The 236,448-nt window shown below is 50.0% G+C and overlaps 1 protein-coding gene and 1 long non-coding RNA gene across 10 annotated transcripts; one reads left to right on the top strand and one right to left on the bottom strand.

Moving 5' to 3' along the window:
* The first annotated feature begins 74,008 nt into the window (after positions 1-74,008).
* On the top strand, positions 74,009-232,557 carry ddo (D-aspartate oxidase). 8 transcript variants are annotated; one of them, XM_072500017.1, is made up of 6 exons: positions 140,118-140,292; positions 168,949-169,057; positions 179,309-179,485; positions 218,998-219,089; positions 219,199-219,344; positions 231,546-231,762. In XM_072500017.1, exons 1-6 carry the CDS (start codon positions 140,121-140,123, stop codon positions 231,615-231,617), a joined length of 768 nt encoding a protein of 255 aa, XP_072356118.1. In that variant the 5' UTR covers positions 140,118-140,120; the 3' UTR covers positions 231,618-231,762. The 8 variants fall into 8 exon arrangements, with proteins under 8 accessions (XP_072356111.1, XP_072356112.1, XP_072356115.1 ...); XM_072500010.1 differs by lacking the exon at positions 231,546-231,762 and adding an exon at positions 74,009-74,191 and having other exon boundaries at positions 218,998-220,006; XM_072500011.1 differs by lacking the exon at positions 231,546-231,762 and adding an exon at positions 74,655-74,784 and having other exon boundaries at positions 218,998-220,006.
* LOC140411037 (uncharacterized) lies at positions 74,043-124,383 on the bottom strand. 2 transcript variants are annotated; one of them, XR_011940789.1, is made up of 3 exons: positions 124,025-124,383; positions 94,174-94,251; positions 74,043-74,643 (listed from the first exon to the last, which is right to left on the bottom strand). It is a non-coding gene; the product is annotated as an uncharacterized lncRNA (long non-coding RNA). The 2 variants fall into 2 exon arrangements; XR_011940788.1 differs by lacking the exon at positions 94,174-94,251 and having other exon boundaries at positions 74,043-74,682.
* Positions 232,558-236,448: the final 3,891 nt, after the last annotated feature.

The following is a 236,448-nucleotide window of genomic DNA, read 5'->3' as shown; positions in this document are numbered from 1 at the left end:
CCGTCTCCTCTGGCACCTGACACATTGACATAGCTCAGTGACAGTCTCCTCTGGCACCTGAGACATTGACATAGCTCAGTGACTGTCTCCTCTGGCACGTGGCACATTGACATAGCTCAGTGACAGTCTCCTCTGGCACCTGACACATTGACATAGCACATAGCTCAGTGACAGTCTCCTCTGGCACCTGACACATTGACATAGCTCAGTGACCGTCTCCTCTGGCATCTGACACATTGACATAGGTCAGTAACTGTCTCCTCTGGCACCTGAGACATTGACTTGGCTCAGTGACTGTCTCCTCTGGCACCTGACATATTGACATAGCTCAGCGACAGTCTCCTCTGGCATGTGACACATTGACATAGCTCAGTGACAGTCTCCTCTGGCACCTGAGACATTGACATATCTCAGCGACAGTCTCCTCTTCACCTGACACATTGACATAGCTCAGTGACAGTCTCCTCTGGCACATTGACAGGCCTCAGTGACAGTCTCCTCTGGCACCTGACACATTGATATAGCTCAGTGACAGCCACCTCTGGCACATTGACAGAGCTCAGTGCGTCTCCTCTGGCACCTGAGGCATTGAGATAGCTCAGCGACAGTCTCCTCTGGCACCTGACACATTGACATAGCTCAGTGACAGTCTCCTCTGGCACATAGACAGAGCTCAGTGACAGTCTCCTCTGACACCTGACACATTGACATAGCTCAGTGACTGTCTCTCTGGCACATTGACATAGCTCAGTGACAGTCTCCTCTGGCACCTGACACATTGACATAGCTCAGTGACCGTCTCCTCTGGCAGCTGACACATTGACATAGCTCAGTGACTGTCTCCTCTGGCACATTAACATAGCTCAGTGACAGTCTCCTCTGGCACCTGACTCATTGACATAGCACATAGCTCAGTGACAGTCTCCTCTGGCACCTGACACATTGACATAGCTCAGTGACCGTCTCCTCTGGCACCTGACACATTGACATAGCTTAGTGACTGTCTCCTCTGGCACCTGAGACATTGACAGAGCTCAGTGACAGTCTCCTCTGGCACCTGATACATTGACATAGCTCAGTGACTGTTTCCTCTGGCACCTGACACATTGACATAGCTCAGTGACAGTCTCCCCTGGCACCTGAGACATTGACATAGCTCAGCGACAGTCTCCTCTGGCACCTGACACATTGACATAGCTCAGTAACAGTCTCCTCTGGCACCTGACACATTGACATAGCTCAGTGACAGTCTCCTCTGGCACCTGAGACATTGACATAGCTCAGCGACAGTCTCCTCTGGCACCTGACACATTGACATAGCTCAGTGACAGTCTCCTCTGGCACATAGACAGAGCTCAGTGACAGTCTCCTCTGGCACCTGACACATTGACATAGCTCAGTGACTATCTCCTCTGGCACATTGACATAGCTCAGTGACAGTCTCCTCTGGCAGTTGACACATTGACATAGCTCAGTGACTGTCTCCTCAGGCACCTGACACATTAACATAGCTCAGTGACCGTCTCCTCTGGCACCTGACACATTGACATAGCTCAGTGACAGTCTCGTCTGGTACCTGACACATTGACATAGTTCAGTGACCGTCTCCTCTGGCACCTGACACATTGACATAGCTCAGTGACAGTCTCCTCTGGCACCTGAGACATTGACATAGCTCAGTGACTGTCTCCTCTGGCACGTGGCACATTGACATAGCTCAGTGACAGTCTCCTCTGGCACCTGACACATTGACATAGCACATAGCTCAGTGACAGTCTCCTCTGGCACCTGACACATTGACATAGCTCAGTGACCGTCTCCTCTGGCACCTGACACATTGACAGAGCTCAGTGACAGTCTCCTCTGGCACCTGAGACATTAACATAGCTCAGTGACAGTCTCCTCTGGCACATTGACATTGCTCAGTGACAGTCTCCTCTGGCACATTGCCATAGCTCAGTGACAGTCTCCTCTGGCACCTGACACATTGACATAGCTCAGTGACAGTCTCCTCTGGCACCTGACACATTGACATAGTTCAGTGACTGTCTCCTCTGGCACGTGGCACATTGACATAGCTCAGCGACTGTCTCCTCTGGCACCTGACACATTGACAGAGCACATAGCTCAGTGACAGTCTCCTCTGGCACCTGAGGCATTGACATAGCTCAGCGACAGTCTCCTCTGGCACCTGACACATTGACATAGCTCAGTGACAGTCTCCTCTGGCACGTGACACATTGACATAGCTCAGTGACAGTCTCCTCTGGCACCTGAGGCACTGACATAGCTCAGTGACAGTCTCCTCTGGCACGTGACACATTGGCATAGCTCAGGGAACGTCTCCACTGGCACATGACACATTGACGTAGCTCAGTGACTGTCTCCTCTGGCACCTGAGGCATTGACATAGCTCAGCGACTGTCTCCTCTGGCACCTGACACATTGACAGAGCACATAGCTCAGTGACAGTCTCCTCTGGCACCTGAGGCATTGACATAGCTCAGTGACAGTCTCCTCTGGCTCGTAACACATTGACATAGCTCAGTGACAGTCTCCTCTGGCACGTGACACATTGACATAGCTCAGTGACAGTCTCCTCTGGCACCTGAGGCACTGACATAGCTCAGTGACAGTCTCCTCTGGCACGTGACACATTGGCATAGCTCAGGGACAGTCTCCACTGGCACATGACACATTGACGTAGCTCAGTGACTGTCTCCTCTGGCACCTGAGGCATTGACATAGCTCAGTGACAGTCTCCTCTGGCACATTGACATAGCCCAGTGACAGTCTCCTCTGGCACCTGACACATTGGCATAGCTCAGTGACAGTCTCCTCTGGCACATTGACATAGGTCAGTGACTGTCTCCTCTGGCACATTGACATAGCTCAGTGACAGTCTCCTCTGGCACCTAACACATTGACATAGCTCAGTGACAGTCTCCTTTGGCACCTGACACATTGACATAGCACATAGCTCAGTGACAGTCTCCTCTGGCACCTGACACATTGACATAGCTCAGTGACCGTCTCCTCTGGCACCTGACACATTGACATAGGTCAGTAACTGTCTCCTCTGGCACCTGAGACATTGACTTGGCTCAGTGACTGTCTCCTCTGGCACCTGACACATTGACATAGCTCAGCGACAGTCTCCTCTGGCATGTGACACATTGACATAGCTCAGTGACAGTCTCCTCTGGCACCTGAGACATTGACATATCTCAGCGACAGTCTCCTCTTCACCTGACACATTGACATAGCTCAGTGACAGTCTCCTCTGGCACCTGACACATTGACATAGGTCAGTAACTGTCTCCTCTGGCACCTGAGACATTGACATAGCTCAGTGACTATCTCCTCTGGCACATTGACATAGCTCAGTGACAGTCTCCTCTGGCAGTTGACACATTGACATAGCTCAGTGACTGTCTCCTCTGGCACATAGACAGAGCTCAGTGACAGTCTCCTCTGGCACCTGACACATTGACATAGCTCAGTGACTATCTCCTCTGGCACATTGACATAGCTCAGTGACAGTCTCCTCTGGCAGTTGACACATTGACATAGCTCAGTGACTGTCTCCTCTGGCACCTGACACATTAACATAGCTCAGTGACCGTCTCCTCTGGCACCTGACACATTGACATAGCTCAGTGACAGTCTCGTCTGGTACCTGACACATTGACATAGCTCAGTGACCGTCTCCTCTGGCACCTGACACATTGACATAGCTCAGTGACAGTCTCCTCTGGCACCTGAGACATTGACGTAGCTCAGTGACTGTCTCCTCTGGCACGTGGCACATTGACATAGCTCAGTGACAGTCTCCTCTGGCACCTGACACATTGACATAGCACATAGCTCAGTGACAGTCTCCTCTGGCACCTGACACATTGACATAGCTCAGTGACCGTCTCCTCTGGCACCTGACACATTGACAGAGCTCAGTGACAGTCTCCTCTGGCACCTGAGACATTAACATAGCTCAGTGACAGTCTCGTCTGGCACATTGACATTGCTCAGTGACAGTCTCCTCTGGCACATTGCCATAGCTCAGTGACAGTCTCCTCTGGCACCTGACACATTGACATAGCTCAGTGACAGTCTCCTCTGGCATCTGACACATTGACATAGTTCAGTGACTGTCTCCTCTGGCACGTGGCACATTGACATAGCTCAGCGACTGTCTCCTCTGGCACCTGACACATTGACAGAGCACATAGCTCAGTGACAGTCTCCTCTGGCACCTGAGGCATTGACATAGCTCAGCGACAGTCTCCTCTGGCACCTGACACATTGACATAGCTCAGTGACAGTCTCCTCTGGCACGTGACACATTGACATAGCTCAGTGACAGTCTCCTCTGGCACCTGAGGCACTGACATAGCTCAGTGACAGTCTCCTCTGGCACGTGACACATTGGCATAGCTCAGGGACAGTCTCCACTGGCACATGACACATTGACGTAGCTCAGTGACTGTCTCCTCTGGCACCTGAGGCATTGACATAGCTCAGCGACTGTCTCCTCTGGCACCTGACACATTGACAGAGCACATAGCTCAGTGACAGTCTCCTCTGGCACCTGAGGCATTGACATAGCTCAGTGACAGTCTCCTCTGGCACGTGACACATTGACATAGCTCAGTGACAGTCTCCTCTGGCACCTGAGGCACTGACATAGCTCAGTGACAGTCTCCTCTGGCACGTGACACATTGGTATAGCTCAGGGACAGTCTCCACTGGCACATGACACATTGACGTAGCTCAGTGACTGTCTCCTCTGGCACCTGAGGCATTGACATAGCTCAGTGACAGTCTCCTCTGGCAGCTGACACATTGGCATATCTCAGTGACAGTCTCCTCTGGCACATTGACATAGCTCAGTGACCGTCTCCTCTGGCACCTGACACATTGGCATAGCTCAGTGACAGTCTCCTCTGGCACATTGACATAGGTCAGTGACTGTCTCCTCTGGCACATTGACATAGCTCAGTGACAGTCTCCTCTGGCACCTAACACATTGACATAGCTCAGTGACAGTCTCCTCTGGCACATTGACATAGGTCAGTGACTGTCTCCTCTGGAACAGTGACATAGCTCAGTGACAGTCTCCTCTGGCACCTGACACATTGACATAGCTCAGTGACAGTCTCCTCTGGCACGTGACACATTGGCATAGCTCAGGGACAGTCTCCACTGGCACATGACACATTGACGTAGCTCAGTGACTGTCTCCTCTGGCACCTGACACATTGACATAGCACATAGCTCAGTGACAGTCTTTCTTGCACCTGAGGCATTGACATAGCTCAGTGACAGTCTCCTCTGGCAGCTGACATATTGGCATAGCTCAGTGACAGTCTCCTCTGGCACATTGACATAGCTCAGTGACAGTCTCCTCTGGCACCTGAAACATTGGCATAGCTCAGTGACAGTCTCCTCTGGCACATTGACATAGGTCAGTGACTGTCTCCTCTGGCACATTGACATAGCTCAGTGACAGTCTCCTCTGGCAGCTGACACATTGGCATAGCTCAGTGACAGTATCCTCTGGCACATTGACATAGGTCAGTGACAGTCTCCTCTGGCACATTGACATAGCTCAGTGACAGTCTCCTCTGGCACATTGACATAGCTCAGTGACAGTATCCTCTGGCACATTGACATAGCTCAGTGACAGTCTCCTCTGGCACCTGACACATTGACATAGCTCAGTGACAGTCTCCTCTGGCACCTGACACATTGACAAAGCTCAGTGACAGTCTCCTCTGGCACATTGACATAGCTCAGTGACCGTCTCCTCTGGCACCTGACACATTGACATAGCTCAGTGACAGTCTCCTCTGGCACCTGACACATTGCTCTCCGGAGCAGTTCCATGGCCGAAAAGGTGCTCTTTGAAAACCCAAATGGCTACTCTCAGGGATAGATATTCTTGCTCACAAGTTATTCCTCTAAATAATAAGCTTCACATTATTACTGATCAACACTGACAAATTTATTAAGCAACTGCTATTAGCAATAACTCAACATTCACTTGGCAGAAGCATTAACACAGAAGTTTGTGAGTACACTGGGAATTCACACTCATTAACAGTTCTGAAGTTATCTCGGTTGATCAGACATTAAACAAATTCTGAGGCGTCTCCTGCAGCATCCAATCTTTTAGTGTCTTTTAAAAACTTTTAGCTTTCAGCATCTCATCTTGCTACTGTGTCCTTTCCAATAACCTTCGTTCTAAGCATCCCGATTAATCTTCAATCAAACATTTAGGCCGAAGGTACTAACAGGAATTAATGAGCACAGTACGAAGTCTTACAACACCAGGTTAAAGTCCAACAGGTTTGTTTCGATGTCACTAGCTTTCGGAGCGGAGCGCTGCTCCTTCCTCAGGTGAATGAAGAGGTCTGTTCCAGAAACACATATATAGACAAATTCAAAGATGCCAAACAATGCTAGGAATGCGAGCATTAACAGGTGATTAAATCTTTACAGATCCAGAGATGGGGTAACCCCAGGTTAAAGAGGTGTGAATTGTACCAAGCCAGGACAGTTGGTAGGATTTCGCAGGCCAGATGGTGGGGGATGAATGTAATGCGACATGAATCCCAGGTCCCGGTTGAGGCCGCACTCATGTGTGCGGAACTTGGCTATAAGTTTCTGCTTGCGATCACCGATTCCGCGACCGTTAAGGGACCAGCACCGGCGCCACTTGGAACACTATCGATTCCATTGAGAAACGGTGCAGGATTTGCGATTGACACCCAGGAGGCTGACAAGCTGCAGCCACAGATACACACTTCATTCCCCACACACACCATCTCAGCCAACAAGATGGCAGCAAGACCCGTGGCCTCACGATTTACGGATGCCAAGCTGCTGACCTTCCTGGACGCAGTGGTGTCAGAGGCGGTCAGACCCGCCAACAATCCTGCCTGGATCAGCCAGCAGTGCCGTACAAAAACTGTACGCTCTCCTCAGGGCGGTCAGGGCGATTAGGCAGCACTGTGCCTCTGGCACTAATCCCTGGCCCACACACCCGTAACTCGACATCCCTCCTCACCCAGAGGGCAGCCGAACCTGACACGAACCTGGGGCAGCACGGTAGCACAATGGTTAGCACTGTTGCTTCACAGCTCCAGGGTCCCAAGTTCCATTCCCGGCTTGGGTCACTGTCTGTGCGGAGTCTGCATGTTCTCCCCGTGTCTGCGTGGGTTTCCTCCGGGTGCTCCGGTTTCCTCCCACAGTCCAAAGATGTGAAGGTTGGATGGATTGGCTCTGCTAAATTGCCCTTAGGTTAGGTGGGGTTACTGGGTTATGGGGATAGGGTGGAGGTATGAGCTAGAGTAGGGTGCTCTTTCCTAGAGCCAGTGCAGACCCGATGGGCCGAATGTTCTCCTTCCGCACTGTAAATTCTATGAGCCCTCAGCCTGCACCACATGTCGGCACCTATACTGAGGTCACCAGCTAACCACCCATGGCTACATGTGTCGGACTGTCTAACACTATCGTTTTCTGTTTCCCCCCATGAGAAGGCCACCGATAACCGCCGGGAGCGGGAGAAAACTGGAGGGGACCGCCAAACCTGCGACCCCTCACTGTGGCTGAGCTGAGGGCCCTGGATGTGGTCGGCGGCCCAAGGAAAGTGAGGTCGTCGGGGTGGAAATCGATCATGGGCAAGGAAGTGAGACCCTGCTGAGCTGCAATTACCCATGACACATGCAAGAGGCAGCACAGTTTTGTGAAGGGGAGGTCGTGTCTCACTAACTTGATAGAGGTTTTCGAGGAGGTCACAAAGATGATTATTGCAGGTAGGGCAGTGGATGTTGTCTATATGGACAAGGTCCCTCTTGGCAGACTGGTACAAAAGGTGAAGTCACACGAGATCAGGGGTGAGCTGGCAAGGTGGATACAGAACTGGCTAGGTCATAGAAGGCAGAGAGTAGCAATGGAAGGGTGCTTTTCTGATTGGAGGGCTGTGACTAGTGGTGTTCCGCAGGGGTCAGTGCTGGGACCTTTGCTGTTCGTAGTATATATAAATGATTTGGAGGAAAATGTAACTGGTCTGATTAGTAAGTTTGCGGACGACACAAAGGTTGGTGGAGATCGTTTGGAGACTTGGGCGGAGAGATGGCAGATGGAGTTTAATCCGGACAAATGTGAGGTAATGCATTTTGGAAGGTCTGATACAGGTAGGGAATATACAGTGAATGGTAGAACCCTCAAGAGTATTGAAAGTCAAAGAGATCTAGGAGTACAGATCCACGGGTCACTGAAAGGGGCAACTCAGGTGGAGAAAGTAGTCAAGAAGGCATACGGCATGCTTGCCTTCATTGGCCGGGGCATTGAGCATAAATATTGGCAAGTCATGTTGCAGCTGTATAGAACCTTAGTTAGGCCACACTTGGAGTATAGTGTTCAATTCTGGTTGCCACACTACCAGGAGGATGTGTAGGCTTTAGAGAGGGTGCAGAAGAGATTTACCAAGATCTTGCCTGGTATGAAGGGCATTAGCTATGAAGAGAGGTTGAATAAACTTGGTTTGTTCTCACTGGAACGAAGGAGGTTGAGGGGCGACCTGATAGGAGGTCTACAAAATGAGGGGCATAGACAGAGTGGATAGCCAGAGGCTTTTCCCCAGGGTAGAGGGGTCAATTACTAGGGGGCATAGGTTTAAGGTGTGTGGTAGTCACCACTGATGTATATATTAGGTGCTTTGTGGTAAGGCCCCTGTACTACAGGTACGGGGGTAGTTCCCTGCCTGCTGGCTCTGCCCAGTAGGTGGAGTATAAATGTGTGCTCCTCGTACAGCAGCCATTTCGCCAGCTGCTGTAGGAGGCCACACACCTTAGTGTAATAAAGCCGCGATTGCATCCAACTCTCGTCTTTGTGTCATTGATCGTGCATCAATTTCTTGCACTAAAGTTTCCAGAATATGGACCAGCGCATCAAGCCGGATCGCCTGCAGCTGGATCCGCAATCAGGCAACGTCAAAAAGGACTTTGAACATTGGCTAGCCTGTTTCGAAGCGTACATCAGGTCTGCACCAGACCCAATTCCGGAAGCTCAGAAGATTCCGATCCTCTACACGCGGCTGAGCTCCAACGTCTTCACACTTATCCAGGACCCGCCGACCTACGAAGATGCCATGCTGCTACTGAAGGAAAACGACGCTCAGCGGACTAACACGATCTACGCCAGACACATCCTCTCCACTCGTAGTCAACTTCCTGGTGAGTCAGTGGAAGATTTCTGGCGTGCTGTAATCCCCCTAGTCAGAGACGGTGACTGTCAGGCTGTCACGGCCACGGAACACTCAAACTTGCTCATCAGAGACGCTTTTGTTACGGGGATAGGGTCGGATTACATCCGTCAGTGCCTCTTAGAAGGGGCCACGCTCGACCTCGCGGCAAAAAAAAGCTAGTGCTCTCGCTGGCGGTCGCTTCGCGCAACATCCAGGCCTACACACCCGGCCGTGCGACCCACCCTTCCTACGCATCGGGGACTCCGCAGAAGGCCACCCCATCGGGGACCCCACTTAGCCAACCCCACGCCTGTGCCACGCATCAGCCAACCAACCCCGGGGGCCCCAAATGTTACTTCTGTGGGCAGCCAAAACACCCCCGACAACGCTGCCTGGCCCGGAGCGCCCTTTGCAAGGCCTGCGGCAAGAAGGGACACTTTGCTGCGGTGTGCCAGGCCCGCGCAGTTACCGCTATTGTTCCGACCACCCCCACGTACGGCCAGTGGGCACCGCCATCTTCCCCTCCCCGGACCACGTACGTCCCGTGGGCGCCGCCATCTTGTTCGACCCCCACCGCAAGCGGCCCGTGGGCGCCGCCATCTTGTCCTCCCCAGGATCATCAGGCGCCACCATCTTGTTTCCCCCGACACCTGCGGCCCGTGGGCGCCGCCATCGTACCAGGACACATGCCCCCCGGGCACCCCATCGTCTGCCACCATCGACGACCAGCTGCGTCTCACCTCGGTCACGATTCCTCGCAACCATAAGACCATAAGACTATAAGACATAGGAGCGGAAGTAAGGCCATTCGGCCCATCGAGTCCACTACACCATTCAATCATGGCTGATTTCAACTCCATTTACCCGCTCTCTCTCTCCATAGCCCTTAATTCCTCGAGAAATCAAGAATTTATCAACTTCTGTCTTAAAGACACTCAACGTCCCGGCCTCCACCGCCCTCTGTGGCAATGAATTCCACAGACCCACCACTCTCTGGCTGAAGACATTTCTCCTCATCTCTGTTCTTTTATTCTTTTTAAAAAAAATATATTTTATTGAAAATTTTTTCTAAACAACATTTTTCCCTCTTACAAAGCAAACAAAACAATAACAAAGCAGAAATTTTTAACAATACACAGGTAACAAAACCCCATTATCCATTGACCTAAACTAAACTAAACCCCCGCCCTCCCCCCTCCCCCCCTCCCCCCTGGGTTGCTGCTGCTGGTCATCTCTCTCCCCTCTAACGTTCCCCTAGGTAGTCGAGAAATGGCTGCCACCGTCTGGTGAAGCCTTGAGCCGATCCTCTCAGGGCAAACTTTATCTGCTCCAGTTTAATAAACCCCGCCATATCATTTACCCAGGCCTCCAGTCCGGGGGGTTTCGCCTCCTTCCACATGAGTAGGATCCTGCGCCGGGCTACTAGGGACGTAAAGGCCACGACATCGGCCTCTTTCGCCTCCTGCACTCCCGGCTCTTCCGCAACTCCAAATAGAGCTAACCCCCAGCCTGGTTTGACCCGGGCCTTCACCACTTGCGAAATCACTCCCGTCACTCCCTTCCAATACCCTTCGAGTGCCGGGCATGCCCAAAACATATGTGCGTGGTTTGCCGGGCTCCCGCCACACCTCCCGCATTTGTCCTCCACTCCAAAGAACCTGCTCAATCTTGCCCCCGTTATGTGTGCTCTATGTAGCACCTTAAATTGAATCAGGCTAAGCCTGGCGCATGAGGAAGAGGAATTTACCCTGCTTAGGGCATCAGCCCACATACCCTCCTCTATCTCCTCCCCTAATTCTTCTTCCCACTTTCCCTTTAGTTCACCCACCGACTCCTCCCCCTCTTCCCTCAACTCTTTGTAAATCTCTGACACCTTGCCCTCTCCGACCCACACCCCTGAAAGCACCCTGTCCTGTATCCCCTGTGTCGGGAGCAACGGAAATTCCCTCACCTGTTGTCTAGTAAACGCCCTCACATGCATATATCTCAAAGAATTTCCCCGGGGCAACTTATACTTTTCCTCCAATGCTCCCAAACTCGCAAAAGTCCCATCTATGAATAAATCTCCCACCTTCCTAATTCCCGACTGGCACCAGCTCTGAAATCCTCCATCCATTCTTCCTGGGGCGAACCTATGGTTGTTCCTGATAGGGGACCCCACCAGGGCTCCCCGCACCCCTCTCTGTCGCCTCCACTATCCCCAGATATTCAAAGTTGCCGCCACCACCGGGTTTGTGGTGTACTTTTTAGGTGAGAACGGTAGCGGCGCCGTCACCAGCACCTCTAAACTCGTCCCTTTACAGGACTTTCTCTCCAGTCTTTTCCACGCCGCTCCCTCACCCTCCATCATCCATTTACGTATCATTGCCACATTGGCGGCCCAATAGTAATCGCCCAAGTTCGGTAGTGCCAATCCTCCTCTGTCCCTACTACGCTGAAGGAACCCCCTCCTTACTCTCGGAACTTTCCCTGCCCACACGAAGCTCGTGATGCTCCTATCTATTTTATTAAAAAAGGTCCTGGTGATTAATATAGGGAGACATTGAAATACAAATAAGAACCTCGGGAGGACCATCATCTTAATTGCCTGCACCCTGCCCGCCAGCGACAGAGGCTGCATGTCCCACCTCTTAAAGTCCTCCTCCATTTGTTCTACCAGCCGTGTCAGATTAAGTCTGTGCAAGGTTCCCCAGCTCCTAGCGATCTGAATCCCCAGGTATCGGAAGTTTCTTTCCACTTTCCTTAGCGGTAAGCCTTCTATCTCTCTACTCTGGTCCCCTGGATGTATCACAAATAATTCACTCTTCCCCATGTTTAGCCTGTACCCCGAGAATTCCCCGAACCTCCTCAAAATTCTCATAACCTCTATCATCCCCCCCGCTGGGTCCGACACGTATAACAATAGGTCATCTGCGTATAACGAGACTCGGTGTTCTTCTCCCCCTCTAATCACCCCTCTCCATTTCCTGGAGTCTCTCAACGCCATGGCCAGAGGTTCAATTGCTAACGCAAACAACAATGGAGACAGCGGGCATCCCTGCCTTGTTCCCCTATATAATCGGAAATACTCCGATCTATGTCGACCTGTAACTACGCTTGCCGTTGGTGCCCCATAAAGAAGTCTAACCCAGCTAATAAACCCGTTCCCAAACCCAAACCTCCTTAACACTTCCCATAAATACTCCCACTCCACCCTATCAAATGCCTTCTCTGCGTCCATTGCCGCCACTATCTCTGCCTCCCCCTCCACTGGGGGCATCATTATCACCCCTAATAGTCGTCGCACGTTAACATTCAGTTGTCTCCCTTTTACGAACCCTGTCTGGTCTTCGTGCACCACCCCCGGGACACAGTCCTCTATCCTCGATGCCAGTACCTTTGCCAGCAATTTGGCATCCACGTTCGATAGTGAAATAGGTCTATAGGACCCGCACTGCAACGGATCTTTGTCCCTCTTCAAAATTAGCGATATCGTCGCCTCCGACATCGTCGGGGGTAGAGTCCCCCCTTCCCTGGCCTCATTGAACGTCCTCACCATCAACGGGGCCAACAAGTCCACATATTTTCTGTAATATTCCACCGGGAACCCGTCTGGCCCCGGGGCCTTCCCTGCTGGCATGCTTCCCAGTCTCTTAATAACCTCGTCCACCTCAATCGGTGCCCCCAGGCCTGCCACCTCCTGCTCCTCCACTTCCAGGAACCTCAATTGGTCCAGGAACTGCCGCATCCCCTCCTCTCCCTCTGGAGGTTGAGACCTATACAGTTCCTCATAGAAGGTCTTGAACACCTCATTTATCTTTCCTGCCCTTCGCACCGTGTCTCCCCTTTCGTCTCTAATTCCTCCTATCTCCCTCGCTGCTGCCCTCTTTCGCAATTGGTGCGCCAACAGGCGACTAGCCTTTTCCCCATATTCATATATCCTCCCCTGTGCCTTCCTCCACAGTACCTCCGCCTTTCTGGTGGTCAGAAGGTCAAACTCCCTCTGGAGTCATCTCCTCTCCCTGTACAACTCCTCCTCCGGGGTCTCTGCAAATTCCCTATCCACCCTTAAAATCTCCCCCAGTAATCTTTCCCTTTCCTTGACCTCTGTTTTCCTTTTGTGGGCCCCAATTGAGATCAGCTCTCCTCTGACCACCGCTTTTAATGCTTCCCAGACCACTCCCACAGGGACCTCGCCATCGTCATTGACCTCCAGGTATCTCTTAATACACCCCCGCACTCTTGCACACACTCCCTCATCCGCCATCAGTCCCACATCTAATCGCCAGAGTGTTCTCTGCTCCCTGTCCTCTCCTACTTCCAGGTCCACCCAATGTGGGGCATGATCCGAAACCGCTATGGCTGAGTACTCAGCTTCTTCCACCCTAGAGATCAGCGACCTTCCCAAAAGAAAAAAATCTATCCGGGAGTACACTTTATGGACATGGGAGAAGAAGGAAAACTCCCAAGCCCTAGGTCTAAGAAATCGCCATGGATCCACTCCCCCCATTTGGTTCATAAACCCCTTAAGTACCTTGGCCGCTGCCGGCCTTCTTCCGGTCCTTGAGCTGGATCTATCTAGCCCCGGGTCCAGCACCGTATTAAAGTCCCCTCCTAAAATCAAGTTTCCTGCCTCCAGGTCCAGAATATACCCCAGCATCCGTCTCATAAATCCCGCATCGTCCCAATTTGGGGCATACACATTAACCAACACGACCTCCATTCCCTCCAGCCTCCCACTCACCATTACATATCTACCTCCGCTATCTGCTACGATGTTCTTTGCTTCAAATGCTACCCGTTTCCCCACCAAAATGGCCACCCCTCTGTTCTTTGCGTCCAGTCCTGAGTGGAACACCTGTCCCACCCATCCTTTCCTTAGCCTATCTTGGTCCGCCACCTTTAGGTGCGTTTCTTGGAGCATAGCCACGTCTGCCCTTAGTCCTTTCAAATGCGCGAGCGCTCGGGCCCTTTTTATCGGTCCGTTTAGGCCTCTCACGTTCCACGTGATCAGCCTCACTAGGGGGCTACCTGCCCCCCTCCCGTGTCGACTAGCCATTACCTTCTCTAGGCCAGTCCCATATCCCGCCTCCGCGCTCCCGCTCGCTCCCCCAGCGTCGCACACCATCCCCGCTCACCCACTCTTTAGCCATTTCCTTTTGGATTTCCGCAGCAGCAACCCAGTTGTTCCCCCCCCCCCCCACCCCCGCTAGATCCCTATCTAGCTTGATTGCTCCCCCCATATCACTTCCGTAAGTCAGCTGACTTCAACTGACCCCGGCTACTCCTGCTCACTCCTCGACCCCCCCCCGTGTGGGGGAACACCCATCCGGCTTGCGCCTGTCTTCCCGCCTTATTTTTTCTGGCGCGGGTACATCCCTTTACCTGACCCGCCTCTTATGGCGCAGCTCCCTTTCCCCTCCCCCTCCCATTCCCCATTCTCCGACTATGTCCCGTCTTTCCCCCTCACCGGCGCCCACATTTCCCCAATGTCTCTCCCCTTCCCTGTTTCAATTAACTTCCACCATAACATTAACAAAAACAATAACAATAACAATTCCCTGCAGCATCAGTCCCTCAGTTCTGGTCCAATTTCTCTTCTTTGATGAAGGACCATGCTTCCTCCGCCGTCTCAAAATAATAGTGTCTCTCCTGATACGTGACCCATAGTCTTGCCGGCTGCAGCATCCCAAACTTCACCTTCCTTTTATGCAACACCTCTTTGGCTCGGTTGAAGCTCGCCCTCCTTCTCGGCACCTCCGCACTCCAATCCTGGTATATCCGTACCACAGCATTCTCTCATCTGCTACTCCGCACCTTTTTAGCCCATCTCAGGACCTCTTCTCTGTCCTTAAGGCGGTAAAATCGCACGATTATCGCCCTCGGTGGTTCTCCCGCTTTTGGTCTTCTCGCCGGAATCCGATTTGCCCACTCCACCTCCATGGGGCCCGCAGGGGCCTCAGCACCCATCAGTGAGCTCAGCATCTTACTCGCGTATGCTCCACAGTCCACTCCTTCCACACCCTCAGGGAGACCTAGTATTCTAAGGTTCTTCCTTCGTGCTCCATTTTCTAGGGCCTCGATCCTTTCCGCACACTTTTTATGAAGTGCCTCGTGCGTCTGAGTCTTAACCGCCAGGCCCAGGATCTCGTCCTCAATACCTGACACCTTCTGCTCCACCATGCGGAGCTCAGTCTCCTGGGTCTTTAATGTCTCCTTGAGCCCCTCAATTGCCTGTAGCATCGGGGTCAGCACCTCCCTCTTCAGCAGCTCCACGCACCGTCTCACGATTTCGTCCTGCTCAGGCCCCCATGCCGCCTGCGCTTTCTCCGCCGCCATTTTGTTTTTCTCTCCCTCTGACCTTTTGGTCGATGATTCCTCCGGCTGCAGCCGCCGCCGACGATTTTTTTCTTCTTCGTTCGGGGGGGGACTCCCTTCCCACACACCCCACACCGGGTCGCATAGTCCAACAATTCCCCGTTGGGGCTCTTAAAAGAGCCCGAAGGTCCGTCGGAGCTGGAGCCGCTGAAACGTGCGGCTAGCTCGGCATCACCGCAACCGGAAGTCCTGTTCTTTTATTCTAAGGCTGTGCCCCCGGGTCCTAGTCTCCCCTGCTAATGGAAACAACTTCCCTACGTCCACCCTATATAAGCCATTCATTATCTTGTAAGTTTCTATTAGATCTCCCCTCAACCTCCTAAACTCCAATGAATATAATCCCAGGATCCTCAGACGTTCATCGTATGTTAGGCCTACCATTCCTGGGATCATCCGTGTGAATCTCCGCTGGACCCACTCCAGTGCCAGTATGTCCTTCCTGAGGTGTGGGGCCCAAAATTGCTTGCAGTATTCTAAATGGGGCCTAACTAATGCTTTATAAAGCTTCAGAAGTACATCCCTGCTTTTATATTCCAAGCCTCTTGAGATAAATGACAACATTGCATTTGCTTTCTTAATTACGGACTCAACCTGCAAGTTTATCTTTAGAGAATCCTGGACTAGGACTCCCAAGTCCCTTTGCACTTCAGCATTATGAATTTTGTCACCATTTAGAAAATAGTCCATGCCTCTATTTTTTTTTCCAAAGTGCAAGACTTCGCACTTGCCCACGTTGAATTTCATCAGCCATTTCTTGGACCACTCTCCTAAACTGTCTAAATGTTTCTGCAGCCTCCCCACCTCCTCCATACTACCTGCCCCTCCACCTATCTTTGTATCATCGGCAAACTTAGCCAGAATGCCCCCAGTCCCGTCATCTAGATCGTTAATATATAAAGAGAACAGCTGTGGCCCCAACACTGAACCCTGCGGGACACCACTCGTCACCGGTTGCCATTCCGAAAAAGAACCTTTTATCCCAACTCTCTGCCTTCTGCCTGACAGCCAATCGTCAATCCATGTTAGTACCTTGCCTCGAATACCATGGGCCCTTATTTTACTCAGCAGTCTCCCGTGAGGTACCTTATCAAAGGCCTTTTGGAAGTCAAGCTAGATAACATCCATTGGCTCTCCTTGGTCTAGCTTTTTTGTTATCTCTTCAAAGAACTCTAACAGGTTTGTCAGGCACGACCTTCCCTTACTAAATCCATGCTGACTTGTCATAATCCGACCCTGCACGTCCAAGAATTTAGAAATCTCATCCTTAACAATGGATTCTAGAATCTTGCCAACAACTGAGGTTAGGCTAATTGGCCTATAATTTTCCATCTTTTTCCTTGTTCCCTTCTTGAACAGGGGGGTTACAACAGCGATTTTCCAATCCTCTGGGACGTTCCCTGACTCCAGTGACTTTTGAAAGATCATAACTAATGCCTCCACTATTTCTTCAGCTATCTCCTTTAGAACTCTAGGATGTAGCCCATCTGGGCCTGGAGATTTATCCATTTTTAGACCTCTTAGTTTCCCTAGCACTTTCTCCTTTGTGATGGCTACCATATTCAACTCTGCCCCCTGACTCTCCGGAATTGTTAGGATATTACTCATGTCTTCTACTGTGAAGACTGACGCAAAGTACTTATTTAGTTCCTCAGCTATTTCCTTGTCTCCCATCACTAGATTACCAGTGTCATTTTGGAGCGGCCCAATGTCTACTTTGCCTCCCGTTTGTTTTTAATGTATTTAAAGCAACGGCCTCTACCAACGTGAAAATCGATGGGCATGAGATCTTCTGCCTGCTGGACTCCGGGAGCACCGAGAGATTCAACCATCCTGATACGGTAAGGCGCTGCTCCCTCACGGTACACCCTGCCAACCAGAGAATCTCCCTGGCCTCCAGGTCCCACTCCGTGGCGATCCGGGGGTACTGCATAGGCACTCTCACTGTCCAGGGCGTGGAGTTCAGCGGTTTCCGCCTCTACGTCCACCCCAATCTCTGCGCTACCTTGCTACTCGGCCTGGACTTCCAGTGCAACCTCCAGAGCCTAATATTTAAATTCGGCGGGCCCCTACCACTTACTGTGTGCGGCCTCGCGACCCTAAAGGTCGACCCACCTTCCCTATTTGCAAACTTAACCCCAGATTGCAAACCCGTTGCCACCAGGAGCAGACGGTACAGCGCCCCGGACAGGACCTTCATCAGGTCCGAAGTCCAGCGACTGCTTCGGGAAGGCATTATCGAGGCCAGCAACAGCCCCTGGAAAGCCCAAGTGGTAGTTGTGAAAACTGGGGAGAAACACAGAATGGTCGTGGACTTCAGTCAGACCATCAACAGGTACACGCAGCTCGACGCGTACCCCCTCCCACGCATATCTGATATGGTCAATCAGATTGCACAGCACCGGGTCTTCTCAACTGTCGACCTAAAATCCGCCTATCACCAGCTCCCCATCCGTAAAGTGGACCGTCCATACACTGCCTTCGAGGCAGATGGCCGCCTTTACCACTTTCTTAGGGTTCCTTTTGGCGTCTCTGTTTTTCAACGGGAAATGGACTGAATGATTGACCGGTACTTTCCCGTACCTAGACAATGTCACCATCTGCGGTCACGATCAGCAGGATCATGACGCCAACCTTGCCAAATTTCTCCACACCGCCACTCTCCTCAACCTAAGTTATAACAAGGAGAAGTGCGTGTTCAGCACAAACCGCTTAGCCATCCTCGGCTCTGTGGTCCAGAACAGAGTTCTGGGGCCCGATCCCGACCACATGCGGCCCTCATGGAACTCCCCCTCCCCCACCCCCACTGCCCCAAGGCCCTCAAACGTTGCCTGGGTTCTTTTCTTACTCCGCCCAGTGGGTCCCAAATTATGCGGAAAAGGCCCGCCCACTCATTCAATCCACTCTTTTTCTCCTAACGGCCGAGGCTCACCAGGCCTTCAACCGTATTAAGGCTGACATCGCCAAGGCCGCGATGCACGCAGGCGACGAGACGTTACCATTTCAAGTCGAGAGCAACATATCAGACGTTGCTCTAGCCGCCATCCTCAACCAGGCAGTAGGCGGAGTATAAATATGTGTGCTCCTTGTACAGCAGCCATTTCGCCAGCTGCTGTAGGAGGCCACACATCTTAGTGTAATAAAGCCTCGATTGCATCCAACTCTCGACTTTGTGCAATTGATCGTGCATCAAGGTGCGAGGTGCAAGGTTCAGAGGAGATGTACGAGGCAAGTTTTTTACACAGAGGGTGCCTGGAACTCGCTGCCGGAGGAGGTGGTGGAAGCAGGGATGATAATGACGTTTAAGGGGCATCTTGACAAATACATGAATAGGATGGGAATAGAGGGATACGGACCCAGGAAGTGTAGAAGATTGTAGTTTAGACGGGCAGCATGGTCGGCACGGGCTTGGAGGGCCGAAGGGCCTGTTCCTGTGCTGTACTTTTCTTTGTTCTTTGTTCACCCACCCCCAACATCACCCTCACCATCACCCTCAACGCCATCCCCACACAACCCTCGCCCTCACCATTAGCCCCACCCTGACCCCCACCCTCAACCCCACCACCCCCACTCCCCCCCCAGCCCACGGTCTAATCATGTGTCTTGTCTTGTGTCTTGCAGGAACTGCCAGTGATGGGACGGGTCCATTTGGTGACCCCTGCCCCAGCCAGTGCCGCAGCCGGAGCCCCGGGTGCTGAGCAGCTTGTACTCAAGCCATGGAACTGAGACCCAAGACACCCCGGAGCTGGAATCCGGGGATGACACAGATTTCCGGTCACAGCTGTCTCCAACACCCTCCACCACCCCAAAGACACTCACCTCGGCTGGGCACTTTAGTCAAGAGGCTCCTGGAACACTATCTGGAACGCACCACACAGCTGACCCAGTACATCAGGTGGAGGTTGGAACTCCCGAGGGGATGGACTGTTGGAGGGCGGGCCGACCAGAGAACCTAGCTGGGGGTGGTGCAGGCACCCTTACGACCGGTGTCACTCTGCAGAACCAGCGTCCAAGTAATAATAAGTTGGGTGATCAGCGGGGTGCGCAGCAAGATGGCTGCCTTGCGGGCCACAGCAGTAGCCTGGACACTGCCCCTGTCCCATAGTGAGGCACCTTGGGTCACTCGGCCCGTTCCTCCGTCACCACCCTCCTGGCCATGACAGGGCCCGACCCCACCCCAGCCAGCCCTGCCAGTGTCCTGACCGGCAGCCCACAGTCGCCCCTCTCCATGTCCTACACCCCCTCTCGCTCCTTATCAGCCACGATGCTGGTTTCACGATTTTTAAAAGCACAACTCGGCCCATTGGAGGCGGAGAATGGCGGAGGCCCCAGAGAATACCGGGCCAGTCTCGCTAATGATATGCACACGGTTTTTACTGTACGTGCGTTCTGGGACGCATTGGCACCACTGTGGAGGCGGCGGAGAATTGCGATTTGGCGTCAAGTCGGTGCCTGCCACGATTTCGGAGTCAGAACCGATTCTCCGCCCAATCCCGATTTTGGCATCGGCCGACGGACCTGAGTCTCTGCACACCGTTCCTGTTCTTTCCTGCTATCCTCAGTGTTCTGGCCTTCTCCAGACCCAGGCAGCTCTGCCTGACCCTGGTTGTGATAAAAGCATTTAGAAGGCAGCTGTATACAGAACAATGGCAGCAAACCCCTCTCCTCAGTGACGGGAATTACGGTTTTTTTGCAACCAGAAAGCAGGGCAAAAAGTTACCAGCACCATTTAATGACAAATCAGCCAATCGCTGGAAGGCACTGATGAGCCCCTGTAAAGAGCAACGCGGACAGCTGCTTCCTGTCTCTTAGCTCACTGGTGGTTGGGGGAGTTGCTCACATGGTGAGTCTGGTTTCAAGGACTGTCACTGACTTCATTGGCTCTGGTGATCTTCCCGCCACAGCTTCCAACCTCATAACCCCCCAGTGCCGTACAGCCCCCTTCTACCTCCTTCCCAAAACCCATCCACTCGACTGCCCTGGTAAACCCAACATATCAGCCTATTCCTGCCCCATCAGACTCATTTCTTCCTATCTTACCTCCACCCTCTCTCCCCTTGTCCAGTTTCTTCCCGCACTCATTTGCGATTTCTCGGATGCCTTGCATCATTTGAACAATTTGCGTTTCCCTGGCCCTAACGGCCCCCTCTTCACTAAGGATGTCCAATTCCTCGACACCTCCATCCCCCATCAGGAGGGTCTGAGGGCTCTCCACTTCCTCCTTCAGCAGAAGCCTGAATAAACCCTATCCACCACCACTCTCCTCCACCTGGCTAATCTTGTTCTGTCCTTTAACTTGCCTCACTTCATTGTGGTTATGGGTACCCGCAAGGGCCCAGTTATACCTGTCTTTGTGTGGGTTATGTGGAACACTCCCTGTTCCACTTCTACTCAGGCCCCATTCCACAATTATCCGCCACATTGATGACTGTATCAGTGCCGCTTCATGCTCTTATGTAGACCTGGAAAAATTGATTGATTTTTACGCCCAATTTCCACTCCTCTCTCTCACCTTCACATAGTCTACTTCCGACACTTCTCTTCCTTTCCTTGACCTCTATCTCCATTTCCGGTGGAGACTGCCCTCCAGTATTTATTGCAAACCCACTGATTCCCACAGCTACCTCGGTGACAGCTTCTCACACCCCGCTTCCAGTAAGGATTCCATCCCGTTCTCCCAGTTTCTCCGTCGCATCTGTGCTGATGATGTCATCTTCAAAAATGGCGCTTCTGACATTGCTGCCTTTTTCCTTGCCCGAGGTTCCCCCCCACCTGTGGTTGCCAGGGCTCTCAACCATGCCTGATCCACCTCCCACACCTCTGTCCTCACCCCTTCCCCTGCCTCCCAGAATCAAGATAGGGAGCCCCTTGACCTCACTTTCCACTCCACCTGCCTCCGCATTGAAAGGGTCATCCTCCACCAGCTCCAGCTCCAGCATGATACCACCACAAAACTCATCTTCGCCTCATCCTTCTGTCCCTTTAAGAAATGTTTTTGTCTGATCACATGGCTTCAGTGATGTCATTGTGTGGGTGGAGCTGGGCTGTGGCTCTGAGTTTTACTTTGGCTTTGAGTTTGAACTGGTTTGTCCAGCACAGGTTGAAAAATAAGTTTTTTTTTGTCTATCTGCATTTTAAAAGCTGTTTCCAGACTGCTTGATCACTTGGAAAATAATAATTGTTTGCTGGAAGAAATTCAAACCTGCTGTTTTGGAAAGGACACAAGTCCATCCAAACCAGGTCTCGAGTGCTGTGTGCTGGGCCACACCTTTGAAAAGGGGTTTCTGGTTTATGGGATCTTGTTATTAAATTGGAACAGTTTAAGGGGGAAATTTATTAAGGGTTATACATAGAGTACTGTAGCTGTGTGGGATATTTATGCTTGTAGTTGATAAAAATGCTGACTGTATGTAAGCAAGGGGGAGGGGAGGCAGAGGGGGAGGGAGGGGAGGGAACTTAAGCAAGGAGTCAGGAGGGCTAGAAGGGGTCACGAAAAGTCATTGGCAAATAGGGTTAAGGAAAATCCCAAGTATTTTTACACGTACATAAAAAGCAAGAGGGTAGCCAGGGAAAGGGTTGGCCCACTGAAGGATAGGCAAGGGAATCTATGTGTGGAGCCAGAGGAAATGGGCGAGGTACTAAATGAATACTTTGCATCAGTATTCACCAAAGAGAAGGAATTGGTAGATGTTGAGTCTGGAGAAGGGTGTGTAGATAGCCTGCACCTTAAAAAATATTAAGGTAGATAAGTCCCCAGGGCCTGATGGAATCTACCCCAGAATACTGAAGGAGGCTGGAGAGGAAATTGCTGAGGCCTTGACAGAAATCTTTGGATCCTCACTGTCTTCAGGTGATGTCCCGGAGGACTGGAGAATAGCCAATGTTGTTCCTCTGTTTAAGAAGGGTAGCAAGAATAATCCAGGGAACTACAGGCCGGTGAACCTTACTTCAGTGGTAGGGAAATTACTGGAGAGAATTCTTCGAGACAGGATCTACTCCCATTTGGAAGCAAATGGACGTATTAGTGAGAGGCAGCATGGTTTTGTGAAGGGGAGGTCGTGTCTCACTAACTTGATAGAGTTTTTCGAGGAGGTCACAAAGATGATTGGTGCAGGTAGGGCAGTGGATGTTGTCTATATGGACTTCAGTAAGGCCTTTGACAAGGTCCCTCATGGTAGACTAGTACAAAAGGTGAAGTCACACGGGATCAGGGGTGAGCTGGCAAGGTGGATACAGAACTGGCTAGGTCATAGAAGGCAGAGAGTAGCAATGGAAGGATGCTTTTCTAATTGGAGGGCTGTGACCAGTGGTGTTCCGCAGGGATCAGTGCTGGGACCTTTGCTGTTTGTAGTATATCTAAATGATTTGGAGGAAAATGTAACTGGTCTGATTAGTAAGTTTGCAGACGACACAAAGGTTAGTGGAACTGCGGATAGCGATGAGGACTGTCAGAGGATACAGCAGGATTTAGATTGTTTGGAGACGTGGGCGGAGAGATGGCAGATGGAGTTTAATCCGGACAAATGTGAGGTAATGCATTTTGGAAGGTCTAATGCAGGTAGGGAATATACAGTGAATGGTAGGACCCTCAAGAGTATTGAAAGTCAGAGAGATCTAGGAGTACAGGTCCACAGGTCACTGAAAGGGGCAACACAGGTGGAGAAGGTAGTCAAGATGTCGTATGGCATGCTTGCCTTTATTGGCCGGGGCATTGAGTATAAGAATTGGCAAGTCATGTTGCAGCTGTATAGAACCTTAGTTAGGCCACACTTGGAGTATAGTGTTCAATTCTGGTCGCCACACTACCAGAAGGATGTGGAGGCTTTAGAGAGGGTGCAGAAGAGATTTACCAGAATGTTGCCTGGTATGGAGGGCATTAGCTATAAGGAGCGGTTGAATAAACTCGGTTTGTTCTCACTGTAACGACGGAGGTTGAGGGGCGACCTGATAGAGGTCTACAACATTATGAGGGGCATAGACAGAGTGGATAGGCAGAGGCTTTTCCCCAAGGTAGAGGGGTCAATTACTAGGGGGCATAGGTTTAAGGTGAGAGGGGCAAGGTTTAGAGTAGATGTACGAGGCACGTTTTTTACACAGAGGGTAGTGGGTGCCTGGAACTCGCTACCGGAGGAGGTGGTGGAAGCAGGGACGATAGTGACATTTAAGGGACATCTTGACAAATACATGAATAGGATGGGAATAGAGGGATACGGACCCAGGAAGTGTAGAAGATTGTAGTTTAGTCGGGCAGCATGGTCGGCACGGGCTTGGAGGGCCGAAGGGCCTGTTCCTGTGCTGTACTTTGCTTTGTTCTTTGTTTGTTCTTTGTTTTAAAAATGTTTACTAAATTTGTAGAATAAAAGTTGTTTTTGACTAAAAGTGCTTACGGCCTCTGTTGACTAATACCTGAAAGGCAGGCCCTTGTGCTCATCGTAACCCAAATCAATAAACAGTTGTAGGTCAGGTGAACTCCATGATATACTTCGGAGTTTTCTAACCCCTGGCCCATGACATTTCCATCAATATTCCTGGGGGACCGCTCCCTCCGTCACACCAGGGTCAACTCCTCCATCACCCCCAACTCTTCATCCCCTTCCCACAGCACCTTCCTTGTAATTGGAGAAGATGCACCACCTTTACCTCCTCCCTCTCACTATTCAAGGTCCCAAACATTCCTTTTAGGTAAGTCAACATTTCACTTCCACTTCCTTCAATCTGGTCTACTGTAATGGCTGTTCCCAATGCAGTCTCCCCAACATTGGGGAGACTACACGTAGGCCGGGTGACCGCTTTGCAGAACACCCTCACTCCGCCTCAGCATGACCCCACCCTTCTGAAGGGGTGGGGTTCAGCGATGATACCTCTGAAAACTGAATTGCTAGGATGCCACTAGAGTAGTTTTACATAAATTACTTTATTAAGGATTGAGATGAATTATAGGGAGTGTACTGATTAATCATTATTAACCATTAAACATGTATTTTTAGGACATAGCAGTAATAAGTGATCAAATGGGATTTAGGATAGCGAACTTGACCAAAAGGACGTCACTTCTGATATCCTGTGTTTGTGAAACAATCCAGGATGCGGGTTTTTCTGTCCTGCTTCTCACAGCCAATGAATGCACAGCAAATTACTAGTAAGCACAGCTGTCAGGATGAGGATCAATCAGGCGCTGCTTGCAATTCAATTGGGTGAAGTTTAAACTTTTCCTATAATTCATCTCAATCCTTAATAAAGTAACTTATGTGAAACCACTCTAGTGGCATGCTAGCTATTCAGTTTTAAGAGGTATCATGGCTGAACCCCCTCTTCACCTTCCTGTTGGTTGTTATTGTAACTCAGCATCCTGTTCTCAGGCTGACATGGCCGTCCTTGGTCTGCTGAAATGGTCCAGTGAAGCCCAATGCAAACTGGGAAAGCAGTACATCACCTTCTAATTAGGCAGGTTACAGTCCTCGGGATTCAACATTGAGTTCAACAAATTTAGACTACTCCCCCACCCTAACCTTTTTTTATATATCCCAAACATTTTTTGTCCTAATGCAAAAAACCCTCCCTCACCCATTGGGCTTGTCAGACCAGTTCATACGACAGATAAGAATCAACCACATCAGGGCGAGTCTGGAGTCACTATAGACCATGATGTGTTATGTACTCTGGGATAACACTGGCTGCAACTGGATGCAGCTTTGACCAAAAGATACTCCAGACCTTGAAGTTAGTTCAATCTGATTTATTGAACCAGTAGCACAGTTAGCACAGTTCTCTATGAGTTTGACTCTCTACTAACCTAAGTGTGTTTACTCTGTCTGACTGGACCAGACTAGCTCTTAGCCAAGTGCTGGAGGTGTGATACTGTACATACACCCTGACTCACTCTGTAGATGTTCATCAGTGGAAAGAGGCAGAGTGTGAGTGCCTCGTGTCTTTTATAGTGAGATACCACCCCTGAGTGTCCTGCCTGCTCATTGGTCATGTCCTGTTCTCTGTGTTCATTAGCTGCCTGTCTGTATGTCATTATCTGCATGTTTGCATATCATGACAGACCAGACCAGGAAAGGATAGCAGATAGACTGAGAGGCTGCAGCATTCACTGGCCTTTGTTTTCTCTGGGCTCTCTTCTCGGACAGTTGAATTTTTTATTTGTGCTCAACTTCCAATGCTCTTCCAAACAGTCCGCCTCCAGAGGTCACTGCCTTCAGCAACTGTCACCGGGTTTTCTGTGGTGATGTTCACTTTCTTCATAGGCAGGAGAAAAAGGCAATACACAGTCACTTTGATATAAGTCAACAATCCCTAGGTCACAAAGGGTTGAGTTCTAAGAGAATGCCCCTTAAAGGTTGTGACAAAGATACTCCACACTTTTAAGAAATTATACTGGTTTGTAAGTATGATTTTCTTCATATCAGAATTTGCTTGAATATCCAATGTTTTTCATAAGGTGGATTTAAAAATTATATAGTAATTTTATGTAGAATTGCCATGATATAGTTATCGTCAATTACCATATATTCTATGATATAGTATTCATTACTATAATGTAATCCATAATTGATGTAATATTCATGAGCAAGTATAAAAGAGTTACAGTCTCATACTTATATCCTCATGCGCCCACATGTACATAGCAATATTCTAGCATTCTTAAGTTAGGATTCCAAGTGCTGATATTCATAAAGTTAGAAAGAGTTTTTCTGCTGCAGATGCCTGTACATATATTCTACCTTGAGATAATTTTGTGGTTTGAAAACTCCTAGAAGGACGGTCATTTCATTTCAAACCCAGTCTATAGCTGGTAAAGCTGACTACGTTTTCTTGGTTAAGGTTTTAAGCTAATAATTCGTTTTACTGGGTAGGTTTACCTTCCTAGGGGTAAAGCCAGTGGACAATTGAAACTATGTTATTCTCTAAGTCTGAATAAAGATTGTAGACTTCCAGTTAACACAAATACTTTATTCAGTGGGTTTGTTCTGTTTCCAGAGCTTAACTAGATGTAATACAGTCAAGAGGTATGACCAGTGAAGCTAAGGAAACTGCCTATGCTGAGCTGTCTCTGTCTGCTGCTGCTCACTAGCCCTGTACTTCTGAAAGAGGCGGATCCTCCCTTGGGCTGGACCCTTTATACCCGTCTCTGATGCTGGCCCCTAGTGATGCTGTGGCTGTTACATCTGTTTGTAGACCCTGGTGTATGTGCAGATGTATGTACAGATGTACAGATCACTACATCCTCCCCTTTTATTTGACATGTTTTCTAGACTGGCCTCAAGAAAACTGTACATAACAAGTGGTGAGAATATGCAAATCTGCACACTGTGAAAATGATGAAAGTAATACAGAAACAATTAACTGTGTTGTGAGTCCATCGTGAGAAATGTCCATATTCGTCTTGTGCGTGTGTTGAAGTGTCGTTACAAATCTAGCCGGTCGGGTCCGTTACGGCTTCTGCTGGAGAGTCTTAACGGTGGTAGTAGGGATGATGGTTTGATGTCATCAAGAGTACTGTCTGGCGCTGTGTGGCGAGGAACGTCCTGTGGACAAATGGACTCGGTCAAGGCCAGTGAGAGAAATGCTGGCGTTGTAGTCGAATCTCTAATAGATCCCGGCGGTTACGGTGACAAAGTACTCCCGCAGACGATTTGACAATGTAGGACCGCGGTGCCTCCTGCCTGATCACCGTGGCTGACTCAGACCATCCGCCTTCTGGGTCCCTGATTCTGATGGTGTCACCTATTGTCAGTGGCTTGAGTGGGTTCGCATGTTGATCGTAGTATAGTTTTTGTTTGGAGCATAGTGCCCGCATGTCGTCGAGAACCGGTGCGTTGCCGGGGTCTCAGAATTGCTTTGCCGGTAGGGTTGTCCGGATGTCTCTGCCGAAGAGCATTTGCGCTGGGACAGTCCTGAGCTCAATGAGGTTGCTCGGCACGATAACAGAGGTTGATGTCGGAACGTGACTCGGCTGCTTTGCTGATGAGTCGTTTAATGATGTGGACACCTTTTTCCCCTGTTCCATTTGATTGCGGGTAGCGATTCTGTGTCACACCGTTGTCTGACCTCGACATTTTCCTGTGTTTGTGGTATTGATTCTGTATGTCATCGTTCGTGAAAGCTGTTTTGCTTGTTTGTTCTGGAGCAGATGTGAATTTGTGAGATTCTTTATCATGTCATGGCATGTTTGTAGTCTTTTCATTGTTTCGCAGTGTGCTGTGGCATTGTCCTTCATGTGCAAAGTTGTACCCTGTTGTACAGGTCGTTGTTTCATTGTTGTTGTTTCTGTCATTTCTGTCTTTGTTGCTTTTGTTGTCGTTCTTGTTGTTGTCATTCTTGTTGTTCTTTTTGTAGCGCTTGTTAATTCTGTTTTCGTTGTTTTCACTTTTATTCTTGTTCTTTTTTTTGTAGTGCTTGTTGTTTCTGGGATGCTCCTTGTTGCTTTTGTCGTTCTTGTGGCGCTGCATGTTGTTTTTGTTGTTCTTGTTTCTGCTGTGCTTCTTGCGGTTTTTGCTGTTCTTGTTGCGCTCAATGAGTGACCCATGTGGATGATTTGAGTCATTGTCACAGTTATTGGTGTCCGTGTCCTTTGTGGTACCTGCATTGTGCGTGTCTTCTTGAGAATTGTGAGAATGATCTGATGTTGCATTGATGTTGGTGACATCAGTCATTTGTGGTGGATTTGATTCCTCTTCTTTGCTTAGTTGGTACTCCTCTTCTAGAATAATTTCAGGTTCACTTGAATTATCATTGATTTCTTGGTGCTCCTCTATTGGAGTCATTTCAGGTTCATTTGAATCATCTGTGATCTCTTTGTGCTCCTTTTCTGGAGTCAAGATCTTCAAGATTTCAATTGACATGGTCTCTCTGATTAATGAGGGCTTCTGTGCAGATGAGCTGAGATATGTCAGTCTCGCTGTGATCCTGCACATCCTGTATGGGAATTTTGATTTCTTCGTCACTTGTTTCACATACAGTGGGTAGACATTCAGTGTCGTCTTCTGGTGGCTCAAATAAGCTTGATCGATCTTCATGGTCTTGTACATGCATGGCGTTCGCTATGGAGGGTTTGCTTGCTTCCATTTTTGAGTCTGTCACCGAGCTGTCTGTGGAGGCTTGCGTCACTCTCTTTGTGGAGGCTTGCGTCGCTTTATTTGTGGAGGCTTGTGTCGCTCTTTTTGTGGAGTCCTTCATCGCTCTCTCTGTGGAGTCCTTCATCGCTCACTCTGTGGAGTTTGTCATCGCTTTCTCTGTGGAGTCCTTCATCGCTCTCTTTGTGGAGTCGTGCAGTGTTCTCGCTGTAGAGTCGATCCGTGCTCTCTCTCAACGGAGTTGTTCTGTGCTCTCTGTGTGGCGTTGTCTTCGTCTTGGGTATTGCTGTCATCCCATGTATCGACGATCTGCCATGGCACCCTGGTATTGGATTCATCTACCATGAGAAGAGTTGTATTGAGCTTTTCAACTGTGTTGCTGATGCTGTGATCAGGATCTCCGAATAACTCAGCCATGTCTGAGCAGTATTGTGTGTATTGTTCGATAGACAAATCATCGCTTTCTGTTTCGGAGTTGTGATCGTTCTCTTCATGTTCAATGAACAAATCATCTTCTTGTGTGGAGGCTGGGACCCTTCGTGGTGCTTGGACCATTCTCTGTTTCTTGGCGCCAGACCGCAGCATAATCCTGCACTCACGAGTCGGGATGTCATATATGCAGGGCTGAAGATTCCCCAATCCGAAGAACTCATCGTCGAGGTCTTCATGGTACAACACCTCTAGTTGTGGTTCGGATTTGGTACTGGGGTAGCCATCTCCCAAGATGAAATCTTCACCTGAGTCGTAGTCTACAAGGACCATATCATCTTGTAGGGCAGTGCTAACTGCTTGTTCCAGGCTGTTGTGAAAGTTATTTTCAACTGCTGGTGTAAGTTCGGGCATTGTTCTGTCTTTTGAGGCAAGAAAATTGGGTTTTGCAGCTTTAAATTTCTTTTTTTTTCATTTTTGTGCATTTCCCTTTTAAGTGGGTGTGGTCCTGGTCCTCTGATGTCATGGCACTCGTGATGTCATGCATAGGACTCGATTGCCCATGTGCACTCCGAGTTTCCTGTACTGTGCGCTCTTTTCGTAACTGCGCATGTGCGGCTCCTCTCTCAAGGTGGCTGCTGCTCGGAACCTCCGTCTTCCTCCGATTCAACCCTGCCTCCGCCTCGTGGTGAGTGTTCGCGCCATTTTTACTGATTTTGTTTTCTAAATGATGATTCTGTGTTTGTAGTGACTCAAAGTATTGTTTTTGTTTTTGTTCATAAGCAAGGTATTTTTGTCTAGCAATTTCTAGAGTTAGATATTTATTTTGTGAAATTTCCCTCAAATTTTTATCAGATATCCAGAAATTAATTGATGCATTATCACAGTGTCTCTGAAATCAGCATAATCACAGCCTTGTGGTATTAACTTGAGATTTGTAATAAAATCAGAGATGGGCCCTCCGTTTCTCTGACAGGAGTTAAATCTTTCCCGCATCTCACCAGACTGACTGTTACAGCGTTCATCAAATTTTTTGAGTATAACTTCTACTTTGGTGTTGTCCTCACCTTCTAAGTAATTAAAGCAATTATGGATTTCTCTAGCTTCATGCCCTGCTGTTGAGAGTAGGAGGGCTATTTTCATTGCGTCAGATCAGGCGAATATTTGGAACAGCTGTAAAAACATTTTCCAGTTATAACTTAAATTACCGGTTGTTTCCAGCTGCCATGGAGTTCCAACAAGTTCCATCGAATCATTTAGTCATAGACGATCCATTTGCTGCGAAATTGTCCACAGTCGAGCATCCGGTTTAAGTTTTTCTTCTCTTGCTGGTGTCTGGTTAGCTTTCTGAAATCACTCCTGGTACCATATGTTATTCTCTAAGTCTGAATAAAGATTGTAAACTTCCAGTTAACACAAATACTTTATCCAGTGGGTTTGCTCTGTTTCCAGAGCTTAACTAGATATAATACGGATCGAGGACTGTGTCCCGGGGGTAATCCACGAGGACCCGACGGGATTTGTAAAGGGCAGGCAACTAAACACCAATGTGCGGCATTCTTAAACGTGATAAAGATGCCATCGGAGGAGGGAGAGGCGGAGAGAGTGGCAGCTATGGACGCGGAGAAGGCCTTTGACCGAGTAGAGTGGGAGTACCTCTGGGAGGTGCTGCGTAGGTTTGGGTTCGGGTTTATCAATTGGGTTAAGCTCCTTTACAGAGCCCCGATGGCGAGTGTAGTGACGAACCGGCGGAGGTCGGAGTACTTTCGACTGTACCGAGGGACGAGGCAGGGGTGCCCCCTGTCCCCCCTGTTGTTCGCATTGGCGATCAAACCATTGGCCATGTCATTGAGGGAGTCTAATAAATGGAAGGGGGTGGTCCGAGGGGGAGAAGAGCATCGGGTGTCGCTATATGCGGATGAACTGTTGCTGTACGTGGCGGATCCAATGGAGGGGATGGTGGAGGTCATGCAGACTCTAAGGGAGTTTGGGGAGTTTTCGGGCTATGAGCTCAATGTAGGGAAGAGTGAGCTCTTTGTATTACAGGCGGGGGACCAAGAAAGAGGGATAGGGGACCTACCGCTGAGGAGGGCGGAGGGGAGCTTTCGGTATCTGGGGATCCAGATAGCCAGGAGTTGGGGGACCCTACATAAACTGAATCTGACGAGGTTGGTGGAGCAAATGGAGGAGGATTTCAAAAGATGGGACATGTTACCGCTCTCGCTGGCGAGTAGAGTGCAGTTGGTCAAAATGGTGGTCCTTCCGAGGTTTCTGTTTGTGTTTCAATGCCTTCCCATCGTGATCACTAAGGCCTTTTTTAAGAGAGTAGGCAGGAGTATTATGGGGTTTGTGTGGGCGAATAAGACCCCAAGAGTAAGGAGAGGGTTCCTGGAACGCAGTAGGGACTGAGGAGGGTTGGCGCTGCCAAACCTGGGGAGCTACTACTGGGCAGCAAATGTGGCGATGATCCGCAAGTGGGTTATGGAGGGAGAGGGGGCGGCATGGAAGAGGATGGAGATGGCGTCCTGTAAAGGAACGAGCCTGGGGGCGTTGGTGACGGCACCGCTGCCGCTCTCGCCGACAAAGTATACCACAAGCCCGGTGGTGGCGGCAACGCTAAGGATCTGGGGCCAGTGGAGACGGCACCGGGGTGCAATGGGAGCATCGGTGTGGTCCCCGATCAGGGGTAACCACCGGTTTGTCCCGGGGAAGATGGACGGGGGGTTCCAGAGCTGGCATCGGGCGGGGATTGGAAGAATGGGGGACCTGTTCATCGACGGGACGTTTGCGAGCCTAGGGGCACTGGAGGAGAAATTCGAGTTACCCCCGGGAAATGCCTTTAGATATATGCAGATGAGGGCTTTTGTGAGGCGACAGGTGAGGGAATTCCCGTTGCTCCCGGCACAAGAAGTTCAAGATAGGGTGATCTCGGGTGTATGGGTCGGGGAGGGCAAGGTGTCGGCAATACACCAGGAGTTGAAAGAAGAGGGGCAAGCGCTGGTAGAAGAGTTGAAGGGTAAATGGGAGGAGGAGCTAGGGGAGGAGATCGAGGAAGGTCTGTGGGCTGATGCCCTAGGTAGGGTTAATTCCTCCTCCTCGTGTGCCAGGCTCAGCCTGATACAATTTAAGGTGGTCCACAGAGCGCACTTGACGGGGGCGAGGTTGAGTAGATTCTTTGGGGTAGAGGACAGATGTGGAAGGTGCACAGGGAGCCTGGCGAACCATGTCCATATGTTTTGGTCATGCCCGGCACTGGAGGGGTTCTGGAGAGGAGTGGCGGGAGCAATATCTCAGGTGGTGAAAGTCCGGGTCAAGCCAAGCTGGGGGCTAGCAATATTTGGAGTAGTGGACGAACCGGGAGTGCAGGAGGCGAAAGAGGCCGGCATTCTGACCTTTGCGTCCCTAGTAGCCCGGCGGAGGATCTTGCTAATGTGGAAGGAGGCGAAGCCCCCCAGCCTGGAGGCCTGGATAAATGACATGGCTGGGTTCATAAAGTTGGAGAGGATTAAGTTCGCCTTGAGTGTGTGAACTGGAATCAATAGTGAAATATCTGCCCCGGGCGGTTCACATTTCCTGTCTAACTCAGGCAGGGGGGTCAATGCTGAGTGTGTGAACTGGAATCAATAGTGAAATATCTGCCCCGGGCATTACACATTTCCTGTCTAACTCAGATAGGGGTGTCAATGCTGAGTGTGTGAACTGGAATCAAGAGTGAAATATCTGCCCCGGGCGGTTCACATTTCCTGTCTAACTCAGGCAGGGGGATCAATGCTGAGTGTGTGAACTGGAATCAATAGTGAAATATCTGCCCCGGGCAGTTCACATTCCTGTCTAACTCAGGCAGGGGGGTCAATGCTGAGTGTGTGAACTGGAATCAATAGTGAAATATTTGCCCCGGGGCAGTTCACATTTCCTGTCTAACTCAGGCAGGGGGAGTCAATGCTGAGTGTGTGAACTGGAATCAATAGTGAAATATCTGCCCCAGGCGGTACACATTTTCTGTCTAACTCAGGCAGGGGGATCAATGCTGAGTGTGTGAACTGGAATCAATAGTGAAATATCTGCCCCGGGCGGTTCACATTTCCGGTCTAACTCAGGCAGGGGGAGTCACTGCTGAGTGTGTGAACTGGAATCAAGAGTGAAATATCTGCCCCGGGCGGTTCACATTTCCTGTCTAACTCAGGCAGGGGGGTCAATGCTGAGTGTGTGAAGTGGAATCAATATTGAAATATCTGCCCAGGGGTTCTACAGGCGGTGGCAACCGTTCCTAGACTATCTCGCGGAGCGTTAGAGGAAGGTCGGTCAGCAGCAGCAGCAACCTTGGGAGGGGGGGGGGGGGGGCGACGACGTCCTGTAGACTAATGGAACAATAATTGGCTGGGTTGAATATGTCCTGCTTTTTGTGGTCAGGATACATCTGGGCAGTTTTCACTTGTCAGGTAGATGCCAGTGTTGGAGCTGTACTGGAACAGCTTGGGGAGGAGTGCAGCAAGTCCTGGAGCACAGATCTTCAGTACTATTGCTGGAATGTGGTCAGGGCCCACAGGCTTTTCAGTATCCAGTGCCTTCAGCCATTTCTGAACATCACGTGGAGTGAATCCAACTAGCTGACCACAGGAGGTGGCTGAGATGCATCAACCACTCAGCACCTCTGTCCGAAGGTGGTTGCAAATGCCTTGTCTTTTGCATTGATGTGCTGGGTTCCCCCATCATCTAGGATGGGGGTATTTGTGGGGTTTGCTTCATGGGTTAGTTGTTTAATTGTCCACCACCATTCACAACTGGATGTGGCAGCACTGCAGAACTTAGATCCGATCTATTTCTTATGGGGTCCCTTGGCTCTGTCTAACTCATGCTGTTTGCGTTGAAAGTAACCCTGCGTGGTCGCTTTACCAGGTTGACACCTCATTTTTAGTTTTGCCTGGCACTGCTCCTGGCATGTCCTCCTGCACTCTTCAATGAACCAGGACGTTATGGGTAATGGCAGAGGTGGGTGGAGGGGGCATTATGCTGGGCTAGTGTTGTTTCTGACACCAAGAGTCAGAGGTTTAGCGAGTGTGTGCGTTGAATATGAAGGAGGTGACAAATGTAAAGCTGTGTGTGGAATATAAAGTAAGGAACGAACGCTGGGAAGAGTTCCTTGTGAGAAGAGAATGTTGCTATTGTGCGGTGTAAAGCCAGCCAAGGGAGAGGTGAGTGTGTTTGGAATGTGAAAGTGAGGTGCTGCAGTGTACATAGAACATAGAACATAGAAAATACAGCACAGAACAGGCCCTTCGGCCCACGATGTTGTGCCGAAACTTTGTCCTAGATTAATCATAGATTATCATTGAATTTACAGTGCAGAAGGAGGCCATTCGGCCCTTTGAGTCTGCACCGGCTCTTGGAAAGAGCACCCTACCCAAACTCAACACCTCCACCCAACACCAAGGGCAATTTTGGACATTAAGGGCAATTTATCATTGGCCAATTCACCTAACCTGCACATCTTTGGACTGTGGGAGGAAACCGGAACACCCGGAGGAAACCCACGCAGACACGGGGAGGACGTGCAGACTCCGCACAGACAGTGACCCAAGCCGGAATCGAACCTGGGACCCTGGAGCTGTGAATCAATTGTGCTATCCACAATGCTACCGTGCTGCCCTTAAGAACAAATAAATCTACACAATATCATTTTACCGTAATCCATGTACCTATCCAATAGCTGCTTGAAGGTCCCTAATGTTTCCGACTCAACTACTTCCACAGGCAGTGCATTCCATGCCCCCACTACTCTCTGGGTAAAGAACCTACCTCTGATATCCCTCCTATATCTTCCACCTTTCACCTTAAATTTATGTCCCCTTGTAATGGTTTGTTCCACCCGGGGAAAAAGTCTCTGACTGTCTCCTCTATCTATTCCCCTGATCATCTTATAAACCTCTATCAAGTCGCCCCTCATCCTTCTCCGTTCTAATGAGAAAAGGCCTAGCACCCTCAACCTTTCCTCGTAAGACCTACTCTCCATTCCAGGCAACATCCTGGTAAATCTTCTTTGCACCTTTTCCAAAGCTTCCACATCCTTCCTAAAATGAGGCGACCAGAACTGTACACAGTACTCCAAATGTGGCCTTACCAAAGTTTTGTACAGCTGCATCATCACCTCACGGCTCTTAAATTCAATCCCTCTGTTAATGAACACGAGCACACCATAGGCCTTCTTCACAGCTCTATCCACTTGAGTGGCAACTTTCAAAGATGTATGAACATAGACCCCAAGATCTCTCTGCTCCTCCACATTGCCAAAACTCTACCGTTAACCCTGTATTCCGCGTTCATATTTGTCCTTCCAAAATGGACAACCTCACACTTTTTAGGGTTAAACTCCATCTGCCACTTCTCAGCCCAGCTCTGCATCCTATCTATGTCTCTTTGCAGCTGACAACAGCCCTCCTTACTATCCACAACTCCACCAATCTTCGTATCGTCTGCAAATTTACTGACCCACCCTTCAACTCCCTCATCCAAGTCATTAATGAAAATCACAAACAGCAGAGGACCCAGAACTGATCCCTGCGGTACGCCACTGGTAACTGGGATCCAGGCTGAATATTTGCCATCCACCACCACTCTCTGACTTCTATCGGTTAGCCAGTTTGTTATCCAACTGGCCAAATTTCCCACTATCCCATGCCTCCTTACTTTCTGCATAAGCCTACCATGGGGAACCTTATCAAATGCCTTACTAAAATCCATGTACACTACATCCACTGCTTTACCTTCATCCACATGCTTGGTCACCTCCTCAAAGAATTCAATAAGACTTGTAAGGCAAGACCTACCCCTCACAAATCCGTGCTGACTATCCCTAATCAAGCAGTGTTTTTTCAGATGCTCAGAAATCCTATCCTTCAGTACCCTTTCCATTACTTTGCCTACCACCAAAGTAAGCCTGTAATTCCCAGGGTTATCCTTAGTCCCTTTTTTGAACAGGGGCACGACATTCGCCACTCTCCAATCCCCTGGTAACACCCCTGTTGTCAGTGAGGATGAAAAGATCATTGCCAAAGGCTCTGCAATTTCATCTCTTGCTTCCCATAGAATCCTTGGATATATCCCGTCAGGCCCGGGGGACTTGTCTATCCTCAAGTTTTTCAAAATGCCCAACACATCTTCCTTCCGAACAAGTATTTCCTCGAGCTTACAAATCTGTTTCACACTGTCCTCTCCAACAATATCGCCCCTCTCATTTGTAAAGAATGAGAAGAAAAGTACTCGTTCAAGACCTCTCCTATCTCTTCAGACTCAATACACAATCTCCCGCTACTGTCCTTGATCGGACCTACCCTCGCTCTAGTCATTCTCATATTTCTCACATGTGTAAAAGGCCTTGGGGTTTTCCTTGATCCTACCCGCCAAAGATTGTTCATGCCCTCTCTTAGCTCTCCTAATCCCTTTCTTCAGTTCCCTCCTGGCTATCTTGTATCCCTACTGTTGTAGGGATACCCTACTGGCTATCTTGTATCCCTTCCAGGGGGTCGGGGTGAGTGCTTCATTGGGATGGTGTGGGAAGACTGAGTCGCGTGGGGTAATGTCTATTTAATTGTTATTGTATAGTCTCTTTTGGCACTATGTTAATGTTCGCTCTAGTTTGTTTTATTATTATTGTTACTACTTTTTTATTCTGAAAAATTCAGCAAAACCTTAATAAAAATATTTAAAAAAAAAGAAAACACTGGGAGGGTGGGGTAAAAGTATGATATACGGGTGCTACTGAGAGGTGGAAAGGTGAAGAATTGGCCACACCTTTGCTGTCTTTTGGAGGTCATTCAACTTATTCCTTCATTGAAGTGCAGTTCTGGGGGTGAGGAGGGAAACACTGACCCTGTCAGCTGCTGCTTTACATCTCCACTGGATTGAGGGCTTGGGGATGCTCCTGTGGGCATTGTGGAACTCTGAACTCTGCCCCATAGGTCTCCACTAGGATCTGGAGGTAGGCATTGGAAAATCAGGCGAATGGCCTCGGACTCAATTCTGAGCCCCCCTGCTCTCCAAAAATATAACATATCCAAAGGCAGGATGTGCAAATCCACCGGAAAAAAGTGTTGAAATATCTCACTTTAGGAGTCACATTCCCATTGTGTATGGGTCTGGAGGCCAGCCAGAATTTACGGGGAAAGTTTGCGTATTCCATTTCTGTAGACAATAGTTTTGACAGTCTGGGGAGACGGTGACATAGCTGTAATGTCACTGGATATTCATTAATTAATGATTGTCACTGGTCCAGATACCCAGTCTAATGCTCCGGGGCCATGGGCTCAAATCTCACCATGGCAACTGGTGGAATCAGGGGCAGGATTCTCCGACCCCCCGCCAGGTCGGAGAATCGGTGGGGGGGCCCACCGATCATCGGGCGGGCCAGTGCCGTGGGTGTACTTTTTTCCTACGCGCGGCCATCAGCCTCCGCCATGGCCGATGCGTAAGAGACACCCCCCTGCTCATGCGCGGGGATGACGCCAGCAGCCGCTGACGCTCCCGTGCATGCGCGGACGTCCCTTGGGCCCCAGCTGGCGTGGCTCCAAAGGCCTCCCACGCCAGCCGCCGGGACGGCAACCACTCCGGCGCGGGCCTAGCCCCTAAAGGTGAGGGCTTGGCCCCTAAAGGTGCAGAGAAATCCGCACCTTTGGGGCGGCCCGACGCCGGAGTGGTTCCCGCCATCGCGCCGGGACCCTCCGCCCGCCGGGTAGGGGAGAATCCCGCCCCTGAATCCAGTTAATAAATCTGGAATATTAAGTCTCAGTAATGGTGACCATGAAACTACTGTTATTTGTAAAAAAAAAACTCCATCTGGTTCACTACTGTCCTTCAGGGAATGAAATCTGCCATCCTTACCCGGTCTGGCCTACGCGTGGCACCAGATTCTCAGCAATGCGGTTGACTCTTAACTTCCCGAGATGGCCCAAACAGCCACTCCGTTCACGGGCAATTAGGGATGGCCAGTTGGGCCTTGTCAGCAAAGCCCACATCCCATGAAAGAATAAAAGAACAAAAAAAATAACATTTGGCTCTGGAAATAAAATCAGCAAAGCTTCATTGTGGTGCTGCCATGGGAGCTACTTCACACCCTGCTCCTCATTCCCCACCTCTTGACACCCCCTGACTGCAGTTTGTAAGCAGAGTGTATTGGTTTTATTTGTATGTATACAAACAATTCTTGACTGACATCAGACCACATTTCCACCTGAGCTCACCGCACAAGCTGTCATTCAACAAATTCACATTTTTTTAACTAAAAAGTCAAATTTGCGTTTGGTGGGGTATTTCACGCCCGCCGAGGGGTCAAAGAACCAGCAGCGGGGTCAACAATGCCACCTGGAAGGCAATAGCAGCTGCTGTCAGTGCGGGCAGCTTGACCAGGAGGACCGTCGTGCAATGTCAGAAGAAGGTTTACCAGGATGTTACCTGGTCTGGAGGGTGTTAGCTATGTGGAGAGACTGAATAGACTGGGACTGTTTTCATTAGAAAGGCGGAGGTTGAGGGGCGACCCGATAGAGGTCGACAAGATTATGAGGGGCATGGATAGAGTGGATGGGCAGGCATTCTTTCCCGGGGTGGACGGGTCAGTCACCAGGGGGCATAGGTTTAAGGTCCGTGGGGCAAAGTTTAGAGGCAGGTTTTTTATGCACTGGGTGGTGAGTGCCTGGAGGTGTTGCCAGGGGAGGTTGTAGAAGCAGATACATTAACGGCATTCAAAAGGCTTCTGGACAAACACATGGATAGGATGGGTATAGAGGGATAGGGCGCAAGAAAGTGCTGAGGGTTTTGGCAAAGGTTGGTATCATGACCGGTACAGGCTGGGGGCCGAAGGGCCTGTTCCTGGGCTGTATTGTTTTTTGTTTGTTCTAAGACGAACGACCTCCACCGAGCTGCAAGGGTAAGTTACCACCTCTCTCCTGGCATCAGTTCCATCTGCCACCCCTTAAATTTCCAAACCCCCTTCTCCCCCCTCCACCCACTGGCTGAAACCTCGCATCCTCCCCGCATCCGATCTTCAAACTGGTTCCTCAGAACCACCCCCCCCCCCCTCCCCACCTGCACAACCCCTTCATTTCCAGGTGTGGTGCCCACACATGCCACCTGCTATAGGTGACCCCCCTGACCCATCAAGCTTGTGGCTCACAATGCCCTCTCTTTGTCCCCACAGGAGACGGTAGCCCATAATAAGCAGGAAAGGGCGAAGACGGGGGTGAGGAAGGAGTCCCAGAGATCTGAGTTATCACCCGCTATGAGGAACGGGCTCTGCAAATCATGGGGCTGCCCGATGAGAGAGCAACGGCTGACAGCGAGGTCGGCCTGTGCCAGAGTGGTGAAGATCCACTGCCGCTTCACCCAGATGACCTGTCTCAAGTGAGTTGTTGCTGTCCCACAAAATTATCCTTCCCTCTCACTGACCACGTTGTCTTGCAGGATCACCATCCGACGAGGCCGGGCCATCCGGAATTGTGCCCCCCCATGCCAGCCAAGCGAACACCGCGGAGGAGAGTTCCAAGAATAACACAGGCAAAGGGTCACAGCTCTCACCCGCACCTTCCACCAGTGCGGAGACACACACCTCGGTGGGCGACATTAGTGGGCCCTCGCTGCAGCCTGTCCCCCACCCTCTGGGTTCTTCCTCAGGTTTGTCCTCCAGCCCCTCCTGGTCCACCTCCTCCTCAGGCAAGGCCGCATGTCCCTCCTCCAGGAACATGCCGCCCTGCTGCTGTGCCAGATTGCGGAGGGCACAGCAAACCACCACTAAGGGGGAAACCATCTGGGGGATGTACTGCAGGGCACCGCCAGAGTGTTCAAGGCATCTTGAAGCAGCCCGATGCACCGCTGAATGACAGCAAGGGCCCCATTGTATCGGGTCTCCGCCTCGGTCTCAGGCCTCCACACCAGCGTAATCAGTCATGTCCTCAGCCAGTATTCCTTGACCCCCATGAGCCATCCTGGAATAGTTCTCGAAGACACCGGGAATTTCCTAGTGCCCTGGGATGTAGCTGCCATGCACGCTCCCTGTGTAGCGGGCACACATATGCATAATTCTGAGGTGGTGGTCATGCACAATCTGAACATTCAGGGTGTGGAACCCCTTCCTGTTAATATAGGGTACTCCTCGATGCCCCAGTGTTTGCAGGGCGACAGGTGTCATCGTCCCCCGACTAATGATATCCCAGTGATGGCGTTGAATCCTGCAGCCCGTGCATCCTGGTAGACCTGGTTCAACTCGAAGGTGATACAGTCTGATGTCCGGGAATACAGAGCATCCATCACCAACCCGGATGAACCTGTGGGAAGTAGATTGTGAGATGCCACACAAGTACCCGCTGGAGCCCTGGAATGACTCAGTGGCTGCAGTGACCTTCACGGCCACCAGAAGCGGGTGACCTCCTCCTCCACGGGTTGCCATGTTCGCGAGGACGTGACACAATTGCCACACCATCTCTCTGTTGAGACGCAGTCCCCGAACAGGTGCCGGAATGGAGCGACTGGGGGCTTTTCACAGTAACTTCATTGAAGCCTAATTGTGACAATAAGCGATTGTCATTATTATTCTGCAGCATATACTGTCCGTCAGCTCATGAAAGGAACAATGATGCCTGTACACCTTGGACCGTCGCTGGCCTCCCCTTCTGATCCCCTCCTCAGCCTGATGGCCGTCCGGGTCTTCGGGGTGTCCTGCGGGCTCTGCACATGTGCTGCTGCCTCCATCCTGAGTCGGTGTTGCTCCCTTCTAAGGCATCGCTACGGCAGCCACAAGTACAGCGAAGGTGTAAATTTGACCTTCCTTTTGTGAAGCACCGCCTTGGCCCGATTAAAACTTGCCCTCCTTCTCGCCACCTCCGCACTCCAATCTTGATATATGCGGATCTCCCGCCTACTGCTCCGAGTTTTCTTCGCCCATCTGAGGACCATCTCTCTGTCCTTATATCGGAGAAATCTCACCACTATGGATCGAGGTATTTCTCCAGCCCTCGGTCTTCGCGTCATACCTCAATAGGCTCCCTCCACCTCCAACGGGCCCGTCGGGGCCTCCGATCCCATTAATGAGTGAAGCATCGTGCTCACATATGCCCCGACGTCCGCCCTTTCTGCACCTTCGGGAAGACCAAGCATCCTTAAATTCTTCCTCCTCGCATTATTCTCCAGCACCTCCAGCCTTTCCACACACCTTTTGTGTTGTGCCTCGTGCATCTCTGTCTTCACCACCAGGCCCGGTATTTCATCTTCATTTTCAGCGGCCTTTGCCTTCACGACCCGAAGCTCCTGCTCCTGGGTCTTTTGCTCCTCCTTTAGCCCTTCAATCGCCTGTAATATCGGGGCCAGCAGCTCCTTCTTCATCTCCTTTTTAAGTTCTTCCACACAGCGCCGCAGGAACTCTTGTTGGTCAGGGCCCTATACTAGACGGCCACCTTCCGACGCCATCTTGCTTTGTGCTTGCCTTCCTTGCCGCTGCTCTAGAGGATCCTCTGCAATCCGGCCACTTTCCTCTCCTTTTTCCATCCGTGTCCAGGGGGAATTCCCTTCTGGTTTACTGCACAGTGTTTTTAGCCGTTAAAATTGCCGTTGGGGCTCCTATTAAGAGCCCAAAAGTCCGTTCCACCGGGAGTTGCCGAAACGTGCGACTTAGCTGGTCATCGCCGCACCCGGAAGTCAGCACCTCCCTTTCACTGACCTTAGAGCAAAAGTGTCCAGTATTTCATGGCCACTTTAATCAGGCAGCAAGGTTTTCAAATGAGATGAAGAATGTCTCTATATCATCCTTACAGGTACGAACCTAGAGTACTTTAAGAACAAAGCTTTTGGACTTCCGGTGGCGGCTATGAAGGAATAAGTCGCACATTTGGTGGCTCCCGCTCGGGTCGGACTTTTGGACCTTTTCCCCGGATTTTTTACCGAACTTGATTTAAAAAATCGATGACAGAGGCAATTGTGTACTGGATTCCCACATCGGTGCATGGAGAGGAGGACTAGAAGTGCTCGCAAAGGCAGAAACAGACGGAGAGAGAAGACGTGGGCTGAAGCTGCACCGGGAGGAAGCATGGTGGAGGACCGGACCTCTGGCTTGTCGACCCAGCGGTCAACGGAGCAGCTGATGCAAGTTATTCAGGAGGGCTTCGCCAAGCTGAAGCGGGACTGCGATTAAAGAGTCAATTGCACGGCTGGAGGTTAGATTGGAAACCCATGATCGGCTGATCCAGAAAGTAGAGAAGGCGCTGGCTGACCAAGAGGAACATCAAACTCCGGTGGAGCTGGAGGTCGGGATGCTGAGAGACCAGCACAAAAGGCTCCTGGAGATGGTGGAGGACCTAGAGAATAGGTCCCGCCGGCAGAACTCGAGAATCATTGGGCTCCCGGAGGGGTCCAAAGGAGCAGACGCTGGGGCATACATCGCAGACATGTTCGAGAAGCTGCTGGGGGATGGGGCATTCTCCCGACCCTTGGAGGTGGACAGGGCTCACAGAGCACTCGCAAGGAAGCCGCGAATGGGAGACCCCCTCGAGGGCAATGGTGGTGCGATTCCACAGGTATTTGGATAAGGAGCGTATTTTACAGTGGGCCAAGCAGACACGGAGCTGTAAATGGGAGAACAATATCTATCAGGACCTGAGTGTGGAGGGTCTAGGAGAAGAGCGGGCTTTAACCAGATCAGGTCGACCCTTTTCAAGAAAAAGGTGAAGTTCGGACTGCTGTATCCGGCCCATCTCTGGGTCACGTACGAGGAGCAACATTTTTATTTTGAGTCGCCTGGGGAAGCGCTGGACTTTGCGAAAAGGAAAGGACTGGTGGCGGACTGAGAACTTTGAACTTTGCTGCAACGTTCATGTTTAAAAAAGTTTCTCGTTTTTTCGTTTTGTGGACGCTATTTGTAATGCCTTCTGTATTGATTTGGGGCCAGTTGCAGAGCTGAGGAGTTAAAGTTTACATTTGCACTGTTGGGGGACGGAGGTGTGTTTGTTTAGATGCTGGATCTCTTGCTTGATCTTTTCTTTGTTTAGTGGTTTTCTTTCTGTCGGGCAATCGTGTTGGGATTGTTTGTCATTTGAATATGTGTATATATGAGCGGGGGGGGGGGGGGGGGGGAGCGAACAATAGGTGGGAGAATGTCTGGCGCCAGGGGTGGGGGCCACCAAGCTAGCTGGGCGGGCTAGCTCACGGAAGCGTAGTGGGGGGTGAGCAGATGTCAAGCTTGCCAAAGAGATCGATTTACATTGCGCTGTTACTAGGGGGGAGGAGGAGGGAAAATGTTCTGCTGACAAGAGAGGGACTGTTGCTGAGGGACAGAGAGGAGGTCGGGGGCGGAGGCTGCCTGGGGGCGGACCAATGGAGGCGCGGGGTGCGGGCTGGAGACTGGCCCAAGAAAGGTGATGGCTGCTCGGCAAACGGGGGGGGGGGGGGGGCGCGATGATCCCCCAACTAGGCTGATCACCTGGAATGTACGAGGGCTAAATGGGCCGGTCAAGAGGGCACGCGTGTTCGCGCATTTGAAAGGACTGAAGGCGGACGTGGTAATGCTACAGAAGACGCACCTTAGAGTAGCTGATCAGATTAGATTAAGGAAAGGTTGGGTCGGGCAGGGTTTTCACTCTGGACTGGACTTGAAGACTAGAGGGGTTGCGATCCTGATCAACAAGCGGGTGGTATTTGAGGCGGGAAGAATAGTTTTCGATGTGGGATGTCGGTACATTATGGTCAGTGGGAAATTGGAGGGGATGTAGGTGGTATTAGTAAATGTGTATGGACCAAATTGGGATGACGTGGAGTTTATAAAGAGGATGCTGGGGAAGATATCGGACCTGGACTCGCACAGGTTGGTCATGGGAGGGGACTTCAACACAGTTATTGACCCTGGCTTGGACCGGTCAAGCTCGAAAACGGGCAGGGTGCCAGCAATGGCAAAGGAACTAAGAGGGTTCATGGAGCAGATGAGGGGGGGGGGGTGGATCCATGGAGATTTGGGCAGCCGAGGGTGAAGGAGTTCTCCTTCTACTCACACGTGCCTAAAGTGTACTCCCAGATTGATTTCTTCATTTTGAGCAGGGCCTTACTGACGGGGGTGGTGGACACGGGGTACTCGGCGATCACAATCTCAGACCATGCTCCGCACTGGGTCGACCTGCAGGTTAGTAAAGACAGTAACCAGCCCCCGCACTGGAGGTTAGATGTGGGACTTTTGGCTGACGAAGGGGTGTGCGAGCGGCTGAGGAAATGTATTCAGAACTACCTGCAGGTCAACGACACGGGGGAAATTTCAGCAGCGGTGGTCTGGGAAGCACTGAAGGCCGTGGTTAGAGGGGGGAGCTGATCTCGATCCGGGCCCATAGGGAGAAGGTAGACAGGGCAGAGATGGACCGACTGGTAAAGGAGATACTACAGATCAACAGGAGGTATGCGGAGACCCCAGAGGCAGGGCGATTAAGGGAACGGCGGAGGCTACAGGCGGAGTTCGGCTTGTTAACCAGAGGAAGGGCGGTAGAGCAGCTGAGAAAGGCAAGGGGGGTGATCTATGAGCATGGAGAGAAGGCCAGCAGAATGCTTGCACAGCAGCTTAGAAAGAGGGAGGCAGCCAGGGAGATTGGGAAAGTAAAGGATGGAGATGGGAACCTGTTTGGAGACTCAACAGGGGTGAATAAGGCATTTAAGAAGTTTTATAGTAGGCTGTATGGGTCGGAACCCCCAAAGGGTTCAGCCCCCGGGGACTGAATTTCCCAAAGGTAGATGGGGAGCTGGTAGAAGGACTGGGGGCCCCGATCGGGTTGGAAGAGATAGTGGAGGGTCTGAAGGCCATGCAGTCGGGTAAAGCCCCGGGGCTGGACGGGTACCCAGTGGAGTTCTATAAAAAGTTCTCTGGGATATTGGGGTCGATGTTGATGAGGATGTTCAATGAGGCAAGGGAAAGAGGGGTGCTGCCCCCGATGATGTCACAGGCCACGATTTTGCTGATCCTGAAGTGGGACAAGAACCCGGAGCTGTGTGGGTCCTACAGGCTGTTATCCCCATTGAATGTGGAAGCCAAGTTGCTGGCCAAAATCCTGTCCTTCAGGATCGAGGATTGTGTTCCGGATGTTATTGGGGAGGACCAGACGGGGTTTGTTAAGGGAAGGCAGTTGGTGGCCAATGTAAGAAGGTTGTTAAACGTGATCATGATGCCCCCGGAAGGTAGGGAGATGGAGGTAGTGATCGCAATGGATGCAGAGACGGCCTTTGATCGAGTAGAATGGGAATATCTGTGGGAGGTACTGGGACATTTCGGATTTGGGCGGGGCTTTATTGACTGGGTCAGGTTGCTGTATCAGGCTCCTGTGGTGAGCGTACAGATGAATAGGACAACATCGGATTATTTTAGGCTGCATCGGGGGACGAGACAGGGATGCCCCCTCTCCCCACTGTTGTTCGCATTAGCCATAGGCCCGCTGGCAATTGCACTGAGAGCTTCAAGGGGTTGGAAGGGGCTGGTCCGGGGGGGGGGGGCGCACAGAGTCTCGCATTATGCAGACGACCTGCTTCTGGACGTATCAGACCCAGGAGAGGGGATGGAGGAAATCAAGAGGATTCTAGGTGGAATTTGGCCGGTTTTCGGGGTACAAGCTAAACATGGGGAAAAGTGAGATGTTTGCGATCCAGGCGAGGGGACAGGAGTGGCGACTGGGGCAGCTGCCGTTTAGAGGGGTAGGGGGAAGCTTTAGGTATCTAGGCATCCAAGTGGCGCGTGAATGGGATCGGCTGCATAAGCTAAATCTGGCCCGACTAGTCGACCAAATGAAGGATGATTTTCAGAGATGGGACGCGCTTCCGTTGTCACTGGCTGGGAGGGTTCAGACAGTGAAGATGACAGTCCTCCCGAGATTCCTGTTTGTATTTCAGTGTCTCCCCATCTTTATTCTGCGGTCCCGTTTTAAACGGGTCAACAAAGTGATCTCTGGCTCCAGTTGGGCGGGCAAGATCCCGCGAGTAAGGAAGGTAATGCTTGAGCGGAGTCGGGGAGAGGGCGGGCTGGTGCTGCCAAATTTTAGTAACTATTACTGGGCGGCGAATATAGCCATGATCAGGAAGTGGGTGGGGGTTGGTATGGGAGCGTGTTGAGGCAGCTTCATGCAAGGGCACCAGTCTGGGGGTTGGTAACGGCCCCTCTGCCGTTCCCGTTGGCACGGTACTCCACCAGCCCCGTGGTGGTGGCGGCCCTGAGGGTCTGTGGGCAATGGAGGAAGCATGTGGGAGCAGAGGGAGCATCGATCTGGTACTCAATCTGTAATAATCACCGGTTTGCCCTGGGAAGGATGGTCGGGGGGTTCCGGAGATGGCAGAGAGTGGGGATTGAGAGGATGGGGGATATGTTTATAGAGCGGAGCTTTCCGAGCTTGAGGGAGCTGGAGGAGAAATTTGGATTGGCGAGGGGAAATGAATTCAGGTACCTGCAGGCGCGGGACTTCCTACGCAGGCAGGTCTCAACCTTCCCGTTCCTACCACCAAGGGGGATACAGGACAGGGGAGTTTCCAGAGGGTGGGTAGGAGAGCGGAGCATTTCTGACATTTACAAGGAACTTATGGGGTCAGAGGAGATGCAGACTGGGGAACTGAAGCGCAAGTGGGAGGAGGAGCTGGGAGGAGAGATAGAGGATGGTCTCTGGGCGGACGCGTTGAGTAGAGTCAACGCGTCCGCAACCTGTACCAGGCTCAGCCTGATACAATTCAAGGTCGTTCACCGGGCCCACATGACAGTGGCCCGGATGAGCAGGTTCTTTGGGGTGGAAGACAGGTGTGCAAAGTGTGCGGGAGGACCAGCGAACCATGTCCACATGTTCTAGGCATGTCCGAAGCTTAGGGGATTCTGGCTGGGGTTTGCAGATGTCATGTCCACGATGTTAAAAACAAGGGTGGCACCGAGTCCAGAGGTGGCGATTTTCGGGGTGTCGGAAGACCCGGGAATCCAGGAGGAGAAAGAGGCAGACGTTCTGGCCTTTGCTTCCCTGGTAGCCCGGAGACGGATACTATTAGCTTGGAGGGACTCAAAGCCCCCGAAGTCGGAGACCTGGCTATCGGACATGGCCAGTTTAGGTTAGAATAGGGGGTTAATAAAGGTGGGACCTGTAAGGGAGGGAGATGGCTTTTGCACTATGTTTACAGTTTCATGTATATTGTTTATTTTGTTGTCGCTGTAAAACCAAAAAATACCTCAATAAAATGTTTATTAAAAAACAAAGCTTTTGAGCACTGCTCTCAGAAAATAGGAAACATGTCCCGAATTAAAGGCAACAACTGCTTCCCTCCCTATCCCTGTAACTCCCCTGCCCTACCCCTGTAACCCCACCTAACCTTTTAGACACGGAGGGTCAATTTTATCATGGCCAATCCACCTAACCGCACCTGTTTGGACTGTGGGAGGGGACTGGAGCACCCGGAGGAAACCCACGCAGACACGGGAGAAAGTGAAAACTCTGTAATGATATGTATAGGTTAGTGAAGAGTTAATAGTTTCGTCTCTGTGTAAATCAAACACCAGCGGGCGTTACTAATGCTTTGTATGTAAGACAGACTCTCAGGGAATTCTGGGAGAAGCATGGTGAAAAGCACAAGGAGAAGCTTAGAGCAGAGCGAATGTTAATTAGAGATAGCACGCAGTTAGATCATAGTGTAGTTAGTGACTAGATAGAATATAGAATACTGTAAGACAGATTCAATATCATTTATTATCGCTCAGTAGAGTGTTCAAACTTCTAAATTAGTTTTGTTTCAATCTTTTGATCGGTATATTCTTTGTCAACACCACATCGGGTCATTCTGGAAGAAAAGACAAAGAATACAACTGTGGTAGTATGTATTGGGGGTCATGTTACCAATCGTGGTAATATAACAAACAGCACACAGTCACTGGAGGCCAGAATTGAACCCGGGACCCTGGAGCTGTGAGGCAGCAATGCTAACCACTCTGCCACCGTGCCGTTAGCTGCTGCAGGAAGTCACACATCTTAGAGTAATAAAGCCTCAGTTGTATTCAACTCTCGTCTTTGTGCAATTGATCGTGCCTCACACGCTTTTGCCTTTTCCTTGAATTCTAATCTAGCTTCTGTCCTTCCAGGTGAAGTTGCATCAGGGTAGCCTGGTCAAGCTCAGGTTCTCAATCCCCTACCTGTTCCACTTTTGGGGTGAGGGACGGGTGCACAGCTGATATTTTCAACACCTGATGTGTTCGTGCATTCTGACATCTTTAAAGTTCCCTCTGCTTAGTTAATGCTCTGAGCTGTTCTGTGATTCGGGACACTAATTTAGCCCCAGTTAAGTCCCCCTGCCCTGTTGCATGAGCTTTTTTACATCAAAGCCAGCCTACCTCCTCTTGTTAGTGTTCACAATGCTTATTGTTGGAATCCCCTTTTTGTTTCTTGTCACAACAATTTTGGCTATGTCACTTCTCCCTTCCAAATTTCTTTTAAAGTCAGATTTGACTTGTTTGCAATGGATTTCAGCTCCGCACGAGTCCCCAGTTCTGCTGTGGACAGAATTTGGGTACACTGTCACAGGCACACTGTCACTTGCACACTGTCACTCTCACACTGTCACTTGCACACTGTCACTCATACACTGCCACTCGCACACTCACTCACACACTGTCACTCGCACACTCACTCAGACACTGTCACAGACACACTGTCACTCGTGCACTGTGTCGTGTTAATCACCCTGGGGTAACACGGACTGCAACTGGATGCAGTTGTACTTGAAAGTAGACTCCAAACTTTGATGTTAAGTCAATACACTTTATTGAACTTGTTAAGCAGTGCACACAGTTCGCTGTGGGTTTGACACTCTACTAATCTAAGCGTGCTTACTATAACTAACTAGACCAGACTAACTCTGAGCCACGTGTCGAAGGTGCTAACTGATATCTACACCCTGACTGTCACTACAGTTGTCACCAGTGGAAAGAGGCAGAGTGTGATGTCTCGTGTGTTTTATAGTGGGAGACCACCTTCTGCCTGATGATTGGTTGTGTTCTGTCCTGTGTGTTGATTGGCTGTACTGGGTGTCTGTCACTGCCTGTCTGTATCTCATTATGTACATGAGTGCATTTCATGACATCTCCCTTTAAAAAAAAAAATTGGTTGCTTGGAGCATATGCGACTGTATTTACATGTAGAACTATTTACATTAAATGGCGAGTGGATGAATATATACATAAGAGGTGTCTAGCGTGCAGATACAGAACAAAATTTACAAGATAAATGTCAATAAGTCCAATCTCTGGGGGTTGCGCCTGATCCTTGTCGACCGGCCTGAGAGGTGGAGGTGGGAACGACGGCGCCTTGACAGGCGGGATTGCTGCCAGATTGGTGGCCTCGTGGTGCGAGGTGTCCGGAGGAGGCATAACAACATATGGAAAAGGAGGATCTGGTGGTGGGCAGGCAACTTTGCGTAGTGCCCTTCTGTTGCGCCTGACAATGGAACCATCAGCCATACGGACTACAAACGATCTGGGAGCAGCCTGTCGAACAACAACAGCTGGAGCTGACCAGCCTCCATCAGGTAGCTGGATCCGAACAGCATCTTGAGAGATGAGATTGGCAGAAGCACCAGTGTCCAGCTTGAACTGGATGCTGCATTGATTTACGTGTATGACAGCACGCCATTCGTCCACAGAATCCACATTGAGGATAGATAGGCGTCTTGCTGAATTTGAGGAGGCATACTCATAGGTAATTATGATGCCCACATGATAGGGGGACTCCAGGCAGTCGTCCTCTGGATCTGTAGTGCTACCAGGATCAGAACCCAGTAAACCTTGCTGTACACATCGAACGCGCCTGCGGTGGAATTGGGATCACTGGCCCTTGACTGGTGGTGCAGACCTGCACAAGGCTGCATAATGCCCAGGCTTCCCGCAATTTAAACATCGCCTGCCTTTTGCAGGGCATTGCCGCTTTAAGTGGGCGGTGCCGCAGTTCGGGCACGTCATGACATTGACGTCGTTACGCTCCGGGCGTCGTCGCACATCCGCAGTGCGGTCAGCCGACGTTCGCACTTGCGCAGTTTGGTTTTCGGCCGCTTCGTTCTCCCGTTCGTGTTGCACATGCGTGGGGCCCTGGGAAAAGCGTGCGAAATGGCCGATACTTTCATCGATACTTAGGCGCTGCATCCGGGCGATGGCCTGTACACTCTCTGCCTCGTGGGAGGCAAGTTCTTCGTATTCTGCCGATTTGAAACGGGAGTGCCGATTTCTCGCATGCTCATGCACTATACACGTCTCGATTGCGACTGGCAGGGTCATGTGCTTAATTTTGAGGAGTTGCTCCCGCAAGGAATCGGCGTGCACCCCAAACACGATCTGATCCCTGATCATGGAATCAGCGGTTGCACCATAATTGTAGGACTGCGCTAATATACGGAGATGAGTTGGAAAGGATTGGAAAGGTTCATCCTTACCCTGAAGGCGTTGCTGGAAGATATAGCGCTCAAAGGTCTCGCTTGTTTCGACTTCACAGTGACCGTCGAACTTCTCCAAAACGGTCTTGAATTTGGTCTTGTCCTGGCCGTCGGTAAAATTAAATGAGTTGAAAATCTGGATGGCTTGGTCCCCCGCAGTTGATAGGAGCAGCACGATTTTTCTGGCATCGGACGCATCCTTGAGGCCTGAGGCCTCAATGTAGAGAAGGCACCTTTGCTTGAAGACCCGCCATTGGCGCCGAGATTGCCGGAGATCCGTACCTGTGGAGGGGCCTGGATTTTTTCCATGCCGCTAGAAGGCACTTGCTGGTTGTCACGGAATCACTCGATGTAAATCACTTAGAGAAAGTAGACTACTTGTACCATGTCGTGTTAATCACCCTGGGGTAACACGGACTGCAACTGGATGCAGTTGTACTTGAAAGTAGACTCCAAACTTTGATGTTAGTTCAATATACTTTATTGAACTTGTTAAGCAGTGCACACAGTTCGCTGTGGGTGTGACACTCTACTAATCTAAGCGTGCTTACTATAACTAACTAGACCACACTATTACTCACACAGTCGCATACATGCACACTGTCACTCGCACACTGCCACTTGCACAGTATCACTCGTACTGTCACATGCACACTCACACGCATGCTGTCACTTGCACGCTGTCACTTGCACATTGTCACACGCACACTGTCACACGCATGCTGTGACGCGCACATTGTCACTTGCACATTGTCACACGCACATTGTCACACGCATGCTGTGACGTGCACACTGTCACTTGCACATTGTCACACGCACACTGTCACACACAGTCACATGCACACTGTCACGTGCACACTGTTGCATCAACGCACACGGTCATACGCACATTGTCACGCGCACACGGTCATGAGCACACTGTCACACACACACTGTCAGGGGCACACGGTCACTTGCACACGGTCACTTGCACACTGTCAAATACCCGCACGCTGCCACTCACACGCTGACAGTTGCATACTGTCACTTGCACACTGCCAATTGCAGTCACGTGCACACTGTTATACGCACATTGTCATGCGCACTGTCACACGCACACTGCCACTTTGACACTGTCACGCACACACTGTCATACGCAAACTATTACAGGCACACTGCCACTCGCACAATGTCACGCGCACACAGTCACACGCACATGGTCACTTGCACACTGTCAATTGCACAGTCACTCGCACACTGTCACACGCAAACTGTCATTCGCAAACTGTCACTGGCACACTGTCACTCGCACACTGTCACATGCACACTGTCACTCGCACACTGTCACTCTCACACTGTCACATGCACACTGTCACTCGCACACTGTCACATGCACACTGTCACTCTCACACAGTCACATGCACACTGTCACTCGCACACTGTCACTCTCACACTGTCACATGCACACTGTCACTCGCACACTGTCACATGCACACTGTCACTCGCACACTGTCACATGCACACTGTCACTCGCACACTGTCACTCGCACACTGTCACATGCACACTGTCACTCGCACACTGTCACTCGCACACTGTCACATGCACACTGTCACTCGCACACTGTCACTCGCACACTGTCACATGCACACTGTCACATGCACACTGCCATTTGCACTGTCATAGGCACACTCACTTGCACACTGTCACTTGCACACTGTCACTCGCACACTGTCACATGCACACTGTCACATGCACACTGCCATTTGCACTGTCATAGGCACACTCACTTGCACACTGTCACTTGCACACTGTTACTCACACACTGTCACATGCACACTGTCACTTGCACACTGTCACATGCACACTGTCACTCGCACACTGTCACTCGCACACTGTCACATGCACACTGCCACTTGCACTGTCATAGGCACACTATCACTTGCACACTGTCACTTGCACACTGTTACTCACACACTGTCACAGGCATGCTGTCACTCGCACACTGTCACTCGCACACTGTCACTCGCACACTGTCACTCGCACACTGTCACTCGCACACTGTCACACGCAAACTGTCATTCGCAAACTGTCACTCGCACACTGTCACTCGCACACTGTCACATGCACACTGTCACTCGCACACTGTCACTCTCACACTGTCACATGCACACTGTCACTCGCACATTGTCACATGCACACTGTCACATCCACACTGTCACTCGCACACTGTCACTCTCACACTGTCACATGCACACTGTCACTCGCACACTGTCACATGCACACTGTCACTCGCACACTGTCACTCGCACACTGTCACTCGCACACTGTCACATGCACACTGTCAAATACCCGCACGCTGCCACTCACACGCTGACAGTTGCATACTGTCACTTGCACACTGCCAATTGCAGTCACGCGCACACTGTTATATGCACATTGTCATGCGCACTGTCACACGCACACTGCCACTTGGACACTGTCACGCACACAGTGTCATGCGCAAACTATTACAGGCACACTGCCACTCGCACAATGTCACGCGCACACAGTCACACGCACACTGTCACACACACACTGTCACATGCACATGGTCACTTGCACACTGTCACATACATACACACTGTCACTTGCACATTGCCAATTGCAGTCACTCGCAAACTGTCATTCACAAACTGTCACATGCACACTGTCACTTGCACACTGTCACTCGCACACTGTCACATGCACACTGTCCCATGCACACTGCCACTTGCACTGTCATAGGCACACTGTCACTTGCACACTGTCACTTGCACACTGTCACTCGCACACTGTTACAGGCATGCTGTCACTCGCACATTGTCACGTGCACACTGTCACTCGCACACTGTCACTCGCACACTGTCACATGCACACTGTCACTCGCACACTGTCACTCGCACACAGTCACATGCACACTGTCACTCGCACACTGTCACTCGCACACTGTCACATGCACACTGTCACTCGCACAGTCACATGCACACTGTCACTCGCACACTGTCACATGCACACTGTCACTCGCACACTGTCACTCGCACACTGTCACTCACACACTGTCACAGGCATGCTGTCACTCGCACACTGTCACATGCACACTGTCACTCGCACACTGTCACAGGCCTGCTGTCACTCGCACACTATCACTCGCACACTGTCACTCGCACACTGTCACTCGCACACTGTCACACGCAAACTGTCATTCGCAAACTGTCACTCGCACACTGTCACTCGCACACTGTCACATGCACACTGTCACTCGCACACTGTCACTCTCACACTGTCACATGCACACTGTCACTCGCACACTGTCACATGCACACTGTCACATCCACACTGTCACTCGCACACTGTCACTCTCACACTGTCACATGCACACTGTCACTCGCACACTGTCACATGCACACTGTCACTCGCACACTGTCACTCGCACACTGTCACATGCACACTGTCAAATACCCGCACGCTGCCACTCACACGCTGACAGTTGCATACTGTCACTTGCACACTGCCAATTGCAGTCACGCGCACACTGTTATACGCACATTGTCATGCGCACTGTCACACGCACACTGCCACTTGGACACTGTCACGCACACACTGTCATGCGCAAACTATTACAGGCACACTGCCACTCGCACAATGTCACGCGCACACAGTCACACGCACACTGTCACACACACACTGTCACATGCACATGGTCACTTGCACACTGTCACATACACACACACTGTCACTTGCACATTGCCAATTGCAGTCACTCGCAAACTGTCATTCACAAACTGTCACATGCACACTGTCACTCGCACACTGTCACTCGAACACTGTCACTCGCACAGTCACATGCACACTGTCACTCGCACACTGTCACTCGCACACTGTCACATGCACACTGTCCCATGCACACTGCCACTTGCACTGTCATAGGCACACTGTCACTTGCACACTGTCACTTGCACACTGTCACTCGCACACTGTTACAGGCATGCTGTCACTCGCACATTGTCACGTGCACACTGTCACTCGCACACTGTCACTCGCACACTGTCACAGGCACACTGTCACTTGCACACTGTCACAGGCATGCTGTCACTCGCACACTGTCACTCGCAGACTGTCACTCGCACACTGTCACTCGCACACTGTCACTCGCAGACTTTCACTAGCACACTCATTCACACACTGTCACTCGCACACTTCACTCGCACAGTCACTTGTACACTGTCACGTGCACATGGTCACTTGTACACTGTTGCATACTCGCACACTGTCACATGCACATTGTCACGCACACACGGTCATGTGCACACTGCCACACGCACACTGCCACTCGCACACTGTTACGCGCACACTGGTACACTGTCACGCACACACTTTCACGCGCAAACTGTTACCCGCATACTGCCACTCGCACACTGTCACTCGCACACTGTCACATGCACACTGTCACTCGCACAGTCACATGCACACTGTCACTCGCACACTGTCACTCGCACACTGTCACATGCACACTGTCACTCGCACACTGTCACTCGCACACTGTCACATGCACACTGTCACTCGCACACTGCCACTCGCACACTGTCACACGCACACTGGTACACTGTCACGCACACACTTTCACGCGCAAACTGTTACCCGCATACTGCCACTCGCACACTGTCACTCGCACAGTCACATGCACACTGTCACTCGCACACTGTCACTCGCACACTGTCACATGCACACTGTCACTCGCACACTGTCACATGCACACTGTCACTCGCACACTGTCACTCGCACACTGTCACATGCACACTGTCACTCGCACACTGCCACTCGCACACTGTTACGCGCACACTGGTACACTGTCACGCACACACTTTCACGCGCAAACTGTTACCCGCATACTGTCACTCGCACACTGTCACTCGCACACTGTCACTCGCACAGTCACATGCACACTGTCACTCGCACACTGTCACTCGCACACTGTCACATGCACACTGTCACTCGCACACTGTCACTCGCACACAGTCACATGCACACTGTCACTTGCACACTGTCACTCGCACACTGTCACATGCACACTGTCACTCGCACAGTCACATGCACACTGTCACTCACACACTGTCACTCGCACACAGTCACATGCACACTGTCACATGCACACTGCCACTTGCACTGTCATAGGCACACTGTCACTTGCACACTGTCACTTGCACACTGTCACTCGCACACTGTCACAGGCATGCTGTCACTCGCACATTGTCACGTGCACACTGTCACTCGCACACTGTCACTCGCACACTGTCACTCGCACACTGTCACAGGCACACTGTCACTCGCACACTGTCACAGGCATGCTGTCACTCGCACACTGTCACTCGCAGACTGTCACTCGCAAACTTCACTCGCACACTGTCACTTGCACATTGTCACTCGCAGACTTTCACTAGCACACTCATTCACACACTGTCACTCGCACACTTCACTCGCACAGTCACTTGTACACTGTCACGTGCACATGGTCACTTGTACACTGTTGCATACTCGCACACTGTCACATGCACATTGTCACGCACACACGGTCACGTGCACACTGTCATGCGCAAACTGTTACCCGCATACTGCCACTCGCACATTGTCATGCGCACACTGTTACTTGCACACTGTCACATACACGCACACTGCCACTCGCACACTGACATTTGCATACTGTCACTTGCACACTGCCAATTGCACAGTCACTCGCACACTGTCATGCGCAATCTGTCATGTTCAAACTGTCATGCGCACACTGTCATGTGTACATAGTTACGTGCAAACTGTCACTCACACACTGCCACTTGCACATTGTCACTTGCACACTATTACTCGCAGTCACATACATGCACACTGTCTCTCGCACGCTGCCACTTGCACAATATCATTCATACTGTCACTTGCACATTGTCACACGCATGCTGTGACGTGCACACTGTCACTTGCACATTGTCACACGCACACAGTCACACGCATGCTGTGACGCGCACACTGTCACGCGCACATTGTCACATGCACACTGCCACACACATGCTGTGATGCGCACACTGTCACGTGCAGACTCATGCGCACACTGTCACGTGCATATTGTCACGTGCGTACTGTTACATCCATGCACACTGTCATACGCACATTGTCACGCGCACACGGTCATGCGTACACTGTCACACACACACATCACTTGCACACTGTCACTTGCACACTGTCACATACCCGCACACTGTCATTTGCACACTGCCAATTGCACAGTCACTCGCACACTGTCATACGCACATTGTCACGCGCACACGGTCATGCGCACACTGTCACACACACACATCACTTGCACACTGTCACTTGCACACTGTCACATACCCGCACACTGTCATTTGCACACTGCCAATTGCACAGTCACTCGCACACTGTCATACGCACATTGTCACGCGCACACTGTCACACGCACACTGCCACTTGGACACTGTCACGCACACACTGTCACTCGCAGACTGTCACTCGCAGTCACTCGCACACTGTCACTCGCACACTGTCACTCGCACACTGTCACAGGCACACTGTCACTCGCACACTGTCACAGGCACACTGTCACTCGCACACTCACTCACGCACTGTCACTCGCACACTGTCACTCGCACACTGTCACAGGCACACTGTCACTTGCACACTGTCACTCACACACTGTCACTCGCACACTCACTCACGCACTGTCACTCGCACACTGTCACGTGCACACTGTCACGTGCACACTGTCACGCGCACACTGTCACGCGCACACTGTCACTCGCACACTGTCGCATGCACACTGTCGCATACACGCACACGGTCATACGCACACTGTCACTCTCACACAGTCTCACATGCAAAGTCACGACAGGCACACTGTCGGAAACACACTGTCACGCACGTTAGGGTTTGGTACAGATGAAGTTAACGCCATAATTATAAAAATGGATGTTATAATTGATCTCTGATGATGGTGGGTTGCTGTTTTCTGTGTTAATTTGATCCTTTAGTTGGAGTCAAGGGGCTGGATTCTCTGATTTGCAGACTAAGTGCTGACTCCGGCGTGGGAACAGTGGCGTTTTATGCCAGACAAAACGTTGCAACAATGTCACCGATCCTCCGTCTGATGGGGGGGCTAGCACCCACGCAGCGAAAAGCCCCCGGCTTTACCTGCGGATACGGATGGAGAATTGCCAGGTCCGTGACCGCGCCTGTGAACGGCGGTGGCCGAAGCCGGCAGTGCCGTGCAACACGGCGCCAGCCGCAGGCGGACTCGACCCGTCAAATAATGTCCTGCAATGACCCCCCTCGCCATCTCTGGACCACCCTCCACCAGTCGCCCCAGCCCCCGCCACAGCCCCCTTTGCCAGCAGAACGGCTCCCCCTGACTGTGGCGGCGCTGGGCACAGTCCGCAGCCGCCACACGGGGAGCCCATGAAATAAAAACATGCGCTCCGCGCCGTCGTGTACTCGCCCCATCGGGGGCGGAGCATCGGGGGAGGGCCTCAGGTGACGCGTGGTGCTGCCCATACGGCGTGCGGCGTACTCCCCTAGTACGCCGCTTTTGAGGGTGCGGAGCATCGCAAAAGCGGCGCCGTCCCCGATTTCGGCGCAAACGGGGAGTCTCCGACTGATTGCCAAACGCGATTTTGGCGTCGGTGGCTGGAGAATCCCACACCAGGGCTTTCTGAAACAAAAAGTATTCTTATGAAGATGCAAAGCATGGTGTAGATGAATAACTAGGTGGTTGGTTATCATGTGGAATTTGGAATAATAATAATCTTTATTGTCAGAAGTAGGCTGACATTAACCCTGCAATGAAGTTACTGTGAAAAGCCCCTAGTCGCCACACTCCGGCGCCTGTTCGGGTACAGAGGGCGAATTCAGAATGTCCAATTCACCTAACAAGCATGTCTTTCGGGACTTGTGGGAGGAAACCGGAGCACCCGGAGGAAACCCATGCAGACACGGGTCGAGTCCGCGTGGGGAGAACATGCAGACTCCGTACAAACAGTGACCCAAGCCCGGAATCGAACCTGGGACCCTGGCGCTGTGGGGCAGGGCAGCAGTGCTAACCACTGTGCTACCGTGCCGCCCCGGTATTGGAACAAGTACAGTATTTTGGTTGCATTAGAAGACCTTCAGCTATGATGGTTCAGCTGTTTCTGATGTTCCTGGTGTTTTAGATGTTTCTCTGCTGGATTCGATGAGTTCAGTGTATTTTAAACTGCAGTCCCTGAAAACCAGTTTCAGTCACATGACTTCAGGGTTAACACCACTGGGGTCCAGACCACCATGATACAATGGAAGATGACAATGGTCATTAACTCTTATCTTGGCCCCAACATTTTTTAAAAAATGTTTCAAAAAATTAATATCAAACAAAATCACCCAAAACTTTAACCCCAAAATTAATCTAAACCTCCTAACAGCTGACAGTGACTAGCTCCTTAAAAAAAGGAAATGAATGGCTGCCATCTTAGGTAGGACCCCTCCACCGACCCTCTAATGGTGTACTTGACCTTCTCCAAATGTAGCAAATACATGAGGTCACCCAACCAGGCCAAGGCACTGGGTGGAGTAGGTGACCTCCACCCAAGCAGAACTCATCTCCGGGCTATGAACGAGATGAAGGCGAGGACATCCACCTTCACCCCCGACTGAAGCACCGGCGAGTCTGATACCCCAAAAATGGCCAACAGCGGACATGGATCCAAACGAACATTGAGTATTTCCAACATGGTGTTCAAGAAAGAGGCTCAGAGGCTTACCAGCTTGGGACCCATACCAGAACATATGAACGCCGTTCGCTGGCCCCTGAGAGCAGCCCCTGAATTATAGAATTCAATGGGAACGCCATCCGGGCCAGTGGCTTTACCAGCCTGCATCAACCCAACCATTTTATAATTTCATCTGAGCCGAACGGGAATTCCAACTCATCGCTCATCTCCCATCACCGCTGGGCTAGATAAACTGTCCAGAAATTCGGTGATGACTGATCCCTCCGTCGGAGGCTCTGATCTATAAAGACACTGATAAAATGATTCCAAAGCCGCATTAACCTAAAACAGGGCGGAAACCAGGCTCCGCTCGAGTTGCGTACCTGTACGTTTTCCCAGGAAACCACCTGCTGCTTAAGGTGGTGAGCCAAAAGGTGACTGGCCTTCTCCCCATCTTCATAAAACATGCCCCTTGACTGTGACAGCCGGCCCACTGCTCTGTCTGTCAATAATCGCTTGAATTGTGTTTGCAGCTTTTTCCTACTTTCCAACAAATTTGGGTTGGGGCCAGTGAGTACTGATGGTCCACCTCAAGAATGGAGTCCACCAGCCTCTGCTGCTCCACCCTCGCTCTCTTCACCAAGTGCGCTTTATCGGAGAACCACCTTAAGGGCTTCCCACAGCGTGGAAGGTTAGATTGACTCACTATTATTAAATTTTATATAGTCCTTAATGGCAGTGGACATGCGTTCACAACATTGTCCGCTAATAATGTCGGGCTGGTTTCTCCGATCCTGTGGCTATGTCCGCAGGATCCGTCTGGTATTACGACTAGAAAGTGAGGAGAATCCAGCCCATTGTGTCTAACCTCTATGGCGGATGCTGTGAGGGACCTGACTCTGGAGCCAAATCAACAAAGCGTGGGCATGATCTGAAATCACAAAGTAACCAGCCACCATCAGTGAATGGATGAGAGATCCATCCACCACAAAGAAATCCACAAGGATACCTGATGAACATGCCAGAAAAATGGAAAGTCTTTGTCACCTGAGTGCAGAAAGCATCAAGGATCTACCCCCCCCCCCTCCGCCCCCCCAATCACCCCTGCAGCCAACCCTCAAAACCTCTCCCGGTAGCTAACTTTTAGGTTCGCAGGGAGGCTCCCAACTACAGTAAAGAAAAATGGTTACAAACAACAAAATACTAAAATCCCATAAACCATTACGCTCTGAAAGGGAGCTAAATTTATCGTAACAAACAGAACAGAACCCCACAAAGATCTAAACCCTAAATCTAAGCCCAAACTGTAAAAATTCAACCCCAACAAGACCAGGAAAACATGCACGAACAAACATGGAACCCCAATCATGCAAGAATTCAACATCCCCTTCCACCCCCTCTGTCAGCCCCACAATTAGAATGTTTTGCCTCCAGGGACCGATTTTCTGGATCACTCACCTTGGCCTTCAACAGTTTATTCACTTCTGCCACAAAGACATCTCCGCTTCCAGTGAGGCAATCTGATCACTGTATCATGAGAGGTCCACTTCCATCTCTTTTATTGTTGCTCCACGGGCTTTCACATTTTCATTGGTCTTCTTTCAGATGGGGGCCAAGGTCTCCTCCATTGATATCCGGAGGTCCTCCGACACAATCCGCCAGTGTTTGTCAAATTCCCTGGCCAAGGTACTCGAAGGCACCTCGCCCGTCGGTGGAACGGCCAGAGCCCCAGATGCTGCCTCCGCCATTCTGTCTGCCGACGGATTCTGAGAGGCCTTTGATTCTGTCGACGAACTTCCACTGTCCACCTTCTTTCCCCTGACCTTTCTGGGCATTTCGCTCCTTATCCCATTAGTTATGGGGGTTTTCAAAAGAAAAAAAACCCTTGAAACTGAGAGAAAAGGGCAAAAAGTACAGTACTCTAGCTGGAGCCACCTTGTGCGTGTCTTACCCTACATAACGCCACCGGAGGACGCTCGGCCCCAATTTGAGCTCAGATACTCTCCTTGCCCATATTCCTCAAATGCCAGTTCATCCTTAAACAAAGAACTACCCTTATTCAGCTCCATGCTCAGCTAAACATTGGCCACATAACTAAATGCTACCCATAGTTTAAATGTCTATCGTCACAGGTTGAGTTTCAGCCACCTTGACAAGTTTTGTGGCCACTTTCACAAAGTATGTGTGGTGAACGTATTGCTACTGCAATTCACCACTGTATTGTACTGTATTATGTTGATGCCCCTGTGAGCTCCGCCTGTGGCTCCGCCCCCTCGGGGGAGGTATATAAACCTGCAGCCTGTAGGCGGCACCCGGTACAGGGCAGTCGCAGGCAGGCACAGATCTAGCTGATTAAAACCACTGTTCACTTCTACTAATCGTCTCGTGTGAATTGATGGTCGCATCAGTATGATCGCCCAGTCTGGAGTGTCAAATATCCTCATGCTTGTACTGAGTGTGACAATCGGTACAAGGTTGTTTTGAAGCTTTGGTCTGGGTGTTATGCATAGTCCTGATGGATTGACATAGAGAGTAGCTCATTTTTAATTTCTGGGGAAGCTGGAGACAGCAAATTGGGAACAAAAACCTGTGGTGCTTACTGGACCATCAAATCTTTGCCAGTTCTATGCCCCTGTAAAAAACAGCCCCTGAATGTCAAGATGCAGCTGGTTCAATGCTTGTACTCAAAGGTGGAATGTAAAAAGTCATGAACTCTGTCTGATAAATCATTTATTTGTTTGGCTACTTGTTGACATTCCAAATCCAGGTTGATGGAAACGTACAAGAGCGCAGGCAGCAGATTCCAAATTAATTAAAGGGGCAAACGGGGCTGGACTCTCCGCAGCCCCCCGCCGAAATCGCGTTTGGCGCGTGGGCGGAGAATCGACTTTTACGCCCGAATCGGGCTTGGCGTTGCTCCGGCGATTCTCCGGGCCCCAGAGAATCGCTCGCCGGCGAATCACGTCGCATGGCTGGGGGGGCCATTGACAGAGGCCCTCTCAGCGATACTCCGATCCCGAGCGGCCGATTTCCCGACGGCGTGGTTCTAATCATGTATGGCCGGTCGGGACTCACCCACGGCCGCCCTAGTGGGGGTGGGGGGGGGGGGGGGTCTATCACCGGGGGGTGGGGCCTTATGGGCGGTCGAGGCAGCAATCGGGCCGGTCCGATGGAGGGGCGCGGGACCGATCGGGGGGGCCTTCTTTCTCGGTGATGGTCCACAGTCCGAGTCCACCATGGCGCTCGCCGCGGCCGCTGGAGGCCGCCGCCATGCGCGGACTCAGAACAGGAGGTGTGGGGGTCCGTATCAGCAGCCGAAGCTGCGTGACGCTCCCTGGGTCCCTGCTAGCACTCTGCAGGTAAGTAAATTGCTCTATATGATTTTCAGGAAAGTCTGACGTGGGGACATAGCCCCATTTTGGAGAATCCAGCCCATGATTTTTCACTTCCTCAATCATCCTGATGTTACACATCTGGTCAAACTGCCTCAGAATGATGTGAAAACGCCATCACGTCACATGTACTTGGCTTCAGCAAAAGTGGCAGAGAACCAATCCATTTTGTCTTTTCTACCTCTCTCCCTGAGAAAGAAAAGGAAGACTTGCATTTACATAGGGTGTTTCATGACCACAGTATACTCCAAGCGCTTCACAACCAATCAAGTGCTTTTGAAGTCGGCCCATAATACAGGAAAAGCAGCAGCCAATTGGGCAGCACGGTAGCATTGTGGATAGCACAATTGCTTCACAGCTCCAGGGTCCCAGGTTTGATTCCGGCTTGGGTCACTGTCTATGCGGAGTCTGCACATCCTCCCCGTGTGTGCGTGGGTTTCCTCCGGGTGCTCCGGTTTCCTCCCACAGTCCAAAGATGTGCAGGTTAGGTGGATTAGCCAAGATAAATTGCCCTTAGTGTTGGGTGGGGTTACTGGGTTATGGGGATAGGGTGGAGGTGTTGACCTTCGGTAGGGTGCTCTTTCCAAGAGCCGGTGCAGACTCGATGGGCCGAATGGCCTCCTTCTGCTCTGTAAATTCTATGATTTAGCAATGAGTGCACAGCAAATTCCAACAAGCCGGAAAGTGTTAATGTCCGGGGTTTTTGGGACCGTTTGATGCACAAATATTGGCCAGGCTGCCAGCTTTTCTTTGGAATAGTGCCGTGGGATCTTTCACATTCACCCGAGCAGGGGGATGGGGTCTTGGCTTTAATATCTCAGCCAAAGGAGGGCTGTTGGAACAATGCAGCACCTCCCTCAGGTCTGCACTGGGAGTGTCAGCTTTGATTTTTGTCCTTGAACTTGGAACCTCGTGACTCAGAGGCCGGAGAACCACCAACTGAGCCATGGCTAAAAGTCTGAGAGATCATGGGGAGGATGTCAGTGCGGATTTAAAAAAATATAAATTTAGAGTACCCAATTCAGGGGCGAAATTCTCCCCCAACGGCGCGATGTCCACCGACTGGCGCCAAAAACGGCGCCAATCAGACGGGCATCGCGCCGGCCCAAAGGTGCGGAATGCTCCGCATCTTTGGGGGCCGAGCCCCAACATTGAGGGGCTAGGCCGACGCCGGAGGGATTTCCGCCCCGCCAGCTGGCGGAAATGGCGTTTGTTGCCTCGCCAGCTGGCGGAGGCGGAAGGGAAAGAGTGCTCCCACGGCACAGGCCCACCCGCGGATCGGTGGGCCCCGATCGTGGGCCAGGCCACCGTGGGGGCACCCCCCGGGGTCAGATCACCCCGCGCCCCCCCCCAGGACCCCGGAGCCCGCCCACGCCGCCTGGTCCCGCCGGTAAATACCAGGTTTAATTTACGCCGACGGGACAGGCAATTTCTGGGCGGGACTTCGGCCCATCCGGGCCGGAGAATTGAGCGGGGGGTCCCGCCAACCGGCGCGGCCCGATTCCCGCCCCGGCCCAATCTCCGGTACCGGAGACTTCGGCGGGGGCGGGATTCACGGCGGCCAACGGCCATTCTCCGACCCGGCGGGGTGTCGGAGAATGACGCCCCGTTTTTCCAATTACGGGCCATTTAGCGTGGCCAATCCACCTACCTCGCACATCTTTGGGTTGCGGGGGCGAAACCCACGCAGACACAGGGAGAATGTGCAAACTCCACACAGACAGTGACCCAGAGCCGGGATCGAACCTGGGACCTCGGCGCCGTGAGGCAGCAGGGCTAACCCACTGCATCACTGTGCTGCCCTGTCAGTGCGGGTTTTATCATAACTTGGACAGAAGATCAGAGGAAACTCTGAATCTGATTATGTCATTTTTTTCAGCCATTATTCCACCAAAGTTGTCAGAACCCTATGAAATGCCCAGGTTTACTCTCCGTCAAAAGAGAAAATAATTGGACTTAACAAAAGTATTCTGAATAGAAAGCACGTTGCCCTAGGTTCGCGAGACGTTCTTTGAATTTTTTTTTTTGAAACAACCCAATTCACTCTGTCGCCCTGTATTTCTGTATTCGATCGCGGAGCAGACAGGCTGTCGGGCTGTTGGAAGTTAATAACATTCCCTCAGCACAGTACAAAGTCTTACAGCACCAAGTTAAAGTCCAACAGGTTTGTTTCGAATCACGAGCTTTCGGAGCACAGCTCCTGCCTCAAGTGAAGGAGCAGCGCTCCGAAAGCTAGTGTTTCGAAACAAACCTGTTGGACTTTAACCTGGTGTTGTAAGACTTCTTACTGTGCTCACCCCAGTCCAACGCCGGCATCTCCACATCAGGGGTTCCCTTAGCAGTCATCGACTCCGTCACATCAGGGTCCCTCCATTTCACTGTGTCCTACATTGTGGGAATTTGAGTCCTGATCCTCCTACCATTCACCAACCTGCCCCTTCACCATTTCTCCATTGGCAAAGCTGTCCTCAGGAAGCTTGGTTTAAGGTCACATATGCCCTTTACCCCTGCAAATCTGTTGATAAACTGGAGGAGCTTCAAATTGCTCTCTAGAAACACCTATCAAGAGAAGGCTTGCCCTCGGAAGAAAAGCGAGGCCAACTATCCTGGATCATAATTTTTAAACATTTCTACACTCATTTCACTCCATGTTATAAACCTCAATTCCACAACTTCCACACACCACCCTCACCCCCACACCCCCCTCACCCCCACCCCCACACCACCCTCACCCCACCCCCACCCCACCCTCACCACCACACCCCTACACCACCCCACCCCCACACCCCTACACCACCCTCACACCGCTACACCACACCACCCTCACACCCCTACACCACCCCACCCCCACACCACCGTCACCCCCACCCCCACACCACCCCACCCCCACCCCCACACCACCGTCACCCCCACACTACCATCACCCCCACACCCCCACAGCCCCGTCACCCCACCACCCCACCCCCACACCATCCCCCCACACGCCTACCCCACCCACCCCCACACCACCGTCACCCCCACACCACCCCACCCCACCCCCACACCACCCCACCCCACACTACCATCAACCCCACACACCTACACCACACCACCCCCACACCACCGTCACCCCCACACCACCCCACCCAACCCCCACACCACCCCACCCCACACTACCATCAACCCCACACACCTACACCACACCACCCCCACACCACCCCACCCCCACACCACCATCTCCCCCACACCCCTACACCCCCACACCACTGTCACCCCTACACCACCGCCACCCCCCACACCACCGTCACCCCCACACCACCCTCACACCCCCACAACCCACTCACCCCTACACCACCGTCAACCCCACACCCCACCAGCCCCACACCACCCTCACCCCCAAACCACACTCACCCGCACACCACCGCACCAACCTCACCACCACACCACCGTCACCCCCACACTCCCCCCTCGGCCCGCGGTCTAATTATGCATCTTTCTTGTTTCTTGCAGCAGCTGCTGGTGATTGGATGGATCCTTCTGGTGTCCCACCCCCCCCACCCCAGCCAGAGCCAGAGCCCCCCAGTGAGCCGAGCCCCCCTGTGAGCCGAGCCCCCCTGTGAGCCGAGCCCCCCTGTGAGCCGAGTCCCCGTGTGAGCCGGGCCCCCCCCCAGTGAGCCGAGCCTCCCTGTGAGCCGAGCCCCACTGTGAGCCGGCCCCCCCTGTGAGCCGAGCCCCCCTGTGAGCCGAGCCCTCCTGTGAGCCGAGCCCCCCTGTGAGCCGAGCCCCCCTGTGAGCCGGCCCCCCTGTGAGCCGGCCCCCCCTGTGAGCCGAGCCCTCCTGTGAGCCGAGCCCCCCTGTGAGCCGAGCCCCCCTGTGAGCCGAGCCCCCCTGTGAGCCGAGCCCCCCTGTGAGCCGGCCCCCCTGTGAGCCGGCCCCCGTGAGCCGAGTCCCCCTGTGAGCCGAGCCCCCCTGTGAGCCGAGCCCCCCTGTGAGCCGAGTCCCCCTGTGAGCCGAGTCCCCCCCCGTGAGCCGAGTCCCCCTGTGAGCCGAGCCCTCCTGTGAGCCGGGCCCCCTGTGAGTCGAGCCCCCCCTGTGAGCCAGGCCCCCCTGTGAGCCAGAGCCCCCCTGTGAGCCGAGTCCCCCTGTGAGTCGAGCCCCCGTGAGCCGAGCCCTCCTGTGAGCCGAGCTCTCCTGTGAGTCGAGCCCTCCTGTGAGCCGAGCCCCCCTGTGAGCCGAGCCCCCCTGTGAGCCGGCCCCCCTGTGAGCCGGCCCCCCCTGTGAGCCGAGCCCTCCTGTGAGCCGAGCCCCCCTGTGAGCCGAGCCCCCCTGTGAGCCGAGCCCCCCTGTGAGCCGGCCCCCCTGTGAGCCGGCCCCGTGAGCCGAGCCCCCCTGTGAGCCGAGTCCCCCTGTGAGCTGAGCCCCCCTGTGAGCCGAGCCCCCCTGTGAGCCGAGTCCCCCTGTGAGCCGAGTCCCCCCCCCGTGAGCCGAGTCCCCCTGTGAGCCGGCCCCCGTGAGACGAGCCCCCCTGTGAGCCGAGTCCCCCTGTGAGCCGAGCCCCCCTGTGAGCCGAGCTCTCCTGTGAGTCGAGCCCTCCTGTGAGCCGAGCCCCCGTGAGCTGAGCCCCCCTGTGAGCCGAGCCCTCCTGTGAGCCGGGCCCCCCCTGTGAGCCGGGCCCCCCTGTGAGCCGGGCCCCCCCGTGAGCCGAGTCCCCCTGTGAGCCGAGCCCCACTGTGGGCCGAGCCCCCCGCTGTGAGCCGGTCCCCCTGTGAGCCGGGCCCCCCCCAGTGAGCCGAGCCCCCCTGTGAGCCGGGCCCCCCCCAGTGAGCCGAGCCCCCCAGTGAGCCGAGCCCCCCTGTGAGCCGGGCCCTCCTGTGAGCCGAGCCCCCCCTGTGAGCCGAGCCCCCCTGTGAGCCGACCCCCCCTGTGAGCCGAGCCCCCCTGTGAGCCGAGCCCCCCTGTGAGCCGAGTCCCCCTGTGAGCCGAGCCCCCCTGTGAGCCGACCCCCCCTGTGAGCCGAGCCCCCCTGTGAGCCGAGCCCTCCTGTGAGCAGGGCCCTCCTGTGAGCCGAGCCCTCCTGTGAGCCGGGCCTCCCCCAGTGAGCCGAGCCCCCCTGTGAGCCGGGCCCTACTGTGAGCCGGCCCCCCTGTGAGCCGAGCCCCCCTGTGAGCCGAGCCCCCCTGTGAGCCGAGTCCCCCTGTGAGCCGAGCCCCCCTGTGAGCCGAGCCCCCCTGTGAGCCGAGCCCCCCTGTGAGCCGAGCCCCCCTGTGAGCCGAGCCCCCCTGTGAGCCGAGCCCCCCTGTGAGCCGAGTCCCCCTGTGAGCCGAGTCCCCCTGTGAGCCGAGCCCCCCCCCGTGAGCCGAGTCCCCCTGTGAGCCGAGCCCTCCTGTGAGCCGAGCCCCCCCCCCGTGAGCCGAGTCCCCCTGTGAGCCGGGCCCCCCTGTGAGCCGAGCCCCCGTGAGCCGAGCCCCCCCCCGTGAGCCGAGTCCCCCTGTGAGCCGAGCCCTCCTGTGAGCCGAGCCCCCCCCCAGTGAGCCGAGCCCCCCTGTGAGCCGAGCCCCCCTGTGAGCCGAGCCCCCCTGTGAGCCAAGCCCCCCTGTGAGCCGAGCCCCCCTGTGAGCCGAGCCTCCCTGTGAGCCGAGCACCCCCCCCCGTGAGCCTGGCCCCCCTGTGAGACGAGTCCCCCCGTGAGCCGAGTCCCCCTGTGAGCCGAGCCCCCCCCCGTGAGCCGAGTCCCCCTGTGAGCCGAGTCCCCCTGTGAGCCGAGTCCCCCCGTGAGCCGAGTCCCCCTGTGAGCCGAGCCCCCCCCCGTGAGCCGAGTCCCCCTGTGAGCCGAGTCCCCCTGTGAGCCGAGTCCCCCCCCCCCGTGAGCCGAGCCCCCCTGTGAGCCGAGCCCTCCTGTGAGCCGGGCCCTCCTGTGAGCCGAGCCCTCCTGTGAGCCGGGCCCCCCCCAGTGAGCCGAGCCCCCCTGTGAGCCGGGCCCTACTGTGAGCCGGCCCCCCTGTGAGCCGAGCCCCCCTGTGAGCCGAGCCCCCCTGTGAGCCGAGTCCCCCTGTGAGCCGAGCCCCCCTGTGAGCCGAGCCCCCCTGTGAGCCGAGCCCCCCTGTGAGCCGAGCCCCCCTGTGAGCCGAGCCCCCCTGTGAGCCGAGTCCCCCTGTGAGCCGAGCCCCCCCCCGTGAGCCGAGTCCCCCTGTGAGCCGAGCCCTCCTGTGAGCCGAGCCCCCCCCCCGTGAGCCGAGTCCCCCTGTGAGCCGGGCCCCCCTGTGAGCCGAGCCCCCGTGAGCCGAGCCCCCCCCCGTGAGCCGAGTCCCCCTGTGAGCCGAGCCCTCCTGTGAGCCGAGCCCCCCCCCAGTGAGCCGAGCCCCCCTGTGAGCCGAGCCCCCCTGTGAGCCGAGCCCCCCTGTGAGCCAAGCCCCCCTGTGAGCCGAGCCCCCCTGTGAGCCGAGCCTCCCTGTGAGCCGAGCACCCCCCCCGTGAGCCGGGCCCCCCTGTGAGACGAGTCCCCCCGTGAGCCGAGTCCCCCTGTGAGCCGAGCCCCCCCCGTGGGCCGAGTCCCCCTGTGAGCCGAGTCCCCCTGTGAGCCGAGTCCCCCCGTGAGCCGAGTCCCCCTGTGAGCCGAGCCCCCCCCCGTGAGCCGAGTCCCCCTGTGAGCCGAGTCCCCCTGTGAGCCGAGTCCCCCCCCCCGTGAGCCGAGTCCCCCTGTGAGCCGAGCCCTCCTGTGAGCCGAGCCCCCCCCCCGTGAGCCGAGTCCCCCTGTGAGCCGAGCCCTGCTGGGAGCCGAGCCCTCCTGTGAGCCGACCCCCCTGTGAGCCGAGCCCCCCTGTGAGCTGAGCCCTCCTGTGAGCCGAGCCCCCCTGTGAGCCAAGCCCCCCGCTGTGAGCCGGTCCCCCTGTGAGCCGGGGCCCCCCCAGTGAGCCGAGCCCCCCTGGGAGCCGGGCCCCCCTGTGAGCCGGGCCCTCCTGTGAGCCGAGCCCCCCTGTGAGCCGAGCCCCCCTGTGAGCCGAGCCCTCCTGGGAGCCGAGCCCTCCTGTGAGCCGACCCCCCTGTGAGCCGAGCCCCCCTGTGAGCCGAGCCCTCCTGTGAGCCGAGCCCCCCTGTGAGCCGAGCCCCCCCCCCCTGTGAGCCGAGCCCCCTGTGAGCCGGGCCCTCCTGTGAGCCGAGCCCTCCTGTGAGCCGAGCCCCCCTGTGAGCCGAGCCCTCCTGGGAGCCGAGCCCCCCCCCCAGTGAGCCGAGCCCCCCTGTGAGCCGAGCCCCCCTGTGAGCCGAGCCCCCCTGTGAGCCGAGCCCCCCTGTGAGCCGGGCCCCCCTGTGAGCCGGGCCCCCCCTGTGAGCCGGGCCCCCCCTGTGAGCCGGGCCCCCCTGTGAGCCGGGCCCCCCTGTGAGCCGGGCCCCCCTGTGAGCCGAGCCCCCCTGTGAGCCGAGCCCTCCTGTGAGCCAAGCCCCCCTGTGAGCCAAGCCCCCCTGTGAGCCGAGCCCCCTGTGAGCGAAGCCCCCCTGTGAGCCGAGTCCCCCTGTGAGCCGAGCCCTCCTGTGAGCCAAGCCCCCCTGTGAGCCAAGCCCCCCTGTGAGCCGGGCCCCCCTGTGAGCCGAGCCCCCCTGTGAGCCAAGCCCCCCTGTGAGCCAAGCCCCCCTGTGAGCCGAGCCCCCTGTGAGCGAAGCCCCCCTGTGAGCCGAGCCCCCCTGTGAGCCGAGCAGCGACGGGGATAACGGCACGGAACGGGAGCCATTTACCCGGAAGCCAGGAAAGCTCCATCCCAGAGACACTCACCTCTCAGCTGCTCCAGTACATCAGGTGGAGGTAGGAACTCCCAAGGGGGCCGACGGTCGGAGGACAGGCTGACCCCAGGGACTAGCTGCCATCCAGATGGATTTCGGGCTTATGGAATGGATAGTCCCATCGATTGTGGAGATGCGATCGCAGAGCCAGGGGCTACATGAGGGGTTGTCGGCGAGCATCCAGCACCTGCAGGCGCAGGTGGAGTGTCCAACCCAGGAGCAGGGGGTGTGTGCCGGCCATGCGTGCCATCCAGGCCAATGCCCCATGGGTGGTCTCCACGGTGCAGGCCTTGGGGGCAAGGGTTTTGGCCCTGTCCAGGGCCTGGAGCAACCTGTGCAGGCAGTGGCAGAGGCCCAGGACAGGGCTGCCTTCTCACAGGCAACCGTGTACCAGGGCCACCTGGACATTGCAGCGGCTCTCCAGAGCGTGGTCCAGTCACAGCAGGTCATGGCCGAGAGTGTCGGCAACATTGCCCAGGTGCTGGCCGACGTGCCACAGACGCACAGGGAGGTGGCCCAGATCCAGAAGGTGGTGGCACAGTCGCAGGTTGATGTGGCGCAGTCCCAGACGGTGGTGGCCCACTCCCTGTGCTCCATGGCCGCGAGCATTGAGACCCTGGTCGAGATGGCAGCGAGGTGGCAGGGGAGCCTCAGGGGTTAGCACCGCTTGCACCCCCATCCCATGGAGTAGCCCGGGGGCCATCGGGCACCCCAGGGGAGGAAGGTGATGGGGCCCGTGCTGGTGACTCACACAGTAAAGGTGCCGGAACACCTTGGACTCCCTTACTTCCTTTTTAAAAAATAAATTAAGAGTACCCAATTCTATATTTTTCCAATTAGCGTGGCCAATCCACCTACCTTGCACAACTTTGGGTTGTGGGGGTGACACCCACGCAAACACGGGGAGAATGTGCAAACTCCACACGGACAGTGACCCAGAGCTGGGATCGAACCTGGGACCTCAGCGCCATGAGGCAGCAGTGCTAACCACTGCGCCACCATGCTGCCCAGACTCCTCTCCTCCCCTCTCTTTTTCCTGGTGCATCTGGGGCCAGCGGGCAGAACAGCGCAGCACCACACCACCTGGGACACCAGAGCAAAAACCGGGCCCATCCAGGCCCAGTCGACCCAGAAGACGGCCGCCAATGGGGATCCAGGTCGCAGGGCGGGAATCACAGCAGACTGCCTCCACTCCTGGTGTACCGTCTGGCGATCCACCTAGACATGTCGTTAGGGCCGTAAGGCCAGAAAAGAAGACACCAGTTAAGTTGGCACTGGTGCAGGGCAGAGTTTAGTGATAGGGGCTAGGGCATGGGGTGGTGCGGGGGGAGCGTCTGAAAGAGGCCGTGAATCGTCGAGTGTGCTGGGATGAAGCCGTTGTGCACACATGCCCGGGTATTGGGCACAGATGTGCACGGTGCGCATCTGATGGTCACATATCAGCAGCACGTGTGGAACCCCTTCCGGTTTGTGTAGAGCAGCCTGTCACCTGCAGGTGTTCACAGGAACTTGCCGTCGACCACCCCCTGGACCGGGGTATGTCGGCAATTGCGGCGAACCCCACTGCCTGGATATCCTGGTGGGCTCGGTCCACATTGAAGTGGATGTATTGTGCCGACCGGGCATACAAGGACTCGATGATAGCGCGGATGCACCTGTGCACTGAACTGTGAGAGACCCCGGACAGGTCCCCACTTGGCACCTGGAATAACCTCATGGTGTCAAAGTTCAGGGTGACCGTCACCTTGATGGCCACTGGGAGCGGGTGTTCTCCCTCATACCCCCATGGTGCCAGGTGTGCTATCACCTGGCAGACATGTCGCACTGTCTCTCTGCTCAGCCGGAGTCTTCGACGGCACGTCTGGTAGGTCCTCGAATGACAGGCACTGCCTTTGCACGCGTGGCCTCATGCCGCACTTCCTCCTCCTCCTCAGCCTTTGGGCGGCTGGCACTCCATCCTCAGCGGCTGCTTCCTGTTCCTCTAGGGCAGGCTCCACTGCTGCCCACTCCACTGTTGCCCTCATGCCCGACCAGGTCCAGTGGGCTACATGGTGGTTATCCTTGAGTGGGCCGCGTGATACCCCGCCGGTGGGTGCCAGCTGGTTGGGTGGGTGGGGGGGGGGGTTTGGCGGAGGGTGATTTGTGGGAGTGGTGGGGTGGGGGAATCCATGCAGCTAGTGTCACTCTGCAGAACCAGCGGCCAGGGTGGGTGGTCAGTGGCTGCCTTCCAGGCTGCGGCAATGGCGGTCCGTGCCTGGGGACCTCCCGAGTCCCGTGGGGTGGTCACCCCGGCTCACGGCCAAGAAGCTAGTGGCACAGTCGCAGCGTGATGTGTCGCAGTGCCAGACGGCGGTTCTCCCCACCCACCGTCCGGCCCTGGCAGGGTCCCTCCCACCCCAGCCAGCCAGGCCAGTGTCAGACCGGCAGCCCATGGTCGCGCCTCTCCATGTCCTACCTCCTCTTTCTCCCTTATCAGTCATGGCACCCGTTTCACGATTTTTAAATGCACAAGTGAACCTTGCCGTCGGGAACTCGGCCCATCGGCAGAGGAGAATCGTGGAGGCCTTGGAGAATACTGGGTCAGGCTTGCTAATGATATGCCAATTGCGTTTCCTGTACGTGTGGCGCGGAAGGCAGTGGCGCCGCTGTCGAGGCACTCCCGGAGAATAGCAATTTGGCGTGAAACCAGTGCCAAAAAAATCCCGCTGATGGAATTCCTTTACAATTTCTCCTTTCCTCTGCAATCATTGTGCTTTTAAAACCCAAGCTTGGTGTCACCAACTTTCTGATTTTGACATGGTTTTGCTCTTCCTTTGTCCCACCTAATGGGGCGTGTGAAACAGGCTGTCTGTTTTCCTGAATAGTTCCCTGTCTTGTCATGCTTTGTCTCACCAATGGAGACAACACAGCCAAGGGAGGGAAAAGAAGATATCAAAGAAGGATACAGTTTTGAAATTACTGAAAACAATTAACAAGTGTTCACGGCTTGGGTAGCCCACGTCCTTGACAGTAAAATATTGTGTAATCATTCAAATCCAAATTTGCACCGTCTGACATTGCACAGCTTGTTCCTTTTGTCCTGATCAGCATGTTGTTGGGTTAATATCTTTTCAAAACCAAAGTACCGCTGTCTTTATTTCACTGAGTAGGATGACTCATTACCTGAATACAGTGGGCAAACTTTTAATTGTTGCATAAATCTTTTGATAAAAGGAAGTTATATTTGAATGGGTACAGAGTTCATGAACACAAGTTTATCAGGCGCAGCATGAGGTAGCAAGTGGGATTTAAGTCACAAAAGCTGGATCTGTCAATTCCCAACCATTCAATCACCATTTCAGGTCCCCCCCCCAAAAAAAGCCACTGGCTTTCAAAACACCTGAAGTAACCAGGTATTGTAAAAAAAAAAGGAACCTTAAGTTGGAAATGATCAAGAACCAAGAACAATTATTATCGGCACACTTGGACGCTGAAATCATTTACCAGTTGTTATCATGTGAAGAAGCGAGAGCGATAATGATGATTGGTCTTTAACCATGTGATCTGGGATCCAAAGGTTGCCCTCCAATCACAGGAGGAGCAAGTAGCACCTTTCAGCAAATCATATTTTTACACCTTGGCTTGAGAGCCTGGAAAATGGTATAAATATCATGTGAAACGGCAGTGGGAAGAAGAGTCGAAGAAGGATCTGATCAGAGTCCACGCCAACTGCCTTTGCAATTGACAAAATAAGGACCGGAAAACCCTGGAATAAGGCAGGTTAACCACAGTCCTTTGTGTTTTCTTTTTGGAATTTGTGAAAAACCGTTTGGCCATACTGCCGTTAAAACTTTATTATAGCTTTGTCATGTGTTTTTTTAAAAAAAATCATATTTAATTACGGAAGAACTGCAAAACTATTATCCATAAACTTTGTTTGGGGGGGGGGGGGGGGGGACTCCTCTGGTTGCTCTCCATAGCTGAGCCCATGCAGACAGGGAGGTGTGAAAATTTGAAGCTCGTTCGTGCTGAACTCTGTTAACCTCTTCAACTCAGTGACAGGACAGGCGAGATTGATTCTGATTTCGCCTTTCTAATTGCTAACCAGTGATGTAGAAGAACGGTGCAGTCAATTGCTGAGGGTTGAAGATCTGGAAGGCCTTGCTCCATCAACCTCTTTGCCTCTCTCTCATTTTGAAGGTCCGCCTCTTCGGCCAGGTCACCTGTCCTGTTGGGAACCAGAGCGTTACCTTGGAAGGTGTAATAACTGAAGGGGAAATAGAGCACAAAAATAAGGGAACAACATCACCCTGACTGCTTAAACGCAGTGCTTTGAAGCGAATTTGTTTCAATGGCAGAAGTATAGCGGGTAAGGCAGATGAACTGATTAGTACTTGGAACTATAATGTTATAGCTATCACAGAAACGTGGCTAATGGAAGGGCAGGATTGGCAGCTGAACTTTGGAGGATTTAGATGCTTCAGGAAAAATCGAGGGGGATGTAAAAGGGGTGGGGGATTAGCATTACTGGCTGAGGAGAATATTATAGCCATTCTGCGGGAGGACACCTCGGAGGGCTCATACAATGAGGCAATCTGGGGAGAGCTCAGGAACAGGAAGGGGACAATCACAATGTTGAGGGTTTATTACAGGCTCCCCAAATGCCAGCGAGAGATAGAGGGGCAGATAGGTAGAGAGGTTTTGGATAGGTGCAAAAGTAACAGGGTTGTTGTGGTAGGGGATTTTAATTTCTCCTATATTGATTGGGACTCACTTAGTGCTAGGGGTTTGGATGGGGCAGAGTCTGTAAGGTGCATCCAGGAAGGCTTCCTGATGCAATATGTAGATAGTTCAACTGGGAAAGGGACAGTACTGGATCTGGTATTGGGGAATGAGCCTGGACAGGTGGTTGAGGTTTCAGTAGGGGAACATTTTGGGAATTGTGACCGCAATTCCGCATGTTTTAAGGTACTTTTGGATAGGGATGAGGGTAACTCTCGTGTTAAGGTGCTAAACTGGGGAAAGACAAATTACGATAACATTAGACAGGAATTGAAGAATTTGGATTGGGTGCGGCTGTTGGAGGGTAAATCAGCATCGGACATGTGGGAGTCTTTCAAGCGACAGTTAATTAGGATTCAGGAAAGTCACGTTCCTTAAAGAATGAAGGATAAGTATGGGAAGTTTAGGGAGCCGTGGATAACGAGGGATATTGTGAACCTCATCAAAAAGAAAAAGGAGACTTTTGTACGGTCTAGAAGGGTGGAGACAGTCGAACCCCTTGAGGTGTATAAAGAAAATAGGAAGTATTTAAGTGGGAAATTAGGAGGGCAAGGAGGGGTCAAGTCCTTGGCAAGTATGATGAAGGTGAACCCCAAAGCTTTTTATTCATATGTAAAAAGTAAGAGGGTGGGCAGTGAAAGGATTGGACCATTTAAGGACAGTGTGGTGTTATGGACCAGGGTTTCGAGAACCCCAAAGTGTATCATGGAGTTCACCTGACCCACAACTTTTAATGGATTGTGGTATGGGGAGCACACGGCCCACTCTACAGGTGTGGTACAGCAGAAATGGAAAAGTATTTTTTAAAGTAAAACAATGTTTATTCTATGAACTCAAGTTAACCTTTTAAAAACATACAGTGAACATCTTAGCAATCATTAATTCAAATACAACCCCCAAAGACTACAACACTAAGTAATCCTTTAAGCTTTCATTTTAACATCCATACGACTTAAAAACAAAACCTTTAACAGAAGCACATCAGGTTGAAGTCACTTCTGAAAACAGTTATAATTCTGAATTCACCAAATGATCAAGAGATAGTCTTTTCATGGCAGAGAGATCAACAGTACACCTGTTCTGACTGGCTTCAGCTCCAACACTGAAAACGAAACTAAAACACACCAAGCAGCAAACAGCCTAAAACGAAAGTAAAAAGCTGACAGACAGCCCAGCTCCAGCCACTCTCTGACATCACTGCAGTAATAAACACCCATTTCTTAAAGGTATTCTCACTACAGATACATACATACACATCCATTTATAAACACCCATTTCTTAAAGGTACTATCACATGACAAAAGGACTTTGTGGAAGATGATTCTTGGGTAGGGTGTGTGGACAGTCTGGGTCACGTTGACATCAAAAAGGAGGACGTATTGGGTCTTTTAAAGATTAAGATAGATAAGTTTCCTGGGCCAGATGGGATTTACCCCAGAATACTGAGGGAAGCAAGGGAGGAAATTGCTGGGGCCTTGACTGACACCTTTGTATCCTCATTGGCTACAGATGAGATCCCAGAGGACTGGTGAATAGCTAATGTGGTACCGCTGTTTAAGAAAGGTAGCAGGGATAATCCTGGAAACTATAGGCCGGTGAGCCTCACTTCAGTAGTCGGTAAATTATTGGAGAGAATTCTCGGGGACAGAATTTATACCCATTTAGAAACAACGGGTATAAATTCATGATAGCTATCTTGGGCTGGATTCTCCCGTCGGGATGCTCCATTTTGCCGGCAGCCCGGGGGTTTCCCGACGGCGTGGGGCTGCCCCACAATGGGAAATGCCATTGACCGACCGGTGTAATGGAGCATCGTGCCGGCGTGGTGAAATAGAAATGTGGTGCGGCGGGGCGGAGAATCCAGCCCCATGGTTTTGGGAAGGGAAGGTCGTGTCTCACTAACTTGATCGAGATTTTGAGGAGGTGACAAAGGTGATTGATGAGGGGAGGGCGGGGGATGTTGTTTACATGGACTTCAGTAAAGCCTTTGACAAGGTGCCCCAAGACAGACTGGTACAAAAGGTGAAGTCACACGGGATCAGAGGTGAGGGGGCTAGATGGATTCAGAACTGGCTGTAAGGCAAAGGGTAGCACTGGAAAGTTTTTCTTTTTTTTTAAATTTAGTGTACCCAATTAATTTTTTCCAACTAAGGGGAAATTTAGCGTGACCAAGCCACCTACCCTGCACATCTTTTGGGTTGTGGGGGCGAAACCCACACAAATACGGGGAGAATGTGCAAACTCCACACGGACAGTGACCCAGAGCCGGGGTCGAACCTGGGACCTCGGTGCCGTGAGGCAGCAGTGCTAACCACTGCACCACCGTGTTGCCCCCAATAGAAGGCTTTTCTGAATGGAATGTTGTGATTAGTGGTGTTCCACAGGGATCTGTGCTTGGGTCTCTGTTGTTTGTGGTGTACATAAACGATTTGGAGGAAAATGTAATCGGTCTGATTAGTAAGTTCGCGGATAACACCAACGTTGGTGGAGTGGCAGATAGTGTTGAGGATTGTCAGGGGACTCAGCAGGACATAGATAGGTTGCAGACTTGGGCAGAGAAATGGCAAATGGAGTTTAATCCAGACAAATGTGAGGTAGTGCATTTTGATAGGTCTAACATAATGGAGAATATACCGTAAATGGCGAAACTCTTGGGAATATAGAAAGTCAGAGAGATCTGGGCATGCAGGTCTACAGATCTTTGAAAGTGGCAATACAAGTGGACAACGTAGTCAAGAAAGGAATGCTTGCCTTCATTGGATGGGGCATTGAGTATAAAAACTGGCAAGGCATGCTACAGTTGTATAGAACCTCGGTAAGGCTGCACTTGGAATATTACGCACAATTCTGGTCACCACAGTACCAGAAGGATGTGGAGGCTTTGGAGAGGATGCAGAGGAGGTTTACCAGGATGTTGCCTGGTGTGGAGGGTGTTAGCTATGTGGAAAGGCTGAATAGACTGGGACTGTTTTCATTAGAAAGACGGAGGTTGAGGGGCGACCTGATAGAGGTCTACAAGATTATGAGGGGCATGGATAGAGTGGATGGGCAGGCACTCTTTCCCATGGTGGAGGGGTCAGTCACCAGGGGGCATAGGTTTAAGGTCCATGGGGCAAACTTTAGAGGTTTTTTACACAGAGGATGGTGAATGCCTGGAACGCGTTGCCAGGGGAGGTTGTGGAAGCAGGTACATTAACGGCGTTCAAAAAGCATCTCGACAAATACATGGATAGGATGGGATATGGTACTAGGAAGTGCTGAGGGTTTTGGCCAAGGGTAATCATAACCGGTACAGGCTTGGAGGGCCGAAGGGCCTGTTCCTGTGCTGTATTGTTCTTTGTTCTTTGTTCCCGCGTCTGGTCCAGTGCCAGCAACTGTTTGATAATACTCCTGTGAAGTCTCTTGGAATATTTTGCTGCATTAAAGAAGCTATATAAATGCAGCTTGTTCTTGCAAGATGTGAACGGCCATTAGATGAGGACAGATTTAACTGTGATGGTACCTATGGTTCAACAGGCTGCTACCACTCAGTATTACAGGAGAGACTGGCCAGTTTGGACAATCAACACACATAGGACTTTCCCCCAACAGCATGGGCTGTCCCCAACACGGAGTTAATGGGTTGTCCCCAACACGGAGTTAATGGGTTGTCCCCAGCACGAAGTTAATGGGTTGTCCCCAGCACGGAGTTAATGGGTTGCAATTGTGCTTTCTTTAAGCAAAGCCTGCAATAACTGATGACAAGTTAGCAGCCCATATTACTCCGCATGCATTCTTCCATTGAATGTAGTGGAAGGTGGGGCAGCAGCAGAGGGTGAGGGCAGGCAGCAAAGTCCAGGGATAGTAAATAAAAGGCAAGTCTCTCTTCAGAGTCAATAGTAGAAAGACTAAACAGCTCCTATGTTAATTGCATGGTACATAATAGTATTAAATTGATCTGTAGCTGGTTTACATAATAAAATCATCATAGAATTAGTAAATCTTGGAGAAAGGTGGCACTTAGAGGAGCAGCAGCGCCACCTGTTGTTGGGAGGGATGAACAGCAACAATAGTGGCCAGCATGTGTAACTTACAGTTAATAATAACATGATGTGGAGATGCTGGCGTTGGACTGGGGTGAGCACAGTACGAAGTCTTACAACAACAGGTTAAAGTCCAACAGGTTTGTTTCAAACACTAGCTTTCGGAGCGCTGCTCCTTCCTCAGGTGAATGAAGAGGTATGTTCCAGAAACATACCCCAGGTTAAAGAGGTGTGAATTGTATCAAGCCAGGACAGTTGGTAGGATTTCGCAGGCCAGATGGTGGGGGATGAATGTAATGCGACATGAATCCCAGGTCCCGGTTGAAGCCGCCCTCATGTGTGCGGAACTTGGCTATAAGTTTCTGCTCGGCGATTCTGCGTTGTCGCGTGTCCTGAAGGCCGCCTTGGAGAACGCTTACCCGGAGATCAGAGGCTGAATGCCCTTGGCTGCTGAAGTGTTCCCCGACTGGAAGGGAACATTCCTGCCTGGTGATAGTCGCACAATGTCCGTTCATTCGTTGTCGTGGAGCATCGTGAGGTTATCCGTGGGTTTGCGGTAAAGCAAAGTGCTGAGGTGACCGTTCTTGATGGAGATGAGTGTGTCCAAGAATGCAACTGATTTTGGAGAGTAGTCCATGGTGAGTCTGATGGTGGGATGGAACTTATTATCATAGATTATCATAGAATTTACAGAGCAGAAGGAGGCCATTCAGCCCATCGAGTCTACACCGGCTCTTGGAAAGAGCACCCTACCCAAGGTCAACACTGCCACCCTATCCCCATCCCCATAACCCAGTAACCCCACCCAATACTAAGGGCAATTTTGGACACTAAGGGCAATTTATCATGGCCAATCCACCTAACCCGCACATCTTTGGACTGTGGGAGGAAACCGGAGCACCCGGAGAAAACCCATGCACACACGGGGAGGACGTGCAGACTCCGCACAGGCAGTGACCCAAGCCAGAATCGAACCTGGAACCCTGGAGCTGTGAAGCAATTGTGCTATCCACAAGGCTACCGTGCTGCCCTATTGATGTCATCGTGTAGTCGTTTCAGTGATTCTTCGCCATGGGTCCAAAGGAAAAAAATGTCATTGATGTATCTGGTGTTATAACATCGGTTGAAGGTCTTGTGCGGTGAGAAGGTCCTGTTCAAACTTGTGCCTGAAGATGTTGGCGTATTGGGGTGCGAATTTGGTCCCCATGGCTGTTCCGTGCGTCTGGATGAAGAACTTGTTGTCGAAGGTGAAGACTTTGTGATCCAGAATGAAGCGGATGAGTTGCAGAATTAGGTCTGGAGATTGGCAGTTGTCAGTGTTGAGTACTGAGGCTATTGCAGCAATGCCGTCGTCATGGGGGATGCTGGTGTAGAGTGCCGAGACGTCCATTGTGACAAGGAATGTTCCTGGTTCAACTGGTCCATGGGTGCTGAGTTTCTGTAGGAAGTCCGTCGTGTTGCGACAGAAGCTGGGCGTACCTTGTACAATGGGTTTCAAGAGCATTTGTTAGTGCTCTTTGGGGGGGTTTAAACTAATGCAGCAGGGGCATGGGAACCTGGATTGTAGTTTTAGGGTAACTGAGAATGAGAGTATAGAGGTCAGGAGCACAGATTTGACGTCGCAGGAGGGGGCCAGTGTTCAGGTAGGTGGTTTGAAGTGTGTCTACTTCAATGCTAGGAGTATACGAAACAAGGTAGGGGAACTGGCAGCATGGGTTGGTACCTGGGACTTCACTGTTGTGGCCATTTCGGAGACATGGATAGAGCAGGGACAGGAATGGATGTTGCAGGTTCCGGGGTTTAGGTGTTTTAGTAAGCTCAGAGAAGGAGGCAAAAGAGGGGGAGGTGTGGCGCTGCTAGTCAAGAGCAGTATTACGGTGGCGGAGAGGATGCTAGATGGGGACTCTTCTTCCGAGGTAGTATGGGCTGAAGTTAGAAACAGGAAAGGAGAGGTCACCCTGTTGGGAGTTTTTTATAGGCCTCCTAATAGTTCTAGGGATGTAGAGGAAAGGATGGCGAAGATGATTCTGGATATGAGCGAAAGTAACAGGGTAGTTATTATGGGAGACTTTAACTTTCCAAATATTGACTGGAAAAGATATAGTTCGAGTACAATAGATGGGTCGTTTTTTGTACAGTGTGTGCAGGAGGGTTTCCTGAAACAATATGTTGACAGGCCAACAAGAGGCGAGGCCACGTTGGATTTGGTTTTGGGTAATGAACCAGGCCAGGTGTTGGATTTGGAGGTAGGAGAGCACTTTGGGGACAGTGACCACAATTCGGTGACGTTTACGTTAATGATGGAAAGGGATAAGTATACACCGCAGGGCAAGAGTTATAGCTGGGGGAAGGGCAATTATGATGCCATTAGACGTGACTTGGGGGGGATAAGGTGGAGAAGTAGGCTGCAAGTGTTGGGCACACTGGATAAGTGGGGCTCGTTCAAGGATCAGCTACTGCGTGTTCTTGATAAGTATGTACCGGTCAGACAGGGAGGAAGGCGTCGAGCGAGGGAACCGTGGTTTACCAAGGAAGTGGAATCTCTTGTTAAGAGGAAGAAGGAGGCCTATGTGAAGATGAAGTGTGAAGTTTCGGTTGGGGCGATGGATAGTTACAAGGTAGCGAGGAAAGATCTAAAGAGAGAGCTAAGACGAGCAAGGAGGGGACATGAGAAGTATTTGGCAGGAAGGATCAAGGAAAACCCAAAAGCTTTCTATAGGTATGTCAGGAATAAGCGAATGACTAGGGAAAGAGTAGGACCAGTCAAGGACAGGGATGGGAAATTGTGTGTGGAGTCTGAAGAGATAGGCGAGATACTAAATGAATATTTTTCGTCAGTATTCACTCAGGAAAAAGATAATGTTGTGGAGGAGAATGCTGAGCCCCAGGCTAATAGAATAGATGGCATTGAGATACGTAGGGAAGAGGTGTTGGCAATTCTGGACAGGCTGAAAATAGATAAGTCCCCGGGACCTGATGGGATTTATCCTAGGATTCTCTGGGAGGCCAGGGAAGAGATTGCTGGACCTTTGGCTTTGATTTTTATGTCATCATTGGCTACAGGAATAGTGCCAGAGGACTGGAGGACAGCAAATGTGGTCCCTTTGTTCAAAAAGGGGAGCAGAGACAACCCCGGCAACTATAGACCGGTGAGCCTCACGTCTGTAGTGGGTAAAGTCTTGGAGGGGATTATAAGAGACAAGATTTATAATCATCTAGATAGGAATAATATGATCAGGGATAGTCAGCATGGCTTTGTGAAGGGTAGGTCATGCCTCACAAACCTTATTGAGTTCTTTGAGAAGGTGACTGAACAGGTAGACGAGGGTAGAGCAGTTGATGTGGTGTATATGGATTTCAGCAAAGCATTTGATAAGGTTCCCCACGGTAGGCTATTGTAAAAAATACGGAGGCTGGGGATTGAGGGTGATTTAGAGATGTGGATCAGAAATTGGCTAGCTGAAAGAAGACAGAGGGTGGTGGTTGATGGGAAATGTTCAGAATGGAGTACAGTCACAAGTGGAGTACCACAAGGATCTGTTCTGGGGCCGTTGCTGTTTGTCATTTTTATCAATGACCTAGAGGAAGGCGCAGAAGGGTGGGTGAGTAAATTTGCAGACGATACTAAAGTCGGTGGTGTTGTCGATAGTGTGGAAGGATGTAGCAGGTTACAGAGGGATATAGATAAGCTGCAGAGCTGGGCTGAGAGGTGGCAAATGGAGTTTAATGTAGAGAAGTGTGAGGTGATTCACTTTGGAAGGAATAACAGGAATGCGGAATATTTGGCTAATGGTAAAGTTCTTGAAAGTGTGGATGAGCAGAGGGATCTAGGTGTCCATGTACATAGATCCCTGAAAGTTGCCACCCAGGATGATAGGGTTGTGAAGAAGGCCGATGGAGTGTTGGCCTTTATTGGTAGAGGGATTGAGTTCCGGAGTCGGGAGGTCATGTTGCAGCTGTACAGAACTCTGGTACGGCCGCATTTGGAGTATTGCGTACAGTTCTGGTCACCGCATTATAGGAAGGACGTGGAGGCTTTGGAGCGGGTGCAGAGGAGATTTACCAGGATGTTGCCTGGTATGGAGGGAAAATCTTATGAGGAAAGGCTGATGGACTTGAGGTTGTTTTCGTTGGAGAGAAGAAGGTTAAGAGGAGACTTAATAGAGGCATACAAAATGATCAGGGGGTTAGATAGGGTGGACAGTGAGAGCCTTCTCCCGCGGATGGAAATGGCTGGCACGAGGGGACATAGCTTTAAACTGAGGGGTAATAGATATAGGACAGAGGTCAGAGGTAGGTTCTTTACGCAAAGAGTAGTGAGGCCGTGGAATGCCCTACCTGCTACAGTAGTGAACTCGCCAACATTGAGGGCATTTAAAAGTTTATTAGATAAACATATGGATGATAATGGCATAGTGTAGGTTAGATGGCTTTTGTTTCGGTGCAACATCGTGGGCCGAAGGGCCTGTACTGCGCTGAATTGTTCTATGTTCTATGCCCCCGATGTAGCCAGAGAGGTTCTCACACAGGGTCCCATTGCCTGAAACGAGAGGGCGGCCTGGTGTGTTGGTCTTGTGTATTTTCGGGAGGCAGTAGAGATCGCCAATGAGGGGAGTACGTGGGATGAGAGCACGTAGGGTGCTCTGAAGGTCTGGATCCAAGGTCTTGATCAGTCTGTTGAGTTGGCGGATGTGTTCCTTGGTCGGATCTGCGGGAAACTGTCTGTAGTGTTCCTGGTTGTTAAGTTGTCGGTATACTTCTTTGCAGTAGTCCGTTCTGTTCAGTATGACGGCGGCCCCTCCTTTGTCTGCTGGTTTGATGACGATGTTGCTGTTGGTCTTGAGAGCGCGGATGGCGTTGCGTTGTGCTTGGGTGACGTTCGGGGCTGTCTTGTGAATGCGACTGATGAATCTGGCATTGACGCGACTCCTGACGGCTTGAGCATACGTGTCGAGGCTAGGGCAGCGGCCTTCCGGAGGGGTCCAATTCGACTCTTTCCTCTTCGGTTGCCGCACCGCAGATCTCTCGGTCTGCTGTTCCGGTTCATTGGTAGTCTCCTTGGGTTCGCTGTCGGCCTCTTGAGGTCTGTGGAAGAATTCCCGGAGCCTCATTCGCCTGATGAATTCCTCCGTGTCTGCCGCGAGACTGATGGGATCCATTTTGGTGGTGGTGCAGAAATTGAGCCCTCTGCTGAGGACTTCGATTTCGTCTGGTTGAAGGGTGTAGTCTGACAAGTTGACAATAGATTTCCCTGTCATACAGGGAAACTGAGGTACTGAGGTACCGGGGGAGGCTTGGTTATTGCTGGTGGTGATGCCAAGTTTCTCAAGCTTCCTGTTCTTGGTATGCATATAGGTGGCATAGTATCGTTGTCTCATCTGTTTGGCGGTGTTCCGCAGCTGGTCTGCTGCGTCCTGAGCGCAAGTTGAGAATCTGGCCTCTATCTTGGTTTCCAATAATAAGACACAGTGGGGAAATAGTGGAAATCCAGAATAAACACAGAAGATGATGCAAAAGCAGAGTGGAATCTGTAGAGTCATGGGGCTGGATTCTCTGTTTCAGCGGCTAAGTGCTGACGCCAACGCAACAGGTGTGGTCTTTTACGACCAAAAAATCTGGGTGAAACCCTCAACGATTCGGGGACTGAAACCTCCTGCTCCTGCGCCGAACACGCAGGGGCCACATGTCTGATGGTCCCCCTCCAGTTTTCTCCTGTGCCCGGCAGTTATAAGCGGCCTTCTCCTGGGGGTGGGGGTGGGGGAGGGGTGGGGGGGTGGGGGGGGGTTACGGGTGTGTGGGATGTGAGCTAGTGTCAGAGGCACGGTGCTGCCTACTCACCCTGGCCGCACTGAGGAGGTTGTGCAGTTTTTTACGGCACTGCTGGCCAGTCTGGACAGTATTGTTCACGGCACTGACCACCTTTGCCACTTGCACCCAGGCATGGCGGCAGCTGGCAGCATCCTTCCCAGGTTGGGGTACAGGGGCAACTCCACTGTGTCCAGGAGGCTCTCCACTCGGTATCCATGAAACAGGGTGCCACTCGCCTCCCTGGCATCTTCTTGACTGGGATGGTGTGTGTGGGGAGTGAAGTGTGTATATGCGGCTGCAGCTTTTCAGCTCCCTGAGTGTCAATCTCAGACCCGGTAAATCCCGCACCATTCCTCATTGGAATCGACTGCGTTCCACATGGCGCCGGTGCTAACCCCTCAAAGTCGCTGAATCAGTCCAGGTGCAGCGCCAGTTTTGCTGTCGTGGAACTCCACGAAACCTGAGCCGGCGTCAACACTTAGTCTCAGGAACGGAGAATCCCGTTCTTGCTTGTTTCTCTCTCGCGACAGCCAATCATAGTAAAAGAAATCCTGACTTTTAGCAAGTCGATCTTCAAAGGAAGGGGGCATGTTGCGATAGGGAGAGAGAGACAGCCTCAGCCAGAAGAGCAGCTGTGCGCTCCCCAAGACATATGAAAGAGGAAGTCACACACCTAGTGGGCAACAGATCCTGAAGAAGGATAGACACTGGTGACGTTGGCACAAGGCCACAGCAGGTTGCCCATGTTTAGCATCTCTCCTCTCAACTGAAGACAGTACGAAGTCTTACAACACCAGGTTAAAGTCCAACAGGTTTGTTTCGATGTCACTAGCTTTCGGAGCGCTGCTCCTTCCTCTGGTGAATGAAGAGGTCTGTTCCAGAAACACATATATAGACAAATTCAAAGATGCCAAACAATGCTAGGAATGCGAGCATTAGCAGGTGATTAAATCTTTACAGATCCAGAGATGGGGTAACCCCAGGTTAAAGAGGTGTGAATTGTCTCAAGCCAGGACAGTTGGTAGGATTTCGCAGGCCAGATGGTGGGGGATGAATGTAATGTGACATGAATCCCAGGTCCCGGTTGAGGCCGCACTCATGTGTGCGGAACTTGGCTATAAGTTTCTGCTCGGCGATTCTGCGTTGTCGTGGGTCCTGAAGGCTGCCTTGGAGAACGCTTACCCGGAGATCAGAGGCTGAATGCCCTTGACTGCTGAAGTGTTCCCCGACTGGAAGGGAACATTCCTGCCTGGTGATTGTTGCGCGATGTCCGTTCATTCGTTGTCGCAGCGTCTGCATGGTCTCGCCAATGTACCACGCTTCGGGACATCCTTTCCTGCAGCGTATGAGGTAGACAACGTTGGCCGAGTCGCACGAGTATGTACCGCGTACCTGGTGGGTGGTGTTCTCACGTGTAATAGTGGTATCCATGTCGATGATCTGGCACGTCTTGCAGAGATTACCATGACAGGGTTGTGTGGTGTCGTGGTCACTGTTCTGAAGACTGGGTAGTTTGCTGCAAACAATGGTTCGTTTGAGGTTGCGCGGTTGTTTGAAGGCAAGTAGTGGGGGTGTGGGGATGACCTTGGCAAGATGTTCATCGTCATCAATGACGTGTTGAAGGCTGTGAAGAAGATGACGTAGTTTCTCCGCTCCGGGGAAGTACTGGACGACGAAGGGTATTCTGTCGGTTGTGTCCCATGTTTGTCTTCTGAGGAGGTCGGTCCGGTTTTTCGCTGTGGCGCGTTGGAACTGTCGATCGATGAGTCGAGTGCCATATCCCATTCGTACGAGGGCATCTTTCAACGTCTGTAGATGTCTGTTACGCTCCTCCTCGTCTGAGCAGATCCTGTGTATACGGAGCGCTTGTCCATAGGGGATGGCTTCTTTAATGTGTTTAGGGTGGAAGCTGGAGAAGTGGAGCATCATGAGGTTATCCGTGGGTTTGCGGTAAAGCGAAGTGCTGAGGTGACCGTCCTTGATGGAGACGAGTGTGTCCAAGAATGCAACTGATTTTGGAGAGTAGTCCATGGTGAGTCTGATGGTTGGATGGAACTTATTAATGTCATTGTATAGTCGTTTCAGTGATTCTTCGCCGTGGGTCCAAAGGAAAAAAATGTCATCGATGTATCTGGTGTATAACATCGGTTGAAGGTCCTGTGCGGTGAGTAGGTCCTGTTCAAACTTGTGCATGAAGATGTTGGCGTATTGGGGTGCGAATTTGGTCCCCATGGCTGTTCCGTGCGTCTGGATGAAGAACTTGTTGTCGAAGGTGAAGATGTTGTGATCCAGAATGAAGCGGATGAGTTGCAGAATTGCGTCTGGAGATTGGCAGTTGTCGGTGTTTCTGGAACAGACCTCTTCATTCACCTGAGGAAGGAGCAGCGCTCCGCTCCGAAAGCTAGTGACATCGAAACAAACCTGTTGGACTTTAACCTGGTGTTGTAAGACTTCGTACTGTGCTCACCCCAGTCCAACGCCGGCATCTCCACATCTCAACTGAAGATGTAGACTGCGTGGCACATTGGTGCTCTGCAGCACTAGGCCATCTCAACTGCTATGTTAACGGTCATCTCCATGGTAACCCTTGCCCCTTCTCTAGCTTTTCCGTATCCTTTGGGACTGGAAACTGACGATTTGGAGGCTGCAATGCCTTCCCTTGCACAGAGGCACAATCTTCTCTGAGAGAGGCACCCCAGTTTGGATTGACAGTGAGATAGAGGCAGATGCACAGTGTGACACACACAGCACTTATGAGCAACAGCTGGAGACAGTGAATATGGAGGTCCAAGCCATGCTTTTCTGGCCCTTAGCTGTGTCATAGGGGCCAGGAAGGAGGTCCTTTGATATGCACCGGGTGTTTTGGAGGTATTGTTTAGCCTGTTGGGGAGCAACATGTCTAAGTGCCTGGTGGAGGCCCATTCCAGCATGCGCATTCCAGCTGCTGGAATCAGCTGTCTTCAGTTAATTTAGAGAGTGGGGCCACTTGTTGTGGCAGGAACTTTGCACAAGGTTCCAGTGGAGATTCATACGGATGATCCCAGGAATGGTTGGCCTAACATACGATGAACGTCTGAGGATCCTGGGATTATATTCATTGGCGTTTAGGAGGTTGAGGGGAGATCTAATAGAAACTTACAAGATAATGAATGGCTGAGATAGGGTGGACGTAGGGAAGTTGTTTCCATTAGCAGGGGAGACTAGGACCCGGGGGCACAGCCTTCGAATAAAAGGGAGTCACTTTAGAACAGAGATGAGGAAAAATTTCTTCAGCCAGAGAGTGGTGGGTCTGTGGAATTCATTGCCACAGAGGGCGGTGGAGGCCGGGACGTTGAGTGTCTTTAAGCCAGAAGTTGATAAATTCTTGATTTCTCGAGGAATTAAGGGCTATGGAGAGAGAGCGGGTAAATGGAGTTGAAATCAGCCATGATTGAATGGTGAAGTGGACTCGATGGGCCGAATGGCCTTACTTCCGCTCCTATGTCTTATGATCTTATGGTATCACTAGCACTTACAGACATTCAGGCTAATGCTGTGCAGGCTCAGGCCTTCTCAATAACTACTTGCTTTAAATTGCTGGTGAATCATTTTGATGCTGGTTTCACATAATGGATCTCCAATGGGCTGGTTTAGCACACTGGGCTAAATCGCTGGCTTTTAAAGCAGACCAAGGCAGGCTAGCAGCACAGTTCAATTCCCGAACCAGCCTCCCGAACAGGCGCCAGAATGTGGTGACTAGGGGCTTTTCACAGTAACTTCATTGAAGCCTACTCGTGACAATAAGCGATTTTCATTTCATTTTTCATTTCCCAAATATCATTAGGATTGAGGTCCTTCAGGCCCGTTAGAGTGGCAGTTCTTTAATGGGAGTGGGACCTACTGCCCTCGCTCAGGATGATAGCACGTCAGCTCTCACAGCATCCCCTCAACCAATGTTCACAATGGTGCCCAGGAGACAACTGCACCAGCCAAACTCCCATGGCTCTTCAAGGCCATGAGTTGCGAAGGTCACTGATGGTGGAGGGGGAACAACAATATGGTTAGCACTATGACTTCACAGCGCCAGGGTCCCAGGTTCGATTCCCGGCTTGGGTCACTGTCTGTGTGGAGTCTGCACGTTCTCCCCGTGTGTGCGTGGGTTTCCTCCGGGTGCTCCGGTTTCCTCCCACAGTCCAAAGACGTGCAGGTTAGGTGGATTGACCATGCTAAATTGCCCTTAGGTTAAATGGGGTTGCGGGGATAGGGTGGGGTTAAGTAGAGTGCTCTTTCCAAGAGCCGGTGATGAGCCGAATGGCCTCCTTCTGCACTGTAGATTCTATGGTATCAGGTTGTAACTGTTTTGTCTGTCAAAGCATGAGGGCAATAAACATGTTAACAGGTAAATGGTGCTAGTGTGTCTGTTGCAGTGAATTACAAAGATATACTCATTGACCAGCAATGGATATTAGCTGAGAACTGTTAGTCAGAGGAATTGTTTTTTGCAATGTGGATTGGTGCTGGTGTTGAAGAACTATTCTGCAGAACAGATGTGAAGGACTTCATTTAGAATTTTGTTTCACTGGAAACAAATGTACTCCCTCCGCACCTGCCCAGGTTGTCCCCTGGTTATTAATGTGCCACCTTTCACGCGGGTGGCAGGAATGGTGTCCTCAGTCAAGGCCACAGCAGGTGGCCCTTGTATCCTAGAAGATGCTCTTCTTCAAAGATGTCCGAGATGTTGGCGTGATGTAGTATGAACATTTTTGCTGTTTCCGGGCTATGTGGCATTGTAATTATTACAGGATGGTCACTTGCCTGTTGGACATTGAGAGAGTGGAATGAAAGTTCCTGGTTCACACGAGTGAAGTCAACGGCAGGCTTTGGGAAGCTGGAAACTGCAGAAAATCCCACTGCTCTGACATGTTGACTTGTCGCAGGGAAAATTGATTTACCTTCTCAAAGAGAGCAATTATCACCCCGCTTTCTGTAACCACCTGCTTCCACCTGCCCAGTCATATCTCCTGCCAGAGTCCGGAAAGGCCCTGATGCATAAAGATTGAGGGCTGGTCTCTTTGACCACTATTCCCAGAGAAATGATGGAGTTTTTGCTGCAAGGAGGAATTGTGGGTCTGCAACTACCTGGTCCTGGTGCGAGAGGATGAGTCTTTTTACACATTGCTCCTCTGTGAGATCCAGGAAACTGATTCAGCAATTTTAGATCCTATGTGGAAGGTGGGGCCACCTGAGTAGAACCCCCTGTCATATGTGGTGCCCCAACATGATGGGGGAATTCCCGAATTCCCTTCCCCATCCTGTCTGCTGCTTATGTACACTCACCACGTTGATTATGATGTGTCTATCCCTCCCTATCGTTTGTTTCTACATAAAGTGTGCTGGAGGCAGAGATGTTCACCATATGATCACAAACAGTGGATTATGCCACCTGTCCTTTGTCATCATCAACCCACTCCAATGGTTTTGACAGAGCTTTGGGGGAACCTCCGTGCATATTTATATTAGGACATAATATCCGAGCTCCCCAGAGCTGATTTAGAGATATCCCAGGAGATGCGCTGGGAAATCCCTCACATAGAATTATAGAATTTCTACAGTGCAACATGAGGCCATTCGACCAATCGAGTCTGCACCGACCTCCTGAAGGAGCACCTTACTTGGGCCCACTTCCCTGGGACCCCATAACGCCACCTAACCTGTGCATCTCTGGACACTAAGGAGCAATTTAGCAAGGCCAATCCACCTAGCCTGTACTTTTTTGGACTGTAGGAGGAAACCAAAGCACCCAAAGGAAACCCACGCAGACGCGGGGGAAAAGTGCAAACTCCACACAGCCAGTCACCCAAGGCCGGAAACGAACTCGGCTCCCTGGCGCTGTGAGGCAGCAGTGCTATCCACTGTGCTGCCGTGCCTCTCGGAAGTTCCCAGGTAAGGGCTTGCATGGCAATTACCCAGAAGCGCGTCAGAAGCCTGGCTGTCAGACATGGCGAGTTTCCTGGGCTTAGAGAAAAACATGTTCGCCTTGAGAGGGTCGTTGTTAGGGTTTGCCCGGAGGTGGCAACCATTAATTGATTTCTTTGCGGAGAATTAATCGTCAGCAGGGAGGAAGGGGTGGGGGGTGGGGAGGGGAGGGAGGGTTAGGGGAATGTAGTGTAGGAGGTCAATTAGGCAGATCTGGGTGGGGCGGGCTACGGCAATTGCACTATGTACTTTGTTTACTGTACAGTCCTTTTGTTTTCTCGTTCTGTAATTCTATTGTTTACAATGCCAAAAAATACCTCATTAAAATTGTTTATTAAAAAAAAAAAATTGTCCAGAAGCCAAACTTCTTCTGGGTGATTGTCCTGAGTTGGGATCCATCCAAAAATGGGATGGTTCTGGCTGTGTTCTACAAATGGTGACCCAGAAAAAGTTAGAATTAAAACCTCTTCTAATTTCTGGGTAACTAGGTATAGCCTGCTCCCTCCCCCACACTCACAAACCCCCAGCTCTAGCTACCCAACCCACCCACTCCAGACCTCACCCGACCTCCCCCAAAACCCCATCCTCCAACGGCCTGACCTGAGCATCAACCCCAACCCACCCGATCCCCGGTGTCTGCACCCTCCTGATCTCCGAATTCCCTTCCTCAAAATCCTATCCACTTAACTTAGATATTTACCATCTCCCTGGCCTGACAATTTCAATGGACATTTAAAACTTATCTGGTTGATGGCAGCTAATTTTGTAAAAAAAAGGGGCCATGTCCTCCTTCAATTCGCCTCTCCTGCACTTTGACGCTCGGCTTCGGACACAGTTATGCTGGCTGGATTTCACCTGGCCTGGTGTTGACCCGGCCTGCAGCTGAAAGGTCGGGCAAGATAGGCACGGAAGAAATTTCACGTCGGTCAGCAATTGGGCGTGGGGGGGAAATCCGATGCTGATTGTCACTCCAAGGACGTTACAGACAGGCTGACATCCAACAAAGAAAGGAGCTTATTCAGGTCTCCGAACAGTTGAGAATTACTTGTCACCTTTCTTGCTCAAAAAACACTCGCAGCAATGTTCAGAGATTAAGGTGCAGTTTCATAGATCTACAGACAGTTTGAAAGAGGGAGCCAATGCTAAAGTGTATGAACATTCTGAAAGTCAGCAATTCGTCTCAGGGTATGTAAATATCTGCAGCTGGAATTTAAAAGCTCAAATTTGAAAATATTTATGCTCCTATTGTCCCGTTATCTTAGCCTTAGCCTCGTATTGACTTGGCAATGCTGCCAACTTGACTGATAACAGTGAAAAGCACACTCTGTAATGCTCAATCTAATGTTTGCTTTTGCCCAGTTGATGAGCTGCGAAGGGGATATAAGTTGCAGTGTAAAATATGTTTTCAGAACCAAGGCTAGATTTCCATGAAATTAACTCTTTAACTTTGTGAGGGGCTTGTATCAAATTCTCCTAATCGTTGGGATACAATCAAATCTAGGCATGAAAAAGGAGCCAAATGACAGAGTGGGCTCACACGCCTGGACGGCATTCTCTCAATCCTACTTTCCGATTTTATGATTATGGGTTTGGACAATGCCTAAGCTTATTGATTTGTCCTAAGCTGTTTAAAGAAATAAACACTTGCACTTATTTGGTGACATTCATTAGCCCAGAACACCTCAAAGTGCATTACGACTAATGAAGTACGCTTTGAAGCGCAGTTACCGTTGTAATGTAAGTGGGGCAGAAGCCAAATCGCACACAGCAAGCTTCCAGAAACAGCAGGGAAATAAGATCATCTCTTTTTTAATGACGTTGGGTGAGGACTAAATATTGGAAGGGACGTGTGTGGGGTGGCAATCTTCCCCGCTCGTTTTCAAATAGTGCTGTGGGATCATTTGTGCCCAGCTAAGAGGGTAGGCAGAGACTCACCAAAGGACTGCACCACTGACAGTCTAGTACTCCATCAGTATTGGTTAAGTGCCCATCTGGATAATCTGCTCAACTCTCTGGAGTGGGACCTGCACCCACAGCCTTCTGACTTGGAGGCAAGAATGATTCCTTCGGTGTGAAGGTATTGGGGTACAAGAAAAAAGAAGCCTTGCTGCAGTTGTACAGGGTTTTGTTGAAGCCACACCTGGAGTACTGTGTGTAGTTTTTGGTCTCCCCATTTAAGAAGGGATGTACTTGCATTGAAGGGGGTACAGTGAAGGTTCACTAAATTGGTCCCTGGAATGAGGGGGTTGTCCTATGATAAACTGAGTAAATCGGTCTTCTAGTCGCGGGAGTTTAGATGAGTGAGACGCGATTTCATTGAAACCGACAAATTCTGAAGGGGCTGATGGGCCAGACGCTGAGAGATTGTTCCTGATGGTTGGGAAATCTAAAACACAGGGACACAGCCTCAGGATAAGGGGCTGATCATTTAGGACTGATATGAGGGAAAATTACTTCACTCAAATGGTTATGAATCTTAGGAATTCTCTGCCCAGGGGCTTGAGGATGCACCATGATTGAATACAATAAAGGCTGAGATAGACAGATTTGCAGTCTCTCAGGGAATTAAGGGATATGGGGAGTGGGCAGGAAAATGGGGTTAAAGCCCCAGACCAGCCGTGATGGTATTGAATGGTGGAGCAGGCTCGATGGGCCGTGTGGTGTACTCCTGCCCTATTTCTTGTGTTCCCATTGAGTCACAGCTTATATAAGTGGGGATTACAATTTGGGTTTTAAAATTTTGTAACAGCATTAGAAAGACACAGTGGTGGGTATTCCTTTGCATGACAAAATCATAAACCCCTTTTATAAAGATCAGGTCAATGATCCTGCTATGTTTAGCTGATTAGGGATATTTTCCTCACTTGGGCTGTTTAGCACAGGGCTAAATCGCTGGCTTTGAAAGCAGACCCAAGGCAGGCCAGCAGCACGGTTCAATTCCCGTAACAGCCTCCCCGAACAGGCGCCGGAATGTGGCGACTGGGGGCTTTTCACAGTAACTTCATTTGAAGCCTACTTGTGACAATAAGCGATTTTCAATTCATTTCATTATCCCAGGTCTTCATTGTGAGTGCATGTTTTGTATTCTGTGGCAATTTAATAGAAAGCATGTGTCCATATTTGGGCGGCATGGTGGCACAGTGGTTAGCACTGTTGCCTCACAGCGCCAGGGACCCGGGTTCAATTCCAACCTTAGGTGACTGACTGCGTGGAGTTTGCACTTTCTCCCCGTATCTGCGTGGGTTTCCTCCGGGTGCTCCGATTTCCTCCTGGAATATAAAGATGGTCTTCATAATAGAGCTATGAAACTATGATCAATTGTTGTAAAATCCCATTGAATGTCCTTTAGGGAAGGAAATCTACTTGTCTACATGTGATTCCAGACTCACAGCAATGTGATTGACTTTTAACTGCCCTCTGAAACCGCCTAGCAAGCCACTCAGTTCAATGGTAATTTGGGATGGGAAACAAATGCTAGCCTTGACAGTGATGCCCATATCCTATTTTAAGAGTATAATGGACAGGGACTCCCTTGAATAGACTTGCCTAGACAGTACCCTTCTGTGGAATTTTACACCTGCTATTGTCAACGATTGCTTAAAAAACACCGGAATGATAAACGCCCAGCTCTGGGTCCGCCATGTAACTAAGACGGCTATAGAGACTGAGTATCCATAATATACTGCCAAAAACCGCTACATATCCTTTATTGTACATCAATGGCTTTTGACCATTTCACCAAAACTCCTCCTCCACAATGAAAGACCATTATTTGCCATCAATCATGTATCAATGGCCCATTCGTCACATGACTGAAACTGCCTTGTTTTTAAAATCCTTTAATCCAAAAACTGAGAGAGAGAGAGAGACCTACCAGTCTGCAGAACACTTAACAACAATATCACAGCTGTCAAAGAAAGGCTGTGTCACCTTGTCTTTTAAAGACCTTGAGACTTGAAATCTTTTAAAAGCCCCCTCCGATCTATTTTGAACAGCTCTGAATTTGTCTGTAAGAAACTGGACCTCGGTTACAAAAGTCAACAGGAGCTGTCTACATGACCTGAACAATCTTTATTTTGAATGAACTGTGCAGTTAATCCGGGTTTGACTCCGGACATCTGAACATGCCTTAACTTCAATTCCAGAGAGGGAAAAGCTCCCTCCTTCACTGGAATCTCAAACAGACGTGTACCGCTAACTATATTCAGTTTAGTTTTAATATTTGGAGAAGTGCACCATTCTCTTCAATTGTATCTTTCTTGGCCATGTGTTGTGTGATTAACTTAGCAACACAACTTTCATGTGAATAAATTACATTCATTGTTTAAATCCATGATATTAACCTGGTGTTATAAGACCTCCAACAAAGGATGCAAGTTAAGGCTGTACAATAGGAAGACTGGCTGCTAGAGTGTGTACTATCCCAGGCCAGGTGGCTGGTAACATAGGCTGGAATTCTCCGACCCATTCTCTGGCGGCGGGATTCCCAGGTCCCACTGGCAGCCCATCCCGTGGCTTTCCCGACGGTTTCAATTGACAGCGGCAGGAACTGAGAATCCCGCTAGCAGCGAATGGCGTGCCACCTCCCGCTGCCGACACAAATACAGCTGGGAAGCCGGAGAATCCCGCCCATACTATTTGGCACAGGGCTAAATCGCTGGCTTTGAAAGCAGACCAAGGCAGGCCAGCAGCACGGTTCAATTCCAGGAACAGCCTCCCCGAACAGGTGCTGGAATGAGGCGACGAGGGGCTTTTCACAGTAACTTCATTGAAGCCTACTTGTGACAATAAGCGATTTTCATTTCATTTCAGTCCCCAGTCCCCAGACCCAGTCCCAGACCGCAGTCCCAGATCCCAGACCCAGTCCCCAGACCCAGGACCCAGACCCAGGACCCAGATCCCAGTTCCAGTCCCAGACCCCAGATCCAGTCCCCAGGCCCAGACCCGCGTTCCAGACCCAGCCCCCAGTCCCAGACCCAGTCCTTCCCCAGTCCCAGACGCAGTCCCACACCCCAGACCCAGACCCAGACCCCAGTCCCAGTCCAGAGTCCCAGTCCTGGACCCCAGTCCCAAGTCCCAGTCCTGGACCCCAGTCCCAAGTCCCAGTCCCCAATCCCCAATCCCCAGTCCCAGACCCCAGTCTCAGACCCAAGTCCCAGTCTCCAGTCCCAGATCCCAAGTCCCCAGACCCCAGTCCCCAGACCCAGTCCCAGATCCCAGTCCCGAGTCCCAGACCCAGTCCCAGATCCCAGACCCCAGTCCACAGTCCCAGACCCCAGACCCCAGTCCCAGACCCCAGTCCCAGACCCCAGTCCCCATCCCAGTTCCCAGATCCCAGTCCCAGTCCCGAGTCCCAGACGCAGTCCCCAGGCCCCAGTCCCAGACCCCAGTCCACAGTCCCAGACCCCAGTCCCAGACCCCGTCCCCAGTCCCCAGATCCCAGTCCCAGTTCCCAGACCCAGATCCCAGACCACAGTCCCAGACCCCAGACCCCAGTCCCCGTCCCCAGTCCCCGTCCCCAGTCCCCAGATCTCAGTCCCAGTCCCCAGTCCCAGACGCAGTCCCCAGACCCAGTCCCAGTGGGAATACTCTGCACCTCGGCTCCTACGGCAGCATGGTGGCACAGTGGTTAGCACTGTGGCTTCACAGCTCCAGGGTCCCAGGTTCAATTCCCCGCTGGGTCACTGTCTGTGCGGAGTCTGCACGTTCTCCCCGTGTCTGCGTGGGTTTCCTCTGGGTGCTCCGGTTTCCTCCCACAATCCAAAGACGTGCAGATTAGGTGGATTGGCCGCGCTCAATTGCCCTTAGTGTCCAAAAAAAGGTTAGGAGGGGTTATTGGGTTACGGGGATAGGGTGGGAGTGAGGGCTTAAGTGGGTTGGTGCAGACTCGATGGGCCAAAAAGCCTCCTTCTGCACTGTATGTTCTATGTTTTATGTTCTACCTGGGCCGGCTTTTAAGGTCCTGAGTTAACTAGCCTGCTGATGGGCCTCTGCCCCTCAACAGGGGTGCTCGAACTCCACAAAGCTCACTGGGCGATTCATCGGGTTGTCCCCTTGGCTCTTGTGGGGATTATAACATCCCTCCCCCCAAAGTCTGTACATCCTTTCGAAGAAGGTGGAGCAAGAGCACACCTGCTCCTCTTCGCGCGCGACTGCACTTCCAGGGGCTGGAGGCTGGGTTGGGGGTGTATAGCCTGTCGGGAATATCGTTTCCTCGATGACCGCCTGGGGGTACCACCACTGGCGACTGATGCCTGGCCAGGTTGCCCTCGGAAGCCTCGTATGCCTGGGGTCTCCTTTTCTGAGTCAGAGTCTACCACCTCTCGCAGCTCGGTGTGGGGAAGCCCCCCAGGCAGTGTCACCTCCAGGCTCCCATGTGTCGGGGCGACGTGACTGGAAGACGGTTCCTCTGGTAAGGTGTGGCCTAACGCTGGTCCCCTGCTCCTGAGATGGTCAAGGAGCCTCTGTACCCTCAGTTTTGTTTCTTCACGTAGAAAGAAACCTGTCTGGTCAGCTGTACCACTGCCCCTGGAATACATCGATCGTAAACTGCGTCCGCTGGTTTGAAACCCCTCGTTCCTGCCGCCTGCCTTGCCTTCACCTCTGCAGGTCTTGACCCTGTCTTCCAGACCCCGTGGTCAGTTTCTTCAGTCCCCTCTTGAAGGTCTGCACACTCGTTCGAGGAAGCGTGAAAGGGGACTGCACCTCATTTGTCTGCATGAACTACTCAAACCAATCGCTGGTGAAGGGGATGCTATTGTCTGTGACCAGCAACTCCAGAATGCCGTGCGTGCTGAAGGAGGGCCATAGCTTCTCAACCGTAGCCTCCGACGTCGTGGATGAAATCCGATGGGCGTCCAGCCACTTGGAATGGGCATCAGTCATAGGTTGAAACATTGACCCTTGGAAAGGTCTGGGGAAAATCGTCGTGTAGGCACACCCAGGGTGGCCTGGCCATTCCCATGGATGCAGTGATGTGGCTGGCGCGGGTTTCTGCTGTTCTTGTCGTTCCATCACACCATCCAGGGCTGGACACCCCACAAAACTGCAGGCCGGCATCTTCATTTTTGACACCCCTGGGTGTCTGTTGTGTAGATCCTGAAGGATGGAGTCTCTGTCCCGGCGTGGGGCCATGATGTGAGCTGCCTCAGAAGGATGACATTTTCCACGCTGAACTCCTGCATTTTGCCTTCAAAGGCCCGTAGGTTCTCTGGCAGCTTCCCTTGTTGGCTCTCGTGTAAGATGATGTGGCGCACTTTCACCAATACAGTCTTTTTGCGTCCTGTCATGTATCCGGGCGGTGGTGAAAAGTGAGGTGTCCATAAAGTTATGTTGAAACTACTTTGTCGGCTCTTGGTGGAGATGGGGAGGGGGGGGCAAATCGGCAGTAGGAACCTGCTCAATGCGTCTGCATTTGCAATTTGCATGCCTGGGAAATGCTCGAAGGTGTACTCGTACACTGCTAGCAATAGGGCCCATTGCTGAATCTAGGCGGACACTATTGGTGGGATCATCTTGTCCTCTTTACAAATCCTGAGCAATGGCTTGTGGTCAGTCACAATGGTGAATCGGCACCCATACTGAGGAAATTTCTTCACCACGAATATGACGGCCAGCCCTTCCTTTTCAATCTGGGCGTAATTACGCTCCGCAGCGGCCAATGTCTTCAACGGGAATGCTATGGCCTTTCTCTTCCGTCAGACATACGCTGGGACAATGCAGCTCCGATACCGTAAGGCGAGGTGTTGGACATCACCAAAAGAGGCTTGGAGAAAGCGTGATGTGTCAATAATCCGGACGACATTAGCTGCTGCTACCCTTGGCAAAAGCTTCCGCCTAGGCCCTTTCCATACCCATTCTTGATGCTTCTTCAGTAATGCGTGCAGTGGGGCGAGGATGGTCGACATTTCCCGTCGTAGTTTACAGGATCTAAGAACGACCGTTACTCTGTTGCGTTTTCCGGAGTGGGGGCTTGCCTAATCGCCCACACTTTCTCCTCTAACAGGTGTAGTCTGTCCCGATCCACGCAATACCCCAAGTATGTAACTGCCTTGGCGAAGAGAATGCATGTTCCCCTTTTGAGGTGGACACCCATTTTGGAAAACCGGCGGAGGACTTACTTCAGTTTGTTGATGTGCTCCCTTTCCATGGCCCCAGTGATTAGGACATTGTCCAAGTCGACCACCACACACGATAGCCCTCTCAGGATGTTCTCTATAACCTGCTGAAAAATTGCACAAGCCTATGACACTCCAAATGGCAGTCTGGTGTATTCGCAGAGGCCCTTGTGGGTATTAATGGTTATATGATGCCTGCAATCGGCGTTCAGCTCGAGCTGGAGATAGGCATGGCTCATGAACTTGGAAAAAGAATGACCCCCAGCTAACTTTGTATGCAGGACTTCTGTGTGCAGCATTGGGTACCAACAAGGGAGGCCTTGCTGATGGTCAGCTCATAATCACCGCACAGGAATATGATTTTGTCAGGTTTTAGTACTGGGACCACCAATGTTCCTAATCAGCAAACCGGACCAGCTGGATGTTCCTGAGGCCTTCCAGTCGGCTGAGTTTGTCCTCGACTTTCGCCAGCAGTGCATAGGGGACCGGGTAGGCAAGCATGTATTCAGGCTGGGCCTCGGGGTCCACATATATTTTTGCCTGAATTTTGCTCAGATATTTCCCAATACTTCCGATGCCCATCTAGGAGATCTGTTGCCAGTTCAACCGAAGGTGTTGTAGCGAGTCCTGCAGACTCGGTCCGGGACCCTTCACCATTATTAAAGGCAGCCTAATGGACTGCTGCCCGGGGTCTTATGGCTAGGACTTCACCCGTATAGGTTGCTAGCCTTGTCTCAAGTGTCCTGCAAACACAACTTATGAACTCCAGTCCTGATTCTCTTGAAGGTCTGCCTCCCAATTACCGAAACTGAACCCCCCGTGTGGAATTCCATCTCCAACGTTCACCTGGACGGTAATCCTGCTGGGAGCAACTCTGGCGCGGCAATGAAATTCAACTGCACACACTCCTCATCATCCGGGGGGTCCCAGTCCTAGGTGCACTGTGCACAGTAATGGGGGGTGTCCTACGCTGTTTACCCTGACATCCCCTGGAGTTCCTGGACTCGCTTCTCTACACTCACCCATGAGAGGGAGATATCAATGGCCTTTTTCAGGTCCAGCAATGGCTCAGCCAGCAATTTCCACTGGGTCGCCATATGATTCACTCCCGCATACAAGGCGGTCACATAGTATCCTTGTTAGGAATGGCCCATAGTCACAAAACTCTGTCACTTTGCATAATCAAGAGGAAAAAAACCCTAGGTCCTCTGTACAATAACTGATGGCTTGATGTGGTAATGGTTTGCCATGAGCGCCACTAGCTCTTCCAACATCTTGGAGTCTGAGGCCATGGGTTAGGTCAGGCTCTTTATGACGCTGAAAGTGGGAGCCCCACAGGCAGTCAGAAGAATTACTGTCTGCCGATGATCCCCAATTATGACGTTCCTCTTACAAAAACAGTACATATGCTCCACATAAGAGTCCAGTCCTCCACACCCACATCAAATGCACCACGTCTGCCACAGAGTGACATTTTCAAAATAGTGCAAACCTGATTCCTTCAGGAAGAGAGGCGGCTGTGCTGCAAGTGGTTTCACCCGTCTGATGATGCCGTGTCTCACAGCCAGCACATGGGACAGGGCGGCACGGCTGTGCATGTGCCGCAAGTGAGCCGGGGACCTATCAAAGGGGACCTATCAGAGCCCTCAAATCATAATTGGCGATCGGGCAGAGAATCCCTTCGGATGTGGAAATTGGGAGCGACGCCTGTTTGCCGCCGGTTTTGTGCCCTCTGTTCCCTCCAAAATGGCATCATTGCATCGTGCGGTGCACGCCGCTGGAACGGCGTTAGCGCGCCACCTGAAGGCCCTCCCCCGATGCTCCGCCCCCAATGGTCCGAGTTCCCGACTGCGCGGTTGACACATGGCCTCAGCGGTCAGGTGCCCGGCATGGCGGCTGCGGTAAGTGTCCAATGCTGCTACATTCGGTAGGGAGCCGTGTTGCTGGCTGGGGGGGGGGCTTCCGCAAGGGCTGGGGGGGGGGGGGGGGTGTGGCCAAGGGGGGCACTATCTGGCCCATGGCCGGCACTATGTTTTACAGTGCGACCGCTGCAGCAAGTCGCCGTGCGCCTGCGCGGCCATGGACCCGGCCATTCTCCAGCCGTTTTAATCGTGGAAGCCGGGAGCTTTACTCGGCACGGCTGCTGACCCCTCACCTGTCGCAGGATCGGTAGTGCCAGGTTTCCGCTGGTGTCAACGCTTAGTCTCAAAAACGGTGAATCCAGACCATTGACTCGGGTTCTGTCGAATGGAGTGAAGGAATAAGCTTTGGCAAAGAATCACCCAGACTCGAAACGTTAGCTCCCTTCTCTCTCCACAGATGCGGTCAGAGCTGCTGCGATTGCCCGGTATTTTCTGTTTTGTTTGTGAAGAAATGATGCCTGACGCTCACTAAACTTGCGGCTGCCTTCATCTTGCGGCCGTCTGAACATCAATTTGCAGCTATTTGAGATCTTCAACAGTGTGGCGCCCTCTGCGGACCATCTATGGCATATGCGAGCAGGACAAGAAAACTGAGTGCATCCTCAATCAATCAGATTGAAGAATGTTCACTGAGCCCCATAGACTCCAGATTTGAATATTTAATTCAATGTAAAGTCATGTATTGAAAGCGAAATAGAGAGAACAAAAAAGGGATCTGCGGCGTAGAAGGTCAGGAAGAAAAAATATTTTAATTTTTAATGTAATTTTCAACAATAATTTAATTCTGAATGATTGAGATTTCATAAGAAATCTGATCAGGAATAAGCTATTTGGCCTACTGACCCAGCTCTGTCATTCAAGGAGAACATGGCTGATCTGGTGTGGCCTTAGCTCCACTTTCCTGCTTGTCCCACAAACCTCGTAGATCAAAGGTCTGTCAAATTCAGCCTTGGATATGACTCAGCCTCCACTGAGGAACAGAATTCCAAAGATTAACAGCCCTCTGAAAGAGGAAATTCCTCCTCACCTCCACCTTAAATGGGAGATCCCTTATTTTCAAATAGTGCTCCTTAGTTTTTTGAGTTGCTCATGAAAGGGAACATCTTTACAGCAGCTTGCGGTGCAATGTATGAATTTCAGATGTATTGTACAATAATAATGATCTTTATTATTGCCACAAGTAGGCTTACATTAACACTGCAATTAATTTACTGTGAAAAACCCCTAGTCGCCACACTCCGGCCCCTGTTCGGGGACACAGTGGGAGAATTCAGAATGTCCAAATTACCTAACGGCAATTTTGGGACTTGTGGGAGGAAACCGGAGCTCCGGGAGGAAACCCACGCAGACAGGGGGAAAACATGCAGACTCCGCACAGACAGTGACCCAAGCCGGGAATCAAACCCGGGTCCCTGGCGCTGTGAAGCAACAGTGCTAACCACTGTGCTACCAGGTCACCCAACACCAATTACCAATCTACCTTAACGCCATTTTCCTGCACTATCCCCCTATCCCTTGATGTTTTTAATATGGAGAAATCTTATCGATCTCGACTCAATGACTGAGCTTCCACTACCCTCTGAGGCAGAGAATTCCAAAGATTCACCACCCTCTGAGTGTAGAAATGCCTCCTCATCTCAGTCCTGACTGTGCCCCTGGTTCTAGACCCCCAGCCAGAGGAAACATCTTTCTTGAATCTACCTATCGAGCCCTATAAGAATTTTTATTTTTGAATGCGATCACCTCTCATTCCTCTAAACTCCAGAGAATAAAGGCCCAGTCTATTTAAAAATAAATGCCTGGTCTATTTAATCTTTCTATAGAACCATAGAATTTCTATCGTACAGAAGGAGGCCATCGAATATGCACCGACCCTCTGAAAGAGCACTCCACCTTGGCCCACTCCCCCACCATATCCCCGTAACCACACTTAACTAACCTACATATCTTTGGACACTTAAGGGGCAATTTAGCATGACCAATTCACCTAACCTGCACATCTTTGGACTGTGGAGGGGGAGTACACCCAGACACGGGGAGGAAGTGCAAACTCTTCACAGACAATCATCAAAGGCTGGCGTTGAACTCGGGTCCCAGGCTCTGTGATGTAGCAGTGCTTAACACCGTGCCACCATTTCCTTGATGGATAATCCCTCCATCCCATCAAACTTGGTTGCACTCCTTCCAATGGACTAAGGAGACCAAACCTGCACACAATATTCCAATGTTCGATGTCATGTTTGAGGTGCTGACAACCTGTGTGGTCACAAGCGAGGTCTGCAGGTTGGATGTGCAGGCTGACCATGGCACCATGGTACAGGAAGCCGCACAAGTGGGGAGAGCAAACAGGAATGTGGGGGACAGTGTGAAAGGGACTGACACTGTTCCCTGCAAAGAGCGAGAGTCCAGAAGTCTGGATTGCTTGCCCAGTGCCAAGGTTCGGGACATCTTCTCAGGATTGGAACTTACAATGGGAGGGGGAGGACAGGGCAAGGAAAGATGTTCTGCCTAGTCAGTGTGAGAAGCTAGATATCAAATTAAGAAGCAGAGCCTCGAAGGTAATAATCTCTGGATTATTACCCAAGTCACGTACAAATTGACACAGGGCAAATAAGATCAGAGAGATGAATGCATGGCTCAAAGACTGATGAGGGAGAAAAATAGGTGGGAAGGCAAGTGGTGAGGATGACACAAAGTGTCTACAGAGGGATATAGACAGGTTAGGTGAGTGGGCAAAAACTTGGCAGATGGAATATAATGTAGGAAAATGTGAAATTATGCGCTTTGGTAGGAAGAATAAAGGAGCAGAATATTATTTAAATGGAGAAAGATGGCAGAAAACTGCAGCTCAGAGGGATTTGGGGATCCTCGTGCATAAATCACAAAAAGCTGCCATGCAAGTTCTGCAGGTAATAGGGAAGGCAAATGGAATGTTGGCTTTTATTTCAAAGAAATTGGAGTATAAAAATAGGGATGTCCTGCTAAAGCTATACACGGCACTAGTTAGACCACATTTGGAATACTACGAACAGTTTTGGTCCCCTTATCTAAGGAATGATATCCCGGCTTTAGAGGCAGTCCAGGGAAGGTTCACCAGGTTGATTCTGGGTTTGGTGGGATTATTTTATGAGGAGGGGTTGAGTAGGTTGGGTCTGTAATCATTGATTGGATTTTAGAAGAATGAGAGGTGACCTTATTGAGACATATAGGAATCTTAGGGGGCTTGACAGGGTAGATGTTGAGAGACTCTTTCCTCTTGTGGTATGGTCTAGGAACAGAGGGTATAATCTCAGAGTAAGGGTCACCCCTTTAAGATAGAGATGAGGAGGAATTTCTTCTCCCAGAGGGTAGTGATCACCTGGAATGTCAGGGGACTAAATGGGCCAGTTAAAAGGGCACGTGTGTTCGCGCATTTGCGGGCTCCAAAGGCGGACGTAATTATGTTGCAGGAGACACATCTGAAAGTGTCTGACCAGACTAGGCTAAGGAGAGGCTGGATCAGCCAGGTCTTCCACTCGGACTTGGATTCTAAGTCCAGGGGGGTAGCAATTATGATCAATAAGCGGGTTCAATTTTAGGCGGAGGGCGTAGTCGCAGACGGCGGGGGCAGATTCCTTATGGTAAGGGGCAAGCTGGAGGGGAGAAGAGTGGTGCTGGTGAACATATATGCGCCGAACTGGGACGAAGTTGACTTTATCAAAAGAGTGCTGGGGAAGATCCCGGACCTAGACTCACGTAGGTTGATAATGGGGGGGACGGGGGACTTTAATACGGTCCTTGACCCGGGGCTGGACCGGTCATGTCCCAGAACAGGCAGACTCCCAGCAATGGCAAGGGAGCTGAAAGGGTTCATGGAGCAAATGGGGGCTGTGGACCCATGGAGAGCCAGACAGCCGACAGGAAGGGGCTACTCGTTTTATTCGCATGTTCATAAAGTATACTCTAGGATTGATTTTTTTATCGTGAGCAGGGACTGTGTAGGGGAGGTAAAGAATACGGAATACTCAGCAATCACTATCTCAGACCATGCCCCGCACTGGGTGGACCTGCAGGTCTGGGGGGGGGCGAATTACCAACGCCCGCAATAGAGGTTAGACGTAGGACTGTTGTCGGAAGAGGGGATATGAGAGAGACTTCGGAAGTGTATGCAAAATTACTTGCAGGTGAACGATACGGGGGAGGTTTCAGCAGCGACCCTGTGGGAGGCGCTGAAGGCAGTAGTGAGGGGGGAGCTGATCTCAATTCGGGCTCACAGGGTCAGGGCGGACAGAGCAGAAATGGACAGATTGGTTCGGGAAATTCACCGGATAGACGAGGAGCATGCGGGGTCCCCGAGGGAGGACCTACTCAGGGAGAGACGGAGATTGCAGGCGGAACTGGGGGTGCTATCCACGAGTAGGGCCGTGGAACTTAGGATGGCGAGGGGAGTGGTGTATGAGCATGGGGAGAAGGCCAGCAGATTGCTAGTGCAGCAACTCACGAAGAGGGAGGCGGCCAGGGAAATAAGTAGAGTGGTTGATGGGGAGGGGAGCAGAGTGGAGGACCCGGCAGGACTGAATAAGGTATTTCGGGACTTTTATAGTAAGCTGTACACTTCAGAACTCCCGGAAGAGCCGGAGGAGTTGAAAAGGTTCCTGGATGGACTAACCTTCCCAAAAGTAGGCGGGGGACTAGTGGACAGGCTGGGGGCCCCGATTAGAGCGGAGGAGGTATTGGGGGGGCCTAAAGGCCATGCAGGCGGGGAAAGCCCCGGGACCGGATGGATACCTAGTAGAGTTTTACAAGAAGTTCTCGGAGATAGTGGGACCGGTCCTGACAAGGGTTTTTAATGAGGCGAGGGACAGAGGGACCCTGCCACCGACGATGTCGCAAGCCACCATCTCCCTGATACTGAAGCGGGACAAGGACCCGGAATCCAGCGGGTCATACAGGCCAATCGCCCTGATCAATGTGGATGCCAAGCTCCTGGCCAAGGTCCTGGCAATTAGAATTGAGGACTGCGTACCGGAGGTGATTGGGGACGATCGGACAGGGTTTGTGAAAGGCAGGCAGCTGACAGCTAACTTGAGAAGATTGCTTAATGTGATCATGATGCCCCCGACGGGCAAGGAGGTGGAGGTAGTGGTGGCAATGGACGCTGAGAAGACCTTCGACCGGGTGGAGTGGGACTATTTGTGGGAGGTGCTTGGACAGTTTGGGTTCGGGGAGGGACTGGTTAATTGGGTCAGACTATTGTACCAGGCCCCAAAAGCTAGCGTTAGGATGAACAGGATAATGTCAGATTATTTCAGACTACATCGCGGGACCAAACAGGGGTGCCCACTCTCCCCGTTGCTGTTCACACTGGCCATAGAGCTGTTGGCGTTGAGAGCTGCGAAGGGAATGACTAGGTGGGGGTGGAACATAGGGTCTCTCTCTATGCGGACGACCTGCTCCTGTACGTGTCGGACCCACTGGCCGGGATGGAAAATATACTGGAAACATTGAGGAAGTTCGGCCGGTTTTCAGGGTACAAATTAAATATGGCCAAGAGTGAGATGTTTGTGGTGCAGGCAAGGGGCCAGGAGAATTGACTGAAGGAGCTGCCATTTAGGCTGGTGGAGAAAAGTTTCCAGTACTTGGGGATACAGGTGGCACGAGACCGGGGCAGGTTGCATAAGTTAAATTTGACTAGGGTGGTGGAACAAATGAAGAGGGAGTTTCGGAGATGGGATGCACTCCCGCTGTCACTGGCGGGGAGGGTGCAGACTGTAAAGATGACAATCCTCCCTAGATTTCTGTTCATCTTCCAGAGCCTCCCGATCTTTATCCCACGGTCCTTCTTCAAAAGGACCGGCAAAATCATCATGAGCTTTGTCTGGGCGGGAAATTCCCCGCGGGTGAAGAAGGCGATGCTTGAAAGGAGCCGCAGCGAGGGGGTTACTAGCATTGCCGAGTCTGATCAACTACTACTGGGCGGCTAACATAGCCATGATAAGGAAGTGGATGGTGGGTACGGGGTCTATCTGGGAGCGAGTGGAGGCGGCTTCGTGCAGGGGCACCAGTTTGGCAGCCCTGGTCACGGCTCCCCTACCACTGTTGCCGGCCAGGTACTCCACCAGCCCGGTAGTAGGGGTGGCCCTGCGGATATGGGGCCAGTGGAGGAGGCATGTTTGGGGGGGGCGGAGGTGCGTCTGTTTGGGCTCCAATATGTGATAACCATCGATTCGCCCCCGGGAACATGGATGGAGCGTTTCGAACATGGCGGTGGGCGGGGGTGGGGAGGGTGAGTGATATGTCCCTGGAGGGGAGCTTTGCGAGTTTGAGGGGCTTGGAGGAGAAATTTGGGCTGGTAAGGGGAAATGACCTTAGGTACTTACAGATGCGGGACTTTGTACGCAGACAGGTCCCATCCTTCCCACGCCTCCCGCCAATAGGGGTCCAGGACAGAAGAGTCTCTAGAGGAGAAGGAGAAGAGGGTAGAGTCTTGGATATCTACAAGGTGCTCATGAAGGGGGAAGAGTCCCAGACGGAGGAACTGAAACTCAAATGGGAGGAGGAGTTTGGTGGGGAGATGGAGGACGGGTGTGGGCGGAAGCTCAGAGTAGGGTAAACTCAACCGCAACATGTGCCAGGCTCGGCCTGATTCAATTTAAGGTCGTCCACCGGCCCACATGACGGTGCTCGGATGAGCAATATTCTTTGGGGTAGAGGACAAGTGCGCTAGATGCGCGGGAGACCAGCGAACCACGTTCACATGTTTTGGGCATGTCCTAAGCTTAGGGGTTACTGGGAGGGATTTGCGGGGGTCATGTCCTGGGTGCTGAAAACAAGGGTGGTGATGAGTCCAGGGGTGGCAATTTTTGGGTTCGGGAAGACCTGGGAGTCCAGGGGGAGAAAGAGGCAGATGTTCTGGCCTTTGCTTCACTAATAGCCCGGCGGCGAATACTGCTGGCATGGAGGGACTCAAAACCCCCGAAGACCGAACTATGGCTTTCTGACATGTCAAGTTTTCTGGGTATGGAAAAAATTAAGTTCGCCTTGAGGGGATCTGTACTGGGGTTCGCCCGAAGGTGGCAACCATTCATCGACTTCTTCGCGAGAGAGAGTGAACGTCAGCAGGGGGAGGGGGGGGGGGGGGGAGGGGGGGGGGGGTGGGGGAGGAAGAGGGGAGGAGGGGGGGAGATTAGGGTAGAGTAGGAGGGATAAATAGGTGGGTAGTGTCTAGGGGAGAGGAGCGGCCATGTGCAGTATGGTTTGATTGAAGTAGTGGTTTTATATTGATGTTGCACATTTCTGTTAGCTGTAACTGTTTACAATGCCAAAAAAAAACCTCAATAAAATTGTTTGTTAAAAAAAAGAACGGCATTGGTGCAATAGTTAGAAATGAAGTTGGTTCAGGAGATCAGGATGTAGAATCAGTGTGGAGATAAAGAACAGTAGATGAAAGAAGTCCCTCATTGAAGTGGTCTACAGCCCCCCTAACAGTAACCATAAAGTATACAAGAAGAAATATCGGGTGCTTGTGATAAAGTGACAGCAATAATCATGGGTGATTTTAATCTACATATAAACTGGAAGTAGTAGCTTGGATGAGGAGTTCATATAATGCTTTTGAGGTAAGTTTCTCAGAACCACTTTCTGGCTTAAATAGAGAGTAGGTTATATTAGAAATAATCACAGGAAATTCTGGAAAACTTAGCAGGTGTGGCAATATCTGTGGAGAGAGAAACAGAGTTAGCGTTTTGAGTCTGTATGCCTCTTCATCAGAGCTCAGATTTATGTCAGATTTCTAGCATCTTCAGTATTTTGATTTTATTTTATTTTAGTATTTTAATTTAATTTTAGCAGGTTATTTTAAACTTGGCACAATGTAATGTGACAGGATAAATTAATGACTTCAGAGTAGTAGCACCCCTAGGTAGCAGCGAGCACAATATGATTGGATTTCACAAGCAGTCTGAAAGGGTGAAGTGTGGGTTTAAGACTAGTATTTTAAAGTTAAACAAGGGCAATGATATGAACATAAAAGCTGGGGCACATGGGCGGTGCCCTCGATTTCTAAGTGCTCCCCAGTCTATGTGACCAGTCGGGGCCCCCGTGTTGCGAAGCTCTAGCGGCTGAAGACCTGTACGGATGGCGGCAAACATACGTAAACTGATGACTGAAACTGCCGCTCCCGTGTCCAGCTCCATCTTGGCGGGGTTTAGCAGGTGCGCACCTGGATAGGGCCGCTCTGGGCCAGTAACACAGAGCAGCAGTCGGGTTGGTTCCTCTGCGTCCAAGTTCTCCAGGAAATGTATGCAGCCTCCTGGGGGAAAGTGACGATTTGTGCACCGCCAGAAGACAACGGCCTCACATAATTGACCAGAGCCTCGTTCCTGGTCTTGGTATCCTGCTTGATACAGGCACCTACCATCCGGGAACTCTGTCGGTGGAAGCTCCACGGTCATTAACAGCCGCTGCTGCCACTCCCAAAGTCCGCAAGCAAAGCGATCCCACAGTAATTCAGCCAGGGCGGCTCCACACTCACATGGGGGCAGCGAGTTCCCGTAAACGTACTACGTATTCCCCTCTGGACTCCACCAGCATCTGCGATGCAGTATGGAACCGGTACTGCCGGACCATAATCTGTGGCTGTGGATATCGATCATAGTCCACCCAGTCGATCAGCATGGCGAACGGCAACCCATCCGGCCTGTCAGGGTAAGTCAAGTCCCTGATTAGCACATAAGTTGGTCGGCCAACGGCGGTCAGTAAGGTGATGGTCTGTCGCTCGTCATTGGATTGGTGACGGTGTTCGTGCGGAAAAAAAGTTGGAGTCTTTCAACATACTGGGCCCAAAAGGTTGAAGTCTAATTATGTATGCAAAGCCTGCAGGTCGGAGCGCGCGCGACCTCCCGAGGTGTGTGAAAGTAATCCGAAGCCGCAGCAGTTGCTTCTTACAGCAGCTCTACTTGATCCACTTCGCCAGTGTTGTGGACAGAAGCAAAGACTCCACGAGAGGCAGACTGACAGGGTACAACTAACTTTATTTCGCATTAGTCACAATAATCACTCCTCTCCACACTGCAATCCCCACAGGGGCTCCTTCCCGAACTGCTTCCAGGGTCGGGCTTTATATTCTGTGGGGTGCTCCTCTAATAGTCACTTGAGTAGCTCAGTCTCAGGTGTGTAGGAGGGGAATCGGATGTTATACAGCTCTGTCCCTCTAGGGGGTCGTAACAGTTTCCACTGGAGTTTAGAAGAGTGAGGGGTGGCCTGATTGAAGTATATAAAATCCTGAATGGTCCTGATGGTGGGCGTGGAAAGGATGTTTCTTTTTGTGGGGGAGTCCAGAACGATGGGGAATTGTTTTAAAATCAGGGGTCGCCCTCTCGGACGGCAATGAGGAGAATGTTTTTCTCCCAGAGGGTCTGTGACCTTGGAACTTGGAACTCTGCCTCAGAAGGAGGTGAGGGGGTGGGAGGCGGGGGGGGGGGGGGGGGGGGGGGGGGGGGGGTTGGTCACTGATTATTTTTGGGGGAGGGGGGTGGTCACTGAATATGTTTGGGGGAGGGGGGGGTGGTCACTGAATATTTTTAAGGCACAGATTGGTTCTTTTACCAAACAATAATCTAAAGTTATTGGGGTTGATGGAAACATGGAACTTGAAACACAAGCAGATCATCATCTTATCAAAAGGTGGAGCAGGTCTGAGGTGCTGACTTCTGCTCCTATTTTGTATGTTCGTTATGCAATGTCAGTAAGACATATTTCCTTCTATACTCAAATTTTTATGTAATAAAGGCCAATATGCTATTTGTCTTCTTAATTACTTGCTGTACCAATGCCCTTTACTGTTGTAGCTGAACTTCCCTACTTTATATTACACCCCCCTTCCAATAAACCTCAACATTCCATTTGCCTTCCTAATTAGTTCCTGTATCTTCATGCTAAACTTTTATGAACCATGTACTTACCATTATACTTAAAACATTTCATTTTTCTATTTTTCCTGCCCAAAATGGATAACTCATATTTTCCCATATTATATTCCATCTGTCAAATTTTGGCCACTCACGTAACTTACCTATATCCCTTTGCGAACTCTTTGTATCCTCCTCACAACTCCTTGAATAGTGGTGTTACATTTGTGGTTCTGCAGTGTGCTGAAACCTTTCCCGAATCCAGGAAATTCTGCAAGATTATACCCAATACTTCCACTATCTTCTTTGCTGACCCCAGGAGGCAGGCCATCTGGTCCTGTCTTTGCTTCTCATTATTAATTTGGGTGGCATGACGGCACAGTGGTTAGCACTGCTGCTTCACAGCGCCAGAGTCCCAGGTTCGATTTCCGGCTTGAGTCACTGTCTGTGCAGAGTCTGCACGTTCTCCCCGTGTCTTCGTGGGTTTCCTCCGGGTGCTCTGGTTTCCTCCCACTAGTCCCGAAAGACGTACTGTTAGGTAATTTGGACATTGTGAATTCTCCCTCTGTGTACCTGAACAGGCGCCGGAGTGTGGCGACTAGGGACTTTTCACAGTAACTTTATTGCAGTGTTAATGTAAGCCTACTTGTGACAATAAAGATTATTATTATTAATTCCCAGTCTCATCCTCTAAGTTACCAACACACACTTTTAGCTACTCTCTTTCTTTTTGTATACTTTAGTGGCTTTTACTGTCTGTTTTTATATTTCTTGCTAGTTTTCTTCCATGCACTAATTTCTCTCTCTTTATTTTGTTAAGTCATCCTGTGTCAATTTCCTTTTTTTCAATAATATTTTATTGAGGTATTTGAATTTTTTTATAACAGTAACATAAACAATGATATCAACATGATAAAATAAACATTTCCCCCCCCCTCCCCCAGCCCGATCTTCACGCACCTCAACCATATAACAACAATCCGCCCGCCCGCCCCCCACTTTGGAATACTGCATCTGCTGACATGTTAATTTTCCCCGAGAAAGTCGACGAACGGCTGCCACCTCCGGGTGAACCCTAACATTGACCCTCTTAAGGCAAACTTTATTTTCTCGAGACTGAGAAACCCAGCCATGTCACTAACCCAGGTCTCTACACTCGGGGGCTTCGAGTCCCTCCACATTAGCAAGATCCGTCTCCGGGCTACCAGGGAGGCAAAGGCCAAGACGTCGGCCTCTTTCGCCCCCTGAACTCCCGGATCTTCCGACACTACAAAGATCGCTACCTCCGGACTCGGCACCACACGTGTTTTTAGTACCGTGGACATTGCCTTACCAAAATCCTGCCAGAATCCTCTAAGCTTCGGGCATGCCCAAAACATGTGGACATGATTTGCTGAGCTTCCCGCGCACCTCCAACCTCTACCCCGAAGAACGTACTCATCCTAACCGTTGTCATGTGTGCCCAGTGGACCACCTTAAACTGTATCAGGCTGAGCCTGAGGATGTATTAACCCTGCTTAGGGCATCCACCCATAGACCCGCCTCTATTTCTCCTCCTAACTTGTCCTTCCACTTGCCCTTAAGCTCCTCCACTGGGGTTTCCTCCACCTCCAAAAGCTCCTGGTAAATATCCGATACCTTCCCCTCTCCCACCCAGGTACTGGAAACTACTCTATCCTGTATCCCCAGTGGGGGCAGCAGCGGAAAGGCCGGCACCTGTTTTCTCAGGAGGTCTCGCACCTGCAAATACCTAAAACCATTCCCTGCTGGCAATTTAAATTTATCCTCCAAAGCTTTCAAGCTGGGAAAGCGCCCGTCTATAGATCCCCCATCCTTCTAATTCCTGCCCTCTAACACTCCGGAACCCGCCATCTAGCCTACCCGGTACAAACCTGTGGTTATTATAAATCGGGGTCCAAATCGATGCTCCCTTCACTCTCTTATATCTCCTCCATTGCCCCCAGATCCTCAGAGCCGCCACTACCACCAGGCTTGTGGAGTATCGGGCCGGCGAGAACGGCAGAGGTGCCATTATCAATGCTCCCAGACTGGTATCTTGACATGACGCTGCCTCCATCTGCTCCCATGCCTCCCCCTCCCCCACTACCCACTTCCTAATCATGGCTATATTAGCCGCCCAGTAGTAATTGCAGAAGTTCGGCAGCGCCAACCCACCCTCCACCCGATTGCGCTCCAGCAACACTTTCTTCACTCGCGGGGTTTTACCCGCCCACACAAAGCCCAAAATAATCTTATTCACCCGCTTGAAAAAGGCCTTGGGGATGAAGATGGGGAGGCACTGAAAGACAAACAGAAATCTGGGGAGGACCGTCATTTTCACGGTCTGTACCCTCCCCACCAGTGATAGCGGGAGCATGTCCCAGCTCTTAAAGTCCCCTTCCATTTTTCTACCAACCTGGATAGGTTTAACTTGTGCAGTACCTCCCATTCCCAGGTCACCTGGATTCCCAGATATCGAAAGCTCTTCCCTACCATTCCAAGCGGCAGCTCTCCCAGTCTCTTCTCCTGTCCTCTTGCCTGGATCGCAAACATCTCGCCTTTCCCCATATTCAATTTATACCCCGAAAAATTGCTAAATTCCCCCAAGATTCACATTACTTCCCCCATCCCCTCCAACGCACACGAGCAGGCCATCTGCGTAGAGCGAGAGCGAGGCCCGGTGCACCCCCCCCCCCCCCACCTCCTTTGTCAATTTCTAAAGTATTCCCAATCTTCCAGCCTACCACTAACCTTTGCAGCATTGTATATCTTTTCTCATAATGTGATACCATCTTTAACTTCCCTAGCTGGCCACGGATGGGGTTAAGACTTGTTAAAGTACATTTCAGTGCCAGACAGTTTTTTTCTGGTTTGGATTCCACTTTGAACCTCTCATTGGCTAATTTGTGGCCTGTTCTGGATTGGGAAGATTTCCCACTACTTATGAGTGACATAGGTCTAACTCCGGTATGTTTCTTCAAAAAACTTCTTCATTTAAACTATAATAAGCTCCTTGGCAAATACATCCCCCTCTTGTACAGCCTAGTCCAGCTTCACTTAATCACTTGCACATGACTGCCGAGGCCGCTGTCACATCACTATCTCATTAACATAACTATTAACCCATTATTCTACAGTTTTGCAGTAATTGTGACATGTCATGTTAAATAATTGCTTACACCTGAATGCGTCAGCCCTATCATTTTCTGGTGTATTTAATGGTGAGTACAGCAACTTCACCCCATTGCTCAGATTTCAATGTCAAGCTCCTGTGAGGTAGCAGAGGAGCAGAACTCCATGTGTGACTTCCCCATTCCTGGGTGCACACGCACCGTTTTTTGGAATTCTCTATCTGTACAATAACACAACAGTGGCCATAGCCTATGTGCATATTTTAAACTGCATATTTATAATTGTGGTGGTATGTATTAGGGGTCATGTGGGACTGTGAAGCCGTGATGCTATTGGCTGACAGATCCCGGGTCCTGGTTGGCTGCCGACTGCTGGCTCCGCCCTGAAGGCGGAGTATAAGAACCTGAGCTTCTCCCCGCTGCTTCATTCTGTTGCTGAGCTGCTGGGGACAAGTCTCGCTTAATAAAGCCTGAATCGACTTCATCACTTCTCATCTCTCTCGTAAGTCATTGTGCGCTACAATTTATTAAGCAAGCTTAAAAGACTATGGAGCTCCGGATCGCCCCGGAATGCCTGCGGATCAGCCCCCACGCAGCGAACTCGGCAGCAGTATTTAAACACTGGCAAGCATGCTTTGAAGGCTACCTCCGAACGGCCCCCGGCCGGATCACAGAAGACCAGAAATGCAGGTCCTGCATTCGAGGGTGAGCCCGGAAATTTACCCTCTCATAGAAGACGCAGAGGATTTCCCGACGGCGCTCGCATTGCTGAAGGGCATCTACGTTCGGCTCGTTAACCAGGTCTACGCGCGCCACCAACTCGCGACGAGACGGCAAAGTCCCGGAGAATCGCTAGAAGAATTCTACGCCGCGCTGCTAATTTTGGGACGGGGCTGCAGCTGCCCGCCGGTGAACGCGATCGAACACATGGACATGCTAATTCGCGATGCATTTGTGGCAGGTATGAACTCTCCCCAAATCCGCCAAAGACTTTTAGAAAGAGAGTCGCTAGGACTCTCAGAGGCACGGGCCCTTGCAGCTTCCCTAGATGTGGCCTCGCAAAACGCCCGCGCCTACAGCCCCGACCGCGCGGCAGCCCCTTGGGCTCCGTGGACCCCCGTCGCGACAACCCCCCCCCTTGCAAGCTTGCGCGGGTAAAGCGCCAGACTATCCCGGGGGGGCCCGCTGCTATTTCTGCGGGCAAGCGAAACACCCCTGGCAGCGCTGCCCGGCCCGCGCAGCTATTTGTAAAAGCTGCGGCAAAAAGGGCCATTACGCGGCAGTGTGCCGGTCCCGGGGGGTTGCCGCAATCCCCGGAGAAGAACGAGCCCAGCACATCCCAAACGCTCCTCAACCCCCCCCAGCGCCCCGCTGTGCCTGTGCATGTGTGACCCGCGGGTGCCACCATTTTGGGTCCCGGGCACCACGAGGGGAGGATGTGCGCCGCCATCTTGTGACCCCCAGCCACGTGCGATTCATGGGGGCGGCCATTTTGTCCACCCCCGACCACGTGCGATCCATGGGGGTGGCCATTTTGTCCACCCCCGGCCGTGTGCGATTCATGGACGCCACCACCTTGGTTGACAACAAAGGACCCCAGCATCGACGGCTCCACGGGGTCCGAAGAAGACGCCGCGACACTACTACCACGACTGGCTTCGGTGACACTGGATCAATCGCGGCCCCGGACGCTCCAGACGACGACAACAACGGTGCTGATCAACGGATACGAGACGCCATGCCTGATCGACTCCGGGAGCACTGAAAGTTTTATTCACCCAGACACGGTAAGACGCTGTTTTCTGACCATCCATCCAAGCACGCAAAAGATTTCCCTAGATGCAGGATCCCACTCCGTAGAGATCAAAGGGTTCTGCATCGCGAACCTAATGGTGCAAGGGAGGAAGTTTAAGAACTACAGGCTCTATGTCTTTCCCCAACTCTGCGCGCCCACATTACTGGGATTAGATTTCCAGTGTAACCTGCAGAGCACAACATTCCAATTCGGCGGCCCAATACCCCCACTCACTATCTGCGGCTTCGCAACTCTCAAGGTTGAACCGCCGTCCTTGTTTGCAAACCTCACCCCGTATAACAACAATCCGCCCGCCCGCCCCCCACTTTGGAATACTGCATCTGCTGACATGTTAATTTTCCCCGAGAAAGTCGACGAACGGCTGCCACCTCCGGGTGAACCCTAACATTGACCCTCTTAAGGCAAACTTTATTTTCTCGAGACTGAGAAACCCAGCCATGTCACTAACCCAGGTCTCTGCACTCGGGGGCTTCGAATCCCTCCACATTAATAAGATCCGTCTCCGGGCTACCAGGGAGGCAAAGGCCAAGACGTCGGCCTCTTTCGCCCCCTGAACTCCCGGATCTTCCGACACTCCAAAGATCGCTACCTCCGGACTCGGCACCACACGTGTTTTTAGTACCGTGGACATTGCCTTACCAAAATCCTGCCAGAATCCTCTAAGCTTCGGGCATGCCCAAAACATGTGGACATGATTTGCTGAGCTTCCCGCGCACCTCCAACCTCTACCCCGAAGAACGTACTCATCCTAACCGTTGTCATGTGTGCCCAGTGGACCACCTTAAATTGTATCAGGCTGAGCCTGAGGATGTATTAACCCTGCTTGGGGCATCCACCCAGAGACCCGCCTCTATTTCTCCTCCTAACTTGTCCTTCCACTTGCCCTTAAGCTCCTCCACTGGGGTTTCCTCCACCTCCAAAAGCTCCTGGTAAATATCCGATACCTTCCCCTCTCCCACCCAGGTACTGGAAACTACTCTATCCTGTATCCCCAGTGGGGGCAGCAGCGGAAAGGCCGGCACCTGTTTTCTCAGGAGGTCTCGCACCTGCAAATACCTAAAACCATTCCCTGCTGGCAATTTAAATTTATCCTCCAAAGCTTTCAAGCTGGGAAAGCGCCCGTCTATAGATCCCCCATCCTTCCAATTCCTGCCCTCTAACACTCCGGAACCCGCCATCTAGCCTACCCGGTACAAACCTGTGGTTATTATAAATCGGGGTCCAAATCGATGCTCCCTTCACTCTCTTATATCTCCTCCATTGCCCCCAGATCCTCAGAGCCGCCACTACCACCAGGCTTGTGGAATATCGGGCCGGCGAGAACGGCAGAGGTGCCATTATCAATGCTCCCAGACTGGTATCTTGACATGACGCTGCCTCCATCTGCTCCCATGCCTCCCCCTCCCCCACTACCCACTTCCTAATCATGGCTATATTAGCCGCCCAGTAGTAATTGCAGAAGTTCGGCAGCGCCAACCCACCCTCCACCCGATTGCGCTCCAGCAACACTTTCTTCACTCGCGGGGTTTTACCCGCCCACACAAAGCCCAAAATAATCTTATTCACCCGCTTGAAAAAGGCCTTGGGGATGAAGATGGGGAGGCACTGAAAGACAAACAGAAATCTGGGGAGGACCGTCATTTTCACGGTCTGTACCCTCCCCACCAGTGATAGCGGGAGCATGTCCCAGCTCTTAAAGTCCCCTTCCATTTTTCTACCAACCTGGATAGGTTTAACTTGTACAGTGCCTCCCATTCCCAGGTCACCTGGATTCCCAGATATCGAAAGCTCTTCCCTACCATTCCAAGCGGCAGCTCTCCCAGTCTCTTCTCCTGTCCTCTTGCCTGGATCGCAAACATCTCGCTTTTCCCCATGTCAATTTATACCCTGAAAAATTGCTAAATTCCCCCAAGATTCACATTACTTCCCCCATCCCCTCCAACGCACAAGAGCAGGCCATCTGCGTAGAGCGAGAGCGAGGCCCGGTGCACCCCCCCCCCCCCCCCCACCCCACCTCCTTTGTCAATTTCTAAAGTATTCCCAATCTTCCAGCCTACCACTAACCTTTGCAGCATTGTATATCTTTTCTCATAATGTGATACCATCTTTAACTTCCCTAGCTGGCCACGGATGGGGTTAAGACTTGTTAAAGTACATTTCAGTGCCAGACAGTTTTTTTCTGGTTTGGATTCCACTTTGAACCTCTCATTGGCTAATTTGTGGCCTGTTCTGGATTGGGAAGATTTCCCACTACTTATGAGTGACATAGGTCTAACTCCGGTATGTTTCTTCAAAAAACTTCTTCATTTAAACTATAATAAGCTCCTTGGCAAATACATCCCCCTCTTGTACAGCCTAGTCCAGCTTCACTTAATCACTTGCTCATGACTGCCGAGGCCGCTGTCACATCACTATCTCATTAACATAACTATTAACCCATTATTCTACAGTTTTGCAGTAATTGTGACATGTCATGTTAAATAATTGCTTACACCTGAATGCGTCAGCCCTATCATTTTCTGGTGTATTTAATGGTGAGTCCAGCAACTTCACCCCATTGCTCAGATTTCAATGTCAAGCTCCTGTGAGGTAGCAGAGGAGCAGAACTCCATGTGTGACTTCCCCATTCCTGGGTGCACACGCACCGTTTTTTGGAACTCTCTATCTGTACAATAACACAACAGTGGCCATAGCCTATGTGCATATTTTAAACTGCATATTTATAATTGTGGTGGTATGTATTAGGGGTCATGTGGGACTGTGAAGCCGTGATGCTATTGGCTGACAGATCCCGGGTCCTGGTTGGCTGCCGACTGCTGGCTCCGCCCTGAAGGCGGAGTATAAGAACCTGAGCTTCTCCCCGCCGCTTCATTCTGTTGCTGAGCTGCTGGGGACAAGTCTCGCTTAATAAAGCCTGAATCGACTTCATCACTTCTCATCTCTCTCGTAAGTCATTGTGCGCTACAATTTATTAAGCGAGCTTAAAAGACTATGGAGCTCCGGATCGCCCCGGAATGCCTGCGGATCAGCCCCCACGCAGCGAACTCGGCAGCAGTATTTAAACACTGGCAAGCATGCTTTGAAGGCTACCTCCGAACGGCCCCCGGCCAGATCACAGAAGACCAGAAAATGCAGGTCCTGCATTCGAGGGTGAGCCCGGAAATTTACCCTCTCATAGAAGACGCAGAGGATTTCCCGACGGCGTCGCATTGCTGAAGGGCATCTACGTTCGGCTCGTTAACCAGGTCTACGCGCGCCACCAACTCGCGACGAGACGGCAAAGTCCCGGAGAATCGCTAGAAGAATTCTACGCCGCGCTGCTAATTTTGGGACGGGGCTGCAGCTGCCCGCCGGTGAACGCGATCGAACACACGGACATGCTAATTCGCGATGCATTTGTGGCAGGTATGAACTCTCCCCAAATCCGCCAAAGACTTTTAGAAAGAGAGTCGCTAGGACTCTCAGAGGCACGGGCGCTTGCAGCTTCCCTAGATGTGGCCTCGCAAAACGCCCGCGCCTACAGCCCCGACCGCGCGGCAGCCCCTTGGGCTCCGTGGACCCCCGTCGCGACAACCCCCCCCCCCTCGCAAGCTTGCGCGGGTAAAGCGCCAGACTATCCCGGGGGGGCCCGCTGCTATTTCTGCGGGCAAGCGAAACACCCCTGGCAGCGCTGCCCGGCCCGCGCAGCTATTTGTAAAAGCTGCGGCAAAAAGGGCCATTACGCGGCAGTGTGCCGGTCCCGGGGGGTCGCCGCAATCCCCGGAGAAGAACGAGCCCAGCACATCCCAAACGCTCCTCAACCCCCCCCCCCAGCGCCCCGCTGTGCCTGTGCATGTGTGACCCGCGGGTGCCACCATTTTGGGTCCCGGGCACCACGAGGGGAGGATGGGCGCCGCCATCTTGTGACCCCCCAGCCACGTGCGATTCATGGGGGCGGCCATTTTGTCCACCCCCGACCACGTGCGATCCATGGGGGTGGCCATTTTGTCCACCCCCGGCCGCGTGCGATTCATGGACGCCACCACCTTGGTTGACAACAAAGGACCCCAGCATCGACGGCTCCACGGGGTCCGAAGAAGACGCCGCGACACTACTACCACGACTGGCTTCGGTGACACTGGATCAATCGCGGCCCCGGACGCTCCAGACGACGACAACAACGGTGCTGATCAACGGATACGAGACGCCATGCCTGATCGACTCCGGGAGCACTGAAAGTTTTATTCACCCAGACACGGTAAGACGCTGTTTTCTGACCATCCATCCAAGCACGCAAAAGATTTCCCTAGATGCAGGATCCCACTCCGTAGAGATCAAAGGGTTCTGCATCGCGAACCTAATGGTGCAAGGGAGGGAGTTTAAGAACTACAGGCTCTATGTCTTTCCCCAACTCTGCGCGCCCACATTACTGGGATTAGATTTCCAGTGTAACCTGCAGAGCCCAACATTCCAATTCGGCGGCCCAATACCCCCACTCACTATCTGCGGCCTCGCAACTCTCAAGGTTGAACCGCCGTCCTTGTTTGCAAACCTCACCCCGGATTGCAAACCCGTTGCCACGAGGAGCAGACGGTACAGCGCCCAGGACCGGATATTTATTCGGTCTGAAGTCCAGCGGTTGCTGAAGGAAGGCATAATCCAGGCCAGCAATAGTCCCTGGAGAGCCCAGGTGGTAGTAGTAAAGACCGGGGAGAAGCAAAGGACGGTCGTAGACTATAGTCAGACCATCAACAGGTACACGCAGCTAGATGCGTACCCTCTCCCCCGCATATCCGACATGGTCAATCGGATTGCCCAGTATAAGGTCTTCTCCACCGTGGACCTCAAGTCCGCCTACCACCAACTCCCCATCCGCCCAGGTGACCGCAAGTACACAGCCTTCGAGGCAGACGGGCGTCTATACCACTTCCTAAGGGTCCCATTTGGTGTCACAAACGGGGTCTCGGTCTTCCAAATGGAGATGGACCGAATGGTTAACCAGCACGGGTTGCAGGCCACGTTCCCGTATCTCGACAACGTAACCATCTGCGGCCACGATCAGCAGGACCACGACGCCAACCTCCAAAAGTTCCTCCAGACCGCTAACGCCCTGAACCTCACATACAACGAGGAAAAGTGTGTTTTTAGCACAAACCGGTTGGCCATCCTGGGATACGTAGTGCGCAATGGGATAATAGGCCCCGACCCCGAACGCATGCGGCCCCTGAAGGAATTTACCCTCCCCCACTGCTCCAAAGCCCTGAAACGTTGCCTGGGTTTCTTTTCATATTACGCCCAGTGGGTCCCCCAGTATGCAGGCAAGGCCCGCCCGCTAATACAGTCCACTACCTTCCCCCTGTCGACAGAGGCTCGCCAGGCCTTCAGCCGCATCAAAGCGGATATCGCAAAGGCCACGAGGCGCGCCATCGACGAGTCCCTCCCCTTCCAGGTCGAGAGCGACGCATCCGACGTAGCTCTGGCGGCCACCCTTAACCAAGCGGGCAGACCCGTGGCCTTTTTCTCCCGGACCCTCCACGCCTCAGAAATCCGCCACTCCTCAGTGGAAAAGGAAGCCCAAGCCATAGTGGAAGCTGTGCGACATTGGAGGCATTACCTGGCCGGCAGGAGATTCACTCTCCTCACCGACCAACGATCGGTAGCCTTCATGTTCGATAATGCACAGCAGGGCAAAATTAAAAATGACGAGATCTTAAGGTGGAGGATCGAGCTCTCCACCTTCAACTATGAGATCTTGTACCGTCCCGGAAAGCTGAATGAGCCGTCCGATGCCCTATCCCGCGGCACATGTGCCAACGCACAAATAGACCGCCTCCAAGCCCTCCACGAGGATCTCTGCCACCCGGGGGTCACTCGATTCTACCATTTCGTAAAGTCCCGCAACCTCCCCTACTCTGTGGAGGAGGTTCGTACAGTCACCAGGAACTGCCACATCTGCGCAGAGTGCAAACCGCACTTTTTCAGGCCGGATAGAGCGCACCTGATCAAGGCTTCCCGCCCCTTTGAACGCCTCAGTTTGGATTTCAAAGGGTCCCTCTCCTCCACTGACCGCAACGCATACTTCCTGAACGTGGTGGACGAGTACTCTCGTTTCCCCTTCGCCATCCCCTGCCCCGACATGACAGCGGCCACAGTCATTAAAGCCCTTGGCACCATATTCACACTGTTCGGTTGCCCCGCGTATATCCATAGCGACAGGGGGTCCTCCTTCATGAGTGACGAGCTGCGCCAGTCCCTGCTCAGCAAGGTTATAGCCTCGAGCAGGACGACCAGCTACAACCCCCGGGGGAACGGGCAAGTAGAGAGGGAGAACGGCACGGTCTGGAAGACCGTCCTACTGGCCCTACGGTCCAGGGATCTCCCAGTTTCCCGGTGGCAGGAGGTCCTCCCGGATGTTCTCCACTCCATCTGGCCGCTGCTGTGTACCACCACTAACCAAACGCCTCATGAGCGCCTCCTTGTCTTCCCCAGGAAGTCCTCCTCCGGAACGTCGCTGCCGACCTGGCTGGCGGCCCCAGGACCCATCTTGCTCCGGAAACATGTGCGGGCGCACAAATCGGACCCGTTGGTCGAGAGGGTTCACCTTCTCCACGCGAACCCACAGTACGCCTACGTGGCGTACCCCGACGGCCAACAGGACACGGTCTCCCTGCGGGACCTGGCGCCCGCCGGCAACACACCCCCCCCGACACCGATCATCCCCTCCCTGCCACCGGTGCACCCCGCGACCGCCCCCTTCCCGGGGGTATCGGTCCTCCTCCCGTGCCCGCCCAGGAGTAAAACAGGAACAAACACCGAAACGCTCCCGGAGACGACAACGCCTGAACAAGCACCTGCACCACCACCGGGGCTGAGGCGATCGACGAGGGAGACCAGACCGCCCGCTCGACTCGTGGATTCCGTGTGACACCAAGAATGTTGTTGTAACAAAAATTTTTTTTGCTAATTTCAAGGGCAGCACGGTAGCATTGTGGATAGCACAAATGCTTCGCAGCTCCAGGGTCCCAGGTTCGATTCCGGCTTGGGTCACTGTCTGTGTGGAGTCTGCACATCCTCCCCGTGTGTGCGTGGGTTTCCTCCAGGTGCTCCGGTTTCCTCCCACAGTCCAAAGATGTGTGGGTTAGGTAGATTGGCCATGCTAAATTGCCCATAGTGTCCAAAATTGCCCTTGGTGTAGGGTGGGGTTACTGGGTTGTGGGGATAGGGTGGAGGTGTGGACCTTGGGTAGGGTGCTCTTTCCAAGAGCCGGTGCAGACTCGATGGGCCGAATGGCCTCCTTCTGCACTGTAAATTCTATGATATCTATGATGATAATATTGTAAATAGTTTTCACAAACTTGTACATAGCCCAGTGTAGGGCTAAAACTGTAGTAACATGTCCGAAATTTTCCTTCCAGGGCCAGCCTTGTAAACCCCTACCACCATGCGAACCACCACCCCGCCGGGTTCCTTTTAACAAGGGGTGAACATGGTGGTATGTATTAGGGGTCATGTGGGACTGTGAAGCCGTGATGCTATTGGCTGACAGATCCCGGGTCCTGGTTGGCTGCCGACTCCTGGCTCCGCCCTGAAGGCGGAGTATAAGAACCCGAGCTTCTCCCCGCCGCTTCATTCTGTTGCTGAGCTGCTGGGGACAAGTCTCGCTTAATAAAGCCTGAATCGACTTCATCACTTCTCGTCTCTCTCGTAACTCATTGTGTGCTACAATAATAAAAACAGAAAACTCCGGAATACACTCTGCAGTTCAAGTATTTGAAACGACAACTCCTTTCCTCTCTGTGTCCTGCTGCTGAAGAGTTAATTCTCTGAGTTTATTTTAGTTTTTCGGCTTTGGCAGCATTTTAGATTTTGTACTTTCGAGAGGGGGGAGGAAACAGTGGGGTAGTGGTATTGTCACAACTAATAATCCTGGGACCCAGGGTAAAGCTCTAGGGAGCAGGGTTCAAATCCCACCAAGGCAGATGGTGAAAGAATTGCTGTTTAAAAAGTGCCCCTTTTTAGGGAAGGAAATCTGCCTTATCCGGCCTGGCCCAGATGTGTCTCCAGACAAACCCACAGCAATGTGGTTGACGCTGGCCCAAGCCAGTGACACCCTTGTACCATGAAGGAACAAAACAAATATGACACATTTCTTCACCTATCTTGAAAGGTAACAATACCAGTTTTACTTACGTTTTAAATGTGACTTTAAAAAAAAAAAATGTTGATGCTGAGGTGGCTGTCGATGTTCAGTGACACGTCTGCCTGAGGCTCAATCAGCCCCACCTGCCTGCTGTCAGGGGTGGAGATATTTCTACTCCACTCGCTGTGTCAGTGCATGGAGATCGGGGGGGAGCAAGGACAGACCTTTCCAGTTGGGTAAGGCTCGGAGTAGACACAGACCCGGGGATCAGGCGGCAGCTGGAGGGCAGCAGCCAGGGTCGGTGAACTTTTTAAACTCTGAGACCTGGAGGGATTTGTCTCCGGCTTCGGATCGCTGTCGCCGTTCTGTTTTTAAACTTCATTTCTCCTGAGCCTGCCTCTGCCGCCCGCCTGCGGCAGACACGTTGCAGTCCCAGGCGAATCTGTGCGGGTTTCAGACACATCTTTGCTTTGTAAACACCCACCCTTCCCCATTGCTTACGAGTGGTTATTGTAAAAGGCCTGTCTGCTCCCCGCCCCACCCCTCCCCGTTCAAGACAAATAGCAGCAGGCCATTCGCCCCCTCCTGCCTGCTCCAGTCAATTCGTGTTTGTGTTTTGTGTTTGAACAAGATCACCTCACAGTCTTCTAAACTCCAATTTGCTCAACGCTTCCTCTTAAGACAAGCCCTTGGTTTCAGGAATCAGCCTGATGAACCGGCTCTGAATTTCCTGCAGTATACTCCCTGGGTAAGATGACCAAAATGGCACATAGGACTCTAGGTATGGTCTCAACAATGTCCTGTACATTTCTAGCAAGCTTTCTCTATTCCTCTTTAATTTACAATTATAGAATATACAGTGCAGAAGGAGGCCATTCGGCCCATCGAGTCTGCACCGACCCACTTAAGCCCTCACTTCCACCCTATCCCCGTAGCTCAATAACCCCTCCTAACCTTTCTGGTCACTAAGGGCAATTTAGCATGACCAAACCACCTAACCTGCACATCTTTGGACTGTGGGAGGAAACCGGAGCACCCGGAGGAAACCCACGCACACACGGGGAGAACGTGCAGACTCCACACAGACAGTGACCCAGCGGGGAATCGAACCTGGAACCCTGGCGCTGTGAAGCCACAGTGCTATCCACTTGTGCTATCCTGGGAAAAGGTGCTGGACCCCCTAGACACTTCACATGATTCATATATAAAGACATGTAGATTCGCTGACTCCTGTCGAATCTGATAGGAGAGACAACAGGAACGCAAGGCAGAGTAGAAATATTACAATATACACAAATTTAAAACTACAATTCTTCTCCCCGAAGGGCACCCTTCCTGACCTACACCCAAGCCAGGGCTTTTATACGGAAGGGCCCCCTTGTTAAGGGGAAACCCTGCCCCTACTTACCAGGGTAGTTCATATTCAGCTGTGTCGGGGGGGGGTGGAATCGCATAGAACACAGTCCTTGGCCCCCAAAGGGGTCGTAACATCTCCCCCCAGTCCAGAGAAACATCCATGTCTTCAGGCCGAGGCCATCTTGTTCATTTGGGGAGCTGATGATGGTCCACCGTCGACGGGATGGGTCCGGGAGGTGTGTGACGCACCAGAGACCGATGTTTTTGGGTGGAACGTTGAGGTGGGAGTGGTGCAGCCGGCCATGGTGCCGGCGCCGAGGGAGGCTGGACGACTAAGGCAGGCAGGCCTGTTACCATGTCCGAATCGGTGTCAGAGGCTACCGATGAGCCTTCTGACATCTCAGCCTCCTGGGCTTCAACTGGCGGAGATCACAGTGATCGGTGTGGCAATCTGGACGGCAATAGGGTCCACAGGTGGACCCAGACTGCTGCATCCTGAGCCTATTCTGGAGGTTCCTGCGCGCGGCATCGGATGTTGTCCAGCTGGCGGCTGGCTTCACGTCCCTGTGTCCGGACCAGTTGCCCAGAGCATCACGCCCGGGACCATTGTGGCGCCGGCACTGAAATTGCGTACAGATACAGCATTCCCTGGCTTGAAGTCATGCAGCTGCAAGCGTCAACCTGTGTCCGTCTCAGAGCGGTCCTGTCGCTGGCGGATCCGAGTGCCTATGTCCAGAATGACGATTCTGAGGTGGGTCCTGAGCCGACGCCCCATCGGCATCTCTGCTGGTGCCACACTGCCACTGTGGTAGCATGAGCGGTTGTCCGGTAACTGAAGAGAAAAAGGGTGAGTCGCGTCTTCCAAGGCCCTGTGGCCAGTTTGTTCATTGCCTTTTTGAAGGTTTGGACATGCCGAATTCCATTCGAGTCCATGAACGACTCAAACTCTTTGGTAAACACGGCGCGTGTTTATTGGAAATCCAAATACACTAAATCTACAGGCTCCCCTTTATCCATCTTGATTGTTCCACCCCTTTGACAAAACCATGTTGACTCTGTCTAATTGTATTATGATTTTCTAAATGTCCTGCTCTAATAATGTGTTGTAGCATTTTCCCAATGACAGATGTTAGGCAAACTGGCCTATATTTTCCTGTCTCCTGTCTCCCCCCGTTCCAGAACAGATTTTACAATCTGCTGGGATATCCCAGAGTCTAGGAACTTTGGAAAATGACAATCAGTGTATCCTCTATCTCTGCAGCAGCTTATTTTAAGACCCGAGGGTGCAAGCCATTGGGTCCAGGGGCTGGTGCAGCCTTGAGCTCATCAGTATTCTAATTACTTTTTCTCTGGTGATCACAATTGTTTTAAGTTCCTCCCATTTGCCTCTTGATTCTTTTTTAAACTATATTTGGGATGCTTTTTGTGTCTTTTACTGTGAAGATACAGATACAAAATATGTGTTCAAAGCCATTTCCTAATTTCCCATTATTAATTCCCAATTCTTACCTTCTAAGGGACAGATACTGACTTTAGCTACGCTTTTATTCTTTATATATTTGTGGAAGCTATCACTATCTGCTTTTATATTTCTTGCTAGTTTTCTCTCAAACTCCAATTTCTCTCTCTTTAATATGATTTTCATCATCTTTTGCTGGTTTCTAAAACCTTTCTAATCTTCTGGGCAACTGCAGTCTTCACAGCATTGTAAGCCTTTTCTTTCGATTTGATACCATGCTTAAAAGATGATGCATGGGCAGCATGGTAGCACAGTGGTTAGCTCTGTCGCCTCACAGCACCAGGGTCCTAGGTTCGATTCCCGGCTTGGGTCACTGTGCGGAGTCTGCACGTTCTCTCCGTGTCTGCGTGGGTTTCCTCCGGGTGCTCCGGTTTCCTCCCACAGTCCAAAGATGTGCAGGTTAGGTGAATTGGACATTCTGAATTCTCCCTCCGTGCACCCGAACAGGGGCCGTAAAATCAAGCCTTATGGTTCAATGAGATTACCTCTCATTCTTCTAAATTCCACAGCTCCTTATTTTGTATTATCCTCATTGGTAGTGTGAGGTTCTTGGGACTGGAACCAGCCAGAGTTAAAAGGGCTCAAGCACAAATGGTTCCTTTTATTTAATCAGCTTCTTCTGAATCTTGCTTCTGAGTGCTGACTCCCTCTGCTGGTACATTTCTGCATGCCGCCTTCAGTGGAACAAAACATATATTGCACTTTTCAAAAGGCTCCACCGACCAATCCGCGAATGAGTGTGTGGTAAACACCACTGGTAACACACTGCATGTATTACGGTACTGCCACTGTATTACAGGTACCACAGTAAATCCCAGCCTGCTGGCTCCTCCCAGCAGGCGATGTATAAAAGTGTCTGCTCTCCTGCGCTGCTCCCATTCTGGTTCCAGCTGCAGGAGGCACAACATCTTGTGCAATAAAGCCCCGATTGTTTCACCATTCTCGTCTCGTAATTGACGGTACATCAGAGTGTAATCAAGGTTGCTCAGGTTGTCTGTGTGGGGAGGGGGGGGGGGGGGCGGTATTTTATGCATACTTGGGCAATACAGGTGTTGTCATGCTCCTGGCGTTGAAGGGGAACACCAGGAGGGAGAGCAAGGCTTACAGGCACAATTCGGAAGCCACGTGAGTGTAAAGGCGACAGTAGCTGGTAACAGAAGCATGACTCTCAGATTTTTTATCGAGGAAATGGGGCACAGCAAGCATCCTTCACAGAAGAGACAGAGCCACAGGCATGAGGATGGCAGGAAAGGATGCGAGTTAGGAAGGCAATGTAGGCCATAGCCCCAGCATGGGCTTTACCACAGGAGATAGAGCTACTTTGAGATGATTTAGAATCAGTGTCACAGGAGACCACAACACTCCAGACAGGTGGTCCTCTGGAACAAGGATCTCTCAAGGAGGACCTCCAGAATTTGCATTAACAAAGTGAGGGGCAGCTCTGACCACAGGTTCCAACTTTCTGTTGTTCCTGCTTCACACAATGCGTAAACCACTGAAACAGCAGCCACATTGGTGGTTGGTTTGTTGGGTTTAAATCCGGTCAGCCCCGCTCTGTCTTGTCTCTGTTCCAAACCCCCACAGCTCTTAATTGGCCACGCAACCCACCCTGCAGCCAATTAACAGTGAAACCCGCGGCATGTGACTGCTTGCCCCGACTAGAGGCAGCTCGAGGCCCGGAGAAAGTCCTAATGTCCCTTTCCCAACCTTGGAAGAAAAGTCAGAGTAATGAGGGAACATCAAAGAAACTGGTGGGGTTTTTGTATCCTAAAAGTGAGGTGTCTGGGAGGTGATGCAAGACTGAGATAAAGATTGTTTAAAAGAGAAGGTTTGCCCAGAATATTTTGGACCAAATTGCATGTGTAGACTGAGGAGGTGTAGATTAACCTGGTGAAGGGGATGATAATTGTGTTTCACACAAGGTAATTTGCTGTGGGGGGCGGGCAATCGGTGGCCGCTTGCTGGCTCTCACATGAGTTAAATGGTTAAATTGTTCCCATGTCTGGAATCATTGTGTGATCTCATGTCAGCATCTTGGCTGCAATTCCAGGGTAGGGCTTGGTTACTCTCAATCAATTATCTTCTGATCTTGCAAAACCCTCCCCATTCACAGGTTTGAGCGGCCTGAAAGCACTTCAGAACCAATTAAATACTCTTTGAAACGTAGTCAATGTTAGAACAGCCAATTTGCACAGTATAAACTCCCACAAACAGAAATGTGAGATCTGACGTACCAATTTATTTTGCTCGTATTGCTGAAGGATAAATGTTACACAGGGCACCAGTGGAACTCACCTACGATATCAAGAAATGGCTGAAGGCTCTGGATACTGGAAAGGCAATGGGCCCTGACAGTATTCTGGCAGAAGTACTGAAGACGTTGAATCATACCTGGTACAAAGGAAGATGATTCTGGTTGTTGGAGGTCAATCATCTCAGTTCCAGGACACCACTGCAGGAGTGCCTCAGGGTAGTGTCCTCGGCCCATCTTAAGTTGCTTCATCAATGACCTTCATTCCATCATAAGGTCAGCAGTGGGGGATATTTTCTCATGATTGCATGGTGTTCAGAACCATTTGCGATTCCTCAGGTACTGAAGCATTCCATGTCCAAATTCGGCAAGACCTGGACAACGCACAAGCATGGGCTGACAAGTGGCAAGTTACACTTGTGCCACACCAGTGCCAAGCAATGACCATCTTTAGCAAGAGCGAATCTAATCATTGCCCCTTGACATTAAATGGCCATCGCTGAAACCCAACTTTCAACATTGTGGGAGTCACTGTTGACCAGAAACTGAACTGGACTGACCATATAAATATTTTAGCTATACAAGAGCAGGTCAGAGGCTAGGAACCCTGTGGCAAGTAACTCATCTCCTGACTTTCCAAAGCCTGTCCACTATCTACAAAGCACAAGTCAGAAGTGTGATGGAATGCTCTCCACTGACCCCCTGGATGACTGCAGCTTCAACAACACTCTAGAAGCTCGCGCCATCCACGATAAAGCAGCTCCTTGATAGGCACCACATCCACAAACATTCAATCCCTCCACCACAAATGCACAGTAGCAGCAGTGTGCATCATCTACACGATGCACCACAGGAACTCACCAAGGGTGCTTAGGTAGCACCTCCCAAACCCATGAGCACTACCATCTAGAAGGAAAAGGGCAGCAGATACCTGGGAACACCACCACCTGGAAGTTCCCCTCCAAGTCACTCACCACTCTGACTTGGAAATATATCGCCGTTCCTTCAGTGTCACTGGGTCAAAATCCTTGAACTCCCTCCCTAACAGCACTGTGGGTGTGCCTACCTACAGTGCATGGACCGCAGCAGTTCAAGAATACCCAATGAGTGATGGGTAATAAATGCTGGCCTAGCAACAATGCCCACGTCCCTTGAATGAATTTATAAAGAATAATAAATAAGAATAATCTTTGGTAGCCCCCACCAGGTTACTAATGATGGGGGGAGTTGCGGGGGGTGGGGGGGGCGGATTTTGGGAGGAAGGGGTAAGAGTTTCACCAAAACACCAATTCTCCGGTTGGTAGTACAAAAGCAAAATTGTGTGGATGCTGGAATCTGAAACAAAAACAGAAAATGCTGGAAAAGCCCAGCAGGCTTGGGAACATTTGGGGAGAGTAAAATCACAGTGACTGTTTCAAGTCCGCATGACTCTCCCCAAAGAAGAGTCTCGAATACGGACTCAAAACGTTAACTCTGTTTCTATAACTTCATGCTGGCATTGAGAAAACCCTCCTCCTCTAACCTAATAATAAAACCCATTGGTCTGAGGTAAGTACCATATTTTATTATATTATTATTATTTTTTATAAAAAATTTAATTTAGTTGTTAGCCAGATCTTGGTAGAAAGTTAGAGGGATGGCAGGGAAGGGAGTGCAATGTTCCTCCTGCAGGATGTTTGAGGTGAGGGATGCAGTTAGTGTCCCTGCTGATTTTACCTGCAGGAAGTCCTGCCATCTCCAGCTCCTCCAAGACCGAGTTAGGGAACTGGAGCTGGAGTTGGAAGAACTTTGGATCATTCGGGAGGCAGAAGGGGTCATAGATAGCAGCTTCAGGGAATTAGTTACACCAAAGATTGGAGATAAATGGGTAACTGTAAGAGGGACTGGGAAAAAGCAGTCAGTGCAGGGATCCCCTGCGGTCGTTCCCCTGAGAAACAAGTATACCGCTTTGGATACTTGTGGGGGGGGGGGACCTACCAGGGGTAAGCCATGGGGTACGGGCCTCTGGCACGGAGTCTGTCCCTGTTGCTCAGAAGGGAAGGGGGGAGAGGAGCAGAGCATTAGTAATTGGGGACTCTATAGTCAGGGGCACAGATAGGAGATTTTGTGGGAGCGTGAGAGACTCACGTTTGGTATGTTGCCTCCCAGGTGCAAGGGTACGTGATGTCTCGGATCGTGTTTTCCGGGTCCTTAGGGGGGAGGGGGAGCAGCCCCAAGTCGTGGTCCACATTGGCACTAACGACATAGGTAGGAAAGGGGACAAGGATGTCAGGCAGGCTTTCAGGGAGCTAGGATGGAAGCTCAGAACTAGAACAAACCGAGTTGTTATCTCTGGGTTGTTGCCCGTGCCACGTGATAGTGAGATGAGGAATAGGGAGAGAGAGCATTTAAACACGTGGCTACAGGGATGGTGCAGGCGGGAGGGATTCAGATTTCTGGATAACTGGGGCTCTTTCTGGGGAAGGTGGGACCTCTACAGACAGGACGGTCTACATCTGAACCTGAGGGGCACAAATATCCTGGGGGGGAGATTTGTTAGTGCTCTTTGGGGGGGGTTAAACTAATGCAGCAGGGGCATGGGAACCTGGATTGTAGTTTTAGGGTAAGGGAGAATGAGAGTATAGAGGTCAGGAGCACAGATTTGACGTCGCAGGAGGGGGCCAGTGTTCAGGTAGGTGGTTTGAAGTGTGTCTACTTCAATGCCAGGAGTATACGAAACAAGGTAGGGGAACTGGCAGCATAGGTTGGTACCTGGGACTTCGATGTTGTGGCCATTTCGGAGACATGGATAGAGCAGGGACAGGAATGGATGTTGCAGGTTCTGGGGTTTAGGTGTTTTAGTAAGCTCAGAGAAGGAGGCAAAAGAGGGGGAGGTGTGGCGCTGCTAGTCAAGAGCAGTATTACGGTGGCGGAGAGGATGCTAGATGGGGACTCTTCTTCCGAGGTAGTATGGGCTGAAGTTAGAAACAGGAAAGGAGAGGTCACCCTGTTGGGAGTTTTTTATAGGCCTCCTAATAGTTCTAGGGATGTAGAGGAAAGGATGGCGAAGATGATTCTGGATAAGAGCGAAAGTAACAGGGTAGTTATTATGGGAGACTTTAACTTTCCAAATATTGACTGGAAAAGATATAGCTCGAGTACAATAGATGGGTCGTTTTTTGTACAGTGTGTGCAGGAGGGTTTCCTGAAACAATATGTTGACAGGCCAACAAGAGGCGAGGCCACGTTGGATTTGGTTTTGGGTAATGAACCAGGCCAGGTGTTGGATTTGGAGGTAGGAGAGCACTTTGGGGACAGTGACCACAATTCGGTGACGTTTACGTTAATGATGGAAAGGGATAAGTATACACCGCAGGGCAAGAGTTATAGCTGGGGGAAGGTCAATTATGATGCCATTAGACGTGCCTTGGGGGGGATAAGGTGGAGAAGTAGGCTGCAAGTGTTGGGCACACTGGATAAGTGGGGCTTGTTCAAGGATCAGCTACTGCGTGTTCTTGATAAGTATGTACCGGTCAGACAGGGAGGAAGGCGTCGAGCGAGGGAACCGTGGTTTACCAAGGAAGTGGAATCTCTTGTTAAGAGGAAGAAGGAGGCCTATGTGAAGATGAGGTGTGAAGTTTCGGTTGTTACAAGGTAGCGAGGAAGGATCTAAAGAGAGAGCTAAGACGAGCAAGGAGGGGACATGAGAAGTATTTGGCAGGAAGGATCAAGGAAAACCCAAAAGCTTTCTATAGGTATGTCAGGAATAAGCGAATGACTAGGGAAAGAGTAGGACCAGTTAAGGACAGGGATGGGAAATTGTGTGTGGAGTCTGAAGAGATAGGCGAGATACTAAATGAATATTTTTCGTCAGTATTCACTCAGGAAAAAGATAATGTTGTGGAGGAGAATTCTGAGCCCCAGGCTAATAGAATAGATGGCATTGAGGTACGTAGGGAAGAGGTGTTGGCAATTCTGGACAGGCTGAAAATAGATAAGTCCCCGGGACCTGATGGGATTTATCCTAGGATTCTCTGGGAGGCCAGGGAAGAGATTGCTGGACCTTTGGCTTTGATTTTTATATCATCATTGGCTACAGGAATAGTGCCAGAGGACTGGAGGACAGCAAATGTGGTCCCTTTGTTCAAAAAGGGGAGCAGAGACAACCCCGGCAACTATAGACAGGTGAGCCTCACGTCTGTAGTGGGTAAAGTCTTGGAGGGGATTATAAGAGACAAGATTTATAATCATCTAGATAGGAATAATATGATCAGGGATAGTCAGCATGGCTTTGTGAAGGGTAGGTCATGCCTCACAAACCTTATTGAGTTCTTTGAGAAGGTGACTGAACAGGTAGACGAGGGTAGAGCAGTTGATGTGGTGTATATGGATTTCAGCAAAGCGTTTGATAAGGTTCCCCACGGTAGGCTATTGCAAAAAATACGGAGGCTGGGGATTGAGGGTGATTTAGAGATGTGGATCAGAAATTGGCTAGCTGAAAGAAGACAGAGGGTGGTGGTTGATGGGAAATGTTCAGAATGGAGTACAGTCACAAGTGGAGTACCACAAGGATCTGTTCTGGGGCCGTTGCTGTTTGTCATTTTTATCAATGACCTAGAGGAAGGCGCAGAAGGGTGGGTGAGTAAATTTGCAGACGGTACTAAAGTCGGTGGTGTTGTCGATAGTGTGGAAGGATGTAGCAGGTTACAGAGGGATATAGATAAGCTGCAGAGCTGGGCTGAGAGGTGGCAAATGGAGTTTAATATAGAGAAGTGTGAGGTGATTCACTTTGGAAGGAATAACAGGAATGCGGAATATTTGGCTAATGGTAAAGTTCTTGAAAGTGTGGCTGAGCAGAGGGATCTAGGTGTCCATGTACATAGATCCCTGAAAGTTGCCACCCAGGTTGATAGGGTTGTGACGAAGGCCTATGGAGTGTTGGCCTTTATTGGTAGAGGGATTGAGTTCCGGAGTCGGGAGGTCATGTTGCAGCTGTACAGAACTCTGGTACGGCCGCATTTGGAGTATTGCGTACAGTTCTGGTCACCGCATTATAGGAAGGACGTGGAGGCTTTGGAGCGGGTGCAGAGGAGATTTACCAGGATGTTGCCTGGTATGGAGGGAAAATCTTATGAGGAAAGGCTGATGGACTTGAGGTTGTTTTCGTTGGAGAGAAGAAGGTTAAGAGGAGACTTAATAGAGGCATACAAAATGATCAGGGGGTTGGATAGGGTGGACAGTGAGAGCCTTTTCCCGCGGATGGATATGGCTGGCACGAGGGGACATAACTTTAAACTGAGGGGTAATAGATATAGGACAGAGGTCAGAGGTAGGTTCTTTACGCAAAGAGTAGTGAGGCCGTGGAATGCCCTACCTGCTACAGTAGTGAACTCGCCAACATTGAGGGCATTTAAAAGTTTATTGGATAAACATATGGATGATAATGGCATAGTGTAGGTTAGATGGCTTTTGTTTCGGTGCAACATCGTGGGCTGAAGGGCCTGTACTGCGTTGTATTGTTCTATGTTCTATGTTCCCATTATAGGTCTGTAAGATTGAGTATCACAGATTAGTTTCTTCCTACTGGTAAGCAGATAACAGACAGAACAGTACAACACACAATTATTAGCCAATCATTCTTTATTAATCTTTTTATTAATTTACGGGATGTAGGCATTGCTGGCCAGCATTTATTGGCCATCCCTAGTTGCCCTTCAGAAGATGGTGGTGAGCTACCTTCTTGAACCGCTGCAGTTCCTGAGGTGTAGGTTAGGGAGGGAGTGGCCAAAGGACAGTGAAGAAATGGCAATATATTTCCAAGTCGGGGTGGTGAGTGACTTGGAGAGGAACCTCCAGGTGGTGGGGTTCCCAGGTATCTGCTGCTCTTGTCCTTCTAGATGACCGCAGCTGTGGGTTTGGCAGGTGCTGTCTGAGGAAACTTGGCGAGTTACTGCAATGCATCTTGTAGATGGTCCACTCAGCTGCCACTGTTCGTCAGTGGTAGAGGGTTGGAATATTTGTGGAAGTGGTAGCAAAGAAGGGGGCTGCTTTGTCCTAGATGGTGTCGAGCTTCCTGAGTATTGATGGGGCTGCACTCATCCAGGTAATTGGAGAGTATTCCACTACACGCCTGACTTGTGCCTTGTAGATGGTGGACAAGCTTTGGGGGATTAGGAGGTGAGTTACTCGCCGTAGGATTTCTAGCCTTTGACCTGCCCTGGTAGCCACAGTATTAATATGGCTAGTCCAGTTCAGTTCATCGGGGATGTTGATTGTGGAGGATTCAGCGATGGTAATGCCATTGAATGTCATGGGGCGATGGTTAAATCCTGTCTTGTAGGAGATGGTCATTGCCTGGCATTTGTGTGGCACAAATGTAACTTGCCACTTGTCAGCGCAAGCCTGGATATTTTGGATTGGATTTGTTTATTGTCATGTGTACCGAGGTACAGTGAAAAGTATTTTCCCAGTCTTGCTGCATTTGGACATGGACTGCTTCATTATCTGAGGAGTCACGAATGGTGCTGAACATTGTGTGGCCATTCCCACTCCTGACCTTATGATGGAAGGGAGGTCATTGATGAAGCAGCTGAAGATGATTGGGCCTAGGACACTATCCTGTCAGACAGATTGGTGAGGATGAGGTCAAGTATGTTTTCTCCTCTTGTTGGATCCCTCACCACCTGCAGTCCCAGTCTAGCAGCTATGTCCTTTAGAACCCGGCTAGCTCGGTCTGTGGTGGTACTGTGCTGTGTGGCGTTCAATTCAGCTGGAGCCATGAACATTCTTTCTTGATGAAAACAATGTGGTTGATTCTTAGTTGCCCTCTGACAAGGTAGCATCTTTCACAGCCACGAACCACCACAAAGCACTTTACGTCCAACTAAATACTTTTTGAAGTTTTGGCACTGTTGTAATGCAGTGGCTTTTGCAATCACTTAGTTCTACTTCTGTGACATAGCCCATCTCCTCCCCTGTCTCAGCTTATCTTCTCATCTCCACTTTCGTCATTTGGTGTACAGATTTGGTGAACTTGAATATTACTTTTTTTTTTAAAAAGAGAGACATTTTATGTTAAAGCTTTTCATCTTGCATTCATCAGGGCATTTTTCAAGAATACCGAACTCACGGGTAGAACAATTGATACTGTATGGGAAGAAAGTGCTTATTGGTTAGCAAGTGGACTTTAATTGGTAGAGGCATTGCCATGGTCGATGTTAACTGGCAAGCATTGTTTGAAGTTTGAACCAGGCAGCTTGACTCGCATTGGTTAAGGCATTACCCTGAGGAATGAACCAGCAAATGGCTGTCACTTATTTTGTTTAACTGAAATGGGTGCAATGTGTGATCGTGTTCTTTCTGTCTGCAAAAAACAGGGGCCCATGTATTAAAATATGTAATTTCCAGTACTTGGAAATGTGCCACATTTTGAACCCGACTGACAATCTTAAATTGGTTGTCAACGTAATTTAGATTTATTTGGAAAATGTCCAATCTCAGATCTTATCTAATAGTGGACACAGTATTTAGAGCTTTCAATCTCTCTTTTTTCCAGTAACACCATGACTTTCTCGAGGTCAGTTAGGGATGTACAAAATATGGTGGACTTACCAGCAATGCCCACATCCCATGAATGAATTAAGAAAGCTCCTTGACATTAGGGCCCACAGGGAGGAGGGAGAGGGAGAAGTTGGTGGGGGAGATTTCAAGGGTGGACAGGAGTTATGCAGAGGCCCCCGAGGAGGGGCTACTTAGGGAGCGACGGAACCTCCAGACGGAATTCGACCTGTTGGCTACGGGGAAAGCAGAGGCACAGTGGAGGAAAGCGCAGGGGGCGGCGTATGAGTATGGGGAGAAGGCGAGTCGGATGCTGGCACATCAGCTTCGTAAGAGGGAGGCAGTGGGACAGATTGGTGGAGTTAAGGATAGAGGGGGTAATACGGTGCGGAGTGCGGTGAGAATAAACTAGGTATTTAGGGACTTCTATGGGGAGCTGTACAGGTCTGAGCCCCCAGCGGGGAGGAGGGGATGCGACGATTCCTAGATCAGCTGAGGTTCCCGAGGGTGGAGGGGGAGGAGGTGGCTGGTTTGGGGGTGCCAATTGGGCTGGAGGAGCTGGGTAAAGGATTGGGGAGCATGCAGGTGGGGAAGGCCCCGGGGCCGGATGGGTTCCCGGTTGAATTCTACAGGAAATATGTGGACCTGTTGGGCCCGTTGCTAGTGAGGACTTTTAATAAGGCGAGGGAGGGGGGGACCTTGCCCCGACAATGTCCAGGGCGCTGATTTCTTTGATCTTGAAGCGGGACAAGGATCCATTGCAATGTGGGTCGTATAGACCGATCTCGCTCCTCAATGTTGACGCTAAGTTGCTGCCGAAGATGCTGGCTACGAGAATTGAGGACTGTGTCCCGGGGGTGATTCATGAGGACCAGACGGGATTTGTAAAGGGCAGGCAGCTAAATACAAATGTGCGGAGGCTCCTCAATGTGATTATGATGCCCTCGGTGGAGGGGGAAGCGGAGGTAGTGGCAGCTATGAATGCGGAGAAGGCCTTCGACCGGGTGGAGTGGGAGAATCTTTGGGAAGTGTTGCGGAGGTTTGGGTTCAGGGAGGGGTTCATCAGTTGGGTCAGGCTGCTATATAAAGCCCCGGTGGCGAGTGTGGCTATGAACTGGCGGAGGTCGGAGTACTTTCGGCTGTACTGGGGGACGAGGCGGGGTGCCCCTTATCCCCCTTGTTGTTTGCACTGGCAATTGAGCCGCTGGCCATGGCACTGAGGGAGTCCAGGAAATGGAGGGGACTGGTCCGAGGGGGAGAGGAACATCGGGTGTCATTGTATGCCGATGACCTGTTGTTGTATGTTACGGATCCAGTGGAGGGGATGGCGGAGGTCATGCGGATCCTTAGGGAGTTTGGGGGCTTTTCGGGGTATAAACTCAACGTAGGGAAGAGTGAGCTCTTTGTGGTGCATTCAGGGGACCAGGTAAGGGGGATAGACGAGCTACCGCTGAAGAGGGCGGAAAGGAGCTTTCGGTACCTAGGGATCCAAGTAGCTAGGAGTTTGGGGGGGAGGGGGGGGGGGGGGGGGGCCTGCACAAGCTCAATTTGACTCGGTTGGTGGAGCAGATGGAGGAAGATTTTGAAAGATGGGATATGCTGCCACTCTCACTAGCGGGTAGGGTGTAGTCGGTCAAAATGACGGTCCTCCCGAGGCTTCTCTTTTTGTTCCAGTGCCTTCCCGTTATGATCCCCAAGGCCTTTTTCAAACAGGTAAGCGGGAGCACCATGGGATTTGTGTGGGCGAATAAGACCCCGAGGGTGAAGAGTGTGTTTCTGGAGCGTAGCGCTGCCGAATTTGTGTGGGTATTATTGGGCAGCCAATGTGATGATGATCCGTAAGTGGGTAATGGAGGGAGAGGGGGCGGCGTGGAAGAGGCTAGAGATGGTGTCCTGTGTGGGCACGAGCCTGAGGGCGCTGGCGACGGCACCGCTGCCGCTCTCGCCGACAAGGTACACCACGGGTCCGGTGGTGGCGGTGACGCTGAAGATCTGGGGGCAGTGGAGGCGACACAGGGGCGAGGTGGGAGCCTCGGTTTGGTCCCCGATTCGGGAGAACCATCGGTTCGTCCTGGGAAGGATGGGTGGGGGGTTTCGGAGCTGGCATCGGGCAGGGATTAGAAGAATGGGAAACCTGTTCATCGATGGTACGTTTGTGAGCTTAGGGGCGCTGGAGGAGAAGTTTGGGCTACCCCCGGGAAACTTTTTCAGGTACATGCAAGTGAGGGCGATTGTGAGGCGGCAGGTGAGGGAATTCCCGCTGCTTCCGGCACGTGGGATCCAGGACAGGGTGATTTCGGGCGTATGGGTTGGAGAAGGCAAGGTTTCGGTGATTTAACAGGAGCTGCAGGAAGAGGAGGAGGCCTCGGTAGAGGAGTTAAAGGGCAAGTAGGAGGAGGAGCTTGGGAGGAGATAGATGAGGGTCTGTGGGCTGATGCCCTGAGTAGGATTAATTCTTCCTCCTCTTGCGCCAGGCTCAGCCTAATACAGTTCAAAGTTACCCACAGAGCGCATATGACAGGAGCGAGGTTGAGTAGGTTCTTTGGGGTGGAGGACAGATGTGGGAGGTGCTCGGGGAGCCCGGCAAACCATGTCCATATGTGAAATGAAATGAAAATCGCTTAAGTAGGCTTCAAATGAAGCTACTATGAAAAGCCCCTAGTCGCCACATTCCGGCGCCTGTTCGGGGAGGCTGAAACAGGAATTGAACCGCGCTGCTGGCCTGCCATGGTCTGCTTTCAAACCAGCGATTTAGCCCTGTGCTAAAACAAATGTTCTGGTCGTGCCCGGCACTGGATGGGTTTTGGAGGGGTTTTGCGAGGACTATGCCCAAGGTGGTGAACGCCCGGGTCAAGCCGAGCTGGGGATTAGCATTATTTGGGGTATCAGACGAGCCGGGAGTGCAGGAGGCGAAAGAGGCCGGCATTCTGGCCTTTGCGTCCCTGGTTAACCGGTGGAGGATTTTGCTATTATGGAAGGATGCAAAGCCCCCTCCTGTGGAAGCTTGGATCAATGACATGGCAGGGCTCATCAAGCTGGAGAGGATAAAGTTTGCCTTGCGAGGGTCTGTGCAGGGGTTCCTCAGGCGGTGGCAACCGTTCCTAGACTATCTCGCGGAGCGTTAGGAGGAGGTCAGCAGCAGCAACAGCAGCCCAAGGGCGGGGGAGGGAGGGGGGGGGGTTCTTTTGGAGTGGCATTTGGGTGAAGGTGTTTTTTTTTCCCTATTTGTGTTTTTAAATGTTATATGGGGGGTTATTGTATATGTGGGAAATCCAATGTATAATTTCTGATTGTTGTGTTCTTGTCTCTTTTTGTTGGGGGGGAGTTTGTTGAAAATTTGTTGAAAAATTTGAATAAATATATATATTTTTTAAAAGAAAGCTCCTTGCAAATTTGAATTTCGCTGCTTTATTGGGAGCATAATTCTCATTCTTGGGATTAATTATATATGTTGTTTTGGACTTTTGTTTTTTCCACACAGACCATGGACAAGATCCGAGTTGCTGTGATTGGAGCTGGTGTTGTTGGATTATCTACTGCTGTGTGTGTCGCGGAGTCTGTTCCTGGTTGCTCCGTTACTGTGGTTGCGGAAAAATTCTCTCCACAGACAACCAGTGATGTAGCTGCAGGAGTTCTCAGCCCACACTTCTCTCCAGGTGAGCTGGCAGTGAATTAGTTTGCACCACATTTGAATGCAGATTTGCAGCAAAGAAACTATTGCAAGGGTCAAGCTGCAAATTTCATTCCTGCAATAAACAATGCAATCATATTGGGATGTAACAACAGCAACAATTTGCATTTATAAAGAAAAGAATGAAAGATTTTCATTTATATAGGGACCATTGGGTGTCTTAAAATACTTTACATCCAGCGAAGTGCTTTTGGAGTACAGTCACTGTTGTAAAGTAGAAAACGTCGCAGCCAATTTCCACATAGACAGTTCCCGCAAGCAGCAAAATGATAATGACCAAATAGTGCCTTCGGCATAGTAAAACTTCCCAAAGCACTTCATCTAAATTGACATGGAGCCAAATATTAGTGTAGTGACCACAAGCTTGGCCAATAGAGGTAGGTTTTAATGAGAAAAGAGAGGTGGAGAGATTTAGGGAAAGAATTCCAGAGCTTAGGGCCGAGGCATTTTGGTGGGTGGGGGGGGGGGGGGGGCGGGGGGGTGTAGAAATTGGGGATGTGCAAGAGGACAGAATTGTAGAAGCACAGAGAACTAGGAGAATTCTCGGAGGTTACAGCAATGACAAGGGAGCAAGACAATGTGTGGATTGGAATGCGTGTGAGAATTTAGGGGCGCGATTTAACGTGCAACTACAAGAGTCCCGTTTTGGACACGTATAACAGGATGTTTCTCACCACCTGCAACGCCAGCAATAAACCCGCTATCTAATGGGATTCTGCCGTTTTCGACCTCAGTCAGGAACACCTCCCCCCTCTCCGAGGCTCATTGCCTCATTTCCTGTAGGAAGATGACTTGCGGATCAGGGCGCAATTTATAAATGATGCCCCAATCCTTCAACCCCCCCACCCCCCCCCCCCCCCCCCCACCCCCACCACTCTGCTCCTCCACCATAGCCTCCAGGCCCCCCACCACTTCCCCATCTTACCTCTTGGGGATTCTCAAGCCCCTCCCTCACCCCTCTTAAGGATAGGACACCCGGGCCCGATCCCTGGCATGGGCAAGCAGGCACCCGGGCACCTTGGCAGTGCCAATCTGACAGTACCCCTGCTCACCTGACAGTGCCAGGGTTCCTGGATGGCAGTGCCAAGGTGCCTGGGTGTCAGCGGGAGTGCCAGGGTACCACGCTGCCTGGAGCCCGACCACTGGAGATCTCCAAATGCCTGTGTGGACCATGCTAAACTGCGTCATGGTGAGGTCTCTCAGGAAGGAATGTTCGTTCCTGGGCCTCAGGAGAATCCAGCGCATGCATATTTAAATCATCTCAATTAAATATGTTCATCTTGCCAGACCTCGCGAGATCTTGTGGGAGGCCTCTCTTGCGATTAAACGGCCTTGTCGTGCCACTGAGTCGGGCGTGATGAGGCTATTAGATCGCGCCCTAGAATTAGTGGTCTTGCTGGATGGTCAGTGTGCATGATGAAGAGCCAATATGACCAGGGAGTATGGAACAGGTGAGGTTTATGTGGGGCGGTGGGTGGAGATCAGCCGGAAGAGTATTGGATAGTCAAGGTGACAAAAGCATGGATGAGATTTTCAGCAGCAAGCCAGGCTGAGAAGCCGAGAACATGGGCTATGTTAGAGAGAGGTGGTTAAAACAGACTACATTGCAATAGTGGCTACACTCGAAGTGTGCTCAATTGGCTCTGAAAATCTTTGAGAAGTCCCTGGTCATGAACGAGGTTGTATAAATGCAAGTTTTTATTTTATGTGGCGTCAGAATTTCAGGTCAGAGTCAAAAATAGGATGCCGAGATTGTGAACAGTCTGGTGAATGGACAAAGTTGTGGCAGATGGAATTCAATGTAAGCAAGTGTGAGGTTATCCATTTCGGACCAAAAATGGATAAAGCAGAATTCTTTCTGCATGGAATGAGATTAGGTACAGTGGCTGCCCAAAGAGAATTGGGGGTTCAGGTGCATAGATCCTTAAAATGCCACAAACATGTGCAGAAAATAATCTAAAATGCTATTGGAATGCTAGCCTTTATATCTCGAGGATTGAAGTTTAAAGTCACAGAGGTTATGCTGCAGCTATACAAAACCGCTTGGAGTCTTGTGTGCAGTTCTGGGCACCGCACCTTAAGAAGGATAGTTTGGCCTTGGAGGGAGTGCAATGTAGGTTTACAAAAGTCATATCTGGGCTACAGGGGTTGAGTTATGCGGCGAGATTAGACCTTTAGACCTGTTTTCACTAGAACTTAAAAGGTTGAGGGGTGATCGGATCAAAGTATTCAAAGAATACTTTGAAGGAAAAGACAGGGTAGATAAAGATAAACTATTTCCACAGGTTGGAGATTCTAAAATTGGGGGGCATTGTCTAAAAATTAGGGCTAGACCATTCAGGAGAGATGTTAGCAAGAACGCTCTCCCGCAAACAGCAGTTGAAGCTAGAACAGTTGTTAATTTTAAATCTGCGATAGAGAGATTTTTGTTAAACAAAGATATTAAGGGATCTGAGGCAAAGGTGGGTGTATGGAGTTTAGGCCACAAATCAGCCACAATCTCATTAAATGGCCAACTCCTGTTCCTATGTTCTCCCAGTGAGCCAGAGTGAGTTCTCCCAGTGAGCCAGAGTGAGTTCTCCCAGTGAGCCAGAGTGAGTTCTCCCAGTGAGCCAGAGTGAGTTCTCCCAGTGAGCCAGAGTGAGTTCTCCCAGTGAGCCAGAGTGAGTTCTCCCAGTGAGCCAGAGTGAGTTCTCCCAGTGAGCCAGAGTGAGTTCTCCCAGTGAGCCAGAGTGAGTTCTCCCAGTGAGCCAGAGTGAGTTCTCCCAGTGAGCCAGAGTGAGTTCTCCCAGTGAGCCAGAGAAGACACAGCCAGAGTGAGACTGGGAATTTGAATCTAGGTGTGAATTGAATCAAATCAAATCAGTAAGTCAGCTCCTTTTAAATTTCAGGAGTTTAGATTAATCTAGAATTGTGCCGTGTAGGTTAACAAGGGCTGCCCCACCCACTCACATAACTGGTTGGCAGTTAAGTGTCAGTCACTTAAATCTACCTTGACCTAAAAGCAGGTGGGGGAGGGGAGTCAATTCAGGCCAATTTAAAAAGAGCAACTTGTAAACTCACTCCCAGTGTGTTCTCCCAGTGAGCCAGAGAAGACACAGCCAGAGTGAGCCAGCAAAGAGTGAGTTTGGGAATTTGAGTCGAGGTGGGAATTTGAAGCTGGGTGGGGAGGAAGTGCTTTTTATCCCTGGTAAGTGACTGGTAAGTAGCTTTTCTGTTTTCTTTTTCTTTTCATTGGTATATTTATTAATTTTTTTCTTCGTTGTTTTTTTTGTGAGGGGGGGGGGAATTGTAGTTGTTGACGTTAACCGAAGGTTTAAGACATGGCAGGAGATCTCAGACCCGTGTCAAGCTCCTTGTGTGCGATGTGGGAGCTCAGGGACACGTCCACTGTCCCTGGCTCCTTCACGTGCAAGAAGTGTGTCCAGTTGCAGCTCCTGTTAGACCGCTTGACGGCTCTGGAGCTGCGGATGGACTCACTTTGGAGCGTCCGCGATGCTGAGGACATTGTGGATAGCACGTTTAGCGAGTTGGTCACACCACAGGTGAAAGGTACTGAGGGAGATAAAAAATGGGTGACCAAAAGACCGAGCAAGAGTAGGAAGGCAGTGCAGGTGTCCTCTGCGGTCATCTCCCTGCAAAATAGATATACCGCTTTGGATTCTGTTGAGGGAGATGGCTCACCAGGGGAAGGCAGCAGCAGCCAGGTTCATGGCACCGTGGCTGGCTCTGCTGTGCAGCTGGGCAGGAAGAAGAATGGCAGGGCCATAGTGATAGGGGACTCAATCATAAGGGGAATAGACAGGCGGTTCTGCGGATGCAATCGAGACTCCAGGATGGTATGTTGCCTCCCTGGTGTAAGGGTTAAGGATGTCTCGGAGCGGCTACAGGACATTCTGGGGAGGGGAGGGTGAACAGCCAGCTGTCGTGGTGCACATAGGCACCAACGATATAGGTAAAAAACGGGACGAGGTCCTACAAGCTGAATTCAGGGAGCTAGGAGTTAAACTAAAAAGTAGGACCTCAAAGGTAGTAATCTCAGGATTGCTACCAGTGCCACGAGCTAGTCAGAGCAGGAATGTCAGGATAGATAGGAAGAATGCGTGGCTCGAGAGATGGTGCAAGAGGGAGGGATTCAGATTCCTGGGGCATTGGAACCGGTTCTGGGGGAGGTGGGACCAGTACAAACCGGATGGTCTGCACCTGGGCAGGACTGGAACCAATGTCCTAGGGGGGGTGTTTGCTAGAGCTGTTGAGGAGAGTTTAAACTAATGTGGCAGGGGGATGGAAACTGATGCAAGAAGTTGGAAGGTAGTAAAACAGGGACAGAAACAAAAGGCAGTAAGGGGGAAAGTGGAAGGCAGAGAAGCCATAGTCAAATATCAAAAAGGGCGACATTACAGGGTACAGTGACTGAGGGGAGCTCAGTGAATAGGACCAGGAATACTAAAAGAAATAAAACTGGAAGTAAAAACATTAATGGTAAGCGACGCGGCAGGTTGTTACATGTAGATATGGGTTCAACGACAAGGAAAATTAGGAGAAAAGTTAAGAGGAAATATAATTTAGGCGAGGTTACTGATCAAGGTGTTAAGATTCAGAACAGAGGTTAAAAAAACATAAGTGTACTTTACATGAATGCCCGTAGTATTCGGAATAAGGTAAATGAGTTGATGGCGCAAATCATCGTGAATGACTATGATTTAGTGGCCATTACTGAAACATGGTTAAAGGATGGTCACGACTGGGAGTTAAATATCCGAGGGTATCAAACTTTTCGGCAGGACAGAGTGGATGGTAAGGGAGGTGGTGTAGGTCTGTTATTTAAGGATGACATCCGGGCAACAGTAAGGGATGACATCGGTGCTATGGAGGATAAGGTTGAATCCATTTGGGTGGAAATCAGGAATAGTAAGGCGAAAAAGTCACTGATAGGAGTAATCTATAGGCCACCAAATAGTAACATTATGGTGGGGCAGGCAATAAACAAAGAAATAACTGATGCATGTAGAAATGGTACAGCAGTTATAATGGGGGATTTTAATCTACATGTCGATTGGTTTTACCAGGTCGGTCAAGGCAGTCTTGAGGAGGAGTTTATAGAATGTATCCGCGATAGTTTCCGAGAACAGTATGTAATGGAACCTACGAGGGAACAAGCGGTCCTAGATCTGGTCCTGTGTAATGAGACAGGATTGATTCAGGATCTCATAGTTAGGGATCCTCTCGGAAAGAGCGATCACAATATGGTGGAATTTAAAATACAGATGGAGGGTGAGAAGGTAAAATCAAACACTAGTGTTTTGTGCTTAAACAAAGGAGATTACAATGGGATGAGAGAAGAACTAGCTAAGGTAGACTCAGAGCAAAGACTTTATGGTGAAATAGTTGAGGAACAGTGGAGAACCTTCCAAGCAATTTTTCACAGTGCTCAGCAAAGGTTTATACCAACAAAAAGGAAGGACGGTAGAAGGAGGGAAAATCGACCATGGATATCTAAGGAAATAAGGGAGAGTATCAAATTGAAGGAAAAAGCATACAAAGTAGCAAACATTAGTGGGAGACTAGAGGACTGGGAAATCTTTAGGAGGCAACAGAAAGCTACTAAAAAAGCTATGAAGAGTAAGATAGATTATGAGAGTAAACTTGCTCAGAATATAAAAACAGATAGTAAAAGTTTCTACAAATATATAAAACTAAAAAGAGTGGCTCAGGTAAATATTGGTCCTTTAGAGGATGAGAAGGGAGATTTAATAATGGGGGATGAGGAAATGGCTGAGTAACGGAACAGATTTTTGGGTCGGACTTCACAGTGGAAGACACAAATAACATGCCAGTGACTGATGGAAATGAGGCTATGACAGGTGAGGACCTTGAGAGGATTGTTATCACTAAGGAGGTAGTGATGGGCAAGCTAATGGGGCTAAAGGTGGACAAGTCCCCTGGCCCTGATGGAATGTATCCCAGAGTGCTAAAAGAGATGGCTAGGGAAATTGCAAATGCACTAGTGATAATTTACCAAAATTCACCAGACTCTGGGGTGGTCCCGGCGGATTGGAAATTAGCAAACGTGACACCACTGTTTAAAAAAGGAGGTAGGCAGAAAGCGGGTAATTATAGGCCAGTGAGCTTAATTTCGGTAGTAGGGAAGATGCTGGAATCTATCATCAAGGAAGAAATAGCGAGGCATCTGGATGGAAATTGTCCCATTGGGCAGACGCAGCATGGGTTCATAAAGGGCAGGTCATGCCTAACTAATTTAGACAAATTTTTTGAGGACATTACCAGTGCGGTAGATAATGGGGAGCCAATGGATGTGGTATATCTGGATTTCCAGAAAGCCTTTGACAAGGTGCCACACAAAAGGTTGCTGCATAAGATAAAGATGCATGGCATTAAAGGAAAGTAATAGCATGGATAGAGGATTGGTTAATTAATAGAAAGCAAAGAGTGGGGATTAATGGGTGTTTCTCTGGTTGGCAATCAGTAGCTAGTGGTGTCCCTCAGGGATCAGTGTTGGGACCACAATTGTTCACAATTTACATAGATGATTTGGAGTTGGGGACCAAGGGCAAAGTGTCCAAGTTTGCAGACAACACTAAGATAAGTGGTAAAGCAAAAAGTGCAGAGGATACTGGAAGTCTGCAGAGGGATTTGGATAGGCTAAGTGAATGGGCTAGGGTCTGGCAGATGGAATACAATGTTGACAAATGTGAGGTTATCCGTTTTGGTAGTAATAACAGCAAAAGGGATTATTATTTAAATGATAAAATATTAAAACATGCTGCTGTGCAGAGTGACCTGGGTGTGCTAGTGCATGAGTCGCAAAAAGTTGGTTTACAGGTGCAACAGGTAATTAAGAAGGCAAATGGAATTTTGTCCTTCATTGCTAGAGGGATGGTGTTTAAGACTAGGGAGGTTATGCTACAATTGTATAAGGTGTTAGTGAGGCCAGACCTGGAGTATTGTGTTCAGTTTTGGTCTACTTACTTGAGAAAGGACGTACTGGCACTGGAGGGTGTGCAGAGGAGATTCACTAGGTTAATCCCAGAGCTGAAGGGGTTGGATTATAAGAAGAGGTTGAATAGACTGGGACTATACTCGTTGGAATTTAGAAGGATGAGGGGGGATCTTATAGAAACATATAAAATTATGAAGGGAATAGATAGGATAGATGCGGGCAGGTTGTTTCCACTGGCGGGTGAAAGCAGAACTAAGGGGCATAGCCTCAAAATAAGGGGAAGTAGATTTAGGACTGAGTTTAGGAGGAACGTCTTCACCCAATGGTTTGTGAATCTATGGAATTCCTTGCCCAGTGAAGCAGTAGAGGCTCCTTCATTAAATGTTTTTAAGATAAAGATAGATAATTTTTTGAAGAATAAAGGGATTAAGGGTTATGGTGTTCGGGCAGGAAAGTGGAGCTGAATCCATAAAAGATCAGCCATGATCTCATTGAATGGTGGAGCAGACTCAAGGGGCCAGATGCCCTACTCCTGCTCCTAGTTCTTGGGTGCGATTCTCCTCTCCCGTGCCGGTTGGGAGAATCCCCTGGCGGGCCATTTTTTCCCGCGACACCGGTCCGACGCCCTCCCGCGATTCACCCAAGCAGCGAGAACGGCCCCGTCGAGTTCTGCGTGGCGCAGGCCGGAGAATCGCCCGGGACACCCAAAATGGCAATTCTACGCTACATCCGCTATTCTCCGGCCCGGATGGGCCGAGCGGCCTGCCCAAAACGACGGCTTCCCGCCGGCGCCATCCACACCTGGTCGCTGCCGGTGGGAACAGCATGGGAACGCTGGGGGGGGGGCCCTGTTGGGGGGGGGGGGTGCGAGGGGGGTTCTTTTACCGGGGTAGGACTCAAAAGGGGGGGGGCGAGGGGGGTTCTTTCACCGGGGTAGGACTCAAAAGGGGTCTGGCCCGTGATCGTGCCCACACGATCGGTGGGCTGGCCTCTCTGAAGGAGGACCTCCTTTCTGGGAGGTGAGTAGTGAGTTTAAAAGCTCTTACCTTTACAGGAGCAGCCCTTTGGATTTCGGCGGCAGCGGTGCGCAGGGGCCTTCTGGGAGGTGAGTAGTGAATTTAAAAAGCCTTGCCTGGTCCCGTGTCTGTTCTTCTTTTCTGTTTTATTTGTTTTTATATAAGGCGGGAACCGGAAGTTCGACCTCTGGCAAGTCCCCCCCCCCCCCCCCACCCGCCCAACCAATAAATTCTGGTGGAGAGGAAACCCGAGACACTACACGTGTAGTGTCTCCCACCCGCCCTCCTCCTCTAACCTAATAATAAGACCCATTGGTGTGAGGTAAGTGCCATATTATATTATTAGCATTGTGCAGGTCAAGGATCGGAGGTGGAGGAGCAGTCTCTGTCAGCGAGAGAACCTGAGAACATCTCAGACACTCAGAAAGTAAGAAGGTAAGTAAGTGATTTTTACTTTTATAAGTTTTTTCAAATTGTGTGTGTCGGGGGGAAACTGAAGTGACATCACAGAAAAGCTGTGGCCAGAGTGGCTGGTTGGGATTCTAACCTAAATTTAAAAAAAATTTGAGTATTTGGGAACTAATTAAACATAATAACTTAATTATAATTTAGAGGATATCTAAGCCAGAGATCGGAGAGTATTATAGTTAGCTATCGCATTTCTATTAGAAATCTAGTGCTAGGAAACAGATAGTTGACAGTAACTTTGCAATTTAAAAAAAAAGTATTAAAAAAAAAGACAAATTTTAATTTTAATTAATTGACGCAATGTCAGTTAGAGGGGTGCTGTGCTCTGACTGTGAGATGTGGCAGGTCCGGGAGGCTTCCAGCGTCCCGGATGGCTTCAACTGCAGAAAGTGCACCCAACTGCAGCTCCTCACAGACCGCATGGTTCGGTTGGAGCAGCAATTGGATGCACTTAGGAGCATGCAGGTGGCGGAAAGCGTCATAGATCGCAGTTATGTAAATGTGGTCACACCCAAGGTGCAGGCAGAGAAATGGGTGACCACCAGAAAGGGCAGGCAGTCAGTGCAGGAATCCCCTGTGGTTGTCCCCCTCTCGAACAGGTATACCCCTTTGGATACTGTCGGGGGGGATAGCCTATCAGGGGAAAACAGCAGCAGCCAGAGCAGTGGCACCACGGCTGGCTCTGATATTCAGAAGGGAGGGTCAAAGCGCAGAAGAGTAATAGTAATAGGGGACTCTATAGTCAGGGGCACAGATAGGCGCTTCTGTGGACGTGAAAGAGACTCCAGGATGGTATATTGCCTCCCTGGTGCCAGGGTCCAGGATGTCTCCGAACGGGTAGAGGGAATCCTGAAGGGGGAGGGCAAACAGGCAGAGGTCGTTGTACATATTGGTACTAACGACATAGGCAGGAAGGGGCATGAGGTCCTGCAGCAGGAGTTCAGGGAGCTAGGCAGAAAGTTAAAAGACAGGACCTCGAGGGTTGTAATCTCGGGAGTACTCCCTGTGCCACGTGCCAGTGAGGCTAGAAATAGGATGATAGAGCAGACAAACACGTGGCTAAACAGCTGGTGTAGGAGGGAGGGTTTCCGTTATCTGGACCACTGGGAGCTCTTCCGGGGCAGGTGTGACCTGTATAAGATGGACGGGTTGCATCTAAACCGGAGAGGCATAAATATCCTGGCTGCGAGGTTTGCTAGTGTCACACGGGAGGGTTTAAACTAGTATGGCAGGGGGGTGGGCACGGGAGCAATAGGTCAGAAGGTGAGAGCATTGAGGGAGAACTAGGGAATAGGGACAGTGTGGCTCTGAGGCAGAGCAGACGGGGAGAAGTTGCTGAACACAGCGGGTCTGGTGGCCTGAAGTGCATATGTTTTAATGCAAGGAGCATTACGGGTAAGGCAGATGAACTTAGAGCTTGGATTACTACTTGGAACTATGATGTTGTTGCCATTACAGAGACCTGGTTGAGGGAAGGGCAGGATTGGCAGCTAAACGTTCCAGCATTTAGATGTTTCAGGCGGGATAGAGGGGGATGTAAAAGGGGAGGCGGAGTTGCGCTACTTGTTCGGGAGAATATCACAGCTATACTGCGAGAGGACACCTCAGAGGGCAGTGAGGCTATATGGGTAGAGATCAGGAATAAGAAGGGTGCAGTCACAATGTTGGGGGTATACTACAGGCCTCCCAACAGCCAGCGGGAGATAGAGGAGCAGATAGGTAGACAGATTTTGGAAAAGAGTAAAAACAACAGGGTTGTGGTGATGGGAGACTTCAACTTCCCCAATATTGACTGGGACTCACTTAGTGCCAGGGGCTTAGACGGGGCGGAGTTTGTAAGGAGCATCCAGGAGGGCTTCTTAAAACAATATGTAAACAGTCCAACTAGGGAAGGGGCGGTACTGGACCTGGTATTGGGGAATGAGCTCGGCCAGGTGGTAGATGTTTCAGTAGGGGAGCATTTCGGGAACAGTGACCACAGTTCAGTAAGTTTTAAAGTACTGGTGGACAAGGATAAGAGTGGTCCGAGGATGAATGTGCTAAATTGGGGGAAGGCTAATTATAACAATATTAGGCGGGAACTGAAGAACATAGATTGGGGGCGGATGTTTGAGGGCAAATCAACATCTGACATGTGGGAGGCTTTCAAGTGTCAGTTGAAAGGAATACAGGACAGGCATGTTCCTGTGAGGAAGAAAGATAAATACGGCAATTTTCGGGAACCTTGGATGACGAGTGATATTGTAGGCCTCGTCAAAAAGAAAAAGGAGGCATTTGTCAGGGCTAAAAGGCTGGGAACAGACGAAGCCTGTGTGGCATATAAGGAAAGTAGGAAGGAACTTAAGCAAGGAGTCAGGAGGGCTAGAAGGGGTCATGAAAAGTCATTGGCAAATAGGGTTAAGGAAAATCCCAAGGCTTTTTACACGTACATAAAAAGCAAGAGGGTAGCCAGGGAAAGGGTTGGCCCACTGAAGGATATGCAAGGGAATCTATGTGTGGAGCCAGAGGAAATGGGCGAGGTACTAAATGAATACTTTGCATCAGTATTCACCAAAGAGAAGGAATTGGTAGATGTTGAGTCTGGAGAAGGGGGTGTAAATAGCCTGGGTCACATTGTGATCCAAAAAGACGAGGTGTTGGGTGTCTTAAAAAATATTAAGGTAGATAAGTCCCCAGGGCCTGATGGGATCTACCCCAGAATACTGAAGGAGGCTGGAGTGGAAATTGCTGAGGCCTTGACAGAAATCTTTGGATCCTCGCTGTCTTCAGGGGATGTCCCGGAGGACTGGAGAATAGCCAATGTTGTTCCTCTGTTTAAGAAGGGTAGCAAGGATAATCCCGGGAACTACAGGCCGGTGAGCCTTACTTCAGTGGTAGGGAAATTACTGGAGAGAATTCTTCGAGACAGGATCTACTCCCATTTGGAAGCAAATGGACGTATTAGTGAGAGGCAGCACGGTTTTGTGAAGGGGAGGTCGTGTCTCACTAACTTGATAGAGTTTTTCGAGGAGGTCACTAAGATGATTGATGCAGGTAGGGCAGTAGATGTTGTCTATATGGACTTCAGTAAGGCCTTTGACAAGGTCCCTCATGGTAGACTAGTACAAAAGGTGAAGTCACACGGGATCAGGGGTGAACTGGCAAGGTGGATACAGAACTGGCTAGGCCATAGAAGGCAGAGGGTAGCAATGGAGGGATGCTTTTCTAATTGGAGGGCTGTGACCAGTGGTGTTCCACAGGGATCAGTGCTGAGACCTTTGCTCTTTGTAGTATATATAAATGATTTGGAGGAAAATGTAACTGGTCTGATTAGTAAGTTTGCAGACGACACAAAGGTTGGTGGAATTGCGGATAGCGATGAGGACTGTCGGAGGATACAGCAGGATTTAGATTGTCTGGAGACTTGGGCGGAGAGATGGCAGATGGAGTTTAATCCGGACAAATGTGAGGTAATGCATTTTGGAAGGGCTAATGCAGGTAGGGAATATACAGTGAATGGTAGAACCCTCAAGAGTATTGAAAGTCAAAGAGATCTAGGAGTACAGGTCCACAGGTCATTGAAAGGGGCAACACAGGTGGAGAAGGTAGTCAAGAAGGCATACGGCATGCTTGCCTTCATTGGCCGGGGCATTGAGTATAAGAATTGGCAAGTCATGTTGCAGCTGTATAGAACCTTAGTTAGGCCACACTTGGAGTATAGTGTTCAATTCTGGTCGCCACACTACCAGAAGGATGTGGAGGCTTTAGAGAGGGTGCAGAAGAGATTTACCAGAATGTTGCCTGGTATGGAGGGCATAAGCTATGAGGAGCGATTGAATAAACTCGGTTTGTTCTCACTGGAACGAAGGAGGTTGAGGGGCGACCTGATAGAGGTATACAAAATTATGAGGGGCATAGACAGAGTGGATAGTCAGAGGCTTTTCCCCAGGGTAGAGGGGTCAATTACTAGGGGGCATAGGTTTAAGGTGAGAGGGGCAAGGTTTAGAGTAGATGTACGAGGCAAGTTTTTTACGCAGAGGGTAGTGGGTGCCTGGAACTCACTACCGGAGGAGGTAGTGGAAGCAGGGACGATAGGGACATTTAAGGGGCATCTTGACAAATATATGAATAGGATGGGAATAGAAGGATACGGACCCAGGAAGTGTAGAAGATTGTAGTTTAGTCGGGCAGTATGGTCGGCACGGGCTTGGAGGGCCGAAGGGCCTGTTCCTGTGCTGTACATTTCTTTGTTCTTTGTTTGTTCTTTGTTCCTCCGCGCCCCGCAACATCCATCTGACATCTTCTTGCGGGGCGGCCTCGGGGAGGACGGCAACCACGCATGCGCGGGTGATGCCAGTTACGCGGCGTGCGCTGACAACAATAAATATTGTTCCACATGGGCTCCAGAGTCCAGAATCAAAGCCGAATGAGGTCAGTTGGTTGAAAGCCAATGCTGGATAAATACTTTTCCAGTAGTGTTGACTTCACATGATGAAATAGGCATGCAGAGATCAATCAGTCTTGTAGGCAATGGAATAGAACTTCCAAGAGAAGCAGGGCAGATGGGGCCAATTGTCCAACCTGGACCAGAATTACTTTGTTGTGGCCTGCTTTGATGTTAAACAGCAGACTGAGACAATACAGTTCCACAAGGCAATATTGCTTGTTCCACAAGTAAGAGGCCCATGTCACATTACTCTCTCAATTCTACTATCTTTGATAAATGGTATGTATCCATCACCTGGATTCCAACGATTGGTAAATATCTCAGCCATTATGAAAGGGAGGCTACAGGGCTTTTGTTTCAACAAATGATCCATCTCTTTCTGGCCAGCTTGGATTATTAACTGCAGATGGCCTTTGCAGAGTTCTCTTTAAAGTTGAGCTGCACAATCCATAGCAAGTCGTTAATGGCTCCTCAGAGATAGCGGAGTGTGAGTATTTCCTAAAACTGCCAAGTGGCTTCTTTTGTTTGCGGTCACAGTGTTATGGGTCTGGCCCTGAACCCCAATTTTGGTTAAGATCCTGGTTTGCATTTGGTAAAACCTAAAATGTTATTGCACCACAGGAGTGCCCAGTGGACAGGTTTTATGTTAAAACAACATTTAATTTGAGCACAGAATTAAGTGCATTAGCAACAAAGAAATAGCTTTGCAATTAACAGATACAACATCGTAATGTGCTTCCTATAAATCTGCCTCTACATTTCAATTAAGCAACATACATATTTCAACTACCACTGATGTATAAAGTTAACAATCAGATTTTACTTGCTGAGAGCTGGTTTAGCTCAGTGGGCTAGACAGCTCGTTTGTAATGCAGAACAAGGCCAGCAGCACTGGCTCAATTCCCGCACCAGCTTACCCGAACAGGCGCCGGAATGTGGCGACCAGGGGCTTTTCACAGTAACTTCATACTTGTGACAATAAAAGATTATTATTATCTTGGTGTAAAGTCCTTGGAGAGAGAAATTTTGTTTTAGGACCAAGCTGAAAACCCTTTGCTCAGCATAGAGCCGTGGAAGCAACTCCTTTTCCAGACAGACCTGGCCCCTTCCTTTAACTACACCAACTGTACTCAAAGCACACAGCATTATTTTGTCTCTTGTTAAAAGATGTGCCTTGATTTGTTTAGCCAGGCTCAAACGGTTACAACATTAAATTAGTTCTCTATCTGCCAGAGATAAAATGGCTTTTACTATCTATTAGCAAAACACTTCCCCTGCAAAATCCCTGACTACCTCACTTTAATCACAGCTTTAACATCCATTGGCTGTAAGCATTTTAACCTAGGATTTAATAATATTAGTGCAAAAACACAAACTATAAAATATACATTCATTACAGCAGACAGGCATAGGTTCAGCCACTTCGCAGATCTTTGTTCAGTTTAAATTTTTTAGAAATAGCAATGAGCATATCTACAGGTATTTTATTAAAAATATGCAGTGTGAGTGAGGCCTTAGTCTCTTCACACAACATACCTCTATAAGTCTTAATAATCATGTAAGAATATGTGGTACTCCAGGACAGGTGGGGTCGAGTAAGAGAGAAAGTAATCAAGAAGAGTGGTTAATAGGATTAACAGATTGCCATGTCGACTACAATGTCATGACTGAGACCTGGCTCAAAGGGCAAAATGAGGTGTTGAATGTTTCTGGATACAAGGGATAAAAAAACTTGCTCATCCGGGCCACCGTCATGTGTGCCAGGTGAACCACCTTGAATTGTATCAGGCTGAGCCTGGCACATGATGAGGACATGTTGACTCTGCTCAGAGCATCCTCCCACAGACCCGCCTCATCCTCCCATTCCGGCTCATCTTCCCATTTACGCTTTAGCTCACCTATCTGAGTTTCCTCCCACTCCATGAGTTCTTTACAGACATCTGAAACCTGCCCCTCCCCCGTTTTAGAAACTACCTTGTCCTGTATCCCCTGCGGTGGTATAAGCGGAAAGGTCGCAACATGCCTTCGCACAAAATCCCTCATCTGCAGATATCGAAACCCATTCCCTCCCGGCAATTCAAATTCCTCCTCCAAATCCACTAAACATGGAAAGCTAATAGACCCCCCAGCCTCTCAATCCCAGCTCTCTGCCACCTCCGAAACCCCCCCATCCAGCCTCCCTGGGACAAACCGGTGATTACCACAAATTTGAGCCCACACCGACGCTCCTTCCACTCTCATATGCTTCCGCCATTGCCCCCAGACTCTCGGGGCCGCCACTACCACCGGGCTTGTGGAGTACCAGGCTGGCGAGAAAGGCAGAGGAGCCGTTACCAATGCCTCCAAACTTGTGTCTTTACATGATGCCGCCTCTACTCGCTTCCACGCTGACACCCGCCCCCCCCCCCCCCCCCCCCCCCCAACACTACCCACTTCCTGACCATGGCTATATTTGCCACCCAGTAGTAATTACTAAAGTTCAGCAGCGCCAGCCCACCCCCCTTGGCTTCGGTCCAGCAACACTTTCTTTACTCTCGGGATTTTACCTGCCCACACAAAACCAGAGATCACCCTATTTACCCGTTTAAAAAAGGCCTTTGGTATGTGTGGTAGTCAGTATTAGAGGTATTACGGTACCCTGTAATGCTGCAAGACCATTGGTGTAGGAGGTACTGTTTTCATTGGTTAAGCCTGCCTGCTGGTTCCGCCCAGTAAGGCGGAGTATAAGAGCCCGTGTCTCCCCAGCAGCTGCCTTCTGTACCTGCGCTGCTGGGGGAAACATCTAGTTACCACAAGCCTCCACCAGCGATTGCTGGAGAAAGAGACACTAGGCCTCAAGGAGGCATGGGCCCTTGCTAGTTCCCTGGATGTGGCCTCCTGAAACGCCCACGCTTACGTCCCCGACCGCGCGGCAGCCCCTTGGGCAGCGTGGAACCCCCCCTGCGACCGACTCCGATGCATCCCCCATCCCCCCACAAGCTTGTGCTGCTAGACTGCCAGGCAACCCCGGGGGGCCCCGCTGCTATTTTTGCTGGCAAGCCAAGCACCCCCGACAGCGCTCTCCGGCCCGCTCATCCCTCTGCAAAGCGTGCGGCAAAAAGGGCCACTTTGTGGCAGTATGCCAGGCCCGGGCGGTCGCTGCGGTCTCCGGAGGCGAATCGGGACCGCCACCACAACCCTCTCCACGGGCCACTTGCGGCCAGCGGGCGCCGCCATCTTCCTCCTTCAGGGCCACGTGTGGCCTCCGGGCGCCGCCATCTTATTTCTCGGACACCATGTGTGATGGATGGGCGCCGCCATCTTGTGCACCCCCAGCCATGTGCGCACCGCCATCTTGGCTGGACTCTCAGTACCCCGACTCGGATGACCACACACCGCCCAAGGAGAACTTCTGCCACGACTAGCCTCGGTGACCCTGGACCAGTCTCAGCCCCAAACGCTCTGGACTGCAACGACGACCGTGCTCATCAATGGGCATGAAACATCCTGTCTGATCGACTCTGGGAGCACGGAGAGCTTCACACACCCCAACACGGTTAGGCGCTGTTCTCCCCCGTTCACCCAGTGAACCAAAACATCTCACTGGCCTCCGGGTCTTATTCAGTGGAAATCAAGGGGATCTGCATGGCGAACCTCACGGTCCATGGAAGGGAGTTTAAAAATTACCGGCTCTACGTCCTTCCCCATCTCTGTGCTGCCACACTCCTAGGTTTAGATTTTCATCCTCGGCTACGTAGTGCATGATGGAGTTATAGGCCCAGACCCTGAACGCATGCCTGGGATGCCCTCATGGAGTTCCCCCTCCCTCACTTCTCCAAGGCCCTGAAACGCTGCCTGGGATTTTTCTCTTATTATGCCCAGTGGGTCCCCAACTATGCGGACAAGGCCCGTCCACTAATCCAGTCCATGTTTTTTCTCCTGTCGACAGGGGCCTGCCAGGCCTTCAGCCGCATCAAAGCGGACATTGCAAAGGCCATGATGCACGCCATCGTTGAGTCCCTCCCCTTCCAAGTCGAGAGCGACGCGTCCGACGTAGCTCTGGCGGCCACCCTCAACCAATCGGGGAGACCCGTGGCCTTCTCATGCACCCTCCATGCTTCAGAAATCCGCCATTCCTCAGTTGAAAAGGAGGCCCAGGCCATAGTCGAAGCTGTGCGGCATTGGAGGCATTACCTGGCCGGCAGGAGATTCACTCTCCTCACTGACCAACGGTCGGTGGCCTTCATGTTCGATAATGCACAGCGGGGCAAGATAAAGAACGACAAGATCTTACGGTGGAGGATCGAACTCTCCACCTACAACTGTGAGATCTTATATCGTCCCGGGAAGCTAAACGAGCTTCCTGATGCCCTATCCCGCGGCACATGTGCCAAAGCACAAGTGGACCACCTCCGAGCCTTCCACGAGGATCTCTGCCACCCGGGGGTCACTCGATTCTTCCATTTCATTAAAACCCGCAACCTGCCCTACTCCATCGAGGAGGTCAGGACAGCCGCCAGGAATTGCCAAATCTGCGCGGAGGGCAAGCTGCACTTCTACAGGCCAGAGAACGCGCACCTGATTAAGGCTTCCCGTCCCTTTGAACGCCTCAGTATGGACTTCAAAGGGCCCCTCCCCGCCACCGACTTCCTGAACGTGATTGACGAGTACTCCCGGTTCCCATTCGGCATCCCCTGCCCCGACATGACCGCAGCTACCGTCATAAAAGCCCTCCACAGTATCTTTACGCTGTTCGGTTTCCCCGCCTACATACACAGTGACAGGGGGTCCTCCTTTATGAGCGACGAACTGCGCCAATTCCTGCTCAGCAAGGACATTGCCTCGAGCAGGGCGACCAGTTGCAACCCCCGGGGAAACGGACAGGTAGAGAGGGAGAACGGAACGGTCTGGAAGACCGTCCTACTGGCCCTACGGTCCAGGAATCTCCCAGTCTCCCGCTGGCAGGAGGTCCTCCCGGATGCCCTCCACTCCATCTGGTCGCTGCTGTGTACCACGACCAACCAAACACCTCACGAACGTTTCCTTGTCTTCCCTAGGAAGTCCTCCTCTGGGACCTCGCTCCCAACCTGGCTGGCAACTCCTGGACCCATCCTGCTCCGCAAACACTTGCGGACGCACAAGTCAGACCCATTGGTCGAGAGGGTCCATCTCCTCCACACTAACGCTCAGTATGCCTACGTGGCGTACCCCGACGGCGGACAGGATACGGTCTCCCTACGGGACCTGGCGCCCGCTGGATCCCCACACACACCCCCACCACCAACCCCACCCTCCCTCCCACCGGCGCACCCCACAGCCGCCTCCTTCCCAGGTGGATCGGTCCTCCCACCGGCCCCGGCTAGGGGTGATGAAGCTGCCGAAGAAGCCAAAGCCACGCTCCCGGAGCCACAGATGCCCGAGCCGGCACCTGCATCACCACTGAAGCTACGACGATCGCAGAGGACGACCAGGACCCCCGATCGACTAATTGCTTCATTCTGAACTGTAAATAAGTTTTGTAAATAGTTGCAATGTAACGAGACAAAACCACTGTACTGATGTATACCGGGTACCTCCATAACCTTAACCTCTACCACTGTGTAATGCGAGGCCACCACCCCTGCCAGACTCTTTTTTTTTAAACAGGGGGTGAATGTGGTAGTCGGTATTAGAGGTATTACAGTACCCTGTAATGCTGGAAGACCATTGGTGTAGGAGGTACTATTTTCATTGGTTAAGACTGCCTGCTGGTTCCGCCCAGTAAGGCGGAGTATAAGAGCCCGTGTCTCCCCAGCAGCTGCCTTCTGTATCTGCGCTGCTGGGGGAATTACCTCGTTTAATAAAGCCTTCAATTGTCTCCAATCTCGCTTCTGGAGTTATTGATCGAGCATCAGTATGAAAATAAGGAGGCACTGGAAAACAAACAGAAACCTCGGGTGGACCGTCCTTTTTATGGTTTGTACCCTCCCTGGCAGACGGAACAATTGTCGTGAAACAGCCACCGATTCCCCATGTTGCTGGGGGTCTAGCAGCCAAGCAGCCGGGAGCTGTAGCTGCCGATGCGGTCTGGAGAATTGCCCGGTCCGTGGCCGCTCAAGCGCCCGGTGGCGGTCTGCAGCGGCCGCTCCGTGCTTCATGGCGGATGCCACTCACGGACCCGGCCCACAAAATAGTCCCCCCTTTGGCTGGCTCGCGCCGAATATGTCCATCCCTGCCCGTGGATCTACCCTCCCCGACAGTAGCGGCGCTGGACTGAGTCCACAGCTGCCACGCCACGTTCCCGACAGGTGAGACCACACCGGCCCAACGGCGTCGGGAACTTGGCTCGTCGGGGCGGAGTGTCAGGGGGCGGGCCTCAGCCAACGTACAGAGACCTTGGATATGGCGTGCGGTGTACTCACAGAAGGCGGAGCATCGCGAAAGCGGCACCGCCCCCGATTTCAGCGTCATCGGGGACTCTCCGCCCCATCGCCCAGAGCGATTTCGGCGTCGGGGATTAGAGAATCTAGCCCCGGGGCAATTGTGATTTAGAATCCAATTCAAGCTCAGGCTGCTGAAACATGTTGAAACCCCGAAATAGCAATCTTGAATGTAGGTTTTAAAAGATCCTGGAGGCAAATGAGTGGGTTTTAGCATGTTATCATGATATAGCATAATAGAATTGTGAAATGCATGTGAAAGGACGGATGAAATGATTTCCAAATAATATCTTGATTTGTTCATCAGAAAACTGATGGAAAAGTGATAGAAATACGTGTCTAGATGTCTCAGAATGGGGAGGCGGTGGTGTAGTGGTATTGTCACTGGACTAGTAACCCAGAGACCCAGAGTAATGCTCTGGAGACCCAGGTTCAGATCCCACCACTGCAGATGGTGAAATTTGAATTCAATAAAATATCTGGAATTAAAAGCCTAGTGATGACCATGAAACCATTGTCAATTGTCATAAAACGCCATCTGGTTCTCTAATGGCCTTTAGGGAAGGAAATCTCCGTACCTGGTCTGGCCTACACATGACTCAGAATCCACTGCAATGCGGTTGACTCTTAACTGCCCCCACAAGGGCAATTAGGGATGGGCAATAAATGCAGGTACAGCCTGTACGAATAAGAAAACAGAACGCTTCGCCTTGAAATAATGCATCGTGTGTGCGTGCGTGTGTGTGTGTGTCAGGCAAGTGACCACTCGGACGCGATGGTTGTAGACAACATCAGTTTTATACACTCCTCCTACTTCCCACACTCCGGGCTGGGGTATTTTTGCCCCAGCAGTCCTAGGACAAGGGGGTAGCCCCTCCCCCTCATCTGGGTAAATCGTATTCAGGCGAGGCCACAGGGACTCTGATGTTGCTGATTTCTGGGCCTCCTGTCACGTTATAACAGACACAAGGGATCAAAAGATATGGGGGAAGGCGAGATCAGGCTATTGAGTTGAATGATGTGTCCATCAATGCATCCACATATTATGTTCCACGTATTAGTGCCATTCTCTGTCCAGGAGCCGGAGCTGTGCAGACTCTTCCACAGGCCCAATCTCACCGGAATCAAATCCTGGCATCCATATATTCCACTGGTGCTCAAGGTGCAGTTGAGGGACTTCCGGGTGCGGCGATGACCAGCTGAGTCGCACATTTCGGCAGCTCCCTGTGAAACGACTTTTGGGCTCTTGATAGGAGCCCCAACGGCAATTTTGACGGCTAAAAACACTGTGCGGTAAACCAGAAGGGAATCCCCCCTGGATACGGATGGAAAAAGGAGAGGGAAGTGGCCAGATTGCAGTGGATCCTTGAGAACAGCGGCAAGGAAGGCAAGCAAAAACCAAGATGGCGTCGGAAGGTGGCAGTTTAACATGGGGCCCTGAACAACAAGAGTTCTTGAAATGCTGTGTGGAAGAGATCAAAAAGGAAATGAAGAAAGAGCTGTTGGCCCCGATACTACAGGCGATCGAAGGGCTAAAGGAGGAACAAAAGACCCAGGAGCGGGAGCTTCGGGTCGTGAAGGCAAAGGCAGCCGAGAATGAGGACGATGTACAGGGCCTGGTGGTGAAGACGGAGACGCAGGAGGCACATCAGAAACGATGTGTGGAAAGGTTGGAGGCACTGGAAAACAACGCAAGGAGGAACAACCTGAGGATTCTTGGTCTTCCTGAAGGTGTGGAGGGAGCGGACGTCGGGGCATATGTGAGCATGATGCTGCACTCATTAATGGGAGCGGAGGCCCCGGCAGGTCCGTTGGAGGTGGAGGGAGCATACCGAGTGATGGCGCGAGGACCGAGAGCAGGAGAAATTCCCAGAGCCATAGTGGTGAGATTCCTCCGTTTTAAGGATAGAGAAATGGTCCTTAGATGGGCGAAGAAAACTCGGAGTAGTAAATGGGAGAACGCGGTGATCCGCGTTTATCAAGACTGGAGTGCGGAGGTGGCGAGAAGGAGGGCGAGCTTTAATCGGGCCAAGGCGGTGCTTCATAAAAAGAAGATAAAATTTGGAATGCTGCAACCGGCAAGACTGTGGGTCACATATCGAGAGAGGCACCACTACTTTGAGACGGCGGATGAAGCGTGGACTTTTATTGTGGAAGAAAAACTGGAATGAGCGGGTTATTAAAAAGAACGTTCGAACAAAGTGGTGGGGCGAATGTGGGGGGCAAAGAGGGGTTTTATGTACTAATCCTGCGATGTGGTAACTTTTCTCTCTCCCACAGGTGGTGATGGGGGAGGAGGGGAGGTGGAGGAGAGGGGGCGTTGGCCATTGGGGGCGGGGCCAAGGGAGAAGCGCGGGCTTGGTTCCCGCGCTATGATAATCATGGCGGGAATAGAGAAGCAGGAAGGAGGGGGCGTCGCACGGTGCGAGCCGAGGTCACGGGGGGAAGCCGAGGTCAGCCAGAGTTTGCTGACTTCTGGGAGCAACATGGGGGGAGTAATTACGCTAGCGGGGGATCTAGCGGGGGGGGTGGGAGGGGGGAATTACTGGGTTGCTGCTGCTGGGGAGAGGGGGGAGCTGGTATGGGAGAGGATGGGCGGGGGGGCACCGCCTGGGGGAGATACAGCTGCGTGGGAACCGGGTGAGGAGCTGGAAAAAGGTGATGGCTAATCGACAAGGGGGGGGGGGGGGGGGTAGGAAGCCCCCCAACTCGGCTGATCACGTGGAACGTGAGAGGGCTGAACGGGCCGATAAAGAGGGCACGGGTACTCGCACACCTTAAGAAACTTAAGGCAGATGTGGTTATGTTACAGGAAACGCACCTGAAACTGATAGACCAGGTTAGGCTACGCAAAGGATGGGTGGGGCAGGTGTTCCATTCGGGGCTAGATGCGAAAAACAGGGGGGTGGCTATATTAGTGGGGAAGCGGGTAATGTTCGAGGCAAAGACTATAGTGGCGGATAACGGGGGCAGATACGTGATGGTGAGTGGCAAACTACAGGGGGAGACGGTGGTTTTGGTAAACGTATATGCCCCGAACTGGGATGATGCCAATTTTATGAGGCGGATGCTAGGACGCATTCCGGACCTAGAGATGGGAAAGCTGATAATGGGGGGAGATTTTAATACGGTGTTGGAACCAGGGCTGGATAGGTCGAAGTCCAGGACTGGAAGGAGGCCGGCAGCAGCCAAGGTACTAAAAGATTTTATGGAGCAGATGGGAGGTGTAGACCCGTGGAGATTTAGCAGACCTAGGAGTAAGGAGTTCTCGTTTTTCTCCTATGTCCATAAAGTCTACTCGCGAATAGACTTTTTTGTGCTGGGTAGGGCATTGATCCCGAAGGTGAGGGGAACGGAGTATACGGCTATAGCCATTTCGGATCACGCTCCACACTGGGTGGACTTGGAGATAGGGGAGGAAACAGGAGGGCGCCCACCCTGGAGAATGGACATGGGACTAATGGCAGATGAGGGTGTGTGTCTAAGGGTGAGGGGGTGCATTGAAAAGTACTTGGAACTCAATGATAATGGGGAGGTCCAGGTGGGAGTGGTCTGGGAGGCGTTGAAGGCGGTGGTTAGAGGGGAGCTGATATCAATAAGGGCACATAAAGGGAAGCAGGAGAGTAAGGAACGGGAGCGGTTGCTGCAAGAACTTTTGAGGGTGGACAGACAATATGCGGAAGCACCGGAGGAGGGACTGTACAGGGAAAGGCAAAGGCTACATGTAGAATTTGACTTGCTGACTACAGGCACTGCAGAGGCACAATGGAGGAAGGCACAGGGTGTACAGTACGAATATGGGGAGAAGGCGAGCAGGTTGCTGGCACACCAATTGAGGAAAAGGGGAGCAGCGAGGGAAATAGGGGGAGTGAGGGATGAGGAAGGAGAGATGGAGCGGGGAGCGGAGAGAGTGAATGGAGTGTTCAAGACATTTTATAAAAAATTATATGAAGCTCAACCCCCGGATGGGAGGGAGAGAATGATGGGCTTCTTGGATCGGCTGGAATTTCCCAAGGTGGAAGAGCAGGAAAGGGTGGGACTGGGAGCACAGATCGAGGTAGAAGAAGTGGTGAAAGGAATTAGGAGCATGCAGGCGGGAAAGGCCCCGGGACTGGATGGATTCCCAGTCGAATTCTATAGAAAATATGTGGACTTGCTCGCCCCGGTACTGACGAGGACCTTTAATGAGGCAAAGGAAAGGGGACAACTGCCCCCGACTATGTCTGAAGCAACGATATCGCTTCTCTTAAAGAAGGAAAAGGACCCGCTACAATGCGGGTCCTATAGACCTATTTCCCTCCTAAATGTAGATGCCAAGGTCCTGGCCAAGGTAATGGCAATGAGAATAGAGGAATGTGTCCCGGGGGTGGTCCACGAGGACCAAACTGGGTTTGTGAAGGGGAGACAGCTGAACACGAATATACGGAGGTTGTTAGGGGTAATGATGATGGCCCCACCAGAGGGAGAAACGGAGATAGTAGTGGCGATGGATGCCGAGAAAGCATTTGATAGAGTGGAGTGGGATTATTTGTGGGAGGTGTTGAGGAGATTTGGTTTTGGAGAGGGGTATGTTAGATGGGTGCAGCTGTTGTATAGGGCCCCAGTGGCGAGCGTGGTCACGAATGGACGGGGATCTGCATATTTTCGGCTCCATAGAGGGACAAGGCAGGGATGCCCTCTGTCCCCATTATTGTTTGCACTGGCGATTGAGCCCCTGGCGATAGCGTTGAGGGGTTCCAAGAAGTGGAGGGGAGTACTTAGAGGAGGAGAAGAACACCGGGTATCTTTGTATGCGGACGATTTGCTACTATACGTGGCAGACCCGGCGGAGGGGATGCCAGAAATAATGCGGATACTTGGGGAGTTTGGGGATTTTTCAGGGTATAAATTGAACATGGGGAAAAGTGAGTTGTTTGTGGTGCATCCAGGGGAGCAGATTAGAGAAATAGAGGCCCTACCGTTGAGGAAGGTAACAGGGGACTTTCGTTACCTGGGGATCCAGATAGCCAAGAATTGGGGCACATTGCATAGGTTAAATTTAACACGGTTGGTGGAACAAATGGAGGAGGATTTTAAGAGATGGGATATGGTATACCTGTCACTGGCAGGGAGGGTGCAGGCGGTTAAGATGGTGGTCCTCCCGAGATTCCTCTTTGTGTTTCAGTGCCTCCCGGTGGTGATCACGAAGGCTTTTTTTAAAAGGATTGAAAAGAGCATCATGGGTTTTGTGTGGGCCGGGAAGACCCCGAGAGTGAGGAAGGGATTCTTACAGCGTAGCAGGGATGGGGGGGGGGGGGCTGGCACTACCGAGCCTAAGTGAGTATTATTGGGCCGCTAATATTTCAATGGTGAGTAAGTGGATGGGAGAGGAGGAGGGAGCGGCGTGGAAGAGATTAGAGAGGGCGTCCTGTAGGGGGACTAGCCTACAGGCTATGGTGACAGCCCCATTGCCGTTCTCACCGAGGAACTACACCACAAGCCCGGTGGTGGTGGCTACACTGAAGATTTGGGGACAGTGGAGACGGCATAGGGGAAAGACTGGAGCCTTGGGGGGGTCCCCGATAAGAAACAACCATAGGTTTGCCCCGGGGGGAATGGATGGGGGATATGGAATGTGGCAAAGAGCAGGAATAACGCAACTGAAAGATCTGTTTGTGGATGGGAAGTTCGCGAGTCTGGGAGCGCTGACCGAGAAATATGGGTTGCCCCAAGGGAATGCATTCAGGTATATGCAACTGAGGGCTTTTGCGAGGCAACAGGTGAGGGAATTCCCGCAGCTCCCGACACAAGAGGTGCAGGACAGAGTGATCTCAAAGACATGGGTGGGGGATGGTAAGGTGTCAGATATATATAGGGAAATGAGGGACGAAGGGGAGACTATGGTAGATGAACTAAAAGGGAAATGGGAAGAAGAGCTGGGGGAGGAGATCGAGGAGGGGCTGTGGGCAGATGCCCTAAGCAGGGTAAACTCGTCGTCCTCGTGTGCCAGGCTAAGCCTGATTCAGTTTAAGGTACTACACAGGGCACATATGACTGGAGCACGGCTCAGTAAATTTTTTGGGGTGGAGGATAGGTGTGCGAGGTGCTCGAGAAGCCCAGCGAATCATACCCATATGTTTTGGTCATGCCCGGCACTACAGGGGTTTTGGATGGGGGTGACAAAGGTGCTTTCAAAAGTAGTAGGAGTCCGGGTCGAACCAAGCTGGGGGTTGGCTATATTTGGGGTTGCACAAGAGCCGGGAGTGCAGGAGGCGAGAGAGGCCGATGTTTTGGCCTTTGCGTCCCTAGTAGCCCGGCGCAGGATATTGCTAATGTGGAAAGAAGCCAAGCCCCCGGGGGTGGAGACCTGGATAAATGACATGGCGGGGTTTATAAAGCTAGAGCGGATTAAGTTCGTCCTAAGGGGGTCGGCTCAAGGGTTCACCAGGCGGTGGCAACCGTTCGTCGAATACCTCGCAGAAAGATAGACGGAATGGGAAAAAGAAGGCAGCAGCAGCAGCCCAGGATCGGGGGGGGGGGGGGGGGGGGGGGCGGGAGGAGGAACCGGAAGGACTCTCAGGGTTGTTAATATATACTGTATAGTATGTATAGGTCGTTGCTACAGATAATTATATATTGGACTGTTAAATTATATTTTTGGAGAGTGTTACTTGTGACAAGGCAGTTGCCAATTAGGGCTAGTTTTCATTTTTGTTATTTATTATTTATTCATTTTTTGTTTATAAAATAGGTCATTGTTATTTGTGTTGTTATAATATTGTGTAAAGGATGCACAATGTACTGTGTTGGTTGACCAAAAATTTTCAATAAAATATTTAATAAAAATAAAAAGGTGCAGTTGAGCATCCTTGACTTCCAGTGTGTATAACCCGCGGTGATGTGCCAGTTACATGCAGCACTCACCACACCAACAACAAAAGCATCAGCAATCTGCGAATGCATTTCTTCAGCAGCATCATCAGATGGCCTAGTTGGACCAATGTCGCGCACCAGGTCCCGCAGCATCTTCAAAACGGATTCTCTTCTGAATTCATACATCTCCCTGAGCCCGGTGTTCTAGGACCAAGGTATCTTGAAAAAAATTGTCCTTTTTTCCAGCTCCAGAAAAGGAAGGAAACAGCAACAGCAGCCTCCAGGCATCTGCAGCCACCAGCAGGAGCAAACAGCAAACACAACCTGCAGCTCTGAAGTGCTCATGCAACATTGTAACTAACATTGTCAACTCCCTATTGACAATCGCCTTTGGCTGTGCAGCCATAAGTTGCCACGGTTAGAGGGGATAACAGTGTCCTTCACCATATTACCACGGACAGGGCGCTGTCCTGACGGTGCTCGTGTGATGGACAGGCAGCGGCTGCAGTTGCCCCTGGTATGGGTAAATACAATTCGGGGAAGGTGGCCTGTTGGACCCCTGGGCACTGAGCACCTCACCTCCCCCCACCCCCCCAGCCCAGGGGCGAGCACCCCACCGCTGATGACAAACCCCCCCCCCCCACGCCCGACCAGGCCCCTTCCCCCTGGGGTAACAGCCCCAGTGCCCCCAGGCTGATTGCCCGATTTCAAAGACGGCTACTCACCTCCTCTGATCCCCACAGCAGCCATTGTGCTGGCTTCACGTTATTAAATGGGTGTGCTAAAAGAAGCCCGGGTGACTGCTCGCTGGGGAGCCGGTTGTTCATGGGGGGTCTGTCCCGTTAATGATATGGAGATTGGCCTTAATTGGTGATTATTGGTTTCTCGCCACGTCTAGGCGCGATCACACTCGGGGCGCGATCTAACGGCCATGGTGCGCCCAGCGTGGAACTGTGCGAGATCACGGGAGAGGCTGAAATTGGGATCCGCGCCAGCCGCTGATCGGTTATCGATCTAACCGGCCTATTCCCTTTGTGTGTGTGTGTGTGTGCGTGAACATAGAAGGTGCAGAAGGAGGCTATTCGGCCCATCGAGTCTGACCCACTTAAGCCCTCACTTCCACCCTATCCCCGTAACCCAATAACCCCTCCTAACCTTTTTGGTCACTAAAGGCAATTTATCATGGCCAATCCACCTAACCTGCACGTCTTTGGACTGTGCGAGGAAACCGGAGCACCCGGAGGAAACCCACGCAGACCGGGGAGAACGTGCAGACTCCGTACAGACAGTGACCCAGCGGGGAATCGAACCTGGGACCCTGGCGCTGTGAAGCCACAGTGCTATCCACGTGTGCTACCGTGCTGCCGTGTGTGTGTGTAAGTGAGTCTGTCTTACACTCAGTCTCTGACTTCTCACTCACTCTCACCACCATACGCAGCAATACACGCACACATGCACCCACTCACACACCCACCCACTCACATATACTGACCCTCTCACACTGGTCATTCTTATCACTTTTGTAACTGAACAATTTATTGCTATGTCATTGCTGTACTTTTGCTCAGCAATTGTTTCTCTGTTTAAAGTCACAACATTTTTTAAAAATTGAGTTTAACCTCGTTCCAGACTTTGCCTTTCCAAAATTTGAGTGAGAAAGATTTGCAAATGTGGCGCCTGAGCGAAAAGGTTGGAAAAGCCTGAGTCAAACTAATGAAATTTGTATTAGATGGTGATTTGATCTGTTTTTACGATGTTTTAGAGATAAAACGTTTTCTCAGTTGGAGAAAATAGGAGGGGTGCGGTGCCTCAATTATTTTTATGGTATGAAAATGTGCCGGGACATACACAAGGTTGGGGACCAGTGCCTTAGGGCGTAGGAGTCAGTTTCAAGTAATAATTACTTTAAAAGAGAATTACATTTATAAGATTTTAAAGTGTATCTATTAGTCCCCTTTCACCCAAAAGGACAGCACAGTAGCACAGTGGTTAACACTGTTGCTTCACAGCTCCAGGGTCCCAGGTTCGATTCCCCGCTGGGTCACTGTCTGCGTGGAGTCTGCACGTTCTCCCCGTGTCTGCGTGGGTTGCCTCCGGGTGCTCCGGTTTCCTCCCACAAGTCCCGAAAGACGTGCTTGTTAGGTGAATTGGACATTCTGAATTCTCCCTCAGTGTACCCAAACAGGTGCTGGAATGTGGCGACGAGGGGATTTTCACAGTAACTTCATTGCAGTGTTAATGTTAGACTACTTGTGACACTAATAAAGATTATTAGTGATAATAATTCATATTATTATCAAGCCGGGAATCGCACCTGGAACCCTGGTGCTGTGAAGCAACAGTGCTAACCACTGTGCTACCGTGCCGTACAATAGTTGGTTCTACTTTTGGTATCCTTTCCGTGCACTAATAAATGTATACTGGCTGTGTATGTTTGTTAACTTTAGTTTAGTTTTTACTGATTCTACTTTTTACAACTATCCTATCTTGTTCAAATCAGAGACACCAGTTCATCGTCAGAAACGCTGGTTTGAAGATACGTTTGCTCATGTCTACTCTATTGCGCAGACAGCAGAGGCACCCAATATTGGTGTACAGATTTTGTCTGGGTAAGGAAATACTTTTCAGTTACTGTTATATGTCAAATTGCAACACATTAACGTTCAGAGATTCTCTGTTTGCAGTCAGCTTTGCACTCTGACCTATTGGTGAGATTTACTAGGTTATAATATTTCAGGTGAGACATTAGATGCTGACCCATCTGCCTTCTAATAGACCCCTACAGCACAGAGGCTGTATTGTGGCTGTCCTGACTCTTTCAAAGATGGATTCAATTGCAGCGACTCCACTATGGCTGATCTCATAGTGGTCTCAATGCCACTTCTTTCCCTTTACCCCATAGCCTTTGAATCCCGTGTCAATCAACTCGGTCTTGAATATCTGTGGAATCTGTGATATCTGTGGAAGAGAATTCCAATGACTAACGACCCTCTGAGGATAGAAATTCCTCTTCCTCTCCATCCTACGCGGGAGACCCCTTAAATTGTGCCCTTGTTCCAGATTCTCTCACAAGAGAAAATATCCTCTCAGCAACCACCCTGTCCAGAACCCTTAGAATCTTATATGTTTCAATAATGAAATGAAATGAAATGAAAATCGCTTATTGTCACAAGTAGGCTTCAATGAAGTTACTGTGAAAAGCCCCTAGTCGCCACATTCCGCCGCCTGTTCGGGGAGGCTGGTACGGGAATTGAACCGTGCTGCTGGCCTGCCTTGGTCTGCTTTAAAAGCCAGCGATTTAGCCCAGTGTGCTAAATAATATCACCTCTCACTCTTCTAATCCCCAATGAGTGTGAAACTTTCCTCATAAGAAGATGCCTTCCGCCCAGGAGTCAGCCTAGTGAACCTTCTCTGAACTGCTTCCCATGCAAGTATATCCTTCCTGAGGTAAGGAGGTCAATGTGTGGGGCGGCACAGTGGCGCAGTGGTTAGCATACCTGCCTCACTGCGCCGAGGACCGGGTCCGCATCTGCGTGGGTCTCGCTCACACAACCCAAAGATGTGCAGGGTAGGTGGATTGGCCACTCTAAATTGCCCCTTAATCTGGAAAAAAAGCAATTTAGCTTCACCAACGCCCTGTACAGTGGTACCAAGGCTTCCATACGATTACACTCCAGCCCCCATGCCGCAAATTATTTTCATATATATGTCTAATAACCTCTTGAAAGTTATTCTTCATCCTGCTTCCTCCAGTCTTTCAGGTGGTGCATTCCAGACGGTAACAACTTGCTGAATTTAAAAATAAAGTTTTCTCCTTTCCTCCCCTGAATCATTTTGCCAGTTATCTTAACTCGTTTCTCTATGTTGTTTGTTTGTGCGGTGGTTTGTTTATTTGTTTTCACCGTTGATACTGCCTTGCTTCTTCTCTGGCTTCCTTTCTGCTTCCCTCAGCCCACACCTCAATGGTTTCATCCCTCTGATTTGTCGTCTTCCTCTTCTGATTTTACCCTCGGTACCTCCTTCAATTGTTGCCAGGGCAAGGCTGTCAGGTCTTCGTTTCCAACCAATGTCCACACTTGTCTGCCTTTCTCTCTCTAATTGCACCCAGCCCTTTTGATTCCTGAACTTCTCTTGATCTAATCCACTCATTTCTCTTTTTGTCCATCCAACTGATTCTGAGCATCCTCCGCCATACCCAAATTTCAGAAGCTGCTTACTCTCCTCTTCTCCTCCTTGTCTTTTCCACCTCTCGCATCCACACGGGTAACGCTCCACACTAGTGACTGTGAGAAACTTTTTTTTAGCTTCAGACTGATGCTTTTGGACTTTCAGATGTTACTTAAGCCACTGGCCATGCCTCTTGACATAGCTAATCTAATCTCGATTTTATTCTTGGTTGTAATTTTGAGGAAAAGACCAACCTTATGGTTGAAATTGGCAATGCAATAGTCAAAATTGAAAGCACCGAGATAGGCAGTACCTTGGCTCGATGATAAACAGCAAAGTTTCTCTACATATTCTCTGTAAAACCCCAAGTGTGTGTAAAATTTCAACAGGAATGTTTAAAGCAAAGCACTCTCCCAGTGTTGAGCCTGCAACCAAAGCCACAAACATGGCTTAACTGATTATTTATCTTGTTAGATGTGTGCGTGTGAGCTTTGGCACTTGGCTGCATGACAATCGCGATTGCTCAAGAAAAGTGAGTGCTTTAGTAAATAAGATTATGAATGCAAGGTTGTTTGTTTGTTCTTATTTTCCATAGAGGTTCAGGTAGTATATTATAGCAGGAATATATGTTGTAGTTCAGAGTAGTGGATGCTATTAATTGGATATAATTGAGCAAAAGGGAACCTCGGAGCACATGTCATTTGGATGGCCCATTTCAAGCACAGCCTTTCGTACTTTACTGAAGATGCATATGTGTGTGGTGCCCTGTTAGGGTAGGTCAAGAATTTATTGCAGCATTAGGTTGATCTGGTGAGTAATCAAAGTGGGCAGATGGTAAAGGAGAGCAGCAGAGGGAGAGTATGGGCAAAATTAAGTTGGAATATTGACAGGATGAAAGATTGGAAAGGCCGTGGGGAACAATGCCAGATGTAGTGATAGGGTCCGAGCAAATACCTCCGATATCATCGGGGAGACAATTCAGAGGAGGCAGAGTTAGCGGCTGAGTGTAGAGATGTCAGGCAGGAGCATGAATTGCATAAAGAGATGTGTTTTTAAGATCTGAGGGTGTGAAGGCATCAATGTTGAGAGTTGTTCAGAATATCTAATTTCATATTTCGACTCGCTGCTGACTTTGAAGTTGGTCGAACCCTTCATTCGATGTGCAATGTCGTATTTTACAGGAGAAGTCTTTGTTAATGACACTGACTCTGAAGATGAGTACCTTGATGAATCCTACGAACACTATGAAGACAAAGAAGTAAGCAAAGGTTTGGAAGATGAACAGGAGCTGGACTAATATGAAATGCTAATATTCGCGGAAGAGATGGCAAACTCAGTGAGGGAGCCTCTGCAGCGCCACGGCGGTGGTTTGGCGGGAATGACGAGGTGATCACAAGGGACGCTCAGCCTGTGCTGGGCACCGAGAAGTGCGAATACTCTGAGATGGTACACGTAGAAATGGACAGCAAGAAATGAGCAGCAGACACCTCAGACGAAACTGATGCAGCTGCGAACCAACTGTAAACAGAAAATATTGTGCCAATTCTGGAGAAACTAGCTCCAGAAGCATAAGGGAAACCATCGCAGCCCCATGAAGAAGTTCCGGTAATGGACTCCCCAAGACATGAGGCCATTCCACTGCAAGACGAGTTCAAATAGCAAATGATGATACGTACATAATAATCCATGATCAGGATGAACCATGGCCTGCGTCTGTATGCAGCGCCGCAGCGACAATTGATACTGAATCTGGATGCAGTTCCATGGCATTGGATGTACTATCATACAATGAGGATGAGTCCCCACGTGGGCTATCTGAAAAAGATGAGGTGTGCATTGTGATCTCAAGTGAAGAGGAGCCATCACCTGGGGCTCAAGCACAAGACGAAAGGGCAGTGCCCACGCTGAGGATGCTAATCCTACCCAGACAGCGAGGCTCTGCAGCTGGTCATTGAAGGTGCTGACTTCACCACCACCACGCAGCCCCTCGGAAGCTGACATGGGACGTCTCTGCAGGTGGCCTACAACACACTGATTCCATGGTGCAGGCCAGCGAGAAGGTGGGTGCTACCAGAGCCAAATGAAAGACGAAAAGCGCTCAAAAGATAGCTCGCAGGAAAGATAAAAGGAACAGCCTCAAATCGGCACTAAAAACAAAAAAGAGGGAGAGAAGGAGATTGGGGGGTACTGTAAGTCCCACCGAGGACACCAAGAAAGAAGACAACGGCCATGTGACCGACAGGCCTGAGACCATACAACAGCGCAGCAGCAGAGGGCATTGTGAGAGCACAAAGCAACGCAGCAGCCAACAGCATCGAGTAAAGAAAAGGAAGAAGCTGAAGACACAGGGATGGCCAACAAGAATACCAGGTTTCAAGGCACATCGCCTATAAAGGCTAAAAAATCACAAAACACCGGCACGGAAACCAGAATTCCAGAAAGTTGACAAGACTTCAGTCGATCAGCGGGGTCATAGATACATAGAAGACAGGAGCAGGAGGAGGCCTTTTGGCCCTTCGAGGCCTGCTCCGCCTTTCGCCTAATCCTGCTTTCGCCCCATAGTCTTTGATCCCATTCTCCCCAAGTGCTATACCCAGCCACCTCTTGAATATCCATCTGAGGTGCACAATGAGCTGTGTACAAAGGACCCAGTAAATTAAAGCACAGTTAAATCAATATATCATGTGGATTAAAGCTCAGACAAATGTCACATGTGTTGAAAAACAATGCAAATAATGCCTCTGTATGTGACAAAGGATGTTTCTGTATATAAATGTTGACATCTCCAAAGGAAGGGGGATGTGGTGATAATAATAATAACCTTTTATTGTCACAAGTATGAAGTTAATGTGAAATGCCCTTAGTCGCCAAATTCCGGCGCCTGTTCGGGTAAGCTAGTACGGGAATTGAACCCGCAAGACAACTGAGCACAACACTTTTGACAACTCTGTTATGGAATTGCCAACACCCACAATTTACGTAAGCCATTCACTTTTTGGAAATTGCTTGAAAACTTATGATTCATGTGCCAGATTTAGAAAAGGTCTCTGTCTTTCTTGTTTGTCCTTTGAGGTGTTCATTTTCTGGGGTGTTTGGCAGTGTTACGGTGGGTATGTAGGTGACTGCTAAAGCTGAGCTACATCGAGACGTTCCTGCTGCAAATAAGGCAGGATACCGCAGGTGAGCGAGGTTTGGACAAGTTTCTGATTTGGGATTTCCTCTGCTTGCCTTTTCTCTCTGCTTCTGATAATTGTTTGTTTTCTAGAGAGGCCCACCCTTTCTTTTTCATATGGTTGTACCGGGTGCAGCAATCCTGGGCAAGCTTCTCCCAGGGCTCAAAGTCAATATCATAACTCCTAAGTGAAGCTTTCAGATTACCTTGTTGCGTTTCCTTTCACCATCACGACAAGCACCTCAGACTCAAGCTCTCCATAGAAGATGGAGGCTGGTTTAGCACAGGGCTAAATAGCTGGCTTTTAAAGCAGACCAAGGCAGGCCAGCAGCGCGGGTTCAATTCCTGTACCAGCCTCCCGAACAGGTGCCGGAATGTGGCGACTAGGGGCTTTTCACAGTAACTTCATTTGAAGCCTGCTTGTGACAATAAGCAATTTTCATTTCATTTCATTTTCATTTCAAGATTCACTTTGTTGAATCTGGCTACATGACCATCCCAACTCAGTGTGACTGTCTGAATATGGTGTGAATGCTCGGGTGAGGCGGCAGGGAAGCACAGAGTCTGCACGTTCTCCCCGTGTCTGCATGGGTTTCCTCCGGGTGCCTCCCACAATCCAAAGGTGTGCAGGTTAGGTGGATTGGCCATGGTAAATTGTCCTTGTGTCCAAAAAGGTTAGATGGGGTTATTGGGTTACGGGGATAGGGTGGAGGTGTGGGCTTGAGTAGTGTGCTCTTTCCAAGGGCAGGTGCAGACTTGATGGGCCCAATGGCCTCCTTCTGCAGTACAAATTCTATGATTCTAGGAGCTCTTCAGTGTCTGGTATTTTGTCCCGTCATTTGATCTTCAGAAGCTTCCGAAGGCAGCTCAAATGAAAATGGTTGAACGTCTTGGCATGATACTTGTACATCATTCAAGTCTTACATGTGTAGGGCAGAGAGGGAAGTATTATTGCTCTGTAAACTTTCAGTTTGGTTGGCGGAGTAACTCCTCTCAATTCCAGACTGATATTCAAAAGTCTACCAAAAGCTACACTTACTTTGGAAACCCATGCATCTGTCTGGTGGTCAATATAAACCGCTGGAGCGAGTGCACTGCCAAATTAGGTGAACTTATCCACTGCTGACAGGCTCTGGTCATGGACTAAAACCTTGGGCTTGAGATGGAGCTTTCCTGGAGCAGGCTGGTCCATTAGTTCAGTTGTCTTTGTGCTGATCATAAAGTTGTTGCATGCATTGGAGAACAAGCCCAGGCTAAATTGCACAGCTAGCTCTGAATCGGCAGCATGTGCACCATCATTGTCAAACAGGAAACCACGCAGTATGTCCTTGGAGTCCTTGTTCTTTGCCTGGTCTCATCTCTGACTGAGCAGCTTCCTGTTCATGCGAGATGTGCTTTTGATGCCACAATCACCATCATGGAAGGCGTTGGCGAGCATGAGAGGAAAACACATGAAGAGGGTTGGTGCTAGCACACCCTACACTCCATTAGTGACTGGTCAGAAGACTCACCATCATCCGGTCAGGTGCAAGCATACCGTTATGGAATTGTTAAACGCTGTGATGGGTTTCCCAGAGAAGTCGGATTTCTCTATCACCTTCCAAAGGCCCTCATGGCTGACAAGGTCTGGGTCAGGTCAGTAAATATGGTGTTTGTTCTGCTCTTGGTATTTCTCCTGGAGCTGTCTAGCTGCCTACTCGATATCAATAGTTTCTCAACCTTTTGTGAAACCACACTGACTGTCTGACAGCAGTTCCTGGTCGGAATGTTCCACTACCTTGGTTTAGAATTCTGGCGAAGACTTTGCCAGTGATGGAGAGGAGTGAGATTTCTCTATAATTGTCGCAAAATTGTACAGATGGACAATGGAGGCACCTCTTTGTATTATTATGGGATGGTTCCTTGCTGCTCCCATATAGACTGAAAGAGTTCAGTGAGTTTCCTGACCCGGTAGTGACCCCCAGCCTTGTAAACCTCAGCTGGAATAGCATCAGCTCCGGGAGGTTTGCTTGTAGACAAGAGATTGATTGCGTTGATCATTCCTAACAGCATGAGAGGGTCATCAGGAGAACAGTTGATGGCAACCTGTGGCAGCCTGTTGCTTGCTTCCCCATTGATGAATGAAGACCGATTGAGGAGGTGTTTAAAGTGCTCTGGCCATCTTTCTGGAAATTGTTTTCTTCTGTGAGCAGTGATGAACAATCAGCACTGAGGATTGGTGATGAGCTAGTAGACGGGCCCATAGACAGATTTCAGAGCATTGTAGAATCTCTGCCAGTCTTTGTAGCCGGTGTATGACTGAAGATTCTGGCAAGTAGCTCACATTGGACTATCCTGCAGTTGTTTCAGTAGGCATTGTGCTTGGATAGTGATGATTGTCATTGAGGTAAACTCTGCAGAAGTGATGTTTCTCCTCCAGTAGCTTCTGGATTACCTCATGTTTTTCATCAAACCAATTATGATGCCAATAAGATGTAGGGCCAAAGGCCTCCAGAACAATGGAGTACACTGTATCTCTGAAGGTCACCTTCGCCAGCTTAGCTCTGTTCTTTTCCTTGTGAAACCTGCGCTGATTTCCTTGAGTTGCTTTCCTCTAGTAGAATGCTGAGGGCAGTGTACCTAGCCAGCTCTTCATGGACAATCACAGTTCTTCTCTCAGTTCTGTCGGCTATGGCGTTGTCTATGAGGATGTGCACATTCCATGTGCCAGTGGTTACCTGTGTCCCCTTAACTTTCTTTTTTGATATCAACTTGACTGAATTGATGGGATCCCTGCTGGCCGTGGCCTGCTGTCCAGGAAGGTGAAGCAAACAATGTTTAAGACACTGTTTCTAGTCCCTTCCTCATATTAGGGAGGTGAGCAGCGAAGTTCTGAAAAGGGTTACTCACGCACTCAGAGAGCCGCTGAATTCCACTTCAACTTCCTTACACTGAGAAACGAGCCGATGGCCTGAGTCACCTGTGTGCAGGATCATGGCTACAGCTCCCAGTGAATCTACATCTGCTGCTGCAACACTCGCCCCTCGCACAGAACTTGTGATACAGATAGCTAATGGATGACAGTGGTTGAAAGTGGTGACGAAGACCTGTATTTAAATGATATTATAGTAAGGGAGAATTGCACATCGTCAGCCTCACTCTCTCATCCTGACCTATCTTGATTCCAGTGGTAAGGTGAATCTGGACAGCTGGAGATAGATCTGGATAGTGGGTGACCAGGACATCTTCTGTGTCTTATTGAGCTCCATGCATTCCACAATACAATGCCATCCTGCCTTCGAGACTATTGGACCTTAGATTCATCCCCCAATCCGCCTGAATCAGGCTTCCCATGCCGGAGCGTTCAAATCCCTGTGACTGAGGGTAGGGGACCCAATGGCTGCCCTCAGTTGGTTTGCCCCAACATCAATGCAGTTTACTGGGTTGTTGCCAATCTAAGGTCCAATCGCCTTAACGGTGGGTCAGCACTGCGTTGTGGACTGCGTAGAGCTCGACAAGGCACAGGCCGTCCTGTTCACCCACTGCATCTGGATCTATCTCCAGCCATCTAGATTCACCTTGCCGCTGGACCAAGGGATTTCAGGATGTGAGAGTGAGGCTGAGGGTCCCTCACTTTAACCCAATTCACGTGCAAGTCATGTTCATCGTCTGTCATGCTGACAACTACTTAGAGCCACAGATGAGAGCGAGATAAAGGTGAGGACCAAATACACAATGAGCAACGCCAAAGAGTTTGGTGAGCCCACATGTGAAAGGTGCTACCACTCCCTTACGCTCTTCATAAAGGGTAAGGCTCTGCAAATCAGCAAATGTTTTTAATGTATCAGAATTTTGATAGGAAGAATGCAGAGAAATAAAGGATACAATTCTGAAGTGGGTACAGGAGCAGATGAACCTGGGGGTGTATGTGCATAGATCACTGAAGGTGTCTGGAGAGATTGAGAGAGTGGTTAATAAAACATACAGCACCCTGGGCTCAATATGGGAGTAGAACACAAAAGTTAGCAAGTTACGTTAAAGCGTGTATACAACACTGGTTCAGACTCAACTGGAATATCTCATCCAGTTCTGGGCACTCCATCTCAGGAAGGAGGTGGAGGCATTAGAGCGTATGCAGAAAAGATTCATGAGAATGATTCCAGCAATGTGAAACTGCAGTGACGTGGATAGATTGGGGAAGTTGGGTCTGTTCCCCTTGGAGAAGAGAAGACTGAGCGGAGATTTGATTGAGGTATTCAAAATCATGAGAGACCGGGTCTGAGTAGGCAGGGGTAAATATTTGGGGGGAGCCGGTGGGGAGGGAGGGGGGGGGGGGGGGGGGGGGGGGAGGTAGCGTGGGGGTGCGGGGGTGGATTTATGGAAGGCTTTTTTATGCAGTTGATTGACTCATAGAATTAGAGGGAGGAATTTTCTTGAATATCGGCAAAGGTGGCCAGGAAAAGCAGCAATAAAGCTGCAAACCCCAATGGCAGCTTTCTCTGCCGTATCATTGGGAACGTTGAAAGAAAAATGGCAAGGGTCGTGTCCCACGATGTAACAGCAGTGGGGCGGGTTGTGAACTCAATATCGCTGGCAATGGGAACTGCCAACCTTCAGAACAATTATTCATTTTCACCAACTTTGAAATTAAATGGGCTGGATTCTCCCAAAATGAGACGATGACCCCACACCGGTGTACAAACAGTGGAGTTTTACTCCTGAAATTCCTGGAACAAAGTTAGACGAATTCAATGCCCTGCAGGGGGCTAGCAGGGACCCGGAGTGAATCTTGCAGCTTTTGCTGCGGATACGGGCCCGGGGTTTGGTTCAGAGTCTGCGCGTGGCGGCAGCCTCCAGCGGCCGTGTCGTGCTCAATGGCGGATTCAGACTGCGGAGCCACACCGAAAAAACAGACCCCCCCCAATCGGCCACGCGCCCGAGCCTCAAACCGCGCACATTTAATTGCCGGCCGCCTATAAGCCCCCCCCCCCCCCGGTATCCGATCCCCCCACCACAACCAGGGCGGCCGCGGACTGAATCCGCAACCGCCACGCCAGTACCCCGACCGGCACAAGGTGGTTAGTTCCACACCGTCGGGAACTCGGCCGGTAGGGAGCTGAGGATTGCTTGGCGGGCCGCTGTCAATGCCCCCTGGTGGCGCGGAGTACTCCGCGGTCACAGCGATTTTCAGGTCCCGGAGAAACGCCGAACCGGCGCCGGGCCCGATTACGGCATGAAAGACCCCGCACCGGCCGCGATTTTGGTGTGGGGTTGCGGAGAATCCAGCCCAATGTCTTCTTTAAAGTTGGTGTATCCAACAACACCAACTTGCATTTCGATAGCGCCTTTAACTTACGACCATATCGCAGGACACTTCACACGATTAAATTTGTATGTAGGTAGGACCAGTAACAAAAACAGGTTTGACAGAGCATCTTGAAGGAGGGGGGAGAGATGGAGAGGTTTGGGAACATCAGGATAATTGAAATATTACATTGCTGCTCTGCCTGATGATAAATGTTTTCTTTCTATGCTTTTCCAGATGGGAGATATTTCAAGAACCTCCTGTGGAACATATCCCATTCTGGGCTGACAGTGTGCTAGCATTTCGGGTTATGAATGACGCTGAGCTGAAGAGGTTTCCACAGGCCATCTTTGGCTGGATGTACACCACTTTGCTTTGTGATTGTACCCACTATTTACCTTGGTTGGAGAAACGGTGAGTCCTTCAACCTGAATTTGGGAGGCCTCTCCTCTCTGCCTTATTGGTTGTGCTTGAATTGGTTGCACCCATGTCTCTGAGCCATAAGATTCCAGGTTCAAGTCCCACTGATTGGTTGGCAAGTTAAGTCACCTCTGATTGACCAAGTTGTTGCCATGGAAAAAGCAATGAGATCAATACGTTCCCCAAACCGCCAACTAATTCAAAAAAGATACAAGGCTTGAACATATTCCTTTTCTTTGCAGATAAGGGTTCTTGTGTACGAATGTAAGTTTCTACTGACACGCATAACCTTATAAGCTCGACTGATTATCTTAAATTGGTTGTTGGTGTAGTTATTAGCTCAGTCAGGATTGTTCAGCAAATGCTGCCCAATCATGGAATGACATCTAGCATTGTATGTTTTATTTTGAGTTTTGTCAGCATAGGCTGATTGAGTACGGTCTGTACTCTACCTATAACAAACAGCCAAAGGAACATGCTGATTGATTTGATTAGGCAGTCTTTGGGATGTACGGGTTACAAACCTGGCATTGCACCATCACTGACTTTCATACATGATATTGCTCAATTTTATGGTATGGATTGGATTGGATTTGTTTATTGTCACGTGTACCGAGGTACAGTGAAATGTATTTTTCTGCGAGCAGCTCAACAGATCATGAAGTACATGGGAAGAAAAGGGAATAAAAGAAAATACATAATAGGGCAACACAAAGTACACAATGTAACTACATAACACCGGTATCGGACGAAACATACAGGGTGTAGTGTTAATGAGGTCAGTCCATAACAGGGTCATTTAGGAGTCTGGTAACAGCGGGAAAGAAGCTGTTTTTGAGTCTGTTCCTGTGTGTTCTCAGACTTCTGTATATCCTGCCTGATGGAAGAAGTTGGAAGAGTGAGTAAGCGGGTGGGAGGGGTCTTTGATTATGTTGCCCGCTTTCCCCAGGCAGCGGGAGGTGTAGATGGAGTCAATGGATGGGAGGCAGGTTTGTGTGATGGACTGGGCGGTGTTCACGACTGTCTGGTTTCTTGCGGTCCTGGGCCGAGCAGTTGCCATACTAGGCTGTGACGCAGCCAGATAGGATGCTTTCCATGGTGCATTTGTAAAAGTTGGTCAGGGTTAATGTGGACATGCCGAATTTCCTTAGTTCCCTGAGGAAGTATAGGTGCTGTTGTGCTTTCTTGGTGGTAGCGTCGATGTGGGTGGACCAGGGCAGATGTTTGGAGATGTGCACCCCTAGGAATTTGAAACTCGGCCCCATTGATGCTGACAGGATTGTGTACAGTACTTTGCTTCCTGAAGTCAATGTCCAGCTCTTTAGTTTTGCTGGCATTGAGGGAGAGGTTGTTGTCGCTGCACCACTCCACTAGGTTCTCTATCTCCCTCCTGTATTCTGACTCGTCGTTATTCGAGATCCGGCCCACTATGGTTGTATCGTCAGCAAACTTGGAGATGGAGTTGGAACCAAATTTTGCCACGCAGTCGTGTGTGTACAGGGAGTAGAGTAGGGGGCTAAGTACGCAGCCTTGCGGGGCCCCGGTATTGAGGACTATTGTGGAGGAGGTTTTGTATGTAGAACATGAATGGAAATTATCCATTCATTGTTTTCGTGTGATATGGCTTACTTCACCCGTTCAAAGTTTTGAGATGCTTCAGTATTCCAGGGCAATTTGAAGTGTAGCGGGCACTTATCAGATCCAAAAGTGGGACCTTTGGGCCATGTGTGAGTTTGCATAATACACCATAAACAATGACCTGATTAGGATATTTCCCTATAGGATAGCTTTGATTAACTGTGTCAAACTTACAAGATGAGCAAATGGCTCAGGCCGTATTTGCAAGATTTCTGATAAGGCCGATCTTTGAGCGCATGAAGCTACACAGATCCCAGCATGTACATTGACTGGTGAAGGCAGGCTTGCAGTAGTCAATAATGGAGAACCCATTAGGAGATTTCTCAACATTGAGGAAAAGGAAACAGGTTCTCTGCTACAGTGGAGTGGTGGCCCAAGCAGTATTTTCCACTAATCGTGTGCTGCTTTGGGCTGCAGTAGACTGCTTAAGTTGGAGTTTGCTGTGTTGTTGCCCTCTGCTGGCAGCAACTGATGACAGATAAAATTGAATACTCACTTCCAGTTGAATTAATACAGTTTATTGTCCAACTCTGACTTTAAGCTATGTGTTTATTCAAATAGTCACATACATTTCAGGACTCATGACTTGATGAAAATATACTACCCATGCAGAGAGAAATGGCCAGACTTGCTCTGAACGATGTATGGCTGTGAGTTTTCAAACTCAGGTCTGTTCTTGGTAAGGTTGTTCCTCAAGGTTATTGCTGTTGAGTTTCGGACGTTCCTACTATTTTATAAGGTTTAAGTTAACCAATCATTCAGTTTCTAGGCATCATTCATCCTTGAGAGTTCCTTGCTCTTGATGTTCCAAAACAAAGTGTTATCAGTGAAATGTCCAGTTGCAAGTAGTCTTTCTGCCTGTTACCATGATGTTCTTTCTGCAATTTTTCACACAGACAAATCTGTTTGCCTCTTTTACCAGCATGCCTCATGGCACAATGTTAGCACTTGTCCTCTTTTACCATCATGCCTCAGATCACAATGTTGGCCATCTTTCCCATTACGTGACTGGAAGAATTTAAGGGTTAATTTATATCTAAAGTCTAGTCTTTCTTTAATTTGGTAATTAACTAAAATGTGTTCTTTGGGTTGCAAGAAGGTGAGTTTTAGGCCAGGTTTAAAATCGGGTTCATGCAGGTTCTGCTTTCAGCGACAGCTAGTTAATTAGATAACTGGCTTAAACAGGTTTGCAGAGTCTGGGTTCAGAGAGTATAAAAGCAGACCATCTTACAGTGCCCGTGTCTGCACTGGAGTGCTGGTTTGGGATGCAATATAGTGCTTAAGTTGGAGTTTGGTGACTGAGGGAGTTCGGTGAGGAGGGAACAAAGTGATCCTTTCATTTTCTACGTTTCCTCAGGAAGGCTTTGGTAAGTAGGACCTGTAAAACTGTGAAAGCTGAGTCCTTGAACATTTTCAAGGCTCAGATCGATAGGCTTTTATATTCCAGGAGCGGAGACAGCCGGACCTGCGAGGGACACCCTGACTGTGGCAGTGGGCTGAGTTTCAAACAGAAACCCATGAGTGATATCACAGGAAAACAGTAAGTTCTTTGATTGGTGAGAAGCTGCTGTGAGGGAGTGTGTTTAAATAGCTTTAACTAGAAAAACATATCTAAAGTAGCTCCTTGAATTTCAGTAAGCAACACAGCAATAGGGAAGTAAAGTTGAATCAAGTTAAGGTGAAATTAGGTAATAAATTAAACAAAATACGATAAAGACAGAGAGCGGAGCTGGGAGGATAAAGGAGCAAGAGCGAGACTGGCAGAGAAACCTGGTGGATAAACAAGTGACAAAGTGAGACTGAGAGCGGAGCTTGGTGGATAAAGGAGCAACGGAAAGAGTGAGACTGTGAGCGGAGTGTTAGCTTGGATCTTCTGAAGTGACATCTGGATTCATAGGTTATGTAGGGAAGCAGCTGATTGGGTGAGTATGGTAGGGTAAGTATTTCCTACTTTTATCACTTATAGTTTTTCAGGTGTTATTTTGTGTTCCATTGTTTGCAACAGCTACATTCTGTAACAACAAGGTGCAGGGAAGAAGGGCCCCAGAGTAATTGATATTATTTGTTGTTAAGTATCTTCCAAAACGTGTAATTTAATTCAAAGGGGTAAGTCAGGCAGAGTGCTTAAAGCCATGGTGTGTTCTTCCTGCTCTATGTGGGAAGTCAGAATTATTTCCACCGCCTGGGGCCTGCATTGGTACAGGAAGTGTTTCCAGCGGGTTAGCCCTGCCGCCTCACGGTGCCCAGGTCCCAGGTTCGATCCCGGCTCTGGGTCACTGCCCGTGTGGAGTTTGCACGTGTTGCTAACTTGCTATTGTCTCTTAATTTGGCTCTGTTTAATTACGTTTGCTCAAGAGTCGTCAGATATCTTTCGACACTGCCACAAGGTTCAAAACCGAATACTGATCCAAGGCTCGATACTCCAGTTAGTAAGTTCAAAAGCAATGCATATTTATTTACACACAGTCAAATCTACTCATGCATAAAACTCTACAAACTAAACTATCACTATTACTAAAAGCCTATACTTAGCTTCGGGTGCCCACTCAGTCAGAGGAACAATGGCCGTTGTTCGGTTCTGAGGCTGCTGGGTTGAGCTGTTTACAGGATAGCAACTAGAAGCGTCTATCTCGTAGTGTGCGTTGACTTGGAACTTACTTGGTCTGGCGTAGCTGCTAGGCAGGTCTCTTCTCGCTGAGAGCCAAGGCCAAGAGAGCGATTCTCTCTTGGGGAGTCCTTTTTATACCCAAAAGGGCTTTGCGCGCTTTTGGGCGGGCCTTGAACTTGGCCCCAATTAATTGGGCCATTTCCCAATTATCCTTATCAATTTTTCCCCAATAGAGGGGTGGGTTCCCTGGTTGCTAGCCGTGTCCTAGGTGGCCGTTGGTTTGCTTTGTTTTAGTCTCCTCTGGCGCCAGGATGTCTGGCTTAGCATTGTTTACCTAAATGTTGCCTTTTGTTCCCGGGGATGGCTCATTAGTATGTAGATGGCTTAGCAGTACCGGTCCTGTCTGAGAGCTAAGGCTCTAATCAACAGACAGATCTTGCACCTGCTTGCTTTTTCGGTATTGTCCAATTTTCCCTGCATTCTTTGCAAGTGTCCATTTTGTAATCGGGACGTGGCCATCCCAGATGGCTACACTCCCTCCTTGTGATCCTCAATGCAAAGCGTGAAGGATCACATTACTGCGTTGTCTTCATCCTCTGACCAAACGGGGCACCCATAGTCAGGCTCTACTCTGTCCTATCCCATGAAACACAATTTTACCTAAATCATTTTAAATACATACATTATTATAAAATTCTACGGGGCGCTATGACATTACTGCATGCATTACAGAAAAATAAAAAAGCTGGAACCTCTAACGATTCTCAATAAACTATCCTTATTCAAACAATCCAAAAATCTACAACATCTTAAACTGTACAAAATAGCAGCACACACATTTCTCTGGACTGGCAGTCAGACACCGAGGTTTACATCTCTTTATTTCACAGAATACATAAGGAGAAATGGATGCACTTTAGTCCGTCTCAATGGGTTCGGGGGTCTGGTGAAATCCAAAAATAGGGGACCTAATCCTGTATACCGGGGTGCGAGAGCGGTAAGCTCTCTTTCGCCATTTCCTGACTCTTAAGTGTCTGCACGACACTGCAAAGTATCGCTAGTACTAAGAGGGCTTCTACTACATATGATATTGAGTACCAGGTGACAAACTTATCACACCAGGTCGGGGTATTGTTAGCTGTCACGGGGTTCTGTGTATTGCAGGGGTGGGAATCATTTACAGCTTGTGTGGTAGGGGTCAGGGGGGTAGCGTCCGTGCGCAACTGAAGGGTTCCCGCTAAGATCCAGATGAAAAAGGTGGAGGCCGTCTTCATCTTTCCGTCTTTCTGTCTTCTCCTTTGTCTTGCTCTGGGGTTCCTGAGGTTCTGTGAACACAAGCATAATATCTGTTATTATCTTGCTTAAGATCTCGTATGTCTGTCCTTTGTTGCCAATTTCCCTTTATAATTGGTCACCATCTGTGACTCCCTCTTTTTTTTAAAAACCAAATATTTGGACAAGACATCCGAGAAAGATACTGACATCGTGCGAGCCGTCTCGCAGCCTGTGCGATCTACCATCCTAGTGTTTGAGGATGTAAATAGCATACGGAAGCAACCTAAGGGTTGCCAAAACCAAAGAACAGAATTTCGAGCTGAAAGTGCCACAATGGGGTGTGTATGGGCCGCGGCGGGTAAGAAATGGGTGGAATCCTCGGGTAGGACAGTGATCAATGCCGTTTGTGCTCTACCCGAGCGTAGCTGACCAGAGGGGGGGTCCTCAGGCAGGGCGGGGACCAATGCCATTTCTCCACTGCCTGAGCAACCAGCAAGAACGGGTAAGAATGTGGTCGTCGTGGGGGGCTGCCTCTCGAATCAGGAGAGTAGCTATGAGTCGTGGCTGTCGACAAACTAGTTCCTCTGAACGGTTGTCTGGCGACAAACTTGTACCTTTAAACTGGTTTCTGTTGACAAACTAGTTCCTCTGAACTGTTGTCTGGGGACAAACGTGTTCCATTAACCGCCAGGGGGCGTTAAAGGAGTGGTGACGTGGGGCCGTGAAAAACTTTAAGTGGGCAAACAACATTCAACATTCACAATAACCAACATTTAACGTAACACACAAACATAACAAAAATCGTGCAGGTTCCATCAGGAGGAAGGACACCGTAAATCACATTTGGCTTGGGGTGTAACCAGCATATGGAGGGAGTGTAGTATGAACGAAGAAGAGAGGAAAGGAGGAGCGAAACAAAAATGAAGTGGCATTGCTGAGGTATTGCTGCCATGAGAAGTGGTGGGTAAGCGCTCACAGTTTGCATGGGGCAGCTGGGACCTTGCCGCTGCGGTGGGTGGTGTTCTCTTTCATACCTGGGGGCTAGTCTAGCTGGTGGAGGTCTCCTGCAATCTCGGGTGAAGTGTCCTGACTGCCCACAGTTGTACCATGACCCCTGGGGCACGTAAGGTGGAGCAGGCTCTCTGGTGCATTGCTCCCTTGGGTCTGGTTCCCTGGGTGGGGGGGTGGGGGCTGTTGGTGTCGTTGCTGGTTCGGGGGGTATTTGTGGGCTGATTCCGTTGCTGTTTCAGGGGAGCTTGACATTCTCGCACGTAAAGTCCTAATTGTCCGCAATTGTAACATTCTTGGGATTTAGGCTGCTGTGGGCTGTTCCTGCCCTCATTTACCCATGCGGGGTTCTGGTGCGCTTTAACTGGATTCATGTCTGCCTGCTCTTCGTCAGGTGTTATAAATGCGGTTTTGCCTTGGAGTGATTGCTCCCAAACGCGGGACAATCTCTTCAAAACCCATTTTTCATTGTGGGACTCGTCTGAGGGGTCATAATTTGCGCAAGCTTTCTGTCCTGCGTCTGTGGCGTGGGAAACTAGAATTCGGGTCCACTTGGCCATATTATCTGGGGACAAATGGGCGCGGGCTAACTCTCCGAAAACTGCTGTGAAGTGTATCCACAAGCGTCCAGCAAACGCTGTGGGGTGCTCTGTCTTCTTTTGCCTACACTTGTTTAGGCCTTCTACGGGGTCTCCTCTGTTATAGCCGATCGCATCTAGGATCGCTGTGTGCATCTCTTGGAGTGTGCCTCCTCCTACATTCTGTGGGTCAGGAAGGGTCGAGGCTTAAAACTGTGAGCTTCACTTGCTCCTTTTTGTCCAGGCCGGACATGGTAGCCTGCTGTTTGACTCTCGCGAAAAATTGGTGGGGGTCTGATGTGGGCAGGAACGGTGTAATTTTTCCACACGCGTCCCGTAATTGGGTCACGGTTAACGGGGTTGTGTAAAGGAAATCTGCTGCTCCTTCTCCTGCGGCCCTGCGGTGTGTGGTCACAGGGTTCATGGGGGTGTGTTCTGCCTGTTCGGTTGGGGCACTCACCTTTTCTGGGGTTTTTCCTGCGTACATGTCCCATGTACGTATCTATGGGCAGTCTCGTTCAATTCCTGCCAGTCGGGGCCGTTTTCTTGATCTAATTGGGGTCCGAATGTGCTTTGAAACCCATTTTGAATGGAAAGCAGAGATTGCAATTCTGCAATTTGCTTCCGGCACTTTGCGTGGTCTACGGAGCTCTGCCTTTGTCCCGTCGTGGAAGTATGGAGTGCTCGTAGGGCTGCTTTCAGATCATTGCACTGTTTCTGCAATTTCTCAACTTGTTGTTCGGTCTCTTGTCTTACCAAGAACGCACGTTGCGTGTCCTGGTAGGCCTTATTGTATTGCGTTTGGAAACTACTCAAATGCGCGAGACAAGACTGGTGTGCCCTTTACCTCACTCACGTCTACCTCACTACTTCTGTCTCTCTCCTCTATCTCTCTACGGAGCGTCCTAACGACCTCCTCTGTGTCTCGCAATTGTGCCAAACAGGACACGATTGCCATCGGCTTGCGAGCTTTCCCTAAGCTCTTCTTGTGGATCTCTGACAAGTTACTAACCCACTATGATCCTGGAAAGCCTTTGCTCATTACATGTGATGCATCCCCGTATGGTATTGGGGCCGTCCTGTCCCACAAGATGGAGAACGGGGCCGAGCGGCCGATAGCTTTCGCCTCCCGCACATTGACTGCAGCGGAAAAAAAGTACACGCAGATCGAGGAGGGGGGGGCCTGACGGTGGTCTTTGTGGTGAAACGTTTCCACCAGTACGTATATGGCCGCCACTTCACTATCATGACTGATCATAAGCCTCTGCTGGGACTTTTCAGAGAGGATAAGCCAATATCGCCCATTGCTTCCGCACGGATCCAGTGCTGGGCTTTGTTGTTCGCTGCCTACGAGTATTCTCTGGAGCACAAACCAGGAACGCAGATAGCGCATCCGATGCACTGAGCCGATTGCCTTTATCGAACTGCCCCATGTCGACCCCCACGACCAGTGAGGTGGTTGCAACCCTAAATTTTATGGACATCTTGCCTGTCACGGCATCACAGATATGTGAGTGGACCCAGATGGAGCCAGTCCTGTCGAAGGTTCAGCATATAGTCTTGTATGGTGGGCAGCATAGACAGCTCCCAGGCGAGTTGCGGGCATTTTTCTCCAAGCTGTCAGAATTCAGCGTGGAAGACGGCATCCTCTTGTGGGGGATGCGTGTGATTGTCCCGGAAAAAGGACAGGAGCTGATACTAAGAGACTTGCACAATGGGCATCCAGGTGTGACCAAAATGAAAATGTTGGCCTGGAGTTATGTCTGGTGACCAGGCCTCGACACCGACATTGAGAAGGTGGCCCAAAACTGCTCCATTTGCCAAGGGGCATCAGAAGCTCCCGCCGGCCTCGCCCCTACATCACTGGGATTGGCCAGGGCGGCCTTGGACGCACTTGCATGCGGATTTCGCAGGCTCTTTTCAAGGATCCATGTTCCTTCTATTAATCGACGCCCAGTCTAAATGGCTAGAGGTGCATAAGATGCTAGGCACAACGTCCTGCGCAACAATTGAAAAGATGCGTTTGTCTTTTAGTACGCATGGCCTCCCCGAAGTGCTGGTCACAGATAATGGCACTTCATTCACAAGTGAGGAGTTTGCGAGGTTCATGAAGATGAACGGCATACGCAATATCTGCACTGCCCCATACCACCTGGCTTCAAATGGGTTGGCGGAGCGCGCAGTGCAGACATTCAAACGAGGCCTAAAGAAGCAGTCTTCCGGGTCAATGGACACGAGACTGGCTCGCTTTTTGTTTTCGTATAGGACCACCCCCCATGCGGTGACTGGGGTAGCTCCCGCAGAACTCTTAATGGGCCGGAGACTTTGCACCCGCCTTAGCATGGTTTTCCCGGACATTGGCGCAAAAGTACACCGCACACAAGAACGGCAGGGACAGGGTTTTTCTCGGCATCGGCCGATTCGGCAGTTTGCACCCAGTGACCCAGTGTTCGTTCGAAATTTTGTTGGTGCCCAGTGGGTCCCTGGCGTAATCTTTCGCCAAATGGGCCCTATATCTTACCAGGTGCAAGCCCAGGGTCGTCTCCAGCGCAAACATGTAGACCATGTTCGGTCCAGAAGACTATCCCCTCAAAAGATTCCCCGCCCCCGGAGCTCATTTCTACAGCCACAGAGACCAGAGACAATGGAAAGTAGTTCTCACAATCTTCCTCTGGTGCCTCACTCAAAGCCTGCACAGGTCGATACAGAACCGCGTGGAGATAGAGACGCCGAGATGACGGAGGCAGCAGACTCTGACTCCGAGATGGAGACACAGGACGCATCAGAGGGGGAATCCTCGGGCCCACGGGCCGTGGATGTACAACCGTTACGCCGTTCATCATGGTCTCTCTGTCTCGTTACACGCCGCCCAATCCAGCGCCTCGTGAAAATGGTGTCCGGCCTGCGGCAAAACGAGTCCGACGCCCTCCTTCGCCAGGGTCTTCGGTGGATTCCTTGGACTTTGGGTGGGGGAAGGGATGTTATAACCTGCCTGCTTACCATTGGCTGGGACTAATGACAATCCCACAATCCTGTGGGAGTATGTGCTTCCCCAATGAGGGGGGGGGGGGGGGGGCGGAGAAACCATTAGCAGATTCCCTGTATAAATAAAGCTGGCCAGTTTGGAACCAGCTGGAAGGAGTGAGCAGCAAGGGAAGTTGCTGCTGCTGTTGTATATATATGTTATTATGTAAACTTATGTAAACAGTCCAACTAGGGAAGAGGCGGTACTGGACCTGGTATTGGGGAATGAGCCCGGCCAGGTGGTAGATGTTTCAGTAGGGGAGCATTTCGGTAACAGTGACCACAATTCAGTAAGTTTTAAAGTACTGGTGGACAAGGATAAGAGTGGTCCGAGGATGAATGTGCTAAATTGGGGGAAGGCTAATTATAACAATATTAGGCGGGAACTGAAGAGCATAGATTGGGGGCGGATGTTTGAGGGCAAATCAACATCTGACATGTGGGAGGCTTTCAAGTGTCAGTTGATAGGAATACAGGACAGGCATGTTCCTGTGAGGAAGAAAGACAAATACGGCAATTTTCGGGAACCTTGGATGACGAATGATATTGTAGGCCTCGTCAAAAAGAAAAAGGAGGCATTTGTCAGGGCTAAAAGGCTGGGAACAGACGAAGCCTGTGTGGCATATAAGGAAAGTAGGAAGGAACTTAAGCAGGGAGTCAGGAGGGCTAGAAGGGGTCATGAAAAGTCATTGGCAAATAGGGTTAAGGAAAATCCCAAGGCTTTTTACACTTACATAAAAAGCAAGAGGGTAGCCAGGGAAAGGGTTGGCCCACTGAAGGATAGGCAAGGGAATCTATGTGTGGAGCCAGAGGAAATGGGCGAGGTACTAAATGAATACTTTGCATCAGTATTCACCAAAGAGAAGGAATTGGTAGATGTTGAGTCTGGAGAAGGGGGTGTAGATAGCCTGGGTCACATTGTGATCCAAAAAGACGAGGTGTTGGGTGTCTTAAAAAATATTAAGGTAGATAAGTCCCCAGGGCCGGATGGGATCTACCCCAGAATACTGAAGGAGGCTGGAGAGGAAATTGCTGAGGCCTTGACAGAAATCTTTGGATCCTCGCTGTCTTCAGGGGATGTCCCGGAGGACTGGAGAATAGCCAATGTTGTTCCTCTGTTTAAGAAGGGTGGCAGGGATAATCCCGGGAACTACAGGCCGGTGAGCCTTACTTCAGTGGTAGGGAAATTACTGGAGAGAATTCTTCGAGACAGGATCTACTCCCATTTGGAAGCAAATGGACGTATTAGTGAGAGGCAGCACGGTTTTGTGAAGGGGAGGTCGTGTCTCACTAACTTGATCGAGTTTTTCGAGGAGGTCACTAAGATGATTGATGCAGGTAGGGCAGTAGATGTTGTCTATATGGACTTCAGTAAGGCCTTTGACAAGGTCCCTCATGGTAGACTAGTACAAAAGGTGAAGTCACACGGGATCAGGGGTGAACTGGCAAGGTGGATACAGAACTGGCTAGGCCATAGAAGGCAGAGGGTAGCAATGGAGGGATGCTTTTCTAATTGGAGGGCTGTGACCAGTGGTGTTCCACAGGGATCAGTGCTGAGACCTTTGCTCTTTGTAGTATATATAAATGATTTGGAGGAAAATGTAACTGGTCTGATTAGTAAGTTTGCAGACGACACAAAGGTTGGTGGAATTGCGGATAGCGATGAGGACTGTCGGAGGATACAGCAGGATTTAGATTGTCTGGAGACTTGGGCGGAGAGATGGCAGATGGAGTTTAATCCGGACAAATGTGAGGTAATGCATTTTGGAAGGGCTAATGCAGGTAGGGAATATACAGTGAATGGTAGAACCCTCAAGAGTATTGAAAGTCAAAGAGATCTAGGAGTACAGGTCCACAGATCACTGAAAGGGGCTACACAGGTGGAGAAGGTAGTCAAGAAGGCATACGGCATGCTTGCCTTCATTGGCCGGGGCATTGAGTATAAGAATTGGCAAGTCATGTTGCAGCTGTATAGAACCTTAGTTAGGCCACACTTGGAGTATAGTGTTCAATTCTGGTCGCCACACTACCAGAAGGATGTGGAGGCTTTAGAGAGGGTGCAGAAGAGATTTACCAGAATGTTGCCTGGTATGGAGGGCATAAGCTATGAGGAGCGATTGAATAAACTCGGTTTGTTCTCACTGGAACGAAGGAGGTTGAGGGGCGACCTGATAGAGGTATACAAAATTATGAGGGGCATAGACAGAGTGGATAGTCAGAGGCTTTTCCCCAGGGTAGAGGGGTCAATTACTAGGGGGCATAGGTTTAAGGTGAGAGGGGCAAAGTTTAGAGTAGATGTACGAGGCAAGTTTTTTACGCAGAGGGTAGTGGGTGCCTGGAACTCACTACCGGAGGAGGTAGTGGAGGCAGGGACGATAGGGACATTTAAGGGGCATCTTGACAAATATATGAATAGGATGGGAATAGAAGGATACGGACCCAGGAAGTGTAGAAGATTGTAGTTTAGTCGGGCAGTATGGTCGGCACGGGCTTGGAGGGCCGAAGGGCCTGTTCCTGTGCTGTACATTTCTTTGTTCTTTGTTTGTTCTTTGTTGTTATTGTAAATAAATGTTATTTCTTTGTATCCTTAAACTCGTGCTGGATTCTTCGTGGCCCTCACAAAAGTTCCCTGGTTGCTGGGCGTGTCCTAGGTGGCTGTTGGTTTGCTTTGTTTTAGTCTCCTCTGGCGCTGGGATGTCTGGCTTAGCATTGTTTACCTAAATGTTGCCTTTTGTTCCCGGGTATGGCTCATTAGTATGTAGATGGCTTAACAGTACCGGTCTTATCTGAGAGCTAAGGCTCTAATCAACAGACAGACCTTGCACCTGCTTGCTTTTTCAGTATTGTCCAATTTTCCCTGCATTCTTTGCAAGTGTCCATTTTGTAATCGGGATGTGGCCATCCCAGATGGCTACACACGTTCTCCCTGTGTTTGCGTAGGTTTCGCCCCCGCAATGCAAAGATGTGCAGGGTAGGTGGATTGGCCACGCTAAATTTCCCCTTAATTGGAAAAAATGAATTGGGTACTGTAAATTTATTTTTTTAAAAAGAAGTGTTTCCGGCTGCAGCTCCCGGATGCCGTAAAAAAGACTCCCAGAATGATATGTTGCCTCCCTGGTGCTAGGGTCAAGGATATTTCAGAGCGGCAACAGGACTATCTGAAATGGGAGGGAACAGTCTGTGGGCGTGGTGCATCGGTTTAAAAAGTGGTGAGGTCCTAAAAGCAGAATACAGGGAGTTGGGAAGAAAGATGGTGATCTCAGGATTACTACCAGTGCTACATGCTTGTCAGAGTAGAAATAGCAGGATATATTGATGGATATGTGGCTGATGAGATGGTGCAAGGGGGAGGGTTTCAGAATCTTGGGTCATTGGGACCAGTTCCGGAGGGCTGGGACCAGTACAAACTGGACAGTTACACCTGGGCAGAACTGGAACTGATGCTCTAGGGGGAGTATTTGCTACAGTGGTACGGGAGAGTTTAAACTAAAATGGCAGGGGGTTGGGAACCTATACACGGAGTCAGAGGAGGGGAAAACATTGACAGAAACAAAAGGCTGTAAAGGTAATAAGAAAAATGATAGGCAAAGAAATCAAGGGCCAGAATCAAATGGGGCCTGAAGTGAAAAATAGTGGGAACAGGAGAAGTAATGTTAAACGACAAGCCTTAAGGCTTTGTGCCTTAATAAGCAGAACATTCACAATAAAGTGAATGAATTCATCGAACAAATAGATATAAATGGATATGATATAGTCAGAATTATGGAGTGCCGGCTGTGGGGTGACCAGGGATGGGAACTGAACTTCCAGCGGCATTCAGTGTCCAGGAAGGACAAACAAAAAGGAAAAGGTGGTGGGGTTGGATTGATCATTAAAGGGGAGATTAATACCATAGAGAGGAAAGATGTTGGGTGGAATTCTCCGACCCCCCGCCGGGTCGGAGAATCGCCGGGGGGGGGGGGGGGGGGGAGCGTGAATTCCGCCCCCCCCGCTCCAACGCCAGCTGCCGTATTCTCCGGCGCCGGTTGCCGATGGGGTCCGGGTTTATGCCGCGCCGGTCGAGGGCCCTTGGCAGTGGTCCTCCCGGCAATTCTCCGGTCCCCGAGCGGCCGCGCGTTTCTGGCCAGTCCCGCCAGCGTGAAATGGACATGGTCCGTCACGGTGGGACCTGGCTTGTCGGCCGTCAAGTGGGGTCCTCAGGGGGGAGGGCGGGGGTGGACGGGGGGATCCGGCCCCAAGCCTGGCCCACGGTCGGGGCCCACCGAAATGCGTGTGGGCCTGTGCTGTGGGGGCACTCTTTCCCTCTGCACTGGCCTCTGTAAGGCTCCGCCAAACCCGTTGCGGAGAGGAAACCCCCTGTGCATGCGCAGGAAACACGGCGGCGGTTCTGCGCATGTGTGGGAACACGATGGCCCTTCGGCGCCGATTTGCGCTGCGCTAACCCCTCTGGCGCTGGCCTAGTCTCCGGAAGTGCGGAGGATTCCGTAACTTCCGGGTGGCCAGATGCCGGAGTGGTTTGCGTCATTCTTGGCGCCAGCATCGGGAGAATCCCGCCCATTAGCTCTGACAATGTGAAATCTGATTGGATAGAGCTGTGAAACACTAAGGGTCAAAAATCATTAGTGGTGGTTATATATAAACCTTCAAACTGTAGTGGTGATGCTGGGAATAGCATTGAAAAGAAAATTAGAGATGCATGCAATAAAGAAACATCTGTAATTATGGGTGACTTTAATCTGCACATAAATTGGGAAAATCAAATTAGTAACAATATCGTAGAGGAGAAATTCCTGGAGTATAATCGGGATGATTTTCTGACCAATGCATTGAAGAACCAACTGGAGAACAAGCCATCCCAGACTGGGTATTTTGTAATGAGAAAGGAATAATTGGTAATATAGTCGTGCAACCATAATATAATAGAATGGAGAGTGACGTAGTTGGTTCTGAGACTAAATTCCTGAATCTTAATCAGGGAAACTATGATGGTCTGAGGTGCGAGCTGGATATGATGGATCAGGAAATGTTGCTAAAAGACAAACGTGGGGCGGCACGGTGGCACAGTGGTTAGCAGTGTTGCCTCACAGCTCCAGGTACCCGCGTTCAATTCTGGCCTCGGGCTACTCTCTGCCGCCGTCAGACAGCAGTGTTGGGCAGTGGAGAATGCAGTCCTATACCTGCAATGATGCTTACACTCATTCACCATCACTGTGTGATAGCTTCTATAATCAACCTAAACTTTCTCCTTCATTGTTCCTTGACTGTAGAGATCTACCATGCGGATCTAGTGGCACTTGCGATCACTAAAACTCAGTAGAAATTTGACTTGACACTTCTCAGGTGCAAATAAGAATCGTTTTATTTGTCTCTATCGATTACAATTGAGAATCATTTAAATCTTATTCTCTAATAAGTCCAGCTAGCAAAAGGACTCAAAGAGAAGCAATTTTGTAGACAATTCAACTTTCAAATAATTCAGAAATGATTTTCTTGCTTACGGCAAAACAGCTTGCATTTACTTCAAGAGTCAGAGTGGAAAAGTGAAAATACGAAAAATAGAGAGACAGCGAATAAGTTAGATCAAAGTATAGATGATTCATGAAAGGAAAATGGCCATACGATCTAACACGGTTATACTAAATCATATCAGACTTTAGCCATCTAGCTATACCCCGATGGAATCCTAATTGGTTTGGGTTAACGTCAAATAAGTTTGATTCGATGTTTTAGCCGTCTGTCATTTAATATGCAACATTAACTTAAATGTATTCTTGTATGAGCTATGGAATGCGTTTCGGCTTCCTTATCGCATACAGCCTGAACCAGTGTCTTGCTGACCTGCTTGATAGGACAATGGTCTCTATGCTGTGCCATGGAGCTTGCCTTGTCCTTGGGTTACCTTATCTTGTTAGCTGCATAGGAATGTCATTTTTAATCAATAATGCTGTGTTCTGTTGAAGCTATGTTTTGAAATGCTGAATGTGTGTTTTGAAATGACCTAAGGTTATGAGTGAGTTTTTAAAATGGTCAATAGGGGCTTAATGCTCAATAGCTATCTTTTAATCATCACTTTTACCTATTAGATGTATTGGAAAACAGTGGGCTTCTACACTGACATTGACATCTTCAGTATTCCTTGCAATATACTGAGGAAGCTCGTTATAACTTTGAAAGCCAAATTGTAATGGGTAGCGATTGCTCCTGCAACTCGATGCACCATTTTTCATTTACTTTGTTATTTATCATCGACTACATTGAACTGCTACCATCTTCAATACAAAATAAATCTGCCACGCTATTTGTGTGTAAGACAATCAGACCAGGAAAGCTACATTGTTTATGATGGAAGGTCAGTGTAAATCATGTTCCTTTGTAGAAGACCTGCCACCTAGTAGCAAATCAAGCCAATATCGATGCATGGTAATTACAATACTTTTCAAAGAGTAACAAATTATCTGGTTAGTAATTCTAAAGTTGGTTGAATAGTTTTAAAATGTTACAATGAAATGTCAGTGCCGGTTTGAAGAATGCATGAATAGTCTACTTTGGTAACTGAGCTCTGGAAACAGCAGGGAGAGTAATGTTGGTGGGCTTTTGATTATAATCAATGGCCCCAATGTGAGTTTCTGTCTACCTGACCCGGCACCTGAAGTTCATATAATTTGGTTACTTTTGAAGCTCTTTTAATTTAGGAGGTTTTCTTAGGTATATCTGTTAAGAAGAAACCATGGAATAAATGAATTTGGTGAGTGGCTATATGTTGAGAGCAATTAAGAGCAATGGGCGGCACGGTAACACCGTGGTTAGCGCTGTTGCTTTACATCGCCAGGGTCCCAGGTTCCATTCCTGCATGGGGCATTGTCTGTGCAGAGGCTACACATTCTCCCTGTGTCTGCGTGGGTTTCCTCCGGGTGCTTCGGTTTCCTCCAACAAGTCCCGAAAGACGTGCTGGTAGGCAACTTGGACATTCTGAATTCTCCCTCTGTGTACCCGAACAGGCGCCGGAATGTGACGACTAGGGGCTTTTCACAGTATCTTCATTGCACTGTTAATGTAAGCCTACTTGTGACACTATAGATTATTAAAATTAGTGAATGATCTTTAGCACAAGATTGTCACTGGCCACGAAAGATCAGAGGAGATTCTATTTTTATATATATATATATATATATATATATACTGAACCAATTAACCCAAGGGTAACAACGGTTTGTGTGGAAAAGCTTAAAAAAACAATCATTCTACAATTTTGATTTTAAAAAACTGCTGTTGTGACAACCCTATAAAAGTATCAGTCAGTGCCAGTCATTTAAGTATCAATAGCAGAAGCTATAAGTACTTGACACATCTTTATTGTGTGTAAATAAACACAGAGCCATTGACAAAAGAGATCAGAGAAAAAATAGCTTATTATAAAATAGCTAAGCTGTCAATCGTCTCTGCTCCTGTGTCAACATACTCACATCCTTTTATGGAGTCTGGGCTCTCATGAGGCGTGACCAAATTGGCACATAGAGTAAGAGGGGCCATTGGGAGTGGGTATGGAAGATGAGTGATATGGATTGGTATGGGTGAGGTTGAGTGGGTATGAGGTATAAGGGGTGAGGCCTGGACCGCCTTACATGTGAGTAAACAACTGGGATGAAGTTTCCCCAAGCATTCAGCTGTCCCTGTTACTACCTCCAAACTGCAGTGAGCTGTTGCTAACTTTTGCCTTAGTTTAATTGCTCTGTTTTATCACCTTTGCTCTTGAGTCGCCAGGTACCTTTATGATACCGCCACGTGGTTCAAGTCCCGAGTAATGATCAATAGTCCAATACACCGCTTAGTAAGATTTAAATCAAAGCACATTTATTATACACAGTAATTACTACTCATGCATAAATTCTACGTCTAAGCTACTTCTACGACTAACAGGCCAATACTTAACTCAGAACTGGCCCACCAGGTCAGGGAAACAAATGGCCTTTTGTTCGGGTTCTGAGCCTGTGGGATTCGAAGTTGGTACAGATTGGTAGCTAGGAGCGCCTATCTCGTATTGAGCATTGAAGTAAGACTTACTGGATTTCAGCGATGGCTGGACCGGTCACTGTCAAGGGTTGGTTCGCGTTGCTGGGTGACCCGGTCCAGAAGAGAGGCAGAGGGCCGATTTGAACTTGGCCTCTATTCTTATAGTCCCCAGGGGCTTCCGCCTTTCGGGGCGGACCCTGTACCTGGTTCAAAATGATTGGACTTTCTCCCAATCACTTGTTTCGATTTTCTCCAATGCTGGAGCGATTCCTTGATCGATGGGCGGTCTTGAGGTGGTCGTTCACCTCCCTTTGTGTGGGCTCCTGCTAGCACCGAAGAGTCTGGGTTGGCTTTATGTATCTAAATGTTGCTCATTGTTCCCGGGGATTGCTCATTACTATGCAGATGGCTGGTGTTTTGTTATGCTGATGGTTGCTGGTATCGATCTTGTCTGGCCTTTCCAGAGGTAAATACACACTCAACCCGCAGCTGCTTGTTTGTGTCCTGTTGGCTGACTTTCCCTTCAGCCTTTGCCGTTCGCCATTTTAAATCCAGAGTTAGCCATTTTAACTGGCTACAGGGGCGAGACCCACGCAGACACGGGGAGAATGTGCAAACTCCACAGGGAGAGTGACCCGGGGCCGGGACTGAACCCGGGTCCTTGAAACAGCAGTGCTAACCACTGTGCCACCATGCCGCCCCGGAAGACATTCATTTTAATTGTCTGAACCCTGCCCGCCAAGGACAGGGGGAGGTTATCCCACTTCCGCAAGTCAGACTTGACTCCATTCACCAGACTAGCATAATTTAATTGATGGAGCGAGGCCTCATCGTGGGCCACCGGATTCCCAGATAATGAAAGCTGGATCTGGCATCACACAACTGGTTGGCAGTTAATTGTCAGTCACTTAAACCTACCTTGATCTAAAAGCAGGTGGGGAGGGGAGTCAATTCAGGACAGTTTAAAAAGAGCAACTTGTAAACTCACTCCCAGTGAGTTCTCCCAGTGAGCCAGAGAAGACACAGCCAGAGTGAGACACAGCTAAGAGTGAGTTTGGGAATTTGAATCTAGGTGGGAATTCAAAGCTGGGTTGGGAGGAGATGCTTTTTAAGTGACTGGTAAGTAGTGTTTCTGTTTTTCAGTTTCTTTTCATTGGTATATTTATTTATATTTTTCTTTGTTGTTTATTTATTTATTTAATTTTTTTTTGGGGGGGGGGAATTGTAATTATTGAAGTTAACCGAAGGTTTAAGACATGGCAGGAGATCTCAGACCCGTGTCATGCTCCTCGTATGCCATGTTGGAGCTCAGGGACACGTCCACTGTCCCTGGCTTCTTCACGTGCAAGAAGTGTGTCTAGTTGCAGCTCCTGTTAGACCGCTTGACGGCTCTGGAGCTGCGGATGGACTCACTTTGGAGCATCCGCAATGCTGAGGACGTTGTGGATTGCACGTTTAGCGAGTTGGTCACACCGCAGGTGAAAGGTACTGAGGAAGATAGAAAATGGGTGACCAAAAGACAGAGTAGGAAGGCAGTGCAGGTGTCCTCTGCGGTCATCTCCCTGCAAAACAGATATACCGCTTTGGATACTACTTCACCAGGGGAAGGTAGCAGCAGCCAGGTTCATGGCACCGTGGCTGGCTCTGCTGCGCAGCTGGGCAGGAAGAAGAATGGCAGGGCTATAGTGATAGGGGACTCAATTGTAAGGGGAATAGACAGGCGGTTCTGCGGACGCAATCGAGACTCCAGGATGGTATGTTGCCTCCCTGGTGCAAGGGTCAAGGATGTCTCGGAGCGGCTGCAGGACATTCTGGGGGGGGGGGAGGGTGAACAGCCAGCTGTCGTGGTGCACATAGGCACTAACGATATAGGTAAAAAACGGGACGAGGTCCTACAAGCTGAATTTAGGGAGCTAGGAGTTAAACTAAAAAGTAGGACCTCAAAGGTAGTAATCTCAGGATTGCTACCAGTGCCACAAGCTAGTCAGAGTAGGAATGTCAGGATAGAGAGGATGAATGCGTGGCTCGAGAGATGGTGCAAGAGGGAGGGATTCAAATTCCTGCGACATTGGAACCAGTTCTGGGGGAGGTGGGACCAGTACAAACCGGACGGTCTGCACCTGGGCAGGACTGGAACCGATGTTTTCTAGAGCTGTTGGGGAGAGTTTAAACTAATGTGGCAGGGGGATGGGAACCAATGCAGGAAGTTGGAAGGTAGTAAAACGGACAGAAATAAAAGGCAGTAAGGGGGAAAGTGTAAGGCAGAGAAGCCATAGTCAAAAATCAAAAAGGGCGACAGTACAAGGTACAGTGACTGAGGGGAGCTCAGTGAATAGGACCTGGAATACTAAAAGAAATAAAACGGGAAGTGAAAACATTAACGGTAAGCGATGCGGCAGGTTGTTACATGAAGATATGGGTTCAACGACAAGGAAAATTAAGAGAAAGGTTAAGAGGAAATATAACTTAGGAGAGGTTACTGATCGAGGTATTAAGATTCCGAACAGAGGTAAAAAGCCAACATAAGTGTACTTTACCTGAAAGCTCGTAGTATTCGGAATAAGGTAAATGAGTTGATGGCGCAAATCATCGTGAATGACTATGATTTAGTGGCCATTACTGAAACATGGTTAAAGGATGGTCACGACTGGGAGTTAAATATCCGAGGGTACCAAACTTTTCAGAAGGACAGAGTGGATGGTAAGGGAGGTGGTGTAGGTCTGTTATTTAAGGATGACATCCGGGCAACAGTAAGGGATGACATCGGTGCTATGGAGGATAAGGTTGAATCCATTTGGGTGGAAATCAGGAATAGTAAGGCGAAAAAGTCACTGATAGGAGTAATCTATAGGCCACCAAATAGTAACATTATGGTGGGGCAGGCAATAAACAAAGAAATAACTGATGCATGTAGAAATGGTACAGCAGTTATCATGGGAGATTTTAATCTACATGTCGATTGGTTTAACCAGGTCGGTCAAGGCAGCTTTGAGGAGGAGTTGAGAGAATGTATCCGCGATAGTTTCCTAGAACAGTATGTAATGGAACCTATGAGGGAACAAGCGGTCCTAGATCTGGTCCTGTGTAATGAGACAGGATTGATTCAGGATCTCATAGTTAGGGAACCTCTCGGAAGGAGCGATCATAATATGGTGGAATTTAAAATACAGATGGAGGGTGAGAAGGTAAAATCAAGCACTAGTGTTTTGTGCTTCGACAAAGGAGATTATAATGGGATGAGAGAAGAACTAGCTAAGGTAGACTGGGAGCAAAGACTTTATGGTGAAACAGTTGAGGAACAGTGGAGAACCTTCCAAGTGATTTTTCACAGTGCTCAGCAAAGGTTTATACCAACAAAAAGGAAGGACGGTAAAAAGAGGGATATCTAAGGAAACAAGGGAGAGTATCAAATTGAAGGAGAAACATACAAAGTAGCAAAGATCAGTGGGAGACTAGAGAACTGGGAAATCTTTAGGGGGCAACAGAAAGCTACTATAAAAGCTATAAAGAAGAGTAAGATAGATTATGAGAGTAAACTTGCTCAGAATATAAAAACAGATAGTAAAAGTTTCTACAAATACATAAAACAAAAAAGAGTGGCTAAGGTAAATATTGGTCTTTTAGAGGATGAGAAGGGAGATTTAATAATGGGAGATGAGGAGATGGCTGATGAACTGAACAGGTTTTTTGGGTCGGTCTTCACAGTGGAAGACACAAATAACATGCCAGTGACTGATGGAAATGAGGCAATGACAGATGAGGACCTTGAGAGGATTGTTATCACCAAGGAGGTAGTGATGGGCAAGCTAATGGGGCTAACAGTAGACAAGTCTCCTGGACCTGATGGAATGCATCCCAGAGTGCTAAAAGTGATGGCTAGGGAAATTGCAAATGCACTAGTGATAATTTACCAAAATTCACTATACTCTGGGGTGTTCCCGGCGGATTGGAAATTAGCAAACGTGACACCACTGTTTAAAAAAGTAGGTAGGCAGAAAGCAGGTAATTATAGGCCAGTGAGCTTAACTTTGGTAGTAGGGAAGATGCTGGAATCTATCATCAAGGAAGAAATAGCGAGGCATCTGGATGGAAATTGTCCCATTGGGCACACGCAGCATGGGTTCATAAAGGCAGGACGTGCCTAACTAATTTAGTGGAATTTTTTGAGGACATTAACAGTGCGGTAGATAACGGGGAGCCAATGGATGTGGTATATCTGGATTTCCAGAAAGCCTTTGACAAGGTGCCACACAAAAGGTTGCTGCATAAGATAAAGATGCATGGCATTAAGAGGAAAGTAGTAGCATGGATAGAGGATTGGTTAATTAATAGAAAGCAAAGAGTGGGGATTAATGGATGTTTCTCTGGTTGGCAATCAGTAGCTAGTGGTGTCTCTCAGGGATCAGTGTTGGGCCCACAACTGTTCACAATTTACATAGATGATTTGGAGTTGGGGACCAAGGGCCATGTGTCCAAGTTTGCAGACGACGCTAAGATAAGTGGTAAAGCAAAAAGTGCAGAGGATACTGGAAGTCTGCAGAGGGATTTGGATAGGCTAAATGATTGGGCTAGGGTCTGGCAGATGGAATACAATGTTGACAAATGTGAGGTTATCCATTTTGGTAGGAATAACAGCAAAAGGGATTATTATTTAAATAATGAAATATTAAAACATGCTGCTGTGCAGAGAGACCTGGGTGTGCTAGTGCATGAGTCGCAAAAAAGTTGGTTTACAGGTGCAACAGGTGATTAAGAAGGCAAATGGAATTTTGTCCTTCATTGCTAGAGGGATGGAGTTTAAGACTAGGGAGGTTCTGCTGCAATTGTATAAGGTGTTAGTGACGCCACACCTGGAGTATTGTGTTCAGTTTTGGTCTCCTTACTTGAGAAAGGACATACTGGCACTGGAGGGTATGCAGAGGAGATTCACTAGGTTAATCCCAGAGCTGAAGGGGTTGGATTACGAGGAGAGGTGGAGTAGACTGGGACTGTACTCGTTGGAATTTAGAAGGATGAGGGGGGATCTTATAGAAACATATAAAATTATGAAGGGAATAGATAGGATAGATGCGGGCAGGTTGTTTCCACTGGCGGTGAAAGCAGAACTAGGGGGCATAGCCTCAAAATAAGGGGAAGTAGATTTAGGACTGAGTTTAGGAGGAACTTCTTCACCCAGAGTGTTGTGAATCTATGGAATTCCTTGCCCAGTGAAGCAGTAGAGGCTCCTTCATTAAATGTTTTAAAGATAAAGATCGATAGTTTTTAGAAGAATAAAGGGATTAAGGGTTATGGTGTTCGGGCCGGAAAGTGGAGCTGAGTCCACAAAAGATCAGCCGTGATCTCATTGAATAGTGGAGCAGGCTCGAGGGGCCAGATGGCCTACTCCTGCTCCTAGTTCGTATGTTCTTATGAAAAGGCAATATTCTCAGATAGGCTCCCCTCCCCAGGGGATTCACCGGAAAGTATTCGCTCATGTCCAAATTCAACTTATACCCAGATAAGCAGCCAAAACTCCTCAGTAGCTTCATTATCACACCATTGTGGAAACTGGGTCCCTAATATAAAGAAGGGGTGGCACAGTGGTTAGCACTTCTGCCTCACAGCGCCAGGGACCCGGGTTTGATTCCGACCTCGATTCACTGTGTGGAGTTTAAACATTCTCTCCGTGTCTGCGTGGGTTTTCTCCGGTTTCCCCCAGTCCAAAGATGAGCAGGTTAGATGGATTGGGTATGGTAAATTCCCCAGAGGTTAGGTAGCGTTACAGGGGATTGAATTTAGATGGGGTGCTCTTTCACGGGGTCAGTGCAGACCCGATGGACCGAATGGAGGGATTCTAAGCAGATCACCTGCGTCCGAGGATACCTTATACTCCCCCCCGACTTATCCCCTTCAACTTACTGGAGGATCTTAACGCTATGACCAGTGGTTCAATTGCTAAACCAAACAGAAGTCGAGACAATGGACACCCCTGCCTCGTACCCCTATTCAACAGAAAATAGCCTGACCTCAACCCATTAGTGTGGACACTAGCAGGGGCCCTGCACAGCAAACAAATCCAAGAAATTAACTTTTGTCCTAAACCAAACCTCCCAAGGGTCTCAAAGGGATATCCCCACTCCACCCTATCGATCGCTTCTTCAACGTCCATGCACACAATCACCTCAGGTTCGGGCACAAGAGAAGGGAGAAAGACCAATATTTAACAACCGATGTTTATTGGCTGACAATTGCTGACCCTTAATGAAGCCTGTCTGGTACTCAGTGATCACCTCTGGAAGGCAGGGCTCCAACCGGAGTGCCAGCATCCTTGCGAGCAATTTAACGTCTGCATTCAAAAGCGAAATGGGCCGAAATGAACCACATTCCATCGGGTCCTTGTCCTTCTTTAGGATCAGGGAAATAGAGGCCTGCGCAAGTGTAATGGGCAACGAACCCCGGGAGAAGGAGTCATTGAACATGTCCAATATTAACGGGATTAACTGACTTGCAAACCTCTTGTAAAACTCAATGGGGAATCCATCAGGGCAGACGCTTTACCCGTCTGCGTTAAGCCTAATACATTTCATAATTTCCTCACGGCCCATTGAGGATTCCAACTCTTCCTGCCTCTCTGTCCACGGGAAGGATAACCTATCCAAACACTCTGCATTGGCCGAACCCACCTCCGGGAGCTCCAATCTTTGGAGATCCTTATAGAATGTTTTGAAAGCCGCATTGACTCTAGACAGGATGGAAACCAAACCACCACCCGAGTCCCTTATCTGTACAATCTCCCAGGAAGCAGCCTGAAACCTCAAAAGGCGACTCGTCTTCACCCCATACTCAGAAAATGGCCCCTGCAAGCGTCGCAGCTGGCTCACCGCCTTACCTGTTGATTGGATTGGATTTGTTTATTGTCACGTGTACCGAGGTACAGTGAAAAGTATTTTTCTGCGAGCAGCTCAACAGATCATTAAGTACTGAGAAGAAAAGGGAATAAAAGAAAATACATAATAGGGCAACACAACATATACTACAAAAGCACTGGCATCGGATGAAGCATACAGGGTGTAGTGTTCATGAAATCAGTCCATAAGAGTCATTAAGGAGTCTGGTGACAGTGGGGAAGAAGCTGTTTTTGAGTCTGTTCGTGCGTGTTCTCAGACTTCTTGTATCTCCTGCCCAATGGAAGAAGTTGGAAGAGTGAGTAAGCTGGGTGGGAGGGATCTTTGATTATACTGCCCGCTTTCCCCAGGCAGCGGGAGGTGTAGATGGAGTCAATGGATGGGAGGCAGGTTCGTGTGATGGACTGGGCAGTGTTCACGACTCTCTGAAGTTTCTTGCGGTCCTGGGCCGAGCAGTTGCCATACCAGGCTGTGATGCAGCCTGATAGGATGCTTTCTATGGTGCATCTGTAAAGGTTGGTAAGAGTCAATGTGGACATGCCGAATTTCCTTAGTTTCCTGAGGAAGTATAGGCGCTGTTGTGCTTTCTTGGTGGTAGCATCAACGTGGGTGGACCAGGACAGATTTTTGGAGATGTGCACCCCTAGGAATTTGAAACTGCTAACCATCTCCACCTCGGCCCCTTTGATGCTGACAGGGGTGTGGACAGTACTTTGCTTCCTGAAGTCAATTACCAGCTCTTTAGTTTTGCTGGCATTGAGGGAGAGATTGTTGTCGCTACACCACTCCACTAGGTTCTCTATCTCCCTCCTGTATTCGGACTCATCGTTATTCGAGATACGGCCCACTATGGTCGTATCGTCAGCAAACTTGTAGATGGAGTTGGAACCAAGTTTTGCCATGCAGTCGTGTGTGTACAGGGAGTAGAGTAGAGGGCTAAGTACGCAGCCTTGCGGGGCACCGGTGTGAGGACTATTGTGGAGGAGGTGTTGTTGTTCATTCTTACTGATTGTGGTCTGTTGGTCAGAAAATCGAGGATCCAGTTGCAGAGTGGGGAGCCAAGTCCTAGGTTTTGGAGCTTTGATATGAACTTGGCTGGGATTATGGTGTTGAAGGCAGAGCAGTAGTCAATAAATAGGAGTCTAATGTAGGAGTCCTTGTTTTTGAGATGCTCTAGGGATGAGTGTAGGGCCAGGGAAATGGTGTCTGATATGGACCGGTTGCAGCGGTATGCGAATTGCAGTGGATCAATGCGTTCTGGGAGTATGGAGGTGATGCGCTTCATGATCAACCTCTCGAAGCACTTCATTACGACTGAAGTCAGGGCCACTGATCGGTAGTCATTGAGGCACGTTGCCTGGTTCTTCTTTGGTACCGGTGTGATGGTGGTCTTCTTGAAGCAGGTGGGGACCTCGGAGTGGAGTAGGGACAGGTTAAAGATGTCCGTGAATACCTCTGCCAGCTGGTCCGCGCAGGCTCTGAGTGCACGACCAGGGATCCCGTCTGGGCCCGTCGCCTTCCGAGGGTTCACTTTCAGGAAGGCCAATCTGACTTCGGAAGCTGTGATGGTGGGGATGGGTGAATTATGGGCTGCTGGGGCACCCGCCAGCGGATTGTTGGTTACCTGCTCGAACCAAGCATAGAATGCATTGAGTTCATCGGGGAGTGGTGCGCTGCTGCCAGAGATACTGTTCGGCTTCGCTTTGTAGCCCGTTATGTTGTTTAGTCCTTGCCACAACCGCCGAGAGTCTGTCTGTGACTCTAGCTTGGTTTGATATTCTCTCTTGGCATTCCGGATGGCTTTGCGGAGGTCATACCTGGATTTCTTGTATAGGTCAGGGTCGTCTGCCTTGAACGCCTCAGATCTGTCCTTCAGTAGGGAGTCAATCTCACGATTGAGCCATGGTTTCCGGTTGGGGAACGCACGTACTGCTTTCTTTGGCACGCAGTCATCCACACATTTGCTGATGAAGTCTGTGACGGTGGTGGCATACTCATTTAAGTTGGTCGCTGAGTTCTTAAATATGGACCAGTCCACTGTCTCTAAGCAGTCACGTAAGAGCTCTTCTGTCTCCTCGGACCAGCACTGCACAACCTTCTTAGCTGGATTCTCCCGCTTGAGTTTCTGCTTGTATGCCGGGAGAAGGAGCACCGTCTTGTGGTCTGATTTCCCAAAGTGCGGTCGGGGGATGGAACGGTAGGCGCCCTTGATTTTTGAATAGCAGTGGTCAAGAGTGTTGTCGCCCCTGGTGGGACAGGAGATGTGCTGGTAGAATTTTGGCAGTACACTCTTGAGGTTGGCCTTGTTGAAGTCTCCGGCCACGATGAACAAGGCCTCCGGATGTTCCGTTTCGTAGTTGTTTATTACTGTGTATAGTTCGTTCAGCGCCTTCCTCACTACTGCCTGGGGTGGGATGTAGACCGCTGTGATAATGGCTGAAGTGAACTCGCGTGGAAGATAATATGGCACTTCACGGTCAGGTATTCCAGGTCTGGGAGCAGTAGGTCGCCAGAGTCGCCACATCCAAGCACCAGGAGGAGTTGATGAGGAGGCAAACCCCTCCACCCTTCGCTTTGCCTGATGATGCCGTGCGGTCCGCCCGATGAATTGAGAAGCCTTCAGGTTGTATGGCACAGTCCGGTGAGGCGGGGGTGAGCCATGTCTCTGTGAAACAGAGCACACAGCAGTCTCTTACTTCCCTCTCAGAGGTAGGTCTGGCATTAAGTTCATCCAGCTTGTTTTCGATCTCTTGGACGTTTGCCAGGAGTATGCTGGGGAGAGGGGTCTTGAAACCGCGTTGCTTCAGTCTAATCTGCAGACCGCCGCGTTTCCCTCGCTTCCCCGGTCGGCGGCTGCTGCTGGATGATCCTGGGATCCGATGGCCGACGTCAGCTCTTGTGGAAGGTAGGTGGTCGCGTCTGGCGGGGTCCAGGGCGCTGGCGGGGACCAAGGCGCTGTTTACGTATCTGGGGTCGCGTCTGGCAGGGTCCCGGGCGCTGGTTGAGGCAGAGGGGTTGCTAGGGGGGCATGTTTGCGGTCAACAAGCGGATAGCAACTTGCGGATAGCAAGTCAAACTGTGTCTGTAGCTTTCTCCTACTCGCAAGTAACCCCGGGGTTGGGGCAAGTGAGTACTGATGGTCCACCACAAGGCTGGAGTCCACCAGGCCCTGCCAATCCACCTTGCAGTCCTTTCCATGTGTTCTTTGTGGGATATTAGCTCCCATACAACCCTCCCTAATGACCAGCTTAATAATAATAATCGTTATTAGTGTCCCCGCTTACCCCTCACTTCCACCCTATCCCCGTAACCCAATAACCCCTCCTAACCTTAAGGACAATTTATATAGAACATAGAACATACAGTGCAGAAGGAGGCCATTCGGCCCATCGAGTCTGCACCGACCGACTTAAGCCCTCACTTCCATCCTATCCCCGTAACCCAATAACCCCTCCTAACTTTTTTGGTCACTAAGGGCAATTTATCATGGCCAATCCACCTAACCTGCACGTCTTTGGACTGTGGAGGAAACCGGAGCACCCGGAGGAAACCCACGCAGAGCCCCAAGAAGCCCCTGACTCCATCAACCAACTTCTTTCTACAACATTCTTTGCCCTGGGCGTTTCCCTTATGTGGGCACCATCGATCAGGTAGGATTTTAAACAGAAGTATCCTCAGAAACGGGTGAAAAGGACTATAAAGGAAGCTGCTGTACCTGCATGCTTACCTTCAGTGACAGGTGTACGAGGACACCCAGGCCTCATTGCACATTCCTTTCTCCTAATTTATGGCCATTCAGACAACCATTTGCCATCTCGTTTTTGCTACCAAAATGGATAGCCTCGCATTTCTCCAAAGTATACTGTATCTGCTATTCATTTGCCCACTCACTTTGTCCAAATCACACTGAAGGATCTCTGCATCCTCCTCACAGCTCACCCTCCCACCCAACCTGGTGTCATCTGCAAACTTGGAGATATTACATTCTGCTCCCTCATCTAAAACATTCATCTATATTGCGAATAGCTGGAGTTATAGCACCGATCCCTGTGGTACCCCGCTAGTCACTGCCTGATAATTTAATAAAGACGCAGTAATTCCTGTCTGCCAACCAGTTTTCTATCCCCCTAAATACACTATCCCTAAACCCATGCGCTTTAGTTTTGCACAATAATCTCTTATGCATGACTTTGTCAAAATCCTTCTGAAAGTCCGAATATACCACATCCACTGGCTCCTCCTCATCAACTCCACTGGTTACATCCTTGAAGAATTCCAGTAGATTTGTCAAGCATGATTTCCCCTTCAGAAATCCATGCTGAATCTGTCCGATCCTGCCACTGTTTTCAGAGTGTTCTGCGTTAAAATCTTTGATAATGGATTCTAGAATTTTTCCCACTACAATGTCAGGCTTACTGGTCTATAATTCCCTGCTTTCTCTCATCCTCCCTTTTTAAATAGCAGAGTCACATTAACCGTCCTCCAATCTGCAGGAACTGTTCCGCAGTCTATAGAATCCTGGAAGATGACCACCAATGCATCCACTATTTCTAGAGCCACCTCCTTCAGTACCCTGAGATGTAAATTATCAGGCCTTGGGAATTTATCAGCCTTCAATCCCATTAATTTCCCCAACACAATTTCTCTACTAATATTGATCTCCTTCAGTTCCTCCTTCTCTCTAAACCTTGCGATCCCCAACATTTCTGGTATCCTATTTGTGTCCTCATTTGTGAAGACAGAACCAAGGTATGCGTTTAGTTGCTCAGCCATTTATCTGTACCCTATTATAGATTCCCCTGTTTCTGACTGTAAGACATTCTTCACCAATCTTTTTCTTTTCATGTACCTATAGAAACTTTTAGAGTCAGTTTTTATGTTCCCTGCAAGTTTGCTCTCATACTCTATTTTCCCCTTCTTAATCAATCCCTTGGTTCTTCTGAAGGACGTTTCCAAGGCCTGAGTAGTGAGCCAGCCTTTACGTGAGGTTCCTCCCTCATTGTTATGGCTTAGCTTAATAAACAGAACAGACACACAGGCAGGTTAAGATGGCTTTATTATCCCAAGCTTGGTTTTGTGAACATGAGAGATAGATCTGGATAAATGCCAAGATCAAACTATTGATCACTGATAAAAACACATTAATTGTAGCGTTTTCCAAAAATCCATAGCCCAACTCAGTTGGACTTGATCCAACCCTTGGAGCTGTCACTTCTTTATTATCTAGTAAAATTACTTCAAACAAAATCATGACTTGTGATCAGCTCATGATTTAACCCCATCCTGTCACCTGTTGTTTACCAGGATCTTGTGTCCATTCTAAAGTTGTTTTTCGGACATTGCCAACGTTGTGTCACAGTCAGTTCCTGTCCACCTCATTGTTCATCCAGGGGCAGAGACTCAGTTGAGGGTGAAGGACCAGGTGAGACTTAAAAAGGACTGGGTTAGTCAGGTGTTTCACTCTGGATTTGACGGAAGGGCACGAGGGGTAGCAGTAATGGTCAGCAAAAGAGTACGCTTCCAGATGGAGAAGGTGGTGGCAGATCAGTGGGGTAGATATATGATTGTAACAGGGGAGATGGAGGGGAGGTTAATGACGCTGTTAAGTGTATATGGCCCCAATTGGGACGATGTGGGATTCGCAAAGAAGGTGTTTGGGGCCATCCCCGACTTGGACAAACACAAACTGATAGTGGGGGGGGGGACTGGAACTTGGTGCAGGAGCCAAGATTGGACAGGTCACGGCCATGCTCACTGGTCCCATCAGGAGGGGGGGGGGGGGGGAGCGAAGGCGCTGGCTGGGCTAATGTTGGAAATGGGAGGGGTGGACCTTTGGAGGTTCCTGCACCCAAGGGAACGGGAGTACTCGTTTTTCTCAGCAGTCCATAAGGTATACTCGCAGATCGACATTTTTGTGGTGGGGAAGGCTTTGCTGGCTGAGGTTAAGGGGTCGGAATACTTGGTGAGTTGCAGTGTCAGATCATGCTCCGCATTGGGTGGATATGGTGCTGGAGAAGGGGGTAGCGCAGAGGCCAGGGTGGAAATTAGATATGGGACTTTTGGGGGACCAAGTGTTTTGTGACAAAATTGAAAAGGTAATTAAGGAATATGTAGGTTTCAACTGTACGGGTGAGGTGTCGAAGGCGGTTGTCTGGGAGGCTCTAAAGGCGGTGGTGAGGGGGGTGGTGATATCGTTTAAGGCTAGGGTGGACAAAGGGGAGAGGTTGGAGCGGCAGAGGGTAATAGATGTGATGCTGGAGTTAGATAGGAATTATGCAGAGGATGGGGACCCAGCAAAGCTGGAAAAGAGGAAGGAACTACAGGCGAGCTTCGACCGACTGGTGATAGGTGAAGATCAGACTGTGTTTGTGAGAGGGAGGCTCTTTTCAAACGTTAGAAGGGTATTGAACGTCGTTATGGCCCCAGCAGAGGGGAAGGAAACCGAGGTGGTTGTGGCATTGAACGCTGAGAAGGTGTTCGACCGGGTAGAATGGGGGTACTTGATGGCAGTTCTGGAGCGGTTTGGGATTGGACCCAGATTTGTGAACTGGGTAAAGCTACTATATAAGGAGCCAAGGGCGAGTGTCCACACAAACAACATCAGCTTGAGATACTTTTCTCTCCACAGTGGGACTAAGCAGGGCTGTCCTATATCCCCCCTGCTGTTTGCACTTGCGATTGAGCCGTTGGCCATCGCATTAAGAAGTTTGGGGGTATGGAAAGGAATAGTGTGGGGGGGGGGGGATAGATCATAGGGTGTCCTTATATGCCGATGATTTGCTGTTATACGTGACGGAACCGAGTGTGGCGATAGGGGGAATATTGGTGCTGCTTCGAGTGTTTGGGTCTTTCTCGGGGTACAAACTAAATCTAGACAAGAGTGAGTATTTTGTGGTGTCTCGGCCGGGGGTGGGGGGGGCTGCCATTCCGTAGGGCAGGGACTCACTTTAGGTACCTGGGGGTGCAGGTTGCCCGAGAGTGTGGGGGGGAGGGGGGGGCTCCGCAGGTACAACATTTCTAGTTTGGTGGGGAGAGTGAAAGCTGATCTGGCAAGGTGGGATGGTCTCCCTCTGTCACTGGTGGGTCAGGTACAGGCGGTTAAAATGAACGTGTTGCCACGATTTCTGTTTATTTTTCAATGCTGCCGATTTTCCTGCCAAAGGCTTTTCAGAGAGATTGAGGGAGGGATTACGTCGTTCATATGGGGAGGGAAGGTGGCCAGAGTTAGAAAGGTGCTGATACAGAGCGGAAGGCAGGCAGGGGGTTCGGGTCTTCCGAACCTGATGTATTACTACTGGGCGGCGAATGTGGAGAAGGTGCGGAGCTGGGTCAGAGGGGTTGATTCCCAGTGGGTCAGAATGGAGGAGAGTTTGTGCAGGGGGTCGGGATTGAAAGCATTACCGATAGCCCTGGGGAAGTACTCAGGTAGTCTGGTAATAATAGCTTCATTGAGAATTTGGAGTCAGTTTCGCCAACACTTCGGGTTGGGGGCAGGGTCAAGGGAAATGCCGATTCGGAGGAACCACAGATTTGAGCCAGGGAGGTGGGATGGAAATTTTCGGAAATGGGAGGAGAAGGGGATTAAAACACTAAAAGATTTGTTTCTTCCGGGTCGGTTTGCAGGATTGAAGGAGCTGGAAGTGAAGTATGGGCTGGAGCAGGGGGAAATGTTTAGATACGTGCAGATTCGAGATTTTGCCAGAAAGGAGATACAGAGCTTCCCGGTGGAGCCGGCCTCCACATTGCTGGAGGAGGTGCTGATGACAGGGGGACTGGAGAAGGGGGTAGTGTCAGCGGTTTACGGGGCTGTTTTGGAAGAGGAAAAGGCACCAGTGGCTGGTGCGTGGCGCAGGCATAGTGGGTGGGTAGCGCCCCCGCTGGGGCGGCTGCGTGTGGGGCCCATGAAGCGTAGGAGGAGTGGGCCACGCGATTGGGGGCATAGGACTGGACATTGCGCAGGGCGACCGTCATGGAGAGCGCTAGTGTTTTAGTCTCTGCGAGGTCACGCGTGGCCCCTTCTAGGAGCCGCTGCCTGATAATATCGGACCCAATCCCAGTCACAAAAGCGTCCCGCATAAGGAGATCTGAGTGCTCCTTAGCTGTTGAGTTGGGATAAAAGGTTCTTTTTCGGAATGGCAACCGGTGACGAGTGGTGTCCCGCAGGGTTCAGTGTTGGGGCCACAGCTGTTCTCTTTATATATTAACGATCTAGATGACGGGACTGGGGGCATTCTGGCTAAGTTTGCCGATGATACAAAGATAGGTGGAGGGGCAGGTAGTATGGAGGAGGTGGGGAGGCTGCAGAAAGATTTAGACAGTTTAGGAGAGTGGTCCAAGAAATGGCTGATGAAATTCAACGTGGGCAAGTGCGAGGTCTTGCACTTTGGAAAAAAGAATAGAGGCATGAACTATTTTCTAAACGGTGACAAAATTCATAATGCTGAAGTGCAAAGGGACTTGGGAGTCCTAGTCCAGGATTCTCTAAAGGTAAACTTGCAGGTTGAGTCCGTAATTAAGAAAGCAAATGCAATGTTGTCATTCATCTCAAGAGGTTTGGAATATAAAAGCAGGGATGTACTTCTGAAGCTTTATAAAGCGCTAGTTAGGCCCCATTTAGAATACTGTGAGCAATTTTGGGCCCCACACCTCAGGAAGGACATACTGGCACTGGAGCGGGTCCAGTGGAGATTCACACGGATGATCCCAGGGATGGTAGGCCTAACATACGATGAACGTCTGAGGATCCTGGGATTATATTCATTGGAGTTTAGGAGGTTGAGGGGAGATCTAATAGAAACTTACAAGATAATGAATGGCTTAGATAGGGTGGATGTAGGGAAGTTGTTTCCATTAGCAGGGGAGACTAGGACCCGGGGGCACAGCCTTAGAATAAAAGGGAGTCACTTTAGAACAGAGATGAGGAGAAATTTCTTCAGCCAGAGAGTGGTGGGTCTGTGGAATTCATTCCCACAGAGGGAGGTGGAGGCCGGGACGTTGAGTGTCTTTAAGACAGAAGTTGATAAATTCTTGATTTCTCGAGGAATTAAGGGCTATGGAGAGAGAGCGGGTAAATGGAGTTTAAATCAGCCATGATTTAATGGCGGAGTGGACTCGATGGGCCGAATGGCCTTACTTCCGCTCCTATGTCTTATGGTCTTATGGTAACGTCCTGGCAGTCACAGACCCGAACTAGTGGGATCAAGGCCCGCCAGAAGTCTTCGATGGACTCACCAGGTAGTTGAGCATGAGTTGCGAGCGCGTGCCTGGCGAAGAGCGTGTTCGTCTTCTGCTCGTAATTGTCCTTGAGTCGAGTCATGGCTTCGGCGTATTTTGGCGCATCCTAAATCAGTGGGAAGACTTTGGAGCTGGGCCTGGAGTATAAGATCTGGATCTTCTGAGCCTCTGGAACAGGGGTCGGCGCCGCGTTGATATACGCTTCAAAACAAGCTAGCCAGTGCTGGAAGTCCTTTCTGGTGTCGCTTGCGTGTGGATCCAGCTGCAGTCGTTCTGGTTTAATCCGGAGGTCCATCTTCTGAATCTGATACTAATGAATTGAGGCACGATCAATTTGACTGGAGACGAAGTTGAATCCAAACTGAAGCTTTTTTAATATCAGATGTGTGGCCTCCCACAGCAGCTGGTGAAATGGCTGCGTGCTGGAGGCCACGCATATTTATACCCCGCCTCCTGGGCAGAGCTAGCATGCAGGGGCCACAGGTGAACCTGTAGTGCAGGTTCTACCGTACAACCCTTAATATAGGAACACAGTGGTTTACCACAATGAGAAATATAGAGAAGAAAGACAAAGGGACACAGAGGCAATCAATCTAGTAGAGGTCGCTGAACCCAGCAATGGGAATCTGAACTACCTCAAACCTGAAGCCCGCAGAATCGGAAGGTGATGCACAATCAATGACCACTAAAACGAGGCTGTAGTACAACTGAAGACTTTAATAAGCTAGATGTTTCCCCCAGCAGCTCAGGTACAGAATGAGGGCTGCTGGGGCTTCACGGGTTCTTATACCCTGCCAATCAGGGCGGAGCTATTATGCACTCTGGCCAATGGCAAGCATATAGGTTCTACCAATGGTACTTCAGACTCTCAGGTACCGTAATACCTATAATACCACATTCACCCCCTGTTAAAAAAAATGTCCGGCGGGGGTGGTGGCCAGCAACTACAAAACATAACATGGTATAATTAGTTATGGAGGTACCGTAATACCTCCGTATAGTGTTTAGTAACTATTTACAAGTTTTGTAGCTATGTACATTTGATGGTTTATATTTACAGATTACAGTTAAAATGAAGCAATCAGTCGATTGGGGGCCCTGGTCATCCTCTGTGATCGTCGGAGCCCCAGTGGTGACTCTGGTGGAGGCTCGGGTTTCTGTGACTCCGGGAGTGTGGCTTCGATCTCCATGGCAGCTTCGTCACCCCTAGACGGCGCTGGTGGGGAAAACGGCTGGCCTGGGGAGGGAGCGCCTGCTGGGGGGGCGTCGGTGGGTGGGGGGGCCTAGGCAGGGGCGGCGGAAGGACCGATCTTCCTGTAAGGTGCTGCGGTGGAGGGGAGGGTGAGACTGGTGGCTGGAATGTACGTGGAGTTCCGGCGGGCGCCCGGTAGGGAGACCGTATCTTGTCGGCCGTCGGGGTACGCCACGTAGGCGTACTGGGGGTTAGCATGGAGCAGATGGACCCTCTCGACCAACGGGTCCGACTTGTGCGCCCGCACGTGTTTTCGGAGCTGGATGGGTCCGGGTGCTGCCAGCCAGGTCGGGAGCGAGGTCCCAGAGGAGGACTTCCTGGGGAAGACAAGGAGACGTTCATGAGGTGTCTGATTGGTGGCTGTATAAAGTAGTGACTGGATGGAGTGGAGGGCATCCGGGAGGACTTCTTGCCAGCGGGAGACTGGGAGGTTCCTGGACCGTAGGGCCAGTAGGACAGCCTTCCAGACCGTTCCGTTCTCCCTCTCTACCTGTCCGTTACCCCGGGGGTTGTAACTGGTCGTCCTGCTCGAGGCGATGCCCTTGCTGAGCAGGAATTGACGCAGTTCGTCGCTCATAAAGGAGGACCCCCTATCGCTGTGTATGTAAGCGGGGAACCCGAACAGTGCAAAGATGCTGTGGAGGGCCTTGATGACAGTGGAGGCGGTCATGTCTGGGCAGGGGATGGCGAATGGGCACCGGGAGTACTCGTCAATCACGTTCAGAAAGTACGTGTTGCGGTCGATGGAGGGGAAGGGGGCCTTTGAAGTCCATGCTGAGGCGTTCAAAGGGGCGGGAAGCCTTTTTCAGGTGCGCTCTCTCTGGCCGGTAGAAGGCAGTTTGCAGTCCCTGGTGGCTGTCCTGACCTCCTCGATGGAGTAGGGTAGGTTGCGGGTCTTGACGAAATGGAAAAAGCGAGTGACCCCCGGGTGGCAGAGGTCCTCGTGGAGGGCTCGGAGGCGGTCCACTTGTGCGGTGGCACATGTGCCGCGGGACAGGGCGTCAGGAGGCTCATTTAGCTTCCCGGGACGATACAAGATCTTGTAGTTGTAGGTGGAGAGTTCGATCCTCCACCGCAAGATCTTGTCGTTCTTCATCTTGGCCCGCTGTACATTATCGAACATGAAAGCCACTGACCGTTGGTCCGTGAGGAGAGTGAATCTCCTGCCGGCCAGGTAATGCCTCCAATGTCGCACAGCTTCTACTATGGCCTGGGCCTCCTTTTCGACTGAGGAGTGGCGGATTTCGGAAGCATGGAGGGTACGTGAGAAGAAGGCCACAGGTCTGCCCGCTTGGTTGAGGGTTGCCACCAGAGCTACGTCAGACACGTCGCTCTCGACCTGGAAGGGGAGGGACTCGTCGATGGCGTGCATCGTGGCCTTTGCAATGTCTGCTTTGATGCGGCTGAAGGCCTGGCGGGCCTTTATCGACAGGGGAAAAACTGTGGTTTGGATCAGGGGACGGGCCTTGTCTGCGTAGTTGGGGACCCACTGGGCGTAGTAGCTAAAAAACCCTAGGCAGCGCTTCAGGGCCTTGGAGCAGTGAGGGAGGGGGAACTCCATAAGGGGGCGCATGCATTCAGGGTCGGGGCCAATAACTCCATTTCACACTACGTAGCCGAGAATGGCTAGATGGTCGGTGCTAAAAACGCATTTATCCTTATTGTACGTTAGGTTAAGGATCTTTGCAGTCTGGAGGAATTTTCTGAGGTTGGTGTCGTGGTCCTGCTGGTCGTGGCCGCAGATGGTGACATTATCGAGATACGGGAATGTTGCCCGTAAACCGTACCGGTCAACCATTCGGTCCATCTCTCATTGGAAGACCGAGACCCCGTTAGTGACACCAAAGAGAACCCTTAAGAAGTGGTAAAGCCGCCCATCTGCCTCAAAGGCAGTGTATTTGAAGTCACTAGTGCGGATGGGGAGCTGGTGGTAGGCGGACTTGAGATCCACCATGGAGAAGACCTTATAATGCGAGATCCTGTTTACCAGGTCGGCTATACGGGGGAGAGGGTACGCATCCAGCTGCGTAAACCTGTTGATGGTCTGACTGTAGTCGATGACCATCCTATGCTTCTCCCCGGTCTTTACCACCACTACTTGAGCTCTCCAGGGGCTGTTACTAGCTTCAATGACCCCTTCCCTCAGTAGCCTTTGGACCTCTGATCTAATAAAGATCCGGTCCTGGGCACTGTAGCATCTGCTCCTGGTGGCGACGGGTTTGCAATCCGGGGTGAGGTTCGCAAACAGGGAAGGCAGGTCGTCCTTAAGGGTCACGAGGCCGCAGACAGTAAGGGCCGGCGAATTAGAAGGTCAGACTTTGAAGGTTACACTGGAAGTCTAAACCCAGGAGTGTAGCCTTGCAGAGGTGGGGAAGGACGTAGAGCCTGTAATTTTTAAACTCCCTTCCCTGGACCACGCTGCCCAGAGGGCTGCTGCGCAGTCGGGAACGTAGGCGCGGGCGTTCCTGGAGGCCACGTCCAGGGAGTCTGCAAGGGCCCGTGCCTTCCTAAGACCCAGGGTGTCTTTCTCTAACAGGCCCTGGCGGATTTGAGATGAAAGCATACCTGCCACGAAAGCGTCCCGTACTAAGAGTGCCGTGTGCTCGCTCGCCGAAACTTGCGGGCAGCCACATCAGGACTGCGCGGTAGAATTCCTCCAATGATTCCCCAGGGGTTTGCCGTCTTGTTGCAAGCAGGTGCCGGGCGTAGACCTGGTTTACCGGGCGAATATAGTGTCTTTTTAGCAGCTCGATTGCCGCATCGAAGTCTTACGCTGCCTCGATGTGGGTGTAGATCTCCGGGCTCACCCTTGACTGCAGGGCGTGCAGTTTCTGCTCTCCCGTGGGTGCGTTTACTGCCGTCTCGAGGTACCCTTTAAAACACGCCAGCCAGTGTTTAAAGATCGCCGCTGAGTTCGCTACGTGGGGGCTAAGTTGCAGACACTCCGGCTTGATTCAAAGCTCCATCCTTTCTTCTTAAAATCTAGCTTATTAAATTGATGCACGATCAATGACCACTAAAGCGAGGTTGTAGTACAACTGAAGGCTTTAATAAGCTAGATGCTTCCCCCAGCAGCTCAGGTACAGATTGAGGGCTGCTGGGACGGCACGGGTTCTTATACCCCGCCTATCAGGGCGGAGCTATTATGCACTCTAGCCAATGGCAAGCATATAGGTTCTACCAATGGTACTTCAGCCTCTCGGGTACCGTAATACCTATAATACCACAGAAGGTTAACCGTGAAAAGTTCAGACAAACAGGGATGGTGCAGTCTCTGTATATTATTCACCTTTACTGCAGCAGTTCGGCAGGTCAGGGTGATCACATCTGTTGCTGCATTCAGTCACCTACTATCTGTAAAATAAAGCTTCTCAATGGCTTTTATCTGCCCTCATCTGACTGAACTGTTTCACTTTGCTTTTGTATGAGAGAAACAAACATGAAGGCGTGGATGATCTCCAGTGCAGATTACAAGTGCGTACTACTGTTACAGCCCCAGCGCATGCTAATTGTATGATGAGGTATTCAGCAGTACAGACACAGCCTTGACAGTAAGATGTGGGATCATTACAGGAGTCACCACCGTACCCTTGAGAATATCTAAGGCAGGTTTGAAATTTCAAACACTTGAATGCCTGGGTTTGACCCGCCTCTGATCCTTTTCTGGTTCTGATGTTATTTAGCTCATTAGAGATCATCTTTGACTGTGCGTGTCGACCATTATTTTTCCAAATGTCACTTTCACCCAGTGCTTGTAGTTGATAACAGGCAGGGAAGTAATGGAGAGATATCAGGAGCTGCAGGGAAGGGGAGGCAAGTGGGAAGAGGCACAAATCCTTGTCAGTCAAGTGACAAGTAATGTAATCCCTGGTAGGCTTTACAGACTAGAGAGGGAAACCTGTCTGATCCTTTCCTCTTTATCCACTAATCTATTGACTATTACCGACTGTAGAATTCTCTTTGTGTGTTGATGAAGTTTGAATTATTAATTTCAGGTTAAAGAATGCTGGCGGCCGATTACGGTCTGCGAAGATCAGGGATTTCTGGGAACTCGACGGAACGTTTGACATCATTGTGAACTGTTCAGGTATTGGAGCCAGGGCACTTACTGGAGATACAAAATTATATCCAGTCAGGGGCCAAATCCAGAAGGTTCATGCACCTTGGCTGAAACACTTTTTCTGTATAAATGGCAGGACCACTTACGCATTCCCAGGAATCACCAGCGTTATCTTGGGTGGAACAAGGCAGAAAGGCGATTGGTGCACGTCAGCCGACCCAAACGACAGCAAGGCAATTTTCGAGGCGTGCTGTCGTTATGAACCAAGTCTCAAGCTCTCTCGTAAGTTATTTGAAGGAGTGGGTCTGAGGCCTACTCGGGCAGTGTTGAGGCTGGAAAAGGAGAAGCTGGAGCGTGACGGCCGTCAGATGCTCTTGGTGCACAATTACGGTCACGGGGGGGCTGGGGTTTCCTTCCACTGGGGAACGGCGAAGGAAGCTGCCCAACTGGTGCGGGACTATGTCAGAAATATGAGATGTCAGCCCAAACTGTAAACACCAAGACACTGAACCAGCTCTCGATTATGGCAACTTTGGTGTCAAAATAAACAACACATTAGCAGAGGTGATTCTGTAAACGCCTGTAGTGACCTTTCCGGGTAATCCAGCTCATAGATTATAAACACAATGATCACAGAATTTACAATTTGGAAATCAAATTTGCTTGGAAAAGTATTCTGAGGTGGCATTGTGCGTGTTTCTACAGCAATTCGGTGCTGTGATTAATTTGGATAATAAGGTGGAAATTTACAAACCAAATGCATGTCAGCTTTTTAAATTTAATCATTGATGATTGTTTTACTTTGATGTCAGAACTTCTGCATTTCTAATTTGTATCTTCTGCCTTAACGCATTGTTTTAATGGCTTTGTATGCGGTGAGGAGGTGGGAATTTAACAAATGTGTTCAATATTTTCAATAAAATATTAAATTATTAACCAGTAAAGTGACAATCGTCAATGGATTACAAGAACCAGCACTTCCAGCTGCAAGAGTTAATCAGATACCCTTCTCAGTGTTAGCCTCAGATGAAGAGCGCTGGGGTATGTTGTATCAGTTTGAAGCAAAGGCATGGGGCTGGATTCTCCGTCGGCCAGTGCCGGAATCGGGAAACGTGGTTGGGCGGAGAATCATTTTTGATGCCAAGTGCGTGGCGGGCGCCGGTTTCACGCCAAATCGCAATTCTCGGTCACCTCATCATCAATGCATTCCACTCCGCACGTACAGTAAACACCATTGGCATCTCATTCGCGGGTCTGACCCGGTATTCTCAGGGCCTCGGCGATTCTCTGCTTCCACTGGGGCGAATTCCCAACGGCGAGGTTCACTTGTACTTTTGAAAATCGGGAAACAGGCACGCGGCTGATGAGGGAGAGAGAGGAGGTAGGACACGGAGAGGCGTGACCATGGGTTGCCGGTCCTGGCACTGAAATCCCGATCGTATCATACCTGTTTAAGTCTATTTGCGCAATTAGTTCATCCGCTTTATTGTGAATACTCCGCGCGTTAAGGCACATCGCCTTTAAGATTGTCTTTTTAACATTACTTGTCTCGCTCCCAATATTTGTCACTGTGGCCCTGTTTGAATCTGGCCCTGGGTTTCTCTGCCTATCATTTTTCTAATTCCCATTTCTGTCTTTTGTTTTTGTCCTTGTTTTCTTCTCCTCTGACTCCTTGTATCGGTTCCCCCAACCCTGCCATTTTAGTTTAAACCCTCCCGAACCACTCTGTCTCCCCCACACACTGTGACCTCTCACCCCGCTATTTCCCTGAGCCCTGGGGCGCTGTAGGGCAGCTTCAGCTGGTTCCTGCATTGGACCATTTAGGGCCTAAATTATGAACCCAATTCTCTAAATTTATATACCAATTTTCAATTACAGGGCGATTTAGTGTGGTCAAACCACCTCCCCTGCACATCTTTGGGTTTGTGGGGTTGAAACCCACATAGACTCGGGGAGCACGTGCAGATTCCACACGGGGAGTGACCCGGGGCCGGGATGAAACCCGGGTCTTTGGCACCGTGAGGAAGCAGTGCTAATCACTGCGCCACCGTGCCGCCCGTGAAAGGATCCTTTCAATAAGAAACTTTGGCGGCATATTGGGGAATGTCGGAAAAACATTCCCTATAAAATTCCGATCCTGGAGATATTTAAATGAACTCGAATCCGCGAGCCCCTATTTCACTGTTAACTCCTCCAAGCTGGCAAACCGCCCTTCCAAAAACAAGACTCCTAGTCTCTCCAGCCACTTCCTTCCCCACTCCCTAAACAAGGCGGCAAGCCTCGCCTGCTCAAATACGTGGCTGGCACAAAGAGGGGCCAACTTCGACAGAGACCCGGACTTAAAATGTTGCCTGAACTGTCTCCATATTCTCAAGGTGGATAATTGTTTTCTGGAAGAAATTCAAACCTGTTGTTTGGAAAGGGGAACAGAGTATTAATAACAAGTCTTACACCAGTAAGAGTGCCATGTGCTGGGCTACACCTTTGAAAAGGGGTTTCTGGTTTTACTTGGATTTTGTTACTGAATTGGAACAGTTAAGGGGAAATTCATTAAGGGTTATACATAGCTTACCGTAGTTGTGATGGGTCTTTATGTTTGTAGTTGAAAAATGTTCTGACTGCGTGTTTATAAAAACGTTAACTAAATTTGTAGAATAAAGCTTTTTTTTAAATTAAAAGCGCCTTAGAACTCTGTTGACTAACACCTGAAAGGCAGGCTCCTGTGCTCATCGTAACTAAAACCAATAAACAGTTGTACATCAGGTGAACTCCATGATATACTTTGGAGTTTTCTAAACCCTGGCCCATAAAACTTTGTAAAACTATCCTATGAATTCGAGGAATCCTACCCGCCCATATAAAAGCTGCTATCAACCTAGTGACTCTCCCAAAAAAGGATTTAGGGAGGAAGACATTGAAAAAGAAATAAAAACCACGGAAGAATATTCATTTGGACTGGAGCTTGCCCACCAAGGACAGGGGAAGGTTATCCCACTTTGCAGACCAGACTTATTCTTACTCACCAGACTGGCATAATCCAATTTATGGTACAGGGCCCTATCCCGGGCCATTCAGACACCCAGATACCTGAAGCTTTATCTGGCAAGGCGAATGGAAAGCACCCCCGGGTTTGCTCCCCTCCCTCTGGGGCCCTCCGGGAAATACTCGTTTGCAGATTCAACTTTTATCCTGGAAAAGAACCAAAGCTCTTCAGAAGCTCCATTGTACCATCCATAGTGGGGACTGGGTCTGTCACATAAAGCAGTAAGTTGTCTGCCTACAGGGACACCCTATGCTCCATCCTACAATTATGTCTTTCCACTTTCTCAAAGCCCTTGAAGCAATAGACAGACACTCACTCGCCAATACAAATAGGAGGGGAGACATCGGACACCCCTGTCTCATTCCCCTACCCAGTTGAAAGTACTCTGAACTCAAAGTGTTGGCTGATGGGGCATTATACAGTGGACGTATCCAGGAAACAAACTTTGGTCCAAAACTAAATATCTACACAACTGTAAACAGGTACCTTTGCTGCACCTTTTCAAATGCCTTTTCGGCATCCAAAGACATAACCACCTCTGGCTCAGGCCCCACAGGAGGGGAGAGAACTGCGTTAAACAGTCGGCAGGCGTTCGGCAACAGTTGCCAGCCCTTAACAAATCCGGTCAGATCTTCACCGATCACCCCAGGGAGACTGGGCTCCAACCTCATCGCTATCCCTTAGCCAATAACTTGGTATCACCAATCAGCAACGCAATATGACGGTATGACCCACATTCCACAGGATACTTATTCTTTTTCACCAGAATGCTTGCATTAGTGTCACCGGAAGGGAGTTCCAGATCAAAGACATGTCCACCAGCAATTGGACCAACTGATTGGCAAACGTCTTATAAAACACCACCGGATATGCACCCGCTCTTCTGACGCTCTTCACTTACTTCCCTATCCATGTGCACTTTGTGCGATATAATCTCCTCTCCGATAACCGCTTTCAGGGCCTCCACAATGTGGTGGGAGAGATAGACCCCTTCCCATTGAAACCTACAAACTCATCTATAGCCTTAGAAATGCAAAACTCCATATCAGCAGGTAGCCCTATATCTAGGGCAGGTTTACCGACCAGCGTGCCGGGTGTTTCTCTGTGTAATTTCCCGTTGTCAGCACCCCTCGTCGCTGGGAAACCAGTGTGAACAGTCGGTAAATCCCGCCCCGACCTCCACACCTGACGTTGAATAGGGCCCACCTCTAAAACCAAGTCATCCAAGTGCGGAGCATGGTCTGAAATGACTATAGCCGAATATTCTGCTTTACGTACCCCAGGAAGAAGCGATCTGCATCAAAAAGAAGTCTATGCTGGGGTATACCTTATGAACTGGGTAAAAGAATGCGAATTCTTTATCCCCTGGATGCATGAACCACCACGGGTCCACCCTCCATCTCTTCCATAAACGCGAACAGTGCCTTCTCTAACCCTGGAGGAGCCAACAGCTTCAGCTTAGAATGGTCTAATTTCAGTTCCAGAACACAGTTTTAATCTCCCCCCCCAGGATTAGCTCGTGTGTGTTCACATCAGGAATTAAGACTTTATGATTGCCTCATCTGTCCCAAATCGGGGCATATACATCCACCAATACCACCAACTTACCCACCTACTAACAATCACATACCTGCCACCCAGGTCTGCCACGACCCTGTCCTCTAAAAAACGAACCCGCTTGTTAACTAAAATTGCCACCTCCCTGGGTCCGACTGTCACAGTCCAAGTGAAATATCTAGCTCACTGACTCCCTCCGGAGTCTGGTCCCTCACTTGCAAGCGAGTCTCTTGCAAAATCACCACATCAGCCTTTAGATTCCTGAGGTGAGCAAAAATCCTCAACCTTTTTACTGCCCCCCCCCACCCCGCCCCCATACGTTCCATGTGACGAACCCAATTGGGAGTCTCTCAACCTCCTCCTCAATCCGGAGTCAGCCATATACACCATGAAGGATTATCCTGCACCTACACCAAATATATTAATAATGTTCTTTATTATTGTCACAAGTAGGCTTACATTACTAGTGCAATGAAGTTACATTAACACTGCAATATAGTTACTGTGAAAAGCCCCTAGTCGCCACATTCCAGCGCCTGTTCGGGTACTGAGGAAAAATTCAGAATGTACAATTCACCTAACAAGTATGTCTTTCGGGACTTGTGGGAGGAAACTGGAGCACCCGGAGGAAACCCACGCAGACACTGGGAGAAGGTGCAGATTCCGCACAGACAGTGAGCCAAGCCGGATATCCCTCGCAATCCCTGCTAAGCACAGGTTTGCATGGCAAGGGAAGTGACTTGCCTCAAGGCTTGCGCAAATCAGAGGTGATTCATCTCTGGTGAGAGAACAGTTTCTCAAATAGAGAATTCAGTCCAATATATTAAATGAGTTGGACGAGGGAAGTGAATGTACTATTTCCGAGTATGCGGTTGACACAAAAATAGGTGAGACGGCAAGTGGTGAGGATGATACAAAGTGTCTACAGAGTGATATAGACAGGTGAGTGGTCAAAAACTTGGCAGATGTAATATAGTGTAGGAAAATGGGTAGGAAGAATAAAGGAGCTGAATATTATTTAAACGGAGAAAGACTGCAGAAAACGTTAGCACAGAGGGATAATAATAATAATCTTTATTGTCACAAGTAGGCTTACTGTTATGGACCAGTGTTTAGAGAACCCCAAAGTGTATCATGGAGTTCACCTGACCCACGTCTTTTAATAGATGGTGGTTATGGGGAGCACACGGTCCACTCTACAGGTGTGGTGCAAACAGAGCTTTACAGTACTTTTAAATTAAAACAATGTTTATTCTATGAACTCAAGTTAACCTTTTTGAAACATACAGTGAACATCTTAGCAACCATCAATTCAAATACAACCCCCAAAGAATACAACACTAAGTAATCCTTAATAACTTCCCAAAGAACATCCAGAAGACAAAAGAAAAACCTTTTAACAGAAGCACATTAGGTTTACATTCACTGCTGAGAACATTTATAATTCTGAATTCACCGAATGATCAAGAGATAGTATTTTCATGGCAGAGAGATCAACAGTACACCTGCTCTGCCTGGCTTCAGCTCCAACACTGAAAACGAAACTAAAACACACCCTGCAGTAAACAGCCTCAAACGAAAGTAAAAAACTGACAGACAGCCCAGCTCCACCCACTCTCTGACATCACTGCAGTAGTAAACACCCATTTCTTAAAGGTACTCTCACTACAGATATTTATATACACACCCATTTATAAACACCCATTTATAAACACCCATTTCTTAAAGGTACTCTCACATGACACCTCCCCCCAGAAAAAAAACCATCAACTTCAAAATTGTTTCATTTTTCACCTTTTCACTATCCTTTAAGAAATGCACACAGTAAATATACATTTTTGTTTAAAAAAAAACAACACACGCAAACATTTTTCCCCATTCTTCTTCCAACTGAAATCTTTCTCGATTGACAGTCTCTTTGACCAATAAAGTCTCTGCACGATCTGTCCATTTCTCTACACGTCAGCATTTCTCTTTAAAGTCAGATACTTTAGTTCAATCTGATCGCAGAGTCCTTTGTAATTCTCCAACGCAGGAGCAATGGTTATCACAGCTTTCAGGCCGTCAAATGCCTGTTGAAAGTCCGCTGTCCACTGAAATTTGCAACGTTTCTTCAGCAAAGTCCATCAGTGGAGCAATCACGCTACAAACCCTTTGCACAAATGTCCGATCAAATCCACTCATGCCAAGAAATTATTTCCCTTCGTCTTGAGGGTATCGGAAACTCCTCAAGGAAAGTGACTTGGGCTTTTCCAAATTCAGCTTTGGCTAGGTTTATCACCAGACCCGCCTCCTGAAGTCGATCGAATAACTCCATCAGATGTTTCAAATGTTCTGTCCATGTCTGGCTGAAAATTACCAGATTGTCGATGTATACCACACAATTGGGTAATCCTGAAACGACTTTGTTAGTTAACCGTTGAAATGTGACTGGGGCGTTTTTCATGCCAAATGGCAAAACTTTGAATTGGTATATACCATCTGGAGTCACGAAAGCTGAAATCTCCTTCGCTCTTTCAGATAATGGTACCTGCTAGTAACCTTTAAGTAAATCCAGTTTGGAATTAAATGCTGATTGTCCCACTTTCTCAATGCAATCCTCCAAACTTGTGAAAGGATAAGAGTCCGTTCTTGTAACTGCATTAACCTTTCTATAGTCCACACACAACCGTTGGGTACCGTCTGGTTTTGGTACCATCACTATGGGTGAGCTCCATTGGCTGCAACCCACTTCAATTATGCCATTTTTAAGCATACTCTCAATCTCTTTGTTAACCTGTGCCAATTTTAAAGGGTTAAGTCTATGTGGATGTTGTTTGATTGGAACAGCATTTCCCACATCTACATCATGTATAGCCATTTTAGTACTTCCCAATTTATCTCTACAAACTTGCCCATGTGATATCAATAACTCTTTCAGGTCAGTTTATTTTTCGTCTGGAAGGTAACACAACAATTTATCCCAAATTTTAAGAACGACCTCGTTTTCCAATTTAATTTGAGGTATTTCAAATTCATGGTCATCTGGATTTGGTTCGTCACTTTGAGTTAGAATCATTAAAACCTTCCTTTTTCTCTCCTTCCCTTTCAAAGTGCCGTTTAAGCATATTCACATGACACACTCGGTGAGTCTTCCTTCTATCTGGTGTTTTTAACCACATAATTCACCTCACTTACTTTCCTTTCAATCTGATAAGGTCCACAAAACCTTGCTTTTAAAGGTTCACCTACCACTGGTAACAATACTAAAACTTTATCTCCACTGGCAAAACTACAAACTTTGGATTTCTTGTCCGTTACCCATTTTATCACATTTTGTGCAACTTTTAAATATTGTCTAGCCAATTCATCTGCTCAATTTAATTGTTCCCTAAAATTTGACACGTAATCCAATAATGTAAGTTCCGATTTCTCACTCACCAATTTTTCCTTAATCAATTTAAGTGGTCCCCTTACCTCATGACCAAAAATTAGTTCAAAAGGACTGAATTTGGTTGACTCATTTGGTGCATCCCTAATTGCAAACAGTACAAATGGAATTCCTTTATCCCAATCCTCTGGATAATTGTGACAATAAGCCCTCAACATTGTCTTTAATGCCTGAAGCCACCTTTCTAATGCTCCCTGCGATTCTGGGTGGTATGCAGTTGATTTAAATTGTTTTATTCCTAAACTATCCATAACTTCTTTGAATAACCTTGAGGTCAAATTTGATCCTTGATCTGATTGTATTTCTGTGGGTAGTCCATTTCTAGTGAAGAATTTAAATAACTTCTCCACAATCGTTTTAGCTGTAATATTGCTTACTGGAATGGCCTCTGGAAACCTAGTAGACACATCCATTATAGTCAAAAGATATTGATTCCCACTTTTCGTTTAAGGAAGTGGTCTTACACAATCATTTAGGACCCCTTGTAAAAGGTTCCTCAAATACTGGAATGGGTATTAAGGGCACTGGTTTTATCACTGCTTGAGGTTTCCCTATCACTTGACAAGTGTGACATGATTGACAAAATTTAACTACATCTTTATGTAGTCCAGGCCAATAAAAATGTTTTTGAATTTTAGCTTGAGTTTTCCTTATTTCCAAATGACCTCCTACTGGTACCTCATGTGCAACTCACAACACCTCCTTTCTATACCCGACCGGCAATACTATTTGATGAACTTCTGCCCACAGTTTCATCTGCCTGCATATGTAAAGGTCTCCATTTTCTCATCAAGACATCACTTTTACGGTAATAACACTCTGGTATACTCTCAGATTCCTCTTCCATGTATGCTTTCTGATACATCCGTTTTATTTCTACATCTTTCTGTTGTAACTCCACCAATTTTTCTGAACTACAAATATCCGCCTCATCCTCCACCTGTTCTTGTTCTTTTCTAACCGTCTGATCAAAAATCGTTTCTGATAATTGCACTTCAACTTTATCTTCACTCTTTGATTTCTCCTCTTGTCGTACCTGTGACTTTGCGACCTTGTTACTACAGAATCCGGAAAAATCCCAGTATATTCGTCCTTCAACACTTCAGTTGTCTGATTTTCCACTGGCTTATCAACCACAGTAGGCATCACTGCCACCTGCGATCCAGCTACATCATTACCCAAGATAAACTGTATTACTGGACAAGATAGTTTCTCTACTGCCACTTCACCACTCTTCACTGGACTTTCCAACCTTACCTTATATAATGGAACACACTTCTCACCCTGAATTCCACATATTACCTCCTTTTCTGGCAACATTCTTCCCAAAGTACAGAACTCCTCATCTCTTACCATTAAAGATTGACTAGCCTCTGTATCTCTTAAAATTGTGACTTCTTTGCCTGCTACTTCTGGCACACATGAGTAAACTTTACCCACACAAGTAAATTCTTTAAAGATATCTGGTACCTTCTTATCAATCACCTCTTGATCAGGCGGTACAGCCTTTTGCACCTCCTTCGCTTCCCTTGGGCTTTCCTTTACCACTCTAACAAACCCCACTATCTTATCCTGTTTGACCACATCAGCTTTCCCAGTGCTTTTCTTCAACGACCAACACTGTGACTTCACATGGTCTAGTTTATTACAGTGAAAACATTTGAAACTTTTCATTTCTTTTCCAACTCCTGGATTTCTTTTTTAATCTGAGGTACAGTCTCCTTATTATCTCCCATCAGATCACCTTTGAAATGAATGAAAATCGCTTATTGTCACAAGTAGGCTTCAAATGAAGTTACTGTGAAAAGCCCCTAGTCGCCACATTGCGGCGCCTGTTCGGGGAGGCTGGTATGGGAAATGAACCGTGCTGCTGGCCTGCCTTGGTCTGCTTTCAAAGCCAGCGATTTAGCCCTGTGCTAAACAGCCCCTGCCTCTACCACTTGAGTATTTCTCTTTTCCCCAGTTTCTATTCCTCAGGCTGAAACTGATGTCGGAAACCAAGCTTTGATTTATGAACTAATTCATAATCATCTGCCATTTCTGCTGCTAACCTCGCAGTTTTACCCTTCTGCTCTTCCACATGAGTTCTCACTACATCAGGAATTGAATTTTTAAACTCCTCCAAAAGTATAATTTCTCAGAGAGCATCATACGTTTGGCCTATTTACAAAGCCATTTCCACCGATTTAAAATTACTCTGATTCTTTCAAACTCCATGTATGTTTGACCAAATTCTTTCCTTAAATTTCTAAACCTTTGTCTGTAGGCTTCAGGCACTAGTTCATATGCACCTAAGATGGATTTTTTCAGCTCTCATATGTCCCAGATACCTCTCCGGTTGTGATGCAAACACTTCACTCGCTCTACCTACCAACTTTGTTTGAATCAGTACTACCCACATGTCCGGTGGCCACTTCATTTGTTTAGTCACCTTCTCAAATAAAATGAAAAAGGCTTCCACCTCCTGCTCATCAAACCTTGGCAATGCTTGGACATATTTAAATAGATCCCCATCAAGCCTTCGACTTTGACGCTCTATCTCACTATCCTCATCACTATCCTCCAACTGTAATTCCCCTTTACGTCTGCCAATTTTAACTGACTCTCATGTTTCATGGCCGTTTTCCGAAGTTCAAACTCGCTCTCTCTTTTCTTTCCCTCTCTCTTTCTCTCTCTCTTTCTTTTTTCCCTGATCTGTATCTCCCTTTCTCTTTCTTTTTTTCTGCTTGGGCTATTCTTTCTGCTTCCTTGCTTCTCTCTCTTTTTCTTTTTCCTCTCTAGTTCTTATGTATTCAAGCTGCTTTAATTCTTTCTCATGTTCCATTTGTTTAATTTTTAACTGAACTTTAGCCATTTCCAATGAGTCAGACTGTATCTCAGACAATTTTAAATGCTTAGCCACCGCCATAATGACCTCATCTTTTCACATTTTGTCAGGTAATGTTAACTGAAATGTTTTTGCCAAATCTAAAAGCCTATTTTAGTCTCTGTCTGTAAGGTACTGCCTGTAACTATCTCCACCCCCCAAAACTTCAGAGCCTCTGAAAGAGCCATTGTCCACATTACACTCCCTTCTTAAACTGAAATACCACACCTGAAAAGCACCCACAATATGCTCACCTCTCACTGTCTTTAAGTTCACTAAGCCAATCAAATAGATAGACTTTCATCCCCCTCGAGCCTCCAATTTGTTATGGGCCAGGGTTTAGAGAAGCCAAAGTGTATCATGGAGTTCACCTGACCCACAACTTTGAATAGATTGTGGTTATGGGAGCACACGGGCCCACTCTGCAGGTGTGATGCAACAGAAATCTACAGTACTTTTAAATTAAAACAATGTTGATTTATGAAACCAGTTAACACTTTATAAACCCACAGTAAACATCTTAACAACTATCAACACCAATAAATCCCCCAAAGAATACAGTACTCTCTAAGTAACTCTTAATCTTTCCTTGCAACATCCATAAGACAAAAAGAACCCTTTCTACAGAAAGACATCAGGTTTAACTTCACGACTAAGAACAGTTGCCACTTTGAAATCACCAAATGAACATGCATAAGCTTGCAGAGATTCATACACATCTTGCTGTGACTGCAGCTTCTCCAAAACTAAAATAAAACTAAACACACCCTGTAGTTGAGCCCAAAGTGAAAGTAAAAGCAGACAGACAGCCCAGCTCCACCCACACTCTGACATCACTGCAGTGATAAACACCCATTTCTTAAAGGTACACCCATTACAGCTATTTTATAAACACCCATTTCTTAAAGGTACTCTCACATGACACTGTAAAATAAAGCTTCTCAATGGTTTTTATCTGCCCTCATCTGACTGAACTGTTTCACTTTTCTTGTGTATGAGAGAAGCAAACATGAAGGCGTGGATGATCTCCAGTGCAGATTACAAGTGCGTACTACTGTTACAGCCCCAGCGCATGCTAATTGTATGATGAGATATTCAGCAGTACAGACAGAGCCTTGACAGTAAGATGTGGGATCACTTACAGGAGTCACCACCGTACCCTTGAGAATATCTAAGGCAGGTTTGAAATTTCAAACACTTGAATGCCTGGATTTGACCCGCCTCTGATCCTTTTCTGGTTCTGATGCTATTTAGCTCATTAGAGATTATCTTTGACTGTGCGTGTCGACCATTATTTTTTCAAATGTCACTTTCACCCAGTGCTTGTAGTTGATAACAGGCAGGGAAGTAATGGAGAGATATCAGGAGCTGCATGGAAGGGGAGGAAGACTTTTGGGGAAGAAAGTCAAGTGGGAAGAGGCACAAATCCTTGTCAGTCAAGTGACAAGTAATGTAATCCCTGATAGGCTTTACAGACTAGAGAGGGAAACCTGTGTGATACTTTCCTCTTTATCCACTAATCTATTGACTATTACCGACTGTAGAATTCTCTTTGTGTGTTGATGAAGTTTGAATTATTAATTTCAGGTTAAAGAATGCTGGCGGCCGATTACGGTCTGCGAAGATCAGGGATTTCTGGGAACTCGATGGAACGTTTGACATCATTGTGAACTGTTCAGGTATTGGAGCCAGGGCACTTACTGGAGATACAAAATTATATCCAGTCAGGGGCCAAATCCAGAAGGTTCATGCACCTTGGCTGAAACACTTTGTCCGTATAAATGGCGGGACCACTTACATCTATCCAGGAATCACCAGCGTTACCTTGGGTGGAACAAGGCAGAAAGGCGATTGGTGCACGTCAGTTGACCCAAACGACAGCAAGGCAATTTTCGAGGCGTGCTGTCGTTATGAACCAAGTCTCAAGCTCTCTCGTAAGTTATTTGAAGGAGTGGGTCTGAGGCCTACTCGGGCAGTGTTGAGGCTGGAAAAGGAGAAGCTGAAGCGTGACGGCCGTGAGATGCTCTTGGTGCACAATTACGGTCACGGGGGGGCTGGGGTTTCCTTCCACTGGGGAACGGCGAAGGAAGCTGCCCGACTGGTGCGGGACTATGTCAGAAATATGAGATGTCAGCCCAAACTGTAAACACCAAGACACTGAACCAGCTCTCGATTATGGCAACTTTGGTGTCAAAATAAACAACACATTAGCAGAGGTGATTCTGTAAACGCCTGTAGTGACCTTTCCGGGTTATCCAGCTCATAGATTATAAACACAATGATCACAGAATTTACAATTTGGAAATCAAATTTGCTTGGAAAAGTATTCTGAGGTGGCATTGTGCGTGTTTCTACAGCAATTCGGTGCTGTGACTAATTTGGATAATAAGGTGGAAATTTACAAACCAAATGCATGTCAGCTTTTTAAATTTAATCATTGATGATTGTTATTTTACTTTGATGTCAGAACTTCTGCATTTCTAATTTGTATCTTCTGCCTTAACGCATTGTTTTAATGGCTTTGTATGCGGTGAGGAGGTGGGAATTTAACAAATGTGTTCAATATTTTCAATAAAATATTAAATTATTAACCAGTAAAGTGACAATCGTCAATGGATTACAAGAACCAGCACTTCCAGCTGCAAGAGTTAATCAGATACCCTTCTCAGTGTTAGCCTCAGATGAAGAGCGCTGGGGTATGTTGTATCAGTTTGAAGCAAAGGCATGGGGCTGGATTCTCCGTCGGCTAATGCCGGAATAGGGAAACGTGATTGAGCGGAGAATCATTTTTGATGCCAAGTGCGTGGCGGGCGCCAGTTTCACGCCAAATCGCAATTCTTCGCCACCTCAACTGCGGCATCAATGCATTCCACTACGCACGTACAGTAAACACCGTTGGCATTTCAGTAGCGGCTCTGACCCGGTATTCTCAGGGCCTCGCCGATTCTCTTATGGAGAATACAATATAGCCTGGCAAGGCTCCCAAAATTATTGTTTTCTGCTACATTTAGTGCAACTTCATCCTGCAAAGGAGCCTTCTCATGGAGCAGGTAGCACCCATACGGCCAATGTCACTCTGCAGAACCAGGGGCAATGAGGGTGGTCAGTTGGTGCGTAACAAGATGGCCAGGGTAATGGAAGTCCATGATTTGGCACCTCCTGGGGGGTCACCCAGGAGACTTCACTCTCCATCTTGATGAAACATTCCATCATATTATGGTCGCTCATCCCCAGGGAGTCTCACACAACTGGATTACAAAGAACAAAGAAATGTACAGCACAGGAATAGGCCCTTCGGCCCTCCAAGCCCGTGCCGACCATGCTGCCCGACTAAACTACAATCTTCTACACTTCCTGGGTCCGTATCCCTCTATTCCCATCCTATTCATGTATTTGTCAAGATGCCCCTTAAATGTCACTGTCGTCCATGCTTCCACCACCTACTCCGGTAGCGAGTTCCAGGCACCCACTACCCTCTGTGTAAAAAACTTGCCTCGTACATCTACTCTAAACCTTGCCCCTCTCACATTAAACCTATGCCCCCTAGTAATTGGCCCCTTTACCCTGGGGAAAAGCCTCTGACTATCCACTCTGTCTATGCCCCTCATAATTTTGTAGACCTCTCTCAGGTCGCCCCTCAACCTCCGTCATTCCAGTGAGAACAAACCGAGTTTATTCAACCGCTCCACATAGCTAATGCCCTCCATACCAGGCAACATTCTGGTAAATCTCTTCTGCACCCTCTCTAAAGCCTCCACATCCTTCTGGTAGTGTGGCGACCAGAATTGAACACTATACTCCAAGTGTGGCGAAACTAAGGTTCTATACAGCTGCAACATGACTTGCCAATTCTTATACTCAATGCCCCGGCCAATGAAGGCAAGCATGCCGTATGCCTTCTTGACTACCTTCTCCACCTGTGTTGCCCCTTTCAGTGACCTGTGGACCTGTACACCTAGATCTCTCTGACTTTCAATACTCTTGAGGGTTCTACCATTCACTGTATATTCCCTACCTGCATTAGACCTTCCAAAATGCATTACCTCACATTTGTCCGGATTAAACTCCATCTGCCATCTCTCCGCCCAAGTCTCCAAACAATCTAAATCCTGCTGTATCCTCTGACAGTCCTCATCGCTATCCGCAATTCCACTTTCCTTTGTGTCATCTGCAAACTTACTAATCAGACCAGTTACATTTTCCTCCAAATCATTTATATATACTACAAACAGCAACGGCCCCAGCACTGATCCCTGCGGAACACCACTGGTCAGAGCCCTCCAATTAGAAAAGCATCCTTCCATTGCTACTCTCTGCCTTCTATGACCTAGCCAGTTCTGTATCCACCTTGCCAGCTCACCCCTGATCCCGTGTGACTTCACCTTTTGTACTAGTCTACCATGAGGGACCTTGTCAAAGGCTTTACTGAAGTCCATATAGACAACATCCACTTCCCTACCTGCATCAATCATCTTTGTGACCTCCTCGAAAAACTCTATCAAGTTAGTGAGACACGACCTGCCCTTCACAAAACCGTGCTGCCTCTCACTAATACGTCCATTTGCTTCCAAATGGGAGTAGATCCTGTCTCGAAGAATTCTCTCCAGTAATTCCCCTACCACTGAAGTAAGGCTCACCGGCCTGTAGTTCCCTAGATTATCCTTGCTACCCTTCTTAAACAGAGGGACAGCATTGGCTATTCTCCATTCCTCCTCCAGTCCTCCAGGACATCACCTGAAGATAGTGAGGATCCAAAGCCAATGATTCAGCCATTGCCAATGATTCAGTTCTCATTACACAGTACCCAGTCTAGGATGGCCTATTTTAGTTGGTTCCTCTACGTATTGGTCCAGAAAGCCATCCCGTATACACTGCAGGAATTCCTCCATTACGGTAGTATGGCGAATTTGATTTGGCCAATCCATATGGAGATTAAAATTTTCGTAATTACAGATGTTCCTTTATCGTATGCTTCTCTAATTTCCTGTTTAATGCCATTCACAACATCACCACTGCGGTTTGGGGGTCTATATACGATGCCCACTAATATTTTTTGCCCCTTGGTGTTTCTCAGCTCTACCCACACAGGTTCCACATTGTCGGAGCTAATATCCATCCTCACTATTGTGTTAATTTCCTCCTTAACCAGCAATGCAACTCCGCCACCTTTTCCTTTTTGATTGTCCTTCCCAAATAGTGAATACCCCTGGACATTCAGTGCACATCCCTGGTCACCCTGCAGCCATGTCTCTGAAATCCCGATCATATCATACCTGTTTAAGTCTATTTGCGCAATTAGTTCATCCGCTTTATTGTGAATGCTCCACGCGTTAAGGCACAAAGCCTTTAAGATTGTCTTTTTAACATGACTTGTCTCGCTCCCAATATTTTTCACTGTGGCCCTGTTTGAATCTGGCCCTGGGTTTCTCTGCCTATCATTTTTCTTATTCCCATTTCTGTCTTTTGTTTTTGTCCTTGTTTTCTTCTCCTTTGACTTCTTGCATCGGTTCCCCCACCCCTGCCATTTTAGTTTAAACCCTCCCCAACCACTCTGTCTCCCGCACACACTATGACCTCTCACCCTGCTATTTCCCTGAGCCCTGGGGCGCTGTAGGGCAGCTTCAGCTGGTTCCTGCATTGGACCATTTAGGCTGCATTACCATGGATTCTACTAGGGCAGCATGGTAGCACAAGTGGATAGCACTGTGGCTTCACAGCGCCAGGGTCCCAGGTTTGATTTCCCTGCTGGGTCACTGTCTGTGTGGAGTCTGCACGTTCCGCCCGTGTCTGTGTGGGTTTCCTCAGGGTGCTCCGGTTTCCTCCCACAGTCCAAAGATGTGCAGGTTAGGTGGATTGGCCATGATATGTTCCCCTTAAGTGGCCGAATGGCCTCCTTCTGCACTGTATGTTCTATGTTCCTTACGGAGCTTAACTGTCACAGCCTGGACGACTGGTTGACTATTAATGTTGCACCCTTCCTGCCACTAAGGCCCCCCCTACCACCACTACTTTGCTGAGTAGAATGGTCGGATTTGAGTAAAATGAATTCCATCTTCTCAGAACATTTTGCCTCAGTGCCTTACATTATTCTGTTTCCCCAGTGACCCGTGTGAGTTGTAACTCTATCGCTGTTCATTGCCAAAACGGTATCAAAAACTTTCCAACGCAAGGGAGGAGCGGTACTTTCCAGTTGCTGAGACAGTCTAATGAACTGATTATTTATTCTACGGGGAAACAGCATCAATGGGAGATAATTAGCAGCTCAGCCTCTCTTTATGACTTGTGTGGAGAGGCTGTGCTTTTAAAAGTGCAACATCAACATTTCTCTCTCTCAAAATATTTTCTGAGGAAAGAAACAATTAAAACGCTAATATTCTCCAGCAGCTTTGCTCTTTTATGGACTGTTTCCTGGCTAATATTCCTCCTTTGCCCTCCCCTCTCCCTGACAAATGCTGTAACAGTTCCATACAGTTATGGACAACTTGCCCAC

This window comes from Scyliorhinus torazame, chromosome 4, assembly GCF_047496885.1.
Source record: "Scyliorhinus torazame isolate Kashiwa2021f chromosome 4, sScyTor2.1, whole genome shotgun sequence".
NCBI lineage: Eukaryota > Metazoa > Chordata > Chondrichthyes > Carcharhiniformes > Scyliorhinidae > Scyliorhinus > Scyliorhinus torazame.
Note: the sequence above shows the minus strand (reverse complement) of the source record. Positions and strands in the feature narration are given on the sequence as shown.

What these genes read in the sequence shown, in the direction of transcription:
- ddo (XM_072500009.1), top strand. Translation starts at nt 140,121, where the DNA reads ATGGACAAGATCCGAGTTGCTGTGATTGGAGCTGGTGTTGTTGGATTA. An exon ending in CAGCCCACACTTCTCTCCAG is followed by an intron (nt 140,293 to 168,948) that starts GTGAGCTGGCAG and finishes TGTTCAAATCAG; the next exon opens with AGACACCAGTTCATCGTCAG. An exon ending in GGTGTACAGATTTTGTCTGG is followed by an intron (nt 169,058 to 179,308) that starts GTAAGGAAATAC and finishes ATGCTTTTCCAG; the next exon opens with ATGGGAGATATTTCAAGAAC.